The sequence below is a fragment of the Ruditapes philippinarum genome, unplaced genomic scaffold (genome assembly GCF_026571515.1).
Source record: "Ruditapes philippinarum isolate M1 unplaced genomic scaffold, ASM2657151v2 ctg2183_1_1_1_1, whole genome shotgun sequence".
In the NCBI taxonomy this organism is placed as follows: domain Eukaryota; kingdom Metazoa; phylum Mollusca; class Bivalvia; order Venerida; family Veneridae; genus Ruditapes; species Ruditapes philippinarum.
In genome coordinates, this window is record NW_026866770.1 from 6,908 (window position 1) to 295,265 (window position 288,358).

The 288,358-nt window shown below is 32.5% G+C and overlaps 5 protein-coding genes across 7 annotated transcripts; 1 reads left to right on the forward strand and 4 right to left on the reverse strand.

The window, feature by feature from the left end:
* Positions 1-6,908: 6,908 nt before the first annotated feature.
* On the reverse strand, positions 6,909-148,558 carry LOC132733650 (trafficking protein particle complex subunit 13-like). Of its 2 annotated transcripts, none has more exons than XM_060720310.1 (11): positions 148,400-148,558; positions 34,096-34,264; positions 33,383-33,467; positions 30,293-30,423; positions 29,346-29,418; positions 27,597-27,641; positions 20,627-20,757; positions 16,747-16,948; positions 15,540-15,640; positions 14,873-15,026; positions 6,909-8,921 (listed from the first exon to the last, which is right to left on the reverse strand). In XM_060720310.1, the coding sequence occupies exons 1-11, from the start codon at positions 148,440-148,442 to the stop codon at positions 8,823-8,825; spliced, it is 1,233 nt and encodes a 410-aa protein (XP_060576293.1). In that variant the 5' UTR covers positions 148,443-148,558; the 3' UTR covers positions 6,909-8,822. The 2 variants fall into 2 exon arrangements, with proteins under 2 accessions (XP_060576293.1, XP_060576292.1); XM_060720309.1 differs by lacking the exon at positions 148,400-148,558 and adding an exon at positions 59,063-59,168.
* On the reverse strand, positions 10,661-14,152 carry LOC132733649 (uncharacterized). The gene is made up of 2 exons (XM_060720308.1): positions 12,577-14,152; positions 10,661-10,789 (listed from the first exon to the last, which is right to left on the reverse strand). Exon 1 carries the CDS (start codon positions 14,022-14,024, stop codon positions 12,585-12,587), a length of 1,440 nt encoding a protein of 479 aa, XP_060576291.1. The 5' UTR covers positions 14,025-14,152; the 3' UTR covers positions 10,661-10,789; positions 12,577-12,584.
* LOC132733656 (sodium/bile acid cotransporter 5-like) lies at positions 88,710-129,296 on the forward strand. Of its 2 annotated transcripts, none has more exons than XM_060720316.1 (4): positions 88,710-89,082; positions 112,061-113,527; positions 126,205-126,376; positions 127,886-129,296. In XM_060720316.1, exons 2-4 carry the CDS (start codon positions 112,787-112,789, stop codon positions 128,590-128,592), a joined length of 1,620 nt encoding a protein of 539 aa, XP_060576299.1. In that variant the 5' UTR covers positions 88,710-89,082; positions 112,061-112,786; the 3' UTR covers positions 128,593-129,296. The 2 variants fall into 2 exon arrangements, with proteins under 2 accessions (XP_060576299.1, XP_060576298.1); XM_060720315.1 differs by lacking the exon at positions 88,710-89,082 and adding an exon at positions 106,838-107,057.
* Positions 148,559-165,858: 17,300 nt separating the features above from the next.
* On the reverse strand, positions 165,859-205,081 carry LOC132733652 (uncharacterized). Its single transcript, XM_060720312.1, has 41 exons — positions 204,812-205,081; positions 204,329-204,383; positions 203,444-203,709; positions 202,578-202,641; positions 202,005-202,140; positions 201,048-201,235; positions 200,050-200,321; positions 199,177-199,234; positions 198,559-198,830; positions 197,590-197,757; positions 196,846-197,004; positions 196,138-196,204; positions 195,075-195,349; positions 194,606-194,675; positions 193,861-194,135; positions 193,198-193,282; positions 192,235-192,500; positions 191,631-191,694; positions 191,156-191,306; positions 189,966-190,086; positions 189,316-189,373; positions 188,574-188,750; positions 187,744-187,905; positions 187,101-187,387; positions 186,587-186,650; positions 185,842-186,125; positions 185,249-185,303; positions 184,326-184,585; positions 182,968-183,022; positions 182,227-182,385; positions 178,989-179,165; positions 178,015-178,268; positions 176,534-176,612; positions 175,788-176,017; positions 175,119-175,221; positions 174,559-174,797; positions 173,711-173,771; positions 172,623-172,779; positions 171,966-172,057; positions 170,792-170,828; positions 165,859-167,438 (listed from the first exon to the last, which is right to left on the reverse strand). Exons 1-41 carry the CDS (start codon positions 205,020-205,022, stop codon positions 167,391-167,393), a joined length of 6,261 nt encoding a protein of 2,086 aa, XP_060576295.1. The 5' UTR covers positions 205,023-205,081; the 3' UTR covers positions 165,859-167,390.
* Positions 205,082-208,466: 3,385 nt separating this feature from the next.
* Positions 208,467-269,509, reverse strand: LOC132733653 (uncharacterized). Its single transcript, XM_060720313.1, has 52 exons — positions 269,206-269,509; positions 262,295-262,467; positions 260,297-260,408; positions 259,497-259,693; positions 256,070-256,284; positions 255,342-255,535; positions 254,824-255,013; positions 254,212-254,295; positions 253,100-253,704; positions 252,472-252,772; positions 250,920-250,963; positions 250,130-250,219; positions 249,919-249,982; positions 249,015-249,230; positions 247,900-248,247; positions 247,055-247,138; positions 246,125-246,373; positions 245,035-245,385; positions 244,569-244,658; positions 243,684-244,040; positions 241,833-242,177; positions 241,357-241,440; positions 240,502-240,744; positions 239,611-239,955; positions 238,720-238,803; positions 237,388-237,630; positions 236,221-236,565; positions 235,465-235,548; positions 234,697-235,155; positions 233,556-233,900; positions 232,385-232,471; positions 231,388-231,588; positions 227,932-228,279; positions 223,946-224,029; positions 222,791-223,528; positions 221,886-222,203; positions 221,485-221,673; positions 220,050-220,119; positions 219,405-219,661; positions 218,895-218,970; positions 218,390-218,646; positions 217,841-217,904; positions 216,812-217,083; positions 216,106-216,160; positions 215,437-215,735; positions 214,884-214,949; positions 213,339-213,387; positions 212,271-212,545; positions 211,543-211,612; positions 210,577-210,848; positions 209,293-209,353; positions 208,467-208,737 (listed from the first exon to the last, which is right to left on the reverse strand). Exons 1-52 carry the CDS (start codon positions 269,254-269,256, stop codon positions 208,467-208,469), a joined length of 10,971 nt encoding a protein of 3,656 aa, XP_060576296.1. The 5' UTR covers positions 269,257-269,509.
* Between the last annotated feature and the right edge of the window lie 18,849 nt (positions 269,510-288,358).

The window sequence follows — 288,358 nt, forward strand, 5'->3', positions numbered from 1 at the left end:
AACTTAGACTTTTTTTTGAGAAATTGGTAATTTTTACTCCAACTTCTTCAATCATGATAGGATTTTAAAAATGTTATATTTTGATAACAGGGATGTTTAAAAAATAACTTTAGAGTGTCCTTCAGTCCGTCTGTCTGTACATAAAAACTGTTTCCTGTGATCACTTTTAAAGAACTTTTTCAACAAATTTACTTAAAATACGAACCTAAGTGAATGGCCAATGGCCCTTCAGAATGTTGCTTGGGCTCTTACCGGTAGGGGACTTATGGATTGCTTGCAATACTATGATAATTGCTTGTTTTACTTGAACTGTAACCTATTTACGGTACCAATGTCTATAGTGAAAGTTCTTCGAAAAAGAATGTTAAATCTCGCTACTTACAGTCAGTGCGCTCGATTGTTCTCAGTGCTTGGTAGTAAAACTGTATAATTTTTTAAGTTCAAAGGGCCGTAGTTCTGTCAAAATTTATATTTACAATAGCTCTTCTACTTTTCGAATAGTCGAGCGTAAACAAGAGATTTAGTCATGCAATCTTAAATAGTAACCGGGATATTTTAACTGCTCCAAACAGGACACCATAGAAACTGACTGAAAGTTGTAGCAATGAATCAAATCAATTGGATGGCCATTTCCAGGAACAAACTTACTGTTGATTTTAGCATTGACGAAACTAACAATAGTTCGTTGGATGATGCTAAAACTCTATCATTTTTTTTTTTGGTATATCGTCTGACATTATAAAAAACAACAACATTAACATGACATTTACTGTCCCATCCCAACTCACACAAAAAATCATCGGCCATATCCAGCTGAACATTGTGTTAAGCTAAGCTTGTAAATAAGGAAACTTACCAAATTTGGGGTCCAAAACGTTATCCATTTAACATTGACGCAAAACATGTTCAGAGACGGTTTCAATGTTGAATGACTTAATTAATCTCACTCATGAAGGCAGGCATTTTAACATTGTTTATCATGAATAAAAGTGAATTATGTCCGATTGAAATAAGTGCACGAAAATTCCGTGCGAATATAATTTTACCTTCACCTTTCTTAAGGCCATGCAAATATTTTCTATAGTTTTATATTTTCAATGTGAACATAAATTTAATTTCAGTTAGATTTATTTATAATTAAATGTGTTTATTAATTTATCTGTTCTTTACACTTAAACGTCGTATTTATATATAAGTCGGATACAGTTACTCGTATTTTCTTCGAAAGTGTCTTCTTAATGACGTAAAGAAGACAGTTCGCTAGGGCAAACAACAATTTATCCTCGGCTTCGCCTCGGACAATTTGTTGTTTATCCTAGCAAACTATCTTTTTACGTCTCTAAGAAGACGCTTTCGAAGAAAAAACTCGTACTGTATCCATTACTTATTCAAAAATCCTTCGATGCATGACAAAGTTACAGCCCATACACGATTTGTGAACCTATTAATTCTATTTGTGATGTGAAACTTCAAATTGTTAGTGTGACCTTGGCCTTTGACAAATAGACTGAATTTCAAGATTTCTGATTCTAGTTTTTAAGTTTTTTCACTATAAGTTCTTTATTTCTTAAGGTATTTTCTTCAAACTTTAAATATAAGTTGCTTGTCATCAACCACATCATATGTGACAAGGTTTACAACTCTAGCACAAAATTTATCAGAATTACCTCCCTTGAACTTAAAATTTTCATGAAAAAAACATTGTTTTTTTTAATAACTTCTTTTTCTGAATGTATCTACTTCAAACTTCATATAAATGTTTCTTATTGTCACTCAACATTTGTGAGTGTTCAATACTCTAGCAAGACTATTTCCAGAATTATGCCCCTTTTGAACTTAGACTTTTTTTTGAGAAATTGGTAATTTTTACTCCAACTTCTTCAATCATGATAGGATTTTAAAAATGTTATATTTTGATAACAGGGATGTTTAAAAAATAACTTCAGAGTGTCCTTCAGTCCGTCTGTCTGTACATAAAAAACTGTTTCCTGTGATCACTTTTAAAGAACTTTTTCAACAAATTTACTTAAAATAGGAACCTAAGTGAATGGCCAATGGCCCTTCAGAATGTTGCTTGGGCTCTTACCGGTAGGGGACTTATGGATTGCTTGCAATACTATGATAATTGCTTGTTTTACTTGAACTGTAACCTATTTACGGTACCAATGTCTATAGTGAAAGTTCTTCGAAAAAGAATGTTAAATCTCGCTACTTACAGTCAGTGCGCTCGATTGTTCTCAGTGCTTGGTAGTAAAACTGTATAATTTTTTAAGTTCAAAGGGCCGTAGTTCTGTCAAAATTTATATTTACAATTATAGCTCTTCTACTTTTCGAATAGTCGAGCGTAAACAAGAGATTTAGTCAATCATAAATCGAAACAGGGATATTTTAACTGCCTCAAACAGAACACCATAGAAACTGACTGAAAGTTGTAGCAATGAATCAAATCAATTGGATGGCCATTTCCAGGAAAAAAGTTACTGTTGATTTTAGCATTGGCGAAACTAACAATAGTTTGTTGGATGATGCTAAAAATCTGCTAAAAATCTATCATTTTTTTTGGTATATCGTCTGACATTATAAAAAACAACAACATTAACATGACATTTACAGTCCCATCCCAACTCAACAAAATAATTATCGGCCATATCAAGCTGAACATCGTGTTAAGCTAAGCTTGTAAATAAGGAAACTTACCAAATTTGGGGTCCAAAACGTTATCCATTTATCCATTTAACATTGACGCAAGACATGTTCAGAGACGGTTTCAATGTTGAATGACTTAATTAATCTCACTCATGAAGGCAGGCATTTTAACATCGTTCATTATGAATAAAAGTGAATTATGTCCGATTGAAATAAGTGCACGAAAATTCCGTGCGAATATAATTTTACCTTCACCTTTCTTAAGGCCATGCAAATATTTTCTATAGTTTTATATTTTCAATGTGAACATAAATTTAATTTCAGTTAGATTTATTTATAATTAAATGTGTTTATTAATTTATCTGTTCTTTACACTTAAACGTCGTATTTATATCATAAGTCGGATACAGTTACTCGTATTTTCTTCGAAAGTGTCTTCTTAATGACGTAAAGAAGACAGTTCGCTAGGGCAAACAACAATTTATCCTCGGCTTCGCCTCGGACAATTTGTTGTTTATCCTAGCAAACTATCTTTTTACGTCTCTAAGAAGACGCTTTCGAAGAAAAAACTCGTACTGTATCCATTACTTATTCAAAAATCCTTCGATGCATGACAAAGTTACAGCCCATACACGATTTGTGAACCTATTAATTCTATTTGTGATGTGAAACTTCAAATTGTTAGTGTGACCTTGGCCTTTGAGGTAGGGACGTAATTCTTGGTTTCGACACATCGTCCTGATGTGGTAGACATTTATGCCAATCATTCGATGCATGACAAAGTTACAGTCCGAACACGAATTTGTATATCTATTTACTCTAATTGTGATAATGTGAACAATTCAAAATGTTAGTATGAACTTGACGTTTGAGGTAGGGACGTGTTTCTTGAACGCGACACATCGTTTTGATGTGGTAGACATGTGTGCCAAATTATTTCAAAATCCCTCAATGTATGACAAAGTTACAGTCCGGACACGAATGAAGTGGGGACGCACAGACAGACGGACGGGCGGTGAGATTATTGCAATATGCCTCCCTTGGGAGGGGGGGGGGATAAATAATCAGGAGGCGCATGCCCCCTGACCCCCTAATTTTCCTCGGTCAAAAAACAAGTCTGGCTACGCCATTGCATAGTAACCACACTGGCCATAGCTTTCGCAGAAGCGGTGGGTCTACCGCAGCGACGGTGGAGTGTTCGTCGCAGAAGCGGTGGATAAAATATGGCCGTTTGTTGTTTTCGGTAAGTATATGACTGAATTTTGTTTTATGTTTTACTGGAAACACTCAGTGAGACTGGAGCCCACATATATACTCTTTCAACCTATTACAAGGACACGGTGCAATTCATTGCCGTTTATGCAAATACTTCTGTACAGTTTGATGAGGGGACGCCACTTTTGCCTAATTTTGGTTAAAACACATACAAATGTGTGCAAAACGACCCCATAATGCATCGGCATCACATCCAATCAATGATACTTTCACAAATTAACCATAATTTGGAAAATTTGGAAATTATTATTGCCTGTTTATAAAATAAATGACAAAAAAATGTTTTCGTCGCAGACGGCGGTGGATTCGATTGCAACGCAGTGCGGTGGGCCCGATACCATTTTATATTTATATTTTCAGAATTTAACTTGACGTAAGGCATTTTTCAATTGAGTACAGCCCTTTTCTTACTTTGACATCTGAGAAACGTGCTTATTTGATGTTTAAAACGATATTAATTATTACATATACGTTCGTACAAGTATATGTCCGAGGTCCGCTTTCATTTTCTTGCCATTGAAAATTACTTCAGCCATAATTATCATTGAATAATCTACGTTCAACCTTGGACTTAAAAAGACCGTAAGTTCATTTTTGTCATACAGACATATAAAATATACTCGTAAAGATAAACAGAACATACTTCTTGAATACGAAAAACAACCTCAGTTTTTAATGTCACTGTGTTATATTACCAAATAGTGAGAACACTAATATAAATAAATTTTATGTTTACAGCGTAAGAGTTATTTCAGGAAAAGTTTTTTCTCTAATACTTTTTAGCAAAGACCTACGCGTTTTTTCTTCTTTTTCTTAAATTGGGACATATATAAAAAAAATGGTTTCAGATATGGTATATGTTTAAAGAATTTTTTAGTATGAAATGAAATAAAAAAAGGTAATAGAAGTATTTTATGGAATTAAGTCTTTCTTTAAAAATGTACAAAAATATAGTAAAGAACTTAATAAGCGGGAGAAAAAAGATTTTTCAGAATTACATTTAAGTTATATGACCTTGAAATAACCACAATTAAGGAAAAACTCAAATTCACGTACAGGAAATGAGATCGGTGACCCCTAGGTTTTTTTTCCGCTCTAAATGTTTATGTTATCATATTCTAGCATCATGCTTAATTTAAAGAATATAATTATATTGAACCTCCTTAATTTTGCGTGTATATGTTTATAATACTGCACATTTGTTATGTCACTTTTAATTGGATAATCGTGACGTTTATATACATACAATGTACTTTTTAAATACATGGCTGCCGTCGATTTATGAAATTATCTCATTTTTCTCTAACAAAAAATGCTTGATGTATTATGAGTTCGTTGTAAATAAATCCAACAGATTATATATGGTCGTATATAAACGGGTGTTCGCAATATTAATGGCTATCGATCGAATTTATTTACAATACTTGTACATGTTGTAAACATCAGAAAATAAAGTTACAAATAAACTAAAGAGCTCTATAATTAGATAAACGTCTCGATTTTCCAATCAAACATGCAGTATTAAAAAGCTTATATATTTATATACACGACTGCTGTTTATTTAATAAGAAATTTTATGTTTATGTATTATATTTGAAAAACAACCGTTTATATACGGCCATATTGTATAGCCTTTCAAAATATTTATAACTAATATGATACTCTCGAAAATGCCATGAATATGTGTTAACTTATGTTTTTATAACTCATATGCCGTAATGCAAAAATATATGTATATATATGTATATACCTGCCATGCCGCTTTTAATAAGTCAGAAATCGGCATTGGTTATACGGTATAACACGTGATCACGTGTAACATGTAAATGTCTGACACATGTGATATTTTGGCTGGATTCATCACATTTGTGGAATTCCCTGCACATCGCTATATTTCCTTTCGGTGGTGCATCAAGGTCAAATATTATGACTCTTAGTTTCCGCCGTTTCCTCTACGGTCCGGGTTGTCAAATGCATGAACCCTAATATGAACTTGGAAATACAAATATGATAAAGGGCATTATATATATTATATGTTCTTACTTTCCTGCGCTTTTCAACTGGAATGGTGCATTCACACTCAAATATACTTGATACTTAGTAATAACCCGAAATAAATTGTTGAACGTGGCTTATTCTATGATAATTATGGCTGAAGTAATTTTCAATGGAAGGAAAATGAAAGCGGACCTCGGACATATATGTGTACGAGAGTATAAATAATAATTAATATCGTTTTTAACATCAAATAAACACGTTTCTCAGATGTCAAAGTAAGAAAATGGCTGCACTCAATTAAAAAGTGCCTTACGTCAAGTTAAATTCTTAAAATATACAAAAATGGTATCGGGTCCACCGCACTTCGTTGCAATCGAATCCACCGCCGTCTGCGACGAAAACATTTTTTGTCATTTATTTTATAAACAGGCAATAATAATTTCCAAATTTTTCAAATTATGATTAATTTGTGAAAGTATCATTGATCGGATGTGATGCCGATGTATGATCGGGTCGTTTATGCACACATTTGTATGTGTTTTAACCAACATTAGGCAAAAGTGGCGTCCCCTCATCAAACTGTACAGAAGTGTTTGCATAAACGGCAATGAATTGCACCGTGTCCGTGTAATAGATTGAAAGAGTACATATGTGGGCTCCAGTCTCACTGAGTGTTTCCAGTTAAACATTAAAACATAAAACAAAATTCTGTCATATACTTACCGACAACAGCAAACGGCCATATTTTATCCACCGCTTCTGCGACGAATACTCCACCGTCGCTGCGGTAGATCCACCGCTTCTGCGAAAGCTATGGCCAGTGTGGTAACATATCAGATTGAACACAATAATGGTAAAATCTGTCAAGTTATTTTGATTTTTATATCCACGGACAATTTTCACTAGGATTGGCATAATTAATGTCATTTTAAGCTGATTACAGAAATGTTTCAGTATCATATAAGTTTACATAAAATAACAACTCTGTATCTTTCAGATATATTTAATTATTATTCCTTACATCTATAAATAAAAAGTTCACATAAAGTTATGCTAATACTACATCGATTAACAAAAGCTGTAAGTAGGACAGCATGCTGGACTGTTCTCCAAAATTAATACATGAAGTAAAAAATGTCAAGATAATGATTGTATGAATTAACAAAGACATTTAACATTTGAGCCGTGTCATGACAAAACAAACATAGTGCATTTGCGACCAGCATGCTTACAAACCCTATTACAAGTAGAGAAACTGATAGCGAACAGCATGGATCCTGATCAGACTGCGCGGATGCCCAGGCTGGTCAGGATCCATGCTGGTCTCAAACCCACTATGTTGGTTTTGTCATGACATGGCTCATTTTATTTAAGATATATGACATAGTTATGAGTCTTGGATAGTGACCCAACAAGTTATCAAAGGTCCATTTAACAGATGTGTCACATTTATAGCCCTTGGTAGGTGACCTTCAATTATAACTCTGAAGCTGTTTTGGAATCACATGGACATACCTAACAAGGTTTTTATTTGGGTTTTACATTGCAACAACACAGTAGAGGTCACAGCAAATTCTCAAATTTTCTGAAGAAGACCTCAGGTGCCCCACCTTGCATTATTTGAAACATCAGCAGGCTCCTATGGCAACTTCCCAGCTTTAATGTTGTAGGAAGACATCAATAGCCACTATGTGCATTAAAGGAACTCCACTGAGGTCCTATAGCCTAAAATAATACATTTTGAAATCTTTCTTAAATCAACTGGTACAATAAAACTTGAAACCAATCAATAGATGATATATAAATATACATGGTATGAAATTGATAATCGATTTTTATGCCATTTTTTGGCCGATTTTTATTTTTTGGGCCAATTTGCACAATAAAATTGATTATTTCTGGGAAACGGAGTAAGGAAATGATCTGAAATTTTGTACATGAGTTATTGGTCTAGACATACATCTAGTTATATAAAAATCTTGAAAAAATATTTTTGGTCCCTTCACATCAAAAAACCTCAGTGGAGTCCCTTTAAATCAGCAACAGAAGGCACCGGAGAACAACCAACATTCTTTGTGCTACTTGAATAGCTTCCACACAAAACCTGGCAGGATTATAACACATAAATGTGAGAAGCATCATTCTGTTTCAGTCATATACGTAATAATTTTCAAAATTGAATTGTGCACTTTCGTGAAATTAGGTTTCATTGAACATAAACATGTACTAAATACTTAACATGAGAAACTGTATTTGTTATATTCTAGAATCAAAGCAGACAACATTTATGAAACACTTGTCTCCCTCATTACTAGAACAAGATATCAAATAAAACTCACAAATATCCTCAAGATATTGCACAATCCCTTTTACTACTTTAATTATTCATTCATTTACTCTTTCATTCATTCATTCATTTAACATGAACTTAAACAAACATAAATGAACTTACTTTAGACATAAAACTGATATATGACAATGTGATATACCCATACATACTTTTTCAATCACATACTAAATGATTAATAATAAAGTAAAATTATCTATTATTTTCTGGATTTTCTTTGAAAATGTTGCATAACGTTTCTACAATTTTGCTCTTTGATTCACAAACTATAAACACAATACATGTTATTAAAAATGGAATGTTTTGACTCGTATCAGACATACATGTACACATTATTTCACAATCAGTTGAATTCACTTGTTTTCAGCCACATAATTGGTCTATATAATATCATGTGTTATCATAAAATTGTTGTGTTTTCAGAGAATGTATCTATTTTTTCAGAGAATGTATCTATTTTTTCAGAGAATGTATCCATTTTTTCACAGAATTTATCCATTTTTCACAGAAAATGTTGCTCTCGGAATGTCTTTTCTACTATTATAATGCCAGCATATTATGATTCTGGGTCATTATAAACAAACACTTGGGCTATTTCATCATGCTCGTAGGTCCTCTTCAAGAAGTTATCGGTCAGTCTCAGGCCCGATATTGTCTGAAACAAAGATAGACAGCTCGTTGTATCTCATTATTTGCGACAATTTACTACTGTTTATATGTTTTCGATTAATGCCTGAAAACTTTCAAACAACTATGGTACAGGTAATTCATCCAAGCATATAGAATTCTTTAAATATATTTTTTTTATAATATATTTAATAAATTCTCTTTCAACATCTTTATTTAGAGGCTAACTTCCTACAGACCTTTGTATTTGTTAAACTGTGCATATGATTTTGAACTGTGCATTTTTTTGTAACAAAGCACTTCTTTTGAATATACATACAATGGCCCCTCCTCCTAACGGTGAGTTAAGGATGAGGGGCATTATTGGAGTAAAGCCGGAGGCTGAGCATGTACACACTAGCATGTTATCTTGACCTTTGAAATAGCCATCGCTGGTTTAAAAATAGAATAAAACTGTCACCGAGTCACATGACATACCCCTGATAAATGTAACCGCAGTAGAACCCGCAACTCATATTTTAAAACCTGTTGTTTGTTGTTGGAAAAAATCTCACACAATGGGAGGGAAACAGGGAAGGGTGTGTACATGCTCAGCCTCCGGCTTTACTCCAATAATGCCCCTCATCCTTCACTCACCGTTAGGAGGAGGGGCCATTATTTTACGTAAAGCCTTTGGCTTTCACATGTACACACTAGCATCTTTAAAAACCAACAACAAACAAAATCATATGATATACAAAAATATCAAACGGAAAATAACATGAACTTTCAAATTGAAACAAATAACTTTATTCATTACTCACAGTTACTGTAAACAAGATAATACAATATCCACCATGATAAAGGAAAATAACACCTTTAATTAAACACAGCATCTGAAAAAGATTTTTCATTTAATGAAACTCTATTATAGAATTTATAAAAGTTTTTGTCCGACTTCCAATCCGCTGTACGTAAAATAGTTCTTAAAGAACACCCTTTACTGAAAGCTGCTGAAACTGATGCACCTCTAAAACTATGTGCTTTAAATATTGAAGTATTTATTCCAGACAGTTCTAAAACCGTTCTTAACCACCTTGCTATTGTAGTTGTAGTCACAGAGTTATGAGTAACATATGAAATAAAAACTTGTTGAGATTTCCTGATCTCTTTAGTTACTGAAATATAATGCAACAAAGTGTGCATGACACATAACGCCTCATTACTATAATGCTCCAGACATAGGGAAAAAGACTGTCCTTTTTTAGAAGTCTTTAACAATTTTGGAAAAAGAAAAACAATACGCAAACTTTCTATAAACATGTGCTTTAACGATAAAGCCACCATAGTCTGTGCTCTAGGAGCTGCTGCTAGTGCCACAAGTGCTACCACTTTAAAGGTTAAAAGCTTTAAAGGCAATTTTTCTAATGGCATTAAAGAAGACAAATACTTTAAAACAATTGTCACATCCCAAGTAAAATGATATTTTGGTTTAGGTGGTGTTTTCATAAATATTCCTTTCATAAATCTTGTAATTAAAAAACACTGGTTACACCATTTGTTTCCGAAAAATGGTAAAGTTTGAAGCAACATTGCTTTGTGTAGGTTAATAACTGAATAAGACTTTTTCTGTTTATACAAAAAACCCAAGTAATTTAACACTTCAGTTTCAGACGTACAAATGGGATTTTTACTCCTGAAAGTACACCAAGTATGCCATTTTTCCCATGCAAATCCATATTGCTTACCAGTACCTGCTGACCATGAGCTGATAACTGTGTTAATAACTGTCTTTGAAGCTCCTGTGTGACAGAGCGCTCTCCTGATACACAAACTGCGAAGATCTTCATCTTCTTGCTGAGAGGATGATGCTCCCCATTGTGAGGCAAAGTTAGTAAGTCCCTGTGTCTGGGCAGCCTAACAGGAAGAGAAGTAATTCTTTCTAATAAAACAGGAAACCATGCCTGAGCTCTCCAAAAAGGAACAATTAAAATAGCTCTTTCTACACTATCCTGAACAATTTTGTTCAAAACTTTTGAAATAAGACTGAATGGTGGAAAAATATATGGCTTAAATGGTTTCCACGACAATGAAAATGCATCTACATGAAAAGCCCCCGGTTCAGGGAACCATGATATAAACCTTGATAATTTCTTGTTTAATCTTGAAGAAAATAAATCAATATCTGGCATAAAGAAATGCGTGCATACACGCTGAAATATATCATCTTTTAACATCCACTCTGTCGAGTCGGAAAAATTTCTAGAATAAAAATCTGCCATAACATTACATTTTCCTGGAATATGAACTGCCGAAATAAAAATGTTTCTACAAATACACCAGTCCCAAATTTCTTTGGCCAACTGGTCCATATCAACGGAAGTCATTCCTCCCATATCATTTATATATTTTATAGCTGATGTATTATCAGACTGAACTTGTATATGTATATTCAAACAATTACTATAAAGAGATTGTAAACCATAAAAAATTGATAAAAGTTCAAGATAATTAATATTATTCTGAGCTTCTTGAATTTTCCATCTACCACCAGCGTGTCTTTCGGAATTAACTTCAAATGAACCCCAGCCAAGATTACTCGCATCGGAGCTAAAACATTTTTCAACAGCAGGTGGTCTTATTAATTTACCATTTTTACTTTTAACATTATTTTTCCACCATGTTATTTCTAATCTACATTTCTCTGACAAATAAACCTTATTGTCAAAACAATTATCGTAACCCAAACCTTCAAGTTTATTTCTTTCCATATTTCTATAATATAAAGGTGCCTCTAAAATAGCATAGAAAGCATTAATAATTAAACCAATAAACGAAGCTAGGGTTCTAACAATTACAACCTTAGATTCAAGCAAATCCTGAGCATTTTTCTTTATCTTTTCCACTTTTTCATCAGTCAGAAAAACTTTAAATTGTACTGAATCGATGATAAAACCAAAAAATTTGATTGTTTTAGTAGGAATCAATACTGATTTTTCCCTGTTAATAGTGAAACCAAGAGATATCAAAGTTTCTAACATGTATATAGTATTTGCTTGACAAATTTCTCTATTCAAATGCATATTCAAGGAGTCATCAATATAATATGAACATCTAAATCCCCTTTGTCTAAACATAGCATAAACTGGCCTAAGAATCTTTGTAAAAACATAAGGCGCAGACTTAATTCCAAAAGGTAATGCTATAAACTTGTACAAAATTCCATTCCAGGAAAACTTTAAGTACTTTTGAAAATTTTCATGTATAGGAATACTAAAATAAGCATCTGTCATATCAACGCTAGTCATGTAATCATCACGCTGAATAAGATCTAAAACTACCTTAAAGGTTTCTTGCTTAAAGTGATTATAATGAATGAACTCATTTAAATATTTCAAGTTAATGACTGGTCTAAATTTCCCATTAGGTTTTGGTACAATGAAAATTGTGGAAATAAACTGATTTGGTTCAGCAGTTGAAGGGATAATAGCTCCCTTATGTAATAATTGTAAAACCTCGTCATTTACAATCTGCCATTGTTCTTCGCAAAAAGGAATTTCTATAGGAATTTTATCCTGAAATGGTTGCTCATCAAAATGAATACAATAGCCACTTATTGTTTCAAGAACCCAAGCTTCATTTGTGATTTCTTTCCATTTTTCTAAACAAAATTTAGTTTTACCTACAGATTTTATATCACTTACCTGTTTAATTAGGCTTGATCGTTTGGGGAGCGTGAAGCTGTAGCAGTGGCAGTCTTCCTGCCTCTACCCCTATAATACGGCTGCCTTCCGGCATAATTCTTCTGATATGATGACTGGCCATACATGGATTGACCATAAGAAGGATACGGCTGAGACCTGACGTTTTGGTATACAGAATGCTGATTAAAGAAGCCTCTACGAGGCGCTCTTCCATAGCCATAACCTCTTCCCCTAGGAAGAAATCTCTGCTCTTTTCCTATATAGCTTAAAGCATCACAGTTCTTAATTTCCTTTGCCAAGTCATCACCAAACAGTTTGTCTGTAATCGGCGTGTTAACATTACACAAATTAAAATACTTCTTTTTTAAATTAGGTCTAATCATATACCTTCTACGAAGGGAAATATTTAACTGAACCTGTCCTAATATTGTTAAAGCCTCAGACAGCATAGTTTTAGCCTCAACATTAGAGTTAATACTGGGTTTAAGAATTTCAGATAACCTTATAATAGGTACAATACTAGACGCTACAAGTGTCTGTATATCTTGGAAAGATCTATCCTGCCCCTGTGTCTTTTTATCCAGGATTTTCCATATCTCCTTATTCACAGAAGGGGAACCAATATTAACACAGTTCTCTGGAATTTTGTATTTCTGAACAACAGTCTCAATATCACACTGTTCCACACAGGCAGTGTTAATCAAATTTGCCAATGAACTATTAACTGGTTTACTCTTTTCAGGGGCTTTCAGCTTCGGAAGATCCCAATCTTTCTCTTCTAATTCAGACTCTTTATCAGAATCATCAAATAATGCATCAATCATTCTGCTTGACAAATTTTTATTACACGGTTTCTTCTTAAAATGTTCATTTTCTGAAACTTCGACGTGAATATTTGGCAAATTTTCTAAAGCACCTAACGGTGACTGATAATACATAGCTTCCTCTGAATCATACTCTGGCACCACGTGCTCTTGGGGATAGTCAATTCCTAAGGCCTGCCTCAACGAGGACAGGTCAGACGAAGACAACTTTGATACATCAAAATTCATACCTGAACTTTTCTTCTTCGTTGTTTTTCCTTTCTTCTTACTTTTAGACTTAGTGTCTTTATCCTTCTGTTTCTTCGAAACTTTGACACGTGGTATAGTAAATCTAGAAGATTCTGCGTTATTTACGGTATCTTCCGGAATAACAATAGTACTATTATTTTCTTGAACACACTGTTCATTATCACTACGCAAATTAGCGTCACTAAATCCAGAAAACTCATCCGAGTCTTCTCCACCGGACAAAAAGTCCGCCATGTTGTCTGCTTCACCAGAAGCTCGGCTCATATCTACGATATGTCTACAAATACCGGTTACCACACCGTAAGGTGGTAAAAATACACAAACACAACAACAAAAGAATAGAAATAAAATCCAAATAATATCCCGAAAACACATTAAAATCTTGAAAACCAGCGAAACATTAGACTATAAAAAACGGCATGACTGCCTTCATTGCGTCGCCAAAATAACTATGAGTTGCGGGTTCTACTGCGGTTACATTTATCAGGGGTATGTCATGTGACTCGGTGACAGTTTTATTCTATTTTTAAACCAGCGATGGCTATTTCAAAGGTCAAGATAACATGCTAGTGTGTACATGTGAAAGCCAAAGGCTTTACGTAAAATAATGTCATGTATTTCCAAACATATTAAAGTGACATTATGTTTATGTTTTTATTGTCAAGTTGGGCTGATATGACTATTAAACTTCAAAAGATTGACTGTAACAATGGTGATTGACCAACAATTGATATTGGAAAATGTTAAAAATAAAATGTGTACAATGTAAATCTGCCTAAAATATAAAAAGACTGTTTTTATAAATTGAACGATACAGGTAATTATAAAACTTTTCTTTGGCCAGGCAAGTTATTTATGGTTCATGCAAAGTAAATTTTTAAATTGAAACAAATTATGACGAAATGTAAACTTATTTTTACTTTCACCTGGTCACTCACTTCATATATTTGGATGGGCATAATGTAACTTTAAAAGAAATTAGTAAATGGCTGAAAGACATAATAATTGTAATTTGATGAACTACACCATAAAATCAAGTTTAAAAACCACCCCGTATAACCTGTTATGTAGTTACCGGTAATCGTGGTGAGAAGGTTCAGAAACAAATGTTTAAAACCACCCTGTTTTACCCATAATTTAGTTACCTGTAATCCAGGAACAGTGGTGATAATGTTCAGAGACAAATGTTTAAAACCACCCTGTTTAACTTGTAATGTAATTACCTGTAATCCAGGGACAGTGGTAATAAGGTTTAGAGATAAATCCATGTGTTCATTCTGTGGCAGGGTGCCAAGTTTCTGGCCAGAGAGGCCGCACCACATGAGACCCGAGTTCAAGTCATTCTGTAACACCATTGTTAGTTCCATATCTCTTTCACTGAAATTTGTGATTTAAGTTTTAAACAATTGTATATCTATCAGTGAGAAACATATCAAACTATTGGAAAAGTACAATTTTGTTAGGTTTTTATATGCTTATTATCGTATCTAGAATGGTCCATAAACTATTGAAATGTACAAAGATTATGTAAGACAAGACATATTGCTATAGGCAATGGATTCTCCCAAAACCTAGATGTTTGTCAATGTATTTCAATGCTAAATAATCAAGAATATATAAATCATGAAGGTACTATAATTTTCAATTTTGCAGTATTTATCTCCATATTTCTACTCTTCCACTGCATAATGATTTCTAACACAGGGTTATTTTTACATATTTGACATGTTTTTTTGTAATTTACATGGATTATAAGTGCTGTTTTCAATGTGTAGATTACTTTATTTGCTCACTTTACAATACTTTGCTTTTAAACACATTTTCAAAATTTTCATTCAAATAGCATGCATGAACCTGGAGACGTCTTGCTTTAATAAGAACATAAATTACCAGCAGTTAGTTATTCTAAGAGTTACATCAAATGTTTTCTCCAATGGTACACTATCAGGCATCTTCTCTACTGTCACTCTGATATCCCCATACCCCGGGGCCTGAAATAAGTTATAAAAGTTAATATGATATTCCAATACCCCGGGGACTGAAATAAGTTACAATAGTTAACATGATATATTAACATGATATACATGATATGTACATGTACTGCAGTACCATGCACTATCTGAACTAACATTATTCTAATATTTCTGATACCCAACAACAAAGTATCAAATAATTGCATAATTTAAAAAGTTCAGCTTAACAAAAAATGATGAAAAACCTTGGAATTACACAAAAACTAGATTTTCCATGTTAACACATGCCCTTACACCGACATTTGGTTAAAAATCATTGTTTTTTGACATTTTTTATTTTTTTAATTAACCTTTTACCCCATGAGCATATTGCGAAAAATGGCCGTTTTCATTGAAAAGCCTCCTGTAACAAGTTCAAACTGCTATGAAACTATGAAAAATGCTTCAATACTAATGAAACTTGGCTCAAATGTTGACTACACCATAGCCTCTGTAACAGCATGCTCAATGGTAAATTTCCTGTTACCATGGCAACGGGGGTACGTCTCAAAATTGCCAAAAATCCCTATTTTGCATTGTTTTTTTCCATCAAAACTGATTTCAAAGTGCTGCAACTTCTCAATGAATTGAGATAGAGTAAAAGGCTTTTCAGCGTCGGTTACTAGTTATCCTAAGATCGACCCGAGGCCATTTTTAACCTGTCACATGTCCAAAATTTTCTTGGCGATGCCCCCTTCAAACCCCTCCAAACAGAAGGGGGAACATCCCCCTTCTGGCAACCCCCTGATGATATATTTGGATGTGGGACAGCGCCGAAAAAGTGGTCACTTTTTTTAACAACATTTATCAAACAGAAAACAGTGTTGGGGGCCTAAAAAGGGCCTTTTTTCACTGTTTGAGGCCTCAAAAAGGGGGGGGAAGCTGTCGAAACACGCTTATATATAAGGGAAAAGGTTAAATAGTAACTATTATTTCTATATACATGTAGTCAAACATTTGGCTTTCTATTTTTTAAAACCAGAAGACCTTTAACTTATTCAAATCCATTTTGCACTCAACAAATTTACCAATTAGATAACAAATAAAATGTAGTTGAATATCCAAGGGAAGTAAGTCCTACTTACCACTCTAAGAAGCTGACTAGTTTGTAATCTCCCTTTCTCTCCCAGGTTGGTTTTCCACACGATGTCTAATTTACCAATGTTGGTCACCCCTTTAAGCACCTTATTCTCTTGGTACATCTCTGGTTTGGGTGCTAGACAGTACAAATACTGCCGTGTGTCCATAGGGTTTAAGTAGTCAACTTTTCCAAATACATTGCCTGGTCTATAAAAACAGCAAAATTACAAAGATTATTCAGACAGTCAATGAATTTAAGATTTTGAATTTACTTGCTCGAAATTCTATTTTTGAATTTATTCTATTATGTATTTAACTAAATTTTCTTAAAATTTACACAGACACAAACTAATTCACACTGGCCATGGGCCACCAGGCCAGTGCTAAATTCGATGACTGTCAGAGATGGAACAAACTGTTTTTTACATCTAACAAAATGATAATTGTGGCTCTAAACAAACAATGTATACTGGAGAGCTTATTTTCTAATTTTCAGTCATGGACTTGACCTGTTCTGGTCTAAAACATTTTCAGTTAAATTAAATGAAAATCATAAGAGGCAGATTTCATGTGTGATAAATAGTAGCACAGACTCGCACTATAATCACTGGTACTGCTTGCTTGCACTAATTGCTTGTACTGATTACTTGTCCTATTGTTTTCATTGATTGCTTGCTTGCACTAATTATCAGCACAGATTGCTTGTGTTTTGATTGCTTTTGAACTGACTGCTTGTGCATTAATATCTTACACTAACTGCTTGCACAGACACTTTTAATGATTTTCTAGCACTAACTACTTAGACTTAACTACTTGCACTAACTGCTTGCACTGACACCTTGACTAGTTTACTAGCACTGATTACTTACACTAACTACTTGCACTAACACCTTGACTAGTTTACTAGCACTGATTACTTACACTAACTACTTACACTAACTGCTTGCACTGACACCTTGATTAGTTTACTAGCACTGATTACTTACAGTAACTACCAGTGATTTACCTACTTATATAACAGACTCCGAAAAAAGGCCTCTTCCCAATTGAAATTTTCTTTAAAATCATGCAGTTTTCCCAAAAATCTGAACTTAAACCAGCTTTTTCATTTCCCAAAACAACAATTTAAGCGATCATTTTTCCCAAAATCAAGAGGCTTAGGCCTCTTCCCAATTAATTGAGAAAAATCACTGACTACTTACAGTAACTACTTACACTATCTGCTTGCACTGACACCGTGACTAGTTTACTAGCACAGATCACTTACTCTTACTACTTGCACTAACTACTTGCACTAATATCTTGAATGGTTTATTAGCACTGATTACTTGCACTTATGCCATGAACTTTTTACTTGCACTGATTGCTTGCACTGTATTGTAAGGAAATTGCACATTAATGATAGAAATCTAATTTGTAAACTGTACACAACATCCTGTTAGCGAAATCCATAAATCAAATTGCATGTCTTCGCAATGCATGTTGTTGTTGCTATATGGTGACATCATACACACATCCGTTAACATTTTCTCACTAATTACAAACTATGATTAGAAATGTTAACAACAGTGAATCCAGTGCAACATTTCAAGGTTTATTATGAGGGCAGTATTTAATTTACAGGCTGTTGTTTGTTTATGTTAGACAAATTGATTTTAGGTGCAAACTGGTCATATTCAGATAAATAATTTTACAGAAAATATAAAAAATAAACAACGCCAAATTAATTACAGACTTTGAGCAGGTAAGGTCAAACTTATAATAATATCAAAAGACTTCAATAATGATTTGGTTTAATTGTTTGGTTCTGTGGCTTACCAACACAATTTAGGTCATATATTTGCCGAAACAGGAAAGATGATTTTGGCAAACCACGGGTGTTACAAACTTTAAAGCAACACAAGGGTTCAAAAACACCTCACCTGTTGCAGTTAAGAAATGCATAGACTCCAGTTATTTTAAATACAGGATTTAATCTAAATTTTGATCCCTTTAAAGACACAATTATGCCTCAGAAACAATTTATTTTTTCCTGTTTTTAAAGAAAGTAAACATAAATTTTATAAAGTTTATAATGGTATTGGAGCAAGTTAAAGGTGTTTATCATCTGAAGAAAGTAGCGCTGATTATGAAACTATTTGTCATTAAAGTAGCAACATGTAAACAAAGTAGAGTATTTTGACTGCCATACAAAATACTAAATCTAAATGTATATAACTTTACTAGTGATTGCTAAAAAGCAACAGAAGCAAAACATGGTTCAGTTTAATGGCCAATGAGGATTGGTTTTGAAAACTTAAGCACAGGGCAACAAAAATTAAAAGCTTTTGAAAACTTTAAATAAATGTTACTTTTTCTTGGCCTTCAAAAAACTAAATTCTTTCATAGTTTATTTTTTGCCTTGAAATAGTATAGTATCAGAACTATTATATTTTCCAATACTTCTGATACCCAACAATAATATTTTTATATAAACAACAAACTGACAACCAAGCAAACAATGTAGTAAATTGTTAGAAAACCTTTATTTTCTCTGAAATCTCAATGGACAATTTTTCATACACAGATAGAAATGACAAATATTTTTATAAGACTGGTATAACACATTTTTAAGTCTTGGATAATTGTTTTTTATCTTATTCACCATGTGTTTTTTGCCTCAAGAAAATCCCACAGGCAATTTGTGACCAGAAGTGTTCATAAAATATTGTATTGGTGTGAATAAACACTGTCTACATTGCCTGATTTTACTGAATGTAAACATTACCAAATTATATTCATTGTAACATTACCAGATTTTATCAATTCCAACATTACCAGATTATACCCCATTGTAGCATTATACCAGATTATATCCAATGTAACATTACCAGATTATACCCAATTGTAACATTACACCAGAGTACATCTAATGTAACATTACCAGATTATATATAATGTAACATTATACCAGAGTACATCTAATGTAACATTACCAGATTATATATAATGTAACATTACCAGATTATATCTAATGTAACATAACCAGATTATATCTAATGTAACATAACCAGATTGTATCTAATGTAACATTACCAGATTATACCCCTTTGTAACACTATACCAGATTATATCTAATGTAGCATTACCAGATTACACCCTATGTAACATTACCAGATTAAACAATACCCTATGTAACATTACCACATTAAATAATACCCTATGTAACATTACCAGATTATACACAATGTAACACTAGTGGACAGATTATACCCATTACATAACCAGATTTATAACTTATGTAAGATTACCAGATTACATTTTATGTAACATTACCATATTATACCCTAAATAACATTACCATTTTAAATAAATGTATAATAGTTTTTTAAACCAGATCTCACTTAATGAAAATTACTAGATTACATTGAATATTACCAGATTTCACTGAATACATTATCAGACCACACCTACTATTAACATTACCAGATTACTATTTATTCATCAAAATACAGCAAACTTGAGGTTTACATTTTAATTTAGACTATTTTATTGTATATTATCAAAACTTAAGTAATAATAAGGCACATTTAAACAATAACACCCATATTGAATTAAACATAAGCCTTGTTTCTACTTCAATATTTTCATTTCCTAGGACAGATACTTATTAAATGTATAATTAGACTGTATTTAACATGTTTGCCATGGACTGGTTTTAATATTCAACTAACCCAATGTAGTCAACTCATGGCAGACACAGATGGAACAAATCCAGTCTAACATTAGTCTGCCACAGACTGGTTGAAATATTCACCTTACCAAAAGAATTCAGTCCAAAGGCAGACACAAATTTTACAAATCCAGTCTGAGAAACTTCCAGACTGGTTCAAGTATTCAACTTACCCTTGTTTCTTCTCCAATGAATTCAGTTCCTCCGATTTGTACAGATTTGAAGGGTCCAGTCTGACATGTTCCATGTAGACTGGTCCAGGAGTAATGTTTTGTATCTGAACCTCAAGGTAAACGTCATCTGACTGAAGAAAACATACAAAAATATTTCTATATTCATTAATTACACCAATTCATTGGAAAACCCTTATCATGCTGTATTTGGGTAATGGATTTGCCCTGCTTTGACATTGTAAAAGTCCATTCAAATTCTAAGCAATTTCAATAAAAAAATTCTAAGTTATTTCAATAAAAAATATCAAAATTTAGTTTATAACTTGGTCAGACAGAATGGATGTGCACACTGGCCTGGTTCAATACTCATGGCAAAGGCTAATCCATTTCTTTTTTCAGCAATTAGTCAAGGGTTTAAAAGAACTGAGAATTCTTTTAATGTGCAAACATCTTCTATCATAAGATCAAAAGAGGAAAAAAGTTCTTATACAAATTCAAAGCCATCACTGTGGTTAGCAACAATGAAAAGAAATGTCTAAAAATAGAGAAATGATATTTGCAGATTTGTTTCTCCTGCCAAGTGGCCATATTGGTTAATATTTAGGAGTATGACATGAGAAATATTTGCGTCTGCTGCGAACATAAGAAAAGATTAAAGATGCTATGAAGATTTGTAACCTCAGCATAAATCATAATATTATAACTACTTGAATTTTTGTATATTTTTACATGTTCTAAATTTCTACAATGGACTTGTCCAGATCAATTTTAGTAATTGGCTAACATCAGTTTTTAGGATGACAAAAGATGATATTTGAATTTAGTCAATCAATTATTTTGGGTGTTGGGTTTTATGTTGCACCCACATGGTAAAGGTCAAATGGAGACCTCAAAAGCCCTTCTGTGCAATACTTCAGGTATGAACGGGCACCCGAGTAGAACCACTGACAATCCATAAGCTAGCTGGACGAAAGCTTCTTCACATAAAAAGGTTCAAAGACCCAGTCAGAATTGAACCCACAGCAGTTATGAACAAGTGGTTTGAAATCAACAACTTAAACCACTAGGCCACTGATGCCCCTAATCAATCAATACAGTATAGGGCATGGTGAGACTGCATGGATGTGCAGGCTGGCCTGACTCTATACTGATATCAAAGGCTGAATACTTTCTATTCCAGCAATTTAAGACTTAAAAGAAGAAAATTTCATGCAGAATTATCTACTTTTTTAAATAAAATTCTATATCAGTTTTCTTATGATTTTAAACATAACATTTATTTCTGGCTTTGCATGTATTCAAAGCATTGACAATTAAATGCTGAGCTGCACAGGTCACTAACTAACATAACTGCTATACCAGCCATGTGACTATTTAACAGAACCTGAATTGATGTACTTGTACCTTTAAACATCATTTAAGACAATATTGGTATTGGTGTTGATCAGTGCAAGTCTTAGTCATTTGTCAATGCTATGTTCACATGCTTGGCTCTTGCTTTTACTCCAATAACAACCCTCAACCATCAAGGCTTCAACAGGTGGACATTTTCTTATATTTTGATATATTGCACACTCAGAAATAAGCTTATTTTATGTAAAATAAATCTCCTACCACCATTAGAGTAAGGTAATACCAACATAAGGTAAAACAAGGTCATGACCCAATCAAAGCTCAAACCCCAGGAATGAATGAGGACAGCTCCTTAAGCAGTAGGCAAGTTATTATTCCAATTTATCCAAAATAATCTTAGTTTATACAAATTTATTTTAGTTCGATTGTGTTGGAAGCTATAAGCTTATTGAAACACTCTCAAATCCGTTCCTGGAACCAACCAGTACTAAGCAATGAATGTAAAGTTTCTTGCTCAAGGAAACAATGGCTTGCCCCTTGACACCTGGTTTGAACCCACGCGGTCAGCAGTCCTTAGATTACTAGTCCGACGCGTTAACCACTCGGCCACGCAGTCACACATTATACACATGCAACTAATTCTACATTGATTTGCAGCTGTTGAAATTATAACTCTAAAACTTAATGTTTTACAACATGAAAATAAAATTTTTCATAAATTCAAGAAATACTACACATAAACTGCTGTTCAAAGTCATAAATGACTATTAAGACCTTACTCTATATTGCTATAATTAGGTCTGACTTTTTACTGGGTGCCATTAAATACTGACTTATAAAACTGGCAGTGATCATTGAGTGGCATTAATGCCTAGTTCTATACTAGTGCCAGCTAGGAATGGCTCAATACTACATGTGGCAATTGGGCCTGGCTCTATATGGTGACTGGGAATTAGCTATGGCTCTAAACTGGTGGCCATTAAAAGGCCTCTTTAACAAAGGCAATAAGCCCTGGCTAATAAGCCCTGGCTATAAAACAGTGGCGATAAGCCCTGGCTCTATAACAGTGGCAATAAGCCCTGGCTCTACAACAGTGGCAATAATTATAAGCCCTGGCTCTATAACAGTGGCAATAAGCCCTGGCTCTATAACAGTGGCAATAAGCCCTGGCTATATAACAGTGGCAATAAGCCCTGGCTCTATAACAGTGGCAATAAGCCCTGGCTATATAACATTGGCAATAAGCCCTGGCTCTATAACAGTGGCAATAAGCCCTGGCTCTATAACATTGGCAATAAGCCCTGGCTATATAACAGTGGCAATAAGCTCTGGCTATATAACATTGGCAATAAGCCCTGGCTCTATAACATTGGCAATAAGCCCTGGCTCTATAACAGTGGCAATAAGCCCTGGCTATATAACATTGGCAATAAGCCCTGGCTCTATAACAGTGGCAATAAGGTTTATTATATAAGCATGGCTTTCCTGATCAAAGATTATTTTAAGTGCACATTAACGCTTATTGTTAGAAGCATGGTTTCTTTCTGTGAAAGAGCACTTGCCACTTTCCTGAATCAGACTCAAAATGGTGGGAAGTGGGCAATGAGAATTTGACATTTTTATCACCATTTTTTGCCATTAAAGTATTAAAAGAGGAGGCTAAAGAAATGGTTGAAGATGTAAATTAATTTAGATCAACATTAATGAAGACCAACTGTGATAAATATATATAGAACAAATATCTAAAAGAATACACACAATAAATGTTTTATATGATAATCTATAAAGAAAGAAAATAGTTTTGGTAGCTAGATTATTTAATGGGCTGAGAAAAAAAAGTTAGTATACAGACAAATTGTTTGTATGATTACAAGCTATTTTTAATATCAAAATATGAAAAAAAATCAAGTAAATATTTTAAATAGAAATTACATAATTATACAATATATATAACAAATCAACTGATTTCATAAAATACATAATGCCCTTGTCCCAAATCTGCACAATATCAACAAACTTAATTAGGATGTTATGAAGATTAAAAAAAGTGCCCTTCAGACTAAATTTATTTGGAGCCAAACTAACACTGTAAAGGTCAAATAGAGACTTTAAAGGCTTAATGGTTGAGACTGAACTGACAGGTGCCTCTCAATACATTACTTCAGACAAAAGTTTAAGCACCTGGTTAGGAACATGACTTTCCAGAAACTAAGTTGATAGCTTCCTCACATGAAATAAACCAAAGTCTCTGTGGAGATTTGAGCCCATATCAGTAAGGGGCAAGCTATGAAATGCTAAGCTTGACCACTAAGCCATACACAGGTGGGTCAATGCCATATTTCTAAATAAAGCACTTTTTTAGTATTAAAGGCTCTATATATGTGAACAAGGATATAAGACCAAAGTTTAAAGCTCAATGACCCCAGAGAGTGACAAGAGACAGATCAAAAACAATTGAGCCGCGTCACGACAAAACCAATATAGTGGGTTTGCGACCAGCATGGATATAGACCAGCCTGCACATCGGTGCAGTCTGATTAGGATCCATGCTGTTCGTTTACCAACTCTATTACAAGTAGAGAAACTGATAGCGAACAGCATGGATCCTGATCAGACTGTGCGGATGCGCAGGCTGGTCTGGATCCATGCTGGTCACAAACCCACTATATTGGTTTTGTCGTGACGCGGTCACAAACCCATTATGTTGGTTTTGTCGTGATGCGGCTCAATTTATAATACAGCACATTTGTAACATCGCTTTTCATTGGATAATCACAACATTTAATGATTTATACAGTTTTATATACAAGGCTGCTGTTAACTTATCAAGAAATCTCCTTTTTTTCTCTTAAAAAAGAAAGTTTGCTGTACTATAAATTTGTTATAGATATTCCCCCCTAGGTTATATGGCTGAATATAAATGGTTCTTTGCAGTATAACCCTCACCTAGTGGCTCAGGTTATATTTCCAAACAATCATATACAGGGTTATAATTATAACCTGCCAAAAATCTTTAAAACTATTAATATACAGCCCTCCATCCTTTAAAACAATAGTATCAGTGAAGGGGCAAATCATAAAACTAATACACAACTAAATACCCTGGACAAATTTATATGTCTTTCCTTTCCATGAAATGATTACATAAAAATAAAAAAAATTATTTGAGAAACTAAAAACAATAGTACAAGTAAATTATATAATGGCTATGGTATGTAACATAAAATGGTTCAAATATACAGATCCCACAAGAAAGAAGTAATTTCATAACCACCTTTTCCATAACTATGACATTTCTGCAATGAAAGTGTCATTTCTGATGACATAAAAAAAATTTGCTAGGAATTTAATAGAAAGTTGTCAGACGGACAGGTTCCCAACTATTCCCAGTGTTTGATTTTGCTTTGATGAGACTTTTTTCTGCATATAATACCCCAATGAATAAATTAAGCACTTGATATAAAAATAAAGCAATCAGCTTATTTTCAGGACTAACCATCAAATTTCTTAAGCATTTATTATTGCAGAAATACATGTAGACAGATCAACACTGTAGCATTTTCTTTCAAAGCAGAATCAAATAATAACAAATTGTTATGGAAAAAGTGGATATTCACCCTTCACCTGCTGATCCCCTATACATTAATAATGGATTTGCCCTACTTTGAATTTAGAACAGTCCATATTAAGTTTAAGGGATTTCAATATCAAAGCTACCAACAGTATAGAGCCTGGTCAGACTGCACGGATGTGCAGGCTGGCCTGGCTCTATACTGTTGGCAAAGGCTAATCCACTTAAGATACCAGCAGGGTACGGGTTTAAAGTAGGGTCCAGTAATAATAGTGTACCTGAGATAGACCAAACAGAGAGAAAAAAGCCAGCACCATTTAAAAAAAGAGTATGTTTCACCCAAATAGTAACACTTACTACATAATCCTACATTAAAATCAAACAAACATATTAACTACAGATTCTCTCTATTGCACATTTAACAAAATTTCAAAATCATTAATAATATGAATGTAAACAAGAGCTGTTGGTAGGACAGCCTGCTCGACTATTCTAGATAAACAACAGCCTGGATAAAATTGTAGAATTTCTAATTTAAAAAAGGCCATATTTTTGTCAAAATCCCATGTCAGAGTTATGGGCCTTGTAAAATGACCTCATATTTTGCTCTGAAATAAGTGTTTAAAGTTTAAGCTTTCAGTTTCATTCCCTTAAGTTGTTTTAGTGATACCAATTAAACTTGCAAAAACTTAACAAAAGTGTGACCACAAAGCCGGAGTATTGTACAAAAAGCTCTCCTAATTCTTTGAAAAGTCATGCTAAAAATCAAATGGAATATAACATATCAATAAAGCCTATCTGACATCAATGTATAAGTGTTTGCAAACTGAAAAAACAACTGATACCAAAAAGGGTGACATAAAATTATGACCTATATCGTTGCTTTTAGTAATTAACTTTCAAATCTATACATATAACCTAATTTATAACAATCCATATTGTCAATGGTCAGAGGTCACTAAACAGATTTTAGCATTCTGACCTTTAAACTATATTTTGACCTTTAAACTATCAGGATGACATTGACCTTAAATGTATGCAATTGGCAAACCTGTCCCTGTTTTTCCAGAAATTAAAATTTTATGTTTTAAGACTGAGACCTCAATTGAAGTTGCTTTAAAACAAAATTGTAGAATAAACATAATTAGAGACATTTAGATCTAACCCAGAATTTTGACCTTGACCTTAGATGTATGGCTAAAAGTATTTTCTCTACAACACGAAACCTTGGTCAGCAAATGACAACATTGTCAATTTTTCTTAAGATACAAAGTCAGGTCCATACCACAAACTGGAAAAAATACATTTTTAATGTCTGTATCTGTAATTTGACCTTGACCTTCAGACTAATCAGGCTGAAGGCGTTTCTTTTTGACAATTATGAACAATTTCGCTAACACACATGCAGTCTTGTCTCAAATTGAGTCATAAATTATATGGTATTATATAACAGTCATCAATATTCATCAAAAATTTACTTCCATTAATTGTAACCAGAAATCCAATTACTTTATTCTCTTAAAATCTAAAATAACCCTTGAAGACAAATTCTAGGAGAAGATATGAGAATTATAATGGCTGCCAGTAATGGAAATGTTTCCATTTAGCAAAGGAATGAGCACTTGAAAAAGATGCTTCGCCTATTTTGAGGTATAGATTTTCTGAATTATAAATGCGCACTTAATGTCTTAATATGTCTACAAAAGATAAGAAAGAACGGTGCAGCCTAAAATATCCTAATATTCAAACAAAGCGATATGTCGATCATTGAGGAAAAGCATAACCAGGTCAAGATCGTGTCTTTAAATTACTAAAATAACTATTTTGATGTCAGTCCGATTGATGTAATGACCTAGTTACAGAAAAATATGACGTAGAGAGATTTATAAATATACAATATAAATATAAATACTAACGTCTGAAAAATGAATAATTCAAATCTATCGTTGTCTACAAAAGGAGACAAAAAGTGATAAAGTTATACCAACAATCAAATAAATCTGGATTATTATCTTGTAAAGAAAAAAAAGAGGGAAAAGTGCCTACCTCCGCATTATAGAACTTTGTCTTCACGTCTAAAGGCTTAAGGACCTAAAAGATATAAATTTTCCATATACATTAAGTATGTGGGAGTCTGATCTTTAAATAGTATGGAAAGACATTACTGACTCAAATTAAAACTGGTAATTTCATTAAATGTAATGTTTGCTTTAAATAGTATAGAAACCCATTACTGACTAAATTTAAAACTGGTAATTTTATTTAATGTAAAATTAGCTTCAAACATCATGGAAAGACATTTCTGACTAAAATTATATCTGATAATTTCATTATATGTAATATTTGCTTGAAATAGTATGGAAAGACATTGCTGACTAAAATTATCACTGATAATTTCATTATAATTATGTAAAACAGAGAAAATAACAATCCTTAAAGGAAGTTTAAAACAGTAAAATTGAAAATGTTGCAGGCTCCAGGTTTGATTGAGCCTTTTCATGGATGGTACTGTCAAGTGCAAACTACAGTCCATGCCCACTAGCACCAGCTTAAGCAGAATTCAACATTTCAACGTGAAAATGGCAAAATCTTGAATTTAGAAAAGTCCGCAGAAGTGATGTACTGTTTGCTTTTAAAAAGTATGGAAAGACATTACTGACTAAAAATCAAAATTGGTAATTTCATAAAATGAAATGTTTGCTTTTAATAGTATGGAAACCCTTTACTGACTACATTTTAAACTGTTAATTGTATTTTATTTGAAATTAGCGGAAAGAATTTACAGACTAAAATTAAAAGTTGTAATTCCATTAAATGTCAAATTTGCCTGAAATAGTATCAGGATAGACATTTAACTGACTAAAATTAAAACCTATAATTTTATTTAATCAAAAATTTGCTTCAAAACGTATAGAAAGATATACAGACTAAAATTAAAAAATGCAGCTCGAGATGAAAAGAATAGCTTAAACTAAAAGAATGAAAAGCCATCAAAAGTTGTTAGGTTTGTTTATTAAATGTAAAAATCGTATTTGTATATGCTATAACCGTATGGTAACTTACTGGGGAGAAAAAAAAAACAGTTCCAAACAACACAAAAATGAAGGGTAAGGAATTATAAATTTGTATTGTGATATAAATTTTTTGAAAAAATTCCGAAAGGCAAAAAAAAATCTCTTGGGTCAGCAGTTTTAAAAACAGGATATGTATGGACACAAGACACATAATTCTTCTTCTTTAGCCTGGCATCTAAGTTAAAATGTCATCAATAAAACAGCAATTAAAAGTATGTATTATTATAAGGTATTTTAGTAAAATCAAGATTTGTTTTGTTTTTGTTTGGTTTTATGGCACACAAACACAATTCAAGTCGTATGGCGCCAAAACAGGAAAGACGATTATGGCTAACCTCGGGTGTTACAAACTGAAAGTCTCACCAGGGTTCAAAACCACCTCACCTGCTTGAGCTCAGAAATGCATAGACTACAATAATTCGAACACATTTAGTTGCCTCTCAAGATCATGCAGGGATAAATGGTGGCTGCTGATTCCTCAACCAAAATAGGCAACCCCTCAGCCACAAGGGGAAGTAAATTCAAGAACTGAATCTTTAAGTAATATGTGCCTTCCATACAGAGATTGAATTCTTGCCAAAGAGTAACAGTAAATAATTCTCAATTTATGGAATTCACATGTAGACCAAAGAGTTAAACATTTAAACCATTTTGAAAACATAAATCAAAGGACTTGCATCTACTGGTATGTTTATTTCTTACCACACTACAGCGCCATTACCTGGAATTTGAAGAACTTTCTAAATGCCATCTTCTCACCCGCCTCCGTCGAGTAACTGACAGCGCAAACAAGTCTATTTATTAAAATATAACAACAATCAGATAGTTATTATGTTACTGAATAGCCAAAAAAATTACGCAATCTCTTTGAAGTCTCAATGATCAGAAGCAATTCTAATAACAAACTAAGAGTTTCCTACTTGAAATATATACAAGCCACTTGAAATATGGCTGGTAAAACGTGATGCTGTATGTTAAAGAATACAGTTTGACAAATGTTATTTCAAACGAGAGTTCAAGTTCCCCTGTCAGAGTTAATAAGAACCATCTTCAGATATGATGTATGGTGTAAGAGATGGTATAATAAATTGTAAACCAGAAAAAGATGATTAACTTCACTTATAAAAAGATTAGACTAGATACATTGGTCTAGCCTTGTTCATTACTGTTTCTAAAAACATTGTAACTAACATTTTAAATTATTACTTTATTTTGTTAACATGACATGTTCCTTGATCCACCCCTTTGCTTTACTAGGTCTATCGGTTGCAGTTGTTTTTTAGTGTTGTTTTTCAAGTTCTTTTTTTTTTTCAAATTGTGATTTAAACAATTTAGAAGAACAAGATGTGTTTGTAAAATATATAAATGTTCCTAAACACATGTCAGGAATAAGGTCAACTGTGGTCAAAGTCAAGTCAATGTTGAAAATTCCTGAATTTTGAAATTTGACCTTAAAAGTTTGACCTTACACAGACGTCTTGGTCTTGGTGAATTTCTATATCAAGAGATATGTTCATGTATAAAGCTCACAATTATGTGTTCCAAGAAATTCTTGAATTTTGAAATATGACCTTGAAAGTTTGACCTCATGCAAAGGCCAAGGTCTTATTAAGATTCTAAATGAAGCTTCATATTGAAAATTTTTATGTTCACGTATATAAAGCTCACATATGAGTTCCAAGTTCCTTGACCTCATGTTGTATGACATCATCGATGCTCTCGTTAGGTTTAAGGTGCGTCACAGGTTGCGAGTTTACACCCGTAAGTAAGAGCCGTTGGGAACTAGTCTGTAAATCAGCCTGCAATAATCAGAACATGGAAAAATACTCAATTTCCATATAAATAACAACATCAGTTTTTTACACAAAAATAAGAAGCCATAAAATGTCTTCACTGAGTGAGTATTTTCTGACTAAAAAAAACCCCACAAACCAAAATACCAGATCAATATTGGGGTCATCTTTGATATAAATACTGATAAATACAAATAAAAACAATGTAGAAACATTACAAATATGAGTCAAACTAAGATCCTAAATTGTTACATGTCATTTCATAGCAAGGAAAAGATCAACTTAAGAAAGCTCATGTCATGTACTTACCAAACACAGACTTTCAGTCTATTTAGATCATGTTTAAGTAAAGTAATGTACATAATCCCTTAGGATTACATTAAACAGACTGAGGGAAAAAAAACAGACCAAAAATTATGAAATTATGGTATAAATGTCAAAATCTGAATAAATTGATATGAAGTTAGACATGATGGAAACTTAAATGCTCTCGCTTTAATAATTTGTGTCCAAAAGCTTTGAGCTGTTGTCATCAACTTCAATTTTTGAAAAATAAATACTTTTTAGGTTTTTACACTTATCTGTTGCCTAGTAATTATATCTTTGGTAAGAGGTCAAATGTGTACTTGGAATTTTACTATGAGGGTGATTTTATTCAAAAGACTAAGTTATTATCCAAGAATTGCAATAAACCAATTGAACAAACAAGAATTTTGGTATCAATAATACATGTTCCGACATATGAGCTCAAAAATGGCATGACTATCTATAATTTTGTTTTTTGTAAAATTATTTTGTCTGGGTTTTTTCACGAATTTAAATAATATTTTTTGGGGTCATAATTATCTTAAAGGTCGGTTCTATCAACTGACCAGTTATAGCCAATGTCTCTGCAAGTGACCAACTATTAATCCCACATGATTTCTAAATCTGTAGTAAAGGAAAAATGACCATTACACCCTGTCTGCAATAAATTGTCATGGAGAAATTTCCCCTCACCCTAGGATCAAACTGATGACCCCTGGATTAAAAATCAAATGCTCTCCCTTTAAGCTAGGCAAGCGAACACATTACTATAAGCAAAATTAAGAAAAATCTAATTTTAGCTTAAATAAGCTTGACCCAATTAACAAAGAAGGGTAGAAGTTCATAGAAGGTAACAACACAAATATATCTAAATTGAAAGTGCTGTGTGAAAGAGAAATAAGATTTTTGGGGGGATTGGGTTTTAAATGGCACCAACACAGTAGACTTTCAAGCTTAACTGTTGGAGGAAAAAGTGCCACTTTGTGCATTATTTCAGGCATGTATTGGTACCTGAGTAGAACCACCAACGTTCTTTAAGCTAGCTGGATAGCTTCCTCACATGAAAGAATCCTCCTAAGTTCCTGATGGGAACACACAGCTTTGAAAGGCAAGTGATCTAAAGTCAACAATCTTATCAACTCTGCCATGGATGCCCCTGGAGGTAAGTTTGACAGACGGCCATTAAGAAGGAAGAGCAGAAGAAAGAGCAAATAGATGATCTCTATTTACTAATAAAAAATTTCAAGAGCATAAATATCATACAACTAAATATCCAAGCAATTCAAAAATAGTTGAACAGTTGGCACAAATAATTTTGTTTTGCTAAAAAAATTTGAAATTGGTTTCTCTAACCCTCGGAAGGATTGAATTATCTTCCCTTGAATGGATTGAGAAATGAGTATTTGTATACGATGAGGAATGATGCTTCAAGATGAAATCTGATTAATCGGTAAATGGTCAGACTGACTGGAAACTGTGTTTTCCCCATACACCCAGCCTTTCCCCACCATTAAACAATAAGTTCTGTTTATATAATTTGTCAATTCCATTAGTTTACAAAATTCAATGAGCAGTTTATCATCTGCCTACATCATAAAATATATTTTTTAAGACACGCAAGCATAAATCATGCTTTTGAGATTGTTTTTTTGCAATGTGATATATTATGAATCATAGAAACAAAGATTTGTCAGCCCTATAAGCTATTCTCAATGCAGTAAAACTAGAGTCATGTAAGAGTTTTCAATTATTTTTTTATAGAATCAGCTAAATTATAATTTTTGTCTTGACTTTAAGTGTTGCAGATACATTTAAAGTGATATGGCATCTTTATAGACTATTTTGCACTTTGTGCTGCCCTTATACTATTTTGCACTTTGTGCTGCTCTAAGACTATTTTGCACTTTGTGCTGCCCTTCTATCTGGGCATTCTCCAGGTTTACCTATATTGTCATGTTATATACATCCCACATGACCTTCAATCTGCTGAAATTGAAAGCGATTAGCCAGTTTGTCACCAGCATAAGAGTCAAACCAGCCTGCACTTCCATATAGTATGATCTTAGGTTATCCTGTTGGAAGAGCCATAAATTTTTTGTATTTTGACAATAAAATCATTCAAGTTTTGAACAACTATTCCAAAATTAACTAAAAATTAGGCAAATTACACAAATTCAGCAAATTACTTGTTAAGATTCAAATTTTAAATAATCTGAAAAGTCACATGCAGAAAATATTAAAAACCATCATGAATGTATCACAATTATTACCATGGGTTTAATAACTTGTATGACCAGGCTGTAGCCCAAATATTAGAGTAAAATCCCTTGTAACATGTTGTGGCACACCCAATTACTTTCAATAATATCTGCTTGTAACACCTACTTTAAGAAATGACCAAGTTTCTTTCAAAAGCATGAAATTTCTCTGTGACAAATGATCAGACACATGCATTGAGTCTTATGATCATTTGTTTCTTGATCATTTGTTTCTAATACCACTGATTAAGAAATCATGTGGGGTAAAGTCTCAGGTCAGTAACTTGTGGAGAAATTGAAAAACTTCTAGTGAGATATCCAGGAAAAGATGGTGATGTGGACTGCAGAGATGACCATAAAACTGACATAAAAAACAAAGAAACAAAACAGAAAATTCATACCTTTAACAGAATGTCTGAACATGATTGGTTACTGTCATTATGTACACTGATGTAGCTAGAAAAAGTCTCTCCAAGAAATATATTCCTGAAATGTGAAATGTAATACAAAGTAAAGTAGTTTAAACTTCTGAATAATTTTTAAGATATTATGTGTATGGTCATAATTGTTGTTTGATATATTGACCTATGATGTGCCAACATCTTTAGTAACATATCTTGCATGCTGCCAGTAAACACATCAACTTCTTGTTCTCGCAAGAATCTTTAGAATTGATAAAGACTGAATTGTATTACCTAATGCAATAAATATTACCTAATGCAATAAATCATACAGTCGTTTCATTTAACCACTGTGAGTAGAGCCATATTTATTTCTTTACAAGTATTTTGAACAATTCCTAGTGGCAACTGAATATACCCTGCTGGTGGCAACAGAATACACCCAAGCGACCAATGCTGAACAATATTAGCCGCCACATCTCTGGCCTTCACTGTTTGCTATTCTGTCAGTACTTAGTTTTATCTTGAAATTTTCCATAACAATTATGAAAAGTTTTGTTTAAATTGTCCATTTAAGATATATAGCATTATAGGGTTCATTACATTCTTTCATATAATACTATTTCAGATAATATTATTTGAAATTCATTTTCTTACGAAATATTAAAAGACGCTAATTTTATCAAAGGATATAAACTATATAACTGACATACCCGAAATTTTGTGGCAACGTAAGCAGGTCACTGACTCCAAAATATTCCAAATCTTTCGGTTTAGCTATATCAGCCTCATTCTGGTCCTGGGTCAAAGTGTACGGTACATCTCTCGCGTCACTTATAATCGGGTGAAATGGCATCAATGTCGGCTTCGTCAGCCGCATTACTGAAAGTAGAAATAAAAATCACGTCAAATTTGCGTAAAAAAGAAACTTTGTATGATTAAGTGCCGAGTACATTCACCTTTTCCAATGGTAACACAACAGGTATCTCCTATGACAACTCACGTTTTGTCTGACAATTTTTGTATCTTATCTTGTTAATTTGGTAAAAAAAAACATAATTGAACCATTTCATTTAATACATTATTTCTACAGATTCTTTTTTATTTTTTCTCTCTCATCTGATGGTGTACAGCTTTCACTGTTTGTTTGAAATATTAAACCCTTTCATTGATTTCTTTTTTAAAAATTCATTTTTATTTTATTTTTCCTTTCAGCTGACAGTGCACAGCTTTCACTATTTGTTTAAAACAGTCTTCACTGTTTGTTTAAAACAGTCTTCAAACAGATTTTATATTGTATAATTATGTAAATATATTTCTGCCAAAAGCTGAAGCCATTTCAAAAACCAAACCGTCATTGTCACATTTCTTATACCCTCATGAATATTCAATACATTAGTCAGTGCGCTATAACATTTAATCACAGCCGAAGGTGATTTGTGACAAAATAGACCTCCGGGAGAAAGAAAATCACACGCTCGTGATGGATCCATCATTTTAAGCCTGAAAAATATGCAACAAATATAGATTTATTGTCAGTTCTGGTGACCTGGCTTATTACCAAGTGTTTGTCTTCTTATTTGTAAAGTCTTGACAAGTTCTCAGATAGGGAAGACAAAAAAAAGCAAGAAATGCCACAGAGTTTGACATTATTCTGTCTTGTTCTCTTGTAAGGTCTAGCTAAACAAGTGTTATTTCCATACAGATACAATGTAAAGGAGATGAACTGATGAGATTTCTGATTTGCTAAACAGACAGATTTATTTTATAAAATAATAAAGAAATTTCAGACTCTTAATTGTGACAATGATATACCAAATAAACTGTTCAGTCAAACCTGTGTTTAAGCCTACCTTTGAATTAAGATAACTCTGCAAACAATGGCCATTTTAGATTACTTTTTTCAATTCAATTACAAGATTGAATGAAGTTACCTCCAAATAAATAAAAATTTAAGACCACTTGTCTCTAAAGACCATAATTTGTCTCTCCCATGGGTGTCCTATATAATCACTAAAATAATAAAGTCACAGCAATAACACGTATAATATCATTTTTTATTTTTCCAACGTTTCGGCAAATGTATGCCTTTTTCAAGGTAAATAAATAATAATAATATCAACGGACGTGACGTCGTAATTTTACAATTAACGTCACGCCCACTTTAGCGGAAAAACGAACAAATACGAACAATTCCAATTCATGATAAAAGAGATAAGTGCACCAAACAAAGCATCAAAATATAAAAACGACACAATAGATATCGGATTAATAAATACGAATATTTCCTATAGGGTTTAATTATAAAAAATGATAATAGGAAAAAACGAATATCTATGTTGGCGTAATTCTAGCATTTGTAGCGTGGATTGATATTTTTGAATTATTTAATTGAGTATAACAACTTTGTGTTCAATTCCTTCTGGAAAATGAGTTTTTAGCTTATGAATCCCAAAATGTTTCTTTGCACAAACGATCTAAAGTATTGTAAACAACATCTATGGGCATAAATAAAAGTCGGTAAAATTATGATCGTCCTTATTAAAATGATTTGCAACATTAGTGGAGAATGCAGGATCTACAAAATTGCATATATCAAATTTATGGCCTATTCATTCGTTTTAGACACAGGTTGTTTGTTTGACCAACATACTGCATGCTGCATTTTTACATGTTATCAAATATATACAATTCTTGGTTTTGACAGTTAGTATGTTGTCGTAAGTCAAATATCTCTCCTGTATTTGAACTGTAAAATGACGTACCACTATTAATACGAACACAATGAGAACAGCGTTTTCTACAACAACCTCCAGAATGTGATGTAAAGTCACTGTCAGTATCAAATCTAGATCTAACTAAAAAGTCTTGTAAGTTTTTTTTTTTTTTGTTTTTTTTTTTTTTTCTATATAATCACTATAATACAAACTGTATTTAGTTTTTGCCATCAACCAATTGTCACAAAAAGACCATTATTACAAAGGTTAGTATTGTCTCAGTACCAAAATAATTAACTAATTTAAGAATTATCAAAATGGCTTTGTCGAGTTTGTTTTGATAATAGAAACAATGTTTTAGTATTATGTGCCTAAATTAGTATGTAACTTTTGTCATACAGTGCCCTGAGGTGGTCTATAATCATATGTTTCAGTGAGCTCTAAGATTGACTTAAAATTACTGGTCAAAGTACTTCATATTAATGACAAAAAGCTGGAACACATGGCTTTTTATTGTGTCATAAGAACAATATTTATGATAAAAGACTGTTTATGTGGTCCAATAAATCTTCCTTATTTTGCTATTATAATGATTAATGCTGGACACTTATTCTAAACTAAGCATAGAATTGGTCACAAGTTGCTTGAAAAACAATAAAAGAATAAATAATAAAAGAAAGTACAAAGAATAATATCAACTAACAAATAAATGTCATTTTTTCTTTGAAATGACATATGCAACATTCATCATTACAAGGTGACATTCATAATGATAATACAATGTACTGTGCTTCTTTTCTGCAATATTTTCTCATAATCACATCAACACTGTTAAAGGTCATTTAACAACTTATCAATTTCACAGAAGGAGGATAACCTCAAATTCGGCCTTTGTGCATTACTTCATGCATTTAAACTTGTACCAGTCCTAAGAGAAGTACGTGTCAGAACCACAATGGCACCGACGGTTGCTGATTTAGCTGAAATGCAATCATCAGGATTGAAGTGTATACATAACGATTACGCATGTGTTACCGAGAATGCACAACCACTGACCTTCTCTAAGCTAAAATTTTTGCTCAAAATCTACAGTTAAGGAAGAAAATTTGTTCAATGCTAAATATAAATATATTAAATTGACTGAGGCTTCTGCAAACCAAGTTTCATCTTAATAATACTTTCCAAATTGTGTTTTTCCCAGCTAATCGGGTTGGGGGATGACATCCATTGGCTGAACGGTTTAAGAGAAGATGATCTTTAGATTGCCAACAGACAAAGGCAGATCGGAAAACCTTATACCTGAGCAAGACTTAGTATCTTATCTTAATTAGCATGCAGAGGTGAGCTATTTAATGGATTTATATTGAAATTTGTTGAATAAATATAACTAGAACTGCCACTATCATGGCGTGAATACCCCCGCATACCACTTTGTCAGAATCAACAGTGGCCATTTAGAGCTCAAGGACAACCTCCCTGCCAAATCTGAGGTTACTAAGCCAGTGCATTGATAAGTTATGTATTCTACATGCTTCAAATGTGAAAATGTCAAAATCAATACATTGCGGACAGGACATTCTTTAGCAATTGAGAAGAAAAGCTTTTTTTTTGTCAAGGTCCCTGTGACCTTGACCTTTGTCCCAGTGACCTCAAAATCAATAGGGGTCACCTTATAGTCATGATCAACATCCATGCCAAATATGAAGACTGTGGGTCAAAGGAATCTTAAGTTAATGGGTGGACAAACTTTTTGAAGTCAAAGTCCCTATGACCTTGACCTTTGATCCAGTGACCTCAAAATCAAAAGGGGTCATCTACTAATCATAATTAACATCCATGCCAAATATGAAGACTGTGGGTCAAAGGAATCTAAAGTTATTGGGCAGAGAAACTTTTTGAAGTCAAAGTCCCTGTGACCTTGACCTTTGACCTGGTGACCTCAAAATCAATAGGGGTCATCTACTAATCATGACTAACCTCCATTCCAAATATGAAGACTGTGGGTCAAAGGAATCTTAAGTTATTGGGTGGACAAGCTTTTTGAAGTCAAGGCCCCTGTGACCTTGACCTTTGACCTGGTGACCTCAAAATCAATAGGGGTCATCTACTAATCATGACTAACCTCCATTGCCAAATATGACGAACTGTAGGTCAAAGGAATCTTAAGTTATTAGGCGGACAAGCTTTTTGAAGTCAAGGCCCCTGGTGACCTCAAAATCAATAGGGGTCATCTACTAATCATGACTAACATCCATGCCAAATATGAAGACTGTGGGTCAAAGGAATCTTAAGCTTTATTGGGCGGACAAGCTTTTTTGAAGTCAAGGCCCCTGTGACCTTGACCTTTGACCTAGTGACCTCAAAATCAATAGGGGTCATCTACTAATCATGACTAACCTCCATGCCAAATATGAAGACTAAGGGTCAAAGGAATCTTAAGTTATTGGGCGGACAAGAAAAAACCTACGGACGGACGGCCGGACGGACAAGCTGATTCCAGTATACCCCCCTTACAACTTTGTTGTGTGGGGGTATAATAACATTCAACAGATGTAGAATATCACTGTGTGGCATTTTTCACAGATGTATTATGGTAATAGAGTAGGATTTTTATTTACAAATATCTGATAAAAAATGGATATATTTCATAATAAATCATGTTGTCTTTTTTATCACTCTTTTCCATTTCACTGCTTTATAATCACAGAGAAAATAGATGACTGTTTGTCAGATAGGTAAAGAAATCAAGATGATAGCGTGATGTTTATGCTTACTCATTTCTGTTAGAAAAAAAAGAAGCATTTTTATTGTTTCTTTTATACTTTTCAGTTAGTTTTTTGTACAGGTTTATATGCATCTTCATTTACAAGTGATTGGCATTATTAGAACACTTTATCAGCTGATATATATTTTTTTTTTTTTTTTTTTTTAAGATTGACTTAACCCAACACAGTTGTGAAGAAAAATTTTCAAAAGATAAATCAATTTGGGGATCCTATTAAGTATTTCATGTATTTAGTCAGCCAATAGTATCGGCCAAATGGTCACACTGCAAAGATTTAAGGGCTAGCCTGGCTCTATACTGGCGGCAAAGGGCTTAGGTTATTAAGTAGCTTTCAAAAAGGAAACGTTTTAACATGTTTAAAGAGGAGTATTGTCTTTATACCAGTATAATGGATCTGGTAAAATTCTTATGTAATTAGCTGGTATTCACCAATTCAGCTGTTTCACAGTGAGAAAGTTGTGACCTTTACCAGGTTAAGCTACAGTCTCACTTACATCCCGGCAGAGCCCCGGTAGACGTCCGGGGTGATCCGGGAACGACCGGGAAACTCCGGGGTACATCCGTAACTCTGCCGGCAACGTCCGGGATGATCTGGGAACATCCGGCATTCGACCCCGGATGGAATAAAATATTTAATATTACGGGGTGGTCCGGGATGATCCGGGAAGGTATAGCTTTGCCGGCTTCATCCTTAAAGCTCTGCCGGGAACGACCGGGTTATATACCGGGGAACGCACCGTAGCTCTGCCAGCCACAAAACCGGGGATGATCCGCCGGGGTATGATATAGCCGGTAGAGCTAGCGGTAGAGCCCCGTTATATGCCGGCAGCGCCACAGTAACTACAGGCAGAGCCCCGGAGGATAAAGGTAGAGCTACGGTTGATCCCGGTAGAGCCCCGGCAAAGCCCAGATCATTTCAAAAGAATAATGACAATTTGCGATAATTGCACTTGTTTGTTTTAAAACCCTTCCCATTTCCCTTCTAACCAGTATGGCATAAGGATTTTTCAGAAAATCATCATGAATTACTATTCTGGAACAATAGACATTATATTAAATAACAAGAGCTGTCGGAAGGACAGCACGCTCGACTATTCTAAGTGCTTGATAGTAAAAGAGCCTTGATAATGTTAAATTTTTTAAGTTCACAAAAGGGCTAATTTTTTTTATAAATTCATGTTATAGGCCTTAGAGAGAGTCTAATTATACAGTATTGGCTTGACTATTCGGAAGGTAATGTCACAAGGGTGTTTTATTGAATATAATAATACTAATTACCTATGAATACATAAATTTGACAGACAAGGTACAAAGGCTTGTTATTAAGATGTTTTATCAAGAAATCACTGCTTTATTATTATGAATGCATAAAATTGTCCCAAAAAAGGCACAAACCCTTCAGTAGTTATTGAGATAACAGCTTACAAAGAAAACTTTACCATGAATTTCTAAGTTGAAAAAGGGGAGAAAAATCAGCCTAAATGCAAGATAGAATTATGGATCTTTGTCAGTGACCTACAATAATTATTATTATGACCCTAAATGCATATGTGAAGTTTTAAATAAATATCTTTAATAGTTATTGAGATATGTAAAACTTGCATGTAAACATTAACCAAGAGACTAAGTAGAAAAGGGGATATGAATCAGCCTTAATGCAAGATAGACTTATGGAACTTGGTCAGTGACATACAATTATGACCCTCCAATTATGACCCTAAGTGCATGTGTAAAGTTTCAAGTAAATATCTTTGAATACCTTTAACCTTTAACCAAAATTACTAAGTTTCAAAGGGGCAAATAATTCTGCAAATATTGCAGGCAGAGTTATGCAATTTTGCACACTGATGTACATTGTTACAACAAAAAAGTGTTTTAAATTTCAATTGAATATCTCAAGCAATAATTGAGATATTTGACTTTACAAAAAAACTTTAACAAAAATGTCTAAGTTCCAAAGGGGCATAATTCTGTCAATATTGTAGGCAGAGTTATCCCACTTGTCAATCTGATGTACATTGTTACTATAAATAAGTATTGTAAGTTTAAATTGAATATCTCAAGCAATAATTGAGATATTTGACTTTACAAAAAACTTTAACCAAAATTTCTAAGTTAAAAAGGGGCATAATTCTGTCAATATTGTAGGCAGAGTTATCCCACTTGTCAATCTGATGTACCTTGTTTCTATAAATAAGTATTGTAAGTTTAAATTGAATATCTCAAGCAATTATTGAGATATTTGACTTTACAAAAAACTTTAACCAAAATTTCTAAGTTAAAAAGGGGCATAATTCTGTCAATATTGTAGGCAGAGTTATCCAACTTGTCTATCTGATGTACCTTGTTACTATAAATAAGTATTGTAAGTTTCAATTGAATATCTCAAGCAATAATTGAGATATTTGACTTTACAAAAAACTTTAACCAAAATTTCTAAGTTAAAAAGGGGCATAATTCTGTCAATATTGTAGGCAAAGTTATCCAACTTGTCTATCTGATGTACCTTGTTTCTATAAATAAGTATTGTAAGTTTCAATTGAATATCTCAAGCAATAACTGAGATATTTGACTTTACAAAAAACTTTAACCAAAATTTCTAAGTTAAAAAGGGGCATAATTCTGTCAATATTGTAGGCAGAGTTATCAAACTTATCAATCTGATGTACCTTGTTACTATAAATAAGTATTGTAAGTTTCAATTGAATATCTCAAGTAATAATTGAGATATTTGACTTTACAAAAAACTTTAACCAACGCAGACGCCGACGCGGACGCCGACGCCGACGCCGGGGCGACTATCAATAGCTCTCATATTCTTCGAATAGTCGAGCTAAAAATTATGTATCTAAATGTTGATCATTTTCGGGCGTTTTTCAATCAACCAGGGTTCTGCCGGGGCTTCTGCCTGGATCTTCCTGGGCTCTGCCCGGGGCTCTGCTGGATCGACCGGGCTTCTGCCGGGTCACCGCGGGCTCTTTCCGGCGTCATCCCGGGAACGATAGGGGAAAGCACTGGCATGAACCGTAGCTTCTCCTGGGCTCTGCCTGGATGATCCGGAGCGCATCCTGGGTGGTTAGTTGGGAAACTACCGTAGTGCTTGCCGGGTAAGTGTTGACCGCAACAATAATTTTCCACCGGATCGTCCCGGATATCCCGGTAATTTGAGTGTGTGAACCTTCATTGAGTTATAATGTTTTTTAAAATGTGACCTTTTGGAATGTGACCTTTATTAAGATGTGATCTTAATTAAGTTTTGACATTTTTTGATTGAGGTTGTGAAGTTAATCAGGTTGTGAACTTGTGACCTAATTATAAGACTCTGACCTTCATTAGGGTCTGACATTAGCCAAATATGACCTTTGCCAAGTCATTTCTCAGGTTGTGACCTTGATAGGGCTGTGACATTATTACATGTTTACTTTTATTATTTTGTATCTTGTTTTGCCCTTATATCTGAGTTTCGACTAATTTCAGGTTCTGACCTTGATTAATAAGGTCATGACCTTTGCCAGAAGGAATTGGCTATGCAATATAAACCTGATGCTCTCTACAATAAAAACTTTATACATATGACATAACAAAGCTTTATGGAATTAAGATAATACATTTTAAAAACTAAAAAGCTTTTCAGTTTAAAAGGGAAAAAAATTAAATTGGATTCAATTCAATTTTTAAAAAACTCTGGACTATAATTATATCCCAAAAAAGTGGGGCGAAACATAAGGGCAAATTTTTAAAATATTGATATATTTTTAAAAGCAGATAATGTATGACGCCCAACCCCAAATTTGGGAAAAACCTTTTTTTTTGTAGGGGAAGCCCCGTGCTTATTTAAAGGCAAGGGTAAATTCCAAAGGAAGTTTTAAAGATGTAAACCTTTCCCCAAAACCCTTAAAATATTCCCTTTTGTCATACATTTATAATATTTCCAAACATAACATTTCCCAAAAATAAATGTCTTTTTTTTCAAAGGAAAGATTTTTTTACTTTTAAAAGAAGTACACCCGGAGGGCCTCGGCTTCCTCTTGGGGAAAAAAAAATTTTTAGATGGGAAATTTAAGCGGAAAAGGGACTAAAAAAAATTCCCCCTAGCTTTTTTTACCTTTTAAAAAAGTTTCCCCGGGGCCCCCTTTAAAATTCAATAAAACAAAAAACAGAATTTTGTTAAAACCTTTTCCTTTAACCCTTTTTTTCTGATTAAAAATTTACAAAACAAACAGAAATTTTGAAAGTGGGTGGGCTGTGGGAATTTTTCATTAAAAAATAAATTTTTGTTTTTTTTGTTTGGCTTAATTTTAAGTAAAAACCTGAAATCATTTAAAAAACTGTAAAATTTGCCATAACAGGAAAAATGATTTTGGCTAAAACCTTTGGGGGTAACAAATTAAGCAAAAAACCCAAGGGTTTCAAAGCCCCAAAAAAGATGCCCTTTTGATCCTGGATCAGTAATTAAAAATCCATAAAGTCCCCTTTTTTTTCTTTTAAAAATCACGCAAAATAAAAATTGGCCCGGGAAATTTTTTTTTGGTGTCCAAAACTTTAATAAGGGCAATCAGAATTGATTACATTTAGACCAAACATTTAAACATTTTGCAATATACCAGGCATGACAATCTTCAGAATAAATTTCTACTGAAGTGCTATATCTTCCAGATAGATTGCTCTGGAGGGCCACTTTCAATAACCAAGCTAATATATAATCTCCCAGAAACCATAATTCAATTTTGGTAGATTTACTAGATACTCATACCAACTGACCATTCATCTATAATGATGCCAATAATCTAAAGAACACAACAATATTAACTCTTAGATTTCTGGCAGCAACTGATCTATTCCATGCAACTAGTACACTGAGTATAAGATCAGCTCACAGTGTCAGTCTTGCCATCCGAGCTGAATGATCATGGTCTGAAGTGTTTGTTTCAAATTCCCTTTGTACATATTTTGAAATAGTTCCTAAAAGTCATGAATGGTTTTGTCCAGATTGAAAGATGGACAAGTCCATTTTAGTGGGGTAATTAAAGAAGATCTCAGAATATCTGATATTATTCAAGAAAAGAAAAACTTTCAGATGACAAGAATTCACTTTTTTTTCAAATATTTTGAAGAAAAAAAACTTGAACACATAGCTGTATATGAACAGACTATATAATAGGTTTGGAACTGCCCACTTTCAGGAATAGAGGTTTCAACATTGAATAGCCAAATATAACTCCATTAGCATAATTATATATTTATTCACTTAATCAAATGAATATTTCACAGCCCTGCTTTTAATTTGGAACAGTCCATTCAATGTTTAATTTAAGGGATTTCAATATCACAATTTTTATAACTGAACATAACTAAACTGAAAAGAACCTGGTCAGACTACATGGATGTAAAGGTCGGCCCCGACAGGCTCTATACTGTTGGCAAAAGGCTTGTCGGAGGCTTTCCTGCAGGGCAGAGGTTATTGACCAGGCAAGCTTACAATTGTTTTTTTTAGCCGTTTAATTTTTTTTTTTTTTTAAATCACGTCTTGTCTATCAAGGTTTCATGACTGTCATAAAACATAGTATTAAATAAAGTCTCTACAAATCTGAGACATTAAGACAATATCATAGTATTACAAAACATGCAACTTGACCCCTAATAATAAACAATATCAACAACAGACATCTAATAGCAGACAAAATTCTAATTCTTCTAAACCTTTCGATCTTACAGTTGTCTTTTCATAAATAATGTCAATCCAGACTTAAAAGCACATTGTACTCAAGTATATTATATTTACAGAGTAGTATTATAGCTTAGCAATATATGATATATTCATTGTAGACAGGACAAAACCAACATAGTGCGTTTGCGACCAGCATGGATCCAGACCAGCCTGCGCATCTGCGCAGTCTGATCAGGATCCATGCTGGTCGCTTACCAACCCTATTAAAAGTAGAGAAACTGATAGCGAACAGCACGGATCCTGATCAGACTGCGCGGATGCGCAGGCTGGTCTGGATCCATGCTGGTTGCAAACGCATAACGTTGGTTTTGTCATGACACGGCTCATATATTCATTGTAGACAGGAAATTAAAGACGACAAAGCTCTTCATCCTGAGATTAAAGGAGTCTTTCTAAATCAATGACCCAAGTCTTGTTAGGTCTGACATAAAGATCTCTTACAATCATCAGAGCACAACTTCACAATAATTATTGTTCAAGAAACAACTATATATCTACATCAAAAGATCATCAGATCAATATGAATAGGGCAATTTTTTTTTAAAGAAGAGAAGTATTATGATGACACTTAAGAAGCTGTACTATTATGGTGGTTTATTGATCCTTTCTGGACACTATTTATATTATAATATATAGGGATGCTAGTGCCAACACTTGCAGCAAGGACATTCAAAGCTTGCACTATCCATGCATTGAAATACTATCCATGCAACCAAACCTTCAACATTTTCAATTTTTGCCATTTAACCATTCTTTACAGAATTATTCTTTTCTGTTTTACCTTTTGCCATGACAATAAAACCACTGAGCCAGGCAAGCTTACACAGTGTACCACAGTGTACTGTACTTTACTTATTTACATCATTTTTGACAAAGAGACAGACACACTGATCAACAAGACTAAATGGCAACACATGCGCCTAACTTAGGACAAGAGGATAAACATGGCGCTAATATATCCAGACTTTGTTGCTTTTCTAATTATATAATATGTCCCAGATAAACATCAACTTTGCAGAATGTTGGATTGACAAGCAATATTTGTTACAACTATTCAATAATCTTAAGCACTGACATAAAGGAGACTCTTTTAATGCTTTCAACCATTATCCAATTTTAGATTTTCTGCCTTACTGATTTCATTATAGAAGAAATCAATTCAAAACTGAATGAACGCATTTATCTCATTTAAGCAATAACTTACTTTAATCAAGTTACAAAAGCTTAACAATTGATTGCTAAAACTATTGATACAACTTCTACCCAGGTACTTACCAAATTAAAACAAGTAACAGGAAATTGTCACAAAACCTGGATTTCAGCCAATATAACAAAGTAAAAAAATTGGTTGAAATCTCTTGAGAAAATGTATAAGGATTAAATTTTGTGCACAGAAAAAACTGTGTATTCCTAGCCAATTATTCCCCCATGCCAGCAATCAGTAGTTAAAAAGGGGCATAACTCCCAAATATTCTCTCAGAATAATGCCCCTTGTTTTAAAACTTTGCTCATGATAACAAGTACAAGCATTCCAAGTTTGAAAAAATATAGCCATATAAAACAATTTTTTTTATCTTAACAACATATTGAAAATTTGCCAAAATGAACACCCATGCGAGCTAAATGCTTTTAATCTTCAAAACCTTTATTAAAGTAAGGATTTTATTGAGTGTAGTCCATCAAAATTCTTCATCTGAACTTTGAAATAAAGATGAAAGAACCTGTCAGAACTGTCTGGCAATAACCAAATTTGTCTTCAAAAGATGCCAGACCAATAATGTTTCCAATTACATTTTACATGCCATGGAGGGCAATATCTCTAGCCAATATCTCATTACCTTTTAATATTCCATGAAGGGCAATGCCTCTAGCTAATTTCTTTTCATATCCCAATAAGGCAATATATCCTGCCATTATTCCCAATTACCATTTATATGCCATGAAGGGCAATATCACAGGGATGCCATGGAAGCAATATCACAGGGAAATATCCTATATCTTTTATATGCCATGAAAGACAATATCACAGGGAAATATCCTTTGATCTTTTATATGCCATGAAAGACAATATCACAGGGAAATATCCTATGATCTTTTATATGCCATGAAAGACAATATCACAGGGAAATATCCTATGATCTTTTATATGCCATGGAGGGCAATATCACAGGGAAATATCCTATATCTTTTATATGCCATGAAAGACAATATCACAGGGAAATATTCTATATCTTTTACATGCCATGGAAGGCAATATCACAGGGAAATATCCTATATCTTTTATATCCCATGGAAGGTAATATCACAGGGAAATATCCTATATCTTTTATATCCCATGGAAGGCAATATCACAGGGAAATATCCTATGATCTGTTACATGCCATGGAAGGCAATATCACAGGGAAATATCCTATATCTTTTATATGCCATGAAAGACAATATCACAGGGAAATATCCTATATCTTTTATATCCCATGGAAGGCAATATCACAGGGAAATATCCTATATCTTTTATATCCCATGGAAGGCAATATCACAGGGAAATATCCTATGATCTGTTACATGCCATGGAAGGCAATATCACAGGGAAATATCCTATATCTTTTATATGCATGAAAGACAATATCACAGGGAAAAATCCTATGATCTGTTTACATGCCATGGAAGGCAATATCACAGGGAAATATCCTATATCTTTTACATGCCATGGAAGGCAATATCCAAGGGAAATATTCTATATCTTTTATATGCATGAAAGACAATATCACAGGGAAATATCCTATGATCTTTTATATGCCCATGAAAGGTAATATCACAGGGAAATTTCCAATGATCTTTTATATACAATGGAGGGCAATATCACAGGGAAATATCCTATGATCTTTTATATGCAATGGAGGACAATACCACAGGGAAATATCCTATGATCTTTTATATACAATGGAGGACAAATATCACAGGAAAATATCCTATATCTTTTATATGTCATGGAGGAAAAAATATCACAGGGAAATATCCTATGATCTTTTATATGCCATGAAAGGTAATATCACAGGGAAATTTCCAATGATCTTTTATATACAATGGAGGGCAATATCACAGGGAAATATCCTATGACCTTTTACATGCGATGGAGGACAATACACAGGGAAATATCCTATGATCTTTTATATGCCATGAAAGACAATATCACAGGGAAATATCCTATGATCTTTTATATGCCATGGAGGGCAATACCACAGGGAAATATCCTATGACCTTTTATATACAATGGAGGACAAATTATCACAGGAAAATATCCCATGACCTTTTAGACATGTCATGGAGGACAATATCACAGGGAAATATCCTATGATCTTTTATATGTCGTGGAGGACATCAGGAGGTGGATATTTCCAGCCAAATTTGGAGGATATTTTTTCAACCTTTATCATACTCCTTTCAACCTTTATCATAGTCCTTCTATTTACTATATTAGATATTGACTTTCACTGATATCTAATTGTTTTTAAATCTCACTTAAAGTACTTCTATTTCTCTAGTCATTTAACATTACAAATGGCACGGAAGAGACTTTTTTTTTTCAGAAAATATCAAAAAGCTATACCATAGACAATATTTTCCTGGCAATATATTAACCTTGTACTTAATTTATCAACTCTAGCTCTCATAACCTATAAATTTTCAATAAAACTGTGTCTTCAAGGGACATTTTTTCTATACCAATTTAAAGTTGAATAACCTACATTTGTAATACACAATACTTTTTTAGGGCAGAATAATTTTTCCTGTCTTTTTTTTTCAATAACTTTTCGTTATTAAATCTTTCATCATGATTGAATTTTCTGCCATTTGACAATTTGCCTAAAACAATACAAATGTATTAAATGTGATCAAAATAATTTGATGCCTAAAAAATATATTTGTCTCACGGATTCAAAAAAGGGAGATCATTGTCCATTTACTTTGTTTTCATTTTCTTATCTTCTTTCCAGTGGACTAAAAAAAAACCTAATGTTATAAATGAATTATTTAATTAAAACAGTATAATTTTTGATGATCTTAAAAGATCTATATGGGTAAAAGGGTTTAAAACATTGATAAGATTTAATAAGACCTTTAAATTTACAAATTGGATAAAGTCAATGGTATCAGTGTAGGTTTGAAACAACTTCTTTGACTGCAACTTGGCAACAACGAGCTAGACTTTCAAGAACAACTGCCAATTAATAATCTTATTGGCACAACTTGAACTCTTATTTTTTTTTACTCATAACATCTATAAGAAACTGTCAGGCTGACAATCGCAATTTACTTTGTAACTTTCCAAAAAAATGAAAGAATGATTAATATCAACATAAACAAATGTCAGCAACATCAGCAAAAGATGTTAAAACTAATAGTTAAGTCATTCATCATTCATTCATCACTCATTCATCAGATATTCATCACTTATTGGATGATTTGCAGTTTCTCTGAAAATCAAAATCAGGTTCAGTCAGGCATAAAAAATGTAAAGCTTGCCAATGAGAAATATTACAGTTAGCATCAGGTTGTTAACAAAATATAAAACAACAACCACAAATAAACAAGAAATATTGATACATTTGTGGTTCCAAATAGTTTTACTTTTCTGATATTGCATTATATTTTTAATTTTTGCATTTCTTTTAGAATGTTCTAAGTACAAAGTATGTCTAGTCTATATTAGAGATTTATATTACAGAGGGATAAGAAGCTCTAAAAATAATCAGAATTTTCCAATCCTGACCCACAATCCCTAGCGCCAGATTCATTGGGTCCTTGGATTTACATTCAATTCTGCCCCTTATTCTTGTTTTTTAAACCCCCAAAGTGTTAAAAATTTAAAGTCAAGCCAATTTAGGCTGCCTGGGAAACCCGTTTTAAATTTATTTAAGACTCCAAAATTCAGAGATAAAACATCAGAAAAATCTGTTTTAAAACCCTTCTTAATTTTTTTAAATAATCAGGTTAAATTTTTACAAAAAGAAATTTTTTTTGTATTTCCTCATACAAGACATTGACCTGCTTTATTATAAAGTAGAATTATGGAAATACTGGCAACGTTTCATGTCAGATGCTCCAGAAAATGCGTCTGCTACTTAAAGACTGCACCTAAAATCTGCATTAATTATTCTGTAATCAATAACAATTACATCAGCCTGTATTTTGATAATCACATAATATCATTTTGTTACCTCGTCTTAAAAATGTTTATTGGAAAAGACATTTAGTATTACCGGGGAAAATACCACCGCCACGTCAGGTTTGCACCTGCATCCCAACATTTCAGTTAAATATTACATAATAGATATCATCCTTGTCAAATGTGATATTGATAGAAAGATATTCGTAAAAAATAGTAAACTTAGTTTATCTTCTAGAAGACAGATCTTGAGTTGAATTGTGATATAAATATATTGCAACATTTTTCCTGGATGGAATTTAGGAGGTGCATATGACTTAAGATAGTTTTACTGTAATTCTTTCCCACAAAAAAAAATTTCTAACATCGGACAATATTGTAATAAATCAGTCATTTCCGGAACATTATTTTTCAAATCTTCGGTATTCAACACTTTTAACTGTTTACAACCAAAATTCAGTACAGAGCAATAAAGGATGATCAGTGATTGTAAATAATCTAATGCCAAAGATTTTGAAAAAATAACTACTGGAAATAACCGATTTGTTACGATACTGGCTTGAATGTTAGAATTTTTTGGCGAAAAGCATTACAGTAAGACTACCGTAAAGAAACTACACTGAAGTTTATGAACCTAAAACATGAAATTTTAATTTTTCACATAGATAAACATGAGCACTTAAAACATAAATATTAATAAAATATAACCAAAAATTTTGAAGAAATACATTGAAAATCATAATTTTTATGTTTGGGCTATTCTCAGTCCGATTTGAGTGAAAAGCGTTAAAACGCTTTTCAATTTTGGGTCATTTTTCACTATTATAACAATTATTCTGGAAAAACGGAGCAAGCTAATGATCTGAAATTTTGCACATAAGTTATTAGTATAGATCTACATCAAATGGAGTAATAATCTCAAAAAATTATTTCCAGTCTCGTCATGTCAATAAACCTCAGTGGATCAGTCCCTTTAATTCATGCCAACATAATAACCATTATATTATTTTTCAGCTAAACCCTTAATCTAGCTGCTTAATTGTAAAGGGCAAGTTCCATTGCCAATTTTGGAACAGTCCATTTTAAATTTTGGGGATATAAAATTTGATGTTGGTCATTCAACAGAATAAAGCCTGAAGTGCAGGCTGGCCTGGCTCAAGACTGGTGGCAAAGGTTAATAACATTTTGTTCTATGGTAAGGGTAAAATAGTATAAAGTAGAGGTAGACCCAAATACCTCACTTTCTGCACATTATTTTTGGTATATGACTGACCCAGTTTTCAATTACATACTTTCTCATAATGTGAAACGAAACAAGAGTGTCATGATGGCCTTTTATTGCTCACCTGAGTGTAGAAAATAATTGCTTCTTAATATCCTATCTAAGGCTCAGACAAATATTAGAATGAATTTGTATAATGACTAAAAAGAAAACTTAATGTAAAATGACTAAAAAGAACAATATTAACTGTGGTCTAGAATTTTCAAGAAGGTTTAACAAGAATTTCCTTTTAATTGACTGAGTTACCTACTTTAAATTCATGATGTCCAATATCTTTTTTTCTCAAAAATAATTTAATACATTATTCTGACAAAGATCAAATTACAACTGTGACCTATAGAATGTTGACAAATTTAACGTCACCCAAAAATACTCAAAATACTGAGCTCTGGCCTAACTCTAGTTATTGTTGACTTTATCCTATTTTTAAATTTTAGATTTAATTTTGTTATCAAAAATCCCCATTTTTTTTAATGAAAGCAAAATCCATATTATTATTTTAGGTTTATAAAGAAAATCTTTTATATTAGACATGGCACTGTGAAAATAAACCGATATTCCTTGCTGCTTTGATAATTTCTATAAATCAGTATTACAATGCAATTTGTATAAAATTTAAGTAAAATAATATGCATTAAAAGAGTATTATTCACAACTCTGCATGGTGCAATACAATTTGGATATTAGACAATTTTACAACATATTATGTACAGGGATTACTTTAATTTAAAATTGATGATAAATCAATATTCACCTACTGTGCAAGTCTACCCATAAGCTCTTTTGATATGTTTAAAGAAAATTGTAATTCAAAATTTATTAACAACAATTAAATGATAATTCATATCTCTTAAGCTTGTCACTCTCTTTTATGTATTTAAGTATAACTAATACTTTGTCTAATAATGATAAAAACTTACAAAATTTGAAGCAATTTCGAAAGATTTAAATGTTGATATGAAAGAAGTTTTAGTACAAAGAGGTCACTGAGACATAAGCTGAATCATATAAACCTTCTCTCCAATCCCAAAATATATTGTGTAAATATTGTTCATCATGCAAAATGTAAATAAAACGAATATTAATATGTTTAAACCATGCACAAATCCAAATAAAAGCCATAATATTATATAATGGTTTTGAAAAAAATCAATTATTTATTTGAACTAAATAAAACAATTTTGCCATTTTTTGTGCAAGTTAAGAATTATTTGAAACAATTACCACAAGGCTCCTAAGTAACAGTGTGATACTTTTGTAAGAAGAAAGAATTACATCAAATAAACAGATTGATAAAACAATTTCTATAACCACGCAAAATAACATAAATTTCTTGGAAACCGTAATTCAATTTTGTAGGCTCTTAAGAGAAAATTTACCAAAATGACCGCAGTATGATCTATGAAAAAACAAATAGTGTAAGACCTTATATTGACACTGAGATAAAATAATGTTTTATCTAATACAAACCAATTGTTGTATGTAACTTTATGACTTGTTGTAATTTTCTTGAATATTACAATTTTGAATAATTATCTTTATGTTATACAGCGCATGAGAAACAATGGTTCAGTTGAAAACCAGTTTAATTTAGAAAAACTATCCATACCTAATTTTAATATTCAACTAATCAGATTTCAGCATCATGTTTTGGTAGTTTTAACATACATTATTATGAGAATATGTTCAAATTCATAAAAATTCCTTGTCGCATTTCTCATAAATCTAAGGTTAAAGACCTAATGCTCCCCAAACATTTTACTCAAAAATCTAAGTCAAAGAACTAATGCTCCCCCAACATTTTACTCATTAATCTAAGTCAAAGAACTAAATTAATGCTCCCCTCAACATTTTACTCATAAATCCAAATCAATTACCTAATGCTTCCCAACATTTTACTCAGAAATCTATGTCAAAAACCTAATGCTCTCTAAACATTTTACTCCAAAGTCTAAGTCAAAGACCTAATGCCCCTGGGCCCCCCAACATTTTACTCATTAATCTAAGGTCAAAGACCTAATGCTCCCCCTACACTTTACTCTAAAATCTAAGTCTAAAACCTAATGCTCCCTAAACAATTTACTCTAAAATCTATGGAAAAGACATAAAGCTCCCCCAACATTTTACTCTAAAATCTAAGTCTAAGACCTTAGATGCTCCCCCAACATTTTACAATGAAATCTAAGTCAAAGACCTAATGCTCCCTAAACAATTTACTCTAAAATCTATGGGAAAAACCTAAAGCTCCCCCAACACTTTCCTCTAAAATCTAAGTCTAAGACCTTAGATGCTCCCCCAACATTTTACTATGAAATCTAAGACAAAGTCCTAATGCTCCCCCAACATTTAATATAAATCTAAGTCAAAGACACACCCCTACATTTTACTCAATAATATAAGGTCTAAGAACTTATGCCCCCACAAACATTTTACTCATAAATCTATAAAATGTAAGTCAAAGACCTAATGCTCCCCTAACACTTTACTCTAAAATCTAAGTCAAAGACCTTAGATGCTCCCCCAACATTTTATATAAAATCTAAGTCAAAGACCTAATGCTCCCCAAACATTTTACTCATAAATCCAAGTCAAAAACCTAATGCTCCTCAACATTTAACTCTAAAATCTAAGTCAAAGACCTAATGCTTTCCAAACATTTTACTCACAAATCTAGGTTAAAGACCTAATGCTACCCCAACATTTTACTCTAAAATCTAAGTCAAAGATCTTAGATGCTCCCCAACATTTTTTATATAAGACCTAATGCTCCCTTAACATTTTACTCCTAAATCTTGGTTAAAGACCTAATGCTACCCCAAAATTTTACTCTAAAATCTAAGTAAAAAACCTAATGCCCATCCCCAACATTTTACTCATAAATCTCAAAGACCTAATGCTCCCCCATTATTCAAGTCATAATTCTACAGTCAAAGACCTGATGCTCCCCCAACATTTTACTTATTTATCTAAGGTCAAAGACATAATGCTCCCCGAACATTTTCACTCATAAATATAAGGTTTAAGACTTTTTAAGCTCCTTTAACATTTTTACTCATCAATCTAAATTAAATACACAATATTCCCCTGTCATTTTTTACTTATAAATTTATGGTCAAAGACCTAAATTAATGCTCGTCTCATAAATCTAAGTTTAAAGACAATAATGATCCCATCCAGTTTTTACTCATCAATCTAAAGACAAAGACATTATACTCCCATAACAGATTTACTCATCAATATAAAGTCAAAGACAAAACACTAGCCTAACATTTTTATTCATAAATCTAAAGTCAAAGACCTAATGCTCCCCTAACATTTTTACCTGTCAATTTAAAACCAAAGACCTAATGCTCCCCTAACATTTTCACTTGTCAATCTAAAATCAGAGACCTAATTCTCCACTAACATTTTTACTTGTCAATCTAAAATCAAAGACCTAATGCTCCCCTAACATATTTACTTGCCAATCTAAAATCAAAGACCTAATGCTCCCCTAACATTTTTACTTGCCAATCTAAAATCAAAGACCTAATAGATGCTCCCTTAACAGTTTTACTCATCAACCTAAGGTCAAAGAAAAAATTTCCCCTAAAGATTTCTACTCATTGAATCTAATATTATTTATTAACATTTTAGTAAACTTCTTTATATTTTCTTATAACTCAGCTAACACAGCTAATAATTGGTACTTTAAGAAAATTTAACACAAACCTTAGCATCTTTAAGGCAGATTTAGGTAACTTTTTTCTCCAAACAATATGATTGCAGAAATATAACATATCTGCCACTGCTGATTTATGATAAGTTGCCTGAAGATAAATTGTAATTATGCCACAAGAATGACTTTTTTGTAATAAATTGTAATTATGCCACAAGAATGAGAATTTTTTGTAATACAATCTATTTTCATCTACAAACATTTACAATTATAACAGCTTCTGCAAGTGATGTTTTTATGGTGTCAGTTACTTGGATCATAGAAAAGTTCAATGACTTCAGTAAAAAAGACTATAATGACTTCCCCCTGAGAAAAAAAGTCTTAATGATGATAACAATTATCAACAGTTATCCTTGTAAATGAACTTGCTGTTAATTAAATCAGAGTATAATTCCTTTCTAAAAAAAATCCAGGTGTTAGTGTAAACTATATTTTTTACAAAAAGATGCACAGATTTTATTTTCATTTGTTTATATACAGTATCAGTATTTGGTCAAGTTATGTTACTGATACTCTTTATTCCACTGGAATCACACAGTGGCATATATTAGAGGCACATTTTAAATGACCATGGAAAGAACCAAAGTTACTTCTGGAATATCACTAGCATTGCTGATCCCAGATATCTTGATATCCCTAAAACTGATATTAAACAGTTCCAAAGATGGAAGCTGGTCAAGTCACCTGACGATATTCTGAGGGTTTCTCGAAAATTTAAAATGGACATTTCATTTAAAGACAGATACTGGGTAAGTCCGTTTATGAAATTCTGTGCATTATTCTACAGTCTACACTGTATTAAAAGACCACTCCAGAGACTGCCAAAATCGAGAGTGAAAACAAACATGGCAGAGGCGTTCAAGATACTATGAAGATTAAGTGAATCATTTGTTTGTTTGTTTCATTTTACGCCTTTTTCCAACAGTATTTCAGTCATATAGACGGGTAGTTTCCTAACCATCATTCCTGGAGAGTTACACCAGTACTAGACTACCTTCCTCCGCGCTAAACTACCAAAGCATCTCCCGGGGATCGAACCCACGCCAGAGAGGAGTGAATCAAGTTGAAAAGATCTTCTAAAACGCCACTTTGGTCGTGAAAGTTATTAGTTTGTTTGCTTGTACACATCAAACCTACTCGCTGATTACGCAGGTGAAAAATGCCCTAAGGGACAAATGTTTGTCACAGCTCTTTAATAGACACTTTAACACTTAATTTCATATATTTGGGCCAACAATTAGTAGACGCTGGTCGCAATATTAAAATGTTGTTAAATAGAATTACCTTATATAGTAAAAATTATTGGGCGGGATTGCCGGATGCTTAATAAACTAGAAATGTGTCATCATGCCACGGATGCCCCCGCATGCAGCCAAAATTTCAAATGTTATAATATTTAGTTCCAAATTTGTTTGCACAAATTATTTTTTTCATTCTAAGTTCAAAGCCCTTAAAACTTTTCAATGTTAACACAAACCATTTTTATACAATGTTCAAGGCACTGAAATTATTCAGTCTTAACCATTTTTATACAATGTTCAAGGCACTGAAATTATTCAGTCTTAACCTTTTAAAAATAGCATATTGCATATTTGTAGCCAACATAATGGCTATATACATTTCCACAAAAGTATGAGTGCTGAAACTGAAAGTTCAAATTTTTTCCAACATTCAGGAAAGATAAGTTTGTCTAAAATCATTGAACACGACCAAATTCAAACTTAAACTGCTTATTCCTAAGATGTATCTATATTATTTTCAAAGTGAAAGGGACATAACTCTGCCAAAAATCATCGAACCATGACCAAATTCCAACTTGACCTGCGCATTCCTTTGACATATCCATATGTCAATTTTGAGTTGAATATGTAACACTGTTGGGTTGATAATGAACAGAAACTGTAAATTTCATATCATTTTCAAAGTGAAAGGGGCATTACTCTGCCAAAAATCATTGAACCATGACCAGATTCGAACTTGGTCTGCGCATTCCAAAAACATATCCATATGTCAAATTTGAGTTGAATGTGTAAAATTGTTGGGGAATAATAAACGGAAACTGAAAATTTCATATTATTTTTAAAGTGAAAGGGGCATAACTCAGCCAAAATCATCCAACCATGACCAAATTTGAAATTGACCTGCGCATTCCTTTGACGTATCAATATGTCAAATTTGAGTTGAATGTTTAATACTGTTGGGGAGATAATAAACAGAAACTGAAAATTTCATATTATTTCAAAGTAAAAGGGCATAACTCTGCCAAAAATCATCGAACCATGACCAAATTTGAACTTGACCTGCGCATTCCTTTGCATATCGATATGTCAAGTTTGAGCTAAATGTGTTGTACGATTGGGGAGATAATGAACGGAAACTAAAAATTTCATATTATTTTCAAAGTAAAAGGGGCATAACTCTGCCAAAAATCATTGAACCATAACCAAATTTGAACTTGACCTGCGCATTCTTTGACGTATCCATATGTCAAGTTTGAGTTGAATGTGTTGTACCATTGGGGAGTTAATGAACGGAAACTGAAAAATTTCATATTATTTTCAAAGTAAAAGGGCATAACTCTGCCAAAAATCATCGAACCATGACCAAATTTGAACTTGACCTGTATTTTCTCATGACATATCAATATGTCAAGTTTGAGTTGAATGTGTTGTACCGTTGGGGAGATAATGAACGGAAACTGAAAATTTCTGTTATTTTCAAAGTAAAAGGGGCATAACTCTGCCAAAAATCATCGAACCATGACCAATTTCGAACTTGACCTGTATTTTCTCATGACATATCCATATGTCAATTTTGAATTGAATGTTTTGAACCGTTTGGGAGATAATGAACGGAAACTGAAAATTTCATATTATTTTCAATGTAAAAGGGGCATAACTCTGCCAAAAATCATCGAACCATGACCAATTTCGAACTTGACCTGTATTTTCTCATGACATATCCATATGTCAAATTTGAGTTCAATATGTGCAAGGGTTATTAAGATAATGAACGGAAACTGATGATGACGGAAGGACGGAATGACGGAATGACGGAACAGGGTAACACTATATGCCCCTGCCATTATATGGCGGGGGCATAAAAAAGTTGCTAAATAAAGGTGGACACAAATATGATGCCTTCTGTATTTTATATCTATCTAATTTAACTACTGTGATGATACAAATTAAGATTTATAACACAATCTGCCTACAGAACTGATACTGCCAGGTGAAACAATTATGTTTCACTATATAATGATATCTATAATTGACAAAAAACTTGATTAAACAAGCAAAAAATACAGCTTCCATACAGTTCTTATATTGTAATAGAAAATTATACAAAATTTTACCTATCTCTTAAGGTATCAGTAAAGAAATCTTGCATTTACAGGAACAACTTACGGAACAGTAATAGCTTTTAGACAGACAAAAAGACCATTGTGTAATTTTGTTTTCAATTAAACAGCTAGCATTTAAAAAAGCATAATTGCAGTGCAGGCAAAATAAAATATGGTTTTAAGATAAAAGCCAGCTATATCAATTACAGCTCAGGCAAAATGAAACAGTAACTGTATATCAAGGCCATGCAGAATATCAAAGCATTGGTAATAATTCTATTCTAAAATATACAGCAAATAGAAAATTAAATTTCCAAAATCAGCAATTATTATTTTTAAAGTTGGAATCCAGGACAATAGTCGAGCTTTTAACATAGTTCTCTCATTTCTACAAACTGACATACTAGTAGCTATAACTTCTATTTTGCTCATGAGACATTGTTAGCGCTAGGGACTGTCTTAGTTTATAAATTTTACTAATTTTAGATTTTCTGTGATATCCCACTTGCATGCAGTGTGAATAAATCAATACAAAATGACACTTTAAGAAGAGACAAAAAAATGCTTCTTTTGGCCAAAATTGACAATCAAGGAATATTTTTGCTTTGATTTAAAAAGAGGGAAAGAAACCCACAAAAACTTGAATATAGTAATTAAGCTTCTAAAATTGACATTCAAACTTTTTAAATTAACTATTTTCTAACCATAAAATGTCCTGTTTTGTACCTTTCATAACAAGTGAAAAGCAAATTTAGCAAGTCACATTTCAGCTAATCCAAAATGGTCAGCTACAAAGCAAGTCATGCAATTTGTTGGTCTCAAATTTCATTTCTTTTACAATCAGTTGTCAGCACAGAAAAAAGTCGTAAAGTCCTAAAGTATTTAGCAAATATTCAAGAGATATTGGAATTTGTAACCATGATAAAAGAGGCTGTCAAACCTGTCTGCCGATTAATTGAGATGTATTCAAAGGGCCAGACAAATCTAGGTCCTATTAATCCAAGCTGCCAAAATAAAACAGGGCTCAACATAGTAATAGCATCCTCAATTGTTCTTTCAATTCATAGAATAATGTGATCAATTGCTTTAAAATCATCTAAACTTTACCCTATCTGACTTTGTGTAATGGTGTATTAGCCAGCTGTTAAAGGCCCATTATGCCCTAGAAATGCTTTAATTTTCATTTCTCACAATCTTTTGAATGTTGTTGTCCTGTAACAATTTCCAAAAAGTTACTCATTGACCAATTACCTGGACCATCAAAAAATTGTTCGCTTTTGAGGTATACTGTGCCTTTAAAATGTCCATATATATAGGAATAAGTTTAGAAATGTCAGAAATAAGCAATAATTGCAGAATCTGATCAGGGGGTAAAGATATGCCAGTTTTACATGGCTAATTTTCCAATATTTTCCAAAGTAGCCAAATCAAAGTGGTAGAGACAAAATCAAAGTTGAAACAAAATCAAGAAAAACAAATCATAGTGGTGGTGAGAAAATCAAGGGAATAAATCATAGTGGTTGTTAGAAAATCAAGGAAATAAATCACAGTGGCCATGAGAAAATCAATGGAATAAATCACAGTGGCCAGGAGAAAATCAAGGGAACAAATCATAGTGGTTGTGAGATAATCAATGGACAAAATCATAGTGGTTGTAAGAAAACTAACAGAACAACTCTTAGAGGAAGAGTCAAAATCAAGTAGAATTAAGAGATAGAGACAAAATCAAGGAAAACAAATAAAAGAGGTCATAAGAATGTCAAGAAAACAAATCATAATGGTAGTGAAAAGATCAAGGGAACAAATCATACTGTTTATCAAAGTGGTGGTTACAGCATATCAAGGGAACAAATCATATTGTTTATCATAGTGGTAGTGAGAAGATCAAGGGAACAAATCATATTGTTTATCAAAGTAGTGGTTAGCATATCAAGGGAACAAAGCATACTGTTTATCAAAGTGGTGGTTAGCATAATTCAACGGAACAAATCATAGTGGTATTATAACTAAGACAAGATTAAGCTTACAAAAGATACAAAAAGAAAACTCTCAAAGCCTATACAAGAATAGAAACATTACACAGACAATGATTGCGTTATAATGCCATAAATTTACACAAGAGCAAAAAAAATTATCACTGATTTATTATCTTAATAACAGGAATGGAGACAGAAGATAATAGACAATTAGTGGTATACCTGTGGAAATCATAAACTGTAATTTGATTTATATTACTGTTCTCAGTGCTTCCTTAACTCTGTGGTTATATGGTTTTAATCAATGTACAAATATTTGTTCTTTGATTAGTACTGTTAATGTGTAGGACTGTATACAAAATCACAGATTTAACCACAATACGAAAAGCAGATTTATATCAAAATCAGTATTTAATAAATTTACCTAAACATTTTTGTAATATTGTTTAATTCAAAGGTCCATTATGTCTCAGAAATGCAATCATTTTCATTACTTGGATTCTTTTTTTATTTTGGGTATGTTGTTACAGTTTCCAATAATTTAATTGGTACAATTATAGTGAATTTGTATTTTGTATGGATTTTGTTTACATTTTGCCATTATGACACATTACAGCTCAGTGCTACTTTCTTCAATTGTTAGACAGCTAATAATCATGCTCTAAATCCATTATTAAAACATTAAACACATGCTTGACATTTCAAGAGAATTGCAAAATAAGAATTTCTAAGGCATATCACAGTTATCTTTGAAAATGGGCATAATGTGCCTTTAAGTAACTGTTACTTTTGAAAATGGGCATAATATGCCTTTAAGTAACAGTTACCTTTGAAAATGGGCATAATGTGCCTTTAATTAACAATTACCCCTGAAAATGGGCATAATGTGCCTTTAAGTAACAGTTACCTTTGAAAATGGGCATAATGTGCCTTTAAGTAACAGTTATCTTTGAAAATGGGCATAATGTGCCTTTAAGTAACAGTGACCTTTGAAAATGGGCATAATGTGCCTTTAAGTAACAGTTTTCTTTGAAAATGGGCATAATGTGCCTTTAAGTAAAAGTTTTCTTTGAAAATGGGCATAATGTGCCTTTAAGTAAGATTTATATTTGAAAATGAACTGTTAACATAATCTGTGTTGTATCATTTCAGGTAATTAACTGAGTTAAACTGCTGACATTTTAATGGATAATCTAGAAACATACATTTTATAGCCAAGATAAATCAATTAACACATTAAAACATAATTATACAGTCTGTTGCATTAATTGTCTGGATTCTCACCTCAAATATACAACAAATGTTGCAGATCGGATGCAAATGTACTTCTGTAGAAACAAAATTTGCATTTTGTACTGTTATATTCTAAATATGTTAATAGTGTAAATAGGATAAGTAGTTTTCTTGATTCCCAATAGAGAAAAAAGATAAATATCTCATGTAATTCAAGCATAATTATATTATTTGACATGTTTCTTAATAATTGAAATTACTTGGGTTTAACTTAATAAAAGTTATAGTGAATTTATTGACATAACAAAAAAATAATAACAGAATCTTTCATATAGCTTACCCCCCGTTCACACATAGTCGCCGCTTCTACTACGATCTAAGCGTGGCCATAAACGTGGCCGATCGCAGGAGAAACGTAGTGGAGTCTACATAAGCGCAGTATGATCGCGGTAGCTTCTTCATGATCTGAAAGCTCTACGCTCTCGCCACGTTTATTTTGAACGTGCTCAAAACAAGCGTAGCGTAATCGTGGCCAACAAGAATCGGGGGTAAAGTCGTAAAAAGAGCATGGTAGAACCGCCGTAATCGTACAAGCAGCGCGGAAGCATCGTGGATAGTTCTTCAAGAGCGTATTAAAGGCGCAGTTAAAGCGTAGTACATTCGGAAACATACCGAGTACGCTTCTACAACGTTCCCACTATGTTCTTACTACGTTCCCACTACGATCTCTCTACGTTCATGACGATCCTACAAAAACCTACCATGACCTTACAACGATCATACCACGACCTGTCAGGTAGCAGATTGTTTTGATAGCGCTGCTATTTGACCAATCATAATCTGAGGAAATGGTGTCTTCCATTCGGAGTTCTCTCATCAGTGTATCATATTGTCTAAACTAGAGCCTCCTATCTGCAGATAGCCATGTCCGTACTCAGTATCTTCTTGGCCTCCTTCTGCGCCTCCGCCTGTTAACAATCTGTGCAATTACAATTTCAACCAATATTTGTTCTTGCTGAAGTAAAGCCAGATGAATCAGATCAGCATTAATACGTCCGTTCATGTTTGAAGTTTGGAAGTAAATGAAAAGTAATTTTTGAAACCCAAGATATATATCGCCAAAATCGTACCAGAATCGAACTACAAGCGTTATATGATCGGCACCGTCGTAGTGATATCGTTGTACAGTCTTCTATGTCTGCGTAGCGTCGTAGGGCGAGTTTGAATGTCGTAGCGGCAGCGTGGTATAAACGCAGTAAACGCCGCCGCTGGTCGGCATCGGCCAGCGTTACATCGTAGTAGAAGCGTGTCAGCAGCGCGTTTGACGTGGGAACATCGTAGTACAGTCGTAATGAAGACCAAAATTTGCCAAATTGCTCGATTTCGACGCCGATCGACCCCGATTGGCCCGGATCCAATACTTTTTAAGATCGTGGCTTGATCGGCATGATCGTCCTAAAGTCGCAGCTCTGTGTGAACGGGGGGTTAGGCATGCCTTGATTCACAAATTGTAGAGGCTATTAAAGGTTGTTGCAAAAAGCTGCAGTGTCAGTCTGCGAAAAGCTGCATGACTTGTATGACACTGGTGTTAATTACACATCTATCCATGTGTTCTAAGAGCCTTTGTATTGCATTCTTATGTGTAAGAATAATTATGCTTTAATTGTCATTAAGTTTTTATATAAGTCCCTTCTGAACTTCGCTTTACTAAAGTTCTATTGTACTTGTATTCATGCACTGCATTTTTTAAGTTAGAAAAACACATTTATGGTGACTATAATTCCCAGTTCATAATAGGGCACCTCAGAGTCGAACCAACAACCTTGAGCATGCTAGTTTACTCAAAAGTGCAATACAATTTAATATTGAACAAACACTACATTGGAATGAACATCAAGCCACCAGTGGTGACCTTGCCTTTTGACCTCATGACCTCTAAGAGGTTCATGTGGAGGTCATCAAGGTGCAAGCACCAGTCCTGTAAAGATTGGAAGCACTGCAGATGGAAGAAATCTGTGTAATGGTGAAGGCTAAAGTTTCATGACAAACATACAAATAAACAGACAGATAGACCAAAAATAATAAATTGCTTTCCTAATCTTAATTTATCATTCTGTGGGTCAAAAAAAAAAACTGAATATTTTAGACACTTCATTACCTCGGAAAATTATGTGAAGCCATTGTTTCTGCTTTTATACAATGTAAATAATATGGATTACAATAATGTAAACTTGTATTGGTGTGAGAAAGAATTTAAAGAAATGAGATTGCAAAATCAAGCGATATGATCTTAACTATAGTTCTAGAAAGTCTCTTATTCTCGGTAAATCCTTTGTCCTGTCCAATAGACACGTCTATTTTGCCCATGAGACATTGTTAGCACTAGAGACTGTCTCAGTTTATAAATTTTACCAAATTTAGATTTTCTGTGACATCCCAGGGGGTTGCAGTGCGAGGATAAATCAATACAAAATGGCATTTAAATATCAGAGTTAAAACAACTTTCATCTTTGAATGTCATATTAAAAAGAAACTACTTAAAAATCTGCCATTTTTTAAAGATCATTCAATATTCCCTTTAGTAAATCTTGGAAAGCAAAGATGGGTTAATCTTTTTAATGCATTTTCTTGCAAAAGTATGTGATAATTTCAGGAGAGACAGTATAAATAGTTCTTACAATGTTTACAATTTCTTTTATTTAACCTTTAGCTTGCGGCTGAGGGGTAGCTGCTTTTAAGGGCTGAGGTCATCAGAATTGCAGCCACTGTTTATCCCTGCATGATTGTAAGAGGTGAATAATGGGTTCGAATCATCCCATAGCTCCTGCAGGTGAGGTGATTTTGACCCCTTAAGTGCTGTTTGAAACACAGGAGGTCAAATTAGAGCCAATATTATCTTTCCGGTTTCTGCGCCTAATGACCTAAATTGTGTTGTGTGCCACAAAATCGAACAAAACAATCAAATAATTTGACCATTAAACTGTTTGTGGCAAATGAATATACCCATACAACCAGTGCAGATCAAGATCATCCAATCTTCATGGTCTGCACTGTTTGTTATTCAATCAGTTCATTTTATGCCCTGAAGGGAAAGCATAATTATAGTCGCCGCTTTGTCCGTCCAACTACGAGAGGTATCAAGAAAAAACTTTGTAGGTATATAGATCTCATTGAGTAGATGTGCAGTGCAAAAGAAATGTCACTCTGCCTTGCCTTATTTTGGAGTTATTGCCCTTTTTTCATTTTTACACTGTGAACTTTGTTAGGGACATTACTCAGAAACTACTAGAAGTAGTATCTCTGTGTCCAAAACCTTTTCAGGGAGCATCACCCAGGTTCAATCGGTTGTTTTAAATTATTCCTAAAATGATGAATGGTTTTATCCAGATTAAATGATAAATAATAATTTTGTCTCCTGCATAAAGAGACTAAAATGCTACAAACTTACTGTACTTAAAGCCACTCAGAACAACAATACACAGAAAAATTTAAAGACTATATAAATGTGACCTAGATGAATTTCAATTCTATAAGGAAAAGGGAGTGACTTATAAACAGAAAGCCTGGTTATCAAATACAAGTACAAACATTATCAGGGGAGACAAATCTTTCACAACACAGCAGCCCCAACTTCCCTCGTGCAATCAGATATAACAATTGCTCTATTCTGCGTTTTTCATCAACATATTCATTCAATTTATTTCCTATTTACACTTGATGATACAAATTTGCTGATTATTAAACAATCTGTCTGCAAGTTTCATTGCCAGGTGATACACAATTATGATGCTATTACACTGACTGGTTTTGTTATTGACAAAAACCTCAGATTGGTATAAGTAGAAAACACTGTTTTTATATGTACAGTATAAAATATTTTTTTTTTTACGACATATCTCTTTCTGGTACAGTACTTCACTTTTTTTCTCTAACTTTCTAACAGCAAAAAATTTTGCAAAAAAAATCTTGCAATAACTAGAAATGTGTCCATAGGACACGGGTGCCCCCACCGCGACACCGTTCTGTCAATCTTTTTACTAAGTCAAGGGAAATAACTCTACAAATACTGGATAAATCCACATAAGCCCATAAGGTTTATTGACTATGTCAAATCCTTTTTGAGAAACTTGCGACACAAGTTGAAAATTGCAAAAATTTTCTACGTGAAGGGCAATAACTCTAAAAATACTAAATAAATCCAGACGAAAAAACCGGGTGCACAACTGCTCATGCTGATCAATATTCCTGTAAAGTTACATGACTGTAGGTCAAATACTTTTTGAGTTATGTGCGACACATGTTGAAAATTGCCAAATTTTACTAAGTCAAGGGCAATAACTCTGAAAATACTAAAAATATCCAGATGAAAATATCCAGGTGCACAACTACACATGCTGATCAACATTCCTGTAAAGTTTCATGACTCTAGGTCAAATACTTTTTTGAGTTATGTGCGACACAAGTTAAAAAATTGCAAAATTTTACTAAGTCAAGGGCAATAACTCTAAAAATACTAAAAATATGCACACGAAAATACCCAGGTGCACAACTACACATGCTGATCAACATTCCTGTAAAGTTTCATGACTGTAGGTCAAATACTTTTTGAGTTACATGCGACACAAGTTGAAAATTGCAAAATTTTACCTAGTCAAGGGCAATAACTCTGAAAATACTAAAAATATCCAGACGAAAATACCCAGGTGCACAACTGCTCATGCTGATCAATATTCCTGTAAAGTAACATGACTGTAGGTCAAATACTTTTTGAGTTATGTGCGACACATGTTGAAAATTGCCAAATTTTACTAAGTCAAGGGCAATAACTCTAAAAATACTAAAAATATCCAGATGAAAATATCCAGGTGCACAACTACACATGCTGATCAACATTCCTGTAAAGTTTCATGACTCTAGGTCAAATACTTTTTGAGTTATGTGCGACACAAGTTAAAAATTGCAAAATTTTACTAAGTCAAGGGCAATAACTCTAAAAATACTAAAATATGCACACGAAAATACCCAGGTGCACAACTACACATGCTGATCAACATTCCTGTAAAGTTTCATGACTGTAGGTCAAATACTTTTTGAGTTACATGCGACACAAGTTGAAAATTGCAAAATTTTACTAAGTCAAGGGCAATAACTCTGAAAATACTAAAAATATCCAGACGAAAATACCCAGGTGCACAACTACACATGCTGATCAACATTCCTGTAAAGTTTGATGACTGTAGGTCAAATACTTTTGGAGTTACATGCGACACAAGTTGAAAATTGCAAAATTTTACTAAGTCAAGGGCAATAACTCTGAAAATACTAAAAATATCCCGACCAAAATACCCAGGTGCACAACTACACATGCTGATCAACATTCCTGTAAAGTTTCATGACTCTAGGTCAAATACTTTTTGAGTTACGTGCGACACAAAAGTGAACGGACGGACGGAAGGACGGACGGAAGGACGGACGGACGGACAGACGGACGGACGGACGGACAAGGGTAAATCTAAATGCCCGCCACTAACGTGGGGGCACAAAAACAAGCACAGCATAAATATGCTATTTTCAAGGCATACAAAAAGTTTATAGTTAAAATCATCATAAGTTGTTTATAATTGACAAAAACCTGGTTAGATAAGTAGAAGTCACTGCTTTTATACCAACAGTATGAAATATTATTATGGATATTGTTTTTATTTTTTGCAAAATATCTCTTTTTGTAGTAGTACTTCACTTTTTTCTTTAATTTTCTATATCTACCTTACAAAAAAAAATCTTGCAAAAAAAAAATCAAGCACAGCTAAATGAAAAATTATAACCTTTTATTCTTTCTTAAGAATCAAGATCATTATAATAGGCACAATTTTCAGTAAAGGTCAAAAACATAATATAAAAGAATCCTTCTCAAATATTAAGTCAAATTGGCAAATGAAAAATAGCTTTGCTCAGCAAAATGCTCCCAAAATGGAAGACTCTAGAAGAATCAGATCAGTCTGCCAAATACAATTTATCTGGAAATAGTATTTTATATAACCTAATAACTTTTTTGTCATAAAACAGACATAACCTGACATTTTTATTCTTAAAATACAATGATATTTTTGTGATAAATGAGCTTATGTGACAGAAATAAACCATAAATCTTGTTTAGTCAAATATGAAATGTAAGACTTCAAACATATCTATTGCAAACTTCTTAGAAATCATGTGAATACCCAGAAAAAAAAAAACATTAGGTCTTTTATGCATTTTAAAGTCATATCTTAAACAAGAGGCTCATATTTGACCTAGATGGCTCGGTTGAGATTTGTATTGCTAGAACATGAAAATTATAAATTTCCACAAAGCAGAAATAGGTCACTGGGTCATATTCATAGTCACCCAATCATAACACAAGAGTATCAGTGATCCATATTTGAAGATTTAAGTTAATACATACATAAGAAGGTCATAAGGTGATCAATGAGGTCAGTCACGGTCAAAGTTCAATACTATAAACAAAATGTTACTTGAGAGACATGGCTTAAAATTAAACTAAAACTGTTTGCAAAGGACTCTGAGATGCAGCTGCCATAACCTGGAAGATGCTGATATGAGTCTTGAGCTCTATATTAGCGATGAAAACAAATGTCAAAATTTATATTATCAATGAATATATTTTTCACAGATGTAATAGAAATAGAGGATACTCAATGAGCGTAAGTTTTATACTGACTTTATTGAAAGAGTTGTTATGCCAGCCTCTGGTGAGCATGATATTATTTTATTAAACAAGCTCAATAAATTCAGTAACGAATTTACATGAATTTAATATTCTATTTATCACATACCAAAAATAAAGACCGATTAAAGTGAATTTTTTATTGACAGGCATATAGTATAATGAAAACATACACTATGTTTGTGTAATGCAAATGATGTTATGTCAAAATATATGCAAGGCCATGCAATACAAAAGCGGCAATGATATGTGATAAATGATGATAATTAATGAACAAACAAACATGAAAAGGAACTAGAAATATGTTAATTTTTTGACACAGATTGCCGAATATTGAATCCCTTGTATTGTCAGTGGACAGGGTGAGAGCCGGATGCAGAACAAACAAGGGCAAACCTTAAGATATGTCCCCTCGCAAGTGAGTGGGGGGAGGCAGAAAAATCTACAATTACTGTATACAAAGAATACAAATATAATAAAACATATCTGAAACCAAATATTTTCATATCTTTTACGAAGAATCAAAAACATTTAGAGAATGAACGCTTGATATTAATTTCAGCTATGGACAGTTATATATGTAAATCTAATAACGAGAGCTTCTTTAACAATTCACATAAACACGGGAATCATGTCAACATATCAACATAAATTCCACAAAGCTTTTGATATTTCCAGAACTTTTATATCTCTCAGCTAAATTGATTAGATGCGGAATCTTCCCACAATACAGCTAATAATTTCTCAGAAACCATAATTTAATTTTGGTGGATTTAGGAGATATTTACCAACTGACCGATGATCCGCAATAATTCTACGATAATTCTGTGATGATTCTGGTAATACATGACAATATATACAATGTCCGATATTTTTAAATATTTACGAAAAAATATACATTGCCTAATGCTTAATCAATACTATCATATATACAGTAAATTCTTGAATGCTGGCCTGGCTCTATACTCGTGCAAAGGCTTATCAGCTAGATAAGGGGCAGTACTGTTGACAATACTGGCTGTAGTCTTTGTATAAACACTGTTCTCCTTAACAAACCAAACTAATCTTAACATTTTCCAGAGTTTTCATATAGACATATAGGCAAAATTAAAACTTTTCAATAGAATTTCTTTAAACTTGAGAACAAGAACGGACTGACCCCAAATTTTTTTCCGCTTAAAATGTTTCTGTTTTCATATTCTAACAACATGCCAAGTTTAAAGAAATTCTTTAGAACAGTTTTAATTTTGCCTATATGTCTATATGAAAACTCCCGAAAACTTCCTTAACAAACTAAACTAACTTTAAGAACATGGTTCTATTTCTATACACTATATGAACTATCACCTGGTCACTGAAGCATACTCATTTTTACAATCAATCTGTCTCTGGACAGGAAATTTAAAGGCTTCAGATTTGTCAGAAGGAAATAACCTAACCTTGAGTTAATAACCCAAGAATTTGTTCTCATTTGTTCAAAGAAATTCTACATAATATCAAGTAAAATATAACATGGAAAACTATGCCCTGCCAAAATATATATATCAATGTCCTTTAGACTGAGGGCAGCCACTCAAACTACCTATGTATTCAGTGCAGACCAAGATCAGCCGGCATTATAAGTTTGATCATGGTCTGCATTTTTTGCTTATGATTTATAAGTCAGGACGGAAAAGTTTAAAAAAAAAAATAAAAAAAAATTAACAATTCAGATAAACACAGGATTTGTTTCTACATGTTATCATAGTTTTGCCGCTAAACGCCATAACGTTTTTCGCGCGTTTAACGCGTGTTCCGTTATGACGTCGCTTCAGGTAATTTTATTATGTTTTGCACTGATGAAGGCATCATAGCCGAAACGTTTGCAATTAAATTTAATTACTAAATGTTCGTGTTTGTGTGGCTCGTCTGATTATTTGACGGTAAAGTTTGGGACTTTTAACTGAGGCTTCTGGTTTTCAGAGTGTCCGAGTTTTTACTGTAAATATCTTGAATTTTCCCCTAAAAATGATGAATTGTTTTGTCCTGACTGAAATATTAATGTGTCCATTTAAGATATTTAGCATGATAAGGGTGAAAGAAACAGAGAAACACTTTCATAACCTCAATGTTAAAATGTTTTAAAATGCCTTTATGCCTACAATTTAATTGGTTTTCATTCTCTATTTTTGAGTTATTTTGGTTTTGTCATAACTGAAATATTGATGTGTCTTATAATTTAAGATATTAAGCATGATAAGGGTGAAGGAAACAGAGAAACACTTTTATATTAGCATCAATGTTAAAATGTTTTTAGTGCAGGCTTTTAAAAAGCCTTTATGTCTACAATTTACTTGGTTTTCATTTTCTCACTTTGAGTAAGTTAATGTTCAATGATAGGAAATCAACAGTGAAGTAAGAAAACAATTATACAAACACATGACCAAAATACCTTAGATTTGTAGATAAGCAATAAAATTATAGTGAATTTTTCAGAATTATGAATATTTGTCCTTAAACTTAAAGGTCAATTAGGGATCTTAGTCATATTCCAATATGTAAACTTCAAAATGAAATTCTTGTCCTGGGAAAAACTTGTTCAAAGCACTAGCTCTTATGCACAAAAACAATGGGAGATATCCACCCTAATAGGCCGCTTCCCCACAAAGTAAGCTACCCCAACACAAAAGCTGAATGACAAAATGTATATATTCAAAGAGTCAGGACTTCTGCAACTGCATAGTTATAAGCAGTCTGAACAACCTTTACAGTGAGAGGACAATGGTATGCTGATGCTGATGATGATGCTGCTGCTGGTGATGATGATGAAAATGATGATGATGATGATGAAAGTGATGATATTGATGGTAGTAATAAAGATGATAGTGGCGATGATAGTGTTGCTGTTGTTGTTGATGAAGATGATGATAGTGGTGATGATGATGATGATAGATGTGATGATGATGATAGAAGTGAGGATGACGATGATGATGATTATGGTAAAAAAAAACATAATTATGTGAAAATGAATGGTAAAAAAACATATAATTATGTGCAAATGAATGGTAAAAAAACATATAATTATGTGAAAATGAATGGTAAAAAAACACATGATTATGTGAAAATTGAATGGTAAAACAACATATAATTATGTGAAAATGACAGACTTGCCTTGCAAGACCTTTTGTCATCATCCATGACCTATATATAGATACATCAGCAGGATTCCTTTTTTGTATTTCACATCATCTTAATTATCAAAGACTCTTACCTGAAAATAGAATAAAGGAAAATTTGAAACATGACAGGCAAATATGATGCTACTTTTATCTGACAAACATACAGAAATTCTAATTTTCTCAAATAATAAAGTAATAACAGACAGTTCTAAATACAACCCTTACACTGCTCAGGTGGCAGCTGATTATACCCATTCAAATTGTGCGCAGCAACACAATTCAGTGCCTATTCGCTACTCAGTCAGGACATGTACCTGTTTTTAAATTTTTGAAACTTTAAAATTTGAAACTTGAAACAAACTTTGTAGACACTTACTAGAAGATGTTTCATGCTTAATATCTAAACTCTAGATTACAACATGCTAAATATCTTAGCTCTAACTCTTTGGGTTCTTTAAAAGAAGATTTTTTAAGTTTTCACTATATGCATATAGGGAAAATCAATGACCCCCCGGGGCGGGGCCAATTTTGACCCCAGGGCTTTTATTTGAACAAACTTAGTAGACACTCATTAGAAGATGTTTCATGCTAAATATCTTAGCTCTAGCTCTTTGGGTTCTTTAAAAGAGAATTTTTTTAAGTTTTTACTATATGCATATAGGGAAAATCAATGACCCCCTGGGGCGGGGCCAATTTTTCACCCAATGGCTTTTATTTGAACAAACTTGATAGACACTCACTAGAGGATGTTTCATGCCAAATATCTAAGCTCTAGCTCTTAGGGTTTTTTAAAAGAAGATATTTAAAGTTTTTTCTTTCGGTTGCCATGGCAACCAGAGTTCTGCATGGAATTGAATTCTTTGAACAATTTTTAAAGGTGACCACCAAAGGAACATTCCTGTGAAGTTTGGATGAAATTGGCTTAGTGGTTTATGAGGAGATATCATTTAAAGTAAAAGTTTACGGATGGACGATGGACGGACGATGGACGGACGGACGGACGGCGGTCAAAAAGCGATCACTAAAGCTCACCCTGTCACTTTGTGACAGGGGCCGCTTTACCAATTTAAATATAAGTAGCAGATTGATTTGATCTGGTAAGGTAAGGGCATAAGTTGTTTTTTTTTCAATTAATTCTTTTTAAGACAGTAGTGATATATGCTGAAAAATTGGTAAGGCCAATAATAAATCGGTCTGCCTCTGGTCTCCCAACAAACAAACAAACAAACATTTGGTCTCTCAGAGGAAAATCTCTTTGAATTATGTTTCTTATAAATAACCCAGTAACTATGCTGTAAAAATAGTTACCAGAAATCAAGGAAATTTCTAAAAAATGGCTTCTTTTGAAAATTGTCTCTTTTTATCCTTAATCTTTTGTCCTGTACGGTAGACACGTCAGAGCTTTACCCATGAGACATTGTTAGCGCTAGAGACTGTCTGAGTTTGTAAATTTTACCAATTTCAGATTTTCTGTGACATCCCATATTCCCAGTTGGATGCAGTGAGGATAAATCAATACAGAATGACATTTAAAGAAAAGAGAAGAATTTTTGTTTTACTAAACAGCTATTTCAAGACTGTCGTACAAAAGACTCCTTCACCATGTGCTATTATAGTTAAAGGATTATATGAGCCGCGTCATGACAAAACCAACATAGTGCGTTTGCGACCAGCATGGATCCAGACCAGCCTGCGCATCCGCGCAGTCTGGTCAGGATCCATGCTGTTCGCTTACCAACCCTATAACAAGTAGAGAAACTGATAGCGAACAGCATGGATCCTGATCAGACTGCGGGAATGCACAGGCTGGTCTGAATCCATGCCGGTTGCAAACCCATTATGTTGGTTTTGTCGTGACACGGCTCATTTTACAATAGGAATATTGAATTCGGAACTTCAATGCAAGAATGGGTTAATTACATGCAATTCTTGTAAAACAACACCATGCCACAAAGGCTAGTAAAGATTGTTTTACTATCAGATCTTCAACTGAATGCGTGCTTTAAATTTCTAAAGAACTAATTAAGTTGGTAAAATGTCAATCCCTGATAAGATGATGTTTAATTATATAATGAATATGATTGGGCTTATTATAAAATGTCATATGTTATTGAAAGGAGCAGGCTTTTTAATGCCAAACAAATTTCAACATTAAGCAATTTTACCATTAAATCATCAAAGTAAATAGTCCTTTGATGCTGCATTTCATTGACCATTGGCACTGCCATTTAATTATCCCAGTGAATTATTCCTCTGTATATTGCTGCAATTTCATTATCTCAGTAAAGTGACCCTCTGACACTGCCATTAAATTATCTCAGTGAATTGACCCTCTGACACAGGCAATTATCTCAGTGAAATGACACTCTAACACAGCCATTAAATTATCTCAGTTAATTGACACTTTAACACAGCCATTAAAGTATCTCAGTTAATTGACCCTGTGACACAGCCATTAAATTATCTCAGTCAAATGCCCCTCTGACACTGCCATTAAATTATCTTAGTGAATTGACCCTCTGACACTGCCATTAAATCAGCTTAGTGAATTGACCCTCTGACACTGCCATTAAATCAGCTTAGTGAATTGACCCTCTGACATGGATTTAACTCAATACAGGATTGGAGCAGTACCTCTAGACGCTTGCAGAAATCATGATCACAAAATAGACAAATATCATTTTTTTCGCTGATTTTTTCATTTTTCCTTCATTATCTTACTTTAAATTCGGTGTGAAAAGATGAATTAGACATGTTAAAGTTCATTCCGTTGGGTAAAAAGATAAGATGTTAGCATTTTATCATTCAAGCGCCTTGTCCGGTATATACCGGAATACGGTATTTAGTGTGGTGCTCCAATCCTTTTTTTAGTCTCACTCCTCTGACACTGCCAGTAAAGTTTTCAGTGAATTGACCCTCTAACACAGCCATCAAATTATCTCAGTGCATTGACCCTCTGACATTGCCATGAAATTATCTCAGTGAATTGATCCTCTGACATTGCCATTTAATTATCTGAGTGAATCAACCCTCTAACACTGACATTTAATTACCTCAGTTAATTGATCCTGTTACACAGCTATTAAATTATCTCAGTGAACTGACCCTCTGACACTGCCATTTTATTATCTTAGTGAATTGACCCTCTGACACTGCCATTTTATTATCTTAGTGAATTGACCCTCTGACACTGCCATTAAATCATCTGAGTGAATCAACCTCCTAACACTACCATTTAAGTATCTCAGTGAATTAACCCTCGGACACTGTCATTAAAGTATCTCAGTGAATCAACCCTGATACTGCCATTAAGTTATCTAAGTAAATTGACCCTCTGACACTGCCATTAAAGTATCTCAGTAAATTTACCCCCTAATACTGCCATTAAAGTGTCTCAGTGAATTGACCCTTTGACACTGCCATTAAAGTACCTAAGAGAATTGACCCTCTGACACTAGCTGCCATTTAAGTATTTTAGTAAATTGTCCCTCTGACACTGCCATTAAATTATCTGAGTGAATCAACTCTCTGACACTGCCATTAAAGTATCTCAGTTAATTGACCCTATGACACTGGCATTAAATTATCTCAGTGAATTGACCCTCTAATACTGCCATTAAATTATCTCGGTGAATTGACCCTCTGACACTGCCATTGAAGTATCTCAGTGAATTGACCGTCTGACACTGCCATTAAATTACCTCAGTGTATCAACCCACTGACACTTAGCTGCAATTCAATTATCTCAGTGAATTAACCCTATGATACTGCATTTTTTTATCAGCCATTCAATTATCTCTGTGAATTGATCCTCTGACACTGCCATTTAATTATCTCAGTAAATTGACCCTCTGACACTTAGCTGCCATTCAATTATCTCAGTGAATTGACACTCTGACACTGCCATTAAACCAGTGAATCAATCCTCTGACACTTAGCTGCCATTAAATTATCTCAGTGAATTGACCCTCTAACACTGCCATTAAACCAGTGAATCAACCCTCTGACACTTAGCTTCCATTAAATTATCTCAGTGAATTGACCCTCTAAAACTGACATTAAACCAGTGAATCATCCCTCTGACACTTAGCTGCCATTAAATTATCTCAGTGAATTGACCCTCTAACACTGCCATTGAACCAGTGAATTAATCCTCTGACACTTAGTTGCAATAAAATAATCTCAGTGAATTGACCCTCTAACACTGCCATTAAAACAGTGAATCAACCCTCTGACACTTAGCTGCCATTAAATTATCTCAGTGAATTAACCCTCTAACACTGCCATTAAACCAGTGAATCAATCTTCTGACACTTAGCTGCCATTAAATTATTTTAGTGAATTAACCCTCTAACACTGCCATTAAACCAGTGAATCAACCCTCTGACACTTAGCTGCCATTAAATTATCTCAGTGAATTGACTCTCTAACACTGCCATTGAACCAGTGAATCATCCCTCTGACACTTAGCTGCCATTAAATTATCTCAGTGAACTGACCCTCTAACACTGCCATTGAACCAGTGAATCATCCCTCTGACACTTAGCTGCCATTAAATTATCTCAGTGAATTAACCCTCTAACACTGCCATTAAACCAGTGAATCATCCCTCTGACACTTAGCTGCCATTCAATTATCTCAGTGAGTTGACCCTCTAACACTGCCATTGAACCAGTGAATCATCCCTCTGACACTTAGCTGCCATTAAATTATCTCAGTGAACTGACCCTCTAACACTGCCATTGAACCAGTGAATCAACCCTCTGACACTTAGCTGCACTTAAATTATCTCAGTGAATTGACCCTCTTATATTGCCTTTAAATTATCTGAGTGAACACTTTGACACTGAAATAAAACTGACTCAGCAAATGAAGCCTAAGTCTCTGCCATTAAATTTATTGAGTGAAATGGCTCTCTGACTATACCATTAGACTCACTCAGACTGAGCAATTTCATTTTCTGGGACTGCAATAATATAATGGCTGAGTAAATTCAGGCCCTTGGCTCTGACACTGCCATCTAACTGACTGAGCAAACTGACAGTGATGCTCATGTCATGGAAATAAAATAGACTATATAAATGGGGCCTCAGTAACACTGATTTTCAATTGACTTAAGCAAATTCATTTTCTTAACATTCTGTGAAATTTACCGCCTCCATGGTCGAGGGGTTAGAGTCGATGACTTCTAATCTAGTTACCTCTCTGGCGTGGGTTCGATCCCCGTGAGATGCTTTGGTAGTTTAGCGCGGAGGAAGGTAGTCTAGTACTGGTGTAACTCTCCAGGAACGATGGTTAGGAAACTACCCGCCTATATGACTGAAATACTGTTGGAAAAAGGCGTAAAATGAAACAAACAAACAAACTGTGAAATTTGCCGCTCTATGATCACTGCTATTAAAATGACTGAGAAAAATGAGTCTTGTGATATTTATCAAATTAAATCGGTTTGATTTTCTGGTTTTTATGCTGATTTTAACACATTTTAGGTCATATCTGCGCAGCAAATCCACTTTAACCAGCTTTCCTGGATTACTTAGCCAGTATTTATCAAGTTCTCCACAAGTGACCGACTATTAATCCCATGTGATTTCTGAATCACTGTGGGACACAAATGTCCAATGTCTGACTTCATGTCAGAGATCAACTGTCATGGAGAAATTTGGCCTCGCCTCAGGATCGGACCAGCGACCCCTCAATTACAAATCTGATGCTCTAAGAGTCTCTCTTATGAGCTAATGGCTATCTTTGTAAGACTCGGAAAATTCACTTTTTGACAAGACTTTGCATAATATGCTTGAGAAAATTCAGAGTCTTTGCCTCTGAAAATTAATTGACTTACTTTAACACCAGTCTGCACCTTTCAGTAAAACGCTTTGAATTATTTTGTAATTTCACAATCGTCTGTTTGCCAATTCATCCAATTTTAGGAACTTTTTTTTTTTGGTAGCATATCCCAGTATGTTTTATGAGTGTTAATCAATAGTAAATGACATTTAGACGAGAATGAAAAATGCTGCCGAATCAGCAAATAATCTCAGATTTTGCAATATTGTTTGCTAGTACACTGGCTTTATATTAAGAACTCTGCATGATACATTATTTTGTTTCTGAACTTCCAGTCAATTTGGTATAAATATGTGGGTTATTATGCTATGGTGAATGTACATTAAAATGTCAACATCTATTCTTGTGCCATTTCTTTGTTATATTAGAAACTTAACATAGTTATTTTGAAGATTTGTGTTTTATCAGAAAGCTCAAATAAATTCAGCCAATTCTGGCACTTTCTGTATTTATAATTTTTGAATGTTTTGTAACTGATTATATCAGAACTAATTTGATGACAAAATAACTGGACACAGCATTATGGCAAACTAGATGACTGACATACTTACTGGATGAGTTCGACCTGATGACTGACTGAAAACTGAATCACTGACTTACTTCCATACTGGACAACTGATTGATTCCCTAATATTAGATGATTGACCCACCTTGGTGACTGACTGTCTAAATGACTGACTGATTGACTGCCTTAAGATGACTGACTGTCTAAATGACTGACTGACTGCCTTAAGATGACTGACTGTCTAAATGACTGATTGACTGCCTTAAGATGACTGACTGTCTAAATGACTGATTGACTGCCTTAAGATGACTGACTGTCTAAATGACTGACTGATTGACTGCCTTAAGATGACTGTCTAAATGACTGACTGATTGACTGCCTTAAGATGACTGACTGTCTAAATGACTGACTGACTGCCTAGATGACTGACTGTCTAAATGACTGACTGACTGCCTTAAGATGACTGACTGTCTAAATGACTGATTGACTGCCTTAAGATGACTGACTGTCTAAATGACTGATTGATTGACTGCCTTAAGATGACTGACTGTCTAAATGACTGATTGACTGCCTAGATGACTGACTTTATTTTGTACTGCACTCAAAATACTACATTGTTTATTACATTTTATTACTTTTATGACAATTTTTTTATGTTCAGCACTTCATACTTCAATTGATAAGTATGTAACATGCTCTATAACTATTTTTTAAAAGTTGCAACACTCATGTCAGAAAGAAAAGCTTACTTGTTTTTTTGAGGCATAATGTGCCTTTAACTTTTATTATTCAACTAAATAATGCAAATTCATATGTATTTATCCATGAGATAATTATGGCCCTTTTCTTAATAGCATTAAAAGGCTTAATTGCTTACACAAGAATCACTGCTATTAAAAGTTACTTAGTTCAGGACATTTTCCCAGGAATAAAGAGAATAATCCCAAATCCTTTATGCTTTTATTTATGCATTATGATAAGAACTCATGCACAAATTATCAATGTAAGAATTTAATGCTATCTGGTAACACCTTGAAAATGAATCATTATTCATTTGTTATTCATTCCTTACATTTTTTAGGCAAATTTTACAAGATATGAAGTGACAGAATAGTCAACAGTGCAGACCTGGTGATCTGACCACATATGTGATGGCTGATCTTGGTCTGCACTGGTCAAATGGGGAAGAATTTCTGTGGCTACCAGTTGGCTCAGAGTTCATTTAATCGCCATTAAAATGTTAAGAAAATTAAATGATAACAAATTTAGCACAAAGTTACGCCATTGTGACCTTACATCACTAAAGTACAACAGGGGTATCAACAGTTTAGCAATTGAGCCCTTGTGGCCTAACATTACAAAAAATGTTTAACAGGGGCATCAACAGTTTAGCAATTGAGCCCTTGTGGCCTAACATTACAAAAAATTCAACAGGGGCATCAAGAGTTTAGAAATTTGAGCATTTCATACTTTGTAGCCTTACATCACAAAAAGTTCAAAAGTGGGCATCAACAGTTTAGCAATTGAGCAATTGTGGCCTTACATCACAAAACTTCAACAGAGGCACCATCATTTAGCAATTGTGGCCTTACATCACAAAAACTTCAACAGTGGGCATCAACAGTTTAGCAATTGAGCCATTGTGGCCTTAAATTACAAACAATTCAACAGGGGCATCAACACTTTAGCTACTTAAGCCACTGTGGCCTTACATCACAAAAAGTTCAACAGAGGCACCAACAGTTTAGCAATTTGAGCAATTGTGGCCTTACATCACAAAAAGTTCAACAGAGGCACCAACAGTTTAGCAATTGAGCAATTGTGGCCTTACATCACAAAAAGTTCAACAGGGACATCAACAGTTTAGCAATTGATATATCAGCTTTGTATATAAATAAAAGGTCTCTGTCAAAAATGTCTGGCTTTCTTCTGATATTTCTTAGACATGGCTTGTCCAATTTGGGTTCTAATTTCATCAAAACATACCCACTGCAGACACCGAGTCTGACAATTCATCTATCAATTAGTAACATTTTCAGAACACATTTATGGAACAGACTAAACTGCCAGCTATCAAAAATGAGAAACAAAACCATCTATGCAGTCTGTGAACTGATCTTGACTATAAATGGCTGGTTAATTTTTGGGTGAAGAAAATATCTTTTTATTTCCTTTTTTTTTTGCATGTTCTCAGTCACAATTGTAACACTACATGTAAAGGTCATATGATGACTTTCAATCTTTTTTTATTGCAGGAAGACCTCAGGTGCTCTACGATGCATTGTATCATAGTTTGGAGACCTTTCTGTTGAAAATGTGTCAGGGTTAAATCGTATACATATACGTGCACAGTGCGTTAACTGGAGTGCGGGTATTAGTTACCCGCACTCCAGAGCATGCCCATTGATTGGCTCATTTATGCTGGGGTTTACATATTGTGACGCCAGAGAAAGGGAAAGCGACAGAAATGTCATATTCAGATGTTCGTTCATTGGTTCATTTTTGCCGGGGTTTCATATTGTGACAACAGGGAACGTGCTTTTATGTTTGACTATGATACAAAAGAGAAAGAACACCAAAACACTCGGCAATCTGATTAATACTCGGGGGCTACGCCCCCTCGTACAAATCAGATAGCCTCGTGTTTCGGTGCTCTTTCTATTACTTATTCCTAGAACAAGTTGGGACCTGATTATACTCATTGAAATTCCACACATCCAGTTGGGATTCAAATCCAAATTAAAGCAGTGTAGAGAGAGATGATTTAAACTTAAACAAAATATAAAGCAGATGATTTAAGTATATCATACAAATTTAGCAGTGTATATAAGGGTCAAACTCTTTGCTTTTCATCACATACAAAGTTTTGCTGAAGACCACAAACAAATTTCATTAAATTTAAGCATTTATGACCTTTCTGAAGCTTCAAATGATTTGTTTACAGCCAGGCCAGCCTGCATATCTATGTAGCCAGGCTCTGCATGATTTTTTTCATCTATAGATAACATGGACAATTCTAAAGAATTGAAACTTGAGAAGTCCATTTAAGAAATTCAGCAAGCCGATGGGGGAAAAATGAGATTATGAAACAGTATATAATATTTTCAAAGTTTAAAGATTTCATTTTCAAATGTATTATTAAAAATTTTTAAAAAAATCTTAAATGATACCAAGTGACTTTAACAAAGGTACAGCCAAATCAAATGTCTACTAGTGTCAACCAATGATGTTCAATTACACAAAAACTCTCTTGGATTTATTCCCACGCAATCTTCTATTTAAATATCGTTGCATGTTGGCATGCAAGCTGTCGCGACAATCTCTCTTAATGCTGGAATAATTCTTCCATCAAACAACATCAATGCAGACAGATCTAGCGTTTTTCTTTCATTATCATTTAAGGCATAAATAAGAATTTCCATGCTACACATAAATGTATCATAAAATACAGGCAATATTCCCATTATACCAAGTAACTTCTGCAAACAATCATTGCTTCGAGTCTAAACAGATTGAGGGTTCAATACAACATTGCTGTAAAACATTATTAAATGACATAAAAACGGTGAACCCTTGAGAAACCTTTACTTAGAAAGGAAAAAATGGTATCCAGTCTGCATAGAAACATTAATGTCAACCAGTCTGTAAAAGCTTAGGTCAATATAATTTCAACAATATATTAGATATTATACAATATCAAATAGACTTAAAGAACTCAAGACCAAAGACATTATTATACATTGTACTTTACAAAAGAGTATCAAAAGAACATTGACATATCATAGATGACATCAATAAACAATAACGTATAAAGAAAATTACTTTTACTGCTGATTTTTTTAGCCTTAAAAAAACTTGTGCCCTTTTATTGTTTTTCTATGAGCATAATATTATGAAAATGGGAATATTACCAATTCCATTGCTTAAACTTTGTGTATTATGAGTTTGTCTAGAATTCAATCTGGAACTATTTATAAGAAACTCCTAGGAGTTTTTTTGTATCAAAATCATTATACTGAGCTGCTTAAAGGCCCATTATGCCTCAAAAATGCTTTGATCTTTTCCTCTCATAAATAATTAAGCTTTTTAAATTTGGTATACTTTAAAAGTATCCAAAAAGTTACTCATTGCCCAATTACCTGAACAATCTGTTTCATCTGTTGCTTTTTGGCAATAAGTACAGTTATAGGCAATTAGTATTTTGTATGGAAGTCAAAATACTACATTGTTTACGTTTTACTACTTTTATGACAAATTATTTCTCATATATCACTACTTCCCTCTGGTAACAAGCATCTAACATTCTCTAAAATCATTATTTAAACATTATAAAATTTATATTTGCCTTTTCTGAAAAAGTAAACAAAAAAATATTTCGGAAGCATGTGCCTTTAAAGTAAAGAGTCTCATGGTCAGACTGCATGATTGTAGGCTGATTTACTAATAGCATCTATTACCATGGCTACTAGCACATCATACAGGGCTAAAGATTTTGGAAATCACTTTACTCAATACTGTGATACTTTTGTGCAGGAAATGGAAAATATAAACCATGTACATAATCTTTATGTCTGAGCCACAGTGGAATTTAGATTCTAGATAGAATGCATTGTCTACAAGTAATCTAGCTAATAGAATAAAGCATGAAACAAATCCTCTTGGTGACTGTGAGTACTTCTGCTGCAATATAAATGATCTAAAATTGCATTGCCTGTCAGAATAGCAATAACCATGTAATGGTTTAGAATGAAAATCCTTTTAGTTTTACACTTGTTTTATATCATCCATGCATACTAAAATGAGAGAAATAGTGGCATGTGGTTACCATTTATCCATTTAAAATAATGCTCCACATGGGACACACCAGTATGTCATCAAAATAATGGCAGGTACTTAAAAAGGGAGGCAACTGTGTTATAAATATAATGACAGATAATTAAAAAGAGAAACAACTGTGTTATTAATTTAATGGTAGATGAATAAAAAGGGAGATAACTGTGTCATGTAAACAATGACCAATGCTTCACAGCTGTATCTTTGAAATAATGGCAGATAGCTAAAAAGGTAGAGAACTGTGTAATTAAAACAATGACTGGTGCTTAAAAAAGAAGACAACAGCTATTGTGTCTTTAAAATGATAACAGATGCTTAAAGAGAGAGAGGAAACTGTGTCATTTTATAATGGCAGCTAATTGACAAGGTAGACAATAAGATTAGTGTTTTACTTACATAATATAGCAGATTCAGACAAGGGCAACAACTGTGCGATCAAAACAATGGCAAATGCCAAACTGGGAGACAACTGTGCCATTAAAATATTTATTAAAATGACCAACAGCACCAAGCATAGTCAGACTGAACAGATGTACAGGTAGACATGCCTCTTTACAGGTGGAAAAAGCTGGCAATTTTTGGATTTAGCAGGTTGTCAGCCTTTGACAAGCCTATGACAATTTTCAAGAAGACAGTGTTTTTAGACACAAAGAGTTTATTATAATACTCCAACTACAGGACTTAAATACATTAATTTATAAGAATAAATTAACAACTTAAAGGACTATACAAAGGTTTTTTGACAGGACGGGACTGGAAATAATTTTTCAAGATCAATGTTCCATTTCATGTAGGTCAAGACCATGATCCAAGCTTCTGTGCAAAATTTCAGATCATCAATTTTGTTCACTCTGTTTTTCCAGAACAATTATCATAATTGTGAAAAATGAACTAAAATTAAAAACCGTTACGCTTTTCACTCGAACTGGGCTAAGAATAGCACAAAAGTACAATTTTCAATTTACTTCTGAGTATATTTCTTCAAATCATCTTTAGAATATCCTTCAGCTTTAAGTGCCCAAGCTGATCTATATAAGAAAATCAAATTTTAAGTTTATAACAGTGTATTATTTGAAGATGGAATAATTATTAAACCTGGAATACACTTAAAAATCAATTCCTGAGATTTAGTTCATCTAAGAGGGGGTTAGTTGTTGCGGCACATCAACTTATGGGGGTTAGTTCATCTAATGTGGGGTTAGTTGCTGCCTGGCATTAACTATGGGGTCTTAGTCCATGTAAAGGGGGGTTAGTTGATGCGCCGCATCAACTAACCCTTATATAGTCTAAATGGGGTTAGTTGATGCGCCGCATCAACTAACCCTGAAACATAGAAAATAGGGTTAGTTGATGCGGCGCATCGACTAACCCCCTTTATACTATATAAGGGTTAGTTGATGCGGCGCATCAACTAACCCCCCTTTACATGGACTAACACCCCATAGTTGATGCCAGGCAGCAACTAACCCCACATTAGATGAACTAACCCCCATAAGTTGATGTGCCGCAACAACTAACCCCCTCTTAGATGAACTAAATCTCAGGAATTGATTTTTAAGTGTATTCCAGGTTTAATAATTATTCCATCTTCAAAAAACACGTTTAACCCTTTTGACCCGAGTAAGTCCCTTAAAAAACTAAAAGGGGCAGTTTTACAAGTGTTTTCATACTGCTAAAGAAAATAAAAAAAAAATAAGGATAAATTGTACCCAAAAAAAGATCAGAGTCAAGGAAAAAATTCGGTACTTTGCCCATCACCAGATTTGACAAGCATAGCTTAGAGATCTAGAATAATGAGTTAGCCACACAGCCATTCTGCCACTCTGATTTAAATAAGCTTTAATCACAATCAAGTTAAAATAAATATGTTTAAAGGCACAATATGCCTAGGAAATTTTTTCCTTCTCTAGAAATGGCAAACATGTAATTTATAATGTTGATTTGATAGATTTAGAACAATGTGAGATGCTAATAACACATGAAGAAATTAATGTTAAATGTCAAATACTTGATGATTCATGGTTCATAATGTAAACAAAGTCGTATTTTGACTTCCATACAAAAAACTTTATCATTATAAGTATTCTAAGTCCAAAATGTAAAATAAGCAAATGATGGCTCATGTACAATAAGAAACTTTTTGGAAACTGTACAACAAAAATAATAGGACAACAAAAATAATAGGACAACAAAAAGAAATAGTTTTTAAAAACTAAAAATTACAGCATTTTTTAGGCTTAATGGGCCTTTAAAACAAAACTGATTCCATATGAACAGATAATGCCTTACTATAGCCAACAAGATTCTAAAGAAGACAATAAGTTAAAATACATTTTAACGATGATTCTAAGTCCTTTAAAGTTGCAAAGACTCAGGCTGACCTTCCTGAAATTACAACAAATAATAGGCACCTAGTAGGAACACGAATTCTAAGATATAGCTTCTCAAAAAGAAAAATTTACAGGATTTTGAACCAAGGGTTTAAAGACAAACTGATTTGAAAGTAACGCCTTTAAGCCACTCGGACAATAAGAAATAGCTTAAGAATATCGATGTAACAAAATTGATATTCTCTTACTTAAAGAGAGACAGTTCAGGTAGAACATTCAATATAACAATGCAATATGTTTTTAGCATCCAGTCATGAAGTTGACTAAATACAATAACACACAGGTGTAAACAATCACACCTGATATGAAACCTCTGTTACATTTATCTAGGTCTGATAGAAATTGGGTGTAAAATCTTTGGAGGATGTAGCATGACAACATCATGCAAACATTTGGCTGTTATTCCACTAACAACAGCATTGGCATGGAGTACAGAAACATATGGCAAACAGGAGATATATAAACCATATCCTGAATCTAACACTGATTTTTTTTTTCCGGGTTAATATTATAAGAGATGAGAGAATTCAAAATATTACACTTAAGTTTTAAAGTTTAAAGATTTGGTAGAAAAATGGAAGAAAAGCACATAAAGTGTCCCCCCATGACAGGGGCCAATTTTGACTCTTAGCCAACTTATATAATTGTTATAGAAGACAATTGTCATGTAGTGTGACATGTCAACTATCTAAGTTTTATAGGCATAATAGATTCTGAGGAGAAGATCTTTAAATATTTCACATTATTTTATATATATTTAGTTTCTATGACCTATATTTATGAATCATAATACCAGTATAGTGTTAAATATAGAAGAGCAGAATTTTTTTCTCTTTTTTTTTCAATAGTGCTGATTAAAAGGGACTCCACTGCAGTTTTTTGACATGATGGGACTGGAAAATCTTTTTCCAACATTTTTGTACCAATTGATGTATGTCTGAACCAAGAACTTGTGTGCAAATTTTCAGATCATTCCCTCACCAAGTTTTTCCAGAATATTCATTTTTTATTGTGCAAAATGGTCCAAAAATGAAAAACTTTGCAATGCTTTTCACAATTTGGGCTAAGAAATCGATTTTCAATGTTACTATTTTCAATGTAACAATTTTCAATGTATTCTTTTCTTTATTATCCTTTGCAGATTTTTCTCCATCTTAGTTGCTACAGTAGCCTTGATCTATGTAAAATTTCAAATTTTATGTTTTCAGGCTCTCCTCTCAGTGGAGCTCCTTTAAGATTACAGACAAATCCTGACAATTGCTTATTAATATTAAACTCCAGTAATACTATTTCAGTATGCAACCTATATATTTGTAAAACTAATGCACTAAATCTAACAGAATTATAACTAGACAATCTGGCAGATCAAGTTGTTTTCACATTCTGAAGTCTGCAATTTATAAAACAACAAAAAATTACCGACCCTGAAATTAACATGGACATGAGCCATCATACCACAATTTTCTCATATAATGATCTCACAGTACAAAACACGCTCTCACATGACAAAAATGAACTAAAAAATAAGTATTTCAAACAAATCTTTTATTTGATATCACCTGCCGATTGAGTCGATATATACCAATTCATTAAGGTTCATAATTCGTAATTTTGCAGTTGTGCAATTTACAAAACGCTCAAAGCCTGTAAATAATAAAACAACAATTAAAGTGTTGCTAAAAGTACATTATGCTGAAAGTTTTATGTTGTTCTGAAGTGCCAGCTGACATATTTATTTCTCATTTATTTAGACAAAAATTCATTCTGTTCACTGTTACATTGATAAATCAACTGAATTTCTATTTTGTTTGATCTATCTGTTTGGTTCAGTTATTATTATAATTATGAAAGTCAGGTGGCAAAATTACGGCCAAAAGAAATTCCGGTAGGAGGAGGATCTCAGCCTGAACCTGATCTCAGTGCACTAAATGAGACTGGAAGTATTGACCTTAACTACTTAATTTTGGAGGTTACTATTGAAACTTTGAATGAAATTAATACTGTGCTTTAAATCATTCATAATACTGAATTTATAAAATACAATGTTTACAGTGGTTTATCAAGATAACAACCTTTTATTTATCAACAGTTACCAGAAAAAATGAAAAAGTAATTTCTTCCCTTTGTTTTAAATACATCATTTGCATCATACATCAAAGTATGAATAAGAGTGTGAAAACATTACATGATTTACTCCCCTTTGTAAAAAAATGCTCAAGCAGACTATGAAATAAGTATGTTTGAAGTGCTTTAAATTTCTTCCAAAACAGCAATGAGACAGCAATAAACAAACATGTATACAATTTTTTTTCTGTTTAAGATCTTCATTTTATTTCATGATTATGGCTTCCATGCTTTTGAAGTGGAACTCATTAATTATTCACATGAAAACCAGACTATCCATCTGCTTGATATAACATTCAATTAAAACCTTTTTTGAGAGTGGCAATTTAAATTTCCTCAGAATTTAACAATATGAAAAAACAATTTGTTTTTTTGTTTGTATGATTTGGTTTTACCTCACACTGACACAGTACAGATCATATGGCGACGGTGAAGGGAGACTCAGGTGCCTTTCTGTGCATTATTTTAGGCATGAACAGGCACCTGAGTAGAATCACCGATGTTCCGTAAGAAAAAAACAATATGTGTGTTAGCTTGATTACCTTATTGAAATGTGCTGAATTGATGTAACCTTGACAAATAAAATATTCTAGTCCACTTGGTTATATTATAAGCATAAAATGATATCAAAACAGTATAATGGGTTTGCAACCGAGGACTCCTAGCCGCCTATCCGTCTTATAAATGCTGTTCGGTTGGGTTTTATCTAATTAATAAGCAGAACAGAGGTTTTTTTAGTATTACAATGAGGCGAAAAAAGTTTAAATTGATTATAAATATTACCTTAGTTATAGCAAGAAATGACTGTTTGTACTTTAGTTGTACTCAACAATGTATTTTTCCGATCTGACCGAGTACGGGAAAAAAGTTACTCCACATTTGGATATGTATTGTAATCATTTTGAGTACAACAAAATGCAAACAAAATATCATACCTTGTCATAAAGAAAGAAAGTGATTTTTTTAGTACAGTCAGTTCAAGGTTTAACACATTTATTAAATCACTGTTTAAACAGTAAGCATTTTTTTCTAACCGCGACACCCCTTGTATACATATAAATTTTATTATGATATCAGCAAGTCACCACGTTTAGATATTAATACAAATTATTCCATTTACAAATTTCTGCTCTTTTTTTTCGTTACATTAAAATTTAATTTTCACAATTAATAATCATAATGAGGAAGATTATGTTCTTTTTTTACCCATGGAACACTATTTTACTGTTATACATGCATATTGTGTTTAACTTTTCATATGTTTTGCACGATTTTTTCTATGCATCATCACATATTTTCACGACTCGTCATGTTACCATAATTCTATAATAATCATACCTCAGAGCATTTTCCAAATAAAAAAACTTTTATCTCAGCATTTTGCAAGGAAATAAAATAAAAACATTTACGAAATAAAATTGATATCATTAAAGATTATCCTACAAACAAGATATCACAAAATTTGACAGTTAATTTCAGATAAAGAAATATGTTTTTTAATCAAACGCCTGTAATTCCTCGCAGCATGCCTGCAGATCTAACCAGATAAGTGAATGAAAACATTACGATGAAGAATTTTGATAAATTTTCAGTACCTCTTTACAAACTTTTATACGCCTTTGGGAAATTTTATTTACTTTTAAACAGTTAAATTCGTGACTAAGAAAATACTGGGTTAAAAAGATTCATGGGACTAATTTCTTTTTCCCCCCCAAAATTTAAAGTTTTTAAAAGTTAAAGGGGGTTAAAAATCTACGAATATCAGGGGGGCCCTGGCAAAAAAACCAAATGTGCTGAAGTTATTTCAAGAATCCGCCTGGTAAAGGACAGTTACAGAAGAGAGTCCCGAATTAATTATTCATGTAAGATTGGGTAGTTTTTATGTCAATGTTCCGTGATAACAATCAGGAGAATTACATTGTCATCACAGTGAAAGATACAGTGAAAACGAAGGGGGGAAAAAAAATACCGGCTTATCCTTCCATATTGGTGAATGAATGTGGCACACTGGTGTCTCAATCAATACAGGTGGGAAAACATTGGATACTTTTATAACTTAACGATATATACTAGATTTCACTGAGAATACACGAGTGCAAGAGAAGGAAAAAACAAACTTTCTTCCAAGATTAAAGTTTTGCACTAAATGGAATATTACAGACCTTAGGTAAATATCTGATTCATTTTCAGCATAGTTAATAATTTCATCATTTCATTAATCGTAGTATCGATATTTTTGATAGAAAAAACAGATAAAGAGATAACTTTCACATCAGATATTGTATATTTATGAGCCAGTAATTGACAATTTTTGCTATATGATATATTGTAATACAAAGCATATTTTGTGAGATTTGGTTATACTTTTTAAGTCAGCAGCAATAATTGAGTGATATTAGAATTTTGATTCTGGCACATTTTGTATAGCTGAGGTAGGCAACGAATTCAAGGCAGAAAATATCAATAAACTATATAAAGATATTGAATTGGGGCTTTTACTACAAATAATGGATGTGAATGGAAGTGGTATTGAACTTACCTCTTTGTTTACATTATAGAAATTAAAACTAATAGACTAGTGAAAGTATTCAATGAAAGCTTAACCTCCTGAATTGGTGTTAAATGGATTTGCCCTGCTTTGAATGTGGGCCCTGCTTTGAATGTGGAACAGGCCATTCAATAAGTAAGGCATTTCAAGAATAAAATGCATAAATAAGGTCAACCATCAGTTTGGAGACATAATACAGATTGGTCTTACTCTATACTGGTGGCAAGGGGTATATTTCATCACTTTTGGTTTGTTATCATTATACTTCAAGATTAATGTAAAAGTCTTAAGTTACATAATATTGGTGATTTTTTTTTATTCATAATAATCTGCTACTGATTTTACTATAATTGTTGTTGTTGTTGTTGTTGTTCAGTTTTCCAGATTAGTAATTCCAACTGCCAAAACTGTCCAAAAATAACTTAAATTGGCTTATAATATCACAAATACAATTTTCAATTTATTACTTCTTAATTATCTTTTGCATATCTTTCTGTTTTAAGTATCTCAACTAATCTATATAAGAAATTCAATTTTATATATTTTTTATGTTTTTGGACCTCAGTGGAGTCCCTTTAAAGACAAAAATTACTATATGATACATTAATAGGTTGTGATGACTTTATTGAGCTCATTGAAGACAGAAATATTTATGACTATGATTCACACTATAAAGTTCTATGAACGTTAAGATATACCTATATATTCAAATAAACGCTATCTGATGTAGTATGAGGGATATATATGCATTTATCTGATTCCAAGAAGAATAAAATTACACCCCTATCTATATTACAGTGGGCTATTTATATATTAACATGGGACATTTTTTCTTTATCAAACTGTGATATAAGTAAAAACTGATTATTATATGGGGCTATGCCAGACTCATTTATGACTTACATGTAATGTTACATGTAATGAGTTTGGAAAACAGAAATGATATAAAGGGAATTGTTACATTTCCTAAAGAATAAAAACTTTTGTTGATAAACCTTGATAAAAAGGATGAAAATTTTGATGATGATAATTATTGAAATGGTGCTAATGTCAGTGGCAATGAAGAGGATGCTAATAGAATGACTATTTGATTAACTGTGTGATGATTATAGATGCCGTAAGGATGATAATTATGTTGTTAATGATGATAATGTTGGTAATGATGTTGATGATGATGACAATGATGTTAATGCTGATGATATTAATAATAAGTGGTGATCATGATGATAATGATGGTTTTCAGTGGTGGTAACCAATGCTGATTTCAGTAAAGTGGTTGATGGTGGTGGTGGAAGTAGTAGTGATGACGATGTTGATGTTGTTGATTGATGATGAAGTTGCAGATGGTAGTAACATTGATGATCATAATTATGATGGTGATAGTGGTGATGGTTGTAGTGATGATGATGATGCTGATGATGATGAAGTTGGAGATGATTGTAATGATGATGGCAGAATTAATGATGATGATGAAGTTGGAGATGATGATGTTGGTGGTGGTGGTAGTAACAATAATATTCATATCAGTAATAGTGGTATTGGTAGAAGTGTTGATGATGTTGATGATGATGATGAAGATGATGATGATGATGATGAAGATGAAGATGGTGATGAAGATGAAGATGAAGTTGATAAGAATGGTGATAGATTTATTATAGTACATTATAAAATTTATCATTATAATGATGATAATGGCAAAATAAGATGATAGATGTTGGTGATTTTAATTATCATTGATCATAAATAATACCTCATGTTTTTGCTACTTTAATATGCAATCATGATTATGATAAAGGTTATCATACCTGTTCTTGAACATTTGTTTGAAAAAGTAAATCAAAGAAGCAGACTGATCTCCATGCATGCTTTACATAGGAATATAAGAATTAAAATTGCTTTTGTAAATTTAACATGGTGAATAAGTTTTAAAGTTTAGTTGCAAAAGATAAAAGTATCATGCAGACTATATAATCAAAGTAATAATTATCCAAAAGAATTTTTTGCCATAATCAGTCTTTTAAACCTTTGAAGTATGGGTCAAAAACATTTTAAATTTTTCACTTACATTTTACAAAGAAAAAAGTTTAGTTTTAGACCATTTTGTATTCAAATAAAATGCAAGGTAGTGGTCTTCAAACAGAATACAGATGCTTTTAATTAATTTTACCTTACAAAAAAGTAAGTTAATTACAAAATTTGTAATTCATGAAACAAGGTGTTTCTCTTTCCGCATGGCAGTAAAACATGCAATGGTTATTTGCACATTTTCTACATTAATTAGTGAATGATTAAGTACAATCAAGTTAAAAAGATTACATAATTCATTTAGTTAGTTGTTTACTTTCAACATTTTATTACCATTAACATTTTATTTTTATTACAGATTTGAAAATTTCTAGGCAATATATTATATGCTAACAAAGCAATTTTCTTTCCCGTTTAGTTCTATTAATACTACATGTAAGCTCAAAGCAATTATAATAAAACCAAGCCAAATCTTATCCTGCTAAATTAATGTATAAGGATTTGACGAACTTTGCATTTGGAACAGTCTCTCGAATGTTTAAAGCATTATAATCTAATAATATAACATTTGAGCTACCAACTGTATAGAGCTTGTAATTATAAGCCTTGAGGTTATAAAACTTTTTCTGAGTTCCATCTTTAAATTCTCAGGATTTTCATTGGTCAGTGAACATTCTGTGACAGTGTACACTGACCAATCAAATTCTTGGGATCTAAGTTTGAGCTTAGAGAATTTCTTTATTACATCAGGCATGGATTATACATAAATATCATATACATTGTACACACTTAAACCAAGCAGGAAACTGAATAAAAAAAAAAGAGAAAATATATTTGAAGATTCTATCTTTCAAAACACATATTATCATGCATACAATATCTCTTCATGAAAAACAGACATGACAGAAAACAGAAATATCATTCACTGAAGATTGATTGAAGTTTGCATGCATTTGTTTCACAGTTTGACTTTCTGTCAGAATGCAGAACAGAATGCTTTCAAACTATTAACGTTAACAGATGACAAGATTAATTTTACTACTTTTGTGAAAGACTATCAAAATTTGCTCCATAATTTTCACTAAATGTATGATCCGCAGATAAACAATATCATATCAACAAACCAGGTTATATAAGGTGTCACATATTTTTTAATTTAGGGCTCATACTCAACTTTTCATGGAATGGCATGAAAGTGTCACACTGAGGGTTCACTGATCATGCAACATTTTTAATATTGCCATGTTGGGCAATCTTTGTTTCTATTTTGACTGTTCTATAGTTAGATATTAGCTCATTATCTCCATCTGATTTGCTTCACATTGCATACCTTGTTTATATTAATTGTTAAACATATTTTAATATATCAAGAAAATGTCAAAATTCACTTGGTGTTGACAGCTTGGTGTACACCAAGCGCCACACCTACCTTGCGGAAGGTGGCCCCCTGCTGCACCATCCCTACAGCCCTCCATAACTCTCACTGCTTCTCTCAAATGCTGCCTCAAAAATGTTAGCATTTGCCATATCAAAGTGACAGATATAAGATATGTAAGATGTAAGAATGACAATAAGCCCAGATATGTCCCCTGACATGAATCCGTGTTGACTAACCCGTTACAACTTGTCTAGGTAGCATGGAATGCATGCACCCTAATATTTTCATGATTTTGATGGAGTCAGTACAATCACATGTCTTTTGTTATACGGCAACATAATGTCAATGCATGCTAGGTTGCATGCTTTCCATGCTACCTAGATGAGTTGTAACAGATTAGTCAACACGGATTCATGTCAGGGGACTTATCTCAAAACATTGCTGAATCAGAATTTTCAAAAATTGGAAGGAAATCTGTTTTATACTTGTGATAATATAAAAATTAACTTATGAGGCTTAGCAAAAGATGAGTAGTATAGTATGCAATTGTTGCCTAAATAAAAATTGTTTGAAAGAGTAACTGATTTCAAACTGCCAGAGTCTGTTCTCCACCCTCCAATATCTTCAATCAAACACTATACAAATATACAACATTTAATCTGTACTTGTTCACCACAGCACTTCACCATATCCAAAGCTTTCAATCAGGTGCCCAGCAAAAGTGGCTTATCAGTCATCTCTGGTTATTTGTATGTAAGCCCTTCTTCATATTGTCAAAAAATGAGCATATATCATTCACTTGATTATTACCTACAGGGGTTTTTCATGGGATCAAAAGATTCCAACCAGCTTTAAAAAATGATCTTGTTTGGAAAAACATGCTTCAAAGATGTAGATAAAGGCAGGTGCATCAAACACAATATTAACTAAGCTCAGGATTGAGGTAGCATTCATCAAAATCATATCATTTTTTGCCAATTGTTTATTTTACTTCAAGTTACTTGTAACAGTATGTTCAAAGATATTTTTGTTTAAAAAAAACAACAAATATTAGCTTAATCTTGATGTTGCTTTATTATCAATGAAAATCTGTACTTGTTACATAATATATGTAAAGATATATTTGTTTTGGCTTAATGTTTGAATAAATATAGTAGACAAACTTCATCCTAACTAATGAAATTTTTAACTATTTAAAAAATTATAATAAATTTGCATTTTTTTTGGGGTTGTAAGTCATTCAATAACTGTAGTTTTTTTAAACAATAAAAGCCATCAATACTTTTATAAGCTCAATATTTGTTGGAGTTAAAACAATCTTTATATTACTTTTAAAAATAAAAAAAAATCTTTTTGCCACAACAAGAAAATTGGTAAAAATTTGTAACTTTAAATATCATACAGTTACTTAATAAAAGAAACCATAATAGTTTCTCCTAAAATTCAACCTTTAAGCAAGGTTCCTTTTTCTACTTATCTAGATAACACCCTCTTTTCCCGCCCACACACATGCTCTGACGTGTGACAGGCAGTAATGGACCAATAAGAGAAATTGTATGTAATTGGGAAGTAAATATATACATGTATAACAATAAGCTTCTTAAAATCCACTTTTCCATGGAAAACTTGGCATATAACAGCACTGTCCTCAGTAGTAATAAACAATTATATACAATGGTAATTACAATAAACAGGTATTTCTGAAAATCCAAAAACCACATGTTACAAATGTAACCTCTGCAATAAGCATTAGGACTAGCAATTTATCACCTTCTCTGACCTGTGAAGTTTGCATTATGAGGCTTGACTTGAACACTGTAGATCATGTTGGTTAACCTCACATCTGTTTTGCAAGCTAATAAAACAATTTTCACCTCTCAAAAAAAAGAGAAAAGAAAAAGAAACTCATACAAATTCTAAGATATGAATGATACTGCTTAACATTTTTATTGTTAATTGTATTATTTAGCATGAAAATTTAAATCAGTGGTAAAAACAGATACAATTAGGAAAAAAAATCCAGTGGGATATTATGGCTCCCTTAAGGGACAAAAGTCAACTACAATAAACCCAATGGACACACTCCCAAAGGATGTATGTCCAATAGCAAAAAAAATCTGCCTGGCAAAAGGTCACAATGGTTATAATATCCCAAAGGGACACATGTAAATATACCACGCGGACAAAAGCAACTCCACTTGTATCAAAATTTCTTAAATTTTCATTTTTTATGACTGTGGTCTTTCTTCACATGACTGTGGTCATTTTTCAAAATTTAGTAATGGGTAAATTTAATGTCCCATGGGCTTTAAACCTGTTGGCCGTCACCAAAATGTGCTAGTGGCAATTGTACACACATGTGACCACTAATGCAGACCAAAACCAGTCTGCCTATTTTTGTTCTTTCATGATCATGGTCTGCACTGTTCATTTATTCAGTCAGTACTTATTGTGAAATCTTCAATACAAACAATGAAAAGTTTAGTCAGAATTGAAAACGGACAAATTCATTTAAGATATTTAATGGTATGAGTATAAAGCAGTCACACAGCAATTCTCTAAAGGCATCATGTATATAAAATGATACTTCCAAAATACTGTTTTATCATAAGTTTAATAATATTTTTTGCATAATTTATTGAAACATACATCATTTATACATATTAAACATTTGTTGGGTTGGGTACATTATCAGGGGCTTTATCCTAGTAATATATAAACCTGCTTTGACTTAAACCATAAACACTTAACACTGAATATTTTTTAATAAAACAAATAATAATTTCTGATAATCATTTTTTTTGCCATAAAAATGTAAATAAAAAGGTTGTTTTGGGTATATCAATCAAAACTCAGAGCCATTCAATAATTCTATCAGTAAACTTGACCTAGAGCATGCCTTATCTTTTATATACCCCAATAACAAACAGCCATAAAAATTACTTGGAAAAAACAATGAGATTATCATAAAACAGTATGCCATAAAAAAGTTTAAACACTAGCTGTACCAATTTAAACCCATGCAGTAATCTTTATTGGATGTTTTACTGCAGCATTTTTTTGTTCCAGAAATGGATGAATAGACGTTTGAAGTCTCTCATCAATTAACGACTGGAAATCAATACTGTAGACAATTAATAAATAGAAAGCTAGTTTTAATGAAATATTCAGGAGTTCTCAACTGGTACAAAATGTTACTGTTATTAGATTTTGTACAGAAAAAAATATAGCTATTCAATTATAATTGTCAATCATATTTTTTTTATTGATTTCTGTCTATACTGGTTAGAAAAAGTCAGGGAGAGTAACGGACCCATAACGCATATCAAATGATTTATTAAATAGTATCACTTTTTTACCTAGAATTGATGATAATTAAAGCAGCATGCCTCAAGAGATGTGTAAATAAATCTTCAAAAAAATCAAACTTAAAGGGACTCCACAGAGGTTTTTTTTGACATGATAAGACTGGAAACAATGGAATTAATTTTTCAAGATAAATGTTCTTTGAATTGCAAAAAAATACAATTTTCAATTTATTTCTGAGTACATTTCTTAATTATCTTTACCATTTTTTGTTTTGTTTTAAGTGCCCTAGATGATCTCAATGTGTCTTAATAAAATGAGTCAAGATTTCACCTCCTAAATATTCTTTATTAAAACCTACGTATGAGTCGAACCAGAACTAATGTCATATGAAACATGATCATTATAGACTGAACAGGGCTCGAACCTGACATCCCTATGCTTAAAGGCATACAACTATACCCCCAGCAGAGGTATTCAAAAAGTATCCTCTTACATTTGTAAGTGAAAAAGAAAGTTTTGAAAGAAAAGCTCATAATGTACCCATTACTTAAACAACTAACTACTAAAGCCACCACACCCCTTCAGATAATAAAATACACATACTCCGGAATTAAGAATATTTTGGGTTTTTCCCAGCTTATCTGTAGGTACAAACAAACTTTTATAGTTACAGTTTCGAAAATAAGTTCAACAGGTTGACAAATCTATTGTGACGGGTCAGGTGCATTCACTGAGGCTTAATAATAACGGTAAATAGCTGGGAAAAACCCACATTTTCGAGTTTCGAATAACATGATATACTAGTAAACAAGACAGAGAAATATTTTTTCCCTCAAGATACAGTCTTTAACCTTGATAATTAAACCACACAGGACTCCGTGTCACATAATGCAGAGAAAAGCAATCATTCAATAATTTCCCTATAGACAGATTAGTACGATCTATAAACCATGTGTCAACTGTTAAATGGTGAAAAACGCTCCAATCAATTTCCTCTCTATTTAAATATTTAAGAGCAAAAAGCATCCAATACGGTCTGCATGGTGACGTGCACCCATTGCTTATTGTTGTTGTTTTTCGTTTTTGTTGCTGTTTTTTTGTCTTTTTTTAAGCTTGCATAATGATGATGAAACATTGTGATTTTTCAACTGCTGTCAATCTGAGAACTGATAGATAAATCATGATCTCACTCTTTTTAATTTAAAGGCACATTATGCATCAGAAATGATATCTTATTTCTCAAAAAACTGTTTATTTTTTGTATCTTGTTACAGTTTCCAAAAGCAAATTCTTTTCCTATATACATGAACTTACTTTTGCATCTTTAGTTATATTGGCAATTGGTACAATTAATTAGTAAATTAATTATTTACGTACATTTTTGTTATCTTCACGACATATAACTGCTTGTTCTGAGCACTACTTTTTGCAGTTGAAAACATCTAACATGCTTTTCATCCATTATTTAAACATTATTTATGTTAAACATTAGCAAAGTTGACATTTTTAAAGTTTTTATAGAACATATTGATTTCTGAGGCATAATGGGCCTTTAAAGATTCTTTCACTTTAAACAAAGAAAAGAAATCAAGAAGAATCAGTATGAGCACAGGGTTCCTAACAAGAAGCATAAAGTACAGTACAACCCGCAGGACAGCACACTTTGGGAGACCAAAGATTATAGTTATTGTTGGGAGGTGTTGCTCTAGAGAAGTTCAATTCATATTGTGAAGTCTAATGACTTTGGAAAAATGAAAAACTGTTGTTCTAAAGAGGAACTTTGGAAAAAATGAAAAACAATTGTTGTAAAGAGGAACTTTGGAAAAAAGAAAGAAAAAATCTTGTTCTAAATAGGAACTGTTGTTCTAAAGAGGAACTTTGGGAAAAAAAGAAAAACTGTTATTTTAAAGAAGAATTTTGGAAAAAAAATATTGTTCTAAAGAGGGACTTTGGAAAAAATGAAAAACTATTGTTCTAAAGAGGTAGTTGCTCTACAGAGGTTACACTGTAAACCATCAGCCTCAAAAAGATCCATATACCATTAGGGAGGGTAATGACCTTCAAAGATATATATCACAGTCATGAAGGTTAAACATCTAACATTAGCTTCAAACCAAATGGGAGATTCTTTGTTAATTGTGACCTTATTAGACTTGTAAGTAAGACACTTTTGCAATCTAATATGAGCAGTTTATCACAGGAGAGATCACTGCTAAATGTCACCTTACAAGACTTATATAGAATTATTTTATATATTAACAGTGGTCACCTTATAAGAGTTACTTATCATTTAGGTAATTCAGTCACTGCCTGAACAATCACTCACTGAGGTCACAGAACAGCCAAATTCACACTGAAGTCACAGTACAGCAAAATTCACATTGCAGTCACAAAACAGTAAATCAACAATGAGATCACAGATCAGCCAAATTCACAATAAGGTCACAGAACAGTCAAACTCACACTGAGGTCACAGAACAGCTACATTCACACTGAGGTCAAAGAACAGTTAATCAACAATGAGATCACAGATCAGCCAAATTCACACTGAGATCACAGAACAGTCAAATTCACAATGAGGTCACAGAACAGCCAAAGTCACAATGAGGTCACAGAACAGCCAAATTCACACTGAGATCACAGAACAGTCAAATTCACAATGAGGTCACAGAACAGCCAAATTCACAATAAGGTCACAGAACAGCCAAATTCACACTGAGGTCACAGAACAGTTAGATTGTGAGTTCAATAAATAACAAGCAATTATCATAGTATTGCAAGCAATCCATAAGTCCCTTAAAGGTTAGAGCCCCAGCAACATTCTGAAGAGCCATTGGTCATTGAATTTTGCCATTGAATGCATGAATGACATGAATAAACTTATATCTTTTGAGTTCTTAGTTTGTCTATATCTTAGTAATGTGTTAAGTTTCCCTGCCTAGTAATGAAAATATCTTTATACAAGAGATAATCAGAAGATTCAATTTTCTCACAATGAAAATTTATAATTAATGTTTCAACTTCTCTCTATTTCAAGTAAATTTGCTGGACCGATGGACAGACAGACAGACAAACAGAGGGTAAACCTAAAGTCCCCTCCGGTTAAATCAGGGGAACTAAAAAGATCTTTTTGATCATGTCCTGTGTCAAATACAGGAGTAAATCATGAGAGGGATTTATTTACTTTGTAAAAAATTTAATTTCAGATTTACTGGAATTTTACATCTGGAAAAAGTACATGAATACATTGCCTGCAATCCGCATTTTCAAAGAGCATATTGCAAAACTCTCTAGAGCAGATATTATGACCTTTACTTCTGAAGCATTAAGTTATTATGAAGAACCAATTATCACACATGGCTAGGTGAACTACAAAGGCCTGATTACCATTTTGTAAATGCTACATAGGCAATTAAGCCACTTTGTTCTTTCTTTTTTTCGTCTGCCAATCAAACAGTTAAGCCAGTGAAAATTTGTTACTTTTAACTCGTGCCAAAATGTGCAACAATTCCTGTTAAGATGGACAGATAATTATTTTAACACAGGCAAGTTTTCATTATTACTAACAGTATCTATGTTTGTGTGAATTTCCATGATTTGATAATGTATGTGTTTATTTTTCCTTATGTATTTTATAGTATGTGAATTTCATTTCTAAATATGTCATTTTTATTTTTCCTTTTGTAGTTTACAGTATGTGAATTTCATTTCTAAATGTCATTTTTATTTTTCCTTATGTATTTTACCATGTGTGAATTTCATTTCTAAATGTCATTTTTATTTTTCCTTATGTATTTTACCATGTGTGAATTTCATTTCTAAATGTCATTTTTATTTTTCCTTATGTATTTTACCATGTGTGAATTTCATTTCTAAATGTCATTTTTATTTTTCCTTATGTAGTTTACAGTATGTGAATTTCATTTCTAAATATGTCATTTTTTTAAAAATAAATAATGATAAATTCTAATGAGTAAAGTGCAATGTTCATTTATATTTTTGATTCGATATGAGTTAGTGTTTGTTTGGTTTACTGTGCACCAATACAGTTATTAGATCATATATGGCGCTGAAACAGGAAAGATAATTTTGGCTAATCTCAGGTGTTACAAACTAAAATACTTGTCAAAACCACCTCACCTGCTAGAGCTTAGAGATGCATAGACTTAAGTTATTCCAACCCGTTTACTCACCTCTTATGATGGTAAACGGTGAATTATAATTAAGTTTTGTACTTTATGAGTAAATTACAATCACACTAGCAGGGATATCAAATAGGTTAGTATTAACTATATAAATTTTGTGTTTATTAGAAATAATTGAAGAATATTCTGAAAGAATATGTCATGTTATTCTACAATGATCATTGTCATTGTTTCAGACATAAATATGACATAAAATATGAACAACTAATCAACTTTCTCTAATTTAATTACCACTACATACAGATCTCACATGGTGGAACAATTTTCACATACTTATGTTGTACTAAGTAAGATTTGTTTTCTTCAGTGAGGTTTGTGTGTGGTTCAACACTAGTTGGATATCAAGCATGGCAACAGAGTTGATTATCTTTAATGAGCACCTCACACGCCTACTCCATTCTTTACATAATAACACTTGACAGAGAAAAGTTTTAACTTCTGTGAACTGTGGCAAATCTTCCACACTTTACAGCAATCTTTGTCATTTTGCTGCAAATTTAGTAACATTGTTGCAATCTTTGCTACTTTATGGTAATTTTTGTAACAATGAAGCAATCTCCCTTACATCACCGCAATCTTTGTCACTTTGTAGCAATCTTTGTCACTTTGCTAAAGCTTTTGACACTTTGTTGCACTCTTCATCACTTGCCTACAATCTTTATAACACCATATGCAGCAATCTCCATCACTTGCAGCAATCTTGGTGACTTTTCTGCAATCTTTGTGACTTTGCAGTAATCTTTGTGACTTTGCTGCAGTCTTTGTCACTTTGCTGCAATATGTCACTTTGCACTGTAATCTTTGTCTCTAGGCAGCAGTCTTTGTCACTTTGCTGCAATCTTTGTCACTCTGCAGCATTCTATGTCACTTGGCTGCAATCTTAAATGTCACTTTCATGCATTCTTTGTGATTTTGTTGCAATCTTTGTGACTTTGCAGTAATCTTTGTGACTTTGCTGCAGTCCTTGTCACTTTGCTGCAATCTCTGTCACTTAACAGCATTCTTTGTCACTTGCTGCAATCTTTGTGACTTTCATAAGTCTTTGTCATCTAGCAAATCTATGTCTTAGGCATAACTTGTTCTTAGGCAGTCCTTGTCACTTGCTGCAATCTTGTCTTAGCAGCAGTCTTAGTCACATTGCTGCAATCAATGTCACTTTGCAGTAATCTAAGTCTCTAGGCAGCAATCTTTGTCTCTTATAAAATTTTTAAGGCAGTAATCTTTGTCTCTGTGGCAGTAATCTGTGTCTCTAGGAATTAGCAATCTTTGTCTCTAGGCAGTAATCTTTGTCTCTAGGCAGGAATCTTTGTCCCTAGGCAGCAATCTTTGTCTCTAGGCAGTAATCTTTGTCTCTAGGCAGCAATCTTTGTCTCTAGGCAGTAATCTTTGTCTCTAGGCAGTAATCTTTGTCTCTAGGCAGTAATCTTTGTCTCTAGGCAGCAATCTTTGTCTCTAGGCAGTAATCTATGTCTGTAGGCAGTAACCTGTGTCTCTAGGCAGTAACCTGTGTCTCTAGGCAGTAATCTTTGTCTCTAGGCAGTAATCTTTGTCTCTAGGCAGTAACCTGTGTCTCTAGGCAGTAATCTTTGTATCTAGGCAGCAGTCTTTGTCTCTAGGCAGTAATCTATGTCTGTAGGCAGTAATCTTTGTCTCTAGGCAGTAATCTATGTCTCTAGGAAATAATCTTTGTTTCTAGGCAGCAGTCTTTGTCTCTAGGCAGTAATCTATGTCTGTAGGCAGTAATCTTTGTTTCTAGGTAGCAATTTTTGTCTCTAGGCAGTAATCTTTGTCTCTCAGGCAGCAATCTTTGTCTCTAGGCAGTAACCTGTGTCTCTAGGCAGTAATCTTTGTCTCTAGGCAGTAATCTTTGCCTCTAGGCAGTAACCTGTGTCTCTAGGCAGCAAACTTTGTCTCTAGGCAGCAAACTTTGTCTTTAGGCAGCAATCATTGTCCCTAGGCAGTAATCTTTGTCTCTAGGCAGTAATCTTTGTCTCTGGGCAACAATATTTGTCTCTAGGCAGCAATTTTTGTCTCTTGGCAGTAACCTGTGTCTCTAGGCAGTAATCTTTGTCTCTAGGCAGTAATCTTTGCCTCTAGGCAGTAACCTGTGTCTCTGGGCAGCAAACTTTGTCTTTAGGCAGCAATCATTGTCCCTAGGCAGTAATCTTTGTCTCTAGGCAGTAATCTTTGTCTCTAGGCAGCAATATTTGTCTCTAGGCAGCAATCTTTGTCTCTAGGCTGCAATCTTTGTCTCTTGGCAGTAACCTGTGTCTCTAGACAGTAATGTTTGTCTCTATGCAGTAACCTGTGTCTCTAGGCAGTAATTTTTGTCTCTAGGCAGCAATCATTGTCTCTAAGGCAGCAATCTTTGTCTCTAGGCAGCAATCTTTGTCTCTAGGCAACAATCTTTGTCTCTACGCAGCATTCTTTGTCGCTAGGCAGTAATCTTTGTCTCTAGGCAGTAAACTGTGTCTCTAGGAAGCAATTTTTGCCTCTAGGCAGTAATCTATGTCTCTATAAGTATCTTTACTTTTAAGTTTTAGTCTTGTCCATGCCTATCATTTTTTTCAAACAAAGAAAGCAACAAAAGCTATGTTTTACTTAAGATTTAGAGATTCATTCAATGATTCTTTTTCACTTGAATTGTTTAAATCTAGAAATTCATTCAATCAGATTCACTTGAACTGCCTAAATCTAGGAATTCATTCAATAATTCACTTGAATCGCCTAAATCTAGAAATTCATTCAATAATTCACTTGAATCGCCTAAATCTAGAAATTCATTCAATTTAATTCACCTGAATTGCCTTAATCTAGAAATTCATTCAATAATTCACTTGAATCGCCTAAATCTAGAAATTCATTCAATAATTCACTTGAATTGCCTTAATCTAGAAATTCATTCAATAATTCACTTGAATCGCCTAAATCTAGAAATTCATTCAATGATTCACTTAAATTGCCTAAATCTAGAAATTCATTCAATGATTCACTTGAATTGCCTAAATCTAGAAATTCATTCAATAATTCACTTGAACTGCCTAAATCTAGAAATTCATTCAATAATTCACTTGAATCGCCTAAATCTAGAAATTCATTCAATAATTCACTTGAATCGCCTAAATCTAGAAATTCATTCAATTTAATTCACTTGAATTGCCTTAATCTAGAAATTCATTCAATAATTCACTTGAATCGCCTAAATCTAGAAATTCATTCAATAATTCACTTGAATTGCCTTAATCTAGAAATTCATTCAATAATTCACTTGAATTGCCTTAATCTAGAAATTCATTCAATAATACACTTGAATAAATTCATTCAATAATACACTTGAATCTCATAAATCTAGAAATTCATTCAATAGCTCATTTGAATCGTCTAAATCTAGAAATTCATTCAATGATTCACTTAAATTGCCTAAATCTAGAAATTCATTCAATGATTCACTTGAATCTCCTTAATCTAGAAATTCATTCAATAATTCACTTGAATTGCCTAAATCTAGAATTGAATTGCCTAAATCTAGGAATTCATTCAATGATACACTTGAATTGCCTAAATCTAGAATTGAATTGCCTAAATCTAGAAATTCATTCAATGATTCACTTAAATTGCCTTAATCTCGAAATTCATTCAATAACTCATTTGAATCACCTAAATCTAGAAATTCATTCAATGATTCACTTGAATCACCTAAATCTAGAAATTCATTCAATGATTCACTTGAATCACCTAAATCTAGAAATTCATTCAAAGATTCACTTAAATTGCCTAAATCTAGAAATTCATTCAATAATACACTTGAATCTCCTAAATCTAGAAATTCATTCAATGATTCACTTGAATTGCCTAAATCTAGGAATTCATTCAATGATTCACTTGAATCACCTAAATCTAGAAATTCATTCAATGATTCACTTGAATCACCTAAATCTAGAAATTCATTCAATGATTCACTTGAATCACCTAAATCTAGAAATTCATTCAATGATTCACTTGAAAAGAATCACCTAAATCTAGAAATTCATTCAATGATTCACTTGAATCGCCTAAATCTAGAAATTCATTCAATATCATGATTCACTTGAATTGTAATATTCATACATTTCTTACACTATTGATATACTTTTCTAAAGTTTCATATTTTGAAGATTATTTATAATTTTACTCATCAGAAGGCATGCAACTTTAATATTTATTGGAGAAGCCTCAAAGACTATAAAATGAACATGTGTGGTGAACCGAGCAGATGTTCATATTTTCAGCACATATTGTTAACATTAAAGATATGTTATTTACTTTTCATACAAGAATTTTATGATTTATGGAAGATTTCTTGTCTCTAGGACACATAACAGATACTTGTCTTGTAGCAATTAATAATGATTTATTATCAATCAAATAAAATCAGAATTACTGTATAAATATACATTATGTTTTTTGTGTTCGATACATTGAATTTTTTTTTTTTTTTGCATAATGCCTCTGATTCTGCAAATTTTTGGGTTTTGATAAATAATATTTATTCTTTTCATATAATATTAAGACACATGTGAATGTTTTTTTGTTGTTTTTTTTATAGACCAGAAAAGACACTCAGGTCCCATATATGGGTATACTTTTATAATCCAGTTGACACCAGCTGGCTAAAGGTTAAAAATTCTTTGTGAGCAATTTTACCCTAAACAATTTAACTTGTATAAATGTTATAATACATTGTACAAAAAGATCTTGACCGAAACTAGAAAAATCCTTTATCTTTTATAATTATAATATTGACCTTTCACGGCCATTGATAATACCTTATTATATACCTCCAGTGAAATTACTTCAGGAGTGTGATGTGCGATAAACTGTTGTTTATAACATACTAAACAACATGTTTTCTGTCATTTAATGCAACATACATAGTATAAAAAGTAAAGCCACGGTGACAGCTTTTATTTGTTTATTTTGTACAACAGAACAACAAAATAATAAATTAATCAAATCTTTCATGGCTAGAGAAAGAAGAGACTAATATTTATAACCCTTACCAAGCTGAAATTGTGTAATTTGAACTATGACAATTTTAAAGAATTTTACAATTTGTACTGCAATTGATTTCAATATATCGAAATCTGTAAATTGAGCAACCAAAAGTTTAGACCTATATTGGTCAGACTGCATGAAAGTGTAGGGCAGTCTGTCTTTTTGTCAATGGCAAAGACAACTGTTCATGTTTGTACATGGGCATAAAATCTGGAAAAAAATAGTTATCATCAATGTAAGAAAATTTACACAATTCACATTTTGCTTCCAATGCATCTTCGAGCCAGGAGTATAAGGTCACATTTTTTTCCACAACGATATGATGAACTTGGATATGATAATGGACATCCAACCACTGAGCTCAATAAAGGGATATGTATAAGACTAATGTAACTCCCTTGGACCTTGGTCCAGGCAACAAATCTCAGAGACAAATGATCTTCAGGTCTCTTCACTGATTCAAAATTCAAATGGGATCAGTAAATTATAAGTCACAAGTGGAGAAATTGGCTTATAATAGTCAGGAAAGCCACAGAGATATGACAAGTTATGCAGTCTGAGAGAATTGATGACCAAAAAAGAAAATTGTGTTAAAATCCACATAAAAACCAAACAAACAAAAGCAATTAGAAACAGGATCTGCAATTATCAAATATTCTATAATTATCCAGCACGTAAGCCAGTAAACTTTTGTATTATTATACAGTTCGCAATTATGCTACTTTGTCTTTCCTCCTTTTTTTCGTACCCATCAAATAGAATAACAGTGATAAGCATCAGCTACCAGTGAGAATTTGTTACTTTAAAATGCTGCCAAAATGTGCAACAATTTAGGGTAAAGGAGGACAGATAATAGTGTTTGCAGCTGTTAGGAATAAAGGCCAAAAAACCCAGTTTCTGGTCCCAAAATAATACAGTTGATAAGGCTGACCTTTTTTTACACATTTTTTTTTAATAAATATAATTTTACACAAACATTACTCAATAAAGTATTAATTATTTATTTTCTTTATTTGATTTTTTTTAAATTAAAGGCCAACGATGATTAAATATTAGCATGGCCCCAATGGATCGTAACCTTTGGCAAAAAGAAACCAAATGTTTATTTTTGGCCTAAATTAAGGTTAATTTCTGCTTTTTTTTTTCTTTTTACAAATAACTTTTTTTTTCACAATTAAATGACATTAATGAGGATTATTATATAATAATTAATCTTTTACTATTTTTTTAAATAAATAAATAGAAGAATAGAAAATATAAATGCTAAGAGACTGATTATTTCAATGATTATTTTAACATACAGGCAACATGTTTTCTGTCATAAAAGCAACATAAGTACAGCAAAACACAAGTAACAAGGTAACAGCTTTTGCTTGAGTTTATTTGGATCATCAGGAATAAAGTTGCAACCCTCCCAGTCAGTGAATGGTACTACTACTAAACCAATTTCCTAATAATTTTTCGTAATATTATAGTGTAGTACTTTGCTCGGAAAACTCGGATTTTTTTTCAGTGTACCTGACTATAATGTTGTGCAAATATACTGGATTTATGGATATACTTATATAATAATCTATATGAAATTTGATTAACATATAGATGATTACTGGATTAATTTATCTTTTGGACACAGATATTTTGAGGTTTGTACGAATGTGATTATAACATTATTATTCAAAGTACTTGATTAATCATAATACATAATATTGAATGACATAAGATCGAAAATACATGTGTTAGTTCACCATTAGAATACACCACCGTATAAACTGTAATTGCAATATTTTTTTAGTTAAAACAATCATTTAAATGAAAGATTAAGATTTAATCTACCTGATTATTTGATACCTGAGTAAATTCAATATTGCACATGCTAGAGTCAACAGCTGTCATTTTATCAAAACAAAGATCAAAATGCATTACAATCAAATTATCTATTTTTGCAATAATTGCTTTATAAATTATCTACATACAAGAAAATTTTAATCACCTTTATAATCATATCAATCTGGACTCCACCATAAATCATTTATAGTAAAAATTTTCAAAATATGTATTGACTGAATAGTGAACAATGTAGACCATGATGTGCCAGCTGACTTTGGTCTGCACTGGCTGCATATGAGCCGCGTCATGACAAAACCAACATAATGGGTTTGCGACCAGCATCCGCGCAGTCTGATCAGAATCCATGCTGTTCGCTATCAGTTTCTCTACTTGTAATAGGGTTGGTAAGCTGGTCGCAAACCCTTTATGTTGGTTTTGTCATGACGCAGCTCATATATAGAATCAGTTTCTGCCAGCAGGCAAAAGGTTATTCTAAACTGCCAGGCTAGTCTGCACCCTACCTGAGACTGTTTCATCATAATTGTCTGTTTTATCTTAAATATTCAATATTGAAAATTGAAATACCTTAAATCATTTCAACTTAGTGAAATGTGTATTTTTAACTCACACCATAATTTTAATGTGAGCATATATTCAAAATTTCTAAAGACTTTAATGATTACCTTAAGAATTTGTTTAACATTTTCAATTGCCCTTACTTCCTTTTGAAACAAACAAACTATTGCCAGTGTTATGTCAGCACCTTTATGTTGGTGTATTGTCAGTTTAAAATGTATTTTCATTGCCAACCCAATTACTTAAATTTCCAGCTAATTTTCTACATCTGACAACAACTGGCATACAGTCAATCATGCACTGCCAGTCTGTTGTCAGTTTATTTACATTAATGTCAGTCATACAGAAGTGTTAAAATTGTCATGAATCATAACATATTTCCACTCATAGATTTACCAAAGTTATATTTTCACTCATAGATTTACCAAAGTTATATTTTCACTCATAGATGTACCAAAGTTATATTTTCACTCATATATTTACCTAATGTTAATTATTTTCACTCATAGATTTACCAAAGCTATATTTTCACTCATAGATTTACCAAAGCTATATTTTCACTCATAGATTTACCAAAGCTATATTTTCACTCAAAAATTTACCAAATGTTTTATTTTCACTCATAGATTTACCAAAGTTACATTTTCACTCATAGATTTACCAAAGTTAGATTTTCACTCATAGATGTACCAAAGTTATATTTTCACTCATATATTTACCTAATGTTAATTATTTTCACTCATAGATTTGCCAAAGCTATATTTTCACTCATAGATTTACCAAAGCTATATTTTCACTCATAGATTTACCAAAGCTATACTTTCACTCAAAAATTTACCAAAGTTATATTTTCACTCATAGATTTACCAAAGTTACATTTTCACTAATAGATTTACCAAAGTTAGATTTTCACTCATAGATTTACCAAAGTTATATTTTCACTCATAGATTTACCAAAGTTACATTTTCACTCATATATTTACCAAAGTTATGTTTTCACTCAAAGATTTACCAAAGTTATAATTTCACTCATAGATTTACCAAAGTTATATTTTCACACATAGATTTACCAAAGTTATATTTTCACTCATAGATTTACCAAAGTTATATTTTCACTCATAGATTTACCAAAGTTATATTTTCACTCATATATTTACCTAATGTTAATTATTTTCACTCATAGATTTACCAAAGTTATAATTTCACTCATAGATTTATCAAAGATATATTTTCACTCATAGATTAACCAAAGTTATAGTTTCACTCATAGATTTATCAAAGTTATATTTTCACTCATAGATTTACCAAAGTTATATTTTCACTCATATATTTACCTAATGTTAATTCTTTTCACTCATAGATTTACCAAAATTATAATGTCACTCATAGATTTACCAAAGTTACATTTTCACTCATAGATTTACCAAAGTTATATTTTCAGTCATAGATTTACCAAAGCTACGTCTTTGGCCTCTTATATTTCAACCATTCATATACTGGTATTCTTTAATTAACTTCTCCAGCTTCCATTTTTAGAAAAGCTTGTCCATTATCAATTTTAGGGATAACCAAGATGCTGATATCAAGATGCCAAACTTTAAAGATACTAAGCCAACAGTGTACAGCCTGGTCAAATTGCCTAGACATGCAGGCTGGCCTGTTGGCAAAGGGTAATCTAACTTTCGGTCCCCAAGATAGAAACTGTTAACATTATAGAACTTATCATTTCCTTCGAATTGAGATCATTCCAAACACTGGCCGATGTATTTTTTTATCATTCCCCATCATGAGAATTTTTCCTTACAGATGGAAGATTTGATCAGAACATACTATAAACATTATTGATTTATTATTTATATTCATCACAAATAATTGTATGATTTATGGAACGTTTCACGATTATGGGACACGAAACAGGTATGCTTTGCCGCCGTTAATTATGATATATGGAACATGAAATAAAATAGAAAATCGTTATTTCAGTATAGCATCATTGGACCAGATTATACATTATCTATATTTAATGATAAACAATTTTAAACACTCAGATTATCATTAAGGCAGTCATATAAGCTATTCTGTAGCCCATTATAATTATGGGAGGGAGCTGCGAGTTTCCATAGACAAAATTATTCAGGAATCTATTAAATTATATTTGCGAAGGATATTTACTTAACCAAAAACAGACTTATATTCTTTTTAAAATAATAGGAATATATTATACAAACAGGTATTTTTTTTCTCTGTAAACATCTGTGCATATTGCTTTTTGTCGTGACATTCATGATAACCTTAGGAAGATTTTTGACATTACTATAGAGTTAATGCATCTATTTTTGTGCATCTACAGGAACACATTTAAAGCTCAAGCCCCCAGTTGCAGATGTTAATGCAATTTGTGCACGCATGCAAAAGAAGCATACATCACGAGATTCAGTAAATTTGTGTTTAATTTGATTTTCACTTTCGTTAAGCTCTTTCAGACAAGTGTGGTTTCACTTGACAGTTATATTTTGATAATGAAATTACCAGGGCCACCATTGCAGGGACGGCAATTTTTGCATGGTGCCCTGAGTCCTTCATATCAAAAACATGCAACAATGGCGCATGCTCGCGTGATTTTATCCGCTAGATGCATATTTTCTTCTCTGTTTATATGCACCTGGGTGTGCAGTCTTTTTTATCCAAGAATAAAGACCAGATGGTCACATTCAAAGAAAATTGTTTACTACATTAGCAATTTGTTCAGAAAAGATGATTTCTAAAATCTCCCATTTAAAATGTAACAGCAGTGACTGATTCAACAATATTCCAAAAAGTCTTGTGACAGCTTTCATCTATGTGGAGTTCATTCAGTAAACACAGTTTCTTATACCATTTGAGCTGTGTCATGACAAAACCAACATAGTGGGTTTGCGCCCAGCATGGATCCAGACCAGCCTGCGCATCGGCGTAGTCTGATCAGGACCCATGCTGTTCGCTATCAGTTTCTCTACTTGTAATAGGGTTTGTAAGCAAACAGCATGGATCCTGATCAGACTGCACGGATGCGCAGGCTGGTCTGGATCCATGCTGGTCGCAAACCCATTATGTTGGTTTTGTCGTGACGCGGCTCATTTATTCTGCATTAAATAATTTAAAGCTCACTGCATTATTCGAGCAGATGAAATCCTAAAAACTGTTCAATTGAGCAAAAACCCATAACATGTCAAAAGATGTAGAAATTTAACTTAAATTGATATATTAATACTTTGTCCGGTAAGTAAAAAGGGTAGACTAAATATTGCAAGTGGTAGAAGTAGTAAATTCTGTTATATTTTGCATGAAACATTCAAAGTTGACAAAAGTTTACATTTCTTTAGTTAAACTACAAATTTTTGTATTTAAAGTTCGATCCAAAATTTTGTTGATTTTTTCCTCAGCTGCTTTAAAAAATAAGACAGGGTTTTTTTATAGATCTGTTACAGGGAAATACTTCAGAGGCCAGAAGATCTTTCTGTTTACTGGCGGATGAATAATTGTTCCGATAAAAAAAATAAATAACAGAGTAGATTGATCGATTGAAGTTAGGCAATTAGTAAGCAAATAATCAATATTGATTTTGAAACAATTTGCTGTTGGATCAATCAAGTGTTATAAACGCAGGCATTGATTGAGATGTCTCGTAACGGCACAAACTTGCCGATAATCTTTTATTTTCTTTGACAGAATTATTTGTATATAAATCAGAAAACAAGAAAATATTTAATTATTTAATAACATCTTGATATAAACAAATAATTCAAAATAAAATGCAAATATAAAACAGGTGTTACTATTGACATGAATTTAATTGTTAATTTTTGTGACTTAAATTACATGAGGCCATTTTAACATTGCCAGAAACATAAAAGAATAAAAGTATTGAAGTCTTAGTATGACATTACTAGTAGATTATGTTAATAGTCAATCATAAATATGGATAAATTTTTTACATGAAATTCTTGATCAGCGATAATTTTTTAATGTAAAATTTTCAGTAAAATAACTTTTACATTACAATTAGAAAATTAAAATGCAATATTGTTAGCAGTTAATAATCAGCAAAAATGTCAAAGTAGATTTTTTTATCTTTTTTTCCATTTTTATCTTTTTCATTATCTCTTTTTCATTATCTCTTTTTCATTATGTCTTTTATTATCTGTTTTTCATTATCTCATTTCATTATCAAATAACTAATCCTTGTTTTCGTTTCTAATTTCAGAGGCACGGAACTTTTTTTGGACAACACACTTCAGTGGAATTAGCCTAAACCTCTTTACGAGAAAAAACTAACCAAAACAGGAACAAATCTAACCGAAAGACAAGTAATACCAGTAATTATCACGACGAAACAATTCTTTGACGTGGAAATGATCTGCCGATATTGAAATTTCCGACCAATCAACCAGATTTTAAACTAGATTATTGGCTTAAATGCACTAAGCATTGACACAAAAGATGCTTCATTTCCATTTGAAAACAAACTATGCAAATTTACCTCATAATATATGCAAATTTTGACAAGTTGTTGTACTAGCCCAATACTTGATAATTGCATCGAAACTCATCTCAGAGAGAGAGAGCCATAGAATCAGCCAAAAACCAATTTAGCATGCAACTATGCATTGGTAAAAATTCATTATGGCACATCAATGGAATTCGTACAAATGCGGAAACCATTATAAGTTTATACACATTATAAATAGAACTATATATAGAGTCATAGAAAAGGCGAGCCTAGATCAATTTGCCTTTATTCCACTAAATCAATGATTTGAGTATTAAATGAAGTGTTATTGAGGCTCTATGTATGAATAACTGTTAGCTTCCACGAGCTTATATTTAATGAGAGACTTTAATGCTGTTATTGGAATATCATGTCCGAAATCAATACTGGTATTAAACGAATGAAAAATCATGAATAGATAAAAATACAGGATCAGCTGAAATGTCTACACGTTTCTGGAACAGTTATTTTCTTGTCACCCTAATTATGTCTCTAATTTTCCCAGAAATCAATTGCTCCGCAGTGCCAATCAGTGTCAACATGTCGTCTGCTACAACCCCACCTCCCCTCTCATTCAATGGAACGTTCCAACTGAACTTCTATCCAGAATCAATCAATGAGCTGATACGAGACTGCAACACTACTGTTTATTTTAATGGTACATTCGAAGAAGTTGGTGACAAAAATGTGGGAGAGATTAAAAATGGTAGCAAATCTACGGATTTCTATGCTCGTATTGTATCTGGGAATGCTGAAATTGTGCAGTTTGTAAAACCCGTTGATATGGTAGTGAAAACTCCGAGTAGGGAGGATATTTCTAATCTGCGATTCACCAGTGAGCTTAAGATTCCTATTCACATAAATGGTGTTAATAATTTCACCATTCAAGCCATGCACATTGGATATGTGACTGTGTTCGTTACTATTTTTGGAACGGGTTCATTGGTCATGGCAAGATCGTCGCAAATGAACCAACCTTTGGGGCAGGGAGAATTAAAAGTGGCCGTTGTGTCGCGGCAAAAACCGGCAGATTTTGTGTTCGACTGCTCGGCAGCTGCAGTTGCAATTCTTATAAGTTTTGGAATAGGGTGTGTTACCGACACGGAAAATTTAAAACGTCAGCTGAAATACCCAGTCTCTCTTGTTCTTGGATTTTGCTGTCAATTCCTCCTTATGCCTGTAGTAAGTATATTGATAATATGTCAGATTCTGTTTCTGTCACTTGAAAGCAGACACAGCCTGTGTATTCTTAAAGAAAAGAGACAAAATTTCTGCCTCATTTATTTTCCCCCTTTCTTTAACTTGATATTCTTAATGTAAATTTCACATTCGTATATATTTGACTAGAATAATAAAATTGTCATATTCATTGTCAAATTCATGAAATATTTTCTAAAACAAGAAAATTATATTTGATAATTAAAGGTTTTAAGATCAAATCAGACTTTTTTGAAATGTCTGATTGTCATGTATATTTGAGTTTATAATTAAATGTTAAAGGTCATTAAAAGAATTGGTTACAACATATTTTTATGGTACCTGCTGAGTGTCATAAAAATACATTTTATAATCATGAAAAATGATGTTCTTGAAGCATAAAGCTAACATGTTTTTTACACATAGAAACAACATGAAACAACATTAAACACAGATTTTAACTCTATTTGAAATATATGAAATATTATTGTTGATATAAAAACATATGGTATTAAATTACTTTTAATTTATTCAATTCATTGACACAAAGCATAATATGTCACCATTTGATATCCTTGTTTAATTTTACACAGCTTAAACATAATTCATACTCAAATATTGAAACAAATATAATTTTTACTCAAATATTGAAACAAATACAATTCATACTCTAATATTGAAACAAAAATCATTTATGCTCAATTTTGAGAAAATGTTCTTGCAACCTAATGTAATCATGTTTGAAAATGGTTCCTTGACTAGTGTCATAATTATGATCGAGATATTGTTTTGATCCTACAGTTAAGGGCTTCAACCTAAATCCCTTGGCTTAAGAGGCAGACATTGTTACCACTAGGCCATCGAAGACTCCCTTGATATCCCTAATGTAAAATTCACATTTGTATATATATATTTGACTATTGATTAATTCATTTTAGAAATTCAAGCATCTGCATAATTGATGACATTTAAAATGCATTTTAATTAGGGAGCATCTCAAAACTATTATATAAAACTTTTGAAATTCCTTTTTTACAGAAAAAAAAATCAACCACACAATTTTCATTGTATTTCCCCAACCTATGGTGATGTCATATCAACCATATATTATTCAACATACAAAAAGCTCTGACTTCAACTGCTGAAACACAAAACCTTTTAAATCGTAAATAATTTATTGACACAGAATACTCAAGACAGAAATTATTTAAGTGTTCTAGTGTTTCATTCAAAATTCACCCCTACCATACTAAATATCTTAAATGAACTTGTCCATCTTTCAATCTGGGAGAAAGAAAAAACATTCTTAAATTTAAGAGAAAATTTTAAAAATATATATTACACTGACTAAATAGGTGAACAATGCTGACCACATTCAGATAGCATGAATGTGTCCGCTGAAGTTGGTCAGCACTCAGGTTGTACATGTAGAATCTGTTGCTGCCAGAAAGCTCACAGTAATTCATATATTATAACCAGCTGTTTTTAGTGGGTTCAATTAAAACCCACTTGAAAATATAATACTCTTTTACTTTTCAAATAAACAGTAGTCTACTTTCCATTCTCCACCCCTTATTTTTAGTTGTATGTAAAAATATTCAGCAGAGTTATGTCACTTTGCACTTGACAATCCTAGTAATATAACAATATAGCCCTAATTAAATTAAAGGGGAGATCACTCAATGTCATAATTTTTCATATTTAAAATAAAGTTTACATGGAAAAGATCATTTCCCATACACCTATAAATGTCACAAAAATGAGTCATCCCGTGTCATAAAGTGTCATATGTGATTACGGCACCTTCATAGGAATGTCCAGGAACTTTACCACCTTTGAGGAAAACCATTATAAAATCATATATCAAAATGACCATTGGGTATTAGCACAAATCAAAATTACTATTAACCATTATAGAAACCTGTTTAAGTAGCTTCAATTATTTTTTTTCTTGTCTCTGAGGAAATAAATTATATACTAACATTGATTTACTTTTTTTCCAGTCCAATCCTTTTGTGGCACAGTATCAATTACTAAGGGCAGCCAATTAATTTATTGTGTCAAGCTCTACTTCAGTCAATCATTTAATTGTGACACGCTTTTCTTTGGCCAATTAATTAATTGCTGCAATTGTTCTACTTCTGCTAATAAATTAATTTACATTTATCAGTTATATAATTAATTGATGCATGTTCTACTTCTGTCAATTTTATTAATTTGCACATCCTAAAATTTACACTTCAACCAGTGACTGCAATCTTCAACTCGGCTAATAAATTATTGGGGCATTCTTTTAATTAGACCAATTAATGTGTATAGCTCCATTACAGTAATTCCTGCAGCCAAAGGCTTAGGTAATTTAGTCTCTAAATGCACATATTCAGGAACTAGTCTGTATTATGTAACAATTCTTACCATTGGTCTGAATTTCATAATATACTCACAAAAATTCATTACAGTGAGATTATATTCAATACTTATCCATCACATTGATATATATTTAATATTTATTTATCACAGTGAGATATATCTGTATTCAATATTTATTCATCACAGTCAGTGAAATATATTAAATATTCATCATTTTTTCAATGTGATATATTTCTGTATATAACATTGCCAGTCTCAGTACGTACAACAGTTCTACACAATATTTTTATATAAATTTAGTATTTAATTATACCAGTGAGGTATATTCAATATTATTTACTCCCATAACAATGAGAGATGTTCAATATTTACAAGACATACAGTAATTATGTCTAATGTTTACTCACACCAGTGAGATATATTCAAAATTTATTCATTACAGTGATATATATTCAGTATTTATCCATCACACTGAGGGAATTTATTCAGTATTTATTCATTACAGTGAGATATATTCAATATTTATTCATTACAGTGAAATATATTCAATATTTGTTCATTACAGTGAAATATATTCAATATTTGTTCATTACAATGAAATATATTCAATATTTGTTCATTACAGTGAAATATATTCAATATTTGTTCATCACAGTGAGATATATTTAATATTCATTCAACAAAGTGAGATATATTCAATATTTATTCATCACAGTCAGTGAAATATATTAAATATTCATCCATCACAGTGAGATATATTAAATATTTATTCATCAGAGTGAAATATATTCAATATTTATTCATCACAGTGAGATATGTTCAATATTTATTCATCACAGTGAGATATATTCAATATGTATTCATCACAGTGAGATATATTCAACATTTTTTTAATTACTGTGAGATATATTCAATATTTATTCATTACAGAGACATACATTCAGCATTTTTTCTTAGAAAAGTCAAAAGAAATAACTTTTCATTACAATTATTTTTAGTTACTCACAACTAACAAATTTTACCTACAATGTCATTTATTACAAAGTTTTAAATTTGATCATTTTATCATGATCATGGAAAATTTAATATTAAATTATATCTGTCAGTTGACATGCATTCCTTATTCATGAATTCCATATTTTTGCCTCCCCTCAATCATCAAATGGACAAGTCTTACATGCGCAATTATATTTTTTTTATTAAGGCAGCAGGTGTAAAAAACAAAGTGTTTTATTATTTCTTTTTATCTTTTTATTCGCATACATTACAAAAGTATCAAGTGTTAATTTTCTAAGAAGTGATACAGGCATCATGAGAAGTTCCAGCTGTACATGTAGTCTGTAAACGAGACAAACCATTTTATACATGATTGAGAGGTGATGCAATTTGCAATGGGTCCAAAAAAAATTAAAAATCTAATTGCTACCCATATGGTCTGAGATCCAAAATTAATTCCTACAGCAAGTCTAAATTTTCACCAAATTTTCAAAATGGAGAAAATTCTAAGTTCGTTCTTTAGAGATCCATATGTGGTAACATGTAATTAAAATTTACACCTCCCATCTTCCTATGACATAGCAGAGCATAAAACATTTATTGTTTCAGGCTCCAACCTTATGTATATTAATAATACAGTCTCTGTATAGGAAATGACGAAGAAAATAAACCTGTCTCCTTGAAACCACTAACTTGATAAAATTTTGAGAAATTAAACTTTGGCATTTTAAGAAAACAGAAACAATCAAGTTAATATTCTGAGGCCTGATCTATCAAAAACTGGGAACAAGTTATTGATTTCCACAATAGAAAGCATTGCCTGCTGTGCTTTTAAGTGATGATTCAAAAGATTTTATGTCAAAATTGCTCTCCTGTTAAAATGCTGATTCATTATTGTAGCATCTTGATATAAGTGTAATAGATAAGGCAATATTTAATATTCATGCCATCTACACACTCATCCTTTTCCATTTCTACAGTGTACACTTATTTTCCATGATAGGCCATTATTACGCTTATTCTTTGACCTGTCACCATCGGCTCTCATCTTTGCCCCATATACTTTTTGCCATCTCTACTCATCTTTCCCTCATATGTTTATCTTATTGCCATTAACTCTAGTCTTTCCCCAATATGTGCTTATCTTATTGCCATTTGCCATGTGCTTATCTTATTGCCATTTGCCATGTCTGCTTATCTTATTGCCATTTGCCATGTGCTTATCTTATTGCCATTTGCCATGTGCTTATCTTATTGCCATTTGCTTTAGTCTTCCCCCCATATGTGCTCATCTTATTGCCAAATGCCATGTGCTTATCTTTTTGCCATTTACTCTAGTCTTTCCCCCATATGTGCTCCTCTTATTGCCATTTCCCATGTGCTTATCTTATTGCATTTTACTCTAGTCTTTCCCCCATATGCATTTATCTTATTGCTATTTGCCATGTGCTTATCTTATTGCCATTTGCTCTAAAAAAATTCTCCCATATGTGCTTATTGCCATATAGTCTTTTCCCCATATGTGCTTGCCTTTCTGCCATCTGCTCTAGTTTTTACCCCATATATACTCATCTCTTTGCCATCTGCATTCACCTTTCCCCCATTATTAAGCTCTGACATCTTTTCCCATCTACACTCATCTTTTTTTCCATCTGCATTCACATTTCCCCATTATTATGCTCTGACATATTTTCCCCATCTACACTCACCTTTTTTGCCATCTGCATTCACCTTTCCCCCATTATTATGCTCTGACATCTTGTCCCCCATCTACACTCATCTTTTTTGCCATCTGCATTCACATCTTCCCATTATTATGCTCTGACATCTTTTCCCCATCTACACTCACCTTTTTTGCCATCTGCATTCACCTTTCCCCCATTATTATGCTCTGACATCTTTTCCCTATCTACACTCACCTTTTTTGCCATCTGCATTCACCTTTCCCCCATTATTATGCTCTGACATCTTTTCCCCCATCTTCACTCATCTTTTTTGCCATCTGCATTCACATCTTCCCATTATTATGCTCTGACATCTTTTCCCCATCTACACTCATCTCTTTGCCATCTGCATTCACCTTTCCCCCATTATTATGCTCCGACATATTTCCCCATCTGCACTCATCTCTTTGCCATCTGCATTCACCTTTCCCCCATTATTATGCTCCGACATATTTTCCCCATCTACACTAATCTCTTTGCCATCTGCATTCACCTTTCCCCCATTATTATGCTCTGACATCTTTTACCATCTGCACTCATCTTTTACCATCTGCACTCATCTTTTACCATCTGCACTGTTTCCATCTGCTGTCATCTTTTACCATCTGCACTCATCTTTTTACAATTTTATAATAACTACCAAATGCATGTATTCATAATTTTCTCTATTTGCTCTTCTTGCTTTTTTCTTTTTAACTGCTCTCATCTTTTTCTCACCCTCGCCCACTCAAAGTTTTCATAATTATGTTTGTCTAAACCTATTGAATCTTTTTTTTTTTTTTTTTTTTTTTTGCCAATTTCATTCATCATTTTTGCCACGTTTCTCAATGATACATGTATTATCTTTTCATATTCATAAAGAATCATTATTGGTCATAATAATTCAAATTTTATATAAGATTTGCTTCTTTTCCTTCATTTTTGAATTTTAAAATTTAGAAAAAAAAAATGTTGCTTCACTTGACACAAAATGTTACAAACATACATTTTGTAAAGTCAAATTTGAGTTAGCAAGAAAATCAGATGATGCAATAATGATAACTATTTAAGCATTTCATGAGAATAAGTTAAAATTCAATAAAATAACTTGAAAGTATTGAGTTTTAAGTCAAAGATATCGCCTGACTTGAAGCTAAAAGCAGTCCCTGGAATTTCTTGTACAAGTTATAATATATTTATGTCTATTTTACAGTGATTGTGAAGTATTTGTGATGTATTTCTATGTTAAAATATGTCAGTCGTTGACAATTATTCTTCCAGTCGTATTTTCCCCTAATTTTACAGCAAAATTTGTTGACATCAAAGTCTATAATTACTTTTCCAAGTAGGTCGTAACTATGGGAAATGTCATTTTTTCAGGAAGGAAAACTTGTTTCACATATTGATTTTGCTTACTCAACATATTTAACTTCAATGCCATAATTAATACAGCAACACTTTCAACTGGAGCAGAAGGAAAATTTTATGGCAACAATTTTCAAAGCAAATAGATTTTAAGTTAGAAATTAATAGTCATAATACTAGAAAAATCTATAAAGTTCTAGCAAAACTATAAATTTTAAACATAGTGTCAATAATAATAAGCTTAAAAACAGAGAATACATGATAATTAAATCATCTAAGTTATGACTTACCGCAATGACATTTAAAAGATAAATAATCACAAAACACATGGCATTTTAAAAGGGAAATTGGCACGAAACACATGCCATTTAAAAAAATCTAATCACAAAACACATGACATTTTAAAGAGAAATAATCATATTACACATGACATTTAAAAATAGGTCTAATCACATTGTTAACACATCTTATATAATAGACAGCTAATCACATAATACATAACAAAGGACGTACCACAGTCATTACACATGACATTTAAAAGAGAACATACCACATATCATTGATAGTTATAAAATAAATAGTTTATAATACTTGAACAATGAACACATACATAGGATTAGACATACACCATATGACATGTTTGCAATATGTCAAAACTTACAATTTACAATTACCACATACTAAAGGACCTAAATAAATTGCCACAAAAAATCATTATAACAATGACAATAACAACTTCTTTGACTCTTTCGGAAAGCAACCTCTAAGGCTGCATGGAATTTAATACATGTTAATTAAAGAGTAAATTTTGCCAAAATGAAAGCAAGTCTTGTATAGCAAGTTTAAGATAAGACCACATTATTCAGCAATGGTTCTTCAGCAGCCTTATATTTGCATAGTAACACAAATTAGAGACAGCATCAATCTTAAGTGCTGAAAGGTGATATAAAATCTGTCAGAGTCGGAGTGGAAATATTGACAGATTATTCTCCCCCCTCCCCAACAACCCTCATGCTTACCATGCATAACAGAAAGGCAGCAATTTATCTCCGCCAACACTTTTTTCTTTTCATTCCGCCATTCTAACATGACAAGAGACATGACGCTTTTACACTGAAAAGAACAACCACTCCAAATTATTGCTATGTGGAGAATAGGTACGAACAATTAAATTCAATGCCTGATAAACATGACTTTCCTATCTTTTAAGAGAATAATCCCCTTTATTAAAATGTATTTCATTATTTCAAATTTTGACGTTTCTTAAACCTTGATCATAATAAAAGTAATAAAAAGAATTTAAAACCAAATCATCAAATCATCCAAGCATCAGCATCCAAATCTTTCAACCATCATTCTTGACATGATACAACTTACAAACAGGCTCCAAATCCCTACGTAAGTCTTAGATTCAATAAAGTAAGTAAAACTTTCGTTCCGAGATTACGTTTCAACTTTAACAAGCTATATTACACTAACAATTGTAGGAGAGCAGATTAACTATAAGCCGTTCTGACACTTTATTTAATGAAAAATGTAAATTGGATCATAATATATTATTATATTTTGTGTTTTCATGTATTTTGAAAACTTCACTGTATAACCATGATGTAAATTATGTATATTTTATGTATATTTATGTTTTTGAGGCCCACATGGAAGATTGGGAAACCAAATGTGTAGCCTCTTGGTCTTTTGAGCAGAGTAATTGCCTAAACCTGATCGAACAAATGATCCAGATTGTTTTTTACGTGTTCCGAAAGCCACAAAGTTCAGCGCTCTAATTTTTCCTTCTTTATTGTGCCAAAAATGTTCCTAAAAGATTCAATAGCCATTTAAAAAAAAAATAATAAGTATATAAATAGCTAATACCCATCTAGGAAAATAGAACCTCTTCAAAAGAAGACATTACGGTAATGAATTTGAGTAGAAATAAACATTTACGTGTACGAAAATTTCATCAATGCATTTTTTCCCCAATATTAACGCTAGAGTCTGTAATTGGCTGAAGATTATACACACCTATGATACTAATCAACTACTATGTTCTCATAAATTCTACCAATACAAATACTGTAATCTAGCTGAATCACAGTTTGAGAGCTGTAATAATGGCAACAGCAATGGTTTTATTTTAGAGCAAATATATCCTGACTAATATACTGTGTTACATATAAATTATACAAATTAATACATTGCTTTCATATTATCTCCCCTTAAAGATCCTGTATGTTGTAATTGAGGTTACGTAAACCAGACTTAAATGAAATTATATAAATGTATATAATAATGCTTATAAAACAATTTTCAAACATCGAAGAATATGTAAAATATGTACTGCAAATATTTGTGCACATTATATGTAAACATTAAAATATATGCATTTATATCTTATTGAAAAATTTGACATAGTCTTTATAGAATATAAATTTTTTATTTACCTCCCTTTATTTACATGAAATGTTAAATTCGATAATATCTTTATAAATTAAATGCTTTTTGGAACTTACAAAATTGACAAATCTTAATTTCAGCATCATATCTATATATAAACCATAAAAAAATTGTGTTACAGGATCTTTAACTGAATCCCTGAAACTGCATTGCAAAGCTTTTCAATTTTGGGTAATGTTTCACAATTTGAATAATAATTATTCTGGAAAAACGAAGTGAGGAAATGATTTGAAATTATGCACACATTAGTTATTGGTGTAGACCTACATCAAATGGAACATTAATCTCGAAAAATTATTTCCAGTCCAATCAAGTCAGATAACCTCAGTGGAGTTGACCTTTAACAATAATAAATTTCGTCAAGCATGTTTTTATATTATGTAACACTAAGATACAGTGTCTTAAGTAAGCACTATAATTAATTTGTGCGTCTTACTTTTACAATAGTTACTGCCATTATTATACTATCAACCGCAATCTGCACTTATAAAGCAACACTCAGAAAAAAATATATATATATACATAATCATGGTATAAAGAAACTTTGGCCTGTATAAATTCCGAGAATAAAGAACAAATATCATAACGTAGACCACAAAGACATATAAATCAAATTACAAACAATTTATACTGAAAAAGCTTCCAGTTTTCTGGGATGAAAAAAAATGGTTTTGTGATTTATACGAACCCAGAGTTCTTCGTCTCTCCGCAAATAAAGCCAATGCTCTACCATTGCACGTAAAGAATATGGATTTCATACTGTGTCTTAGCTTCCTTTTGCTTCAATATGGCCAACTGTAATTGATTTTTGCCTATTTTATAACTAAACTATCTCATATACAAAACAATGACCATGAATCTGAACAAAAAGATGCTACATTTTATGTCTTTGAAAAACAACAAAAACATTTTGCAGAGGAAAACAAAAAACTTACTCTTGCAACATTTTAGAATTATGCATAAATAACTGACTCACAATCAATAAATTTTTATAGTTTTTAGATTGACAAGTTACCTTTTTTCAATATACAATGTATTACTAAGCAAAAGACTGCATTATAAAGTCAAAACTTTAAGAGCTTTACCAACAATTAGTTATGATAACTCAGTTTTAAACCGATGTTCAGAGCATGTTATCACAATAAATTACATGTACTATTCTTTCATAAGCTTTGACATGTTTTAGAACAAAACACATCTATCACTGCATTTGTAGAAACCATGTCAAATTGTGCCGAAAGCTTTATGCCTGAGTTTTGTTTGAATTCTTTACCTCATTACTGCATTGCACCACATATCTGCTTATAGTGCCAATTATTGTATCTTAAGACTTAAATATCATACTAAAATTAATGCTTATACTACCAGCGTTATTTTAGCAAAAAACTTAACAATTTCATTTTTTATAAACAGATTTGTTGCAATTTGCGGAAAAATAAATTTACTTATCATATACTCTAAAATAAAGAGATTAACGTTAATATATAAGTTTTGGCATGAACCTTATCCCTAAAAAATAGAATCTTCAAGTTTTGCCTCCACAAAACTCCTCATCCGCTATCCAACCACACTTCCACCTGCCTACCTGCTCGTAAGTCCCGCCCCCTTTCCCTCCAGATTTTTCTCAGTAATGCAGTATTCTAATACTTATATAAACTAGAATTGATCTGACACCACAAAAACTTTTCCTGCATAGAAATAAAAAAGATTTTACGTCTGAAACTATATGAGGAATTGTCCCCTTAGGACCAATAAATATTGTCTCTATTTTTTAAGACAAACCAAGATCTGGAACAATAATCTCCACTGTAAACCACAGGTCTTTATTTGAATTTGATGTTTTATTACCAAACTTTTTCAATAAAGAAATATTCTAAGTTTTAATTTCAAAATTAACTTAAGGACCTGCAGTGATGGAAAAATTACACAAAATTTTAAGTTTTCATGATTTACCTTGATGTGCAAAGAGCCAATTATTATGCTTATATATAATTTAGCACACCCTCCTTACATACACATCCTGCCAAATATTTAAAGGGACATTATGCCAACAAACCAATAGTTTACTTCTTTATAAAGTGCAAACATGAATTTTAAAATATTTAGATAATAGTCTTAGAGAACGTTAGATGCTTGTTACCCAAGGAAAGTAGCGATCAATGTAAAATAAATTGTCAATAAAGTAGAAAAATGTTAACAAATAAGTATTTTGACTTCTACACAAAATACCCATTCACTGTAACCATACTATTGCCAAAAAGTAGCAGATAAAAAAAAAGAGGGCTCACGAAATTGGCCATTATTTAGTAACTTTTTGGATACTTTAAATGACACCAAAATTTAAAAGCTTTTGAGAAATAAAAATAAAACAATAAAACAATTTTTTAGGCATAATGGGCCTTTAAGAAACTCTTCTCTTGACTAATGAATGATAAGTAACTTCTGATGAATATTTAAATGTCCAACTCAAATCTTTGGTTCAAATATTTAAATGTCCAACTCTAAGCTAAAATTGGTTCAATCTAATTTCATAATAATCTAATTACATTTTCTCTTCCACAAGCAATCACTATTTTTTCCCACAATCATAGTAATAATATATTTTGCTACACTCGCTGGTGTGTCTCATAGAATGGCTACCTCACTGCCATGAAAACTGAGCTTAGATTCTCTATGAATATCAAATACATATACTGTCTGAAAATAACATATTTTCACAATGTTGAGAGTTATTGCATTTTTATTCCTTTGCCTGCAAAGCCAGCAAAAGGCGTAAGTCTAGTATTAAGATGCTAATGTTAATTCATTGTTACAGAAATTGGATATAAATCATCACTTCTCAACCCCCCAAAGAGGAGATTTCTTCCTCTACATCACATCTTGAATCTGTAACAAGAATGCATTAAGATTTTCTATAAGATTATAGTATATTAATTTATCCAGCTCAATATGCATATTGAAATGTTAAAGCACATTCTGGGAAATCATATATTTTGAAAGGCATGTCTTTTCATAATGCATGTCTTTTCATAATAAAATTTTCAATTTCCAAATTATAAATGATAAATATTCAAAACATTCTATTTACCCACCTATAAGTCAGACCATTTATAAGTCAGGGTATCTCTTTATAGAGCTATAAGTCAGGGTATCTCTTTATAGAGCTATAAGTCAGGTATAATCTCTTTATAGAGTTATAAGTCAGGGTATCTCTTTATAGAGCTATAAGTCAGGGTATCTCTTTATAGAGCTATAAGTCGGGGTATCTTTTTATAGAGCTATAAGTCAGGGTATCTCTTTATAGAGCTATAAGTCAAGGTATCTTTTTATAGAGCTATAAGTCAGGGTATCTCTTTATCGAGCTATAAGTCAGGGTATCTCTTTATAGAGCTATAAGTCAGGGTATCTCTTTATAGAGCTATAAGTCGGGGTATCTCTTTATAGAGCTATAAGTCAGGGTATCTCTTTATAGAGCTATAAGTCAAGGTATCTTTTTATAGAGCTATAGGTCAGTGTATTTCTTTATAGAGCTATAAGTTGGGGAATCTCTTTATAGAGCTATAAGTCAAGGTATCTTTTTATAGAGCTATAGGTCAGTGTATTTCTTTATAGAGCTATAAGTTGGGGAATCTCTTTATAGAGCTGTAAGTCGGATAATCTAATATAGAGCTATAAGTTGGGGTATCTCTTTATACAGCTATAAGTCAGGACATCTCATATAGAGCTATAAGTCAGGGTATCTCTTAATAAAGCTAATGCTCATTTCTTTTTCAGCTTGCCTTTGGTCTAGCAATGATTCTCCCTCTCCAGAAGAATGTACAGTTTGGTCTCCTGTGTGTGGCATGTGTACCCGGGGGAGGTTTAGGTCATGTTGCAGTCATCATCAGTAAAGCTGATCTACCTCTCAGTTTAACCATGAACCTCATCAGTACAGTTACTATGCTAGGTAAGATCCACCTCTTAAATAAGTATAAGTCCTGCCTCTCAAATTTGCCTTGTAAACAGCTAGGTAAGTTCTGCTTCTCAAATTACCATTCAAACAATGCAAGTTCTGCCTCTCAAATTACCTTTCAAACAATGCAAGACAAGTTCTGCCTCTCAATTTACCTTTCAAACAATGCTAAATTATGAAGTTCTTCCTTTCAAATTATTTTTCAAACAATGCTTCAGGTAAGTAGCCAGGTCAGTTCTGCCCCTCAAATATCAAAGCTCAGTATTAAAATTTAGTTCTCTTAAAATCAAGTCTGGTATAGTAAACTTCTTACAATGCTATCAAAATCTAACATTTAAATTTTTAATGTTTGGTAATTTAAGTTCTATTATACCTTCTTGAACAAGGATTGGAAAGTTCTACCCTTCAATTTTTAAATATGAAAAATATAATTCATAAATTTGTTACAGCAGTGTATATATATTGTAAATAATACAAATATGATAATTATCTAATGAATTTCAATATTACAAAATGTGCTAATTTGCTGTACTATAACAAGTTGCATATATGCTATATTGCATAAATACATGCTATATTATTCACTCTAATTGTTTACAAATATGATGATTGTCCGATGAAATTCAATATTACAAATGTGCTGTACTATAACGTTACATATATGCTATATTATTCTCTCTAATTGACTTTCAATTACAGACAACTTGAGATATGTGATCTATCCATGTAATTGTACAGTTCTTCTCGAGGAGAGAACACGTCTCTACGGAGACACATTACAATACAAGTCACTGTACAGTTCCCTGGAGTAAGATCTAAATCACAGAATGTCTCTGCCTTTAGGAATGAATCAATACCAACAAAAAAGTGGTTTCTCAGTGCTGCTTGCGATGGTACAAAAAAAAAAAAAAAAGGAAACCAAAAAAAAAAAAAAAGATGTCTTGTCTTGTGTATATTTTTTGTCTTGCAAGGCTACAGAATTAGAATAAATGAATCGCGCCATGACAAAACCAACATAGTGCATTTGCGACCAGCATCCTCACAGTCTGATCAGGATCCATGCTGTTCGTCTACAAAAGTAGAGAAACTGATAGCGAACAGCATGGATCCTGATCAGACTGCGCAGATGCGCAGGCTGGTCTGGATCCATGCTGGTCGCAAATGCACTGTGTTGGTTTTGTCATGGCTCAAATAGAACTAACCTTGCTTTTTTGGGGGGGAGAAAGTGTCATGATTTGTTCAGGCATAGAGAAAGTACTGAAAATTCATTCTCATCTGTTAATTATCAAATGTGCAGTCATTGTGGGAGGAAATATTAACAGAATCTCTTCATTTAAAATTATCAATATCCCTTTTTTTCTTACATTATAAATGAGAAGTAACAAATTCAAACTTTACCACAACTTTGAGGAAATAACTTTAAAGTTGCAACTTTTACAACTTAAAAGTTGCAACTCTCATGTAAGAAACTACAAATTAATCATATTTTATTATTCGTTTCAGGAACGGCGCCATTATGGATATTTGTTCTTGGTCAGTACTTCCAGCAGACGGAGGGCTCGAAAATCATTCCGATATACAATTTTGAAATATGGCTGGCATCCACCTTCTTCTCTTACACTGCTGGACTAGTTATAAACCGGTTCAAACCGAATGTAGCGGAAGGATTACTCAACTGGTTTATAAAACCATTTTTGCTACTAGCTACAATTTTATACATCACCGTGGGTGTCTATATAAATATGTATGTTTTTGAAAAAGTTGACAAAATGACAGTTTTAGCAGCTATGCTACTGCCATTGTGCGGGGTGTTAGTTGGTACAGTTCTTTCCATAATTTTTAGACAAAAATCAAACTTCTGCAAGACAATTGCGTTGGAAACATCTAGCCTAAACTGTTTAATAGTTTTGGCAGCGTTACGATTTTCGCTCAATCAACCCGATGCTGATTTAGCTTCGGTCATTCCGATTTGGGTAATGTTTACAATTCCAGCTTTATATGTGATTCTAGCAATACTAGGGAAATTCAAAGGAAAAATTGACATGTACTTGGAGAGTCGTAAAAAGAATCAAACGCGACATTACAGCATCGCCTCTGGTATAGTTAATCAAGCCAATATGGCTGCACTATCGGCGCCCCTTTTTGTGACTGAAACAATCACCGACGATGACCAGCAATCGGGCATCAGTGAAAAAGTAACAGTTTTGTAGCATAGACTGTAGACTTCAGGTTATTTATATAGAATTGGAATGAATGCAATGTACGTTAGTGTTTACGAGAAGATTTGTGCGGGCTGACGTACAAGCCAAACTTTGAGGAACGAATAAACAAACAACACCGAAACATGAGCAGCTATCAATGTTTATAAAACCACCCTAACTGCTGATACATGCATTTTTAGAATGAATGGATAATATAGGAGCTTTAACTGAACAGTCAGGTCTCACACATGACAGTAAAATTTCATTACCATACCAATTTTTAGCATATTGCTAGTGTATTTTCATTACAATCAACAATACATACATTTTTTACACTCTTTTAAGAATTCCTCAAATTTTCAAAAATAAACTGAAATACTAGTCATGTACCTTTCAGGATGCGGGATTTAAACTTAACAAGGAGTATAGGAATAAGGAGTTCATGGGTCAGTGATTAAACCTTACCACACTACATTAATTAAATGGACTTGTCCATCTTTCATTCTTGATAAAACCATTCATCATTTTTAGGGAAAATTTCAAATAAGTACTGACTGAATAGCCAACAATGGCGACCACGATCAGACAGCTTGGATAAGCTAGCTGATTTTGGCCTGCTCTGGATGCATTCAGCAGGCTAAGACTTCAATTGGAACGGTCTGGTAGTGGAAGATTTTTAGTAAATTGGAAGAATTTAAGGACATTATAATAATTAATACCGTATAAGTGGTTTTTTCTGCGGTGACTTTATTTCTGCGTTTTCTGCGGTCAGTTTCAGCACCGCAGAAATAAAAACCGCAGAATATTTCTCCACGTTTTGTTTTTTAACGATATTTGTCCTACATTATGACCTGTTTCTTCTAAAGTAATAACGACTAACGGATTATAACGGTTAGCGGGTTATCAAGTTATATAATATTGCTTTCGGCTAAGTATGTAATATGTGCTTGTAAGGATGTACTTGTCGTTAATTATGCCAATTTATGAACAAAGAAATTTAATCATCATAGGGTTTGCCTGTACGCTGAAAGGTTTGTTTACCACTAAATCATTAAAACCATTTAAACCCTTATACTGCTAAATAATCGTCGTATACATTATTGGTTGTCTGATTTACGATAAACTTCTATCAATTTTATTAAATTAAAGATACTACCGGGCTATATTTTTCACACGTCATTTCACGCTGATCAAAAGATGCATACTGTCTATTTTTGCACATTATATTTGTTTGCAAGCAAACAATATAATTGTTCGCAATTACTATGTAGTTTTGCGGTGACGACGGTAAACAAAATTTTAATGCTAATGTGTACATGCAAATAAAATAGGTAAAGTAATGTGACTTAGACTTTGATAAGACGAGCCGCAGAATTTAAATCACGTTTTGTCCAAAGAATGTGCCGCAGAAATAAAGTCCGCAGAAATAAAAACATGCCAAAATTTGGAAAAACCGCAGAATTTGGAGCCCGCAGAAAAAACCACTTATACGGTACATATGAAGTGAATTTAGGGTGTTTGCAAACCATGGAGGTTTGTTGTTGAAAGTTCAAAGACAATAAATAATATTAATTTAGGATAAAATCAATATATCACACAGCTTTAAATCAGTGATTTTCTTACTTTACTTGGTCGAGATCTTAGCCTCTAGATTTTGGAAAAAAATTATCACTAAAATTGCTAAAATGAAAAGTTAAGTTCAGATTTTAGGGAAAACTTCACAAATTCAAAGAAAATTTAGGTTGAGAAGGGGCTTAAAATTTAAAGGCATCTGTTAATTATAAGGTGTAAACTAAAGGCATCTGTAATATAACATGAAAACTCACGGTCAACATATGACATTCTGCTTATTCTTCATCGGAAATAATCATTTTAATCACACAAAATCTACAATCATGTTGTTTATTTGTTAAGGTTTTAAACGGCACCTCAACACATTATTTGTCATATCCTGCTTAGGATCAAACAGATAACTCTGAAAACAGATGTGCATACACTTGAAAACATTACAATTGTGTCACTTATAATTGAGCCGCGTCACGACAAAACCAACATAATGGGTTTGCGACCAGCATGGATCCAGACCAGTCTGTGCATCTGCTCAGTCTGATCAGGATCCATGCTGTTCGCTTACAAACCCTATAACAAGTAATGAAACTGATAGCGAACAGCATGGATCCTGATCAGACTGCGCGGATGCGCAGGCTGGTCTGGATCCATGTTTGTCGCAAACCCACTATGTTGGTTTTGTCATGACGCGGCTCATATATCTTAACATTCCATTACATTGCATTCTAGTACTGTCTACCTGTGTTTTCAGAAATGATTAAGCAAAAAAAACATAATTCAGGTACAGGAGTACCCAGGATTCTTGCACCATATATTAAATGATTATCATACTGTATTAGATAATTATCATACTGTATTAGATAATTATCATACTCTATTAGATAATTATCATACTGTTTTAAATAATTATCAGACTGTATTAAATAATTATTAGATTATTTTCATAATGTATTAAATAATTATCATACTGTATTAAATAATTATTAAATAATTATCATACTGTATCAAATAATTATCAAAATAATTATCATACTGTATCAAATATTTATTAAATAATTATCATACTGTATTAAATAATTATTGAATAATTGCCATACTGTATTAAATAATTATTGTACTGTATTAAATAATTATCATTCTGTATTGAATAATTATCATACTAATCACCCTGAAACTTGCCTGACTGTTCAGTTTGTGAACTGTTTTGTGAATTGTTACTGTATTGAATGAGTGCGTTTTTTCTATATACATGTATTCCGGTCTGCGTTTAAATACGAGAATACAAAAATGATCCATAATGTGTAGTCATCCTGATAACACGATTATATGTAGAAATATTATATATATATGTTATAATGTGTAAATGCACATATTGTGTATGAGTATTAAACATTAGACAACATGTAATAATAATGTGATATGATATATTGTAAATTGCATGTTACATTTTTTTATGAGTTTTAGTAATTTATTTTTTGCCTACTTTGAAATTATCCGTGCTATTCCATTTGAATGTATATATGAATTATACAAATTCTTTCCATTTCAACTTTTTATTTCAACAATTCAACCTTCATAAAACATTTTGTTAAATAACACAAAAACAGTTTAATGCAATTATTTATACTTTTATAGATACTGCTCTACATTTACAATAAGACCATTATATTATTAATGACCAGGAATTCATAAATTTCCAACAATCATTTTCATGATTATCATGGTAAAATAAAATGCAAAAGAAAAAATACAGATATTTTGAGAAAGGTCTTTTGGAATATAACAAACATGATATACATGAACTATTTCTGGCATTAATGAACATGACCTGTTTCTTTACAACATTAACTATATCTGGCAATATCATAAACATGACCTGTTTCATTACGACCATTACATTTTTCTTGGCATTCATAAACATGACCTGTTTCTTTACGACCATTACCTATTTCTTGGCATTCATAAACATGACCTAGCTGTTTCTTTATGACCATTAACTATTTCTTGGCATTCATGAACATGACCTGCTTCTTTACGACCATTAACTATTTCTTGGCATTCATAAACATGACCTGTTTCTTTATGACCATTAACTATTTCTTGGCATTTATGAACATGACATGCTTCTTTATGACCATTAACTATTTCTTGGCATTCATGAACATCACCTGTTTCTTTACGACCATTAACTATTTCTTGGCATTCATGAACATCACCTGTTTCTTTACGACCATTAACTATTTCTTGGCATTCATAAACATGACCTGTTTCTTTACGACCATTAACTATTTCTTGGCAATATCATAAACATGACCTGTTTCCTTACGACCATTAACTATTTCTGGCATTCATGAACATGACCTAGCTGTTTCTTTACGACCATTAACTATTTCTTGGCATTCATAAACATGACCTGTTTCTTTACGACCATAAACTATTTCTTGGCATTCATGAACATGACATGTTTCTTTACGACCATTAACTATTTCTTGGCAATATCATAAACATGACCTGTTTCTTTACGACCATTAACTATTTCTTGGCAATATCATAAACATGACCTGTTTCTTTACGACCATTACCTATTTCTTGGCATTCATGAACATGACCTGTTTCTTTACGACCATTAACTATTTCTTGGCATTTATGAACATGACCTAGCTGTTTCTTTATGACCATTAACTATTTTCTTGGCAATATCATAAACATGACCTGTTTCTTTACGACCATTAACTATTTCTTGGCATTCATGAACATGACCTGTTTCTTTACGACCATTTAACTATTTCTTGGCATTCATGAACATGACCTAGCTGTTTCTTTATGACCATAAACTATTTCTTGGCAATATCATAAACATGACCTGTTTCGTTACGACCATTAACTATTTCTTGGCATTCATGAACATGACCTGTTTCTTTACGACCATTTAACTATTTCTTGGCATTCATGAACATGACCTAGCTGTTTCTTTATGACCATAAACTATTTCTTGGCAATATCATAAACATGACCTGTTTCTTTATGACCATTAACTATTTCTTGGCATTCATGAACATGACCTGTTTCTTTACGACCATTTAACTATTTCTTGGCATTCATGAACATGACCTGTTTCTTTATGACCATAAACTATTTCTTGGCAATATCATAAACATGACCTGCTTCTTTACGACCATTAACTATTTCTTGGCATTCATGAACATGACCTGTTTCTTTATGGCCATTAACTATTTCTTGGCATTCATGAACATGACCTGCTTCTTTACGACCATTAACTATTTCTTGGTATTCATGAACATGACCTTTTTCTTTACGACCATTAACTATTTCTGGCATTAATGAACATGACCTCTTTCTTTATGACCATTAACTATTTCTGGCATTCATGAACATGACCTGTTTCTTTACGACCATTAACTATTTCTTGGCATTCAATACATGACCTGTTTCTTTACGACCATAAACTATTTCTTGGCATTCATGAACATGACCTGTTTCTTAACGACCATTAACTATTTCTGGCATTCATGAACATGACCTCTTTCTTTACGACCATTTACTATTTCTTGGCATTCATGAACATCACCTGTTTCTTTACGACCATTAACTATTTCTTGGCATTCATGAACATGACCTGTTTCTTTACGACCATTAACTATTTCTTGGCATTCATGAACATGACCTGTTTCTTTACGACCATTAACGTATTTCTTGGCATTCATGAACATCACCTGTTTCTTTACAACCATAAACTATTTCTTGGCATTCATGAACATGACCTCTTTCTTTACGACCATTAACTATTTCTGGCATTCATGAACATGACCTGTTTCTTTACGACCATTAACTATTTCTTGGCATTAATGAACATGACCTGTTTCTTTATGACCATTAACTATTTCTTGGCATTAATAAACATGACCTGTTTTTTTACGACCATTAACTATTTCTTGGCATTATTGAACATTACCTGTTTCTTTATGACCATTAACTATTTCTTGGCATACATGAACATGACCTGTTTCTTTACGGCCATTAACTATTTCTTGGCATTCAATACATGACCTGTTTCTTTACGACCATTAACTATTTCTTGGCATTCATGAACATGACCTGTTTCTTTTACGGCCATTAACTATTTCTTGGCATTCAATACATGACCTGTTTCTTTACGACCATTAACTATTTCTTGGCACTCATGAACATGACCTGTTTCTTTACGATCATTAACTATTTCTTGGCATTCAATACATGACCTGTTTCTTTACGACCATAAACTATTTCTTGGCATTCATGAACATGACCTGTTTCTTAACGACCATTAACTATTTCTGGCATTCATGAACATGACCTGTTTCTTTACGACCATTAACTATTTCTTGGCATTCATGAACATGACCTGTTTCTTTACGACCATTAACTATTTCTTGGCATTCATGAACATGACCTGTTTCTTTACGACCATTAACTATTTCTTGGCATTCATGAACATGACCTGTTTCTTTACGACCATTAACTATTTCTTGGCATTCATGAACATGACCTGTTTCTTTACAACCATGAACTATTTCTTGGCATTCAATACATGACCTGTTTCTTTACGACCATTAACTATTTCTGGCATTCATGAACATGACCTGTTTCTTTACGACCATTAACTATTTCTTGGCATTAATGAACTTGACCTGTTTCTTTATGACCATTAACTATTTCTTGGCATTAATAAGCATGACCTGTTTTTTTACGACCATTAACTATTTCTTGGCATTATTGAACATTACCTGTTTCTTTATGACCATTATGCTTTTCTCTCGTCGATTCGTGACTCTTATTTGGAAAAATTGCACTTGCACAACAAATATCAGACATACATACAGTTCAATTAGTGCATTTGTTAAATAAATTCATTATCTAAAAGTTCACAAACTTTAAATTACTTCTAAAAACAACCGCTCAAAGATTAGAGCAACTGAACATGTCAACCATGACTGTCTTGCTCAGCTGGACGCTTACCCATCGATTCGTGAAATCCGATTCACCCTATGACGTCATCAAAATATAGGTGCTCACACCACTAAATGTTCGCATGGTTATTTTCAGCCCGATCTGATCAATATATGTTTCAAAGTCTTAAGAAAATTCATACAGCATAATGAATATTTTTTTGGCTTAAGTGTAAGTGTGTTTGATAAATTAAAACATTAATATCGAATATGTTAAAGTAATTAGGTCGCCAGCTGATTGTAGGGTAAGGTCATTTACACCTGTTCAATTACGCATTTTGATTGGATAGAATTGTCAAATCGAGTGTCTAATAAAACTTGTGTAGTTTTCGGATGGTGAATGTCCTTGCAGAAGTATTTATACCAGACAATTATTTAGGTCACGAATCGATGAGAAGGCACGAATCGATGAGAATAAGGCATAACTTTTTCTTGGCATACATGAACATGACCTGTTTCTTTACGGCCATTAACTATTTCTTGGCATTCAATACATGACCTGTTTCTTTACGACCATTAACTATTTCTTGGCATTCATGAACATGACCTGTTTCTTTACGGCCATTAACTATTTCTTGGCATACATGAACATGACCTGTTTCTTTACGGCCATTAACTATTTCTTGGCATTAATGAACATGACCTGTTTCTTTATGACCATTAACTATTTCTTGGCATTAATAAACATGACCTGTTTTTTTACGACCATTAACTATTTCTTGGCATTATTGAACATTACCTGTTTCTTTATGACCATTAACTATTTCTTTGCATTCATGAACATGACCTGTTTCTTAACGAACTTGAACTATTTATTTATGCTCATGAACATTATCTATTTATTGAGGTTCTTAACCTGATTTTTGTATTATTTTTTACAATGCAACCTTTATCATGTAACATCCTTAAATTTAAACTTTAAATGATTTTACTTGTACCGTAGTTCCAACACACTTGTCAATTAAAATAAATAACACTTGACTACAATACCTGTTTCCACTACTGTCCGACCATGTCATGCTATCTGCTATGGTCTAATTACAGGTATATATCTATAATTAACATTCATATAATACAGTTACAAACTTCTGGTGTAAGGGTTCCATAAACAATTAGTTATTACCCTGCAGAATATGGTATAATTATGTTATTGCATAGTCTAAATGTATTGTGACACAGTTATAGAACTTGATATGTATTAGATTTCACCAGTAAATTAAAAATGGTGTACTGAAACCCTTTTTAAACAAAAAAAAAAAGTTTTAATAAAAAATAATTTAAAAAAACTCAAACCCGTTTTTTTTATTTTTACCCCAAAATATAAATTTATCCTGAAATATTAAAAGACGGGTAAATATCATGACTTTTCTTGCGAGCATAAAAAGGTCTTGTTTTTATTACTTTTAAATTTTAAATCATAGATCATGTTTATTTTTTTATTTAGTAAAATTTAGTAAAAAATACTTATTGCCGGAATTGCCCAGGGCTCGATAATTGCAGAAAGAGGTCGATAATGGCAGATAAACATCATTCGTAAATGTTTTACTTTAGACTGATTCATCCCATGGTTTGTTACAAACCTTCTGACTGGCTTAAAACAACCAATGAAAATTAACCTTCTTTGTATGGTAGGTATCATGCCCACAAATTGCAAGAGGACATCAAGTTGTTGAAAAATGTGTTAAGGGGACGATAATAGCCTAAGTAACGCTGATTTGTAAAAAGTGACCCAAAAAATTCCGAAATTTTTAGGGGTTTTCATTCCCGAGAAAAAATAAAGTTTTGTATCTACCTTAGCTACCCTTTAAATTTCAACAAAAGGGAACTTTTTTACTACAATTTTTTTGTCAGATTCAGAAACACAGCAAAAAACGGGGAAAGCAAAAATTTTTGTCAACTTTCAAGATTTTAAATTTTCATCAAACCTAAAGAAAATTTGTTCATAATTCAGCCTATAGCTGCTATATACTCATTCTCTCCAAAGAAAAAAAAAACCAGTTTGTACCAGATATACATTCCTTCTCATAAGAATTTAAGTACAAGTCATGTCGTATTAAGGCTTAACATTCCATATGTTGCATTATTGGACCGACTTAAGATGTTAACAGACATAATTACTATGTGTTGTTTCAGAGAGATTTCTGTATCGAAGACATTGCTATAAGATACATCATACTAATAGAATGTTTCTCATTCCAATAAAGCTTTCTTCACGGACAATGTCATGACAAAATCATTATTCTGACAACAAATCCATGAAATGTGCGTTCGATACCACAATATAATTTTCCCACTAAAATGACAACCTTTAATTTGACCTTGTGACCCCAAAATCAATAGGGGTCTTCTACCCAATATGAACAATCATCCTATGAAGTTTAAATAAAGTGGGCCAAATGGAACTTAAGTTATGCTCCGGAAACCATAATGCATTTTCAGTATTTAGCTAATAGTGACCTAGACCTTTGACCTTGTGACCCCAAAATCAATAGGGGTCTTCTGCCCAATATGGACAATCATCCTATGAAGTTTGAAAACTGTGGGCCAAATGGAACTAAAGTTATGCTCCGGAAACCATTTTCAGTTTTACAGTAATAGTAACCTTGACCTTTGAATTTGTGACCCCAAAATCAATAGGGGTCTTTTTCCCAATATGGACAATCATCCTATGAAGTTTGAATACAGTGGGCCATATGGAACTTAAGTTATGCTCTGGAAACCATTTTCAGAATTTAGCTAATAGTGACCTTGACCTTTGACCTTGTGATCCCAAAATCAATAGGGGTCTTCTACCCAGTATGGACAATCATCCTATGAATTTTGAAAACTGTGGGCCAAATGGAACTAAAGTTATGCTCCGGAAACCATTTACAGTTTTACGGTAATAGTGACCTTGACCTTTGACTTTGTGACCCCAAAATCAATAGGGGTCTTCTACCCAATATGAGCAATCATCCTATGAAGTTTGAAAACTGTGGGCCAAATGGAACTTAAGTTATGCTCCGGAAACCATTTTCAGTTTTACGGTAATAGTGACCTTGACCTATAAACCTTGTGACCCCAAAATCAATAGGGGTCTTCTACCCAATATGTGTAATCATCCTATGAAGTTTGAATACTGTGGGCCAAATGGAATTTAAGTTATGCTCCAGAAACCATTTTCAGTTTTACGGTAATAGTCACCTTGACCTTTGACCTTGTGACCCTAAAATCAATAGGGGTCTTCTACCCAATATGGGCAATCATCCTATGAAGTTTGAATACTGTGGGCCAAATGGAACTTAAGTTAAGCTCCGGAAACCAATTGCTAACGGACGGGCGGACGCCAGGGGGTATAACATAATATGCCCGGAATTCTTTCGGGCATATAATAAAAGAGAAAACTTGTTTATACTGAAGAATGATCCACCTAATAAATTATGACTAGTTAAATCTACAGCAAGGCTGCCCCATGATAAATCAGCAGAAACAAAATTGGTCACATTTATCATTGTGCTATAATTTAAGCAGTTTGTGATATTATTGCTGTTGCTCAATAAGAATTTAATCAATTTTGTGAAATTACTTTTAATTTTTGTTTGTTTGTTTGGGTTTTACGTCACACCAACACAGTATATGTCACATGGCGACATACCAACTTGACTGGTGGAGTAAGACCTCAGATGTCCTTCCATGCACAAACAGGAACCTAAGTAGAACCACCGACTAAGGTTAAACATTGTAAAGAAAAAATAACACCATTCTTTTCATACCAATAAAACATTATGTTTCATGCCAAATGAAATTTTATCAGTATAATTTTATGCACATTTTAATAATTACGTTTTTTATTAATTTGGAACTTGAGACAATTTTATATAAAAAGGGCCAGTAATTCTACATTGCTGTACGTTACACATTAAATAGGTCATATATAGTCCCAGATTCATTTTTTTTTTAAATACTGACTTTCAAAAATAAAATAATTTAAGGTCTCATCAGACACGGTCATTAATAAAAAAATTTAATTTGTGACCATTAATTTCTAATTTAATGCATTATACTCTTGAAAAACTCTCTCCAAATAGCACTCAATAAGCTCTAAAACCAACATATTACAAAAGAGTTAATGTATTTAATTGTCTAACAGAACAAAAGTCAACTAAAAAAGTAATCTAAAGAGCAAACAAAACATTGGAACAATGCGCGCGGAACACGCACTATAATTACATCTAGATTAACGGACAACCTGGAGATCGCATTCGGAGAATCGCTTGAAGATATGAAAATCTATAAAACGGCTACATTTAGACATGAAATCATCAGAAAACAGATACCAGTTTTACAATGAACTCGGTAAATCATTCAAAACCTTATTGATCCGACCTTGTGAAAAAACCTGCTTTAATAAACACTCCGCAGACTGTGTAAGTTCTGTATTAGTAACTGCACAGATAGAAATACATCTTAGATGGACAATTAGTAAATTGAAAATTACAAATTTGTTTTGCAAATACTTTCTTTTGGAAAAAAACTTGATTTATAATACTAAAAATACAAAAAAATATAACTTTGTTGTTTACTATTATAACAAAACTTGAAATAATACTAAACTGCAAGTATAATTTTTTTTTTCCCCTTTGCAAATGCCTGATTTTACTTGAGAATGAAACTTGGTGCAATTATGTTTATGTTGCAAATTCATTATTTCAATTATTATGAAAACTTGATAAATAAAACTGAAGTATTATATACATTATTATATACATGTATATTATTATATTGCAAATATAAGGTTTTCATCCGCAAATTATTTGTATTGAAAATAAAGTATTGCAATTCAGTATTGCTAAGAGCTAAGGTTGTCCTATAAAATGTTAAACAATAATTATGTGTCCAGATTTTAATTAACCAATAATCTGTAACTTTTTTAAAATACTAAACCATTCATTAATGAACAAAATTCTAAAATATGCCATGAAATATTGATTCAAATTCTACATATGTATAACTGCATGGAAAATCAAATATGAAAACAGCAGAAAATCTGTAATATTTAATGCAACACTATAATTAAAGCCAACCTACGCATTCTCATTCCCCCTAAGAGCTCATATAGCTTTGTACATATACTGCAGTCAAACTAAAAGTTCAGTTCCCATTAACTGAGGAATAATTCATATAATTTCATATGCAATAATGCAGACTCTATTGGGTATTATCTGGAGCTTCATCATTCCCAATTAAGACATATTAGTTTTATCTTAATGGGACTATATGAGAAATATGGAGAGAGTTTACATGTAGTACCATTGGAAGAGGGAATAGATAATTATGCTATAAATGTATACAAGTTATGTAAGTTTTGGGCGGTGGGTGGGGTAACGTGATAATTTCAAGGTAATTTCATAATAAGCGTTATATATGGAAACCTTGTTATAACGTGGCCTTCAGATCATGGACCCCAACATTTCAACTGGGCTGCAATGTATATTCCTTACAAAATTAATAAAATATTGTTTACCTGCTAAGAAATTGTCAATGTACAGAACTTGGGGGAAAATGTGAGAAAGCAGAAATGGGTTTAGATGATCCAGAGTTTGATGGCTCCAGTCAGACTGTACTTTTTTTTTAAAAGACAAAATGACAAACATACAGAAAACATAAGAAATGAATGGACAACATGACGAAACTAATTGACAACAGGATCAAACTAATGGACAACATGATCAAACTAATGGACAACATGACCAAATCAATGGACAACATGATCAAACTAATGGACAACATGATCAAACTAATGGACAACATGACCAAATCAATGGACAGCATGACCAAACTAATGGACAACATGACCAAACTAATGGACAACATGACCAAACTAATAGTCAATATGACCAAACTAATGGACAACATGACCAAACTAATGGACAACATGACCAAACCAATGGACAACATGATCAAACCAACAGACAACATGACCAAATCAATGGACAACATGATCAAATCAATGGAAAACATGATCAAACTTTGAGCAACATGACCCAACCAATGGACAACATGACCAAACTAATGGACAACATGATCAAACCAACAGACAACATGACCAAATCAATGGACAACATGATCAAATCAATGGAAAACATGATCAAACTTTTAGCAACATGACCAAATCAATGGACAACATGATCAAACCAATGGACAACATGACCAAACTAATGGACAACATGACCAAATCAATGGACAACATGATCAAACCAATTGACAACATTATCAAACCAATGGACAACATGACCAAACAAATTGACCACATGACCAAAGAAATGAAAACATTACCGTACCAATGGACAACATGACCAAACTAATGGACAACATGATCATACCAACGGAAAACATGATCAAATCAATGGACAACATGATGATACCAACGGAAAACATGATCAAATCAATGGACAACATGATCATACCAACGGAAAACATGATCAAACCAACGGACAACATGACCAAACCAATGGACAACATGATCAAACCAATGGACAACATGACCAAATCAATGGACAACATGACTAAACCAATGGGCAACATGACCAAATCAATGGACAACATGATCAAATCAATGGACAACATGACCAAATCAATGGACAACATGACTAAACCAATGGACAACATGACCGAACCAATGGACAACATGATCAAACCAATGGACAACATGACCAAACCAATGGACAACATGATCAAACCAATGGACAACATGATCAAACTTTGAGCAACATGACCCAACCAATGGACAACATGATCAAACCAATGGACAACATGACCAAACCAATGGACAACATGATCAAACCAATGGACAACATGACCAAACCAATGGACAACATGAACAAATCAATGGACAACATGATCAAACCAATGGACAACATGACCAAATCAATGGATAACATGATCAAACCAATGGACAACATGATCAAACCAATGGACAACATGATCAAACTAATGGAAAACATGATCAAACTTTTAGCAACATGATCAAATCAATGAACAACATGACCAAACCAATGGACAACATGACCAAACCAATGGACAACATGATCAATCAAATCAATGGACAACATGACCAAAAAAACATTACAAAACAAAAGTACAGCAAGACAAAGCAAGGCCTAGCAGACAAAATAATGAAAAGCCTTAATTTCTGACATCATATCCAACAAATAAATAGAACTGCACACAATGGACAAACATTATGACCATGTAGCATATGCTGATACAAACCAATATAGACAACTTGCCATGACATCAAAATCTAGAATAAATTTGGCAGTAAAATATTGAGCTAATTATGAACACAGACACTTGGGGTTTGGAGCTCAAAACGCCTTTAAAATCCAAATAAAATGCATATTTGTCAATCCCAGCACATGTACTGATCATATATATCAAAAAAACTTAATATAAGCCGTTTTGAAAAAAAAATCATATTTCAACATCTATTATTATGTATGTGATTATGAACATTATTACTGTAATCAACATGTTAAATAATAAAAATTGAAGCAAATTTAAACAGAAATAATTATGGACATTTAAATGAGAACATCTATTTTACCATGCTTTATATTGATACAAATCATTTAAATCATGTCCATGAATATTTGATTTCTCGTAAATCAAGTTTTCAGTTTTAATGGCTCTGCCATAAATATTCAAGCAAATAATATATGATAATACCCCTTTGTCCTTAATAACATCATAACATAGCAATAAATCTCTGAAAAGTTCATCATATCAAATCCAACTCAACTGGGACTTAAAAGTACATTTTACATACTATTTTTTGAGAAATGTTGAATATGTTTGTCTCATATTTTATCTTTATTTTCTGGTCCTTTGAGATCTTTAATTCTCTCACAGTAATGAATGCACAAGTGCTAAGGGGTCTAACTGACTGAGCACCATTTTCCAATGCATATTACACTATTAATGTACTTTTGGTAGCATATAAGTACATGTTTTGCTGTTGGCTTCGTTTTCAATATGTTCTTAGTTCCAAATTAAACAAAACTTACTAAAAGCAATTTCTTAAAATTGCTTTTGTTAAAATCTATCAAATAAAGTGTGTCTTTCCTAAAATAAGAAAAAACCAATAAAAACAATTAAAGTAAAACACCTGTCTATGGATTTTAAATTGGCCAGTTAATTGCACTTTATGAATAATTGATTGTTTTGAAAGAACTAACTTAGTACATACAGGATGATGTCTATTTAAGGGAGAGGTTGATAATGATATTGTTGCCTTAATGCAGTAACGAGTTAACTCCCTTTAAAAGTAATTGGAGTTAACCCATTACTGCACTTAGGAGACAATATATTGTCCTCAGTCAACCTAATAAATCAGAATGCTGGATGGTTAAAAGCAACAAATTTTCTTTAAGAGAAAAACATGAAAGATCTAAAATGTAAATGCGTGCATTGTAGTTATATTACTTAGTTACAAAAACAACTAGGGTAAAATGTCTTTGTTTAACCCCATGGGTAGACTGGCTATGTAGTTAATAGGTTAAATATATTTTTCATCTAAAATATATTTTTTTATAAAATATTATCTTAAAATTAATATTGTAAAATTAATGCAGTATTTATAAATTTAAAAAAAATAAAATACCCAAATTTCATTCTGTATACAACCCAGTTTGTATATTAACAAGACACTCTGATATAATGGTGTCAATCTCACTGACAAGTACCCCGGTACTTCCACATTAATAATTAAAAAACAATTTTTTTTTGCTTGGCAATTACATTTCTTGGATAGCAGTGATTATATTAAGCAAGTTGGTAGTGGGAGGGAAAAACAAATAATATCTGATTTTAGACCAAATGGTTTGGCTTATTTTTAAGAACCAGACTTTTCAGAGTAGCTTAATGTATCTTTAAATGTGTAAGAAGGGAGCTTATAATTGGGCTCAAAAAATCTTTGTTACTTCCCTGGGTGAATAGTATTAACTCAAATTTACAACATTTTGCAGTTCATTTCTAAACATCTTATTATGTATTTGACCTTAACTCTTAAAATGCTTAATGCTGGTGGTCAAACCTGTGTCACCTGGGTATTATAAGCCAGGCCAGCCTTTACAATTCTGTGAAGTCTGACCAGGTCTAATACTGTTAACTGACCAACTTTAAATTTCCATCTTTATATACATGTAGGGCCAGCAAAATCTAATTTTGACTTATACTTGTCTGTATGATATCTTTACAGTAAATGATTGAAAATTTCCACTTGACCTTACAGGCTGTGGGACGTAACCTAGGCAATATGAACAATTGACTTAATTGCCGCCCCTGTTGATATATCCCTAAAATCACATATATTTCTGTTTCTTGCCATCCAGAAACAATAAACACTTTTCCCCTTATATTTACACTATAAAATCTGCCCTTAAATGTACTTTTACTCACTAGTGACCTTAATCAAACAAATAATGACATGGCTTTCTACAGGAAATTGTGTGTCAACTTATTTTACATGGCACAAACACCAATAAATTGAGGAATTAATGGCGAGGAACTTTGTCAATACTAGGTAATAAGTTTGTTTAATGTTATTTCTTTTTCTTCTTCTTACTTTCCCACTTATTGATCAAAGAGTATTGTATTTTACAGTGTACTGAGCACACATTTACATTGAAGTACATATCATCTAGGATAACATGTCAACTGACTACTTCAGTACTGATCACACACTGTTGTTTTGTTTCTTCTTTTCCAGATAAAATTTACACCATTTTAAAAATCTTTAAAACTACAGATCATTGATGCCATTGTGTCAGTTATTCACAAGCAAAAACTCTCAAATTACGAATCATCCAGGATAACATGTCATTTGATAATTTATAGAACAAGAGAAACCTGAAGAGAAGTCATACATAGTACCTTTTTCTCATACAAATATTATAAACGTACAATATATCTGACAATACAAATCTGGGAAAATAACATAGCAGTTTGCTGATAATATGTAAAACTAATCAAATTATATTGCACATTACTTATACTAAGGTCCTTTATATCTGAAACCGCTGATCATTGCTACTACAATGTAACATATTAAACTGATAATCACCAAAAAGTACTGATCATTTAGGACAACATGGTAGTTACTATTTATTTCATGAGCTGTTTCTCCTAAAAAAAACACATGTAACTTAAACATTTTTTTTCAAATCACTCATTACATGCCACTAAGTCTTGCACTTTAACAAATGCTGCAGTTACAGGAATTGCTCCTATATTATGCATCAGCAGCATGTGGTTCATTACACACAATTAATTCATTAATTTAAATATAAAAAATTACTATGGATTCTAATAAAACTACATTGTTCTTCAAAGCAGCAGTGGCTAAAGTATATTCTGTGGGTGACTTACCAGCTCATTCCAGTGTTAATATTGCAATAAAGATATTAAAGGGAAATTACCATACCTCTTCAATAATGGCAGTCTACCATGTCTTCTATATTAGACATTTACTTTATAATTATTTTCTTACAACATAATTCATTACAAAAACCTTGCAAGTTATGTTTGTCATATCATTTCTTTTCAAACATTTCAATTTTGATAACTTTAACATTATTCACCAAGTTCATAACTTCAAAAGAAAATAAGGGAGACAACTAAGAGAAAACATACAAAACTACAATGAAGAGTTCTCTTTTAGTGAACCAAATTTGTTGTAAATGAATCATCATTTTCTATTATTTACTTTTATTAATATTATGTGAGTCACAAACAACTCGCTACTTGCATACACATTATAGGTCAATTACACCGCAGTTTTGATAATTACAATGTACATGAAAAACTAAGATAAATAAGGTATCACACCAATATTTCAACAATGAATTAACAAAATGTTAATAGAAACTGTCAAATAGTTATTTTACTTAATGATGATCACCGTTTTTTTCATATGAAAACACAAATTATGTTTTAAATAAAATCATCTTCAAGGAATCACTGATTGTCTGGATGCATAGTCATAGCTGAATACATGTTACAAGTAGAAATGACAATCAAAATTATTTTGTCAAGATTTAAAGTGACATTATGCTCATATTTTCATAGTCAAGTTGAGCTGAATTGACTTTATATTTCAAAAGATTGATTGTTAAAATGGTGTTTGACCAAGAGTTGATATTGGAAAACGTTCAGGATAAAATTATAAATCTGCCTAAAATATAAAAAGACTGCCCCACTCTTTTTATAAACTGAGCGTTAGAGGTAAATTCTAATACATATTTAAAGAATTTTATTTGGATCTGTGAATTTTTATTGTTTATGGGAAGTAAATCATTAAGTTAAAAGGAATTATGGTAAAATGAAAACTAATTTTGATATTCACCTGTTCACTCACTTTATACCCTTGGATGGGCATAATGTCACTTTAAACACACAAAAAAACATTCATTTTGTGGTGTGGAATGTAAATTCTTATCTTTTATTATATTTCAACTGAAATTAAATTTCCTAATATGGTTGGTCACCATAGATAGTTTAAATCTAATTACTAGCACAAAGTTTTGAAAACATTTTGTTGAATCATCACTTTTCAAATATCTAATGTTTTTTAATTTGCTATTGTTTATAAATAACAATTGTAGTCCTAGCCTTTATTGCATACCTTTGCTAGTATGACGTGATCGACGTACATGGATTACAAACTACATTGTAACTGTGCATACAGTAGCTTTAAATGGATCACATTGCTAATAGGGGCGGCAAAATCAATTTTACATATTGACCTTTTTGTCCCACAGTGAAAATTTTCCAGAATTTACTTAATAAATGTCACACAGACAAGTAACTGAAGTAAAGAAATGTATTTGATAAAATGGACAAGTGAGTCAAAATCAGATTTTGTCAACGCTGCAGTTCTAGCCAAGGTATGCCTTGCGTCTTAAAGCACACTAATAAATGCATCAGTCAATAGTAACCCAAGCCACACACAGTTATGAACTTAGGGTCAGATCCTTACCCCCACCTAACCAGGTCTTTGTCAACTCTCGGTAAGTTTTTCACATGTTGTGACACAAATGTGCCATCTGTGTCAATCTTAAAATGTGTTTTTATTCAATTTCCATAATTCTGAATAAAAACAAAATCATTTATCATCAAATTTTAATAATGTAAACAGCCAAGCATTTGATAGGTAATATGATCCTATATCTGTTGTTCCATCTTCTAAGCCAGGAAGCACAATCACACTTTACACCTTCTGTGTCCAAAGTACGATACTCTCCTCATATTGTCTCGACAGTGCACAAGATGCAAAATGTACTACTGATATCAATTAATTGTTAATTATGGCAGTAATATAGTTAATACAATTTTAAAAACATTGAGAATTATTCAATCCTTATCGGAAATCAAAATTCTGCTAAAAAGCATGGTTTATATTTTGAGCCTGCAAATTTTTATTCTATTGAAACTTAATGGAGAATTTTTTTCAAAATCATGAGCAGTAATTTTTCTCACTTAATTGGGAAGAGGCCTTAGCCACTTGATTTTGGGAAAAACTATCGCTAAAATTGCTAATTTGGGAAGTAAAAAAGCAGGTTCAAGTTCAGATTTTTTGGAAATCTGCATGAATTTAAGGAAAATTTCAATTGGGAAGAGGCCTTTTATTGGAGTCTGTTATATAAGCAGGGAAACCACTGATGAGGAAATTAAATCAAACTTAGTAGATGTCACAATTGTGTCAACATGTCTCAAAAGTTACTGAGAGTTGATGCCAAGATAGGCCGGGGTCTGACCAGAGTTTTTGTACCCCAACACATGGCAAAGAGAGGGGTAGCACTGGAAATGAAAAATGTTTCAATAATCAAAAGTTCACTATTCCCTGGTGGGTGGGAGGTCTAGGTTCAAAATTGACTGATTGGAAACTTATTATTAGAATCATTTGAAGTGACTTTTTTAAAGCTAAGATATCCAAATTTTTGTACTTTCATTATATAGTGGAAATAAAGAAAGATCAATATAACTAACAGTCAAGATATTCAATATCGTCATAATCAATTTCGAGTCATATCTCAATAAGCGTTTATTGACCATGATGAAAATATTTAATTTTAAACCATTTTTAGGGTTCAATTATTCAATGACAAACTCAAAACATGGCTTCATAGCTTTAAACTTTTCACAAATAATCACATGTATGATTTCTAGACAAAAACTTATCGTACAAAAGAAAAAAATCCTACCTTTCAGTGCCAACAAATGTTCCTTTTCTCTGTTGCCTTCCATCTTGTTCTGGTTCCCGTCCTGTACTGGTTGGCTTATTCCTGTCCTTGACGTTCTAAATTGTAAAGGTTGTATAACGCTAAATCAAAGAAGAAAATTCAAATATTTTGAAGAAGGATGATCCCTCGCAAGCATTGATCACAATAAAATTACATGAAAATTGCACACTTGGATTGATTGAGTCTGTACATGAAAGTAGCCCTGGTCACACATAGTTTGATCCTAGCGTCAGAAATAAAAGCCTATTTTAAAAAGCCAGGGATATAAATCGCGTTATATATCTACATCTCTATTGTTATACGTCCCTGATAAAGTCAACAATCATTTATAGCGAGCTCGACGAGAAGGCCCAAAGGGCCTGCTCACAAAGCGAGCTTTACGGTAACACGAGTACCTGCTAAGTGATGGTTTTGAAAACTTTCGTTCGAAGTACCGAATTGGACACATCGCAACCTTTCGAATTTAAAGATAACGATAAAAACTGAGAAATTCTGACTGAAAACGGATGTGTAGACTGGTCACCCGCGCACGTCTATGGAAACCATAATTGGACAGGAAACCAGAATAATGGAAGCTGTCGATAAAATATCGAACGGAAATGTAAAACAAGGTTAGCTTCTAAAAAAGCTAGTAGCGACTCGCTTCGTAATTTTTTTCCAGGGGTGTGTTTAAATGTAAAAATGACAGTTCTGTTAGCTGAAGAGACTTCGGCGAACATCAAAATAAAAGTGACATATAAAGTTATGGAAGCCAGTTCTCTCAGTTTAACAAAGAGGAATATGAGTATATATGAAGATGCATGTAAACAGATAGAATGAAATCCCTATGTCTATGCACATTTACTATATGGCCTGTTGACCTTGACCAAAAAATGTTAGATAAGTAGAATTCATAAAGATGTCTCTTTATACGAAGTTAAGTTGTAATGCCAGTTATTTAGTATTGGAATAAGTGACAGACACAAGTCCTATACAGGAATATATTACTGAAGAACTCTCTTGAGTGTTGGCAAATTTAGATTCATGGGGCATGATTAACATTTCATTTGTACAAGTTCTCAAGGTATTGGTACATATTCAATATCAAAGCTTGAGGCATTGAAGTTAACTTTATATCAGACTTAAACATATTTTCCCTAAGCATTTTAATAAAAAATATGTCCACTTCATCTTTGCATGTGAAACATTTTAAACAAATGAATATGATGTAGATATAATAACACAATTTTAAAAGTGGTCAACAAGGCAATACAACATGCCAAAAATTTAAGGTTTAGGCATTAATAAGGTATAAATGTGTGCGTATGTGTTTATAAGATGTGTCCTTGACCTATGAGTAAAACAATATGAACAACTATGAAAGAGGACTCCTGTTGTGTGGTTAATGTGCAGTCTTTGGTTTGTGTGGTTAATGTGCAGTCTTTGGTTTCATAGATATCATTTAAAGAGAAACTAAATTACACATTAGTAACAACAGATGAATAGGGATCCCAATTCCTGTTTATGCTAACCAGAACACGACTTGCTCATAGTGAGCATAAAAGGGAATTATATTGTAAGAGGGCTTGGTATAATGATCATCTCCTGTACAAAGATTCAACGACAATAATCGACACAAATATAGTTTATTCCTTTTCCCTATATATCTAATACTATCCCGGGTCTCGGGCGTCCCGGATTCCGGATCCTGGGATTTTCCCCCACCCTAAATACCGGAAAGGATAAAATGACCAGAAAAAAGGAAAAGACAAAAATGCACAGAACCAGATGTACACTTATGTTAATTAACCGAACGAAAAGCTTACTACAGAGAAAACATGTGAAATCGCTAAATCAAAAGTCAGTGTGAATATGATTTATTAAAAAGAATTCATGAAAATAAACATTTTAATCATCATCATATCTTTGCGCTCAAAGCAATACTTGTTGCTTTTTAAAAATGGCGTGAAAATTGAAGGTTTTTTGATGCTATGTAAGATCAAATTTGATTGGCTAAATAATTTTGGATTCCAGCCCTGACAGATAAATTTTGAAGAGAGCTGGAAGCCAAGCTTCGATTAAATTTTTGGATGGATTCGGAGTTTTAGGTTGTTTCTTAGTAAAATCCAAACGTAAAACCGGCTCGCCACGCGAGCCGGCATGAAAATTGAAGGCGCCATTTTGTTTGAAAAATCTGATAAATTAAAACAATTTTTTGTCGAATTTTGTTGTGAAAACTATCTAGAATGAAAGAAAATGGTCTAACTAAGAAAATGAATCCGAACACCAATATCTTTTATTCAGTCGTTAACGCTGTACAGACGTTTAAAGTATTGTTTACGTGACGTCACAATGTAGCGCCAAACAGCACGTGCAAAACAAACAAATCAAGTACGCTATTTTAATGTCGCAAACGTTTTAAGTTTTACATTTATTTCACTTTTAATAATCTTTATTTCGCTTGAAAAATTATAAAGTAAAATAAAATAAACAAAGTTTTATCAACGTTTTCAAAACTCGTTATTCATTTAACGACAGGGGCGGAGCCATATTTAACACAGTACGTGTAACGTCACACGCACTCGTCACTGCATTTGAAATAAAAATGAGCGATTATTTCATACTAGTTCACGTTAAAAGTACATCGAGCTCGCTTTGAGGCTTTGCCTTTTTCATATTATTTTAAGCTCCTTAAAGTACTAAGTTATCGCATGTCCCAGGTAATTTGCTGTTAGTTAAGAAAATGAGTCAGTTAGAATGACCTCCCCTGAAAACATTGCAAATGGCGTAGCGCTTCTAAAGGACGTAACTGTTGCGTTTAAAAAATAGCTGAATAGAATGACCTCCCCTGAAAACATTGCAAATGGCGTTATGCTTCAAAGGGACGTAACTGTTGCAAATAAAAATTAGTCGATTAAAGTGACCTCCCCTGACAACATTGCAAATGGCGTAAGGTATCAAAGGGAGGTAACAGTTGCGCTCAAAAAAAGAGTGGATAAGAATGACCTCCCCTGATAACATTGCAAATGGCGTAAGGATTCGAAAGGGAGGTGACTGTTGCGCTAAAAAAAAGAGTGGATTAGAGTGACTTCCCCTGATAACATTGCAAATGGCGTAAGGGTTAAAAGGGAGGTAACAGTTATGCTCCAAAAAAGAGTTGATAAGAATGACCTCCCCTGAAAACATTGCAAATGGCGTAAAGATTCAAAGGGAGGTAACAGTTGCCCTAAAAAAAGAGTGGATAAGAATGACCTCCCCTGATAACATTGCAAATGGCGTAAGGATTCCAAAGGGAGGTGACTGTTGCGTTAAAAAAGAGTGGATTAGAGTGACCTACCCTGATAACATTGCAAATGGTGTAAAGGTTCCTAAGAGAGGTTACTTTTACGCTACAAAGAGAGTGACCTACACTGCAAATGGCGTGAAGTTCAAAAGAACTTTGCATGATTTCATTTAAGAAATATTAAAAGCTTTTTTATTCTGAAGCTCCTCATAAATAAGATCTTATTTCTCCTTATTAGGATTTTAAAATTTGGACCCAAACGCCTTGTTAAATTTGTCATTATATTAAATATTTTCGACCATGCGACCACATACATGCATCGAGGACATGTTTGGAGGAAAGTGACCGTGCGACCACATACACGCACCACAGGATTCCCCTTCTCTTACGAGAAAGGGACAAAGAGTTGTCCGCCCTTTTATTAAAGGGCAGACTTAAAAATTATGCCATTGCCTTATGTTATTGATAAGGAGGCTAAATTTCACAAATAGATTTTGAATTGGTTTATATACAACAATAGTAACGCAAACTAAGCGGGTTATCAGTATACGTCTTTTTAAGTCCGCAATGAAATTTTAAAAGTATGTTATATAACTACTTGGAAATTTTGAGTTTAAAGTTTTTTCTACGTTTCACTTTATATATATAACAGAATTATTGTTATTTTGCAAAACATGAACGTTTCAAAAACGTTTTATATGCGTTAGATATTGGAGATATATTTAACACGTTGTTTTCAAATATTAACCTGGGGGCATTTTTGCCGAAGTACTGTCCGATGACGATATATTGAGCCTGTGTTTACATAAAAATTAATAACAATGCAAAAAAATAGGTAAAGCAGACTGAAGCTTCATAGTAAAACGTCATATTTTCATGTGCAGTGTTGTTTCATTCATTTAGATGCTCGTATCATAGTCAGGTACCGTTAAATTTGATTTATCTTTTCTTATTTGACCAGTTTTGTTTCAAATAGTTACAAATGCATTAGATAGAATATTCTTGTACTCAGTTTCTTAAATGAGAAATGGCTGATTGGGTCAATTTGCCGAAAGTTAAAAGATAATTTTATACAGAAATGGCGCTCTGATATAAAACTAACATCAAACACGAATATTTACAAAGGCATTAAAACTGAGTTTGGTAGAAGTGCTTATATCAAGATTTTGTTATCTAGACGAAGCTTATTAATTATGCGTTTTTTACTAGAAATCATAGGCTACCTGTGGAAACAGGAAGATGGCAGGATATACCTTTTTCTGAAAGAAAATGTTCCTTTTGTAATGATGATGTATGTGACGAATTTCATTATTTGTTCAAATGTCAAAAGTTTTTTGAGGAAAGAAAAAAGTATTTAAAACGGTATTTTTATGTTAATCCCAATTTTTTCAAATTAGAAGAATTGTTTAGTAGTGAAAATAAAAGTTTACTGAATAAACTTAGTATTTTTATCGAAATTATATTTAAAAATGTGTAACACTGGTATGTCTGGATTAGTTTAAACATATTTATTCCCGAAAGTATATATAATGTACATACAAATATATAACAAACAAAACATTTTTACACAATGGAAAAGGATGAGAATGAAAGACAAGTCTTATAGAATTCTTCTCACTCTATGCCTGGATTGCTTGTTTACTTGAAAAATATATTTATTTGCTATATGTATGTTTATTTGTAATGTTACGTGTATGATTTGGATATGTTTGTCATTCTCTATTTACATAGCACGTGTTAATAAGCCGCCATTATTCACTGTAATTATTATAAAACGATGCTTATGTTGTTTACTTGATGTAAACCTATGATGGAAATAATAAGTTTGAAGTTTGAAGGTTGATATGCAGTTGTGTTAAGTTTGGTGAAAACGTCAAACATCAGGAAAAGGCATTATCAGAAATGTAAGAAATATAATGAAGTAAAGTGTGTTATATATTGATTCATATATTCAAATTATTAATATTTCGTAATCGTAGTGTGTTTAAAATTGTTTGATTTTTAAAATGTTAAATAAAATTTTTAAAAATCACTTGAAATGTGGTTAGTTTCTTTATAAAGAGTGGAAAGAAATGAAACATAAAATAGAAGTAGAAATTTATAAGGACCAAAACATGTTTATTGAAATACAGAGTGAGACAAAGTGAAAAAGGGAGACAAACAACAACAATAACATCATAGTAACATGGCAGAGCGAAAGGTTCAAACATATATTGCAAATCATTATTGTGACGTTGATTTACCAACTAGGCTTTTATACGATGGTACACATTTTCTTTAGAATAAAACTATACATGTATATAATTGTTCACGGGGGAGGAAGTGTTACATGAGGGATGGAGTTATTGTGAACTTGTCAAGGAGTTCTTGTGATAACTGTCACGGAGTTTGTCGGAAAACTATTGTATATACTGCTAACACATTCGTCAAAAATGGTAATTTTCATCTTTAAAAAGTGAGTTTTAGGTGCTTAATTAATCTTTCATGATTAATCTTGCCTTACATATTGCATTATGTGTCAAAAACTAATTCATAGTCCATTTTCCATTGCCTCTTGTTTAAAATCTGGTAGTTTTGAGGAAAATTTCCAAATTATTTGCCCAATTCGCAAGTATTGGCCTGTTTATTTCAAGTCTTCATCCTTGCCATACATAATTACCTGATTATAATGAAAAATTGCAAGCAAAAAGCCCCGGCTAACAAATTTAGAGCCGATTTTTCAAATGTCCCTGAGTTCTTGTGATAACTCAAAATATGTCCTGGAGTTCTTATGATAACTTTTGTTACTGCCAATGTGTTTCTTGCGCTAAATCACAGCACGTTTTTCACGGCATTTGAATGGTTATTTTGTTACCAGACACGGAACACCAGAAGAAATATGTTGTTTGGGGGTTATTTTTGGACAAAACTTTATCTGATTTTAACCTTTAACCTTTTTCCTTTATGGAAGTCAGATAATGATTGACTTCAGTTAACCTTTACCTTAAATCATTATATAGTCTCCCTTGACTTTATGCCATTATGCTTTGCATAACATTATCTATCATTCGGGTTATTAAATGAAAATGTCTAGTTATGTAAACTAGACACTTTTATATAACATGTTTGTTTCATTTTACGCCCTTTTCCGACAGTATTTCAGTCATATAGGCGGCTATAGTTTCCTAACCATCGTTCCTTGACAGTTACACCCGTACTAGACTACCCTCCTCCGCGCTAAACTACCAAAGCATCTCCCGGGGATCGAACCCACGCCAGAGAGGTAACTGGATTATATCTCATCGACTCTAACCCCTCGACCACGGAGCTTTATAAAGCATAATTTATGCAATAAAGCTCCATGTGAAAACAAACAGAACACCCTAAATGGACCAGGTACCTTTGCATAACATTATCAATCATACTAGTTATTGAATGAAATTTTCTAGCTATGTATATCAGAGACTTTTATTACATGGAGCTTTTTAATTTATGTAAGTAAGCAAAGTTTACATCTAAATTTTAATTTTGTTTCTTAAAGATAAAGAAAATGGGGAAAAAATACCAGTGAATTCAGAGTAAAACAGAAATAGTTTATTGTGCACAGTGAAAGAAAACATTGAAAATAATGTACATTCAGTTGCAAATAAGTGGTGTTTTTATAAAATTTACACACTAATAAAATTATCTAAAATTAAAGAACTCTCGAATTCCAATTTAGAATCGCATGCATTCATTATTCCGACATGAAAAAAAGAGGGAATGAGTATTATACAAACCTAACAACAAGCATAAAATATATACTGCATTAATTAAAGTGGTGCTCATAATGTTTAAATTGTGTAACGACATTCATTGCCGTATTTGTAGTATCTTTTGAAAAATACGTAATTTACAAAATTGTCAAACATTTTAAGTATTGAATAAAGGAGAATATGAACAGATGGTGCTTTCAAATATTTTAACTTAAAAAAACCTTATGCAAATGAAGCAAACAACAAATACATGTATAGACACAGTACAAGTGGTCAATTTCATATTAAAATGATGTACATGTTAAAAATCGTTTGATTATAATAATATTGATTTTTTCCCAAATTGAGAAGAAGTTGAGTCTTTAATAATCAAATGAATTAAAGCAGCATGCCTCCAGATTTTTACTTATTTTCATGAAAGTTTTGAAAAAAATATATCAAAAAGTAAAATATTACCAAGTTAACAAATTTTAAGGAAGTAATGTATACATTACAAACGGCATTTTCAATCCACGTAAATTACTTATGTATGACATAACAAAAATACTGAGTTAGTCACGCAGTAGAAATATGGTGATAAACAATGAACTGCAAGATCAGCCATTCATTGCATGTAAATAATTTCTTGATTTTTTTACTTTTAAAGTTTCTTAAAGTTGATTTTCTTGAAACTGTTATGACTCACCTGAAGGCATGCAGATCTAACAATCTGATAAAAATCAGCTCTGAAATAATGCTACACATGTAAGAAATAAGTACATCTGAACTAGTCAGATTGACAGATCAAATAAATCTGATACAATGATAAACGTTAATGTTTTTTCATGAACATTAAATTAAAATACATTATAATGTGAACATTTATCAAATATATTGGTTCTTTATGACTGAAATACGTACAGATCGTGACATCTTATTGTTTTTGAAACCAATCTAAACAAATGAAATATTCGTATATTGGCAACAATGGTAGGATTCCCCATTGTAAAAGAAGACTTTACATAAAATAAATAACCGTTTCAAAGCGAAAAAAAAATTATTGACAAATTTACAGGGATAAAAATTCATAATGCATGAACTCTAACCACCGCGACGTGTTTACCTTTCTTTGCTTTAAACTTATTACTCAAACGAAGTCCATCATTTCATGTTCAAATCACGTCAGGCTATAATTATTATTATTAATATGTAACTTTTTTGTTGTTGTCGTGTTGTTGTTTGAAGGAAACCATTAAACAGACCATGCTTTAGACCTTAAAAAGAGCTTTCAAGTAAAGTATAGCAAAGAAAAAAAGTCCATAAAAACACAGTACATCTAAAAAATAACGTATTTTATGATGTATTTTTCATGAGTTTCATCCCAGAATATGGAGTGGCTTTTGTCATGACCTTTCACTAATGGAGTCAATATACATGTATATCTTTTAATACATATACATGTACCAGTTTCAGGTATGTAACTGAGACACTCATGTCTAGCGTGTTCCAGCAAAATCACTAACACTTCCGTTGACTTCTAGTTGCAATTCCATAAGTAGCTCGTCTAAAGTCTACGTGCTGTACTTTCACTAGGTCATAGAGTTTTTCGATCAATTCCTCCGTGTGTCTTGGTTCCGACCCAATAAGTACTTTCAGTCTGTGATTTATAGACTCGGTGTTAACGTTGCTATCGGTTTTCCTCTTACATCCGGGATATACCATGTCTATTGCTTCTGTCATCGCAATTTCATTATCTGTTCCCATGAGAAAATTCCACATTTTGTAACTTTACCCTGAGGATGCCCCGAAGATGAGCAAAGAACCGGAAGTAGGTTTGTTCTCGTCTGTCCCAATGTAGCATCAACGGACCTAAACAGATTGGTGGCTCACCCGTTTCTTTTCCAGTAACATTGTGTGCTATACACACAGCGGTCGTTATATACCATTGTCCTGAAGAAATTGTGTCAACACAAACCGATCCTTCGCCAGATGATATAAACGACTTGAAATCTCTCACTTGGCCTTTGGTGTGACATTGCACAAATGGAAGCGGACTACATTTTGAGTAAGCATATTCTGCGACGAACGGATGCCTATCGCATACTTTCTGAAAAAACATTCATAAGTTCGTTTGTTCAAAACTTGCACTAAGATATTTAAAAAGGGGGGGGGGGGGCATAATCCCTGTTAATTGAGACTTAAGGCTAGAAATGTAAATTTATTTCTAAAATCACTTTTTGGTTAAAATAAACAAAAGATCAGATATTTTTCTCATTAAGTTATAACAAATCCGTTCTTTCTTTCAGGTAGATTGACTGAAAAATGATAGTTTGATTTTCTAATATATACATGCATACTATATCTAAATATCATATTTGTACAGATATTAACATAAGAAGTATAAAAAATAAAAGAAAAATACTTGTTGTCAGTAAAATGGGTATACATGCATGTTGTAATTCAACTTGATAAATGCATATTGTTTATTATCATAAATTACGGAAATTGATAGTTTATCAAAATGATGTAAACTGATTTCCATGTTCATTTAATATTATGGGCAAATATTTGTTGTTGTTTATGTGGAATTCCGTTTGTCTCTGTCATAAGGATGTGATGGGTGAAAAATATTATCATTTCCTCAGACATTTTTTTTCTAAACCATTGACAATTAGTAAAAAAATATATCATCATTTTCTTCGGGGATTTTATTCTTTGATAATATTATAAAATATTATTATCTTGTTTTGACAATTTTCACGTAATGATATTATTTACTAAAAGTATAATCAGCACGATGACAACTGATCGAGTGGGCGTGGTTAAGACACCGTTTATCATGTACCACAGGATCAATGAAACTGTTTTAAATTATTGATAAGGAAACATATATTTTTAAAAGCCAGTCTATGGGATTGACTTTTCTTCGGTAGAAATGGCAAACCCCTCAATCTCAGTTATACCACGAATCTTAACCAATCGAATCTTAAATATGTGCAGCAAATTTTTATATACATCATAATTTTACATTAAAATAAATGCATTCATTTTTATTTAAAAGAAAAAAAAAACTTGATTAGACTTTTTCGAAAGTAAATTTCTAATAACCTCCCTTTATTGACATAAAATTATAAATTTACTTTCGAAAAAGTTACCTTTAATGATGCTTTTTGAAATGTACAATATTGGTAAATCGTCATTTGAGCATCATATTTTTGGATTTATAGCTTCATAACATTTAAAAAACGTAAAATGTTCATCACCAGATGCGAGTAATGCTGGAAGTGAAATACATTGTGTAATTTGGCTAAATTATATTGCATTAACAAGGCAACATATCAGGAAAATGGTATTTTTACAAACATATGATACAAACACTAAAACAATACTTATTGCTAAAATGCTATACATGCAGGTGATGAGTTATGTTGGAAACTGAACAACAAAATTAAAATACATTAGAAAAATAGAATAGGTAATTTCTCTTCAACAGGAAAGTACCTTGTTTTCATAAGGAAAAGTACAACAGACCTTGGGAACGACAATCTTTATATGCTAACTTAGATATAAATTTCATTCCTTTACATGTACATGTAGCTGATAAGAATTTTAAAAGCACTTTGCGGGCTGTTAAGATATTTAAGATCAACATCTTCTTCTATTTTATGCTTACAAGTGAGGTATACTTGGTAATATGCATGATCATTTAATGGGACTCCGCCGAGATTTTTTGACATGGCAGGACTGAAAATATTTTTTAACATAAGTGTTCCATTTGATGCAGGTCTAGACCAATAATTTGTATGCAAAATTTCAGATCATTCGCTAGCTCCGTTTTCCCCCCAGAAAGACTATTGTAATTGTGAACAATGACCAAAAATGAAAAGCGTTGCAACGCTGTTCACTCAAATCGGACTAAGAATAGCACAAAAATACGCTTTATTCCTAAATATATTTCTAAATTATCTTTCGCACATCTTTCTATTTAAAATGCCCAAGCTGATCTGAGTGAGAATTTAGTAGCCTATAAATTTATATTTTAGGCTTTTGGACCTCAGTGTTGTTCCTTTAAGTATACAAAATACATCCTAACTGACATAGGTTTTGCTGATTCCGTAATTTTGTAAAGTAAATTAAAAAAAAAAACTGTTGCGATTTGATCTTCATGGCATTTTCTCGATTCAAATATCCTATACGTTTTGTAAATATTTTAAAGTGAAACCGTTTCTAAAATAAACTAAATGAAAAATGACTTTTTGTTGGAGTAACGCTCATGCACGTTTGCATCCCTTGCATGGAAACTTTTCTTCACCTTTTAGGGAATTTTATAAAATAATAAAAAAAATGTTTTCGTTAATATGCTTTTTATCTCACATAAAAAAAATCATATTTTCACTAGTGCTACGCGCTTGTCAAAAAACTACAGATTTCTCTCTCCCTTTTCCAGCGTGTGATATAATCATAGCACATCCCTCGAACACCTACAAAATCAATAATTAAATTACCTGAAACAGTCTGTAACGCGTAGACTTGAAGTTATATGTTGGGCCATGGTCGGTCCTTAAACAAATACTGCACTTGTATGGATGGTCATCACCATCTAAGTAGCATAAATCCTCTGCTGAAATATTGTCACATGACAAATGAACCCAATTATCACAATAGTCACAACATTTTGAGGGTTCCTCACATTGGCGTTCGTCACAAGTATGATTACAAATACTGCACGGGTTACTAACTTTAAATTGTTTAGGAGAGCTACCAGACATGTTGAAGATACTAACGCTGAACAACTTATTTATTTTACGTAAATTTCACTGATGCTATTCATAAATAATGATGGAAAAATAATAGGTGGGGTATATATAGGGCTAATGTGTTGTTCTTTCTATTTTGCTTTGCACGATAAAAAATGACACGTAGTCGGCAATACACATGATGGCGACTGTTGTAGAAGATACTTGGTGTGACACGTCTTTAAAGGTGCTATTTTCCTCGGGTATTCACACACCTGTCATCTCGTGACTTTCAATTAAAACATGACAAAATAAAGAAACAAGGTAAAATATATTACGTGTGCCGCCGTGATGTAGCCATATTGGTAAAACACCTTATGTATTGTCTTCGTTTATGACATGTGGTTGCAAAGTGGAAATGTTCTGTAAAGACAGCCCTGTCAACACATTTTTTTCCATGACGATTTAATTTAAACTGTCAAAAGACATAAATTTATTATTTATGAGTATATTCAATGTTGAGATATTTATTTCTTTCAATACACACACACGCACGCACGCACCCACACTCGCTCCTCTTAAAGTGTATAAGTTATATTTTTATTTTATCTTTTTGGCTTGCAAATATTTGTTTCTTTCGCAGTAAATCAGCTAGCCTACATATTGCCTAAAACAAAATATGTCCATATACATGTATATTATAGAAAGCCAGAAAATCACATAATCAAATAAAATTGTAGGGACACATAATATTATAAACAATAATTGTAAAACTTGGTATTTTCGTGTTAAGTCGAAATTGTTTGAATGTAGACTCAGTCATTTTTATGACATTTCTAACTATGTATCAAAACATGCTATTGTTGATAGTGCTATATGTTTTTTGATGGATAAATATGTATGTGACTGGAAACAGCTTATCAATATATCTGTAGGTAGTTCAGGTCGAGGAAGAAATAAACTAAGAACATATTGTACTTTTAAGAAAGATTATAGTGCTGAGAATTATTGCACCATGATTATGCCACCTTTACACAGATCTGCCTTCTGTAAATTTCGCTGTGGGGTTGCTCCCATTAGACTAGAAACTGGAAGATATGAAAACTTAAGTGAACAAAACCGTACTTGTCCATTTTGTGTTAATAACGTTGAATCAGAATCGCATGTTATCTTACAGTGCTCACTTTATGATGATTACAGACGAAACTTATTTCATAAGGCGGCAGCCGTCGATCCAGAATTTTATAACAAGTCAGATAATGATAAACTTGTGTTTCTTTTTACAAATACCTCCTTAACCAGGGGCGGATACAGAACATGGTTTCCTGGGGGGGCTGACATATGGACAAAAATAATGCAACAGGCAAAATTGTGCATGTTTGAAGATAGGGCCAATATCTTGTTCATGTGACAAAAATAGACTGAGAAAATTTTGAAATATGAGGTTGAAAATGGTGTTATTTCATTGACTTTCTAGTGCTGTTCATGATACTTTTTGGATGGTTTTACATGTTAGTGTCTGCAGGGTATTTCAAATAGAATTCCCCTGGTCTTTAGTATTAAGCATTTACAAAATAACAGCACACTACCAATGTTTGCGCGACTGTTGATAAAAATAATTTTTAAACACTTGTCTGAATAATAGACGATTTTCCAAAGTAAAGTGATATTAAAGTACTGCCTTTCAATTGTAAAAAAAAATTCAAACACATATATTCAATAAGAATTTTTTCTATCAATGAATCCATTTTAGATACTAAAGAGGTCAGTACAATTTAAATTTTATTTAAAAAAATATAACTGCAATAAAAAAGTTATTAAAAGCAAATGACAAATCAGTTCAGCTGAAAAAAAATCTTAGAAAAACTACTTATTATTTAAAACGCGATTCATTTAAATAATTAGAATATGTGCCAAAACCTGTTTCGATATTCTTAATAGACGTAAATCTTATCTTTGTAAATAATATAATGGTAGATTATTATTATAATTTTTATTTTTTTTAATGACATAAGTGCTCCTCTTTTAACTACAAAGTCGTACTGTTTTATTCTTAACTATTCTAACATAGAGCATAGTTTTATCATGTAAATAGTCATTATTATAAAATGCTATGTATATTTATGTGCTTTATACATTTGTAGTCTCCTGTAATTCTGTATAGAATGGTTATATACATGTTCTTATGATATATTTAATGTTGAATTATATTGTACCATGTATATAGATGAGACTTTAATAAATAAATAAATACATATTGTTCTGGAACATTTTATTCTGGTTAACACCTACAATGATTAGAAGAGACAACTAATTAGCACCATTTTCCGAGAAATTATCATAAGAATATGAAATCACTGCAACTGTTGCAACTGTTCCTTCAAATATTGCTTTGTACCATTTATGTAAGTTTTCAAGCTAGGTTATGGCACGTCGGAAGTTCTACTCGGGTAAATGAGATAATACACTACAGGGCTATCTTGGGTTTTCCTCCACCAATTTACGTGGATTATAATGTGATGATATAATGCAGGGGATACGGACAAAAGCCCCCACCCCCGTCTAAAAATGACAAGGTGGACAAAAGCCCCCCCATGAAATTTACAAATTTACACATACGACAAAAGCCCCCCCCCCCCCAAAAAAAAAAGGTAAAGGTAGGACAAAAGCCAACCCCCCCCCCCAATGGTCAATCAAATTTACATATAGTGTATTAAAGTTGTGTTTTTATGCGTTTAAAAAGATATGTATGGACATCACATGTAGGTGACATAGTGCTAAAGAAATATTAATTTGATCCCTTTACAAAAGTGATTAAACACTACTACTCTTCTGACCCTTGTTGTGTATATGAAAAGCTATGAATTCAGTATGGCATGCATGCATTATTTCATCTGTTATCATATACTTTGTTATCACTTCAATATATACATTATAAATAAACATTAAAACAAATTCTTTTCATATTTATTTAAAAGTTTGTGTGAAATTTGATGAATTTTGAGCACCTGTGCATGTGAAAAAAGATGGGGGGGGGGGGCTTTGTGCTACCTGTATTTTTGATGGGGGTGCTTTTTGTCCTATGTGTAAATTTCATATGGGGGCTTTTGTCCACCTTGTCATTTTTAGATGGGAGGTGGGGGGGGGGGGGGATGGCTTTTGTCCTACACTCATAATACTACACTAATTTTGTCAGTTTAAATTTCTGCCATCATTAAAAATACCGTTCAACTTTCTTTCCATTTAGAACACTTATTATTTGACTTGATGTCCTGATTTTAATTCTGGAATGACTCACATTGAAGTTTTATGATCACCTCCATAAGAAAAAACTGCAGATGTTTCATTATTTCATGTATAACTACCGTAATGCTTAACAAGTATTAGGGGGCATCACCACAGGACAGATACACAGACTATGCACTTCTGATAGGAACTTCAAACTTCACAGGAAAATTTGGTATTTATATATCATATGATTTTACCAAACTCATTCAATAGCTTCATGCGCTCATGAAATATACTATATTTATTACACACCTGTATATATTTGGATAAATCAAGGTAAAGAATACGGGACAGTTGGATTCAACTCCTTACTGGTACATTCTACACTTGTTTATACGTTCGATTGTGTAGGAGGCTATAGACACACTTTCGAATACGTTCCTGGAACCAACCTTTACTAAGCAATGAGTGTAAAGTATCATGCTCAAGGAAACAAAAACTTGCCCTTGAGTAGGTTTGAACTAGCGGGTTTGATGGCTAGCGATCATACGATTACTAGCCACTCGGCCATGCCGCCACATTGTATATCACTTGTTTACATGAAAATGGTTGTTTAAACACTTAAAACAAACAAGCAGAATATGGAAGGAAGAGGAATTATATGACAAAATAAACAGACGACAAAGATTTATTAAATCTAGAAAAAATATTTATTTCATGAAAAATGATAAAGACTATTTCTATATACATAATGTAAAGTAAATATTACCATAGCAAACTGGACAAATACATGTACAAGTTAGCTTGCCTCACTTTGGAGAAAAGCGGGAAAATCTATATATATAGCCTCAATAAGCTTGACCTTGACCTAATTATCATGTTTTACTTTGCTTAACATCATTATAATTTAATTAATTGAAATTGTTCATGATTGTACCATTATGAGAAGTGAGAAAATCTATATTTAGTATCAATGACCTTGACCCAATTATCATGACTTTCCTTATTTCCAATGTATTAAATCATGAATTTATTTATATTAAACATCATGCAATACAAGTTTTGAGTGTTTCTTTTTTATCTCTTTATTTACTGTGGTCATTAACAGTAACACCTAAACAGTTTACAGCATAAATATGCTATAGAAAAAACACATATTGACACATCACTGGGTAGTGATAATAATTACAAGGTAACAAGCAAATTCGTTGAATTTATATCCCCCGCAGAGTACTGGTTATTATTAACACAACAACTGAAGACATAAGGCTTTATTAATATATTAATCATGGCATTAACTGTAATATTCTTTGAACTTGAAGCCTTGTACCTTCAAACAAGAAGAAGTTTTCACTATATATATATCAGGTAAATCTATGACCCCCTGGAGTGGGGCCAATTTTGACCCCAGGGCTATAGGTTATATCATATACCAAATATCAAAGCTCTAGGCCTTGTACTTTCAGACAAGATTTTTTTATTTTGCATTTTTGAAACTCCTTTTCTGGCCCTGTGACCTACTTATGCAACAGACCGGAACCATTTGATCAACTTTTGCAGGGGACCACCATAAGATGTTGAAAATTGCAAACATTTTCTAAGTCAAGGGCAATAACTCTAAAAATACTAAATAAATCCAGACGAAAATACCCAGGTGCACAACTACACATGCTGATCAACATTCCTGTAAAGTATCATGACTTTAGGTCAAATACTTTTTGAGTTACATGCGACACAAGTTGAAAAATTGCAAAATTTTACTAAGTCAAGGGCAATAACTCTAAAAATAGTAAAAATATCCGGACGAAAATACCCAGGTGCACAACTACACATGCTGATCAACATTCCTGTAAAGTATCATGACTCTAGGTCAAATACTTTTTGAGTTACATGCAACAAAAGTTGAAAATTGCAAAATTTTACTAAGTCAAGGGCAATAACTCTAAAAATACTAAAAATATCCAGACGAAAATACCCAGGTGCACAACTTCACATGCTGATCAACATTCCCATAAAGTTTCTTTGAATTCCAGCCATTAGTTGCAGAGAACTACTCCGGAAACGAAATTCGGACGTTTTACTAAGTCAAGGGCAATAACTCTAAAAATACTAAAAATATACAGACAAAAATACCTAGGTACACAACTTCACTTGCTGATCAACATTCCCATAAAGTTTCGTTGAATTCCAGCCATTAGTTGCAGAGAACTACTCCGGAAACGAAATTCGGACGTTTACTAAGTCAAGGGCAATAACTCTAAAAATAAAAATCCAGACGAAAATACCTAGGTGCACAACTTCACATGTTGATCAACATTCCCATAAAGTTTCGTTGAATTCCAGCCATTAGTTGCAGAGAACTACTCCGGAAACGAAATTCGGACGGACGGATGGACGGACGGACGGACAACGCCAAAACTATGTCCCCCTCCCGATTCCATCGGCGGGGGATAATAAGAAAGAACCTCACATTCAGTAAAAAAAAAAATATTTATTCACTCAAAAAATCTATATTTAAGTATAAAATAATACATAAATGAGAAAAAAAATAATATCCATAATTAACTTGCATTGAGATGAAATTTATTTTAATGAGATATTATTATAACAAATACCAGGATGCTTTATTAATAAGCATTTGTGATGTTACTTTTAGATGTACATATCTGTCATAGAACATGGTGGGGGGAATAAAAACAACATAAAAAGAAATCACAGAGAGCTCAGAATTGCTTCATAAATTCTTAATATTGAGCACTAATATCAAATGAAATACAGCCCCATCAAAATAAAACATGAAAAAATAAAACTCATCAAAATGTAAAATGAAAAAATCCATCAAAATATCAAATGGAAAATAAAAGATAAATTGTTTCACTGTAACATGAGCAAAACTTGTACTTTTAAATCTTATTAAGTCACCATATGTCTGTATTGAAATATAAAAGATACCAATTATATTTTTAGTGTAACCTGTAAAATAACATTCCCATGTTTACTAAAACGTAATGTAATATAAATTTTTTCTTTAACTCAATTACTCAGAAGTATCGATCAGTTGTAAACATTATTAAATATCGTAAATCTACCATTAAAACAAACATTTTCAAAAACATATCCCTCCACACCCCAAAATCAATTCATATAAGCAAATCTATTTTAATCTATTTAATATTTGGATGACCTTTTAATTCATGTAAGTAATTTACAATTATACTTGATTTTATCTTCTTCTTTTTTGTGATAACAGAAAAGTGTCATACTTTTCAATCTTTATTTCTTTGTATTTGTCAAATATATAAATAATTCCCATTAAAACTTAATATACATGTATATAAAAAAGTTATATAATAATAATATACAATAACAAATATACATGTAAATATATATGACGTTAACAGTTAAATTACCCATTTCACTGAAATGTTCAGATCTGCAGTCTTCATACTATATTTACATATCAACAATAATTTCTTTTAATGTATATGTAACAAAATAAACAATTATTTTGTACCAGAAAAAAGATAAACTGTATTAGAAAAATACAGGTACGTTACATTTTACCTGTATGTTTTTCACTGCAGAGAAAAAAAACTTGGTAAATAAGTAAAAAATACACTTGTCCTGCCAAAATCTAAAATGTCAAAAGAAATATAAAATTAAAATATAAAATATATTGCTAACACTTGCTATTGTATTTTTTTTGTACCCTTTTGTAATAGAAGAAAGACCTTGACAAAAGTCAGATATGTACATAGGCTTATAACCAGTGAGCACTGTTTATTTAGTAATTGCTGCAAATTCCTGAGGGTGAATCTGTACAATTTCATCATTTTCCAGCATCAACTTCCTGTCAGAAATTTGGCTCATTGCCATAAATAACGTGATGTCACACACTGTACAATGATGATGTCATAATCGAGTATTACATACGTTCCTTGTATTCAACTTGGTATGCAGGATTTTCAAAAACTGCTGGATCGCTGAAATGCTCTTTATCAAAGTTGTTATGTTCATTCACTTGCACTTCCTGTTGCTTGAAATCCCCCTTCTTTCTGTGCCTGAAGAGTATCCAAAAAACATAACTCTTTATGGTGATTGACTTTATATTATCATTAAAAATATGCATATAAATTGTCACATGTCATATCCTTTAAATATCAAACAGGCATTAACACAAGAGAGAAGAGAAAAAAAGAACAGCACATACTACTTAATGTCTTTCGACATGCTTTTTAGTGGATGAATACCTCAATAAATTGTCAATTTTTATGGTAAAATATATTGCTTATTTTTCAATTATTGGATATAATACAGAGTAAATTTGCATATGAATTTGTCCACTTAGTATCTAACAGTAATGGAAAGACGTTGTTTTTCTTTATTGTAATATAACTTTAAACTAAATATCTTTAAATATTACTCTGAATTCACTAACACATGACTGCTAGTTACACGATGTTTACATTTCTTCAAGAAAACATGGGTATATGCCAAAGATTTGAAAATTACTCAATATTCATTTATATACATAATCATCTAAAATACAGTATACTAAATAGTCATAATAAAAATACATGCAAATGTTAACTGCGGCTGCGTGTGTTCAGGAAAACAAACAAGAGGGCCATGATGGCCCTGAAGTCGCTCACCTGTATATAGGCCCCCGGAGCGGGGCCAGTTTAAATCCCAGGGCTTTTATTTGAACAAACTTGGTAGACACCCATTAGAAGATGTTTCATGCTAAACATCTAAGGTCTAGCTGGTCAAGTTTTTTCTTTACACATATAGTTAAAAACAATGACACACCTGGGGCAGGGCCAGTTTTGACCCACAGGCTTTTATTTGAACAATCTTTGTAGACACTTACTAGAAAATGTTTCATGCTTAATATCTAAACTCTAGCTATTCGGGTTTTTTCAAAGAAGATTTTTAAGTTTTTGCTATACACATATAAGGAAAATGAATGTCCCCGGGGCGGGGCCAATTTTGACCCAAGGGCTTTCATTTGAACAAACTTTGTAGACACTCACTAGAAGATGCTTCATGCTTAATATCTAAACTCTAGCTATTTGAGTTTTTTTAAAGAAGATTTTTTAAGTTTTTGTTATACACATATAAGGAAAATAAATGACCCCCGAGGCGGGACCAATTTTAACCCCAGGGCTTTTATTAGAACAAACTTGGTAGACACTCACTAGAAGATGTTTCATGCTTAGTATCTAAACTCTAGCTATTTGTTTTTTTTTCAAAGAAGACTTTTTAAGTTTTTGCTATACACATATAAGGAAAATCAATGACCCCCGGGGCGGGGCCAATTTTGACCCCAGGGCTTTTATTTAAACAAACTTGGTAGACATCCATTAGAACATGTTTCATGCTAAATATCTAAGCTCTAGCTCGTTGGGTTCTTTAAAAGAAGATTTTTTAAAGTTTTTACTATATGCATATAGGGAAAATCAATGACCCCCTGGGGCGGGGCCAATTTTGACCCCAGGGCTTTTATTTGAACAAACTTGGTAAACACCCATTAGAGGATGTTTCATGCTAAATATCTAAGCTCTAGCTCTTGGGTTCTTTAAAAGAAGATTTTTATAAGTTTTTACATATACATATAGGGAAAATCAATGACCCCCTGGGGCGGGGCCAATTTTGACCCCAGGGCTTTTATTTGAACAAACTTGGTAGACACCCATTAGAGGATGTTTCATGCTAAATATCTTAGCTCTAGCTCTTTGGGTTCTTTAAAAGAAGATTTTATAAGTTTTTACTATATACATATAGGGAAAATCAATGACCCCCTGGGGCGGGGCCAATTTTGACCCCAGGGCTTTTATTTGAACAGACTTGGTAGACACCCATTAGAGGATGTTTCATGCTAAATATCTTAGCTCTAGATCTTTGGGTTCTTTAAAAGAAGATTTTTTAAGTTTTTACTATATGCATATAGGGAAAATCAATGACCCCCTGGGGCGGGGCCAATTTTGACCCCAGGGCTTTTATTTGAACAAACTTGGTAGACACTCACTAGAAGATGTTTCATGCCAAATATCTAAGCTCTAGCTCTTTGGGTTTTTTAGAAGAAGATATTTAAAGTTTTTTCTTTTGGTTGCCATGGCAACCAGAGTTCTGCATGGAATTAAATTCTTTGAACAATTTTCAAAGGTGACCACCATAGGAACATTCCTGTGAAGTTTGGTTGAAATTGGCTTAGTGGTTTATGAGAAGATGTCATTTAAAGTAAAAGTTTACGGACGACGGACGGACGACGGACGGACGACGGACGGACGCCGGACGAAAAGTGATCACAAAAGCTCACCCTGTCACTTTGTGACAGGTGAGCTAAAAAAATGCTCGACATCCCTCATGCATCCATAGCCCAAGCTTCAGTGGTATTAGACTTGTTCTAGACTTTATTTTGGTTGGAATCAATATAAATCACAAAGATAAAGAAAGCTAGTGCACCACTGTGATAAAGAATGGGCGACTATTTACAGCCACCAAAATTAAAATAAGTCTATAGCCAAATTCAGTAATAAAATAAAGTAATTATCACAAAAAAAGATAAAAAAAACTTCATAAATTATCTAAAATTGGTGAGGAAGATTATAAATTTAAGGTTATAAGAAAAGTTATCATGCTTATGAATATAATACTTATGAATGATGAAGTAATCTGATATATGTAATAATGTAAAATGAATAAAATGCTAACTAGCTCTATAATGCTCTAATATGTTAAATAAAAGAACTACTATACCAGAACAAAATTTATTATTTAACACCAGCATTCTTAAATCTTTCTAAATTCATTTAAGGTATGTACAGTTAATTAGAAAGCTTGCAGTTATAAGCATTTATAAATTAAAATTCAGAGAAGAGAAATTGGCTAGGCTGGGTTTAAGACACACAGGCATGGTTAAGGTCATATGGCAACTTTCCGGCTTTACTGGTGATGGAAGATCTCAGATGTCCCAATGCATTATTGCAGGCACAAACTTGTACCCAGGTAGAACCATAAAACTTCTATAAGTTATTTGCATAATTTTCCCTTATAAAAGAATTCAAAGTCATTCAACTCCCAGAGGTAATGGGCAAAATAAACGACCTTAACCTCATGAAGTCACAAAAAATGGGCACCACCAGAATAAGCATTTCCATGGAAAGGTATCTTGAGAACCATTTCTTATAAGTCAACAAAAGCACTTACACATGACAAAATCTACATGCAAAAACACCTCTGTTCTAGCACATAATTATTATAAATATATATGCATGCACATGATGGTTATCTACTATTTTTTATCAGTTGAACATGCAAAGACGGTCTACTGTATTTTATACATAAAAAAGCACCTGTAAACTAGATATTACATGTAATCCCTTATGCACATATAATTTCATATACCACTTACATGTGCAGACCTTTCCACCCTCCATTTATCCTGTTTTCTGAAAATTGCAAATAATTTTATTTGCAATGTCAGTTTACATTATTTTCATTTTAAATGTTGTTGTTTTTTTCATATGCTGTTTTTCTGTTAATTATGTAATCTGGCTCCAAATAACTTGATTTGCTTATAATTTTGTTAACATTTATTTTCATATTCTATTTACATTATAAACCAAATAACCTGATAAGCTCAGCCTATAAGAATCATGTCCTTGATAAAAGAAAATAATACTTAGGTTAGCAACAATCTTAGATGCCAGTGCTTGGTGTTTTCTTAAAGACTCCGTTACAAATGCATTAAATCTTTACCTATTTTTAGCCAATACATTAAATGAAAATGATGCTAAATATTAAGCATTTATGCAAAAATAATATACAGGTTCCTTCACCTCAAAAACCATATGAAAAATGTTGTAAAACACAAAGCAAGGTGCAAAAATATGAGGGAAGTGAGATGGGATGTGCACACTGTTATATGGACAAGATGGAGGGAAAAATATCTAAACATTTTGTGTTCCTTATCATGTAGGTTATATAACAATTTGACAAACAAAGACTCAAGGTTCATACATTATTTTCAACAAATTTTCAATGCACACAGAGTATAGTTTAAAAAAAAATTGTAGGAAAAGGGGTTGTGTACTTGTACATGCATGCAATCTTTGCAACAGATCTTGGGTGTGTTTCAAGGATGTTAAGAGGGCCAGGGGTGTGGGGGAAATACCAAATTACAGATTACCTGGAAATACCAGCCCCCTGCCTCGTCAGTTCAACAGGAAAATTTTCCACTTAATCTTTTTCATCAAATCACAATAGAGGCTTGTGTCATTTTTAAATATAAAGCCCTAACAGAACAGCAAAGCTTTAAATATGACAGTTCCAATAGTTTAAAGCTCTACATATATTCGGATTTAGAAAAGAAAGAATATATTTATTACACATATGCATATTTCAAAACAGATTGGATACATGTACATAAAGTTTTCTACGAATATCTCAGAAAAAAAGGGTGCAGGAAATTTCTAAGTTCTTGTATCTAAAAAACCATAGGACTCAGAATCAGGAATGGGTCTAATGGATGGTAGAGGAATTGTGTAGGACACTATAGGTGAAGATACTAAAACGGTATACCATACCTTCTTCTGTACATGATACAGCATATAACACTAACTATGATGACAAATAGTACAACTCCACACGCTATAGCCACTGGTATCAACCATTTATTCTGTAGAAAAAAAGATCATGTTTATAATACATGTATCAGCAAAAATTTCAAACTTAGTTTCTATCCAAAAAAAAAAAGCGGAGTTGAGGCCACGCAATAAATATGTCTGCCTCTCAACATTGAGATGTGGGTTTGAGTCTTAAAATGGTCATGACCATTGTTCCTCACATGACACTAGTACCAGCCTCTTATTTCTGAGTTCACCCTGATACATGTACTGATAAATTTGGTGTGTACATACAAATTTGGTACTTACAAAGATTGAAAATGAGATTCATCGCCAATTATCTAAATTTCTTACTGCTTACATACACAAAAACAATCACTCATATCCATAGTTAAATAAAAATATAATATTCATAAATAACACACATAAAGGTTACACAGAAGATGACCTCAGACAAATGACTAAATAAGCCAGCTCTTTAAAAGAATCTGCCGAAGATCAACTGGCAGCCAGCAACTTGAATTTGAACATGAACAGAAAACCATTGATTTAACATGGTAAATATAGTTCTTCACACTGGCAGATATAACCATATCATATCTTTAAACATAACCTTACCTCCTCTTTTTCTGTAGGTTCTGCTTTTGAGTATAAAGTTTTCCCGACTTGTCCGAGTGATTCTTCCAGCACAGCCCTGCTGGGAGCTTTCAATAATTCCACGTCACAAGCGTTATTTATACAATCCACTCTATATGTCACTGTTGATATATCATTTCTGTAAAACAAACACACGAAAATATAACCTATTATAGTGACGCTAACAAAAATAAATTTTCCCATTCCTTCCTTATATCATGAAGTGAATTGCTATTTCCATCTATTAGCCTAAAGAGCAAAAATACAATTATGGGGTTTTCTCATAGTTTATATCTAGAAATAAATTTATCTACCGTAACTGAATTATTAGGAGTCCTCATAAATTGTTAATTTTTTAAAAGTACAATTCTGTGAATTATAAAGTCATGTAAATATCCAATTTAAATCAACAGATAATCAAAAGGTTTTGTTCAGTACAGGTTTTCCATTAAAAGGATGTCTTCAACCTTTTACCCCATGAGCATATTGCGAAAAATGGCCGTTTTCATTGAAAAGCCTCCTGTAACAAGTTCAAACTGCTATGAAACTATGAAAAATGCTTCAATACTAATGAAACTTGGCACAAATGTTGACTACACCACCATAGCCTCTGTAACAGCATGCTCAATTGTAAATTTCCTGTTACCATGGCAACGGGGGCACGTCTCAAAATTGCCAAAAATCACTATTTTGCATTGTTTTTTTCCATCAAAACTGATTTCAAAGTGCGACAGCTTCTCAATGAATTGAGATAGAGTAAAAGGCTTTTCAGCGTCGGTTACTAGTTACCCTAAGATCGACCTGAGGCCATTTTTAGCCTGTCACATGTCCAAAATTTTCTTGGCGATGAGGGGGATTCCGCCCCCCTTCAAACCCCCCAAACAGAAGGGGGCACATCCCCCTTCTGGCAACACAACATTTCTCAAACGGAAAACAGTGTTTGGGGCCTAAATAGGGCATTTTTTCACTGTTTGAGGCCTCAAAAGGGGGGGGGGGGCAAAAAGCTGTCGAAACACGCTTATATAAGGGAAAAGGTTAAACAGAGGTTCACATATCTAGTATAAACTTACCCATTATCTTGTGAATCATCAACTTTAATGATCTCTACAGATAAATGATCAGATGGAACACCTGTAAACATAACAAATAATATTTTGACCATATTATACAAAACCATGTCAGACATAGTAATATCTTTCCCTGCTGTTAACTTTTAATATAAAAAATTCATGTTATAAGTTGGTCGGACATTAAACTTGAAACAGTTTTTTAGAAGTTAAAGGAATTGTTACAGCACTTAGAATGAGTAGCCGAGATGATAGAGCCTGGTCTGACTGCAATCTCTACCAGATTTGGCCCGCTGTATACTTGTGACATATTCCTTTCCTTATACTTAGCTGTTAGTGATGAAAATTTCCTTATACTTAGCTGTAATTAGTGCTGAAAAAATCCTTATACTTAGCTGTTAGTGATAAAAATTTCCTTAAACTTAGCTGTAAGTGCTGAAAATTTCCTTATACTTAGCTGTTAGTGCTAAAAATTTTCATATACTTAGTTGTTAGTGATGAAAATTTCCTTATACTTAGCTGTTAGTGATGTAAATTTTCTTATAATTACCTGTTAGTGCTGAAAATTTCCTTATACTTACTGGTAGCTGTAAGGGCTGAAAATTTCAGTGCTGAAAACTTCCTTATACTTATAAAGCTATTGTAGTGCTGAAAATTTTCTTATACTTAGCCGTTAATGCTGAAAATTTTCTTATACTTAGCTGTAAGTGCTAAAAATTTCAGTGCTGGAAACTTTCTTATACTTAGCTATTATAGTGCTGAAAATTTTCTTATACTTAGCTGTTAGTGCTGAAGGTGTGAGATGTTAAAATACCTAAAACCAAAAATGATACATTATTCATGAAATTTACCTGAATTTTCTTTATCCACGGCTTTTTTTACAGCTTTGAGAATCATCGCGTGTTCAGTATCTGCTGTTTTTCCTACTAATGTCACATGACCTTGTGCACGTGGCTTGCATCCGCACGTTGATGTCTTGGCTTGTTTAAGGTTCTGATTTAGAACAGGATCCTCGGGCGGGGACACAATAGCATTGTTAGGTTCCTCACCATTCACAGAAACTGTGAACTTCACAGGAGTGATTTCTTCACTGAAAATTAAAGGTATATGTTGTATATGTTATAATTATTAACTATAGGAAATTAGAATTTTAATATCTATCAAATACAGTTGAACCTGTGTACACTGGGAATTATAACCACATACACTTGGTGAATATGATATTAGAATGTGTTACAACTTTAAGCATTCTGACTATTGACTACAGTAAAACTTGTCTGAATCAGATTTGCCAAACGGGAGATTTTTTTTTGACATATGCTCTGCGTAAACAGGTAGATATTTTACTTTGAAAAATACAACATTTTCAAATAATTGATGTATGTCGTTTTTAAATATACAAATAAATTACCCATTTTTGCCAACCAGCATGTATTCAGAACTGAGTGCAGTGTCTCTTGTATGTCTAGTAGATGACTTCTGTACATGAACACCAACAAAAGCTTTGCTAAGATCTGAAATCATAATAAGTAAGTACAAATAAACAGTTTAAAGGAAAAAAAATAAGTCCAAAAAATACACAAAAACAGACATTTTTACAAAATCATTATATCAACAAATTTTAAAATCACATTCTGAAATTTGAAAATTTGTTGAAAATTTGAACTTTAAGGTCAAGGTCATTCAGGGGTCAAAATCATATTCAAAAAAATTTAACTCTCTTTCATAATAAGGTATGTTGTTTTTAAGACTGAACCCTTAAAGAATGAAAATATTATAGTCAAAGGTAAAAATAGTTAATAGACAAACAGACAGACAGGATACAAATACATGTATTATGCATGATCTATGGTCCATAGACTATGAATGCTGGAACATTAGCAGTAAAACATTATCATTACAAAACATAATGTTTGAAAGAAATGTAGATTTGTCATTACACTTTGTCTGCATTCTATAAAATATACTGAAAATGTTCAACAAGCAATAAATATTTTCAAATTATGAAATCTAATTCTTACAGCTTGTGTTTTACGCTTTCAAGAAAACAACCAAAACTATCAGGAAAATTCAACAATACCTGTATTAGCTTGTGCCCACGATGCTGACAGAGATGATGCTACTGCTGTATAATTCAGACTTGCTTTAGCCCCAACCAGATACATCTTTCTTAGTTTCCTAGCAACACCAGTGGTTTTTAGATTCAAGGGAGTTAATGCACCTGTTAACTCTTCACTAGAAGGAGGTGAAATGTCGTCTGCTTTCATATTGTTAACAGATATACCATATTTGAAAACTGAGACAGGAGACCTACAAATATAATTATAACATGATGACTTTATTCTTAAAAAATATTGAACAAAACAATATTATACAATAATTATTTATTGGCCAGTTTGATGCTTTACTGTAGTTTTTAACATTTTAAGCTGGATTGCGAAACAAGTTCTTGCAACTTATATCAATAACTTTTCAGTCCGCTTCCTTGAACCAAACAGTGATGGTGTCATATGAAAAAACATGGTCATGACCCAAATAGGGCTTGAACCCATGATCCCTGGGTTTAGAGGCAAACATCTTAACCTCTAGGAAATCACTCCCCTTGTTAGTACTATAAATAATAAAGCGCAATATGATATGTACATTTCTTGGCCAGCTAAACAAATACATGTATTAAATAATAAAAAAAGACAAAAAAAGAGATAAATATAGCATAAACCATATTACTCAGATCCGCCCAGCTTGTAAAAGAACATAAGTAAATTGTTCAAAATTCAAATTCTTCTAAAACTTTATAATTCTGTACATTAATTCATCAAAATTTACCAGTTATCATCAGTAACATAGTCTGCTGTTGAGAGGTCCTGTTCTTCAACCAGTTTAAGATCTACTTTGTCACCACTCACTGGAAAAACATGACAAGTCTATAAATGTATTTAGACATCACCTCAATATTTATATCAATATTTCTATAAATGAAAATCAGATGTGATTATAGAAAAAGATTTAACTATAAGTTTCAAAACATGATACCTGAAATCCAAAAGTTAATTTTTTAAAAAATTAAAGGAGTCAATATTCAGGTCCACAGAATCACTCTATAATATAGAGGATATTTGTTTAGTTCAGTGTAAGATCGGAATATATTTCACCGAGTGAGCACCAAAAGGTATATTTCACGAGTGGCGCAGCCACGAGTGAAATATGAACTTTTGGTGTTCACAAGGTGAAATATATTTCGATCTTACATTTAACTATACAAATTTTCTTTTTATTATATGCAAAGAAACGTTTTAAAAAGACATTTAACCTAATATTGAATGAAAAGCGCGCCAAATAATAATACAACGTGACGTCATTTACGACGTCACGTCATTAAGTTGGTTCCCAGTACTGTGCACGCTGGTATTTCACTACAACAACGTAAGGCGCATAAATTTAAAACAGTGAAATTATCAAATTGATAATTTCACTGTTTAAAACAGTGAAATTACCAGTTTTATATCACTGATATATTTCTATAAACCACCGAAAAGCATGTTATAAACAGTGATAATCACACAGTAAAATAATTCATTACAATACATTGTTATTAAACTGTTTAAAACCTTTTTTAATAATGTTAAGCAATTTTTGTTTACGTTGAATGAACATAGTATAGGTTATATGGCGACATTCCAGCTTTATTGATGGCCCTCAGTGCATAATTTCAGGCATGAACAGGCACCTGAGTAGAACCAATGACTTTTCATAAGCTAGCTGAAAAGCTTCCTCACATGTAAGAATTGAAAGTCTCTGTTGTAAATAAACTGACAACAGTGAAGTGGGGTCTTAAGTCAGATTAGCAATGTAAAAGGACATACATGTGTATATACAGATTTTTCAGTCTTACTGGCAGCAGAAGGCAGCAGAAGACCTCAGAAGCCCCTTAATGAATTCAGATACAAGCTGGCACCAATTAGTATTATAATCTAAATGGACAATTCGCTCATATTTTGGGAGACTGTGACTGAATATAGCTCAGAGTTTAATTTACGTTGCTCTGTGACCCTGAGAAATTTGAGGATGAATTTCAGTATAACAGGGGAGTATATCACAGTTTAAAACTGTTCACTATTTAGGGGAAGAGGTGTGTTACCGGCCTGATTGCTTAGTCAGTATTCTGAGGTCTCTGGTTCGGGTCCAGGTCAGACTGCACATTTTGTTTACCCTGTGACTTTTTAACCATTGAGGGGCATTTAACTCAAATTCAATGACCTAAACCAGTTGGCCACAAGGGCACTTTACAGTTAGTTTATTGTATATACCATTATTAGCACTTGAATAAGCCTTCACAACTGCATTCACAATGTCCACTTTCTTGCCATAGTTTATTCTGGCATTTCCTTCCAAGTACAGCTCCTTTAGTGTATTTGTTAGGTTTGTCCATAACTCCAAATCCGAGCCAAAGTCCTCTGTCACTGCGTTTTCGACATTATCACTTGATAAAGGATGTGTTTCCCATGATGCAACAGTTGCGTCTGCTACTTTGAGTGTATAAGACACTTTTGGAATAACTTGACTGAAATATAATATCACCAGTATAAAACAATAGGGTTGCTTGCAATCTGACAACACTGTTGCTTAATTCTGGTATCCTCTAATATTAACAATAGACTGGCTGACAAGTCCATTATCAAAATTTAGTAAGAGACTGGTACAGGTTTTTTAAATTTCTAAAATATGTTAAATCTTCATTAATTATGTTAAATCTTTTTTAATTCAGATAATTAAGTACATTTGTTGAATGTAAGAAATTGTTAAAGGCCCATCATGTCCTAAAATTGCTCTTACTTTTATTTCTCAAAACCTGTTTTTATTTTTGGTCTCTATTTGTAATTTCCAAAAAGGGACTTAATGGCAAATTACCTGGACCATTTTTTACTTCTGTTGCTTTTTTAGCAATTAGTACAGTTATATTATTTTGTATGGAAGTCAAAATACTACTTTGTTTACATTTTGCTATTTTTATGGCAATCATTGTTCACTGCTACTTTCTTCAAATGATAAGCATCTAACATGTTCTAAAACCATTATCTAAACATTTTAAAACTCACGTTTGCTTTTCTACAGAAGAAAAAAATATTTGTTTTTAAAGCCTTATGTGCCTTTAAGAAAAGCCAACAATAGCTAAAAGTCTGAATAAAGTTTAAGCACAAAAAATTGTATTAGATTAAATAATAAGGGCAATTTCATCCTGTTTATCTATATAAAGAAAATAATTGAAAAATTATAAAATCACCTTGTTGCCATGTCAACAGTATCCTCAACCCCTACAACAGTAACTGATACATTCTTCACCACCTTTTGTGCCTCAAATACTGAAGTGTTCCACAGCTTCTGAAGAGTAGTTTCAAGCTTCAAAACCTTTGACCTACTAAGCGTTCCAGACACATGCACCTGGTGTAAATCTGCTTGACTGTAAAAGAAAAAATAAATTTGATAAAAAGATATAAATTTTTTTTAGTCAGAGACTAAAGTGACATGGACAATGTCAAGGTCATTACTATGGTATCCAGCTTTCCTGGTTGAAGAGAACCCTCCTTTACCAGGTCTCCAGTGCAAGCAGGTACCACAATAGAATCACTGACAGAAAAATCAACCCCAAGAGAGAGGGAAGTTATATATACAGTGTTCCCATTTACGCACATATGTGCGTATTTTACGCATAAATGCCAAAATTCACGTATAGAAATTTAGGCAAGAGGGTAAAAATACGCACAGAAAGTCGGAAACTTAATCATTTATAATTCAAAAATTATTTTTTTAACAATTACTCAAACAAAAAAACACTTAAAGTGCATTGAAATTGATCAAATGTGAGAAAATCTTCCAATTCACAATTAAGTTTACGGACCCCCACTGGGAATTATTGCCGTAATTCAAAAATTTGAAATTTTTGTTTTACGATGCCTGTAAGCATAGCCGATGAAAAACAATCTTGAAATATTAAAAAAATATTAATTCTAATATAATTGTAATCAGCAACAACTGGAATTGTGAATGTTTCTGCAGAAAACAGACAAATTTTCATTTGTCACATATTTTCGCGATGCCGATTTTGTTAATTAAAAACATCACAGAAAAAGGGAAGCTTTGTTTTGTTCAAAGGTGTGTAGTAACAATTTATATGCTGTTTAGAATTAAAGTATTGGTCACAATGAATTTTACCTAAAAAGGGGGGGGGGGGGTTGGATCGAATCTTGAAGAAAACAGCATAATTTTCTGATGTATGGTTTTGGAATTATCCTTTTATTTCATAATTTCTGAAATTCATATAATTATTGTACAAACTTATGTACCCCCTGAATTCTTATTTTACCCCCAGTTTTCAAAGGTAAATTAGGGGTAAAAATACGTATCCCCAATGAAAACTAGAAGTGGGAACACTGATATATTTCTTTTTGTTGGGTTTAAATGTCACACAAACACAGTATAGGTCATATAGATCCTTTCCTGAGCTTCACTGGTGGAGGAACACCTTAGGTGCCCTTTTGTGCATCATTTCAGGCACCAACAGGAACCTGAGTAGAACCACAGAAGTTCCGTAAGCTAGCTGGTTGGGAAAATAATATATCACTCAGCAACTGTGATCAAAGAAACTTAAGCAAAAAATATCGGCATTCTTATTACAGTAACAACCATAATACGAAACAAGAGAATCACATGTGGAGTAAAAAAGAGCAACATATCCAAAACAATAGCTTTTAGAATCATGTTCCTTGTCTTACAACTGCATCTTAAAAGAATTCCAACTTTCTTGTTGATATGTTTTAAAATGTTTAAATAAAGGGACACATTTAAGGTTTCACATGACAACAAAAAAAAACACTATAACAACATGAACAACAAGGATGTTGCGATCATGACTGCTCCACTTTTTCTCTTAAACAGACTAGATAAAAACAAGCAAATTCGTTGAATTAATATCCCCCGCCAAGTACTGGTTATTACTAATTCAACAATGGAAGACATAAGGCTTTATTTATATATTTATCATGGGGTAAACAGTCATATTCTTTGTACATAATAAATATTCAGGGTAATAACAGAGCCTTAACTCTGTGTTAAATAGTAATATCTGGACATGGCAATGAGATGTAAATTGCCTTTTTGTATCTATGGTTCTCATAAAGTTTTGTTGAAATCAATCCAGCGGTTGCAAAGAAATAGCAATATTGCTCTATATGTATACTACATAACTAATCAAGGGCCATAACTCTGTAATGAAGGGTGTGCTGAACAAGGCAACAAATAATGCACATCTCATCTTTGTATTAATGGTTCCCATTAAGTTTAATTGAATTCCAGCAAGTAGTTGCAGAGAAGTAGCTCTATATCCTACTGCATAACTAATCAAGGGCCATAACTCAGAGTAAGTGTCTGACCGGAACAAGGCGATGATATGCGCATCTCCTCTTGGTTTTGAAGGTTCCATAAAGTTTGCCCTATATGCATACTGCATAACTAATCAAGGGCCATAAGTCTGAGTTAAAATGTCTGACCGGCACAAGCTGATGATATGCACATCTCCTCTTGGTATTGAAGGTTCCCATAAAGTTTTGTTGAATTCCAGCAAGTAGTTGTAGAGAAGTAGCGCGGAAACAATTTTAGCTCTATGTGCATACTGCATAGCTAATCAAGGGCAATAACTCCGAGTTAAAATGTCTGATCAGAACAAGGGAATGACATGCGCATCTCCTCTTTGTATTTAAGGTTCCCATAAAGTTTCATTGAATTCCAGCAAGTAGTTGCAGAGAAGTAGCGCGGAAACGATTTTTGCTCTATATGCATACTGCATAACTAATCAAGGGCCATAACTCTCAGTTTAAGTGTCTGATCAGAACAAGGGAATGACATGCGCATCTCCTCTTTGTATTTAAGGTTCCCATAAAGTTTCATTGAATTCCAGCAAGTAGTTGCAGAGAAGTAGCGCGGAAACGATTTTTGCTCTATATGCATAATGCAATACTAATCCAAGGGCCAAAACTCTGAGTTAAAAGGTCTGACTGGAACAAGCCGACGATATGCACATCTCCTCTTGATATTGATGATTCCCATAAAGTTTCATTGAATTCCAGCCAGTAGTGGCAGAGAAGTAGCGCGGATGGACGGACGTACTTAGAAAATGGTACTTATGTGACTTTTCCTTTAATCTTTTTGGCCATCTTTAGTCACACAAGGCTTAAAAAAGGCAAACAAGTAAAAACGGAATGAATAGGATCAAAGAGAATTTACTGTTACCCATTGTTCTCCAAGTCACACAAGGACCTCTGGGTTCGTACGTAAGGACGGGCGGACAATGCCAAAACAATATCCCCTGATACATCGGCGGGGGATAATTACTCAAGAAATGCAAATCACATCTATTTTGATTAATTGTCAAAGAAAATTGTCATCAAAATTAAGAAACATTTTGTTGTTAAATTTTAAAATCAGCTTAAACTTCATCAATGTATCAGACATATTTGATCACTTACCGCAGTTTAACTTTGTCACTATACAGCCGGGCACCAGTAAGTGCATTTCTTATATGACTTGAGTCTGCTTCCAACATATATTCTGGTTCCGCTTTTACAAAGGATTTTCTATCATTTTTTAAGTATGATATTGTGTATAAGTAACCAGTCAGCTGAGATCTGAAATGTTAAAATATAATTGAGCCGCGTCATGACAAAACCAACATAATGGGTTTGCGACCAGCATGGATCCAGACCAGCCTGCGCATCCGTGCAGTCTGATCAGGATCCATGCTGTTCGCTTACAGACCCTATAACATGTAAAGAAACTGATAGTGAACAGCATGGATCCTGATCAGACTGTGCGGATGTGCAGGCTGGTCTGGATCCATGCTGGTCCCAAACCCATTATGTTGGTTTTGTCGTGACGCGGCTCATATATTCTTCACAGTATACCAACATAAAAATATTTGATTAAGAAAAAAATCAAGCATAAAAATTTAATCTGATCAATTTATCCATCCCCTCCTTTGCAAGAATACTAGTATTACATATTATAACTGGTAATGAAGGTTTTGGCATAAAGGTTAAGGTCTAAAAGTAATTTTCTAGCTTTTCCTGAAGGAGAAAGACGTCAGTCTGATGCCCCCCCCCACCCCAACCCCAAAATGCATTATTTCAGACACAAGCTGGCATTGCAAGTAAAGCTTACTTAACCTATATGTGATACAAAACTGTTATTTTATTTTATGTTATACATACCCAAAGGAACCAATGTAGTTTTCTGTTTTCAATATTTTAACCTCTGCTGACAAAACTGAAAAATTAAGGTATAAATAATTATCATATTCACAATTATCCTAGGATTTATTATGAACTTAAGCCACATAATGTCATATTTGTTTGGTCAAAATATTTCTTAAATATTAAGAGGATATTTTTCGTTTGAGTGAAATATGGAATATATTTTCACGAAACATGATAAAATGTCACATATTTTCACGAGCCGGGACGGCGAGTGAAAATATGTGGCATTTTATCATGTTGAGTGAAAATATATACCATATTTCACGAAAAACGAAAAAATAACCTTTTTATTTAATTTCATTATCAGAGAAAAATGATGACAGACTCAACTGCAAGCTACGCAACTGCAATTGTACAGCGCGCAGTAATATATAATTGTGTCTTGTTTTGCACGAGATATTTGACGCTACATTGTGACGTCACGTAAACAACTCTTTAAACGTCTATACAGCGTTAATAACTGAAATAAAGATATTGGTGTTCGGATATTATTTTCTTAGTTAGACCATTTCCTATCATTCTAGATAGTTTTCAAAACAAAATTCAACAAAAAGTTGTTTTGTATTTATCAGATTTTTCAAATAAAATGGCGAAAGAAGTCCTTTAAAATAAATATGAGTTTTGACTCCGCCCACTTTCATATTTATATTTCATATTTATTTTTAAAAAATATGAAATACATTTGACTGATATAGCACCATATTTCATGCGTAAAATTAAATAATGCATTTTATTTAACTGACATAAAATTCCTCAATATGAATTTCATGCACATTGTACAAGGAAGATTTTAAAAGTTTGAAATGCTTGGTAACAATGAAATACTGTAAGCACTGGAAAATACTGCGACTTTTTTAACAAAATATTTTCTTGCATAGCAAATTGGCGTTTCTGTTACTTTTACCAAAGCCGGAAATTTCATCTGGCATGGGGGGTGCCAGATGAGTCGTGTGCCATACAATGGTGTCATTTTTGCGCATTTTATGAAAAAACTGCATTAAAATGATGTCATTTCAGTGCTTAGGATGACAACATTTCGCTGTTTAAAGCTGTTAATTTATCTGCTATTGTAAGAAAAAAAGTTATGGATGAAATGACATTAATTTCCATGAAAAAATGTCTTATTGAAGTGAACCATTTTAAATATAAAAGATTAAGGCAGAATATGCAAGAAATAATGTCTGAAATCTTTGTGTTCAGATTGAAATATCCATCCCTTGGTTGGGGTACCCTCAAGACGGCTATTCCAATGACAAAATTATGTAACATATGACAGTATTATATCATCTAATATGAAAATCCAAGTAACATACATTTTTTGGTGACATTCCATGCTTCTATTAGAGACTCTTGTATCATTTCCTTATTGACTTCTTGATTTCCACTGTATAGGAACAGTTTGTAGCAAGAATCCACACTGTCCAAGTTCGTCCCTGTATACAACTGTACAGTTGACCCAATTGATGTTGTTGCCGTGGATACTACACTGTTAGGGTCAGGGGTCAAGGTCAATGATGGATAAACAGCTTTGCGGTCAGAGTCAACAAAATAGAACATCTTTGTTACAGTCATTCTGAAATAAAAAAGTAACATAAATTTATTTATTTCATGTACACACATTAACCCTGTACCTTCTGAATTATTGTAATGGACTTTCCCAGCTTTGAATTTGGAACAGTCCATTCAAGTTGAAGGGATTTCAACATTAAACTACTAACATTGGGATACCAGCAGTACAGAGCCTGGTTAGATGGCACAGATGTGCAGACTGGCCTGGATGAGACCAGTAATGTAAGTGTTGCTGGCCACCTGGGCTCAAGCTTCTTCAGCGAAAAGCCATTGTTTCTGTGAGTAAGAAATTTACACTCATTGCTTAGTGCTGGTTGGTTCAAGGAATGGGTCCAAGAGTGTTTCAATAAGCTTATATAGCCTCTAACACAATCAAACTAAAATAAATTTGTATAAACTAATAGATTTTCATTGAATTATTTTAATACCATTTAACTACTAAAGGTCTATTTAAATTTTATGTATGTTGTATTTCTTTTATTACACTGTATACTACAGACAATACCCTGTCACAATAAATAATGTGACAAAATGGCAGAGCATGCTCTGGATTGGACAAACCAATAAAGTGGTGCTAATCACCAATTGCTTGCCCAATTATATTTACCCCAGCTTCTATGAACAGTAATATGGTAACTTATCACATTTGTTGTTTGTTAAAACTTACCCATTGGTACCAATGTATTCCTCCCTTCGTAAATTTTGAATGCTGACCTTTTTCCCTGAAAATAAACAGAAACAAGAAACTATAAAAGAAACAACAAAAAGAATCGCTTAATGATTGTCCATTAATGTGATTCCAGCAATTAAAACAACAGGTGTCCATGGGTCTATTTATGATCAGAATTAAAGTTTCTAGTTATGTGTACTTGTTTAAAAGATTTGGAAGAGCTAAATACTTTTAATTTAATTCATGTCCAAAGAGTTAAAATAAATTTAGATCTTAAAATGTTTTTACCTTGACATAAAACCCCCTTGAAAGACTGTAAAAGTGGATATTTTCATGTGTCCAAAAAGTAAGCAAATTCAAAGTTACAGACATTTCACATGAGGAAGTAATAGTGAATTGTGCAAGGATAAAATAAAATGACAGGCTGGTTGATATTAATACTGAGTGGAAATTTTAGTGGTTTTCAGAAATTGCTAATATTTCCACAAGGTTAACTTAACCACTAATACAGTAACAATGAACAATTTCAAAATCCAAGCAGGTCAGGTGGATTCAACAAAATAAGCATGGAAAATGTGTTAATCAAATACCTGTCAACTGTCTCTCCCATGATGATTGCAAGACTGGTACTAGTTTTGATGTTACGTAAGTGGGAACCAGTCCAGCCAGATTGAGCGTAAACTGGTCAGATGACTTCCTGTAATTCTTAAACTCTCCATTGTAGGAGGTGGAAAGTACTCTATACGATGTGTGTATTGGCGACGTGAAGTTTATAGCACTTTGTACCTTGGAAACGTCAAGTTGTGGCTGAAATCTTGCATCGAGTGGCATTCCCTTGTAATGTAACACATATGTCACCGCCCATCCCACTTGGCTATAAATATAGAGACAGGTAATTTTTGTAAGAAGATTTTATTTTTGATGGGTTTTTACAGAGATACTATAACAACCATTGTGGTACCATCCAGCTTTACTTCCTGCATTATTTCAGGCATCAGTTGGCATGCAGGCAGAACCACTGACCTTCCAAAATCTGGCTGGATAGCTTTGATCAATAACTCAATGTCTATGACACGATCTAATTTTTTTTAAACTGGGAACATTATATTACATACGTGAAAATAGTTTATAATAAAATTCAAATTCCTCACATTATGCCATAGACCATCATCCTGTGAAAGTTTGGTGTAACTCCCTTACGAATTGTAGAATGGGTTGCCAATAAAAGAAATTGTTAATGCCCAGATTGACCAATCAAATATCAACAAAAATAAAGTAGACAACATTTTTAGCAGACGGCAATTTTCCCAGCATGAAATGGGTTAAGATAAGTACCTCTGAGATGAAATCACTTTTGTTGAAGGTCCATCAATTATCGCCAATTCCTTTGCATCTATGCCTTAAAAAAATGAAAGATAAAATTTGAGAGAAACATAACATTCTGTATTGTACGTCTTACAAACATTTTTTAGTTCGAAAGAGAAACATGCAAATGCACCAGAAAACATTCATACAATGGCGGGAATTTGAACCAACTGCACACAAAGAAACAACACTTTAGATCACTGAGGATAATTTAGTAATAATCCATGCTAGTGTTAAGTGTCTTTGTAAGTGTTCTTCATCATCATAGAGGAGTGAATTATAATGGCTTCAATGTGAAATTTCAATTGGATGTTTGAAATAAACTAAAACCTGTAAAAAAACAACACTCACACTACAAAAAAGCTTCCCTTCTTCTTTGAAAAATGAAGCATAAAAACAACATGATAAGATCTTAGATAAAAAACCTACATCAAGACATCATCTTGTTTAAAGTCATGATAAAACATGCAAAAGAAGATCATACCATTCAAATTTGCAGCAACAGCATTTACGACCACATCTTGGACACGGTCACTATCCTCGTCAAATATGCTTTGTGACAGAACTATTCCAAAAGTCTTAGATTTTGGTATTGGTATAAAACCATCAATTCCATTCCATGGCAGAATTGCATATACTTCGTTATGTACATTTGTTACTTTTATCTTGGTGAGGTCGTTTATCGGCAGTGAACGTGTATTTCGAGCTGTGGATTCTGGTGACTGTGAGTCTGTTATAACTTTGTACGAATGTCGCCAGAATGCTACGCTGCTGTTAAATGAATAACGGGAAACAACTTGTTTATTTTATCCATATTTCTTTGCAAGTATGCCTCCAAATTGATAGCTATATATGACATTAACTGAATAGACATTATCCGGAACTCGGCAAATGATTAGCTGGGAAAAACCCAAATATTGTTAATTCCGGAGTTTGTCTATAGTCTAATGATGCAATTAAAGTACATGTACATTCATCAACACCAAATTTGCAAATGTTAATATTAAATGATAAATTTCTTTTTTTGTTTTTTTTTTGTTTTTTTTTTAATTCTATACTCTAATTTATCACCCTATCACAGAATTTAAGAATAGATATCAAAATAAATCTTTAGACATTTGACATACCTCTTCATATCAACTACCTCATCCTCAGTTACAATATCAACACTGATTACTTTGTTGCTGCCATATTTAGCGTTCCAGGTTTGTCGCAGAGCGCTGGAAAACTTAGCTCTGTTTACTTCACCAATACGATGTACAGTGTATATCATAAATAAATCAGAATTTCTGAAATAAACAATAAATTCATTTATACAATGTATAACTATGTCTAAGTGTTCTAAATTACACATTATAAATATGGTGGCTGATTTCTGCCTTTTCATGTCTTCGCCCCTCAAAAGTCATAGGCGAAGACATGATAATATCCTGTCTCGACATTCGCATTTTGAGGCGAAGGAACAACAAATATAGGGTGCCTATATGAAGATTTCTACCCGTCAACACGATAATTTTAGGCCTATTAAAATATCAATATTTCCCGTTTTAATATATTGTGTCTTCGTGTCGGCACCTTCTGAAGTCAAAGAGACAATAAGTGAGCATAGTATTGTGCCTATGCCTTTGACTTTTGAGGAGCAGACAGGAAATGGCAGAAATCAGCCACCATATACATGTAATAACCAATTAAAACAACAACAAAAATAAAATTTCATATTGTTTTTACTTTGTAACATATAATTAAGATGAAGTAGTTTGAAATCATTAAAATCTTCCTTGTAAAGTGATTTTGTTAAATTCTTGTTAAATTCTATCTTTATACTTTTATTATTTAAAAAACACCTTATATTGCAACAGGACCCTCATAATTCAACAGAATTTTTATCCTGCCCTTGGACATTATATGCGAAAACAGGACTGAAACAGGATTATATAATGGAAATCATGATCTTTACCTGACAAGTTTATCTGCATTTACAGAGTAGAATGATTCAGAGTATTTTTGACTGGTTCCATGCACTTTCATGTCTATGTGTGAATTAAGCTGGGAAACAGGGATGTCCTCATCAATTTGTATGTCCAACATTTTCTTTCCGCTCTTCACAGAATATGCTATCATCCATATGGGTTGTCTAGCCAAACAGAAACAAATAGAACCTAATAAACAACATGAACACTACACAAACAACAACAAGCAAATAATTTATAATCAAAGAAAGAATGAATTTTCATCATGAGCAAGAGTGATCTTTTAGATATGTATAATTATCAGGCATCAAAAATATTTTCAGAGTCACTCGTCCTGCAGGATGACTATCCAATGTGCAGGCAACATTTTTCTACTCGTCCTGCATCAAGTTCTCTTAAATTCTGCTCGTAATTACAAGCAGACGAGTAGAATTTTTGATCTCTGATTAATATTAAATAATCAACTGGATGTGAAGTCATTTTTTTTAATAATTATATCCAGTTTCTGGAAACGTTTTTCTTGGATTATTGTTTACCAATTTTTTCTGCCTGTATCATATTCTTATTGAAATAAAAACAGTTTTACAACAGTCAGTATAACTGAACATTTTTTATGTTTTTAAGAAACCAGAAAAAAAACCCCAAAACAATAAAACAACAAGCCCCCCCCCCTTCACACCCCTGATAAAAAAAATATCAGAATAAGTGAAAAGTGTTCTGCAATCATACTCTGTGCTGGTCTCTGTAAAATCCTCTTGAAGCTGAAGTTCCACATCAATGGTAGAATCTGAAAGAACAAATTATCATATCAATACATTGCATACACAACTCAAAAACAAAACTGTATTGTTACTTGGTTACTCAATTAAAAGGATATTTTTTTTTGCATTTCCATCATTTTATTCTTTTCATAATCATTATTAGAATTTCATTTACTTCACTTAGAAGGCATTCGGTACTATTCTGTTACAAATGCCGAAAGCAAAGAATAAATTTAAATATATTTTACAAAGTCACACATCTGGGAATGTCTTAAGCCATTTAATGTAAATATAGATTGATTTAAATGAAAACATATGTATCAACAAAGATCATCAAATTTACAACAGTATATTAGCTCCAATGATTGCTGAAATGTATCTTATTCAAACATTTCATTTATAAAACATAAATTGTTGCAGGGCTTCGACAATTGATAAAATAAGTGCAAATTTTACCATGTTAGGTGTTGTTTTTTTAACCTTTCAAGCTCTAGGAATGTTCCAATTTATGAACACTTAAAAAGCCTAGATATAGCATAAAGCAAAAAACCATACTCACTATTTACATGCAAATCATTAAAGTTAAAATACAATTCAAAAAGGATTTTATATATTTACCACTTCTGTATGCAATCCATGCTTGTTTTAATTGCAGTTTGAACTGGGCTCTGTCAGTTTCTAGTAAAGCTCTCTTCATTTTGATGGTGAACATCTGGTTGTACTTCACAACATTTGTAACCTGTATTATCAGAGACTTATATATTACAGAGGGATAAGAAGCTCTAAAAATAGAAAAATTTTCAATCCTGACCCACAATCCCTTGCGTGAAATTCATGGGCTCTTGAAAGTGATCGATTCCCACCATCTTGTTTTACATAACCAAATGAGTTAACATTTTCATCTGTTTCTGAGAATAATTGACATCTTTTTTAGAATATTGAATATTACATGGATTTTAAATGTAAATCTTCAACAGAAACTTACTTTAGAATACTGAATATAACATGGTTTTTAAATGTCAATCTTCAACAGAAACTTACTTTAGAATATTGAATTTAACATGGTTTTTAAATGTCAATCTTCAACAGAAACTTACTTTAGAATATTGAATTTAACATGGATTTTAAATGTCAATCTTCAACAGAAACTTACTTTAGAATATTACATTTAACATAGATTTTAAATGTCAATCTTCAACAGAAACTTACTTTAGAATATTGAATTTAACATGGATTTCTTATATCAATCTTCAACATAGAATATTGAATTTAACATGGATTTCTTATATCAATCTTCAACATAGAATATTGAATTTAACATGGATTTCTTATATCAATCTTCAACATAGAATATTGAATTTAACATGGATTTTAGATATCAATCTTCAACATAGAATATAGAATTTAACATGGAATTTAGATATCAATCTGCAACATAGAATATTGAATTTAACATGGATTTTAGATATCAATCTTCAACATAGAATATTGAATTTAACATGGATTTCTTATATCAATCTTCAACATAGAATATTGAATTTAACATGGATTTCTTATATCAATCTTCAACATAGAATATTGAATTTAACATGGATTTTAGATATCAATCTTCAACATAGAATATAGAATTTAACATGGAATTTAGATATCAATCTGCCACATAGAATATTGAATATTACATGGCTTTTAAATGTCAATCTTCAACATAGAATATTGAATTTAACATGGCTTTTTGAATATCAATCTTCAACATAGAATATTGAATTTAACATGGCTTTCTTATATCAATCTTTAACACAGATACTTACTTGTGATTTATCTAAGACTGTATATTCTTCATTTAATGACCTTGACTTCAGAGCGCTCTGGAGAACTGTTGTATTTAAGGGTTGAAGGTCACCTGGGGTCAACACATCTCCTTTAAAGGTTAATCTGTATGTAACCCTAGCAACCAGTCCACTGAAACAGAAATGAATAAATAAATGAATGTATGTATCTGTTTCCAATATAGAGAGCAAAAAATTGTATTAATTCATTGTTTAAAACACAATAACAAAAAACAGCCAACAAATTTGCGGAAATGAAATAATGTATTAAAGATATGCATTGTTTTAAAGAAGCGTCTCACAAGTTTATCTCCTTTTTTCATGAAAATCTGAAATTTGTTTAAATTCATATTTATAAATTTTGTCAGAACAGTGATTTAGATTGGCTTAAGATTCTTACTTTACACGAAAATTACTGTTTATTTATTACTAATGCAGACATATAGCCAATTGTTACCTTTGTTTATGTATGAAGTTATCCTGGGAAACAATTTGAGCATCAACGCCAACATCTTTGAATGCTGAAATATTATAATGACATGATTCAAAATCAAGATATTAAATCTTTTCAGTTTATTCTATTCAGAATCTAGTTTAGTTTGATTGTGTAGGAAACCATATGTTTATAGACACACTCAGAATCTAGTTTAGTTTGATTGTGTAGGAAACCATATGTTTATAGACACACTCTTGAATCCATTGCTGGAACCAACCAGTACTAAACAATGAGTATAAAGTTCCTTGCTTCTTTCTTTCTAAAATCACTGTTTGTTGTCTGGATCCACCTCATTACAAATTACAATGCCTCCCATCCAAACTCCAAACAGTGATTTCATTCAGCAATAAAATCACTGTTTTGGATATATCGTTTCTTAATTAAGACAAAACATGTTAACATTTGTTCCATTGGTACTTCATGTAGGCTATCATTATTATTTACAAATACAGTGTACTGGTGTCATATCGAGAAACATGGTCGTGACCCAAGTAAGGCTCAAACCCATGATCCCTGGGTTGAGAGGCAGACCACTTAACCATGTTCACATAAATCTCAGACTTACCGAGGGTTGTCCAGGTCTGTTTGAGCTGTGACTGCACAAGTGTGACATCATCATATTTTATTTGTTTGCTTGTGTAGAATGAGAACAGAGAATTTCTTTTCACCGTCTTCAAAGTGCTGGTTTTCACCACACTGTATTTATTGTTGTTTGCCGATGAGAACGTAACTAGGCGAGTGAGCTCGTCACGGTTGAGCGGAGACGATATCTGACGGTCCACAACTTGTCCTCCTTGTTCAATGAATACAACAAGTCTCCAGTATGTGAATCTGTAATATTTAGTTTTTTTATAGTCAGACTAATTTAATTTAGTTTGATTGGGTTAGAAGCTATAACTTTATTTAAAACATTCCCGAGTCCGTTCCTGGAACCAACCAGTACTAAGCAATGAATGTAAAGTTTTCTGTTCATTGAAACAACAGCTTGCCCCTGATGGGGTTTGAACTCACGCAGCCAGAATCCTTTGATTACTACACCATGTAGACTGTTGTTTAATCACTCAGCCTTGCTAGCCGACACTTATATGTAATATTTACATCATTATCCAAAGTTGATTCATTATTCATTCCACAGATACCAGTAAGAGTATAGAAGTATGGGACAACTATTTGTTCAGCATTTTGATAGTATTGAGATGTTTGACAGCCTAACTCCAATCATTTAGTCATGTAACCAAAACGCAAACCATATTATGTAGGTCAATTTTTGTGTTGGTCACTGTGACCTAGATCTGTGACCTACTGACCTCAAAATCAAAAGTCACGTATACGACTGCCATGATCTGAGCAGAAACACTAACCTACATTGTATAAGCAAGCTCAATGCCCTTTAGAATAGACATTATGTGAATAACTATATTTGGTTTTTAAAGTACAATTTTTTTTCAATGTTAAGCAATATCTAACTGGTTCAGGGAACATCTATCATAGATGTGCATATTATAATATCCTAATATCAGAAACTTACCCCTGTAATTTACTCATATAATCCATGGTTACAAATTCTTCCTGTTTTGGAATATAAACTTTGATTTTACCATTTTTGGATTCAGCTGAAATGAACCAAAAGTGAAACTTAGAAACTTGCAATACGTTGACCAAAAATATGGACTAACTTCAAAGAAAGTTAAAAATGAAGGAATTAGAGACCACAACTCTCTTTGTATGCCTTTTAATACCAAGAAATGTATAACATTTGAAAAATTATGTTCAACAAATATTACTACATGTACATTTTTTGTTGGATCAAAGGTTAGTTTGTTTGTTTGTTTTGGGTTTTACGTCACATCGACACATTATAGGTCATATCGCGACGTTCCAGCTTTACTGGTGGAGGAAGACCTCAGGTTCCCTTCCGTGCAGGATCAAAGGTTAGGTTGATATTTAAGTCACACTGATATGTTAAGGTCATAAAGGTAAGGTCCCACCTGTTACTGGAGGGGAAACCCGAGTCATCCTATAATCCACGTATTATTCCGGCACCAAGCTTTCATTTTGATAAAACAAACAATTGTCTGCAAACTACACATGTAGCTGTTTAACTTCTTAACATAAATATAAATGATTCAGTTAAAGAAAATATAGACTATTCTACTACTATCAACAAGGGATGACAGGATGAAATACTTACAAGATGAAGCATTCCATACAGAACGTACGACCTCTGAAAATTTGGATTTATCCACGTCCCTCATTTCTCGTGAAATATCCACACTAAAATGGAAACGGTAATCAACAACAGCGGGCACATCACTGACGATGTAACTGGTATCAATTGGTGATTTAAAGCTGATGAATTTCTGAATTTCTGATGCCTTAACTTCTGGTAGTGTGTCCGGGTCGACGGAATCACATGACGGGAGACAGTCTTCCCACATGAAGTAGTAAATTCTCCATAAAGTCTCCCTATAAAATAATTACAGTGATGAAAAAAATTAGCAACACTTCTAATAAAGATTAACGTACAACTAAATTCAAGAAAAATTAATCACCTAATAACAAATTCAAGTGAACTTTATTGATGATAAACAGTCTAAGAAAATTGATCAATGAATAACAAAATTTTATTGAAATTGATCAACAAATAACAAAATTTTAGTGAAATTGATCAATGAATAACAAAATTTTAGTGAAATTGATGAATGAATAACAGATTCTAAAGAAGTTGATCAACGAATAACAAATTTTAGTGAAACTGCTCAATGAATAACAAACTTAAGTGAAGTTGATCATCAAATAACAAATTCTAGTGAAAATGATCAATAAATAACAAATTTTAGTGAAGTTGATCAAAGTTTAGCAGATTCTGGCAGAATTGATTAATGTATAAAGAAGAAATACAGTTTCACAATGAAATGCAACACCATGCTACTTACTCTTTGGTAAGGTCCATAAACTCTGCACTTCTACTGATTTTCACTGTAGGTTTTATTTTCCATGGTAAACCTGAAATAAAGAAGGAAACATTCAATGTAATGAAATTCATAAACATTTTTTACAAATTTAATATCTTAACTGTAAACGTAAGGTAGTTGTGATATCAATAGACGGCTAAGTTAAAATCATGACCTCACTTTAAGGAAAAATAGGAAACAGTATATCAGTGACTTTGATAGGACTGAATGCAACCAAGGAAAGAAGTGGGCTGAATGCTATGTAACTATGGATTACTAACTTGAATGAGTGGGCTCTACATTTTATTCCCATTAATAAATAACGAAATATTAAATAGTTCTGAAAGAAAATCTGAACCAAACTGACTTTTATATCGGTTTTAACCCCCAAATAGGTCAGAAAATGTCACCAGGTAATTTGGCTATGTGATTATAATACATATATACATACCTGTAGTTATTGTCTGCCAGGTCATTTCCAGGGCATGCACAAACTGTTGTGAAATCTTATTGACTGAGTCCACTCTTACGTTTAAATTCTGGTTCATGTAGAATGAAAACGCTAGTCTCAGTCTGGACGTCTGTTTCACGTTTTCTACGATGTCTGTAACATTGACTGTATTCAGTGACCTTTTTAAGTATGCCAAGTCTAAGGCTTTAGAGGTCATCCTCTGAACAGCTTTACCATTCTTTAACAAGAAATAGTTCAGCTGCCAATACGTGTGTCTGCAAAATAATGTGATCTGAATAAATATATGAAAAAATAGCAAAATGGAAAATGATACAAATTACTTTAATTTAAAAGGATTACACAATTTTGAACTTCAAAAATTAATTTTTCTTTTAACACTATTACCTCTTTTAGATTTAAGTACTGAATCCAAAATTTGTATCTACATGTATTCATATGCATTTTAAAACAAACAAACATGTTTAAAATGATGATTACAATGATGACGAAGAAGCTGATGATAATTATGATAATGATGATGCTTTTGATGATGAAAATTACAAAAAAATGATAATGTAGATGATGATGATTATGACAATACAAATTTAGATGAAGAAAACAGCAAAGATGATGATTATTTTGATAATGTTGATATAACAATGATGATTTTTATAATAATGAGTGTTGGATAATGACGACAACAATGACAATATTGATAATGTTGAAAACATAACTTGTAAAACAAAGAATGCATTGGTAAATGATTCCTTATTTTTTACTGAGAAGAGTAACACCTGCCTACATTTTATTTATCATATCAATTGAAGAAACTTCATGAAGTGAAACATGTATTGATAAACTGTGTTGATTTTGAATCTTTTTATCATAAATTAAAAATTGAATTTTTTTTATTAAATTAAAGACAAAAATCCATTTTCAATAAAAAAAGTTTGTTCTCAATAAAAAAAATAATCTTTATACATGATAAAATGCAAAGTATATATTAAAAGACGATAACCTAAAAATATAATTCAACAATAAACATTGACAGAAAAATAATTACCCCTCCATGTCAACCACCTCCTCTTGTCCAGTCACCTTGACAGAGATGCAGTTGCATGAATTATATTCTGAATATATAACAAAACAATTTTAATTTTCGTTCATGTCAAAAAACTTAAATTAACAACTTCCAAGCAATGTCCTTGACCTTGCTATGATGGTAATGTTGACTATAGACCTAATAACATAGTGGTTTATAAAATAATTCAACCCTTATATGACATCATCTATAGTAAGTCCTGATAGTGGTAAACCTTAACTTATATAAATAAATTAAACCTAGTAAACACTGTTAGACTTAAACAATTGCCCAAACAATTTATCATAAATTATAATAATATAAATGAATTTCTCGAATTCTCAATTTTTTTTAGGTATGATTATATGTTTTTAAAATTCATTTATTTTTGTTTGGTTGTCATTTAATGCTTTGTGGGTCGTTACAAATATTTGAAAAAGTGAAAAATTTATGACATGTGGACCATTTTTTACACAATAATCTTGCCACTTAAATGACCTTGTTTTGGTTTTTTGAAGTTAAAATACTATTGAATGAAAATAAAAGTTGCCAAAATTTTAATTATCCTGGTAAGATGGTAGATTATTCCTCAGAATATCCAGACATTAAATTCAGCCACTTTAAGAGAATACCACACATCAAATGCCATTTAAAATGTATGGTCAGCTGACAAAAACACATTGTTATTACCAGCAGATGTATGTTTCCAGGCGGCCAGCAGATAATTCTCCGCGGCTGTAAAATACGCTGGTGATAATTTGTTTGTCATGTGAACATGGAAGCTGTCCCTGTAGTGAATCAATGTACGACCTGATATATTCACTGTAGTAAATTTCTCACCACGGAAACCTGAAATAAGGTACAGAAATCAATTTAATTTTCAATAAGATATTAAGACATTCACATTGCTTAAAACAACACTATTGTAGGGAAATATACTAAATAAACAAAATACATTGTTTTTTTCCAAGTTCAACCTTTTCTAACTGACTTCTATAATATGAAAATAAACAACAATGAGAATGTAATATCTAATGTGATTCATTTATGTGCATGATAACACATTCTTCATACAACAGGCTTTAATATGTACATTAATACCAAAAGCCAACAACTATTTAGCATACAGACAACATATATATTCAATAAAAACAACTGCTTTTGTTAGCTTTCAACATTTTGTCTCCTTCAGAAATTATTTTTGAAAATTACATTATTATTATCTTATCTTATCTCTTTTTTTTCTGTTGATAATTTAGAGGAATCATAACAAAAGACTTGATACTGATTTATGTGACATTTTTTCATGAAGTCATTTTTTTTTTTTACATATTTCGATGAATCAGAGTCAAATATAAAGAAAATATATGGGTAATTTTAGATTTGTTACCTAATTACACCAAAACTGACCTAGAATACTCTTCAAAAACTTACCAGTGAAGGTGAGTTTACTGTTCAGGCTAGACTGGTCCAGAGATTTCATACCATTGACTGGTACTGGCTTGTCATGATTATTAACAAAGTAAACAGTTTTCCAGACCCTGTGACCATTCAAATCTAAATATTCCTCAAATCTTCCAAATTTAACATCTATGACAGCATCTGCAAATAAAGTTAAGATTTTTTAGTTGTTTTCTTTTAACATACATGTACAAAATTTTGATACCATTATAAGCTGACAAATAAATTTTTTTTTTAAAGTGTTGAATACTTTTTAGATTTGTTCATAAAGCAGACGTTTACACTGCAAGTATTGCAGTGGTAAATATACTTCTGTATAATGTCCCTAGTATTATATATTTAGTTGTAAATGGAGAGAGTTACATCCCTTTGTTCTCTGTCCACCATTTGTTGTTAAATCTACATGCTGTATATAATTGAGACAGAGTAAACAAATAATTTTAACAAGCCATGCGGCTAGCTTATTAGGTAGAGCACAGTGGACTGTGAATTCGGCGAACTTGGTTCGATTCCCGAAGGTGCATGTCAGTTTTGTTGTGACTTATCATGAAATCCTTTCCATGGTCATTCACACTGTACCTCTACTATGTCATGTACAAAAGTTATCAGTTCCTAGGGAAAGTGAAGGCAACTAGTACTAGTAATCTGCTTGACAGCCTGTCCAGGAATGATAGGGTGGTTGAACTGTACTCTGGTAAATTCAATGTGGCTTACTGTTGTGATCCCGCATGAAAACTACCAACATCACCACAAATCTATTTGTAATCAAAACCCCCTACTGGCTCATATGACAAAATTGTAGGAAAATAAAGGCAGCCACAGCTTGGCTGATATTTGTTTCTTTTTCATAATGTCATTCAGTAATATAACTTTATACATGGAATATCTCAATTAAGGTATATCATGTATATACATAACTGTAAGAATAGTAAAACAACTCACTTTGGTGCGTTCTCTTGATCTCATTAGCCAGCACGATCTCAGCACTTTTCTGCGCCCCTCGGTCAAGTTTTTGGTCAAGATAGACAGAGAAACCGTATCTCTCGTACCGTCTGTACTCATTTAACTGGCTAGGAATGGTTATCCTGTACGCGCCGTTTGGACTGTCGACAGATCCTACTGCAGCAGACGTTACACTCATTACTTCACGTGAGTCAACGGTTTCTGACATGTTACCATGGGATACAAAGTAGGTAAGCTCCCAAGATGATTTCCTTTAATGAAATAAAAGAATGTATTAAAATAAAAAAAATTAAATGCTCATTGAATCAAAATGATATTTTAGAAAATAAAATCATATTGTCAGTTGACAAGGTTTCAAAGAGCACTTTACAATCTTAAGCATGTTCATATACATGTACATATGAACAGCAAAACCTTATATTGGCCCTTAATAAATATCCTTTATACATTTGTATCTCTTATTTAACATCTTCATTACATTAATGATGAATCCATCTAGGTATTATCTAAATCAAGTAAAAGTACATTCTGTTAAAGGAAGGAGATTACTTTTTCTTTAAAAAGGGGGAAAAAAAAGACCCCAAAAACAAAACTCACCCATGTAGGTCAATCAACTCTTCCTGTTGCACTAAATGAACTTGAGTGTTCCTCCATTCTTAAAAAAAGAAATTATTGAAATGTCAATCAAACTGAATAATAGAAAGACAGGCAAGACCTTTGGAATATAAATGTATCAATTAAAATACATGTATTATAGAACAAGCAATGTGATTAAAAAGTATGATGAAACTACAAAGTTTATGATCTACATACATTTCTATATACTATGCTAAATAGGCGTGTTACATCATTGTGAATAAAGTCATTTACACATACATTTGAAAAACTGCTTCCAAATATTGTTTTATGACATTATATCATTATCATACGTTTTTTTCTCTCTCCACCAACAATTGTCATGATTTCAGAGAAGAGGTTGTCAATTACATGTAGAAATACATTTCTTGCATATCAGACCGGCGTTTCCGTTAGTTTTACCCATGCCGGAAATTTCATCTGGCATGGGGGGTTCCAGATGAGTCGCGTGCTGTACAATGGCACGATAAAGATGACGTCATTTTACCGTTATGAATGATTTTGTAATTCATACGCTGTTGAATGAAAGTAGTTACGGTTGTAATGATATAAATTTTCATTGAAAATAAAGATAAAGAATTTAAAATATAATGGAATATGGTAGAATATGCAAGAAAAATTATCTGACATATGTTTGCGGTTCGGATCGGAATATCCGTCCCTCGGTCACCCGCCCATGGGCGGGTCACCTCGGGACGGAAATTCCGATCCGAACCGCAAAATATGACAGATATTATTAGTCTAGCACAGGTTAATATTTCTTACAACTGCTGTCAATATACGACTCCTGCCTTATGATTATCAAACAAATAAAAAAAGTGAAAATAAACAAACCTGGTCTCGATTTTTGCCATGCCACCAATAGTCTCTGTTCAAACAATTTCCTTGCAGAATCTGTAACCTTTTTGTCAACCAACAAAGAATAATGTTTCTCATAGTTATAATAAGTAGAGGCGGATCTTAATACAGCATAGCTCCGCCCAGAATCGCCCTTTACATTGGACACAGCCCTAGCTAGAGTACCTGTGTCAACATTCTTAATTTGTTCAGCAGGAATTCTCGAACCATTAATTTCAAGTAAATACTGCATTCTCCAGGCATTTGTGCTGAAATGAAATCATTTGATGAATTTCGTAAAACAGTGGCAAAATTTTTTGCTTCCCTAAAAATAACAACATTTGAACAAAAGCCATTTATTCAGCTTGAAAATAAAGTCACAATGATAGTATTAAAATCATATGATGACTTTTAAATATATACATGTATGACAAGAGGCAGATCCAAGGTTTGCCTTCTATTCTCAGGCATAAGTAGGAGTAATGTAGAACAATCAACTTTTTTCAGGCTAAGCTTAATGCTTCCTAGCATTCAGTGAAATTCAACTTCTTTGGAAAAGTTTGACTCTATAGTGGTGAAGGTAAAGGTTTCAAATTTTGCCTTAATAACTCTACCACTAAGGTATGGAAGCTGGCTAAATTAACATTACCACTTTGTAAGTATTGCCATTGGCATTCAAATCTTGCTCATTTTGTATTTTTAGCATCTTACCACCTTATCTATTATTACCACTTTATCTCTTATTACCACTTCATCTTTTATTACCACTTGCCATACAAATCTTTCTCATTTCGAATCTTTAGCACATTACCACTTTATTCATTATTACCACTTTATCTATCTATTATTACCACTTTATTACCACTTCATCTATGTTTACCACTTGATCTACTTATTATTACCACTTTATCTATTATTACCACTTTATCTATTATTACCACTTTATCTATTATTTTAGACAGTTTGTAATAAATACAGACTACATTTTGTCTTACCCGGACAGACTGGTATATTCTTTCTGTCTCACAATATGAATTTTAACGGACTGGTTCAACTCTAACGACCACTGAGCGGACAACGATGCCTCGATTTTGTCTACGTCCTCTAGCGATATGTAGGCATCCAGATAGAGAGAGAGAAGTTGCTTTGTTGAAAATAGGTCTGTAGACTGGAGGTGACTCAACTTAAATAATACAAACATATTTACAATGATAAAACATAAGTTTTTAAATGAAGTATAGAAAAATAATTAACATCTGTTCCTACTCAGAATTGTTTTTCCCCTCTTTAGATGGGTACAATAGAAGCTCTTATTTCCATTTGGAAAAAAAATGGTATTTGTCTGAAAACGTTGTCAATGACAGATAGCTATATTTAAGTCTCTTATCATATCCAAAATTTATGATTTTGAGCTGTTGATAATCATTTCTTCTCAATCTTATCTAATAACTAAAATTCGAAGTATCGTTAACTTGGTCACATTCCCAAAGTGTAAAAAAAAACCCCAACAGCAACAGTTAAATCCCTATATGAAAAATTAATACAATTTTCCAGATTTCTCCTATAATTGTTTATCATCTGAAGGTTTTAATTCACTCAGAGTCATTTAAAGTTAAGCATTGTTAATTTGGTAATAATATCTTTTTTGTAAAAAAAAAATGGTTGTACTATCTAAAACATGTAAAAGCATATTGAAAGTATTGTCACCTTTGCGCTGTAACAGGTTAAGTCCTTCAAAAATTAAAAGTAGTTAACCAGTTATTGCACTAAGTTGATGATATGTTATTCTATTGAAATCACTGACCATTATTTCACAGCAAAGTGCTTCATTCATTTACAGTATAACTTTAATTAAGAGTAACAAACTTGTACAGATCTATCTTCCGGTAATTCAAAAATATAATTTATAAGTTTTCTAGTGAAAATACGATCATTTCGCCTCATTGACGTACCTGAATATTAGATCTTGATGACATATCCGAGTTAAGTTCTGTGGCCAATATTGTCTTGTTGATGGAAGCTACGCTCTGTTTGTCTAATACAGTGCCGTTAACCTTCAGTGAATACAAGAAACGCCAAGCTGTTCGTCTGAAAAATATGAAAAATAATGAAAAAATATCACTTTACAATTTGAAACATTAAATGTTATTTTTTTCCCCACTTCTTTTATTGTTATGGTTAAAAGAAATAAATGCCAATATGACTGTTTCACTGAAGAAGCCGGGAATCAAACTAGCAATGGTTGAGTTTGCCATCAAGAATAAGAAGAATATAGTGCTCAATGTGAAATTCTTTGCCATAAATGTAGAAAAATGTAAGTAAATTAGTATTTTGACTTCCATACAAAATACTAAATCACCATAACTGTACTACTTGACAAAAAGCAGCAGAAGTGAAATATTGTTCAGGTAATTATTGGCCAATTAGTAACTTTTTTGAAATTAAAATAGGACATCAGAAATAAATTCTTTTGAGAATTGAAAATAAAAAACATTTCAGGGGCATAATGGGCCTTTAATACTTACCCATAATAATCAACTGTTTCTTCTTGACCCTCTATATGCACCTCTACATTTGATGATTTGTATTCTGAAAATGGTAAGTCAAATATCATAATGTAAGGCCTTTATTTTTTATACTTTTTATATCTGTTGGTTAGAGACAACATTATTTAACATCTACTTTAATATGTGTTATGCTGTTGTTTATGTAGTATACATGTATAGACTATTTAAATGTATAAAGCTATATCACTACTGATTACTGTTTACAAAATTTTACTTTGAAATTTGAAGAAAAATAATTTCAAAGTGCCTGTTTGAAAGAAATTTGTAAGTATATTTCACTTGAAGTGTATTGTGCATGCACAAGATCATATCTAAACCGTTCAAATCCTACTTAAAAAAAAACAGCATAACATATTATTCTGGAAAATTTCATTCTACTGAGTATTCACATAGAGTTTTTGTGTTTGTTAAATAAAAGAAACATTTTGTGTCAAGTGGTATTGCTTATAAGAGCAACACTGATTAGTTCTACTCAGCCAGAGTCTTTAGCTTATTTTCCCAATATGCAATAAGAAAAGTACTAAATAAAACTTACAATTTCTATGACAAAAAAAAATTGTATGGGAGCATGGTCCAAAACATTTGCATGCATATTGGCCAATGATTTTCAAATAAGATAAAATTGTCTCCCAATGAAAATTACAGAATAAGATTTTATTTTCATGTGTGATTTCATTTTTGATTTATGATTATTTATAACTATCTTTTCTTTATTTCTACGTCAAATTAACTGATGAAATTAATAATTATAGCAAAGTTTTTACACAGAAGAAATGAAAACTTTAAGCTTCCATAATTGATTACATAAATCTTTTTTAACATACCAGGGTTTTGTTTAATCCACGCATGTTCCAGGGCCAGTTCTATTTCATGATAATGTGTTGTCGATACCTTGTGTTGTAGATACAGTGATAGCAGAAGACTCGTATCTGTCACATGTTTATCTAAAATGGCTGTGTAGGTCTTATTACTGACTGTATGAACGCCAATTGTCTTCACAAACTCGGTCCAGTCTATGAGCTTCAACAATCTAGGGTAGATCAGTCTACCGTCAACTTTTACGTAATATGGTAATCCCCAAATTTCATATCTGTAATAATAAAAGTGTTAAGTCAATTATTATTTAATTGTCTTGTATTCATTATGTATGTAAACAAATCCGTAAAATTCATTAAATATAAACCAAATTCAATAGAATATTACATTAAATCTCATATAATCTTAAAATACCAGTACAAATGTATGCCAAAGAATAAATGTAGTACTTGTCTTCAGTAGCATGTTTATTTCTTTCATTTTTTTCCATTTCTTTTTTTTTCAAAGTCCCATCAGCACTGTAAAGTCATATGGCGACTTTCCAGCTTTACTGATGGAGAAAAACCTCCAGTGGCCTGCCTGTCTGCATGTAATTTCAGACTCAAGTGTGCACTAATGTAAGAATCTCTGACCTTCTGCAGGCTAGAAGGATTGCTCCTTTATATCAAAAGACTCTGTTGGGGTTTAAACCCACAACGGTGAGGTAAAAACCCACAATGTTGGGGTTTAAACCCACAATGGTGAGGGAAAAATCCCACAATGGTGAGTGGAAAATGAGTCAACCTGATAATCTTTCTCTCCAAAAAAAGAGCCCTAATAGGTTCTAAGCAATTCTATGAAAATATTTTGAAGTAAAACCGTCAAAAACTGTTCCACACTTGATAATCACTTACCCAGAATGTGACCAAAACCTTCTTTGTGTGAGAACACCCACCTCGATTTGAGTACCTGAAAAATTCAGTATTACCTCCTTTTAAATTGAGCAAAAGTTTTTGTTTTTTTTTCAAACAAGAATAAATCAAAGGCTAACACACAATGAACTTCCTCATAGAATGGTTAAGATGCTAGTCTTTTGATGAAATTTCAAACAAAAAGAAATTCTATAATTTTTCTTATAATTCATTTAGGTATAAATTTAGATTTATAATTTTCAGGTATACTTTTTCAATTGCATATATATATGCAACCATGTGTATTTATTATTTTATATAGTGTCAATACAATTCATAAATTGTTTGCATCAATTTTTTTTTAAGGTATTTTAGAAAATTTAAGACAAAATTCTACTGGCAATTAATAATATTACTATGGTTACAAATGTCGTAATATTGTGACAAATATTTTAAAGAATGGGACATAAATACTCATTGTTTTACCTGGATAAAGTTTCTGGTAGAAACGCACAAGATGGAGCCTGAACGTTTCATACTGTGACCTTGGAATCCATTCCATGGTAAACAACCAACTATAGTAAGACCATGAGATATATTGCTTTCCATGGGTCATTCCATGGTGTATCACATATTTTCCATGTGGTCCAGTAATGTCTACATAAGATGAAATTCTTGTAGTATTGAGGGGTGGCATTTTAGAAGGATCAACATCGGTGCCGTTGATGGAGACCTGCCAGTCAAGTCGCCAATATGACTTCCTGCAATATATAAATGAATTAAGAAATTAAATGAGTTCCTAATTATAATAATTTTCATGAAATTCGATTCTTTTCTGTCATTTATTTACATTTTGCGGAAATAACTATTCAGGAAAACAGAATAATTTGTAATTTCAATTTTAAGTTTCAGTTAACTTCACAAGCTATATGATAACTTTGTATGTTACAGGTACACATATCAAACCCCCTAAATCAGCCTTAAATGATTCTTTTCCTAGAACAGTGGAAACCATCTAAACAAGACTGCATTCTTTGATAACAGAAATGAAATGTCAGTTGTTTTCCTCACAGTTTTGGTTGCTAGCAACACTAAAGTTGTTTCATTTAGAAGTTGATTATCATGACCAGATGGGAGAAAACAAGAGCTGTCCGTAAGACAGCGCGCTCGACTTTTTTATTGCTTGCCAATAAAAAAAGTTTTTGCAGTAAAAGGCAATACAAGAATCTCTGTATTTTTAAAGTGAACAATGGCCATGAGCATTAAGATATTTAGTGAAGAATTATTTTACTGAATTGTGTGATACCCTTGAACACTGCAGGTTCAGTGGATAGGAATGAATTTTTTTAGATTTTTTTAAGTTTTTTAGTGCTTGCCTATAATACAAAACATTGACAGTTAAGGGCCATAATTCAAATAAAATCTTTGACAGAATTACCTTCTCCTGGACATGTTTGGGAATCATGATTGTAAACAAGTATTCCAACTTTCAAATTAATATCTCAAACAGTTCAGTCAAAAAGTGGACTGGTACTAAAAACTTAACCAAGATTCTAAGTCGATAAAAGGCCTTAATTTTTAAAACAAATCCTTGACAGAGTTACCTTCTCTTGCGTACAGATGGGGGTAATGATGTGAAATAGCATTAAAAGTTTCAAAGCAATATCTCAAAGGGTTAAGGCAATAAGTGGATTTTACCCATATTCAATGTATTTTCTAAGTCAAAAAGGGGCATAATTCTGTCAAAAAACCTTGACAGAGTTATGTCCTCTTGTCTGTTGATGAAGGTCGTGATGGTAAACAAGTATGGTCAGTTTCAAAGCAATACCTCCAATGGTTTTGAAATAAAGTGAGGTGGTACAAAAAACTTAACCAAGCTCAATACACTTTCTAAGTCAAAAAAGGGCCATAATTCTGTCAAAAACCTTGACAGAGTTATGTACTCTTGTCTGTAGATGGAGGTTATGATGGTGAACAAGTATGGTAAGTTTCAAAGCCATACTTGTAATACTTCTGAAATAAAGTGGGGTGGTACGAAAAACTTAACCAAGGTGTGACGCCGACGCCGACGCCGGGGCGAGTAGGATAGCTCCCCTTTTCATAGAAAAGTCGAGCTAAAAATGTACAGACAAACAACCAGACCATACAATAGACAATTTGTTTTGAATAGAACAGAAATTAAAGGAAGAATAGTTTAATGGGATTACACTGTACAAAATGTCTCTGGTTGAAATGCAAGTTAAAACAATTCTAACAGTTTTTTTGAAAATTTTTTTAAAAGTCTGGAAAAAAGAAAAATAAAAAAAAATTTTACCCAGTATTTTGTATAAACATTTTCCCCTTGAGTCTAATATGTACCTTCACCAACCGAAAACAGCCTAAAGTAGAATAAAAGAGTATGGAATAAATATATTTTATTCTTTTTTTAATTTTAAAAAGGGATTTAAAACCTTTAAGAAAAAAGGAAAAATTTTTTTTCCAAAATCAAAAAGCTTTTAAATTTTTTTTTTTTTTACCCCCTTTTTTTATAAAATTTAAATTTATTTTGACAGCGTAATTTTTGTAAAAAAGCAAGAATGGTTAGGTTAAAAAAATTTTTTTAAAAATTTTTTAATTTTAGCAGGCATAAACCTTTAAATTTTCCCGCTTCCAAATCAAATTTAAAACATAATTTTTCATACTTTTGGTTTTTTAATTTAAACTTTTAATTTCATTTTAATAAGAATAAATTAAAAAATTTTTTCCTGAACAAAAATTTAAAATTAAGACCATTATATTTCACAAAATTTTTTTAATAGCAAAAATTTTCAGTAAAAATTTATACCCGTTTTTTTAAAATTTAAAAAACAACCCCCCCTCCATAGTTCTCCCCCAAAAACCCTCTAAAAGAAACGCTAAAATTTTTTCAATTTAAACCCAAAAGGACCCCCTTGTTTTCCCCAAGATAAAAAAATGGAAAAATAGTTCCGGGAATAAACCCCGCCCGGGTTTAAAAACGGAAATGGCTTCCAGTGTGAACTACAGACTGCATACGATTATAGTCCAATGCTGGCCAAGTTGCGGAGTTGATGAGATGCATGTTATGGAAAAAGCCGTAACGAATACGCCATATCAAACCACTGAAAAAGCAAAAATAAAATATTTTTTAAAAATTTTTCCTTTTAAAAAACCCAACAAAAATTTCTAAAAAAAAAACATTTAATATTTTTTTCCATTAAAAATTTTTCAAGAAAAAAAAGTTCTTTTTTTTTTTCCAAGAAACTTTTTTAAAAACTTTTATGTTCCCCTTTTTTTTTTTATAATTTTAATTTTTAAAAAAAATAAGGAAAACCCCAAAATTTTGGCCAATAAGGGGGAAAGTTGTTTTTACCAAAAATTTTAAAGGGGAGGCCTAAAGATAACCAAACAAAAAATCAATTTTAAATTTTTCCCAAATTTTTTCCCTTTTGCTTTTAAAATTTTCCCAAATTTTTCATTCTTTCCCCAATTTTTAAAAATTTTATTTAAAAAAAACCCAAAAAAACCCAAAAAAAATTTTTTAAAAATTGTTTTTGATATATAAAATATCTTAAATTTTTATTCAAATGAAACAAAATAAATAGAAGGTCAATATTGTAAAGGAAAAAGGCATATATTTTTAATTCTTATACAAAGACCTGACAAAATTCTATCACTTAATTGAGTACAATAATTGCATTCAATATCTCTCAACAGAAATTTTAAATTTTATGCCATACCTTGATGTGGATACAGGCTCCTGAGAAAATATTCTTACACCAATATGTTTCGTCCATTCTGTATCATAACCTTGAATAGACGGAAATAAAATTGTCAACATTTACTTCTAAATAAAAGCCTTCATACAACATCATTCTTAGCATTTTGACCAAACACTATAGAATATATAATTGAAAGTAACAATTACAATCAGATTTACACATGTATTTTATTTAAAATTCAAAATTTAAACTGGACCATCCTATTGAAATATAGGGGGTGGCATTCAGACCAATATTTTAACTTTTGATTGCTCAATTTAACAATTTGGAAATTGAAATTACCTTCCATCACAATCATAAAAAGAAAAAATGTTTTAACTGAAGAAAAATTTTTTTGGCACATGTTTCTTTTTTCTCTTTGCTTACCTTTCAAAGTCAATTTTCCAGTATAATTCAATGTATGAGAGAAGAAGACTTCTGGTTTGTATATCAACACTGCTGTTAGTATAAATTGTGAACAACCAGTCAAACATGTATAGTGTTCGTCCGTCTGTCTGCACACGATAGTCAAAACCAAAGCGACTTCGGAAGGAGAACTGCGATAACCGCCACACGGTTGTTTGTGGATTTTGTACCACGATACTTCTGCCAACATTTTCGTAGATGAAGTAAACTAGCCTCCAGTAATGAACCCTGAATTAAAAACATACATGAATATTCAATTATAAAACAAGAGTTTTGACTTTTTTTTTTGATGTTGTTTTTTTGGGGGGGGGGGGGGGGGGGGGGGTTGGGTTTTTACATTGCACCGAAACACAGTAATAGATTATATGGCGACTTTCTAAAAGTTTTACTGGTGGAGAGAGACCTGAGAACTTCGCCTCTTTAAAAATCAACCATACAAACATCGACTACAAGGCCTAAATATCATCCAATGACATGCATTTTTAAACCTTGCATTGATCTTTAAAAATAGATTTGGCATATTTAGAAAACTAAATTACCCATGTTTACCACTAAAAATTCATTATTTTTATATGCTTTGTATGTGTTTAAATGTACTAAATTGTGCTTTTAATAAGCTTTTATGTGCATATTAAGCTTGTGTGGGTTTATGTGCTGTCATGTGCTTTTGACAGGTTAAATATATCTCCAGTCAATATTTCAGTACCACTGAATCAAACAACAACAACAACTGTCCAGATATTTTTAGTGTTAATATATAAACTCTCCATATACATTACTTACCCATGTTCGTCCACAACACGCTCTTGATACTTTATATCAACCAACCAGAAACAACCGGATACTGAAATAAGACATAAATATATTCATAACTTAACTCTGATTATTACATAAACAAACTTGTCCATATTCCATTTTTATAGCTCTGCATTTACAATTTTGTGGATATCGGAATGGAAATTTGAAAGTTTTCCCGCCAAAAATTATGGAGCATGGTCTAAACGCTGGGTTGTCAATGCTTGTATTGCTCTATGCCTGTGGCAAAGGATCAATATTAATTGTAAGTTACATGTATCATGTTTTGTTTGTAATAAATTTTAAGAAAGTGAGTCTCCTTTCCTGAAGTATCGTCCTGTACATATTTTTTTTCTCAAAAGGACTTAATCAATATATTAACAGGTCTATGAAAATATGAATGCATTCAAAGTAAGCTTAAGGTAGATTTTTATCATTTCTGGTTAGAGTGTAATGTTAGTCTACTGTGAATTCACTTAATTTAGTGGACATGAAATTTCGTGGTTTTGTCACACAGAACATTTTGTGGATATTTAAATTTGTGGACTGTTTATTTACCAAAATGTAAGTAATGTGATGCAAAATAAATGAAATGAAATTGCTGAATCTTAAATTTGTGGATTATACTATTCACAAAAGATAGTGCACCACGAATAATGATGATTTTACAGTATATAAAATGACGACAAACAATAAATACAATTCAATTTATTACATGCTATTATAATTTCAAAAAAAAAATGCTTTCTGTCATCAGGTACGTATACAAAATGTATTAACATACATACCTGCTGTCATGTTATATTTACATTGTAAAACGTGTAGCATGCCATTTTCAAAAAAAATTCAACCAGGGACTTTATACAAGGCTAATTAGTTCACAAAGCTTTATCATAAACATATGTTATATACAAAAAAACATTAATATAGTCTTTTTATGAAAAGCTATTATAATTTTTAAAAAATTAATTGCTTTTTGTCAAAATACATTAAATACATGTAACATGCCATTTTCCCAAAAAAATTCAACCAGGGACTTTACAATAGGTTTATGATAAACATATGTTATAGAATGAAATATATAATTAATTAAAAATTTATATTTGATATTAGATCAAAAACAAGCAACATCATGTAAAAAAAAAATCTTTTAATTTGCAACAGCCGGTGTTCAAATCAGCAATTTTTCAATCTTTGTTGTTCAAAAGCACTTACACTTTTACTAAACTAAATACAACTTGGTTTCAGAAGTTCTCAAAAATATAAACATACCAAAATGTGAGCACCAGTCTGCCTTTATACTGGCTTCAATCATGGCCCAGTCTGCTTCATAAACAGCTTCTGTGAAGGTCAAGGTGAAAGCTACACTTCTATGGAAGACCCTGTAGACATCATACGCCTCTTCAAACAAAGTGTACTTTCTAAGGTTTTGACCGACCACACTGAAACTTGGTACGAGCAGCTTCTCGGTGATGTGATGTACAAATTTAGGAGAGATGTCTCTACTAGCATGCAGTACAGCAAATTTAATCTGCCAAAGTACCCTGTAAAGTTTAAACAAAAAATTGTTTTAAATAAAATTTTCCAGTTTTTCCCATGTTTTTTTTTTGGAATAAAGATAACATAAATAATAAAAATTTGGAAAAAATTTTCCCCAATTTTAACGTTATTTTGGGGAAAAAAGGTTAAAAAAACACATTTTTAACCAAAAAGGGGGTTTTGGTTTAACTTTTTTGGGCCCGTTTGCTTACAAAGATTTAAAAATTTTATAACTATTGATGCAAAAACGAAATATGCAATTTTTAATTTTTTAACCCTTAAAATTTAAAATTTAAAAGATCAATTAAATTTTAAATTAATTTTTACCCCCTTCATTATTAATCAATTAAAATTTTTTAAATTTAAATTTAATTTATTTTTTTTTCCCTTTCAATACAAATTGATTTGGGGGAACTTTTTTTTTTTTCATTCATTCACATTGAATAACCAATTAATTAATTTAATTAATTAATCAATTAATTAATTCATTTTCTTATTTATTTATTTTTCCTTAATTATATCCCTTGATATGGAAAATCTTAATTTTTTTCATTCATTCATTGAGTTATTAATAATTAATTAATTTTTCCTTGATAATATCACTTGACAAGGAGAATCTTAAATCTTTTTTTTTCTGCAATCTGAATCAATTAAAAAGCTAGTATGTAAGAACTTATAATATAAAGTAATCATATTTACCTGCTTTCAATGAAGACTTGTTCCTGGAAGATTATCTTCACTTCCAATGTATCCTTATATAAAGAATAATCTAGAAAAATAAAAGACATTTCTGATAAGTTTCTTACAGCTATACAGTATAATTATACATACAAATAATCATACAAGAATCATTATCTGGTTGAATGTATTTTTTCTTCCTCCTTCAAAACAACAAAATTTCAACTAAAATAAGTGGAGATGAGTTGCTTTAAAGCAGCACACCTCCAGATTCATGTTAATTTTCATGAAAATTTTGGAAATGATTTTAAAGTAAAATATTGTGAGGTGAACAAATAAAGTAATTAATATATGGCAATCAGCACTTACAATCCAAGAAAATTACCAAAAGTCGTCAACATATGCAAAAAAATCCCTTACTGTGTTAGTAATGCAGTAGAAATATGGTAATAAAATACTGCAAAATCAGTCTTAAACTGCACATAAGATAAAAAATATAACTTGCTTTTACCTTTCTTAAAGTTTTAGTACATTTTTCTCAATATTGATTTTCTTGAAATATTTTGACTCATCTTGAGGCGTGCAGCTTTAATTTTTGTTTATTTTCATGTATAGAGAAACAAAAACCTATGTTTTACTAAATCTCAGATCCATTCTCTTTTTTTTTTTATTATTATCTGTTGTATCCATTTGAGCAATTTCTGAACATTTTGACTGTAAAAAGCTTTAAAAAAAAGATTTTTGATTACCTGTCCAACTCAAAGAAAGTCCAGTCAAGATCGAAGTCTCAATCTTTTTATAATCCAACTCGGCAATAGGCGTAGTGAATGTTAGTCGATACAATTCATCCTCATAATACACGACCATGCTTTGAAATAACGTGTAATCTCTGCTGAACCCGTACCCTATGTTAAAATGATGTGAGACAAATTGTGATACTGTGGCCGAGAACCAGTAATATGTAGATGCATCGACGATTTCCCCGTGATGAGTGACTTTATATCGGAATTCTGTAACGATTTCCCTGAAAATATTTTTTTTTAAAAATCCATTAAGTCAGATATATTGAGCATTATTCATAAAGAGTCTTTTTTTTTTAAATTAAATCTGATCCATTATTTCAAACAAAAATAACTATATGTGACATTAGTGTTAAATTATTTTTTGTCCAATAGGATTGCAGTATTTCAAATGAATCGTAACACATTTACCTTTGTAAATCAGCTAAATTCAATCAGTCTAGAAAATCAACAGTTTTATAAAAATAATTTCAAACACTAAATTGGTGCACTGTTCTTGACCAATTTAATTTTGTAAAAGCTTACTAATAAACTCTAACCTATACTTAATTTAAAAACTCGTCATTGTCAAAATTCATTATTTATACCTGAAGTTATTTGTTTTTTCAATGGATTTCAAGTATCAAAGAGCAAAATTAAAGGGGGAAAAAAACAGGGTGGGACCTTAGATCTGACTAACATGGAAGTGGGGCTGGCTGGTGAAATAGACAACACATACATTTGCATTTGTAATTCATACAGTTAATATATACATAAAGACAACTGGCCGCATGGCCGTGTGTTTAATGCGTCGGACTAGTAATATAAGGATTGATGGCTGTGTGGGTTCAAACCAAGTCAGGGGCAAGTCGCTTTTTCCATGAGCAAGGGACTTTACACTCAATGCTTAGTACTGGTTCAGGTTGGTTCCAGGAACGGATTCGAGAGTGTATCAATAAGCTTACATATATCTTCCAACACAATCAAACTTACATTAATTTAGATAAGCTAATATATATACAATGTTGATGTACTTACCCAGTCAAGTTGTATCCCACTCTCTCTTTGAAGATGACCACTTTGTATCCTAAAATTACACATTTAGAGATTATGAATATTTTCAAGTTATTGTCTAAAAAACTAATTATAGAGTTTATATGAAAAAATTACACTGAGGAAATAAAAGATCGCGAATGGTGCAACTGGGTAGAATTTAATGACATGTTGGATGGTATTTTAGCTAGAGGAAAGTTTAACAATTTTGTCAATTCGCGTAATTAGAGAATATTTCCACATCACTAACTTAATACAGAATATCATAAATGATTCAGTATATGTTTTTTTTAAAATTTTAGGGTACTAATTCCTAACAGTATGGAAAATAATCTTTGTTAAACAATTTATAAAGGGAAGTAACCTATTTCAGTACTAAAGAGAAGGTTCTTACATGACATAAATAAAGGTTATATATGACATATAATGTGTATGTGATATATGAAAATATATGATACATGACATGCATGATATATGACATTGTGATATACAACAAATATGATGTGATATGTTAAATATACGCTTTGTATGACAATTTAAAGACAAAGAATATATGTAATATATGGCATATCTGCCACATGTGATTTATGGCATGTGCAATATATATCATGTAGCAATTTATCCGTAAAAATGGTATTGCATGGCTGTGCATATTATTATTTTGATGTGACATCATTTACATTTATACAAACATAGCGTAAATACGCATTAAATGTTAGCGTTACACTATATGCACGTCAATGAAAAATGATTCTTTTACACTTTAAACAGTCTTTATTTTGGTATATGTGATAAATAGAATATTATACATGTATATGTGCAGGTTCATTACTGAATTTATTGAAGTTGTTGAATAAAGTAATAAAAATGCTCATCAGAGGCTCGCATGATATAATTTTATTCATCTCTTTCAATAAATTTGGTACTGAACTTATTCTCATTCATTTTTCTATATATATGGCACATGTATTAATGATCATAATGCATACATCAACTTATATGAAAGATTTATGATATTTAGGATATTGGTAGATAAATATTCATAAAATTACCATTCACCAAGGAAAAAAGGGAATTTCATGAAAATTTGAAAATTATCAAATATCATTGCTACATTATGGATGAAGGATTTACTAACAGTTAATTGAACAAATACATGACTGTATAATTGGATTGGGGAAATGCTTTTACTGTGAAATCATATCTGGTTGCTATGACAACAGGGCAGTTTCCATGGAGACTTAAATTTGTGGATGATGTAATAATTTTACTTTCTACGGTTATAAAAGCTCGGAAAACGCATAATTTTTCAATGGGTATGTGGTAAAAAAAGGATTGGGGGTGGGGATGGGAACTGAGCTAAAGGGTGGATTAATGGTGAACTCTAACTTTAAAAAAAAATCGACAAAGCAACAAAATCCACATAATTAAGTCTCCAATGAAAATTGAATGATTTCACAATTTGACAACTTTGATGATACAATGTTTATATTATATGGGATAACACGGTAATAATGGCATTATGGATACCATTGTTTGGTGGTATGATAGATGAATCATGGCGAATGCCTCTAACTGATCTGCTATGATGATTGGCTGAAAAACAAAACAATGACACAGATGCTTGTGATAACTGTCATGAAAAAAGTCATTCATGTATAATCATCATGTATAATGATTTCGGGATCCCCCCCCCCCCCCCCCCCCAACCCCATTTTATCATATGATCAATCAATCATATCCTGCTGGGTTACTTTTTACATATAAGGTAAATATATGTCATGGTCTTGAACTGCATACTTATTAGGTGAGAGAATGTGTAAATCTGCTGGATAGCTAAGTCAGTAGAACCGCAGTACAGTATTTCCGAGGGTTCTAGTCCCGGTCATGCTCCACATTCACTCTCCCCGTGACATGATTATGTGACATAATATTGTCAGCTGCATCATATTATATTATCACATGACCCCACAATGCATATTTCTATCTGCTTTTTAACGCTCTTGTTTTTTGGATAGATTGATAAGTTTGGGAATCAAGGAACTGTGTCATAAACCAGCACCATTTTATCTAATAACCATACCTGATCCGACTGTATTCCAAGATGCTTCTAACAAATTAGTAAAGTTTGTCTTGTCTTCCGATACCAAATACCCATCAACATTAAGAGTGTGCAGCTGAGAAATGGGGGTTACATCTTCCGTTTGCAGGGAGCCGAGGGTGTAGACAATGTACAAGTCCTGGCTACCATAGTAGACTTTATGAGATTGAAAGTACTGGTACAGATTCGCGTCACTAATTATATTTATGGACCGGACGTCAACGACTCTCTTCAGATTGGTTGTTTCTTGGAGGTAGAATATCATTGTTGATATGAGGTTACTGCAATAATAATGTGATGATAATTTAAAGTGGCATTCAACTTTTATTTTCTGTTGAATAAACAATTCTGTGTTGTTTCAAACTGAATATTTCAGTAATTTCATCTTAACAAAGTGTATCATATCACTGTTAAGCCTTCTTCAAAACAAACAGCGTCCCGAGAGCTATTAATAATTCGTTAGTGACATTCGTTTCTAAAAATAGAGAATCGGGAAATGAATCTATTATCATCTTTTTTTGCGTAAATAATTTTGAAATAATAAAAGTTATAAAACAACACAATATGATGTTTCAGTGTTGAGATAGACTTATATTTCAAACATTTTTTTAGGTGAAGGCCCTTAAAAAAATTTCCACTACATAAACTTACCCATAATTTGTATAAGATACTGTATATCTGTTTAACATGGCAATGTACTGGAATCCTGAAAATGATAAACAAAATTTACATTTAACAATGACAATATTTCACAATTATAATGTTTTCATTTTCTTTCTGTCGGACTTTAATGAAGGAATGAAATTAAGAAAGAAAAATTGGCAATATTATGATATATCATGCTTGACCAAAAAAAAAAGTTGCCGGTTGCTTAAATCAAACACTGTTCAGGTCACATGCCGATTAATTCCACAGCCTTACTAGTGCATGACTTAAGGCATAAGTTTGCACCTGAGTAGAACCATCTTTTTTCTAAAAAAAAGCTAGATAGCTGTCTCACATTAAAGAATCCAAAGTCCCTGGGTTAATTTGAGCCTACAACCGTGACAGGATTCAAACCCAAAGTGGCCAGAAGGAAACCTTTCAAAGTCTGTGATTATATCATAATAAAACATGAGCTAAACACTTAAATAACAAGAAGCTGATAAGGAAATGGTGGATAAAAAATATATCAATGCAAAATCTATTGTTTTATCAATGAAGGGGAAAAACCCAGAAAAATAGAGTTTTAATTTGTCCATGAAACTGAATGGTGACTATAATTTAGTCATTACATGTACTTACATATTAATTGGTAAGAATAATCATAGTTTATTAATATAATTTCATTTCAAAGCGAAAGTTTTTCAAGCCATACCTTGAGTATTGTTTTCAAGAGCACGATTAATCTGAGCCGTTAGTTTGATAACGTCCCTCGGGTCAATGCTACCGACAAAGCTAACTTCCCAGTGGAACCGATACCTATACAGCATGTCCCGAGTCGCAAGTTCGTAAACATTGTACTGCGTCAGTATTCCCGGTTGATTCACCATCAATGACTTTCTGGTGATACTTGGTGCCGACACCACCACAGGGCTCAATAAGTCAACACCGATATGAACGTAGTAGATCAGACCATATACTTCTTGACTGAAACAAATAGTCATAAAAATTCCATCCATTGATTTTCACACTTTTTAAAGTGTATAAAAGCTATATATCTGCTTTTAAAAAAAATATTTGAATTCTGACAAAGATAACCTCACAAATACCTGTACGAAATTTTTTGTTTGTATACATGTATTTCCTAAGTAATTAGAGCGATTGGTGCATTAATAAAATCTTTGCAAAATAGTTAAAACCTTCTTAATAAAAAAACAATCTATTGTATAATTTTTTTTGAATTTACGATAAAAATTTGGAAACAATATAATTTTACTGTTTAAAAATTGTGTAAAAACATCATATAGATATAGCTTTATACCCTTTAAATTAAAATCAAGAATGTTTTTAAATATTTCAGACACTATGTCCTATTATAAATAATGATTAATCACAAAAAAATGCTTTGCAACAAGAATATGTTATGCTATTCTAAATTGATGAGAAATGACAATAAAGCAAAAAAAAATTGCCTTGGTATGAACAAAAACATATCCATAACTTTCTAAATGTTTCATTAGCATAACCAAAATACATGGCCTTGCAATGGCAAAAAGTGGAAAATTAAATTTTTAGCTCCAGTGACCTTGACCTAGTCAATCTGAAACCCACTGAAGGGTAAAGGTCAATGAAAAGCACCAACAAAGATTGAAGGAAGGAATAAAACCTTGGCTGTATTATGATATATTAAGCTTGACCAAAAGTTGCTGGTTGCTTAAAACAAATCTACAATGTCTTTACTTACTTTCCATTCAGAAGATATTTCTCGACTCTTATAATATGAACTATACACACATCACCTGCGCATTCTGGAAAAGACAACACTTAATATTGTTACAAACAATATAGTTTTTTCAATTTTTATATATGAATTTTTCTTTATCTCAAAAAAAAACCTCATTTGGCACTTTCCCTGTTTAACTCGTAAAGGAAGGCTCAGATTTCGTCCATTGTACATTAATTCTTGCACAAGTTGGCAAGGAAGAAGAACCACCAGCCTCAAGAAAAGAAGCTGGACAGCTTCCTTATATGCAAAGTCTAATGTCCTTGGAGATATTAAACCTATTGCATCACCTTTCAATATTTTCAAACCCACTTCCTTGAATTATATTCAAACATTTTTCTACAAAGATGTGATGGTAAAGAATTTCTGGACATGCACCACTTGAAGAAAATTAGAAACAAAGTTAATTTGCCTAAATTCTCATCATAAAACAAACAGTTTCTGATCTTGTAGCAAGTCATTCAATACAGCATTGCATGCTCTTAAATGCTAGAAAATGTCAAACTTTACCTTTCTTATTGGTAGACCATTCATTTTGAATAGCAGACGTAAAGTCAGTAATGTTCTCTTTGTATACGTAGCTCTCAATCAGGACCTCATAGTGGTATCTATAGCGACGTTCAAGGAAACCAGCGTATACCACAATGCCTTGCACTCCCATCTCGATACTTTTATCTATCAGAGTGTCATCAGGGGCTGTAACTCTTGCAGGATCAAGGTAGGTGTGATTGTAAACCACGTAGTAAACTATCCTTGTCAACTCAATGCTGAAATGAAAAAAAAATACGCTATTATAATTACATGTATAACAAACATCTTAATACGATGAAGATAAATCAAACATGTGAATCATAGATAGACATTGCCAGTTACTTACGGCTCAATTCAAGCATCTAGCGAACTTAATATTATTCATGATTAAAAGTTGAATTCTTCTACAATATAACACAAGGCTGATTTAAAATGGTAGTAAAGTTAAAACAAAAATTAAAACAGTCAAAGTTTAATTACTTACGCATTATCTCCAATATATTCTTCCGTTTTCATAACTCTGACAAAATCCCCGGCAGAGCAATTCAATTGTCTCTCACCTGAAAGATCCAAGGTCAGAAATATAAAGAAATTCTAGGGCAATAAAAATCTAATTATACTTGAAAACTATTATTACAACACTTAAAATGTTACCATAACAATATTTTTTTTGGTATCAGACTGTAAACAATAATGTTGAGAAAACTTTTCTTTATTCACAAACAGTTGTTCAAATGTGACAATAAGATGCTTTAAGACTTTCCATGTCTTCACAAATCTTTTCCATGATCTGTACTAGCCTATTTGCTTTTCAGTCAGAACATATTTCGAAAACTTTCCCTACAAATGATAGTTTTATCCAGATTGAAAAACGAAAAAGTCTAAAAAAAAGTCTTTTGATTAATTTTAACATGGTAAGGGTTAACAAAGCCACTTTTTTGAGACTCAGATGTTCAATACTAAGATGTCCATATTCTATTAAAACATGACTTACTGCTATTGGCCATCCATACGTTACACAATTTATCTTCCATCTTGGCAATGGTTGTCGGTCTTGGTCGAGGGCCTTCGATCATGATACTAAAACTGTATCTAAGGTCAGTGAGTCGTGAAACATCACCGCTGTAAACCTTGGTATAGTAGTGCCTCCTCAGTGCTGTATTTAGTACACTATAACCTGGCTGTACAACCTTCAACTGACCAATCAGGAACACGACCTTCAGTCTGTAGTCTATTTTTAACACATCAGTTCTATAACAAAAAAACACACAAATTTAATACTGTAGTTATCTTTTGCTTTTTTCTTCTTTTTATTTTTTTTTGCTTTAATGCCTACCATTTTCTTTTTTTCTTCTGAACTTATAAGAAAGAATTCTTCATTGTTTCTATATGTTGCTTTCCTTTTTGCTTTAATGCCTGCCTTTTAATTATTTCACATACTTAATGAATTAATAGGTTTCTTTATTTGATTAGTTTGTTTGTTTTTGGCTATTTAAGCCTATTTTTACACATTTTTGGCCATATCTTTGAAAATAATTAAATTACCTTTCCCACAATTTGTAAATCATGAAAAAGTAATAAAATTTTATTATAAGTTTCTATGATAAGTCTTTTTGCCAAAAAAAAATAGAACATTTACCCTGTTTCATCAAACATGCTTGCAGTAGCAAGGGCAGTTACACTCAGGTCTATGTTTCTTACAACCGAATCTGAAAAATTAAAAAAATAAACAATGTACATGTTTACAAAATTTGGCAACAAAATATCAATTAAATTACAATGATATCGGTTGTACCTTGGATAACTGATACTTATGAAATGGTCCGTCTGCTTAATATATGACAGTCCGTCTGCTTAATATACAATGACAAAGTAGTCCGTGTGCTTCATCTATACTGACAAAGTAGTCTGTCTGCTTCATCTATACTGACAAAGTAGTCCGTCTGCTTCATCTATACTGACAAAGTAGTCTGTCTGCTTCATCTATACTGACAAAGTAGTCCGTCTGCTTCATCTATACTGACAAAGTAGTCCGTCTGCTTCATCTATACTGACAAAGTAGTCCGTCTGCTTCATCTATACTGACAAAGTAGTCCGTCTGCTTCATCTATACTGACAAAGTAGTCCGTCTGCTTCATCTATACTGACTAAATGGTCTATCTGCTTTCATTTATACTAACTAAGTAGTCTGTCTGCTTAATATACACTGACAAAGTAGTCCGTCTGCTTCATCTATACTGACAAAGTAGTCCGTCTGCTTCATCTATACTGACAAAGTAGTCCATCTGCTTCATCTATACTGACAAAGTAGTCCGTCTGCTTCATCTATACTGACAAAGTAGTCCGTCTGCTTCATCTATACTGACAAAGTAGTCCGTCTGCTTCATCTATACTGACAAAGTAGTCCGTCTGCTTCATCTATACTGACAAAGTAGTCCGTCTGCTTCATCTATACTGACAAAGTAGTCCGTCTGCTTCATCTATACTGACAAAGTAGTCCGTCTGCTTCATCTATACTGACAAAGTAGTCCGTCTGCTTCATCTATACTGACTAAATGGTCTATCTGCTTCATTTATACTAACTAAGTAGTCTGTCTGCTTAATATACACTGACAAAGTAGTCCGTCTGCTTCATCTATACTGACTAAATGGTCTATCTGCTTAATATATGACATAATTATCTTCTACCAAGTAAATTGTGTATTAATCCTAAACCAAAATTGAAGCTTTAAATCAAGCATCTATACTAGATTGTCATGCAAACTTGTAGCTTATCTGAACCAATATCAAGCCAATTTCTTGTCAAATACGAAAAAAAGAGCCAACAAATGACCCCTTGAAGGACTACAAGGCCATGATTCCATTCCCTATATGAAATTTCTAGTCTTTGCCTTTGATGAAAGTAATAAAGCAGAACATGTACCAATATTTTAAATTGTGTTGTTTTTTTTATCAACTTATCTTTAGAGCTTAAGGAATTCAAATCTGATCTAAGTCAAGTTGTTTTTAATATTATCAGCTAATCTTTCATGCTATACATTATATTTGAGAAATTTATTTAATATTTTAGTTACCATCATTGGCATCAATCCAAGCTTGTTTAATAAAGTCCTCAACAATAGTTACATTGTATTCTTCATCTACCATTTCTAGGTAGGCAGAATAAATCTTGTCCTCATAGTATGTAACTGGTGTTGTTGTTGTCGGAACTTCTGTTGTTGTTGTTAATTGTGTTGTTGGTGAAGTGGCACCACATTGGTTTCCTGAACGATATATGTTAAATGATATAATAAATCTATTTACTATAAAATAATGGAGGAATAACAGCTTTTTAAAAAGGCTAACGACTTACATTTCCAATAGACAAATACGAAACCGTAACAATTAATTTGCATAAAACCTTACAAAATGCTAAAAGCAAAAACTTCTTAGTTTTAGGAAAATTTTTGATTATCTAATTTCAAGTCGGACTTACCATCTATTCTGGACATTTCTAGTCGACAAACATTCCTAGAATGTTCCGAAGTTTTAAAAACTATAGCTCCCTCAACCCTCAAAGGCGTTTTCAATACACCACTGATTTCCATATGTTTTCCTGTGCTCTGTAAAGTAATGGATTTTAGGTATGACGCAAAAGTTCCGCTGAAAACTGTTTCTTGACCTTGAATGAAAAGGTGACCTTGAATAGCTGGCCCAGTTCCAGAATGAGTAACTCTAAGGTAGAAAATGGTAGTCTGCACGTCTGCTGCACATGTATAGTTACCGTTCCATACACTTGCAATATTATCAGCATCTGAAATAAAGAAATAGAACAAATTTCAGAGTTTGTGGTCTCTCAAAAAATACATTAGTGAATGACTACAATGAATCCACTTGATTTCATGAACTTGATATTTCGTGGTATTGTCACAAAGTGCATTTTCGTGGGTTCCTAAATTTGTGGATGTGTTTATTTTTCCAAAAGGTAAAATGTTAATATTGTGAAGCAAAATAATCTTAAAGCAGACGAAAAAAAATTTCATTGGATCTTAAATTGATGGATTGACCTATCTACGAACCATGAAAATGTATATCAAAGAGGTTATATTGAGAAAGGAACTGTAAACTGTATGTGGCCACCTGGCCAAGTGGTAATCTAAGGATTGCTGACCATGTGGGTTCAAAACCCCGTCAGGGGCAAGCCATTGTTTCCTTGAGCAAGAAACTTTAAACTCATTGCTAAGTACTGGTTAGTTGGTTAGTTCAAGGAACGAATTCGAGAGTTTAGAGCTTAAGAAAGCTAATAGTCGGATATCTTTAAATTTATAATTGTATGTTCTAAGAACAAAATTGACATAAATTGACAAAAAAAGAAAAAAAAAGAAAAGAAAAGGCACTCACTGTCATATTTTGCACATACTGCACTTTGGCTAGACATTGGAATATTACAGTTTGGTCCCTGGAACCATGGTAGACATTTCTGCTGACCTAATCTTGAGCATGTGAAATGTCCCGGACATGCTGACAATGTTGTCGTGGCTAAAGTTGTTGTGCTTGTTGTAGAAGGTGTAGTGGTGGTCGTTGATGTACTTGTTGATGTTGTTGTTGTTGAAGAAGTTGTGCTTGGAGTTGTTGTTGTTGTTGTGGATGTAGTGGTAGTACTTGGTGTTGTTGTACTTGGTGTTGTTGTTGATGTAGATGTTGTTTTCCTTCTTGTTGTTGTCGGTTTTGTCGTTGTTGACGTTGTGGTTGATGCTGTAGTTGTTTTCTTAGTAGAAGGTGTATTTGCCACAGTTGGAGAAGTTGTTGACGTTGAAGCAGAAGTGGTTGATGTGGTTGCAGCTCTCATTGTACTTGTAGGTTTAACAGTTGTAGTCGTGGAAGTTGAAGGTTTTGATGTAGTTGTTGTTGATGTTGAGGCTGTGGTGCTACTGGCCGTGGTTGTCACAACTTTTCTTGGTGTTTTGACTGCAGCAGTGGTGGACGCTGTTGTAGATTTGGTGGTTGAAGCAGTTGTGGATGTACTTGGCTTGGTTGTTGGAGTTGTGGTGATTCTAGGTGTCTGTGTTGTCGTACTTGTTGTTGTTGTTGTAGAAGTTGAGGTGGACGGAGCAATCTGACAACTGTCTCCAGAGTAACCTTTAATAACAAACACATGAAAAGTATAATATAATAATACATTTATTACAAGAAAATTCAATATCACAAGTTTATAATGTACTGTAGAATGCTTTAAATTCGCATTGTCAAAATTTGGCATTTTTTGTCCAAAAAATGTTGTTTCTTTATCACATTTTCATTAATTCTGGTCTTCATCATATTAAAAATAGAAATATAGAAACATGCAGTTTTAAGATAATCTTAACAAGACAACTGTAAACTCACAATCACAAAGAAATTTATTCACAAATGAAACCAGTTCTTCAATTTTTGTTACAAACATTAATTGAAACTGTACCATATTGATGACACCATAAAATGACCTTAATTTTATCATCTAAACATCTCTAAATAGCACGAGTTGAATGCATTTAAACATAATTTGTATCATTATACCATTAGAACAGCAGCATTTATGTTCATCCAGCTGGGTACCATATCTATAACAACTTCCATGACCACTACACCAGTTTATGTTCACTAAAAATTGAAATATATCATAGATGATATAGCAATTCACTAAAAAAATACCAATATTATTTTTTTATGATAACAAAATTAATATTTTCGTGACTTTTAAAATTGTATTCAGATGGCAACCATTTTATGTCTATGTAAGGGGCAACCAATATTTATTGAAATTTAACCATCAACCTCCAAAATCTAATTTTACATGTAAATGTTAGCAACAGCACTGCATGTGGTGTTAGAGCTTGTCTGTAATAAATTCTAAGTTAAAAAGGGCCATAACTCCAAAAATATTAATTTCAGAATCATGCCCCTTGTCTAACAACTGCATCTTTTCATAAGCATGTATTTTAAAGGAATAGGAATGGATGGATTGATGTCTGTCTTATATAAATATTCATCATTTAAAAAGAGGAACCATGACAGTTATCCTATTGACATCAACCCTATAAGAGAGAAATTCGTGTTTTAAGACACTATTTTTTACTTGAGAAATAAGTTCATGGGCGCCGCCATTTTGGCGTTCTGTCATTCTCGCGAGACAGACGAGACCGAGATTGTGACGTGTTATACCCACTTCCGTATAGGTGTACACGCTGGTACTACTGAAATATATCTTGATGAAGAACTTATTAATTTTATTGCGTACATTATATATTATTTATGAAAAACATCATATGGAACTGAATTGCTTTAATTAATTAATTGAAGACGCCGCGACATTAATTATCATTTGTCCGATATTCAAGCTTGCTGATGATCCCACCACATGATTTAAGCAATGACTGCTTAATTTTCAAAGATAAACCATAAATTTAAATTGGGTACTATGAGAAACTTCTTCAAATTGACGATGTATCCTTTTATTTTGTACTTAATTTTCGCTAGACAAGCTGTCCAAATAGGGTATACATCGCCGGTCATGTATGTTTTTTTCAGGTAAAATATCAACTAAATCCAATATGCTGAGGACGCGATTTTCCGCCATTGACGCTAAAAATGAGAACGGCGCAGGAAAATCGGCAGCCAGACTAATATCGTATGAAAACAAAACTGTCCGTTAGGTTATTTAGGCACCCAGTCATAACTGGTACCAACAGCAACAGGTTGCCCATTCCCCTATAATTACGCATATTCTCGGGTTTATCCCAGTTCCCTAAAGCTTTTTTTCCACGTTATCTACTTACCAAATTCCTTTCCCCGACAAATACGCATTTCTACTACCGTACATTTAATCCAATTAAACAAAAAATTATAAATCTAATTAATATTTAAAATGATTATTGGTAACTGAAAAAAATGTGTTGCTATTTTATGACGTGCTGTAATTTACTACAGTATAATTTGACAGGTGTGGACCTAATTCCCCCTAAGGTCATTCAGTTCACTGATGAAGCGTAAAAAAATAGATGTCTATTTCGTCATTAGAATATTTGACAAGGGTGATTAACCAATCAGGGCAACATTGTGCATGATCAAAAGGTCTGTCGGCACAGAGGCATACAAGGAGCAATAAAAATCGTCAGTACACAGTGTGACAGGAGCATTTGGTGCAAATTAGGAACAATTAAAATGGACAATGCGCAGTATTAGACATAAGTAGTAAGAACCAGCAATTATGTGAATAAATTATGCAAATTAGATTTTTGAGCAGCCAATAAAAATGATTTGCCTGCAGTTAATATTAGGCTACGATTACGATGCGTAGCATCATACGTTGACAGACATGTTAACAATTTACTTTTCAAAAGAGTTGCTTATATTTTTTGAAATGTGTACATCAATTATAACATATGTTCACACCTTTAAATTTGAAAGTCAGAATCAAACTGCAAAAATTTAATTATATGTACTATTAAGAACACGTTTTAGTAGGGTTTAATTTTTTATAATGGAAGTGGCTAAGTTTTAGCCGTACGTGAGTCACGTACGACTAGCAAGGACGCGCTGTATTGGCTAGCCGTACGGCACTTTTCAAAATTTTATGGAAGTCGAAAATGCATATGTTATTTTATGGCTTTAATCGAGGATTTTAACCAAGAAACAGCATTAATTGTCTTAGGATGTTAACTTTTTAGAGATTAATCGCCTTGATCGCTATATATACTGTATCGATCTTTGTCATCGCAAGATGTCGAGAAAAAATAGCCTTTGCTTGCATTTACACCAATTGAAATAGTTTACAAAATTTTGATAATAATCCTTTTTTGTTTCATTAAGTTTAATTTTCGACACCTTTCATATGAAAAAAAAAATAACCAACAAACACTGAAAATGATTGTTGTTAGGCTCTTGATAATTGCGACAATTACCGACGGTACTGTATAGAAGTTTGTCCATCAAGGAAAGTTTGCATGTTCCGTGAAAGGCATACTAAAATTCTATTGTCAGTCCCTGGATAGGTTTTAATTAAGGCTAATTAATTGATTGACTGTGCTTTTATGTTCGATATTTATCTACTGTTTTGAAAATTATATAATTATTTTTGCATTTCACCGTTTTTTTTTCATTCAATGTTCTTTTTATTTATTTATTCCACTCCGATCATTTTTTATTCGACCCATGTGCTTAAAATTAACAAAAATGATTTAATAATTCATACAAATAAAACAACAAATGATAAGCATGAAAATCAACAATTTTATAACGTTCGACTTCCATATAATTTTGAGAAGTGCCGTACGGCTAGACAATACGTACAGTGCGTCCGGGCTAGTCGTTCGTGACTCACGTACGGCTAGAACTTTTGGCTAGCCATACGTTTCTTTATTTTATTTTTTTTTGATATTGTTACGTATTTTGAACCATACAAAATCTCCTTTACACCTCCTGTGAAAATTAAATTGTCTGGTCAATACTTAATTAATTTATATTAATATTTCCTTACGATTCAACTAGATTTATCATGAATCTAAAGATGTGGGGAAATGACATCACGCGCACCTGTTTTTATACGGCCAATACACAAACATGGCCGCGCTTACTGATTTGTAGAAATCGGTGATTTAGCGATTTAAATTTTGTTATCATTCGTTTAATATTATTATTTGGCAGCAGAAAATTTGTAGACTTATTATTTATAGTATTCTTTTTCTGAAATCAAGTTTATATTCTAACCTTGTCTTTCCCTTTAAGTATCATGTTTATAACTATTAAAATGTCTGAACAATGGGCCACATTAAAGTTTTTGCACAGTGACAACTGTATATATTATATGCCACAGCCATAATTATAGCTCAACTTTTTCTTCGAAACAGACAGGCTAGTCTGATAATAAATAACCTAGCTAGACAAAGTACATGTATCAAATGTTATGGAAATCTACAAATAAGTTAAATAATGATATGTTTAAAATTCTTTTAACTTGATAACAAATTTAATTAGTTTCGGAGGCTGAAAAGAAAATTGAGCAGAAAAACAATGTTTGCACTTGCAAAAGCTACAGATAACTCTGTATTCTGTTTCAAAAACAAGCTAACAATTCTATTGTCTCTTCTTAATAATAGCAAATCAAACATGTAAATCTGTTATCTCTTCTTAAAAATAGCAAATCAAACACATAAATAGGTTATCTCTTCTAAGAAATAGCAAATCAAACACATAAATCTGTTTTCTCTTCTAAGAAATAACAAATCAAACATATAAATCTGTTGTCTCTTCTAAGAAATTGCAACACAAACCTACATATGTACAATTTCTTATCAACTGACATTAAATAAGTGAAATCAGTCAAATCAGTCTCTGCCCAACGCCCTGAGATCTTGATTATAATAGTAGGCTGATATTTATATTATAAATTAAAACTAGAAACTAAAATTGGATGGTACATGTAAATGAAAATTATCACGTAAATTTACAAATTCAATAACAAATTTTTTAACATTTTTTTTTTTTTCTTAAATTTTCCTTATTACCTGCGAATCTTCTTAACTGAACAGGGCATTGAACTCTGTCCCCGATAGTATCAGTAAACACTACGTAGCCTTCAATCAGAACTGAGCTCATTACTTTTCCATCTAATTCCACGTTCGTAAAATTCCTGCCGGCTACCTCTTCCGATATTATCTGGTCATTTTGAAGCGTCAATAAGCGGAACGCATAAGCATATGCTCCGGACATCGAAAATCGATGTCCCAAAATAGAAACAGAGCTGACTGTGTCTATAGTATCAGATTTTGTTATGTTCATTCTAAACACAGTTCTAATGCCGTCTGCTATACACGTGTAGTTTCCCGTCCATTCACTTGGAACGAGTTCTGACGCTGAAATTAAAGCTACATGTAAAGCTAGCAAAGACAACGAACACAGCACAGCAAATAAATGTACACATATTGATACAGTGTCCGCAAATGTATACATATGAAAGCAATATAAACTAGAACTATCACTAAATGTGATTAATACCCCCACAAGACTGCTTCGGAAATGAGGATGTTACTAGTAACAGAATACCTTGTAAAAGAATTGAAATATAGAGTTATGATTGTGGGCAATTAAAGATAGTTGTGGTTCTTGTATATTGCATTTCCTTTCAATGTGGTTGGCCATTGATGAAGTTTTATTTTATTACTCTGTAATAAGTCCAGAAAGACAAAGAAAAGGAACAAAGGGCAATAACTCTATAAATACTGAAGATGGAGTTATAGTTCTTGTGCACTGCACTTCCTCTTTTTGTGCTTGACCATTGTATGAAGTTGTTTTGAATTTCAACCAGTACGTTTTAAGTTATGCTCCAGACAAGGAAATGTATCAAAGGGCAGTAACTCTGTATTTTGTCAAAATGGAGTTATGGCTCTTATGCACTGCACTCCCTTTTAATGTCCTTGACAACTGTATGAAGTTGTATTGAATTCCAAACAGTAGTTTTCAAGTTATGCTCTGGACAAGGAAAAGTAACAAAGGGCAATAACTCTGTAATTTGTCAAGATGGAGTTATGGTTCTTGTGCACTGCACTTCCTCTCAATGTGCTTGACCATTGTATGAAGTATTATTGAATTCCAACCATTAGTCTTCAAGTTATGCTCCGGACAAAAAAAGCAATGGAAAAGTAACAAAGGGCAATAACTCTGTAATTAGTCAAGATGGAGTTATGGCTCTTGTGCACTGCACATCCCCTTATTGTGCTTGACTATTGTATGAAGTTGTTTTGAATTCCAACCAGTAGTTTTCAAGTCATGCTCTGGACAAGGAAAAGTAACAAAGGGCGGTAACTCTGTAATAAGTCAAGATGGAGTTATGATTCTTGTGCACCGCACTTCCTCTCAATGTGCTTGACCATTGTATGAAGTTATAATGAATTCCAACAATTAGTCTTCAAGTTATAGTCCGGACAAAAGAAAGCAATGGAAAAGTAACAAAGGGCAATAACTCTGTAATTACTTTAGATAGAGTTATGGTTCTTATGCACTGCACTTCCCCTTACTGTGTTTGACAATTGTATGAAGTTGTTTTGAATTCCAACCAGTAATTTTCAAGTTATGCCCCGGACAAGGAAAAGTAACAAAGGGCAATAACTCTGTAATTAGTCAAGATAGAGTGATGGTTCTTGTGCACTGCACTTCCTCTCAATGTGCTTGACCATTGTCTGTAGTTATATTGAATTCCAACCATTAGTCTTCAAGTTATGGTCCGGACAAAAGAAAGCAATGTAAAAGTAACAAAGGGCAATAACTCTGTAATTACTTTAGATAGAGTTATGGTTCTTGTGCACTGCACTTCCCCTTATTGTGTTTGACAATTGTATGAAGTTGTTTTGAATTCAAACCAGTAGTTTTCAAGTTATGCCCCGGACAAGGAAAAGTAACAAAGGGCAATTACTCTGTAATTAGTCAAGATAGAGTTATGGTTCTTGTGCACTGCACTTCCTCTCAATGTGCTTGGCCATTGTATGTAGTTATATTGAATTCCAACCATTAGTCTTCAAGTTATGCTCCGGACAAGGAAAATGCAACGGACGTCTGAACCGACCGACCGACCGCCCGACCAACCGACCACTGGGTGACTCCTATATACCCCAAACTTCGTTTTTGGGGGTATAATGAAATGTTTCTTTTTATTTTCTCAGGATCAATATTTATCTTGACAGATTTCAATGCATTCCACAAACATAAACTGATGTCAGTCTAATTTTTTAAGGCATATATTTATGCATAAGAAATAAGTAATTTTTTATTTCTTTGGAGAGGCCAGTCTTTAAATTCTTTAAACAATGGTTTAGATTTAAATAGTTTATGTAAGATGCTTAAAAAAAAATTGTCATCTATAATGTAACGCTACATGCGAGTCTTTAACCTAACGAATATATCAGTTTAGCTGTATATATCCAAGTGACAACATGGCCATTATCAAGGCTTTGAACGAAATGAAACAATCTTCTGCTATCAAACATGCTATCCCTATCAAGAAACAGACACGTAACTAAACAAAAAATGACCTCATTTTTTCGCATAAGGGGCACATTTTTTCCCATATAATTTGTGACGCCATATTTTAAACCACAATCGGCTAACAATAAATGACATAAAATAATTTTAATTACTTTGAATGTAAACTCTTTTATTAATGAAAAAATCATAAAAAATTTTAAATATATAGAAAACAAACCGAAACTTTCACTACAAAAACAACTATATAAAACCTCTTTTTTTATTCAAAAATTTAAAAATTTAAATAAAATTTTAAATGTTTATAAAAAAGATCTATCCCTAATAGAAATTTTTTAAAACGACAATTTACCCCCCACCAACCACTCATAAACCCACAGAAAGCACGCACACACTGCACTTTTTCTAGAAAATTTATGCAAATTGTACGGGTTTGAAAAAAAAAACAAATGCCCTTTGACTAAAACCCTCAACCCTTAAATACATTTCTGCAGCTCTACCAACAAAACTAACAGCCACTTGCACATTTTTTCCTCCTACCAGTGAGCAGTTTAATCATACGTTCTTTGCAACACTTTACTTAAAGGGACTCCACTGAGATTTTTTGACATGACAAGACTGGAAATATTTTTCGGAGATTTGTGTACCATTTGATGTAGGTCTGGACCAATAAATTGTGTGCAATTTTTTAGATCATTTTTTCACCCCATTTTTTCAGAATATTCATTTTTGTTGCAAAAATTATGCAAAAATGAAACGTTGCAACACTTTTCACTCAAATTGGGCTAAGAATTGCACAAAAAAATCGATATACAGTTTAATTCTGAGTAAATTTCTTGATTTTCCTTTTAAATTTTTTTGATTAAAGTGCCCCACTTGATCTATGTAAGAATTCCTTTTTTTTTTGGCTTTTAGACCCTAGTGGAGTACCTTTAAATTGCAAAAAATCAAATGAAAAAACTGTTCAATATCTTATATAAACTTACATTTAAAGTTGTCACACTCGGCAACTCCACCTGTTATTTTAGTATCACAGTTTACCCCTGTCCAGCCTTGTAAACAAATCTTGTGACCATGAGGATCGCATGTATAATGCATGTAACAGTCGTCCCTGGGCGTGCATGGTATAGGTGTTGTTGTGGTGGTAGTGGTTGTAGGTCCAAATTCACAGCTATGACCTTTGTATCCTGCAGATAATAGCAGTCAAAATTGTCATAAAAATATTTTGAGTGAAATTGAAATTTATATGCAAACAAAAAATAAAATAATGACTAAATAATTGAATTTATCCTCATTTCATTTGTACAAGTTAAATATTTGCAGATTCAATCATACCAACAAATTAACTAATGTGCACATTATCTTAATTCAAACAGGACCAATGAGAACAGACTTGTGTTCCGCCCACATCAGATTATAACATCTTTTTCTTTTAAGTATTCAAAGGTTGTAATACATATTGTTTAAACATATACATACAAAGTGTCTTGAATGGATCGCTGTCATAAAATATGTAAGCTTTGATAATAATATATCCACTAATGGGATGACCCTGCAATTTAGGCCTCTTCGGTTACGACTCATTGGTGGTCTTGATAATGGGTCAATCTGATTTAAATCAGCTCCTAATTAACGCTTAACATTAGGATCTGACAACCACCAATAGGTTACCACCTTCTTGTGACTTTTCAAGCAGCCAATCATCGGCAAGCTTTCACAATCTTGTAAGTGATGAAATGTTATATTTCATGAGCTGCTTACAACTCTGTACTAAACTTTCTGGAATCATAAGGGATTAGTCGAACCAGTACTGAGCCAGGCTAGACAGTGCAATCTAGTTTAGCGCTTTACAGTTAGTAGCTCAATTTTTCTATTTTTTGATATAAAAAATTCTAAAATCCCTTAAACTTTGAATGGACTGCTCCAAATTTTCAGCAGAGCAAATCCATTACACAAATTCAGGAGGTTAAAGGTTAAAGATACCTTGATCACAGCAGCAGATATAATCATTAACGTTTCGTGAACCGTATCTATAACAATGTCCATGTCCACTGCACCAGTCCTTTGTAACTGTAAATATTTCAATAAAATTATTTTATTACAGTCAAATCTGTACTTCAATACAAACAGTTTATATCAATTACTTTATAAATGGTTTGAAAAAACAAACTTAAGTATTTAGGTACGCATTCTCTTAGAAATAAAATTTTGTTATTCGATTGCATAAATTTAAAGTTTGAAAAAATATACTAATAAAAGTGAAACTCAATATATGTAAAGTAAAAGTTTATAAGTTTAAATGCTTTGTTTAGAGCTACAAAGACAGTCATATTAGTTATGCACAAATTCTCATAAAAATAATTTTGTGATCCAATTGCAAACAATTTTTAAATTTGATAACACTGGAAAGTAAAAAGGAATTTAACTTGATAAATATTGTATTTTAATTAAAAACAATTATTTTTCCAATAACATTTACGTAAATTAATCATACATGTATACAGAAAATAAATTTCTAAATTTAATGAAATTTAGTTTAAGCTTTTATTTTGTTTAATTTGATAAAAACTGCATACAGGTTGTCATGAAATATATCAAACACTTTTTGATATTACACAAAAAAAGCTGTTTAAAATTATTCACCTTACATAAATCGGTATTATTACTTAATTTTAAAATCTTATATTAACTGCATATGTACTAACTATTTAATCAAATGCTGCAAAAGAAATAAAATTCACTGAAATTTAAATGCCTAAAAAACCAACATGCCTTTTCATTCACTGCAAACTTCAAATCACCAAAAAGCACATATTATTTATTAAAGCACATTAAAAAAAAACACATGCATGTGTTCTTGCAAATGCTACAAATATCTACAAAACATTTTAAGGTAGATGAAGAATATTTGTTTTAAAATTAATATGTTACTTTTAAAGTGATAACATATAAGGTAATTGGTCTTTGTTACAATGCTTAAAATATTTAAAAGGAATATCTCTTTTTATGAATGAATTTCATTTGAAAATTTACATTTGCATTTACATTCATAATTCTTTATTAATCTTTTAAATTCAATTAAATTAAATTAATCTTGTAAAATTTAAATTAGTCATGTAAATTTTTCTTGAATACTTTTCTTTCTGACTTTTACCTGCGGTTCTGCGTAGTTGAACTGGACAGCTATATGCCCCAGTTTCTAATGTAAAAATCACAAAACCCTCAATAAAAACTGGTGATTTCAATTCCCCGTCCAGTTCAACATTCGTAAAATTTCTCCCCGCTACAACATCTGTGATCACATGATCGCTTTGTAGCGTTAAGAGCCTGAATGCATAAGCGTAAGCCCCAGACATAGAGAATCTATGTCCGTCTATAGACACGGCACCGACTGTGTCTATAGTGTCAGATTTCGTGATGTTCATTTTAAAGATGACAGTCACATGATTGTCATTGCACGTGTAATTTCCGGTCCACTCGCTCGGGACAAAGTCTAGAGCTGAAAAATAAATTGTTCACCATTTTGAATTTTTAAAATAAAATATAAGTTAAGACAAATATGCAAAGTTGTTCTACGTAAACTAAGCTAATGCTGTCCTAAATTTCTGTCCTAAATTGCCTTGCTATTATAATCTATTACTGGCTTTGGTTTCAAAATTTTGTTTCCAAATTTTGAATTTTTCAAAACTAAGTTACCTTTTCTAATACAAGTACACCAAAATAAAGCAAATCATGATATACAAGTTCAATAGAATTAATTTGTACAAAAACTAGACTTGAAATTTCAAAAAGCAACAGAAATAAAAACAAGCTGGATGAGATACCCCCATTGGACTTTTTTTTTGGTCTCTTTTATCAGACTTCTCTCACATGGGAGGTCCCATGTCATTTTTAATTCCAATAACCATGAATGGGACCATAAATGGGAGGGAGATTCCATGGCTGAAAATAATTTTAATTCCTTTTAAATCATAATCAACCATAATCACCTCACCTGCTGGAGCTAAAAGATGCATAGACTCCAATTATTCAAACCCATTTAGTCACCTCTAACCCTTAGTCTGGTGTTACCCATGCGACCAATATAGAAATTTTTCCTTAAAATGATGAATTGCCTAGTCCAGATAGAAAGAAGACAAGTCTAATTCAGAGATTTTGTACAACAAAAGTAAGCCTGAATTGTACCAAATCTAATATAACTAGCTAGCATATTGACAGCGTAGTAATGTTACAAAACTTCTTTATACAATATGGACAAGTATTAGCTGAGTATATTATTCATAATGAATACTTACAATTAAAATTGTCACATTCTGCTACTCCCCCTGGTAATAACGTTTCACAGTCCGCTCCAGTCCAGCCTGGTAAACAAATCTTGTCGCCATGGGAACTACATGAGTAGTGCATGCTACAATTGTCAACTGGGTGACATGGCTTTATCGTTGTTGTTGTTGTTGGAGTAGTGGTGGTCGTTGGAGTTGTAGTGGTCGTTGGGGTAGTTGTTGTTGTTGGGGTAGTTGTGGTCGTTGGGGTTGTTGTGGTAGTTGGGGTAGTAGTGGTAGTTGGGGTAGTTGTGGTAGTTGGGGTAGTTGTGGTCGTTGGGGTTGTAGTAGTCGTTGGGGTAGTTGTTGTAGTTGGGGTTGTAGTGGTAGTTGGGGTAGTCGTGGTCGTTGGGGTAGTTGTTGTTGTAGTTGTTGTTGTTGTAGTTGTTGTTGATGTAGTGGGTGCAATCTCACACAGACTTCCTTTGTAACCTTAAATCAACATTGTCATATATATATATATATTCAGAGAATTTTCAAAGACTCTTGTACAATTATGAAAATTAAAAAAGAAATGATATGTCTTGGAAGTTGGAGATTCAGTTTTGTCACTCTAAAGAGATCTAACTGAACTGAATCATGTAAGTATTTTATGCAGACAACATGACAGCAGTATGATGGGATAGCATGACAACTGTATGGACAAGCCAGGGCAAATCTATATGCCCCCTCTAAATAGTGGAGACAATGATATATGTAGTGCAGTAAACTTATTAAAAGTGAAAACTGTACCCTCTTTACCTGTATCACAGCAACACGATATATCATCTATAGCACCACTGTTTCTATAGCAAGATCCATGTCCGTTACACCATTCCTTTGTCACTGGAAACATTATTATAAATGTTACAAAGCTAAAAATAGTGACAAAAATTCACTTAAATTTTATGAAGAATTGTAAAATGATATAATTGTACATGTTTTATGATAAACTGATATGTTCACATTGAAGATTTTTTGCAAAAGCTTTCAAAAGCTAACAAGCAAAGCAAAAGCTTGAACAAAATTTTTAATTCACATTCAAACAGCTCTAAAAAACTGACAAATATTATGCAGAGGCAAAAACAGATCATATGGCTTTAATGAGGATGACAATGCATGTTCCATATAAGCAATAAGCATTTTACGTATTTTGTGTTCAATAAGTTTACATCTGCAATAAGATTCTGCATGTTCTTTCAGACAGTAGAGTTAAAGTAATATTAGTAAAATTGTAAAATTTGGAACTTATTTTTTCCACAATTAGACAAAGTTGTTAAAGAAAAAACAGGTAAGGTCAAAAAAACTGAAAGCCAAGTGGAATTCTCATTATGCAGCAAAAATTGTTATAAAATAATGATAAATGCTTGTTGCAAGCAATGATAAACACTATAAAAGCAATGATATCAAAACAATATCAAGATCCAGAAAATCAACAAAACAAAACCTTTAATTGTAATAATTGTAATGATGCCGATTGAATGAAAAAAAAGTAAGCTGACTACTGATATGCATTACCTGCTGTTCTCCGCAGCTCAACCGGACAATTCAAAGTTCCGTTATCCAACGTAAATATCACAAAGCCCTCGATAAAAACTGTACTTTGTACATTAGCGTTAAGCTCTACGTTAGTAAAATTTCTACCAGCAACGTCATCCCTGATAACACCGACGCTCTGCATCGTTAAATACATAAACAATGAGGCGTAAGCTCCGTACATAGAAAAGTTACGCCCATGAATGGAGACGGTTCCAGCGGTATCGATCTTGTCTGATCTGGTGATGTTCATAGCAAAAATTGTCATAATGTTGTCATCCTTACAGGTATAATTTCCACTCCATTCACTCGGGACGAGAACTAGCGCTGAAAATTATTGCACTGCATGATGATGGGAAAGCAAATGATAATGGACAAAGCTAAAAATAATGACAAAAATTAACTTAAATTTTATGAAAACAACTATAAGCATGAAAAAAAGCATTATTTTTTTATAATAATGGTAGCAACAAAAAAGGCCCGAGCAAAGCAAATTAAATGCATCAATTTAAGCATAAAAATTAATTTTCTATACCCGAGCATAAGATGCAAGCATTTAAAAAGTTTGAAAGCAAGCATTTTTCTAACTACTGTGAATTCACTTTTATTTTGTGGGCATGAAATTTTGTGGTTTTGTTAAAAAGGAAAAGTTTCGTGGATTCATAAATTCATAGTTGTCTGATTTTGCAATAAGTAAAACAAAATAATATCACGTCAAAAAATCTAACAGAAGACAAAATTTTGTTGGGTCTTAAATTCGTGGATTGACCTATTCACGAAAACCACAAAGCATTAGTGTCCCACAAATAATAATGATTTTACAGTAAGCCATAAGCAATGTTTTAACTTTTGACTTCCAGGTAATCATGTGCAGCTAATTAGCATGTAACATTTTCACTTGCCTCAGTAATTATACTATTTTTTAACAGCCCTGGACTATGATTTCTTATAAACGATTGCTCACGTAAAATAAGAAAAAAAATATATAAGTTTTTTCTATACAATGTATTTATATCATACATCAAAACAACGCTTTTTACCAATCAATTTTCATCTTCAAGTAAGTTACAAATAACAAGAAAAAGGTGATCCCTAGAAAGCATTCAAAACAGCAAAATTACATGAAAAAAAAAACACCAAAAAACTTACTTTTGAAATTTTCACATTCGGCATTTCCCCCTGGGATCATACTGTCACAGTCCGCCCCTGTCCACCCTGGAAGACAGATCCTCTCCCCGTGGGGTCCACAGGAGTAATGCGTACTACAATTGTTAGTTGGTGTGCAAGGAATTGTTGTTATTGTTGTTGTCGGAGTTGTTGTTGTTGTAGTAGTTGTTGTTGTAGTGGTGCTTGTTGTTGTTGGGCCCATTTCACAGAAATGTCCTTTGTAATCTAAAATGATGTCAATTTTGTTAACTCATGTTGAGAATGAATTACAATCATAAAATCCAATAGTTTACAATCTTTTAAACATAGATCTGAGACAGTTATTGTAGCTCCCAGCATAAATGAATATCTCAAATTAAAGGGACTCCACTGAGGTTTTTTTATGTGATCATACCGGATTTTTTTTCTCAAGACTGATGTTCCATGTTGGTCAAATCATTCACTCACTCTGTTTTTCCATAATAATTATTCTAATTGTGAAAAATAACCCAAAATTGAAAAGCATTGCAATGTTATCACTCTAATCAGGTTAAGAATAGCACAAAAATATTATTTTAAATTTATTTCTGAGTATATTTCTTATTATCTTTTGCATAAACTTTTGTTTTAAGTGTCCCAGCTAATCTATGTAAGAAATTCAAATTTTATGTTTTTGTGCTTTTGGCCCTTTGTGAAGATCCTAGTCGATTTATCTATGCATAATTATGTCAGAGCAACATGTTATTCCATAAACAATTTAATTAATTAATCTACTTCAAGCAGTCATATGAAAGCAAAAATAAATTGGAAAATGAGAACATCCCTTCCAAAAAAAACAACAATTAAATACTATTTAATTTAGTTTATACTTATTCATCTTAGTTTGACTTTGTTGGAGGCCATTAGCTTATTGAAATACTCTCTAATCCATTCCTGGAACCAACCAGTACTATGCAATGAATGTAAAGTTTTGATTTTGCTCACAAAAACAACAGCTTGCTCCAGATATTGTTTGAACTAATGCGGCCAGCAGTCCTTAAATTACTAATCAAATGCATTAACCAATCAGCCAATATACTGCCACTCAATAGTATTTCAAAAGCCTTGGTAAAATTAGTTATAAAGTGGGCATATAAACTAGTATGCTCACTTCGCAGCTCAATGAATACATTTCCGTAGAAAGTGAGCCATAGTGAAACATTTGACGAATGCACAGGAGAATAATAAACTAGTAACATAAATATGTATATGCTATAGAGAATAACATCTTGTTAAATAAAGTATTTAAGTATACAAGAAATTTTTCACATAACTAAAAAGTAATAATAAGTCTACCTTGTTCACAGCAACAAGATACATTGTAGATTTCTATTCCATTTCTGTAACACATACCATGTCCGTTACACCAGTCAACTTTCACTGAAAATATTAGATATTCATATAGTTCATTTATTATAGTGTGTAACATGCAATCAGTTTTGACCAAAAAAACATAAAAGTTTAGATGTTTAAATTTGCTATTACATGTACTTTTTTCTTAATTTAAATTCAACATAGTGTCTGGTGTCTTTTGCACACAGCAATTTGTCACTTCATGAGATTATGATATTTTTTTTATAGTATAGGCCTACTAATTTTTTTAAAAAATATTTGATACCAAAAGATAAACAAATCCTGAAAATAACACATCGCACATTCACTTCAAATCACTTTCTAAGACATGTTAAATAAACGTCTATATATGACATCTTGGAAAATCTAATATATCTTAGATCATTCAAAATTTACTTATCGTACATTTGCTTACATGCATCACTTTCCTAAATTCCATAAATAAAATACATTTCCAAAAATATTTGAAAACCTCTTACTGCCTAAGAAAACATTTCAATTGCTGTAATAATGGTAATAGCAGATGCTTTAACTTTACTCGTACATTAATCATTTTTATATTTGTTCATACGCACTCGTACACTATCTCCTTTACTCACTCGCTGGTTGCTCTCTCAGGTCAGGTTTTATTTATTAGTCTTATTTATAATATTAAACAATTTCCTTTATTCACTATTCACAAGCTTGTTTCATATAATGTGACCTCACTAAGGTCACTTTTAGTAAAGGTTTAACTGTATATCACAAGTTTCTAACGAAATTACAACGAAAATGTACAATATATCTTTTCAAACTATTACCAGTTTGATATTATTCATCCAAATTTACATTTACCTGCATTTCTCTTTAATTGCACTGGACATGTGAACGCTCCAGTAGGGGTCGTAAATATTATGTAACCTTCAATAAGTACTGGCGATTTAAGTTCCGCATTCATTTCCACGGCAGAAAAGTTTCTGCCACCAAGTGAGTCGGGAATTGCTACATCGTTTTGAAGAGTTAAGAACTTAAATTTGGAGGCGAAAGCTCCTTGAACCGTGAAATTCAATCCGTTGGCTATTACCGACCCGACAGTATTGATTGTATCGGATCGTGTAATGTTCATAAAGAAAAAAACATTAGCGTTATCATCTCTACATGTATAATTGCCCGTCCATTCACTCGGTAGAAGCTCCATGTCTGAAATAACAATCACACAGCACTCGAGTACTAGCTCTATAAAAACAATAAAAACTTCACTAAAAACACCCATTAAACTTAAAATTAAAAATCAGTTACGCCTGTAACAGGTTTTTTGTTACAACTAAAATATTGTGTTGTCAAATTTAAATTTTCTATTGCATATAATAAACTGCAAATGTATTTAGTTCGATCAGATCTACATGGAAGAAATAAGAAGTAGATCTGAACTTAGTCAGGCTTCATAACCATAACATTCCTGAATTTGCTAAATGGAAATAAAAATTACCCCACAAAAAGAACCTAAACATTTAATCCAAACAACCAAAATAACTGACATTACAATGAACAATACGAATAAAATGTACTTCAGGACACAAAATGAAAATTTCAGAAACTTACATTGTGAATATTGTTCCTGCGAGGCCTTAGACTAGCTAAATACTTAAACAATGGTTACTTATCAATAAATAACTGAAAGTAACCTTACTACTAGCTTGCTAAAATTAGCACAAAACTGTTTACTGAACCACACATTTAACTTACCATTAACTGTGTCACAGTCTGCATTTCCCCCAGCTATCATACTGTCACAGTCCGCCCCTGTCCACCCTGGAAGACAGATCCTCTCCCCATGGGGTCCGCACGAGTAATGCATATTACAATTGTTAGTGGGTGTGCAAGGAATTGTTGTTATTGTTGTTGTCGGAGTTGTTGTTGTTGTTGTAGTTGTTGTAGTAGTGGTACTTGTTGTTGTTGGACCGATTTCACAGGCATCTCCTTTGTAACCTATCAAATACAACATATCAGCCAAATTCTTGGTAAGAACATGTATATTTTTAGTTATTTATAAAATCAATGATTCAAATGAATTCCTTGTTAACAAGAAATGTTTGTTTTTAATAGAAATGAACTGACTCAGCACAAAAGAGATAATTGTTCATACTTATGTTTGAGAAGTCTTGTGTTTCTTAAGTCTTAGCTATTCATCTATTATTTTCATTCCAACCTCTTCAATGACCAAACAAACAATAAAAATGTCTTTCATTTACATTATTTGGTGTATAACACTTTTTCAAGTGTTAATTCTAAACAAATTCTATACTTAAATTGGTAAGCCTCAATATCCCTGAATAACCATAAAATATCATACATGTACAATGGAAGAGAAGTTATTGGGCGTTATTTACAGCCGCCACATCAATTCTCCCATTTTCTTCCCCCCACCGGAAAGGAAAACCCCAACAAACGCATAAAATAATGTACATAAACATCTCTAATTAAACATTATATTTCAAAAATTATCTTTTTGTGGAGTGATTTTAGATTTCTGTTCAATCCACTTATCATTATATTTTACAAAATAATGATCGCAAACACATTTTGCCAGACATATTTTACCTTGATCACAACAGCAGCTGAAGCTGTCTCGAGCCTGACCGTATCTGTGACAATTACCATGTCCATTACACCAGTCAACATGCACTGAAATACCGGTATGTCAATTAATTTCACACTTCGAATGAGATTTAAGCTTTAATTCTTCTTTTCAGTTACAAAAGTTTAAATTCTGGTTCTGATTCTGTTATTGTAAGTCATACTCAGACACTGCATATGTTAAATGATGTCTTTCAAGCTTTATTTGTGGACAAAACCTCTGGTGCCGTTACATGCATTTTTCCATATATAATTACATACAGAATTAATATATAAACATGTTTCTTAAGTTCATAACATAATATAAGAGTAATTTAACCTGTAAACAGTTATAGCAAAGTCTTTTTTAAAAATTTCTATCTGTAACATAAAATTTTCATCAGTAACATTTCAATATCCATGTATCATTAAGAACGAAAGAAAAAAAAGTGATATTTTACCTGCAGTCCTTCGTAACACAACAGGGCATGACAAGGTTCCAGAATCCGTCGTAAATATCACAAAACCATCAATTAACACCATAGTCTGTACTTTTCCATTTAATTCTACATCGGTGAAGTTTCTCCCAACGAAAGTCTCGGTAATTACACTGTCACTCTGGAGCGTTATGAACTTAAATTGAGACGCATATGCGCCAGACATCGAAAAATTGTGACCTTGAATTGAGACCGAAGCGGTTGTGTCTATTTTGTCAGATCTTGTAATGTTCATAACAAAGATGACGGAAATATTGTCATCCGGACAAGTGTAATTTCCGGTCCATTCACTGGGGATTAACTCTGAAGCTGAAAACATTTTCAAAAATACCAAACTAGACTAGCTGTCCTTTTCTCTGTCTACATGCTTTCTGATTAAGGCAAAAGGCAATCTGTAACGTCCATTCGGCAAATTAACATGCTTTTTCTACACTTCTCTGGCAAAAGACATACTTTTTTTACACAGATTTTATGCAGATTTTTATGACGTTACTTACAGATTTATGTAAATTGCCGAATGTTGTTACATCTCCGTTACCTTTTGTCTATTCATCTTCAATATGCAATAAGATAGCAGGTTTGAAAGCACATGTTTTTCAGAATATACCACATCAAATCAAAATCAAAGCCACAAGCAAAGAAATCACCATGCAAGCATTTTTATGCAACATAATGAATATTCATGCAACAAAAGAAGGAATATTCATGCAACGAAAAGGCATACTCATGCAACAAAATATCTTTCTTTCAACATAAGCAATATCTGTGCAACAAAAAGCACATATGTTCATTGCACAATGTAGGAAAATGTAGGAAATGTCTTTCACACCCTATTCCAGAAAACTCACATGATTCTTAAATGTAGTATAATAAGTTGCCAAAATCAAACATCATTTTAATTTAACTCCTTTTTTTTAAATTTATGGAAAAAAAAAGTTCATATTTTTTCCAGAATTTACTAACATGCGACTGACCAACCCTGACCCTGACCTGACCTGAACGACTGATTGATTAATCAATAAAGTGATATACCAAATCAAGGTTTAATCATAATATTCTGCCAAATATTAAACTGCAAGCGTAAAGCTTTTCAAAACTCCTTTGATATAAGTCAATACAATATGAAAACTACATGTATGATCCTACCGTATATTTCTGAAATAAGTTTAATAATCTAAGATCATATTCATTAATTTACAGTCTTAAACTAGCTCTAAAGCTTGACCTATAAAATCTGCAATTCTTTTTTTTCTGTTTAGTTCAATCTGAGTTATAAATCCTGTATCTATATCTAAGTATCTGTAAAAGGCATTTCATTCTACATCACTATCAAAAGACCCACATCAAAGCTATAGGAAGTTGTGTCTTTTTGGCAAATCACACAAACGAGAAAAATCAACACACGATAAAACCCTATACACTGAAATATCGACCAAAATGTATTTACCAATGCAACATATTGGAAGAATTTCAGAGAATAAATCAAGATGCAAAACATTTTGATGTGGATTCTCCCTCCAAAAAATTCCTGTGTTGCTAATTACCGACGCTAAAAATTGTCACCAACCTTAAGTAGTTATTATATTTAAAAGAATTTTTTGATAAATACAAGTATTTTGCATAGAAAATTTTCTTTTACACAAGTTTCATCCCCATTTATTCAGGGACAGAAACAAGAAAAAGACGTAACCATGTTTTTGCCAAGAATTCAAAAAACAAAAAGAGCCTATCATTATAGCATAACTCCTCTCTATTATGTGGTTTGCCAAACACAATTGAGCATGAAACATCTGTATTTTTATATCATTAACTTACAACCAACGGAGTCACAGTCTGCCTCTCCCATGCGGATAATGGTATCACAATTTGTCCCTGTCCACCCTGGCAAGCATTCATGACGTCCATAAGGACCACATCCATAATGAACGGTGCAGTTGTTTACAGCCGTGCACGGAATTGACGTCATTGTGGTGGTAGTGGGCGTGGTTGTTGGTGTTGTAGTGGGCGTTGTAGTGGGCGTGGTTGTGGGTGTGGTGGTAGGTGTGGTTGTTGGAGTAGTTGTTGTTGTAGGTGTGGTTGTAGTGGAAGTGGTGCTGGGTGTTGTTGTTGTAGTAGTAGTTGTTGTTGTTGTACTAGTGGAGGTAGTCATATCACAGTAACGGCCAACATAACCTAAAAATAGAATCATAGAATTAAAAAAAAAAATTATAATTTCATAATTTTCTGCATTTAAATATAAATCAATTTACAAATATTTGAGTAAATAAGGTAGAGATGAGTTGCATGAGACTCTATATCTTTTGAAGATCAAGAGTGGTCTGAAGTCAATGAATTATTTTGACCAATTATTTAAAGCTTCAGGCAAGCAGTTTCCTTATACAATTGTTGTCCAAAAAGCATAATTCTATATACATAATTATTTATTATGACTACAAAATCATATGACATAACATACAAAGCTCACAAAAACACATGGTACTTTCCAGGGCCATAATAGCACATGACATAACTTACTATGATCACAACACCAAATGACATAAATTACAATGATCACAGTAGCACATGACATAGCCTTCTGAAATCACAATAGCACATGACATAACTTACCATGATCACAACAGCACATGACATAAATAACCATGATCACAACACCAAATGACATAATTTACAATGATCACAGTAGCACATGACATAACTTACCATGATCACAACAGCACATATACTCATCTTTTTTGCTGCCATATCTGTGACACATTCCGTTATTGTTACACCAGTTATACTGAACCAATACTACACAACAAAACAAAAACATACAAAATTAGACAATCAGTAACATATTTAAAAGGATCTCTTGAATCTAAAAATTAATAATTTCATATTGAATTATAACACCATTCATTAGATATATATGGTACAGTAGGCTATCAAATTTTCATATTTAGCCTAGAGACAGGCCCACCTGAGCATTTTACAGTATTTTACTATTAGCAGCTTAATTAAAGTATTTTGTCTAAGAGGCACTTAAAATTTAAATGGACTGTTCTAAATTCTATGTAGAGCAAATCTATTATACAATTTCAAAAGATTAAGGGTAAGATATTTTCTGTTATCATTGATTATCCTCAATTGATAACTTATTATCATAAATAAATCAAAATATACTTACTTGGACCACGCCTTAGTTCAACTGGGCAAGTAACTTTACCACTATCATCATTGAAAATCATCAACCCATCAATAAAAACAGGGGATCGTAATTGTCCGTTAAGTTCCACTTTTGAAAAATTCTTGCCCAAAATCTCTCTATCAATAATATCATTAGTTTGCAAAGTCAGGACTTTAAACGCAGATGCAAAAGACCCGCCAGTTGTTATAATGGAATTGGCGATGTACATGTCGCCGTCAAGATCTATCTGGTCCTGCGAGGATTTTGTTATGTTCATTACGAACTTCACCATGTAATTGTCGCTTGCACATGTGTAATTACCATTCCATATACTTGGAATAAAAACATCCGCTGAAAATACAAAAGTCTATTACATTACTATTTACATCCGTCATTTCAAAATTTAAAAAAAAAAGTACAAATTTCTTTATTTCTTACTATTTTTTACAATGCGTCATCATAATTATCATCAAGCCATATGGCATCATAATTGCATAACAGACAGGACTTAACTGAATAAGGATTGATAAAGCTGCATGCCTCCAGATGATCCAAAATATTTCAAGAAAATCAATATTGAGACAAAATGCACTAAACTTTTAAGAAAGATAAAACATTCAAGATCCAAGTTACATTTTAAATGATATGCGCAGTTTAACACTGATTTTGCAGTTCTTTATCGCCATAATTTCAACTGCTTTTCTAACGCAGTAAGGGCTATTTTTGCATATGTTTACCACTTTTTGGTAATTTTTCGTGGATTGTAAGTGCCGATTGCAATATGTAAATTACTATTTGTTCACCTCACATTGTTTTACTTTTAAATACACATCCAAAAATTTTATGAAAATTAACATGAATCTGGAGGCGTGCTGCTTTAATTCTTTAGTAATTTATTTTCCTTTGGAATTATTGGCAGTAAAAAACAACAGAAAATAACCTTAAAAATTAAAATCATATTTTTTTAGAAAAAATATCATATAAAAAGAGAGAAAAAAATGGTAATTTTAAACAGTAAAGAGGTGTGAATGTTTATCAAAAAACAGTTTCTTAAGTAGCACAAAAGTAAAACAATCTAAAAATTACATACAGTCAAATGCATTGCAGTCGGCTTTCCCTCCTGGTATTATCTGACCACAGTCTGGCCCAGTGTACCCATCGACACAGACCCTCCGATGTGAGTCACAATGATAGTGCATGGAACAGTTGGATACAGCATTCAGACATGCCTTCGGAGCTACGGTTGTCGTAGGTAACGTGGGCCGTGGAGTTGTCTGTGTAGTCAGGTGCGTTGATCTACGTACCACAGCTTTGGTGTTACATGTATTACCAAGGTAACCTGTAATAACAATGAAACAATTACTTATAAACAAGTATGTAAGAAAAGACAAAAAAAATATTTCAAGATCTGAACAAGTATTTTTGTGAAGTTATTTCCAGACAAACCAGCCACTGTCATAGTAATTGTTGTGCATGGTTTATGCGAGTCATTTTCATTAACTTTACATACTTCTTTAATTAAGTAGAAGAGAAAACTTAAAAGTTTCGAAATTTCAAATAATAATTTGGTACACATATTTCCAAAAAAGAATGTACATTTACTTTGCTTTAAAATATGAAAATGTCACTTTTCAGTGAAGCTATTTTAACCGGTGAAATTTCGGTATTTAATATGTTACACAAAGATAGGCAGCTAATGAAAGTTCCTAAATTCTGTGTTAGTATTTTTCAGATTTGGACACACATTTAATAAAGTAAGGAATACAATACTTTTCTATGAACATGTTAGAAATGAAGTAGGTAATTAATTATATTTAACATTTTATTATCATTTGATACATCTTGAGTAATTTATTATCATTTGATACATCTTGAGTAATTCACACAATATAAATCAATCTGTAAAACTCCAACTAGTGCAATATCATAAAGAAAAATTTGTGGAAAAATGCATAAAAAGAGCATGGAAAAATATGAGGAAAAATAAAAATATATTTCACAGAAAAATTACAATACCTACCAGCATCACAACAACAAGTGAATTCATTTTTTTGTGATCCATATCTAAAGCAAGTCCCATGACCACCACACCAATCCACATAAACTATAAAATAAAAACACACTCAAGATAAACCATTGTTAGTTTCTTAGTTGTCCCTACGACATTAAACATTGACAGTCTAACTAAAAATTATCTAAAAACAAAATCAATCAGTAAACATGTTTGCAAGATTGCCCGCAAAGACTGCCCTCTCAGACAGCGTGCTCGACTAGTCTCGATGCTCGACAGAACAAAAAGGGGCATAACTCTGTAAAAATTTAACTCAGGTTATGGGATCTGTGCCCTTCATGTGAGCTAATCACAGAAAACAAGTGTGTGAAGATTGAACCCATTCCCTTCAGTAGTTTTGAAGATACCAACTTGCACGCAAAAATTTGTGATACCTGGGTGAGTACAAAAACTCTCCTTATTCCCTTGAAACCTTGATCAAAATATAAAACTTCAATATAGCACAAACTGACAAAGACCTTTTTTGTTATCTATATAAAATTATGTAGATACATGTATGACAAAATTTGTCTGTTCAAAGGTATGTGATATTATTTCTGACCACTTTGATTTGACTTTGGTGAAAATGAAGAATTAGTTTTTACAGTCTTCATTAATATTTGCTCACAATTTTTCTATTATGTATTCCGAATATTGTATATGTTGTATATAGGTACTGCGAATAAAAAATAGATAAGGTCGTTCATTGACAATAATATGATATCAACATAGCAACAGGAATGTTCCATTAAAGAGAAACACTTCGAGATGAGTTATTAATTTTTAAAACTTAAGTAAAAGTATAAATAACATACCTGCTTTTCTTCGCAGTTCCATATCACAGTTGTATTTACCGGCACCCTGAGCAAATATAATTTTTCCTGTTATATAAGTAGACGTTTGTAAAATTCCGTTCAACTCAACGCTGGTGAAATTACGATTATAGATAGCATTGGGAACATCGTCCTGGCCTTGCAATGTAAATGTTTTAAAGAATGATGCAAACGATCCAATGACACCAATGGTTGACTGGGCGATGAGAAGATTTCCTACAGTCCCGATGCTGCTCGAAGATCGTGTAATGTTCATGCGGAAAGAGATCAGTGTGTTATCATCTTGACACGTGTAATTTCCCGCCCACTCACTGGGTATAAATTCTTCCTCTGAAAATATATTAAATTAATTAACAATGTCATACATAATTATGTAGATTCATTTTTGATTAAAAATTTTTTGGAAAAAAATTTTTTGCTGGGTTACTTTTGGGAAACCCGAGTAAAAAAACCAAAAAAATCCGTAAGTTAACTAGATAAATTTTTTTGACATAAAAGAACAGAAGGGGCACTTGCGGGGCTCAAACCTTAAAAGTGGGGAAAGACAATGGGGTTTTTAAAGGGTGTGAAAAAATATAAAGGGATGAGAAGGGTTTAAAAATTGTGATCTTCTTTTTTCCCTAGATATTTCTCTTATATTTCCAAAAAAATGAGATTTTAAAAATCAGTTTTCACAGTCATTCTTTCATGCAATTCTTAAGGGAAATTGGGGTTTTGTAGATTTTTTTTAAGGGGTTGTAGCAAAAAACAGCCTTTTTGTCCTTTAAACTTTAATAAAACGTTTTTAAAAAAGGGAAATCCCCCTTTAGGTCCAAAAACCAAAAACATTTCTTACATAGATCAACTTTGGCATTTAAAACAAAAAGATATGCAAAAAATAATTAAGAAATATGCTCAGAAATAAATTGAAATCTTATTTTACTGCTATTCCTAGCCAAATCTGAGTGAAAAGCATTGCAATGGAATGGAATATTAATCTTGAAACAAATTATTTCAAGTACGGTCATGTCAAAAAACCTCAGTAGAGAGAGTCCCTTTGAAAAAAAAAGAAGAAACATTATAAAACTGTTTTTTCTTAAAACCCAGAAACTACTCACGGTTGAATATATCACAGTCTGCAGGACTGTCTGTTATCAGAATGTCACAATTTAGACCAGTCCAACCGGTCCTACAGATTTTCTCGCCCCTCGGTCCACAGGTGTAATGTGCAGTACAGTTGTTCACAGGTGTGCATGGTTTAATGGTGGTGGTTGCTTGGGTTGTGGTTGTCGTAGAAGTTGTTATCTCCACCTCACAGTGGTTGCCTGTATACTCTGAAAATATTTGTATATGTTAGTTTAAGCCAATGTTTTTCTAGCTCATTTTGAAAATCTGCAAAGACATAAATATTGTGATATATCTGTTTCAATGGATGTACATTTCTCAAATACTATAAATAGAAACTACATGTTAAGTAAAACGTACAATGACCTTCAAATGACCTGAAATTTCATCGAAGACTATGATGTGCTTGTAAATTATGAAGCCTATGTCCCTAATATATAAATAAATAACACATTTCCTGAATATTGAAAATATGACCTTGAGTGTCAAGGTCTTTTAGGGGTCAAGGTCATACTTTAACATTCTCAGCATGAGGTTCTTTATCAGACAGAATGAATTAAGGCTCTAGCTTATACAATGGAATGATTGGGAAAAAATTGTCAGTACAAAAACAAGTCTGTACAAAAACAGACAGATATATGGGATAAAAATAATACAGCTCTTGATTCATTTTCTATGGTATAAAAGAGGATTTTGAGCTACTGAAAGTTGAGGTTGTCAAACAAATCAATATGAAAATGGCAACATTTGTCAACTGTTGTATTTTAATTCTGTGCAAACAGAAGAAAACCTTTATATCATCTTTAATTGATATATTCAATAAAGGAATGATTTACTGTAAATGAGGATCAAATGTTAAAATTAAGAATAGGCCTCATATTCAGCTTCCTTGGATACCACTTTGTAGTGTAACCATAGGAATGTCCGTATCAGGGCTCAAACCCATACTTAATTTGAGAAACTGAAACAATAACCTATGTTTACAGCCATTGGAAATCAACTTTTGTTTCCTTCTTCATACAAAATGAAAGAAAATTTAAAAATAAATTACCCTTTCTAAAAATTTTGAAGTTCTAAATGTTTTTTTTTAAACATAAATATTACTTACTAGCATCACAGCAACAGATGTACTCGCTTTTAGTTGTTCCATATCTTTGGCAAGAACCATGACCGCTGCACCAATTTTCTTGTGTAAACACTGAAAAGTAGATAAAGTAAACATTGTGAGGCACTTATTTCCATATTTTTGTGAATTGTAAGGTCAATTAAGGAATTTAAGATCTAACAGAATTTCATTTGTCTGCTGTTAGTTCATTTTGCATTACATGATTTGCATTTTACTTTTATAGCAAACATAGACATTCAATGAATTTAGGAACTAACAAAAATGTACTTTGTGACAAAACCTCAAATCTAGTGAATTCACAGTATACAGAAATGTTATTACTTTGTTAGTGATAGGTGAAAATTGGTGATACAACTAGTAATTTAAGTTCTTTATTTTTGTTAAGTTTGATTTTTTTCAAAGATTTATTTCACTGATTTAGAGCTGTCCCAGTTTAATTCTACATTTATAACCTTAGGGTTAATTGAACACTCTTACCTGCAGTTCTTCTTAATTCCATTGGACAATTCCTTTTGCCAGAAGCTTCAAGAAATATGGCAGCCCCATCGATGAACACGGAGCTTTGAACTCGTCCATTTAAAGTTACTTTAGTGAAATTTCGATTTGCTATTTGGCTACTTATAGCATTGTCCTTTAAAAAAATTTTAAGAAGGGGGGTGCCCGGGCCCTTTCTATTTTTTGTTTTTCAAAATACAGTCTTTCCCACAAACCCATGGGCGAGGAAAATTTTTTGATGTTTTAGATGAAGGGTGATCTCCTTTTGTCATCAATCAAAAGTGTAGTTTCCTCTCCATTCACTCGGCAAAAACACATCCACTGAAATTACATAAAAAATGCATTTGATACTATATTTTTCCTACAATATATATTTTAGAAAAACCAAAGCTTTCAAATAGTCAGTATAATGATATACAGTGTAACTTCTGAATTCCGGAACTTCTAAAATCCGGAAACTTCTGAAATCCGAACAAATTTCAGAGTCCCGAAATTTCTCCTTCTGTTTTCTATGTAATCAAAACCTCTGAATTACGGAACTTCTAAATTCTGAATTCCGAACGATTTTCTGGTAAAATTTGGATTATATCAATTAAAATTTACTTCCAAAATCCGGAAATTTAAAAAGGTGTGAAGGGAATATTATATTTGTAATTGTAAAACCTTCAAAATGTCAGTATCTTCCAATTAACAGTACCCATTTATCTTGACACTTATTAGAATTGCAACATGTCAAGCATATCAAACACTTGTTTAAAGTGTGAAAATTAAGAAATTGAGAAAAATAATGTGATGAAATGAAAAAATACAGGTCAATAGCAGGTACTACATGTATATGAAATATACTAAAGGATAAATTGTGATAATTAACATTATGCTATTGTATAAGCAAATTCAGTTATATGTGATCATGAAATTAAAAGTATTAAAAGTCCTATAATAGTGCTATTTTGTTAATTTAATCAGCTTTATATTTTTCATCATGTCTTACTATAAAACAGTTGATGTATAATAATTGTACTTTGTTCAGATAATTCCGAACTTCTGAATTCCGGAAACTTCCAAATTCCGAACTTCTTGGCTAGTCCCGCAGGTGTTCGGTTTTCAGAAGTTACACTGTATATAGTGACTAACCCCTGTCTCAACAAAATGATCTTTAAAAGGAGTCAACTTCAGTTTTTTGACATGACAGGACTAGAAACATTTTTCCAAGATTTTGTAACCATTTGTCAGATGTGCAACTGTTCAAATCATTCTGTCATCTTTTATCCATTTTTAATGTGCAAACAAATCCAAAAATGAAAAAAACTAAAATCAGGCTAAGAATTGCACAAACCATCAATTTTTAATTGAATTCTGAGTATATTTTTGTTTTATCCTTTGCAGATTTTTCCATTTCAGGTGAGTCACTTAATCTATGTAAATTTTTAGAATTTATATTTTAGGCTTTTTGACTTTATTGGCCATTTACAAAATTGGCCAAGAACATCATAAGAAGTTTATGTTATTGTTGACACTATAAATAAAAATCTGAATTAGCAATAGGATGTTGAAGATAAGTATGAACAGGTAAGGAAAAGTGGATTTCAATAGTTTCAAGAGCAAAATAAAAAATTAATATTTTTTTTAAAAATAAAACATAAATATGTCAATAAAAAAGGTAAGGATTTATCTTTCATTAAATAATAGAATGTAATAAATTCCATCAACATCTTATTGGACTGCTTATCTGATAAAGCGATATCCAGATATGATGATATAAATTTGGCAGTCCCTTGAATATTTTTACAAGTGGAGTTTACTGACTATATTTAAAACAACCAACTTACAGTCATAAACATCACAATCGGCTAATCCTTGGTTAATTTGCTGATCACAGTGAGCACCTGTCCAGCCCGGTGCACAGATTTTCTGTCCCTGCGGGCCACAGCCATAGTGTACACTACAGTTGTGAATTGGTGTACAAGCAATGGTCGACATTTGTGTACTTGTTGTCGGTTGTGTTGTTGTGGACGTCTTTGTAGTCTTGGTTGTAGTCGGTGTTGTTACAGTGCTGGATGTTGTTGTTGACGTACTTGCTGTAGTTGACGTTGTCGGTGTTGTCAATTTAGTGGTGGATTGAGTTGTAGGCTGAAGTAAAAAGATACAAAGTTAATCCTTTTAATTTTATAGTAGTGGATAGAGTTGAAGGCTGAAGTAAAAAGATAACATAGTTAATACTTATCACACTGAATACCTTTAATGGACATTTCCATCTTTCAATCTGAACAAAATCATTCATAATTGTTAGGAAATATGTCAAAGTAAGAAAAAGATAACAAAAATTATGGACTTCATGAAAATACTTTGTCAAAGTCATAATGATCAACATAACCCTCAATCCATTTTAACACAGAAGCATCAAACAACTTGGAACTAAGTTTGCATATGAAAATAGTCTTTTAAGTTCAAACATACCTTTGTAGTTTGGGTTGTGGTTGATGGTGTGGTAGTGGTTGTAGATGTACTTGTAGAGGTGGAAGTGGATGTGCTTGTTGAAGTGGAAGCTGTTGTACTAGTGGTAGAAGACGTTGTTGGTTTGACTGTTGAAGTTGGTGTGCTCTTTGTAGTTGATTTAGTGGTTGAAGCTGTGGAAGGAGCAGCGGTTGATGTAGAAGCTGTGGTTGATGTGGAGGCAGATGTCGAAGCTGTGGTTACTGCTACAGTAAAAGCTTTGGTTGTGGTTGAAGGTAATCTGGTAGTCGATGAAGTTGTTGGTGATGTGACCTTTGTTGAAGTTGATGGTAATGTAGATGTAGTAGCCTTAACAGTGGTGGATGAACTTGTTGGTGCCAAAGTTGAGGTTGTCGAAGTTGTGGATGGGGTCGTAGTAGTTGATGTTGTTGAAGTACTTGTTGTTGTTGATGGTGTGGTTGTTGTTGTAGTCGAAGTTGTTGTAGGAGTGGTAGTGGAGGTTGACGGTTTTGTGGTTGTTGGGGTGGGGGTAGTTGTAGTCGTAGTTGTGGTGGTAGTTGTTGTTGTTGTAGTTGTTAGGTGAGTCTCGCATCTATCCCCAGCATAGTCTAAAAGTACAAAAATATTTATAAATAATACAACAAGAGCAAAATCAAATAAAATTTCAAGCAGTTTCTAAAATAACATTATGCAAACGCACTCGAAACCATTTTATAAATAAAATCAATCTTTTCAACATGTAAAATATTTTTTCAAACGAATGAAGGAAAAAGGAACGTCCAGTTAAAGAAGCAGATTTTTGATTGAGCATAAAAATCTTGCATATCAATAGCATCAGATGAAATTTTGGATGATAAACACATAACTTTATACATTAGAGGCCTGAGAAAAAGACTATCTTTCACCCTTTTTATCATGTTTGTCCATCTTTCCATTTGGACAGCACCATTTGCCATTTTTAGCTTGAATTTCAAAATATGTATTTATAACAGCAAACAGTGCAGACTGTGATCAGACAAAACAGTTGTGTTGTCAGATCTTGTACTGCAATGATTGCATGAATAGAATATGTTGCCTACACCATGCTAAGGGTTCATGAAATATTATATACATACCTTTGTCACAGCAGCACATAAAGTCATTTCTATGTGGGCCATATCTCCAACACTGCCCATGTCCATTGCAGCCATCAAAATATGCTGAAAGTCAACACAATCCTCTTGAAACCATATAATAAATTTAATGATTTTCATTTTTGTCTATCTATAGGTAGTGGCAAAACTATACAGGTCATGAATTACCAATGATTTCTGCATTTTTTCGTATATCTTCCATTTAAGTGCCATGTGCTTTTTCATAGAAGAAGACACTTTCACAATAGTAAATACCAAATACGTTTTTTTTGATAAAAGTACATGTATGTGAAGGAAAATGAAACATTAAAAACAAAATATTCATTAATTAAACCAGCAAATAGGAAGTAAAATATCAAAAACAGTATTTTTTATTGACAAATTTATTTTTAATAATTATACATGTATTATACAGGGGCCGCAAAATTTGATTTTGACTTACTTGTCCTTTTTATCTGAAACATTTCTTAACTTGTCAGTATGATACTTATGTAGTAAATTATGAAAAATGTCCCCATATCCGCACAGGTTGTAGGACAACCTGAGCAACATGGACAATCGATTTTGCCACCCCTGGCATACACAGCAACTTACCAGCTGTTCTCCTCATGTACATGACACATGTTTCTTTGAGGTTACTCTCAGTGCCATGGCACGATGCTTTCTGCAGGTTCGATACAAACATGACGGCACCAATCATATTCAACGACGATGTTAGTTTTCCGTTCACCTCAACCTGCGTATAAGTTTCTCCGCCAACACTTGTCAACACGGGTCGTTTGTTCTGGAGATGAAATATAGATTTTAGAGTTGTGAGATCTGTTTATAAAAAACTTATCTTTGCTCTATATTCTGAATCAAAATCATTACCCATCTGGTCACAACAAAAAATATCAATATGACCAAGCACTATACTGTTGATTAACTAAATGATTTTTTTCTATCTTGTTATCTCTCAAATTGAAATGGACTGTTCCAAAATGAAAACCTGACAAGTCCACTTAAGAAATTATGGGTTACAAATCACTTTTGATGTATTGACGGATGTAATACCTTAAAACAGGCATATTGTCTAACTTAAAATAATGATGAAATCGATGTAACAATTGTACCTGTAATGTAAGGTATTTAGTATATGAAGCATATGAGCCCATCACCGGGATCTTTTGTTGGTGAACGAGTATGTTTCCTGATATCTCATTGGATACAGACTGGGTAAGATCTAAAGTAACACTGGTGTTCGAACCACAGTCTGCGGGGCATCTGAATTCTCCTTCCCATCTACCAGGTATGAACACATCAAGGTCTGCAAAAAATAAATTGAAAGTAATTCATTAAAAAAAATCTGAATTATTCAGTCAGAAATACTAAAATATTTTAGATCTAACTTAACAAATGTTACAAACCTTTTAATACTAAAAATGTTGCTGAAACAGCAGGCACTGACTACTAAATATAATTATATTATACAACAAACAGCTTTTATTTTATTATTTTATTTTATTTTTGTCATTATCAACAGACCAAAATAGAAAAATATGGAAAGGTCAAATTTGGTGTGTGTCACTTTATCTTTCATGGTTTTTGAACACATTTCAAATAAAATACAATGCATATTTCAACATAATAAATAATCATTTCGGTCCAAATTTTATGATAACATAGTGGTGACAAGACTATAGAAATACTCTTTTTCGTTATTGCTGTTTATAACATACAATTTTCTTTTAACAATGCTAATAATAATAATGCTAATTCATAGAAAGTTTATGCAAGTGAAAATGTAACAAAGTTCTTTGTTTATTTTTGATTACATGTATGCATCATAAATCTAATATACCTGCATCAATACTACAGTCGGCTCGTCCACCTGGAGTAGGTGTGTTACAATTTGGCCCCTCCCATCCATACAAGCAAACATTCCCATTGGTCTGTGTACACCAGGAATGGTTCCCACACTCATTGGTTCCTCTACAAGTTTTAGTCTGGCTCCCTCCAATTGGTAGATAGTAGCTATCATAGGTGTCATATGTGACAGAGTAGCTCATTGACAAACTGTAATATACACAAAGGGACAATGGTGATTTACATGTTATATGCAATGAATGAGTGATTTTTCTGTATTTGTTACATGATATTTCAACTGTGTGACTAACACAGTAAGGGCTATTTTAGCATATTTTGACCTTTATTTGGTAATTTACTTGGATTGAATGTGTTGTCTGCAATGTGCAAATTTCCTTTCATTGGCACAGAGTTTGTTCACTCATAGACTTGATTAGACAAAGTCCATGGCTCAACTCTTAACAATATTTTATTTTCTCATACATTTTCACAGAGACATCTATGTCTCTGATTTTCAAAATTTTCATGAACACTAGGATGAATCTGGAGGTGTGCTGCTTTATTGGCAGTTAAACACTGTCAACATAAAACCCATATGTATTTTAAATAAAATATGCAGCACATATAGCACAAATCTTTTGCGAATTCCAAAGAGCTAACTTCTGGAATGTACAGAAGGTACCGGAAAAAACGGCGTTTAGCTAGTGATTATGCCAGAATATCATGTCATGATATAGGCCCTATTATGTACCTGGTTATCCTGAATCAAATTACTTAGATTAAAAATAAAGATATAATTATATACAAAGTATACAAACCAAATTACACATTTCAAAACAGAACCGCATTTTATGAGGACCAAAACAAGCGGAGATTTGTATAAAGGGGAGCTAACTTTTGTGATTAATACAAAGTATCCGTTATGACTAGATATCGGAAAAGTTCCCTTTCCGCAAAAAGGACATAACATAACCGGAAAGGGCCGATTATAATTTTATTAATGGCATTTTTTAAGATATCAGTAAATACAATTACAATTAATTTGGATGAGATTTCGCACACTTTCCCATTTTTGATGTCTGTGATTTTTTCTCGTTAATATTCAAGTGATTATTATTCGGTAATTTTTCGTTTGTGTTTCATAGGACTGTACGTGGTGTTCTTGCACATGCGTCTTGTTAAGAGAGTGCAGACGAAAATGTCAATAACTTATTTTTACTATCGTCATTTCAATGGTTAAAATGTCACATAATTAATTTAGCGGGAAAGTTTACAACTAAGCTAACATTTCAGATTCCCAGAGATTTATAAAATCGTCTAATCATCATTGTGGATTTATACATGTATATATATATAAATTATTGTATAAATTATGGAATGTATATTTGACTAAAGATATAAATTTTGAGCCAAAAGTAGGTCACTGTTTGGCGGCCAATGAGAACCTAACTTTGCAGCAAACTTAGGCAATGCAGAAAGGAGGTAGTTCTTAAAAGGACTGTTGGTGCCAAGCAAAGGGCCTGCCTTAGAAGCTGTCTATCTGTGTCAGGGATTTAGGCACCTTAGGACACCATCCTCATCGTCTCTGACTGCATCGTATGGTCACTCTCCCCTCGGCATTAGTCAGGACACCGGCAGCTAGCTGGCATGATCCGTAGAACAAGTTCTGATATTTTTTCTCGCCATCCCAAGTCTTCAAATCTTCTGCCAATGCAACGATGTGCACGCTTCGAGGGGAAGTAAGCAATATGCTTTGATGTTGCAATAAATATTGGATACGGAAAATGTCGAGGTTGACAGAACTTGTATTGGTGTCAACATACGGAATACGGCTAAACGCTCAACTGAGTACACTGTACTCAAACCACTTTAGCCACAAAAAACGGAAATGAACTGCAAACATATTCTTTACACAACTTACAGACTGTCAACAAAATGTTGCGATATTGGTTTCTTATTGCGTACACAAACGATAAAATCAATCTTTGATATCCAACTTTATTTGCAACCATGATACAACAGATTAAAGTATTCCTTTGGAATGACTAACCTTTTTTGGTTTTCATTCAGTTAATTGAAGAACTCTCAGAATGGTAAATGAGTTTTATATAGATATTTGAAGCATTCTTTAAACATTGCGGAGGGATTTCTTATCTCAAATTCTATTTATTAGCCTGGATTAAAATTTTACAAAACATTTTTTAAAGAGGCACACCTCGTGATTACTGTTAAAGCCTATCCTTTGACGTCGGATGTGTCATTTTTGACATTATCTTGAGATTTGAAATTACGTAATGAATTAACAATAAAAATTTAAGAAGTACGAGTACGGTTCAAAAAGTTTGATTCTGTCCTAATAGCATGTCTTATCTCGTTTTTGACTTTTTATTACTTTTCAGCACACTGTTATATGGTATTTTTACATAACAAGTGCTATAAAATTGATAGAAATTCAACATTTCAAACCCATGTCGGTTAAATGACAACAACTTAAAGTTATGTAATAAACCGCTTGTACATTTTGCCGGCGTCTATTACATAAGAAAAAAACAAAAAACAACAAGAACAACCTCATGTTATATGAGCGACATTCCCATGTTATATAGTTTTAAACCCATAACCTGATAAAAAATTTTAATGGAACTGTTCATCTTTCAATCTGGACAAAACCATTTATCATTTTAGGGAAATTTCAAAATGATTATTGATTGTAAAGCGACAGTGCAGACCATGGCCAGACGGCACAGATCGTTGTCTGCACTTCATGGTCGCATGGGTAAATTTAGTTTCTGCTTGCACGCTAAGGCTTAACCGATTTTTCTCATTTTATTAAGCTAAATGCCTCAAAATGAACCCAAATATTTCAAGAAAATCTAACTTGAGAAAAATGTACCACGATTTTAAGAAAAGTAAAAATGTTCAAGAAGTAATAATCTATATGTTAACTTATATGCGTTTAGTGACTGTTAATGCAGTATTTTTCACCGTACTGCGTGACTAACGCAATAAGGGCTGTTTTTGCATATTTTGACCTATTTTTGGCAATTCTCGTTGATTTTAAGTGTCGTTTGCAATTGGTTAATTACTTTCTTTGTTTACTTGACAGTATTTTACTTTTTAATACATTTAAAAAAAAATAATGAAATTTTGCATGAATCTGGAGGCATGCTGCTTTAATAGAAAAATTTATATCATACATGTATATACTTGTTGTAAGCCATAAAGACTTTGGAATTCTTTGATGAAAATCCAAAGACTTAAATCAGGGTCTTTCAAATTTGAAAGACCCTGCTTAAAAATCAATATCATTATTTATTAAACCATACCGAGTTCAGGATGGGTTGTATATCTTAACAAACAACCTAAATAAAGCAATGTGCCAAATCATATTAATTGTTTATACATATTAATAAATGCCTCACCTTGTCGGTGGTTCGTTGGTGTATCTTGTACCGGTCAAGTTCAACGTTGTTGGTGTTGCCAATGAGTTATTGAATTCTGGTGTTCCAACTTTAACCGTGGTCTTCAGGATGTCAACCAGTTGATATATCAATTCTCCACTGGTAGTATTTGTATCAATATCTTCCACTGTCACCACAATCTTAACTTCTCCTCCAGTCTAGAAAACATTTAGTTTTTTTTTCTGATTAACAGCAGTAAAAAAGCAACAAAAAATCAATATTGATTTTAACAGTGAATCAATACTTAAATTGGCAAAAGGATTGCTATAGTGTTTAAATAAGTAGATTCCGTATTCCAAAACAAAGCAAAAAAGAAAAAAGAAAAGAAAAAGAATGATGCATGTAACATGTATGTACATATAAAAAATTCGTATTTATTTAATCACATATAACCAACAAAATGGCCAAGAATATATATTATTGCACATACAAACGTAATTAAATCGTAACTCAATATAGTAATAAAATGTTTAATACATGTATATTGCTAATTTACCAAACCCCAATCCATATGAAAAATGTGACTATCAAAGTCTGATACTAAGTGACGGTTTTTGGTCTTTTATCATCTTGTTAATTTCAAATCTATAAGAACCACTGACTGTGAAATTTTAAATACATGTAAATTAGGTAAGTCTCTTGGCGACAGATGACTGATAAATGAAATTAAATTTAGAGGTCTATGACCTTTAAGTTGTTAAATTATTCCGAAGTTTGACGGAAAGGGACGAAGAGTTGCGATTGATTGAAACCATACTTACCGGCCATGACTTTAAAGAGAATCGTTGAGCATCAGCTGGTGTGAAAGTGTTCACATTTTCGTTGCTCGGAGCAGTGATGTATCTCGTGCCAATGTCACAGAAATAAGACGGACTAAAATTGAACAAAAAATAAAATAAACTTTGTGTTTGTTTGTTCGTTTTGTTTTTGTGTTGTTTTTTTTACTCTGGGTGGGTATGAGCACTTGCTTCGTTCGAATTTGAATATAAAAGTATTCATAAATAAAAGTCTATTCCTGACAAAATTGGAAATGAAATAAATAGCTATGCCTCTTTGTAGCTTTTACAAATGGCGTCTTTCTTTAAAAAGGGAGATAACTCGTGATCAACCTGTCATTACTAAATATCAAAAGCCGTTTCTTTGAATGTATTTCCCTTCAAAAAAGATATTCTTTAAATGTAACGGAACAAGCTGTTAAGTAAACTATTGAAATGAGTAATTTATAAGCATATTATATGATATTGAACAATTTGAATGGTTTTGTTTCTCATTCACGCGTCTACTGCCTGACAAATTTGTTTTTGAAAGCATCATGACGTGTGTATTTTACTCAACGTGATAGCTGCTGCCATAAATTTATCAAAAACTTTATTTACGTTTTACTATAGGCTTTAAGATGGATTTTTATCTGCTATATATACACTTTACATTTTATGCAACGTAATCCCGTGCCTAGATATGACCAGTTGAATGTTTACATAGCAGTTGGAACACTTAAAGAATGGTGGCACGCATTTATCAATCCACCCATTAATTCATCTTAAAAGCCGAATTTTACCTAATTCGATTACGTTTTTTTACTTGTGCATTAGGTGCATCGCCTACGCAAATTAAGTACAATGATAGAGTCCCAGATTTTTATTGTATTAGCTAACAAATAAAAAAGACGCATGTCGTTCCTATATTTAAATGGTTTTATAACCATGACGTATTTTTATTTATTATATGTTTATATGTAAATGAAATATTTAGAAATATTGCTGAAATAAACTGCGTATTTTCGTTTTCCGTATTTTCACTGTAAAAATTTATTTTTCACTGCAGTGAAAATATATATTGTATTTTCCGAATTTTCACTGATGTCTTGACAGACTACTTTCATCTAAATTCAGCCAATGCACAAAAGTAAAGGGGAAGTATTACAAATTTAAGGTCAATAAACAGAAAAATTATATAATAAATAGGAAATTCAAGTTTTTTAAATTAATAATGGATTTATTTTCATCTTGAGGTATGAAAATTATCATATTTCACTCGTGGCTACCGCCACTCATTCATAAGCCCTACCACTCGATGAAAACAAATCATGTTGTTGTTGAAAAAAAAAACTTGAATATCCTCTATTTTTTTACATTTTTTTTATTTTATGTTACGTTTAACTTAATTCTGCCTGTACTAAATGAGTAAATATGACCAGGCAAAAACACATTTCATAAATTTAAGCATACTTAAAGACTTTTAGCATTTTAGTTTAAACATAGTTTATTTCAAGCAAGTATACACATTTACAATTTACAAATAAAATTTCAAACAAGTATACACATTTACAATTTACAAATAAAACTTTACAACATATGAAATGAATGGAAAAGGATCATAACCGAAAGCTGATCTTTATATAGGCCTTATCCTTGTATCTAATTGCTAAAAATTAGCAGTGTGTATATGCATGTACATGGATGTGCTTGAAAGTACAATGAGTAATAATTGAGCCGCGCCATGACAAAACCAACATAATGGGTTTGCGACCAGCATGGATCCAGACCAGCCTGCGCATCCGCGCAGTCTGATCAGGATCCATGTTGTTCGCTTACAGACCCTATAACAAGTAGAGAAACTGATAGCGAACAGCATGGATCCTGATCAGACTGCGCGGATGCGCAGGCTGGTCTGGATCCATGCTGGTCGCAAACCCATTATGTTGGTTTTGTCGTGACGCGTCTCAATTTAAGACTTTTTTATTGTTAAATCGTATTTACCTGTTGGAATCCGATACACAGAGTGTAATCCTATGGTCACATATTCCCACAAAACACCCGGATCCGGCGAAGCTATACCCGTCACAACAGTGCCCTCCATAGGTTGTGCCTCCAAAATTATTATAGTTTAACAGGTTAATCGAAAGTTTCCCTTCACCCAGCACAACATCAGTCTGTAATGTCAACAGAACTAGTTTCATTCATGATTTGCTAAATTTATAGTAAAAGATGCAATATCTGTCGTATTCAAATATCATAATCTCGCATTTTTAAATTCGCAAAACTAAATGCAGTGTTATAAATAAAACATCGTGCTTTTGTTGTTGTTGTTGTTGCTGTTGTTAATATATTGCATGAAAAATTTAGCTATTTAGGTAAGAAAAAAAAACGTTTAAGACTTAAAAAGAAAATCTGACCTTCAAAAAAAAATCTGACCTGCAAGAGAAAAGATGACCTTCAAGAGAGAATATGACCTTCAAGAGAAAATGTGGAAAAAAAACAACAAACAAATACAAACGAAAAAACACACACAACTTACTGACTTTGATTGTTATGTTTACATTTAGCCCCCCCCCCCCCCCCCAAAAAAAAAAAAAAAAAAAAAACAACAACAAAAAAATTAACACCCCCTCAATACACAACCACAAAAAAAAAAAAAAAACAACAAATAAACAAAGATGGACAATCGTAGCTGGACTTCAAACGATAAAAAATGATATTAATGTTAACGCTGTTGAAATATTTATTACAGAAATCGTTATGATAAAGTTGATAAACATTTATCAACATTAGAGCCATCCATTACAATAACCAAAGGCTTTAACCTCATCGCCCGTTCTCTGTGATCCAATAACTTTCGGACAGTAAGTACGGAAACATAGATATCATTTTGTCACGAAAATCCTTTCATCTATCGCAAACACCGCTACAGAAGTGTCATAACTGGAAATGTTTATCAAACTAACATTGACTTTATAACGGAATTTACCAGCTTAAAGCATATGAAAATAATTTTGATCTGCATTTTGTCCGATGATGGATTTAAGATTTTGGTGTTTTTTCCCGCCATATTGTCGTATGTTTTTTTGTTAAAGGGAAAGCTTTAATTAACCCTTAGCGACAACATAATTTACGCATGCGACCAGTTGCAGGCCAAGATGCACTGTTTATTCAGTCAGTACCGGCATATAGTTTGAAATTTTCCCCTAAAATGATGAATTATGGTTTAATGTATATTCAACTCAAATAATTAAGTTGGTTTAATCTATATTTAAAGATGGACAAGTCCGCATCCCTCTATATTTTGACCGAATATGAAAGGAAACATTTCCAGTTGTAACAGACATATTTGTCTCCAGTTTTTTAAATATAGACCTTTTTACCATACGAGTTGCATAGTAACGGATATTGCATTTCGCGCATGCGCATGCACATTCTGAGTAGGGTAAAAACGATGCACATGTTTGTATATAAAACAGTGTCAGTTACCCATATTTTATGATCTTTTGAGTAACAAATGACCTGTCACGTAAGGTATTTCAATATTATCTGATGGATTTAAGGCTCTTCAAGGGGGCCGTAAATCTGTAAAAGGAAATACCATATCAAAGACGGATCATTTGTGTAAATATATGTCTTATACCGTATTTGGTGCGTACTTAAACAGTATTTTTAAGGATTGTTCATTTTCTTTCATCCAAAGTGATTTACAAATGTGTATACAGTTTTGATATCTAAAATTAAACAAATTTATTGTATGTATATCATGCATTAATGGTATTGGTTATATATACTGGAAACAATGTTAATTGCAATAGAACATATTTTGTTTTGTCTTGAAATGCTACAAGTATAATTAGCAATGGGTTTATTCCGATTGATATTCATAAATTGCCTGTTTCGTGAAAAGGTGTTAATGCTAAATGCGAAAGGTTCGGACAAGAAAAAAAAATAGAATAAAAAATAATTATTTTGCGAAATGAACGTCTTACTCGAATTCAATTACGAAATGTTTGAAATGAATATATTTACGTTTTATTTCTCAGCAAACTTTATGTTGAAATCAGAACATTCAAGCATTTGACCCATCGACCTTATTTTAATCGAAAGATACCTCACCACGCCTAGTTATCTATTGAATTTCTAAAATGTGACCATGATTCAATAATCAACTCTTAATCAACTTGAGCCACATGAGCACTCGACCTAGTTTACTTTATGATAAGCAAAATGGTGTAGGTCAGTTCAAATGGTTAATGAAAAACAGAAATATCAGTCTATGAACGAAATTATAGAACATATAATATAAAGGTGGCGAAATCACGACCCTGACTCGATTACAAAATTGTAATGATTAATCTTTACATCATTAGAATTGGTCACGAACAGCACTTTTAAAATGACCAATGCTCTAAAACCCATTTGGGATATGGATTTTGTTGGAAATTATGATTTACGATCATAGAAATTAAGTACATGTACGAGGCAGAAAATCTTTTAAAATTGGTGGGGTAATGGTTTGTTTTCCTCTTTTGAAAAGGATTATCTTCTTGGTCACAAATTTCTCCATATTTGAAAGTGAAATATTTTCAAAGCAGTCAACACATTTTAAGTAAGAGAAATATGTATTTTTGCAGGGTACGAAATAATTTCAAACACGCATATTATCCATGAACATTCATCAACTATTAACGCATCTTCGAACCTTCATAAAAGCTTTAATAACTTGTGTTACACTTATATTATCGTATATTTATCGTATGTTTTAGCGATTTCTTTTATTACTTTTCAAAATAATTCAGAAATTAATGGGACATTTCCCCACTGTAAACATTCAAAACGAAACTTTAAACGCAAAAAAAAGATACTACGTTTTTCACAATGACCGGAAACGAAGCTTTTTTTACAGTGACGTCAATAAATAAAAAATGACAAAAATAGAAATGTTTATTGTTCAATGACATTTTAACTTCATGAATTATTCAATTCAAATTCACGAATTCACAATTTCAACTTCATGAATTTATTATTCACATTGCATTTAATTTCACAAATTCACGATTACACATGTACCACATTTTTCAATTCCATGACTTCACAACACTTCATTAATTATGTTTTTGTCGTGAATTCAAAAAGTTGATATCACAAATTCATGTGAGTTTGAAATCGTGAATTCATGGTGCTGAAATCGTTGCGAAATCGTGAATTTATGAACTTCATATAGCTGAATCACAAATTAATGAAGTTGAAATCGTGAAAACGTAATTTTGTAAAGTTGAAATAGTAAATTCACTGTTGTACAGCGTCCACCGGATATAGCCCCTAAAAACACCGAAAACGAAAGTAGAAAGCTGCACACCGAGTACACCTAAGGTAATGCTTTAACTTATTTCTTCATCATAACTTCATCGATTTTTCCAAACTAAACAATTTTGTGATGCTAAATGTTTCTTGTTTTAGAGCAATATTTGCTTTTGTCTGCAAATTGAATACTTTGTGTTAACTTGGCGATAAAATGTAGCGTATGTGTTGACATGTGCAAACGATGTTGATATTTACCATTAAATCAAGCCCAAAACGCATTTGCTGTATCAAAATCCGCAGTTTAACACAAACTATAGTCCTCCCTCTACTTAGATTTGAGTTTACACCCTTCAACTCGAGCTGCTTTTAACAAAATTTGCAAAAAACTGCCTTGCCTTGTGTACAGAGTCTAGCAAAGAAAACAAATTTAAGTGAACAGGGTGTAGTAGATTAATGTACAGGGTTTAGTAGATGTGAACGGTATCTAGCAGTCACATATTTTTTAAAGTATTGTCTTTTTTATTATTTTTAATTGGAAATAATCTAATTTCAGACTAAACATGGATAGATTATAGGACGATACAGAGGTATTTGGTAAATAATTTAACTTTTTAGTGTTTTTAAGCCTAACAGTATAGCTGCGTTTAATTTTTATTGTCATACCATCATCTAAATAGTGTCTGTCAGTATTTATAAGACATGTTGAGGAGTCTTCCGACCAACTCGCTGAATGGAAAGCATTGTATTTATTAAACAATATCGAAATCACTAGTGAGGTAACCCGAGTTTGACTGTAAAAAAAAATATGAAAGACTTTATAGCCACAAAAGATAAATCTAATGATTAACCTAACTAATCAAGGCGGATATTTTACCAAAGCTCATTAACATTTGTTTGTTTTTCAATGAATTCTTAAGACCAGTGAAATAATAACCCAATATAACAAGTTTAGATCAAGCATAACCCAAACATGGTTTGAAATCGTTTATGACAAATTATAGAATTTGCTGTACATAATGTTCTACCACTATGGAATGAAATTGTGGTCTTTTGAGTTTTACGAATTTCCTATTAACTTTTAGTTAGACGGAAACTGTTTACTGCAATTAATATACATGTTGCGTAACATGTTTACAATTTAAACATTTTCATCTTTTATAAAATTAAAATCATTCACTTCACAATCCTTGATCCCGACATTAATCGTTTGCTTCATCAGCTACGTGTATATGCTCTGGTACCGAATTTATTTTGCAGAAAATGACATTCGTTTCCCTACTACACCCCGTACAATCGCTAACAGTTTTCCATCTACACCCCGTACACATCCGTGCTAGACTCTGTACACAAGGCAAGGCCGTTTTCCGCAAATTTTGTTAAAAACAGCACAAGTTGAAGGGCGAGAACTCAAATATAAGTAGAGGGATAGCTATAGTTTGTATTAACGGCGGAATTCGATACAGCAAATGCGTTTTGGGCTTGTTTTAGTTGTACATATCAACATCGTTCGCAAATGTCAACTAATACGCTATAATTCATCACCAATCTAACAAAAAGTATTCAATTTGCAGACAAAAGCAAATATTGCTCTAAAACAAGAAACATTTAGCTTCACAAAATTGTTTAGTTTGGAAAATTCAATGAAGTTATGATGAAGAAAAAAGTTAAAGCATTACCTTGGGTGTACTCGGTGTGTAGCTTTCTACTTTCGTTTTCGGTGTTTTTTGGGCTATATCCGGTGGACGCTGTACAACAGTGAAATTTACAATGCTTAAATTGTAAAGAAAGTGAATTCGTGAAGTTGAAATAGCAGATTCATTAAATTTAAGTAAGCTCACAAAACTTCAACCTTGAATTTGTGATATTAAAATGTCCCCACCGGTCTTTCGTACATTATAACAGTCAAACATTAATACACTACAGTCTGCTTATTTACTGCCCTGGCCGACTTTTTTGGACTTCTTATAAAACATTTAAATTTATGATAACAAAAAAACTGACTAAATTTAATTAAATGCTTTGATGTTCAAAAAAATTTAAGTTGCGTTTAAGAGCGTATTTTACAATTAAAAGCAACCGATATTTGTGTATCTGAAAATGTATCTGGGTAAGAATAAGTCGAAGTTTAAGATATAATATAATACAATAATTATCATCTCAAGATAACTGTTATCTTTTATAAAGAATGATAATGTCGGTGTCCATTGAAATACGAAATTGATTAAAGCTTTGTGCGGTTCTTACTTGACCTTTAACCTGCTGACGTTGTGTAATAAATTTGCACTGCTTTAAATTTGGAAGTTTAAAGTTTACCAATATTAAATACAGAAAAAAATGAGCAACAAGCATTATTCAAGAGCCTGACCCGACTAAACTAATTTGCAGGCTGGCCTGCCACTACATATTGGGAGGCTAAGCTCATGGATAAGATTAGTTTCTTACTTTACTTGTTTTACTTACACAATCTACGATATTTCTTGAAATAAAAATAAATAATTACATAATGTCATTTCATTTCATTACAAATATAAAGTGATTATTAGATTTATCACCAAAATCGTTGTGATATGATAATTTTTGGATTTTTTTTCTTTAAAAATAATTGAGCCGCGTCACGACAAAACCAACATAATGGGTTTGCGACCAGCATGGATCCAGACCAGCCTGCGCATCCGCGCAGTCTGGTCAGGATCCATGCTGTTCGCTATAGTTTCTCTACTTCTTATAGAGTCTGTAAGCGAACAGCATGGATTCTGATCAGACTGCGCGAATGCGCAGGCTGGTCTGGATCCATGCTTGTCGCAAACCCATTATGTTGGTTTTGTCGTGACGCGGCTCAGTCTTATTTTGTTTGACGTTGTTTATTTTTTATAGAGCATACGGTAGGCAATTCATTCTTGAAAAAGTCTAGACTAACCCATTAATCAGCTTTAAGTTGCGCGCGGTAATTATGTAATAACAAATGTATACCAAACACATCTATAGATAAAAGAAACCGACGGATTCCTGGGTTTGCAATAAAAATTTTTTATCATTTTATAGATGTTAATAATAAAATCTAATCGGTATTTTTACTGAGGTTGAAAAACGCATGAAACAGAAAATCTAAAAAAAAATATGAAAAAGATAAGAAAACATAAACTGAAATTAATTTGAAATTCGACATCTAGTGCGACTGTACGCCTGATTTGAGTTAAAAGTGTTTAAAAACTTTTCAATTTTAATCCTTTTTACACAATAAAAAAAGAGAGAACAAACGGAGTAAGCGAATGATCTGAAATTTGGCACGCAGGTTTTTGGAATACACCTTCATTAAATGGTATAAAGGTCTCGAAAAAATATTCCCAGTCTCATATACCCCTTCTTTCCCAACCCTTCCACAACCCACCATCCGGAGTCCCTTTAAATACACAGCTAGATATAACTTTCTGTCTACTTACCATACAAAATAACCAACTATGAAAGTAACTTTCACTTCTCCATAATAAATAAGTTTGAATAATTAAGTAAGCATTATTTCTCTGGCGGCATATTATTTTGTATCTATGTTTAAGCCAAAAGAAAAAGGTAAAAAAGTGACACATTTTTATGGAATAACCACTTACCAATGAATAGACAAGAACAAGTATTCCTAGAATATAATTATTAAACGTCATTTTTGTTTTCAAATCGTTTTTTTTTAAATCGAAAAAATGAAAACACACTGTATTTCTAACTGCTCTTTTTTTTTATCTATTCTTCGATGTCATAATTTTCTTTTATATTCCAAAACAAAAAATCAGATTTTTATTTTTCAAAATCTGGTGTTGTCGAGACACAATCAGTTACTGGTGTGGTGAAAAATTTACACTACCATTAAAGTTATCTTTGGAATTTGTTTCTCAATGAAAGAAATAATCAAAATAGTGACCGGAACCCACTCAATACTAATCATACCTTAGTAGCTGAGATATGCCGAAGATTTCAATCCATAGATAACGCCCAGTTATCGATTAATTTCACACAAATCAATTTATATTTCGCTATCCCTTAGAATACAGGTTAAAATTTTTAGAAATTGGTTCTCTGGTACTTTGCGCAAAAAATTTACAATGTAATCTTTATTAGTAGACTCAATATATTTCTCGGGGCTCGGGATTAAGATGGACCTTCAGGTCTAATTAAATGAAAAAAAAAAGAGATGCATTAATTTAAATTGAGTTTTTTTAAAACAAACTTACTATTAACTTACTAACATTGCCAACTTCGAAAACATTATAAAAATATAGAACATACGAAAAACGACCAACAAATTTGACTCTCATTAATTCGGAACACTTTGTCGTTTTCTCGCAATATGCCGAAATATGTTTGGGGAAAGCCAAAAAGTTGCGAATGCAAATAAGTCTTTTATTTCTCTTTTGTCAATTATACATGATAAATTTAATATTATACATGATAAATTTAATATTTTTGAAGAATTACATTTTACAATATACAAAAATAACATGCTTTTCTTAACTATTTCAGTAAATTTTACCTATACTTTTTTGGTATTGGGTGTGAATTTAGGATTTTTTTTTGCTATTTAACATTATGATCTTATCGTTTGGTTTTCTTTATTGTTGTTTATCGTTGTTGATGATGATTTTGTTGTTGCTTTGATGAAATCTTTGTCGTGTGTGATTGCACAAATTTCTTAAAACGGACTACACTGATATTTTTTAACATTACGGGACTGGAAATATTTTTTTCGAGATAAATATTCCATTTGTTTAAGATCTAGACCAATAACTTGTGTGCACAATTTCAGATCATTCGCACAATCCAAATTTTCCAAAATTATTTTTCTAATCGTGAAAAATGACCCAAAATTAAAAAGCGTTGCACTCACATCGATCTTAGACTGTTTACAATTTATTTCAGAAAATTATATTCTTAATCATCTTTTGCATATTGTTCTGTTTTAACTGCCCTAGTTAATCTCTGTAAAAACATCAAGTATTAATGTTTTAAGCAATTAAGAACTCAAAGGAGTTCCATTAAGAAAAAAAAAACAAAAATGTTCTCATTTTTTTGTATCCCACTTTTTAACTAGTCAGATTTGTTATCAAGAAGTTTCTTTCACAGTTATTCTTTATATTTTATTTTATTCATTTATTACTTCGAATATTTTAACAATCAGTATCCCTTGGATTTAACCAAGTACGGCCAAAGGGCACGAAAAATCACGAAATGTCACGGTTTCGTCTTCTCAAATCTGTTTGTAATAACACGGCACAAGAAACAGTTTTACATTTGTATTGCCCTTAAACATGGAATACTCACTCAAAATTGCGATTTTGAAATGTAAATTTGTCAGTTATATTTCATGTTATGTATTTTTATCACTTTTGGTTTGAAAAAAATATATAACAAACCACAAACAAAGCTATAAAAGCATTTGTAAGTTAATAAATCTACAACAACTCCCAGTAGTTTTGTCATTGCATTTGGATTGCGCTCTTTGACACCTGTTATCAGTTATGTGGGTACGAAAAATTTATGACTGTAAGTCGTAGGTGTAAGAAGTGTCGATCAAAATATTAATGATGAAAGATAAAACATGTAATATTTTATTTCTCTGATAATATTAACAAGCCTACGACGTTTCTGATAAGATGCCTAATTTTGGTATACGGCCCATCATATGATACTACCATTGCGTAAATCAAACATTCTCAATATCGTTAGATTTGCGTTCACTAATATGACCGGCTACAGAAGCGTGCAATCTTATAAATTGTTACAGGAAAGTAAAAAGCCTAGACTCCATGCAAAAATGTAACCTCTGATTCTTTAAAGGAGCTCTACTGAGGTTCAAAAGCCGAAAAACATGAAAGTTGAATTTCTTACATAGATCAGCCGGGGCACTTAAAAAGAATGATATACAAAAGAATAATAACAATATAAAATAATTGAAAATCGTAATTTATTCCTATTCTCAGCCGGATTTGCAACACTTTTCAATTTTGGGTCATTTACTATAATTAGAATATTTATTCTGGAAAAATGTGGGAATGATCTGAAAATTTTCACACAAGTTATAAGTTTAGACCTTCATCAAATGGAACATTAATCTCGAAAAATATTTCTAATCCCGTTATGTCAAAAAAACCTCTGTGGAGTCCCTTTGATATGAATACATATTATACATATTAGTGAGTTTTGTTTCAATTTTCGTCCGAACAAACGTAAGCTTTTTAAACGGAGAATTGGATACGCGATTCCTGGATTGGCAGTCTAGAAGTTTTAACGCACATTCACAATTTGAATAAGGATGATTTAAGTGAATACATATGAAATGGTGTTTTAAATTTTTAAATTTTGAATTAAACAAAACTTTCATGTTGAGTTTTGCTTAAGACGGCGTTGGGGTGGGCGGTAGCAACTAGCAAGCAATGATTATTTGAGCAATGGAAGTAAAATCATGTTTTAAATTAAACACCATTTTCACGTTTATTTGTTGAATTTCGTTTCAGGCGGTGCTGGGTGGTGGTGAAGAGGGTAGTTCGTATTTATCATAATAGTCCATAAACAGTTTAAATTTGATAACCGTCCGCGGACGTTAGCTCAATAGGAAAAGCATTGGACTGTGACCCGTGCTCGAGTCCCGGACTGTGCATGCCACTTTGGATGTGGTTGATCATGAAATCCTTTCTATAGTTATTCACACTGTATCTCTGCTATGTACAGAAGACATCAGCTCTTTGCGAAAGTGAAAACACGATTACTGGTAAACTGCCCAGGACCGCTTAACTGTGGTCTGAAGAATTCAGTGTAGCTTACTGCCGTGTTCCGGAAAGTAAACAAGCAGCAACACCACCAACGCGGCAGCTCGATTTAAACATAAGCCTGCGACGTTTTTTATTTCGCCGTGTTGAATTTTTTTTTTTAAAGATTTTCATATTTCTCAAATTTGTTATAAAGCACGCGAACAGTCGTTTTTTTTTGTAATCTTCAGTTTATCAGCGATTTCGCGTGGGAAGATTGAACCGCTTGACCCATGCATAACTTATCAAAGACTTTATGCATTTATGCATTTTCTATGCATCTTTACTTAATCCCTATAATTCTCTTTAATACAAATATGTTAAACAGAAAACAAACACTCTAAATGTTGACGAATTGTATCAAATCCACCCAAACAGATTACGCATTAAAAAACAAACAAACTTTAATTCGCGCAAAGTAAACATTTCGTTTCATTTGTCTTTTTTTCTTTTCGGAATTTAAGTCGCATTGGTCGTTTTATTGTTCATGTCTCAGTCTAGGCTCCTCATAAATGGGTGCTTTGAAACATTTAATTCTTATAACCATCATGACGTTCTAATTTTGATTATACATACATTGTATTTAAAATGTGAATCGGACGACCCGGGTTCGATTCTCGGACGGTGCAGGTCACTTTCGTTGTGATTGGTCATAAAATCTGTTCTACCGTCATTCACACTGTACAACTCTGCTCTGACATGTACAGAAGTTATCAGTTCCTTGGGTAACTAGTTCTAGTAAACTGCTGGACAGCCTGTCCAGCAACTATGCGGTGGCTGAACTGTGCTCTGGTAAATTCAATAACACCATCGCCACTGTCATATAAGTAGATCAATATCATTGATTTTTCACGTTATCTCATTTGAATTTGTGGTATGTCAGATACATGAAGGTGCGTGCCCCGAATTGATTAAAGAATAAAATAAAATAAGATAAAAGTTACTTGTGCAAGAAATGTATATATATACACAAAATATCTTGCATGTTGTATGTAAAATATTATAGAAATATATCACCATTTCATCCTGAACGGAACGAACTAAGTATCTATCTTGCATATTTTGACTTGTTATCGGCCTTTTCTTCTTTAAAAAACTTTTTTTTTGTTTAAATTTCATAGAAATAGTACCAGTCAGGAGACGTGCTGCTCCATTTTACATTAGAAATGAAATCTGTTCTAACATTAGTAGTAACAATAGTAATGTCTAATTCGCGTTCTTTGATTTTTTTGTATTGGATTCTAAGTCGCACCAACACAGTAAAGGTCATATGGTGACTTTCCAGCTTCTACTGTTGGAGAGAGACATCAGGTGCCATTGTTTGCATTATTTCAGTCATTAACGGTCACCTGAGTTGAACCTCCAACGTTCCGTAAGCTAGCTGGATAGCCTTCTCATATGAAAGAATCCAAAGACGCTTTAGCGGCTCGAGCCTACAGCGGTGCACACCAAGAGGCAATCGATATGAAGTAAAAAACCTTAACCACTCGGTCACGGACATTATTTCATGATGATGATGATGATGATGATGATGGTGATGATGATGATGATGATGATGATGATGATGGTGGTGGTGGTGGTTGCGGTCGTGGTGATAATTATAGCAACATTTATAACAACAACTATTGTGAACAATTTTGTGAAGGCGAAACATTAAGGCATAAAAATCATATATACAATGTAAGTACTAGTGGTTTAAAGTAAATCTTTTTGGTTTTGATTACGTAGTATCCTATAATGAATATAACGTTTATAAAACAACATTATTAACACACATGTACACACATACATATACGTATACATGTACATAGAAAAAAATGAAAGATCTAGATAAATGTACATGTACACATATTTTTGAGAAAAAAGGAAAATGTAACTCAGTTATTTATTCAGCAATAATTGTTGTTTTCGTAAGGAGCATTTGCACAAATAAAGTAAACGATAAATATACTCACTATTAAATACAAAGTTAAAACGAAACATCCAGCAATCATTATTTTATATATGTATCATAGTATTTATTCCTAATATCATTCACACTCGTTGTCCATCAAAATTCTTTTAAACCAGTTTATTTGAACATGTTACAAATTAACAAGATTTCGGTTTCTACTAAAATACTTTGTCAAATAATAGATGTTTGTCTATATACATGTAAACATATCAAAATGTTAGGAAATTGTATACATATTAAAGAGCTTTGTTCATAGTTTGTGAGTCTTTTTGTCCTGACAATAACGCTTTAGTGTTACAATTTTGCAATTTGTTACTTGCTAATATTAATCCCTCGAAATCGTCTGGACCTGATTTCATAAGTCCCCGTCTTTTAAAAGAAGCTAGGAATGTACTTGCTGCACCACTTTCTTCTTTTTTTTACAAACTTCTTTCATCTATATTTTTTCGACCGACTGGAAAAAGGCACATGTAACCCCAGTCTATAAAAAATCTGACCCTTCTTCCCCCGCGAATTATAGACCTATATCACTTTTAAGCTGCCTAGGTAAACTCATGGAACGTTGTATTCATAAACATATGTACAATTTTGTGACGTCAAACAATATTCTTTCTGAATTTCAATCTGGGTTCATAAAAGGTGACTCCACCACCAACCAATTGATATTCATTTATAACGATATTTGTAAAGCCCTTGATGATGGTAAAGAAATTAGAATGGTCTTTTGTGTGATATCTCAAAGGCGTTTGACCGTGTTTGGCACCGTGGCCTACTAAGTAAATTATCATCGATAGGTATATCCGGTCCACTTTCATCAATGGTTCGCTTCATATTTGTTAAATCGTCAGCAACGTGTGTTATTAGAAATTCAATGTCAAACTGGAGTAATATATTAGCTGGTGTGCCACAAGGTTCAATCTTAGGACCTCTACTATTTCTCATTTATATAAATGATATTGTCAGTAAAGTAAAATCAAAAATCAGACTTTTTGCCGACGACACTAGCCTTTATCTTATTGTTGACTTACCTGACTCTGCCTCTTCTATTCTTAACAATGACTTGCAAAATATACATTATTGGGCAAAATCGTGGTTAATCGATTTCAATCCCAATAAGACAGAATCCATGATATTCTCGCGCAAAAAAAAAAACAAACCTCCTCACCCTGACTTAAAAATGAACGACACCACAATCAAAAATTTCGATGAACATAAACATTTAGGCATAACTTTTCAAAACGATGGAAAATGGCACTCTCATATCTCGTCAGTTGTAATCAGGGCTTGGAAACGTATTGGAATATTAAGAGCATTCAAATTCATTCTAAACAGAGTCTGTCTTACAAAACTTTTATTTTACTTTCATACGACCACTATTAGAATATAGTGATGTTGTCTGGGATAACTGTAATAATACAAAAAAACAAAAGATCGAATCTGTTCAAATAGAAGCAGCACGTATTATCACGGGAGCGACTAAACTTTGCAGCATTGAAAAACTTTATAACGAAACAAAGGAAACCTTGGCAACTCGCAGGAATAAACTTAAACTGATAACATTTTACAAAATGAAAAACCACATTACACTACTTATCAAACATAATCCCTGAACAAACACAAAATAGATACCAATTACGTAACTTCAATAACATACGATTGTAAACTCTAGAACTCAACTATATCAAGATTCTTTTCTTCCCTCTGTCATTCGTGACTGGAACAATTTACCCGATGAAATTAAAATCAAGTTCAACCTTAGAAATCTTTAAATCAAAATTGAAATGGCCAACTTAAAAAAGCCCCCCATATATTATCTCACTGGTGATAGAAAAGCACAAAATACTTCACACTCGTTTACGTCTAGGCTGTAGTTCGTTAAATCACGATCTCTTTCGCAAATCTATTGTTAACGACTCACACTGTTCCTGTGGTAACATTGAAACTGTAAATCATTATCTTCTTTCTTGTCCAAACTTTCAAGTTCAAAGAAATACTTTCTTTGCAAACCTTCAGTGTCCTTTAACTGTTCAAAATTTACTATATGGCTCTGAACATCTCAACTTTGAACATAACACAAATATCTTTAGTTGCGTCCAACAATACATTGTCGCCACCAAACGTTTCACTTCTTAGTGCTTGCGCATGTTACAGAACGACTTCATAAGCAGGTTTTATACATTATACTAAGTCAACTGTTTTATCGGTAGCAAACAACTCAGTTCCACACTGGAACCCTTTTTTCACTTTTCAAAATCTCAAAACATTACATTACATATGATTTTGACCAGTCAGCCGTCATCCTTTCCAACCCACTGAGGAAATGAATTTACATAAGTCTTAGACTTGTTTTCAAATCCTCTTCCTAATTTAATTAAGTTAAAAATTCTTTAACATTGTATATCTTTAACTTATATCACCAGTCTTCCATGTACTTTATCATACAATGTATTCTGTTTGTAATGTTTATTTATGTTTTGTAAATTCTGGAAATAAATATTGTTTAAACTAATTTGTTACTTCAAAATCAACCTATTCCAATTGAATGATTTTTGTAGGAAAAAAATGCTTAACTATTAAAAAATTGAAGCAGGCTGTTATAGATTTAGATCGTTGAGGGAGGGGGAAGAAATAAATCATTCCGGTGTAAGATTTTCAAGCCACAAAAGCTCGTCCATAACAACTCTCGGACTATAAAAAAATTGTTAAATCCGAAGGATTTCCGTTTTTAATCGATTTTTTAGACCACCATAGTACTTGTTTAAAATTGAGCAAACCGAATCGAGTGGTTTAGAGCTAATCCGGCTTTTTCTTTTCGTTTATGTTTGTTTCTTACTTATTATTTTTAAAGCATAATGACAATGATCGTTATATTATCACAAATATTCCCCTCGTGCTGCGAAATAGCTGCTTTAATTGACCATTGTCAAGTTCACACTGTGATTATATTATTTAATAACCAGTAATCATCTGTGAACTATAATATAGATAAACTTTAAGACCTGACAAAACCAAAGACACCTTAATTGGCAGGGTTCGGGCGCAAACTATTATTTGGCGGTACCGATGCACTGCGCATGTCTAGTTTCGGTGATCACCAAACTTTTTGGAACCGAGAGACCACGTAGATGATGAGGGATCGATTAGAGCAAATTCGAGACATAAACTGTAGTCTAGTCATTTTAAGTTTTTGCATTGTCTGGACGAACATGGTGAACGCCCAACTTCTGACAAAATTCTGAGTTCCATTTTATGTTAATTTCGTGTTGAGAGTAAATATTACGTAATCGTAAATGAGTTAAAATTCTAGTTTGAGGTTTTCAAAATGTTTATTAAGTATCCCGGGCCAAATTAGATATTAATGTGTCTAAATAATAAATACTTAAGTATGTCAAGACTTGCAGAAGCTGAACTTGTTTCGTATAACATCTTTTATATATTTATCCTCATCTGATAATACGGGTCGCATAAAAACGACACAAAAACCACACAGTCCGATTATTCGAAATCTGAAAAGGAATACTGACCACTCTATCATCATGATCATTATTCCTTACAAAAAAATGGGAAATTGTTATGTTTTTATTAGTCCCCTACCGGTTTAACCGGAGGGGACTTTAGGTTTACCCTCCGTCCGTCTGTCCGTCTGTCTGTCTGTCCGTCTGTCTGTCCGTCTGTCTGTCTGTCTGTCAGTCTGTCAGTCCGTCAGTCCGTCCGTCCACAAAACTGGATCCCGCGATAACGCAAAAAGTACTGAAAATATTTTTATGAAACTTGATATATGGATAGATGGCAGTATGGAGATTATGCACGTCTTTTTTTTTTCTTCCTATGTTGAAAATTCTGGTTGCTATGGCAACAAATAGTCTGAAAATATGGCAAATTTAACACATAAACTGGATCCAGTGATAACTCAAAAAGTACTGAAAATATTTTTATGAAACTTGAAATATGGGTAGATGGCAGTCTGGAGATTATGCACATCTTTTTTTTTCTTCCTATGTTGAAAATTCTGGTTGCTATGGCAACAAATAGCCTGAATTTCAAGATTTCTGATTTAAATTTTTCAGCTTTTTCACTATTATGTTCTTTATTTCTTAAGGTGTTTACTTCAAACTTTAAATATAAGTTTCTGGTCATCAACCACATCATATGTGACAAGGTTTATAACTCTAGCACAAAAAATATCAAGTATTACCTCCCTTGAACTTAGATTTTTAGGGGAAAAAATGTTGTCTTTTTTAAATAACTTCTTTATTTCCTAATGTATCTACTTCAAACTTCATATATATGTTTCTTATTATCACTCGACATTTTTGAGAAGGTTAAATACTCTAGCAAGACTATTTCCAGAATTATGTCCCCCTTTAACTTAGATTTTTTTCGAGAAACTGGTATTTTCACTCCAACTTCTTCATTCCTTATAGGATTTACTTTAAAATCCCACATCGTAATAATATGACAAGGTTGTATAAACATAATTTCCTTACTAAGCATGGAAACTTAACACATTACTGTGATATAGACAAACTTATTTTATTATGTTTTGTGGTTGATATTTTCAAATACAGACTTCATCCTCAAATTCATTATAAATGGCAATACACAGGAGTGTATGACAATTAAAGAACTTTTTGAGGGACCGGTAGGGGACTACTGTATTGCCCGCAATACTATCAAATGCTTGTTCTATAACCGTTATTTTTTAACAAAGCGTCATTACCTTCTCTTGTATTTTGAGAGGGTTTTTGAGAGAGGGTCATAAATAAAAAGGGGTTAACATAATTCTCAAGGGCCATTTTTCTTCGGGAAGGGTGGTCATAATACTTTCACCGGTGGGTTTCCTTTAAAATATATAGACCGGGGATGGGGTAAGGGCATAATTCTATGGGGTTCACCTTACTTGGTTACACCGGCTGATCTTGGTATGTACTGGTCGGATGGACTTAATATGTTGCGCCCACAGGCTGAAGGTTCAAACATGTCTCTCTATATATAATCCGTGGTGTACAGTAACGATTTAAGAATCTATACTCAAAGGGTGAGTTTTAACTTCTTTCTGAGTGAAATTAAAAGAATAATTCAGCAATGGGCCCGGTAGCACTGCTATCAGATCACATGTAACCAGTGCCATCCGGTTTCCCTTTTACCTTTATCTATACTAATCCATTATGAACAATGCCTATGCTGACATGTACCACATTTTTCACCATTATCACGCAAGGGCGCGGTTTCTTAAAAAATGTACAAAACTTACCTTAACCGTTAATTTGATTTGAGATTATTGAAGATAAAGCCTGGGAAAGATAAACGCCTCAGGAATTTGTTACTTAATGCACATGTGTGCATTGGTAATATTTAAATATTTCTTTATTACTGTACGAAATATTTCAATAAAACGCTTAATCACTAGTGATTTGTGTTTTATCTGGTATTTGTTAACAATAAATGACGCAGTGTATTGCATCAATATTTTTTCATATAAATACTCTTGCGGGTGCTAAAGAAAACAAACATGTATTATTAGAAAGATAAAACATGGTACTTTGTGAGAAATTGCAAAATCATAATCATATTTTATCTGAAAATTAAAGGGACAATTTTGGGTTCAATAATGTAAACGATTTTTATACGTAATGTAGACGTTTTTTGGCAGATGCAGTTTTCTTTTTTTTTTTAACCGGCTTGGTAAAGATGCGAAAAGTCAACATATAAAACGGAACGTAGCAGTTAACTGCCAGGCCATATTCCTTTTTATTGTTGTTTTAAGACTGTTTCTACTTTCTCAACCACATAAAAATGTAATTGTTCACTCCCACTCTTTAGATTTAAATTTGTTTAGAAAAATACGAAACCATTAAGATTAAAATGAAGAAATGAAAATAACCAGGAACTCGAAGAAAAATCATTCTCCCTCCAGTTCATAGCAAGGGACCGCCCCCACCCCGCAAATATATTTACCAATAAATGACACGTCGGGCTCCCGTTATACCGGCGCTAAAATGCTCACTATGTTTATTGTACATGGCCGACGACTTATTGTTTCTTTTTCTTCATGAATATTTTCTTACTGATCACAATGAGTATTGCAAGATTTGAAGACAGACTTTCACCAAGATAATTTATTGTGAGAAACGCTATATTTTTCACGCTCTAGACCGTTATTAATAAATAATTTCATTAAAATTGAAATGTCAGATTATATTCGGAGACCCTCGGTATTGATAACGTTATGTTGACCAATCATACATATTTGCCGACACCGGCCGTTTCCCCGATAACCCCTTTCATAGAATGGCTTTCATTATTGAAAGCAGTTGATAAGCGAAGCTCCGCATTTCTCCCTACGGCGGTAATGTTGACTTTAATATGAAATTTATCAGTGCTGGCAAATAATTAGCAATAACAAATGTTCCTAGTGTGTGTACGAATATTGCTGTCTCTTTTGGTAAAGTCAATAAAGTGATTTCATTTTTGACAAAATATCTAGCTCAGTGTTAACCACACCTATATGATAATCTTGACTGAGTGGTTTCAACAGCCCACTTCACCAATATATTGTGACTGACATGTTTATATATTTTCCTATTTTTATTTTTAAAACAATCCGACCGCGTACGATTAATTTTTAATAATTGAAGGTCATTTTAATGTGACATTAAATAAATATGAGATATCATTGAGAAATATATAGATCAAAAATGTAGGTCCGAATAAGGCGATAAATCGGTTTTTAGACCACTAATGTACATGTCTTCTTTAACCCTTTGCATGCTGTGAAAATTGTATTTTGCTTAAATGAAAATTGTCGTCTGCTTGATGGCTAATAAACAGTTTGTCCAGCAAATATTCAACACAGCATTACACGATGCCTTTCAAAAAATCGATGTTTAATATTAAAGGCCCATTATGTTCCAAAATTCTTTATTTTAATTTCTTAAAAGCTTTTTATATTTGATTTCTTATAAACGTTTCGAGAAAATAACTAATTAGTCATTTGCTTTAATCATGTTTTGCTTCTGTTGCTTTTTAGCATGTAGAACAGATATAGTGATTTTGTATTTTAAATGGAAGTCAAAATACTACTTTGTTTACATTTTGCTACTTTTGTGCAAAAAAATTCACATAATTTCACATTCAACTCTACCTTCTTTAGGCAACAAACACCTCACATGCTTTAAAACCTTTATTTAAACATTGTAAAACCCCGTATGCCCCCCCCCCCCCCAAAGAAGAAAAAATCCATTCATTTCTGAGACATTATGTGCCTTTAAAAAAAGCAAATTATGTATTATTGAAATAAACGTACTGATAATCATTTCAAAATTTATTCTTACTGTTTGTACGTTTCGTCGGAACAGATTACGGACAACGGCCCGTCTTAAAATAGTTTAAAGGAGTGAACATTAGAAGTGATCTAATTTGTCTTAATTTCGGAACGCAAAATAGATAAGAGAAGAAGGGTGGTATCCAATAAATAATGAATAACTTTATAGAGTATCTTCAAATCTAGAGTTTTTGAATTACTGAAAGTCTTGATGTATAGGTTAGTATTTATTAGTAAGCATTGACGAAATCAAATTAGTCAAGAACGGCGCAGACGTTCGACCAATGTTATTTAGTAAATGCTTACTATAATAAATAATAACCAATATAAATTTAAACACTAAATAATATTGAAGTTTCTATTTCCTGAACTTGAGATGAAAGTAATCATAAATCAATCTTATTCAGGTATGAATGTTTTCCAAAGTATCTTCCATATCAAAGCACTGAAAGCACTGCTATTTAAAATTTTCATACCACCAATAATGCTTACTGCAAGCGTAAGTCAAATGCAAAACTATACAGGAATTAAGCCTTTTTGATTTTGAATTAAAAGTTAAAACTATCTTTTGCAATCGGAAGGTTACAACTGAAAGAGTCGAACTTTGGTTTGCACGAAAATAGTTCTTGATTAGTGTCGTCCCGAACAACAAAATTGAAAATGTTTGGGTTTTTCCAACATTTTATATTCACATAAAATATACAAAATAACAATTCAAGAATGAAACTTTGTGTCGTCTATTTAAAACTATATTTTTAAGATTTAATTTACTGGACTATGAGATGTGTTGGTTAATTAAGCAAGTTTATCGAAAAGTTAACATATTTTAATATATCGAAGGTTTAAAATCAATGTTTTAGGTACATTGGTGGAATTTCAAGTTATTCTGTTGCAACTTGATGTAAAAATGTTGGCATTTCTAGAAACTTATAATTTTTTGTATAGGTCTATATTTGTACTTGCATACTTCATAGTGACGTTTTTTATTATTATTTTTTTTTGTTAAATAGATATTTTATGATAAGTGTATACATGCAATAACTATGTCGTTATCAAATGCTTATATTAAATGAAAATTTAAAAAAATTAGATTTAAAAAACAGGTTGGATAAAAAATTTTAAATACCCTGTCATTATTTCCTATATTGAAATATCCTTAACAATCTATTTTCAGACCAGTGGAAATTTATTGATAAGCAAACATTTTAAAACCATTTATATGTCCGAACATAGATCATTCATTAAAATCTTCAACTACTGGGATTTATTCTTACTCACTTATATGTGGTAGACGCTCGATATTATAGATGGAAATATCCAAAGATGTGTCTTTTGTGTTGTTTTGATCATGCATTTTCGAATTTTAAGAAAATTGATATAAGTTGTTCCTTTCTGAACTCCCCTTTTCCTCTCTTTTTTCATAACGATGCGTTTTCTTCTAAGAAGTAAAACATTAAACAGGTCAATGAATTTCTGTTGACTTAAGTAAAAATCGCCAGAATATCTCAATGATAAATTATAATGCGCAAATTTATTGTAAAAAAAATGGTTATTTGGGAAATTTGTATTTTTTGGTTAAAAACATTTCAGAAAAGAACATATTATTTCCCTTAACCTTTATTTCATCATAAAATTAAAGAGTATTAGCCCCTTTAGGTTTTATGCTTATTTGAGAAAGAAAAGCAAAAGAACCTCTTTATTTTTTATGTATGTGTGGGGGGAGTGGGGTGGGAGTGTGATATGATGATGATGGTGACGAATTTAAGGGCCACTAATTGTTTTTTTTATTATACATATCTTGCAGATACAACCGAATCATTCTCATCTTGTCCTCACAATCTCGCTGAATAAACTCGCGAAACATATGTGACACAAATATGTCGTCTGCAAAATTCTTGTTATTGTGCTATTCAATATTCATTCTGCTGTTATTTACATATCTCGCAAAAACAGACGAATCATTCACATCTTGATCTCAAAACCATTTGTATCACTTTAATTCGAGAAACACATATGACACAAACACGTGTTATAGTGCGCACGTGTCATAGTGTAATTCACTGCTCTTTATTGTGCCGTTAACTTATTATTATACGACAGAATCCTTATGTTTTTGCCCTCAAACATCATTTAGTTTAGAATGCACACAGGTCGCGATGATCTTTACCTTATTTCTGTGTACGCTTGTGCGAAAACTGGCTCTTTTTTACTAGTACAACAATATATAAATAAAACATGGGTTTGTGGGTAACAGTAAAAATATCTTCCCGAGGAAAATACTGTTACCCGAGGCGTAGCCGAGGGTAACAGTATTTTTACGAGGGATGATATTTTTACTGTTACTCACAAACCCATGTGTTATTTATGTTATTACCCCGAACAAAATACTGTGATAATCTGAAATTGTCAACTAAATCTAGCTGTAACAAAAATAAACCAAGAGTAACAATAAAATTATAACTAAACTGTCCTGACCTTGCAAGTTTTAAGTGTACTTTAGGCCTACTTGAGAAGCTGTTTTTCTTTTATTCTTTAAGCAAGTGATGAAATCTACCAGTCATTAACATACAATAAGCTAGGTTTTATTTTGACTATTCAACAAAAAGATATTTTATACGCGAAAAGAACTCTAGGGTGCAAAGAGCTAAATTTCTTTGCACCCTAGAGTTCTTTTCGCGTATAAAATATCTTTTTGTTGAATAGTCAAAAAGTTAACATCCGTTTTCAACGGAAATTATTGTAATGTGAATAATTTTGTGTCAAACTGGAACATGCAGACGATTAAAGCATGCAACAAAGGATTATTTAACAATTTTAACCAGTGAAACGTTACAGATACAGTAGAGTTGGTGGACAGACATATGTAGGATATCACCGTTATTTTGTAAATGCACTTTGTCAAAAACCATGCGAAGAATATTCTGGATACAGAACCCTGAGAAGGATCAGATTTCACAGATCATAACCTTATAAATGGGTTGGTGTTAAACCTAGCTTATTGTATGTTTAGAGGCTCGCATAACATAATTTTATTAAACTCGTTCAATAAATTTAGCATTCAACTTAACAATATTATCTATAAATTTAATAGCGGAAATTGTGATTTTGATTTGGAAGGGGATGCGCAGTCATCTCGTTTTTAAAATATAAGTATTTAGAGTCAAACGTCGTTCCAAGTTTAAAGGGGAAAAAAAAATCAACCATGTTTCAAAAATTTTTTAAAAAGGAAGATTAGAAATTTCTCATGTTTTAAAAAATATTTGGTAACTGGTAAAGGTTTTAAGCGGGCTCCGTACTTCCCAAAAGGTTTTAGTCCGTCAAAATTGGACCATCAAAATTTTTCGCGTACCACGAGGGAAATTCGGTCTTTCGGAGGCCTTAAAAATTTGGAAAAATTTATAATTGGCTTATGTGCTGACAAAATGCAACTAACGATCCCGTTCTAAAACCTGGGGCCCCCAGTACAAATATGCTCGGTACGAAAATTCAGAGCTGGCGACGAATGTATCAAAGTTAAAGGATGGATACCAGTTGACCAGATAGTGCCACCTTTTTAAGCAAGCCATGCGTTTAATCCAAGTCAAGAATGAAAATGTAGTTTCTGTTGATGTAAAAGGCAATAGACAGAGCTCCAGATAATTTTTTTGGCCAAGGGGTTTTTACCCCTCAAAATTTAGAGTGAGGGGTAAAATGTAAAATCTGAAAAACTTAAAGGGTAAAATCTGTCAAAAAAGCATTTTGCATTTTTTTATAAACATAAATTTAAACTTATTGTTTTTTTTTTGTTTGTTTATTTTCTTTTTTTAGAAAAAACCTTTAAAAATAAAATACTGATTCAATGTGAAGCAATACAAAACGTGCCCTGTAAAGTCAGACTTCCAGAGTTATACTGGAACTCAAGTTCAGGATACACAGCAAAATTATCAGGGGCTTCCCCAAATTTTTTCAAATTTGGAAGTCAAAGTACTTCAAAATCTCTGATATTGGAAGTCACATTATTTGGTAAAGAAGGAAAAAGTATTAGATTTTCGGAAGTCACATGCCAAAAATGAAGAATAAATGACTCCAAACTTCCACTAGTGGAAGCCCTAAAATTAAATATATTTTTTAGGAGTCAATATTTTTCTTTCTTTATTTCTGTTGGCATGTAGCATATCATGTGCTCCAGTTTGAACAATTATAGTTGAAATTAGAATTAAAGAAAAATAAACAAGATTTTGTATTCTTTCCTTAAAAAAAAGTTATTGGTCTGAGAGAAAATTGTCCGTAATGTAGTCTGGTACGAAAATATTGAGTACAAAACTGCAGGTGAAAAACATGTTATTTTGTCCCAACAACCAAAAGTGAAAGAAATTAAAATATTAGTTTTGTTTATATTTGAGACATAAGCATGTCAAATAGATGCCTAAAAAAACTTAATACTATGTTTTTCCTACGCATTGATTGTCTGGCAAAAATTTATATCAATAATTTCACAGGTTGCATCTACGGGAGTTGGCCTCCCTTCTGTACTTCCTGCCACTTTCGTTTTAACATGCGTTGTTGACAACAAGAACTTTTAGTTTTCAAATGCAATTTAAATGGAAAATACATTACTTTATGTATTTTTATGCTCAAAACACTGCCTCTATCTGAATTATCTAATGTTTACACTTTCTATTTTCTTTTACGCTTAGATTTTGACATACAAGCGTTATTTTCATTTTTGTTGTGCCGTAACATTGACGCACGAATTTTGAAAAGTGATGCGTATTTTTTAGATTTCTATGCGTATTTTACGCTTATACGCACGCTATCTGGAGCTCTGTAGATTTATTTCAGAAGATATGGTAGTGGTCGATGTGAAGGGTGCGTCAATCTTTTAAAATACAAAGGTTTCCTCCACCAAGACTGCAGCAAGAAGCGGAATTTCATCTACAGGCCGCAACATGCCAGAAATCTAAAGTAATTGATTAATTGAATTCACTCCAGTCTTCCCTCTGCCTGTTTAAACATCAACATGGTATTCTAAAAATTATTTTATATTTTAAGACTTTTCTTTTTCGATAGATTATAAACATAATTTGATTAAGGAAGACATTTAAAGAGGCAAATATTGCGGACCTTTCCCTAACTAAGAGGACACTTGATATTTGATCAAAATGGGTTTTTTAAGGAAAAATTGAAAAACGTCTTTGGAAAAAATTCCTTCCCGAAAAATTAAAAAAGAAATTTGATTTTTCCCTGAAGATTCCGCAGATGAACAACGAAATAAAAAAGGGGTCGGAGCAGAGAAATGGTTGGCACGGATATGATTTCTACAAATGAAAGCTAGCTCCTCATTCAAAGATAAATTAAATCAACCGCCGCAGCGGAATTTTTCTGCCTAGTACGTTCAAACAGAAATAAAAGAAAACAAGGCGAGGAAAAAACAACATTCGTGTATTAAATATGTAATTCTGTTTATGCTAAGGTCATGTTGACTCTATTTGAAGATTACGTTAAGACATATTTACACGGAGGAAGACACGAAATGAAACGTCAAAGCCGAAATGACGAGTGCATTTAATCGATGACGTCATTCATTTGTGTTTTTTCCCCGATGTATTTACTTCAAAAGAAGCAAGGCTGCGTGAAGACAGAAAAGAAGACTCTTTATAAGACTGAATCATTCACCTGTGGTAGATATGACTATCTTGCCTACTGTTATACGTTTATTGAAACTGTACGGAAATACCCGAAGTTTAACGATCGCGTACGTTTGTTGGCTGAAGTGCAGCAAGTTTCTTAATAATCAAATTATAGCAAGCAATTATACATTATTAATATATATGTATGTAACTTACCTTGATCTTATTCATGTCATAATGCTAATTAAATTGTTATTCTTCTTTTAGAACTATTTCATTTGCTGTATATATATTACATGTAATATATTTTACTTTTGAATAATTATATCCATGTTCTTAGTGATAAATTTGTAGACATTTCTATTTCAAAATATGCACCAGAAGCCGCCATTTGTTCTCCCTGAAGAAGGACCAGACGCCCGGCCAAAATGTCTCGGCTCGTCCCTTTAAGTAATGTTTTTGTTGGCCGGGTTAAAGTATGGTGAATGCGGGCGAGAAAGTTTCGTAACAGTTTTCTCAGCAACAACTTATCACAGCCTCTTGATATTTGGTACACAACATCAACACGTGAACCCAACAGTGGGTTTCAATTTCAGGTCTATTGCTCATCCACTCTATGTTTACCGACTTAATTAAATTTTCGACATAAATGGTCAATGGTAGGGAATTTTCGTAACAGTTTTCTTAGCAAGTACCTGTCACAGCCTCTTGATATTTAGTATACAGCATAAACACGTGGTCCCATACAGAGGTAGTCCTATAAATATGACGTCGCTTTGAGATATTTTTGCTTCTGGGCAAAGCAACGTCATATCGAAATTGCTCAAAAACCCATAGCATGTTCCGCCAAAAAATCGGGCGGAACGAAAAACAATTAAGACAGCGTGTATTTACATTAGTTTTGACCTATTTATGAACAAAACTAAAAAATAAATACCTTTTGTAAAAATAATTTAACCCTCTCATGTATTTAAATTCCATTTACAGCCGATAAACAAATGGCGGCCATACAGTGCGCGAAATCTGATTGGCTAATTTAAATGCAAGCGTTTAACTGAGTCAGAACATTTTAACGGAATA

Excerpts from the sequence above, each read along its gene's own strand:
- LOC132733652 (XM_060720312.1), bottom strand. The coding sequence starts at position 205,022 with ATGCCACCCCTCAATACTACAAGAATTTCATCTTATGTAGACATTACT. Across the intron at positions 187,388-187,743 it reads GAGGTAGTTGATATGAAGAG|CAGCGTAGCATTCTGGCGAC; the intron begins GTATGTCAAATG and ends TTCATTTAACAG. Across the intron at positions 185,304-185,841 it reads ATGGGAGAGACAGTTGACAG|GGAAAAAGGTCAGCATTCAA; the intron begins GTATTTGATTAA and ends GTTTATTTTCAG.
- LOC132733649 (XM_060720308.1), bottom strand. The coding sequence starts at position 14,024 with ATGTGTTTTCGGGATATTATTTGGATTTTATTTCTATTCTTTTGTTGT.
- LOC132733653 (XM_060720313.1), bottom strand. The coding sequence starts at position 269,256 with ATGACGTTTAATAATTATATTCTAGGAATACTTGTTCTTGTCTATTCA. Across the intron at positions 231,589-232,384 it reads TATCTGCTGCTGTGATCAAG|GATACAAAGGTCATAGCTGT; the intron begins GTATCTTTAACC and ends TATTATCTGCAG. Across the intron at positions 215,736-216,105 it reads GTATCTTATACAAATTATGG|TAACCTCATATCAACAATGA; the intron begins GTAAGTTTATGT and ends TTATTATTGCAG.
- LOC132733650 (XM_060720309.1), bottom strand. The coding sequence starts at position 59,153 with ATGTTGAGCCCTGTTTTATTTTGGCAGCTTGGATTAATAGGACCTAGA. Across the intron at positions 20,758-27,596 it reads CAAAGTTCTATAATGCGGAG|TCAGATGACGTTTACCTTGA; the intron begins GTAGGCACTTTT and ends TGTTTTCTTCAG. Across the intron at positions 15,641-16,746 it reads CTAGTCAGCTTCTTAGAGTG|GCCCCGGGGTATGGGGATAT; the intron begins GTAAGTAGGACT and ends AACTTATTTCAG.
- LOC132733656 (XM_060720316.1), top strand. The coding sequence starts at position 112,787 with ATGTCTACACGTTTCTGGAACAGTTATTTTCTTGTCACCCTAATTATG. Across the intron at positions 113,528-126,204 it reads AATTCCTCCTTATGCCTGTA|CTTGCCTTTGGTCTAGCAAT; the intron begins GTAAGTATATTG and ends TTTCTTTTTCAG. Across the intron at positions 126,377-127,885 it reads CAGTACAGTTACTATGCTAG|GAACGGCGCCATTATGGATA; the intron begins GTAAGATCCACC and ends TATTCGTTTCAG.